The sequence below is a fragment of the Tenrec ecaudatus genome, chromosome 8, assembly GCF_050624435.1.
Source record: "Tenrec ecaudatus isolate mTenEca1 chromosome 8, mTenEca1.hap1, whole genome shotgun sequence".
Classification (NCBI taxonomy): domain Eukaryota; kingdom Metazoa; phylum Chordata; class Mammalia; order Afrosoricida; family Tenrecidae; genus Tenrec; species Tenrec ecaudatus.
Window position 1 is genome coordinate 35465897 of NC_134537.1, and position 288358 is coordinate 35754254.

General features: G+C 44.2%; 1 protein-coding gene across 1 annotated transcript; it reads right to left on the minus strand.

The window, feature by feature from the left end:
• Nucleotides 1-96583: 96583 nt before the first annotated feature.
• On the minus strand, nucleotides 96584-238810 carry MB21D2 (Mab-21 domain containing 2). Its single transcript, XM_075556216.1, has 2 exons — nucleotides 238483-238810; nucleotides 96584-100752 (listed from the first exon to the last, which is right to left on the minus strand). The coding sequence occupies exons 1-2, from the start codon at nucleotides 238691-238693 to the stop codon at nucleotides 99488-99490; spliced, it is 1476 nt and encodes a 491-aa protein (XP_075412331.1). The 5' UTR covers nucleotides 238694-238810; the 3' UTR covers nucleotides 96584-99487.
• Between the last annotated feature and the right edge of the window lie 49548 nt (nucleotides 238811-288358).

The window sequence follows — 288358 nt, forward strand, 5'->3', positions numbered from 1 at the left end:
TGAATGAGATTAAGACACTCCAGCACGTTTTGGAGCCAGAAATAGGGCTAGATTCTCAGTTTCCAAATAGCTGAAATGGAATTTCTCAATTTGCCTGGTGGTAAACTTTGAGCGACTTGTTTAGATGTTTTCAGCCTTTCAGCATCTGAGCGAAACTTGGTTGTTCCACACATGTGATCGTTATGAGGGTGATTTCGGGCAAGGAAAGAGGGATCCCATCAGGGGCAGACTAATGCTCCTGTCTGCTTGTTAATGAAATCCTTGATACGTGGACTGATCTTGAATGGCCTCGAAAAGCTTCTGGAAGCCTTTGTTTTTGTGATTGTTTTTGATTGAGTCCCACTGGCCTGCCTCCCAGGCTGCTGTCCTGTGCACAAGCAGGAGAGAAGCAGAAAGCTAACCGCAGAATAGCAGCTTCCCCTGCTTCCTTTCCAGAGTCCAAACTCCCACTTTCAATTAGCTACACTTTTGAATCATTGATAGTGGGAGCTGGTTTCAAGTAAAAAGCCAGGCATCGTATATGCTAAAGGAAATGAACAGCTCTGCGGAGGGAGAGCAGGTGTCCTGGTGCTCGATGATGTTGTGTCAGCAGTCAAGGTACCACCTGGGCCATCACAGCAGGTAACAACCAGGGCCTCCTGGTGGAGGAGCCCCACGTCCCCGAAGACCAGGAGACAGAGACTGTTTTAAGAAGTAACGTGGGGGAAAAATACACTAAAACTAGAGCTATAAACACGAATCCTGGAAAATGCCCCAACATGCTTTGCATGTAAAGATACTAATATGGAGATGAGAAAGACGATGTTGAGAAAGAAAATCACAACCTATTTTACATATCTATTTTCTATCCCTAGGCTTTAAACCGGAAATTGGGTCTCTTTTCTATACATACACTCCCTTTTAACACAGAAAACAAACAAAAACAAACTCCCATTGAGTTGATGCTGACTCCTAGCAACTCTATAAGACAGGGGGAAACTGCCCCAGTCAGTATCCGAGATGCACTCTTTACAGGAATAGAGAGTCCCTTCTTTCACCCAACGAGCAGTCAGTGGTTTTGAACTGCTGATCTTGCAGTTAGCAGCTCAATACATAATCACTATGCCACCAGAGCTCCAGAAGAGGGTGGTAATAAGAGACAAGGCCCAGCCAGTAGGACTCCTTGCCACGTTCCTTGTAAGGTACATGAGCCCTCGTCCTAACTACATAATAATGACCCTATTGTTTATCTATTCATTTATAATTAGAGTTCCACATATAAATCTCAACCAGCTGAGATGCCTCTCAGCCACCTATGTCCCATTCAATATGAGATGCCCACTGATTCTGATGTGCATCTATAAGTGATAATTGCCTTGGTAACCAAAATTTATATAATCAATATTTTAAAACCATCCAAGATGTATTACTTGATCCATTGTATTTCCATGCCTATGCCTACAAGATTTTATATAACTGCCTCAGAACTAAGTCCCACCACAAGAGAATTTTAAGCAGTAGAGGAGTTAATATAAAAAATATAAAATAAGCCCAAATGAATAACTTTTGTTGATTTTAGGCCTTTGTGGAAATCAGTGAGGATGATTTGTTGAGTGCCTGAGGTAGTTAGTTTATTGTATCAATCTGGCAGATAAACACATGTGGGGTAAATTGAATGGCAGAGGGCTAAATGGCTCAGTGAGCCTCGCCTTTCTAGTTCTCGGGTCTCTTGCCTTGTGATGGTCGGACAAGGGTGCAGCTGCCTTAGCCAGTTCCCTGCTTTAGCTGGCAAGGCTCACTTCCTGGGAGACATCCCTGAGGAGAAGCAACATGGACCTACCCCGATGCAGCCCTGGGTGCTGGAGCACCGGTATGGAGACCACTGCCAGCGCTGAGATGCTTACACGTTCACTGACTATACTTTCCTCCTTCAGTCACCATCATAGTGTGTGTTTTGTGAGATGGAGGAGGACTTTGTGGACTGGTAATGGACATATGGATTAATGTTGGCCTTGTGGGCTTGGGCAACACTGGGTTGGGATGTTTTCTTGATGTGCACTTAACCTTTATATACAAATCTCTCTTCTACATGTGTTTCTATGGATTTGTTTCTCTACAGTACCCAGACTCACACAGTGCCTAAGCAGTGGGCTTGCTGGTTAAACTACAAGGCCCAAAGTCCCATTTCTGCCCTCATGATCCCAAGTCTAGTGAAGAGACAAGAACAGCACATTACGAATAAAGACAGGCTATGATTCTATAATACTCAAAATTTTTATTAGGTGATTTTGAAATTTCATGATCATGATATTCTTGTATGGGACTTGGGAGGAGTGGAATAATCTTAATTTATAGAAAAACAAAGATAAAAAGTAGTTACCTAAATCACTTTCTGGATCTCTGCTTTCTTATACATTAAGTAAAGTGAAGTTAAACATGGGGCTTTCAAAGCCCTTTTCAATAGTTCAAAGCATCTCATGAGTATTCCTTTTGATGGCTAATATGTAACAAATTAGGAACCTAATGTCAAAAAAACAGTAAACTATAATTGGTCACTTAAAGAGGCACAAAATGTTATGCCTCCAATTCATGACAGGGTTAAGACATGCCAACTTAAGTGGAATACTTGAGTTTATTTTTAGTTTTAGATATTGTTTCATTATAAATGACCTTTATAAATCATAGCATTGAACATCTGCAAGTGAACATCTGAGAGTGAAAACATCCAAACTTCCAGGTCACACTATGGTTACGTAGTACACAAAGATATTGTGATTTGTCATAACTCTGAGACACTGTAAATCAGGGATTATGTGGACCAAGGGAGTAAGTACTCAGTATTTCCAATACTTAAAGACACAAGAGGAGAGGATAAGGGAATTATAGGAGATAATTTAATAGCCATCACAAACTCATGAATGATGCTAGCAAGTCGGAATAACCACCTAATCAGACAATGCGTGAGTAGCTAGTGAGCTAGTCGACTGCAATGGCTTTGAGAGTAGTTGTACCTTGAGGGTAAATGTTCTCCCATGCAGTGATTTTGTCCAAAGGTAAACTAAACTGAAAGGTAAGCAGTATTGCTGGGGAGTGGGAAGTGTCTGCATGGAGGTCTTTAATCTCTGCAAGTTTGTGTTCTAGCCACCTGGGTAACCTACCAGTGCTCTCAATGATGAAGGCAGAAGACACATGGAATGTTGGAATAGCTCCTGAGTATCTAGCCTGTGCCTGCACCCCTAGGCCAGCGGTTCTCAACCTGTGGGTCGTGACCCCTTTGGGTGTCCAACAACCCTTTCACAGGGGCTGCCCAATTCATGACAGTAGAAAAATGACAGTTATGAAGCAGCAACGAAAATAAATTTATGGTTGGGGGGTTCACCACAACATGAGGAACTATATGAAAGGGTCGCAGCATTAGGAAGGTTGAGAACCACTGTCCTAGACTGTTTGCTCCTGGAGGGCAAGGCAATGAGCTATTTATGTCTGTGTCTCCAACTATATCAAGATGCCTGCAACCATATGTCATCTCAAATATTTTGTACTAAAATGGATTCCATCCTTTAATATTTAGAATCTTGTTTGGTTCAAGGTTAAACAATTAGAGTGGAGGGAGAACTCAGATCTCCTATTCCCACAGTGCGTTCAATGACATTATGTTTTCACAGCATTGTATTTCACCCAGCCCAGCAAAATGGCCTTAATATTTGTGGTTTTCCTTTTTTTTTTTTAAGCACAAAGTAGCTTTTCTTAAAACTACATTCAGGTTCTGCTAAACTAGGAAATGCATAGACAATCCTTTTTTTTTTTTTAACTGACAGGTTAAATCAGCCTAGTTTCAATCAACATGACTGTGACTGATATACCTTCAATATTGGCCCGTGCTCTGGCTAGACTCTGAGTGATGTGTAAAACCTAGAACAGAGAGTTGAGCCTTCACTGGGAATGCACGTGCAGATCCCTAGAGGTAAAGCAGGTCATATTTCTCCTGTCTGAGCTCTCAAACCAAGCTACCCACGGGTAGCCCTCGTGGTAATCAAACTTCTTTCACCACTCCCAAGATATAATCTCCTAGAGGCATGAACATGGCATGATTAACTGACAAAGGGATCCAATTCAACGTACAGGACTAGAATCTCTACCATGCAACCTAAAAGGCTGTACCTGAAGTGGCCGCTTGGTGGCTGAAGGAATGTTTGAAAGTCAGGTCATGTCCACAAATTGGTTAATCTATTTATACAGGTAAGACTGTGACATCTTTAAGGGCAGAGATTGCATCAAACTTTTCTTTTATATTGTCAAAACTAAGCACAATGGACCCAGAGCACTGACTCAATAAATGTCTGTCTAAAAAAAGAATTTTGCACCACTACCTAATCTTCAGAAATACTTTTTTCTCCGACAAAATAGCGACTATATATGTAGAGTTCACCAGAAAGAAAGAACAGGAATCAGATCGACAACATCTGTGATAGAGAAACTAAACACCAGTAGTCACAACAAGGCCAGAGGCCAACTATGGAACAAACCATCAATTGCTCGTGTGTAATCTCAACTTGAAGTTGAGTAAAACGCAAACAAGTCCTCAAAAGCCACAGCACAACCGTGATTATTTCCTACCTGAATCTGGGGATCACTTCAAAAACAGATTTCAGCTGTTGAACACTAATGACAAAAGACCCAGATTAGGTGCTGGGTGACATAAAGCTTATCATGCATGAAGAAAGCAAACGCTCATTAAAAAAAAAAAAACAGGAGTAAAAGAAATGCCAGGATATAGGGCAGAAGAAACTCTGAAGGTTGCACATAATAAGCATGAGGTAGCTAAGATGAGGGGAAGAAATAAGCCTCTAACAGAGCTAAAAGAAGGCATTCAGAGGGTGGCTCAAGATGACAAAGAAATGGATGATAATGGAATGTACACAGATCTGAAACCCAAAAGAGAAGAACACGCTCAGTATTTCTCAAGCTTAAAGAACTGAGGGGGAAAACATCAAACCTGAATGTGCACTATTGAAGGATTCTGTAGGCAAGATACTGAATGACACAGAAGCATCCAAAGAAGAGGGAAGGAATACAGAGTCATTGTACAGAAACAATTGGTTGATGTTAAACTAATTCAGTTGCGGACAAATGAACAAAAGATTATCAGGTTGAAGGAAGAAATCCAAGTGGCACTGAAGACTGAAGACACTGGAGAGTAGGAGGGCTCCAGGAATTGACAGAATGCCAATGAAATATTCCAGCAAATGGCTGAAATACAGGAAATTCTCACTCACCTGTGCCATGATATTTGGAAAATAGCAACCTGGCCAACCAATTCAAAGAAATCCAAATTTATGTCCACTTCAAAAGCTGTGATCCAAAATAATTCTGAATTTATTAAACAATATCATTAATATGTCATTGATATATTTAAGAAACAGCCTGAAAGTCAAGCTGGATTCTGAAGAATGCATAGACTTGGGATTATTACTCCTGACCTCAGCTAGATCTCTCTGAAATCAGAAAATACCAGAAAGATGTTTACTTGTGTTTTATTAACTATGCAAAAAGACATTCCCTGTCCAAAAGACAGTAAACTGTTCAGATCATAACAAACTATGGGTAGCATAGTAAAGAATAGAAATTCCAGGACACTCAAGTGTGTTCATGTGGAAGCTGCACATCCACTAAGAGGTAGGCATTCAAATAGAGTAAGAGGATCCTTCATTATGTAAAATCAGGAAAGGTGTGCACTGAACTATTTGTATGCTCAGCAAATAATCCATAAATGTAGAAGAGCATAACATTAGGAAGCATGCAATATACAGATAACATAACCTTGTTTGCTAAAAGCATAGAGGATTTGAAGCATTTGCTGATGAAGAACAAAGAATACAGCTTTCAGTATAGATTACATCTGAACATAAAACCAAAAGAAGAAAAAAAGCAGCTGCATGGTAAACAGAAAAATGATAGAAACTGTCAAAGATTTCATCTTACTTGGATTCACATCCAATGTCCATGGAAGCAGCTATCAAGAAATCAAAGCGTGTATTGCATTTAGCAAACTGCTGCAAAAGATTTAAGTGTTACTAGATATTTCACTTTGACGACTATCTTGTGGTATTTTCAATAGGCTTATAAGCAGGTGAAAGTTGGACAATGAATAAGGAAGGCCAGAGAAGTGGTGCCTTTGAATTATGGTATCAGCAAATCATACTGAAGATATCAGGGGCTGCCAGAATGGTCGAGTCTCTCGACAGACGTACAGCCAGGATGCTCCTTATGAGACCCCAATAAAATGATTTTTAAGAAAGAAGAAGAAGCAAAGGTGGTCAGACTTCACCTCCTGTACTTGAACATATTGCCAGGAAAGAACAATCTCTAGAAGAGAGCATCATTTTTAAAAAGGAAAAAAGAAAAGAACAGAGCATCCCACTTTGTAAAACGCAGGGCCAGCACTAAAGTGAGAGGCCCTCAATGAGTGGATTTACATTGAGTGGCAGCAACAATGGGCTCAAACATAGCAACCGTTGTGAGGATGGCAAAGGACTGGGGTTTTGCTCTGTCACATATAAGTTACAATCAATCAACTGACTCGATAGCATCAAGAAGTAACAACCAAAAAATGCAATCCCAGTTATCATAAATATTGCATATGTGGGAAGAATGTGACTTTGGTCATCTAAAGAATGCACTCCCTAGAAAAAATAAATTAGAAGTGGAGGGTTCAGGGAGATTCCATGGATCAAGTGGTATACTCAAGAATTCGTAAGGGACTTGAGCATGCACATGAGCTATATCTCCCTCAGATAAGAAGTACCTAGATTTAAGCTTCTTGCTTCATCGTCTTACTAGAGTAGGTTAGTAGTAAAATGCTTTCAAGAGTTTAAAGCGAGCCTAGAGAATAAATATTAAATAAACAATCAGGAGTTGAAAATCATTGGCTTGAGTAAAGGGGTGAAGGTATTTAAAAGTGAGCCAATTGCTACTCTAACCATCAGGTGAGCAATGTCTTTCCCCTGTCATATCTGTTCTTTCCAAGAGCAACTAGAAGGCCTTGCATGTGAACACGTGTGATCATATCAGCCTCCATGTTGATTTGTTGGATAGTATCAAATCTTTTATACGGAGGTGCCTAGAAAAGTGGCATTCAGAGATAGGAACAGTTCTGTAAGATTTAGACCAGTGTCTTTCAGAAACTTTAACATGTTTACAAATCACCAGCTGATCTTGTTGAAATGCAGATTTTCATTCAGCAAGCTTGGAGTAGGCCTGCAATATTTAGAACTGGTGTTGCATTTCTAACAATACCATTATCCCAGATAATGCTGTTGGTCTTACAATGACATTTTGAGGGCCTACAAAAGAGGTGACTCTGGCTAACCCCTCTCCTAGTTCGGGGAGTTTTATATAAATGCTTATTCTTGAACCACACGTCTGAATCAATCAGTCCATGTGGCTAAGGGTGTGGCCCTAACATCTTTACTCTTTGAAAGCTCCACAAGTGTTTCTTATATTCTGCCAGCATGAAACGGAGACCATACCTACACAAAAAAGATGCCATACAGCAGACAGAAAAGGACAGATTATAGTTAGATAGAATCCTAATCAATGGTTCCAAAACATTGCTGCAGGATGGAGTCATCTGGGGAATTACAACCAACAAGTATACCTGTCTTCTACCCACAACATCCTGATTTAATTGAAGTAAGATTAGACTCTTATGTGAGGAAGTTTAGAAAACATGCCAGGTGATTCCAATGCGCAGCAAAGTTTGTGAGCCACGTATCTAAAAACGAAATAAGAGCATCTAGTTTTCAAGGCCCAAATTCTGTTAAAATTGTTCAGACTGTGCACCCCTCCAAATATTTAAGACAACATTAATTACCATGGCATATAAATATCACTAAAATTACATCAGGAAACAATTACTGAACCAATTGATTGATGTTCATCGCTTCCCTGCTATGAATGACAGGAAATGATACAAAGTAATTAAGAAAGTGGGAGTGGGTAGAATCATATCGATTCTATTTGTAAATAACTGAAGTCCAATTCTCTGAAGACTCTAGACAAATATTCTAAGGATTTCAAATACTGAAGTAATGTGAAAGTAGTCAAATACTAGAGACAGGATTCAAGATTAAATGGACCATGAAATATTTTTTCTGGGATGGAAAATCCTTGAACCTTCAACTCAGTAAGTAAAATGACTAATTTAAACTTTGAATCTCTCTTCAAAGTGTTTCCAATTGAAATATATATATATACATGTATCCATATGTTGAGAGCTCTTCCCTAGAGTTAGATGTTAATCTTGGGGAAGAAGTTTTTATGTGAGGATGGAACACTTCTCTGAGTAGACTCTGCTGATAATAAAAATGTCATGCTAACTACCGTGTTAGCTAGGACATTTGTGTCAACTTGGAAAGTGAGACAAATGTGTAGACAGTTTGCTATGCTTCGGATGATCTCTAATTAGCTAACTTGATTTCATAAAGATGATCCAGGGACTAACACATGTAAGGATGCTTAGCATAGTCTTTATTGGAGGCAATTATGGGGCCTCTGCAAAATGACCATAATATTGGCTTGGGACAACATTCTCCACTGTCACTGGGTCAATGCTGTGACTTGGCCTGTACCCCCGCTGTGTAAACTGGCACACAACTTCTGGCCTGACTCTTCTCAACTAAATTTCCAAGAGTCTGTCCCCCTCTGAACTCCCAGGTTTGACAGAAATCTTGAACTCGACTGGTCTCAACCTGAGATATAAACCACTTGGAGCTTTGAGCGACAGCAAGCATGTTTTATAGGCAAACGTAAAAGAAAAGAGTATTGCAGTCTCTTCTTAGGATGGTGCAGTGATTTGTGTGTCAACTGGAAGCCAAAATGAACAAGAACTTAGCTATATAAATTAAATGTGCCAACCAAATAACAAGTTTAGTCCAAGCAGAGAGGAGAACAACAAAAACCGCTTTAGAGTAAAATGATGGTCTTTCTTTTTGATGCTGGCCTTATGTTGCAGAGAGACTTAATCAATTATTACTAACCGAATGTTTCAGACCTCCACGAGTTAAGAAAGAATGGCTTCTTGCTTGAAAATGGATTCTACCATAGAGCTATGTGCCTCATGTATATTTATAGGAATGGATTTTTTTTTCACATATGCACATCAAAATCAGACATGGAAGTGCCCACCAACATAGTATAAAAATAATTTGCCTAAAGTGAAAATTGCTAGCTTTCCTAAACCCACAATTCCCATACTATCAGTGCTTACCTAGACTTAAATAATTTAAATCTACTGATTAAAGACTTTATGAAACATAGATCTGCTATCATTCAACTCTCCAGTTTAAGTAATTGGCCCAGAAATAGGTAACCACTTTCCGTGACTGACATTCCTGGCTTAAAAATAAAACCTTGTTTCAAATATAGCTTCTCGAGTTCTGAGTAATCCTTATAGTTTCATAAAAGTTGACATCATTTCTTCTGATTTCACCAGAATTAAATACACCGAACATTCCTACTGGATATCTGACCACATCACTCAAGGCTTTTGCTCCCTGGTGGGTGTTTTAAGAAGCTAGAAGAGCCGAGAGAAACCTCCCTGGGGTAAATCCAAAGGAGATCCAACCTTTATTAATCATCCTTTGGTTTGTGTGTATTACATATGCCATCAGAACTTGATGTGTACCGTTCGTTAGACAGTTAGTCTGTAAACGGTACGTACATTTGCGTGGAGAATAATAACAGATACATGTCCAGAACTCGTAAATGCATCGTGTTTGGGAGCCAAGCAGTGCTCTGTGGCACTGTTCTTCTCAGAGGTCAGTTCTAAAGGCACACAGTTGCAAATAGACCCAATTTCCCTGATGATATTTATTCAAAACACAATAGGATGTGGCCATACACATCCCGAAATACCATCTTCCTGGGGAAGGGATGGATACACCCATTCTTTCAGCAATGCATTATTGGATATCAGGTACAAACGTGCCAGTCAGCAAACCTGAGCAAATGAAACCGATTTGCGGGACCCCATCCTTGGACAGAAGAGAATTTGCTTTAACAACACATCTCTCCTCCCCCACCATCTAAAGACACCCTCACCTCCCCCCACCCTACCCCCCAGACACACAGACACACACAGACACACAGACACACAAACTCATTCCACTACACTACGCAGCTGATGGAGTATTAGACACTGTCTTCCAAGCTATAGGAGTTAAAAAGAAGTCGCCTTCCTGCCACACTTGCCCACTGCTGCAACGAACATACCATGTCCTCCTCCTATCGACCTAGTCTAAAGCTCCTTCACCAAGCACTGCAGTCCCCTCGTTGAGGACTGCCCTGGCCAAATGCACATGCAGCGAGAATTCCCCCGATGGGGACAGTCACATACCTTTGCTCTCCATTTCGTCCCTTTCGAGTGCTGGGAAGTTCAATGGAAGTTGGCCGGAAGATGTGGGCCCGCTTCAGATTCCCAAATCTGGGAAGCCAATCTGGTGATTTCTCCCGTACTTCCTTCCTTCCCCTCAGGCTTCCTGAAAGATGGGATTTCTTAAACCTTGAGCAGCAATCAGCCACCAGAGGACACTTAGCAGCAACAGCAGATTGCCTCTACCAGGGGATAGGTTGCGACGTGCATCTGGTATAGAAATGCATGCACGGCGCTGGCTCAGATTTTTTTTTACCTGGGTCTGGCAGCAGCAAGCAGGAGCTGTCCTCCGAGCGTGGTGCTGCAGGTGTAGTGACAGATCATCCCACTTTGCTCCCTGGATGTACAGCAGATTTGCATGAACGCTGGTACGCATGCGCATGGCATTCCCCCCCCCCGCCCCTTTTCGCCGCCTCCTGCTCCCCCGCCCCTCCTTGCTTTTTCTCCCCAATACGGTCCTCAGTTGTCGCGGCTAAGGAACGGTAGCATTCGGTCACAGGGAAGCGCTGCTAAAAATAAACGCCGGACCGGATTCTCCTCTGCAAACTGAAAAATGGACTGGACTGGGACTGGGCATCAGTCCCATTCGATTTTCCAGGGTAGATTACGGAAGCTTTCAAGAAGAGGGTCTCGGAGCTGGGGATGGTTTTATTTCCAAGGCAGAGCAGAGAGAGTGCGCGGAGGGTGGGGGTGGGGGTGGAGTGTATGATTCCTATTTACCAGGCTCAATTTGAGTCCTCAATTTCTATTTCTTTCTAGCTACTGCGGTAACTTTCCAGGTACCTGCGTCCCTTCCTCTCCCCACCACCTCCCCCGACTTCAGAGTCCCCATGGTATTCCTGTCTGTATGTGTTGTTGTGTATTGTTTGTCTCCACCCACCCACCCTGAAGGGGAAACGTTCTGGAACTTCCAAAGGATGACATTCTCTGGCTTCTCCACTCAGCCAGCCTCCAAGAGACCCCTTTGCCCTCTCCCCTCTCAGCTGTCCCGGAAGCACGCACCAAGGCTTCTAAACTTTCCTAAGCAATGACACCAGACTATTTTCTTTAGATTGTGGTAAACATATAGGTAGCAAAGCGTTTACCATGTCAAGGACCTCCGCGTGAACAGTTAGTTCGGCAGCACCGAATATGTTCACTCGTCACCAGTATCCAGTAACCAGAGTTGTTTTGAGGTTCTCCCTTTAGATTCTTTCCAGCAATTTACTGGGAAGCTGAATTTACTGGGAAGCTTCTCTGTCACCTGGATTTGAAAGTGGAATGTTTGTCTTGTGTTAGGATATGAAAGCTAAAAATCCCTTTCCTTTTAGCGTATTTTTAAAACCCGCACTGTATTTGGTTTAATTGAAAAGTCTTTAATAGAGAAAAAAATTCACCCCTTCATTCCCCACCCCCACCCCCAATAATGCAAACTCTCCAAAGAGACGTTGATACAAATCCAGGTGATTCTTATCCAGCAAGGCTAAGTAAAGAGATGTACAGATTAATCACATACTCCGGGTTACAAAAAGATTCCTGTAAAGTCGACATCGTATCTCATTTTTCAAAACATTTAATTACCGTAAAATGGACTCCTAACCATAAACCTGGCAGACTATAATTTAATATTCTTCTGGTGATTCAGAAGGCATCCTGGGATTTTCCAATGCCTTAGGGCCATGATTACAAATATTCATCATGATGGGTCAGACAGACATGGACATTTATTAGTGGAGAACTCCCAGCGATGCTCTCCTGTGCCCCCACAGAGGCAGCGGCCATTCAGCATCAAGGAATTAAAGACTGACATAACACGGGCTGTACAGCTAACTTGTGGGCTCTCCGGTTGCATGCCTGAGTACCTGACTGGAAGAAGCACACACTTAGACTGTCTTTCTACTGTTGTTGGCTAAAGGTGGGAGTAGGATGACTCTTTCGGAACAAATGCCTATCTCATTAAGTAATCTCTGCCCTTCATACTGCACCACACTACCTACCTTTGCATGCTTCATTTTGTTTTTATAATAGATACCTTTGTTGTTGTTGTTATTCTTGGTAGGTGCTATAGAGTTGCTTCCAACTCATAGACTTTCTGCACAACAGAATAAAACACGGTGACCCTCTGCAGAACAGAATGAAACACTGCTTGGTCCTGCACCATCTTCACAATTGTTCCTACGATTGAGCCCATTGTTGAAGCCTTTAGAGTACATTTGTACAAATTGTCACTATTAATTACTATTAATTATTTTATAAAAATTATGTTGTGTAAAAAGGATAGGGGGTATTTGACCAGATGCAAGTCACAGACCCATTGCCTTTGAATCAATTCCAACTCAGAGCAATCCCATTTATTTAGTACAAAGTAGAATTTCTCCATAGAATTTCCTTGGATGTAACTTAGAGAAAGTAGAACCCAGGTACGTACTCCTGGGATTGTTGGGTATGTTTCAACCGCTAATCTAAGAGTCACGTAGAATCAAGCTCAGAACCCAGAAGTGTTGTCTACTCCATGATGATTTCTTACTTAGCCCCCTCCCAATTATCTGCAGAGAAAAAAAAACATGGGGAATCTCCTTGTTTATGAATTTTGATGACTTTTGTTCATTATTTCAAAATGGGTGTGTGTTTTGTTAAATAGAAAATGAGTTGAATGTAAAGTATAATCAATTGTCTGACATTCAAGATCCTTCTACATCCTGGATCCATCCCACCTTTCAAGTCTTATCCAAGCTGGTCTAAGTAATAGTTGCCACTGTCTTGAACATCAAGATTTTCCTTGTCCTTCCTTGTTCAAATCTACCTTGGGAGAAATACCTAAAGGTTAGAGTCAAGAAAACCCGAAGGGGCAGTTCTTTTCTGTAATACATGAAATTACCATACAATGGAAGTAACTTGACAGCATTCAACTATAAGCATTTACATATAACTATATATACATACAGATATCTCTGGACTATGTTCACTTCAAGACCCATCTAAAAGTTTGTCCTACTGCTGTGATTTTAGCTGTCTTTCTCAATCTTAAAATGCTCTCGTTGGGGCACACCAATGATACTGTGTCTTTCTTTTTGTCTCTCTTATATGACTTATTGCTCTTATATCACTTATTACTCTCTAGCTATAGTTATTTATACATATACCTTATTCCTGTTCTACTGTGCTTACCAAGAAATGGACTCCTGGTTTATCTTTATATCCAGTCTTGAATATAGAAAATGAGGTGATCCTCAGTCTGCTTAGTCCTATGTAATGTTCTAATTTCCACAGCTCCCCTCTTGAACTTTAGAATATAAAAGATCTTGTCAGAGGCTTGTGTGTATGGTAGGAGTACCCCCCGCCCCAAACGATGCTCATTTGTTGTTTTGATGTGAGGGAGATAGTGCACTTGGAGTTCATTCCACCAGGTCAGACTGTTAATCAACATTTCTATTTAGAGGTTTGGGACGGATTGTGTAACAGTGTGTGGACAAACAAGGCCTGATTTGTGTCAGACGGGGTCTGGTTTTGCCATCACAGCAATGCACTTTTCACTCAGTCATCTGAGTGCACCAGTTGGGGGCAAAAAACATCATGACTCTCTTGCCCACGCACCTTACTGACCGGACATCTCTCCATGCTACTTCTTTTTGTTTCCATGAATGCAAAGGGACATGAAAGGATAGCTATTTGATGACATAGGAGAGGTGGGGGGGAAATGAGGGAGGTGCAGTCAGCCCTACAAACAATGAGTTTGAAACAGGTTTCCAAGAATGCAATCACAGATTTGACAAATGTAATAAGTGTAACGGAGAGTATTTTGAAGATGATATGGTTGTTTAGAAAAAAATTAAATACATAGCTTTGGAAAAAACCTTTCCATTTTTGGGGGTGGTACCTTCGCGCGTGTGTGTGTATACCACAATTACCCTGTCCTCTTCCTGATAAGCAATTTCTTTACTATGTTTACTATTTACCTGCTCATGGATCAGAAGACTTAATATAGTAAAGATGTCAATCCTGCCCAAGGCACTATATGAGTTTAACGCTATTCCAATACAAATACCAACATATTTCTTCAATGAATTGGAAAACTGACTACCAACTTCATATGGAGAGGGAAGAAGCCAGAATCAGGGTGTAGTATAGTACTGAAGAAACACACAACATTCCTCTAGTTCTTTAATGCTTCTTTCTTCCTCACAATCATGATCCCATTTTCTACTTTTCAAATCCGGCTATACCAGAGCAAGCACACTGGAACAGAAAAGAGCCCTTGACACATGAAATCCAGGATGGATAAATCCCTCAGGAACAATAGTGGGAGTTGTGATACCATGAAGGTTGGGGAAAGGTCTAGGGGCAAGGGGGAGCAAAGGGGAACTAATCGCAATTATTGACACGTAACACCCCCCCCACACACACACACCCAGGGGAACCAACAACAGAAACGTGGGTGAAGGGAGACTGTGGATGATGTAAGATATGAAAATAATAATAATTTATAGTTTTTCAAGGGTTCTAGAGGGTGGGAGGGCAGGAAAGGGAGGGGGAAAAAGAGGACCTGAAGTGGAAGGCTCAATTAAAGAAAATTTTTTGAAAAAGATGATGGCAACATTTATACAAAAAATGTCCTTGATATAATTGATGTATGGATTGTTAAAAGAGCTGTAAGAGCCACCAATAAAATGATTTATTAAAAAATTAATTTTTAAAAAATTAAACAAAAATAGATTGTTATAAGACAGTTTTAAAATATTACTTAAATATTAAATAATATTTGACATTATAAAATATTTAATATTATTAAATATTAGAGATAACCCTGATTAAAAAATGCCATTTTAACTACTGGTTTGCCAAACTCAACAAAAAATTAAGTATTGTTTCTGCCCAACCAGCTGAACCCCACCACTGGTTGCATGTCAACTAGTTCTCTTTGATAAAGTGATTCTCTGTGTTCCTTCCCACTTCTTTTGATGCTTTCCTGCATCATTCAAGAGTTTACCCATTGAGTCTTTCAATAACACGACCTGAGGCTTAAAGGAGTTTTCTTTTGAAAGGGCTTAAAATATATAGCTTCTCAGGAAGAGTAGAACAGGGAGATTATGGGCAATAGACAACATCTTGTGTATATGTATCAAACTGCCAATCTACCTTTCTTGGGAGTTTGCTTGGCAACTCATGTTCTGGCTAGCTCCTTGCTTAATCCACCAAAGTACAGCTTCCCCCTTTCACTTTCATCAGTCTTTGTTTATTAATCTCTGCTGAGTGAGATCTTGTTTGGTAACAAAAACAACAAGAAAAAATGTCTGATGAGTGAATCATATTTAATTTACCTGTCCGTTGTGTGTGTGTGTGTGTATTTTAATAGGGACATTGACTACAGGAGGCACCAGGGGTATCAAATAATGATGATAATGGTAACATTGAGCTAACACTATTAAGAGCTTACTACATAGTCAGAAACTACTACAAGAATCCCAAATCTTTACATTGATTTTATCTTCATAAAACTTTATGAGGATAGTACCATTATTATGTCTATTTTAAGGATGAGCGATCTGAGATGTGAAATATACAGTCAACATCTGAATAAAACAGGATACCTACCCTACTGAAACATAAAGCTTATAAAAGATGAGAGAAACATATAATTTCAAAGCATAGGATAAGGTAAAAGACAGAGGTCATCACAGGTGGAGAGGCTAGAGTCGCCGAGGCTGTCAGTTCAACGGACGTATCTGGGAGAAACACACTAAGCTTATTCTTGAAATCTCACTTTTAGATCATTGGAGGAGAAGATCACATGAAACTATGAAAGAGCTCAAAAGAACTAGGCACGTGGTATAAAGAGAGGTTTCTCGTAGAACTGCTGGAGTGGCTCAAACAGTTAAATAATTCACTACTAACTAGAAGACTGACAGTTCGTGTCTATCCAGAAGTTCTTAAAAAGCCTTGACAGTCTACTTCCAAAATCTCAACCACTGAAAATCCTTTAAAACACAGAGGTCTCAGGAGTCCTAATCAGATTGATGACAACTCTTTTTTTAAGTACCTTGTATTTCGCTGAACTTCCATTCTACTTTGCTCAAGACATGTCCCTTACACACCCGTTGTCACCGTATAATTTTCAGCAGTTCCCCTTGTTACTCTCAAAAGCTATTATAGTTTGAGCAATACCTATGTGGTCTTAGTGCTCATCCCATCAAACCCAATGAGAGTAGAAACACCAATAATTATAATACTTCAACTGATTGGCTGTATACAGATTCTTATAGCTTTGGACAGATGCAATATGCATGATTAGAATTAATTAAGAGCAATGCATTGCATTATAATTAACAATTTGAAGAGCCTTGTTAATATGTCAAATAAATTATCCCACATGAAGTTTTGCTCTCATATACTCACTCAGCTCTTCCAAAAGTGCTGAAATAAATTAAGACCTTTTCTTTGTATGTAATTTGTCTCCCACTACGTATATCTTATAGCTTGGTAATCTACTACAAAAATAATAGTTGGCCACTTAAAACCCTTTCTGGTGACGATACTGCGATCAATTCATGAAATGAGTAATCTTCATAACTTAGTGGTTTCAGAGGGCGCAGGTGGTCATCTCACCGTCTGCTCTGAGGGTGTCAGCTATATTGTCACCAGAATGTAAACTCCACATGGACAAAGACCATAGCCAATATCTAGGATATTATGTGATAATTAGAAGCTTTTATTTAGTATATGAGTAATCATATGACCTGAATGAGATAAGGCTTTCTTCATGTCCATAAAGTGAGTTCATCTGGCAAACTCATCCTCATGGCATAAACAAGTGACCTATAAGATACAGAAGATCATCATGAAGCAGAGTCAGCAACAAATATACTCGGAGTTTATTCTTGAGCACTAATCATCGTCAGACCTAGGTTCAAGTATTTCTCTTTGTCTAATAGGTGTACCATGCTGTGTTAGCCTGGATTGTCTAGAGAAACAACATCAGTGAGACTCACATTGGTTTGAGAAAGAACAGCATATCAAGAAGGCATCTCGGCCAGGTTCCACTCAAGTACATTGGTTCAATGCCAGATGGAGCCCTCTTCAGACTCACGTAGCTACAGGCGGATGAAGCAGAGAGGTAAAGTAGAAAGCAGGGCGGTCACAATCCAATTGGTGTGGAGTCCCATGGATTCACATTCTGTGGAAACACGGCATGGTGCCGATAGCTCCCTGGTTCGATCCCAGGGTCAGCATTCTACGTGAGGCAGGTAAAACTCCTAGTAATCAGGAACAGTGAAAGGGCATAGTGAGAGGAGAGAAATTCTCATTCTTTCTCTTATTAAAAGGGCACACCACAAAGGAGGCTGTGACCGTATTGATAGGTTGGACTCCATGCCTACCCTTTGATACAGGTGCAAGTTGACATAAAATCTAACTGCCACACATTCTTTCCCCCCCCAAAAAAACCCTCAAATTAATAGAAGAAATTAGTTGTAGAACAGGACAGATTAAAATTTTTTCAAAGTGCAAGAAGCTGATGGGTCAACATACACCGTCACTGAGGAGTAACAATGCTTTGGAGAATACACAGCATTCCTCAGAGACTGAGCCTACTTTGATTTTGATGGCATGCTATTTGTGAGGGGCTCATTCTCTTACAAAAGGGATGGAGAAAGAACAGTTTTCCATTGAAGAAATGACCAGTGGTGTGGTATCAATAGAATCGATTCAGGTTACAGGCACAGAATGCAGGTAGAAACAGTCCATGAAAGATGAGCAGAGGACAGAAGAGGAGGCAGGTCATTTGGGTGCATCTGGCAGGGAGTTATCTAACCACGTGCTTTAAGAGCGCTATCTCTGGGGACTATGAAGTGTGTCAAGGGATTTTCAGAATGGTGCAACAGAGCAACAATGCATAGTTGAAGTATGTAGGGACTGACAGGAAAATATGCTTGACATTTCTTGTTAAGGACTTGGTCTACTTGACAGTGTTAGAGATTCGTACGTAAGATAGCAATTGAAAATTTCAAGGCCCATCTGTCTCACTGGCATAATGCCCATTTAAAATAGGGTTGCCATTCTCATTAATATTTAGGTCTGAATTAGACACAAGTTGAAACAAGCAGACCAAGAAGACTATTAGGAAATATAACTTTTCAGCAGATTACTCCTTTTCACTCTGGGGATAAGAAATACATGGCCATGCAGAACTATCATTTTGAATCTGATTGGGATCTTAATGAAAGACCAACCTAATCTTAGAATTCTGGGGCGGAGTTGTTCAAATGTGCATCAATATTTAGTCTGAAATGTCACTAAAAATGTTGTGTCGAAGAATGTAGACATTTGCAGCAAATGACATTTCTTACTCTATATACCCCCGCCCCCCTCGACCCCCCTATTTTCTCAAATAAATACAAGTTTGATAATTTTCTAGTAAGAAGAGCGCATGAGTAATCAGGCTACCCCATTAACAAATTTATAAAGGATTCCTCTCGGGCATTCAATAAATATTTATTATGAACCTACTGTGTGCCAGGCACTATTCTACATGCTGGGCTACATTACTAGTCTGTGAACTCATGGCACTGACACCCTAGATTCCATCCAACACTTATTTGGTCTCCTGTCCCCTTTCCAGAAAAAGAAATTACTCAGCACCCTCCTGACCATTAAACACAATTGTACTATAGAGCCTGTAATCCAAGGCAAAGTGGGGGTAACTATTGGTGGAGCACCTTATCACCCACTTCAGGAGACACTGACTCACGCTGAAGTTTCAAAACTAGAAACTTTCTTTTCATAAATCTTGTAGTCCAAGCCCTTAGGAGACAAATGTGAGAAATTAGTTGAGCTTCAGAAGGGGAAAAACAAAAAGTGTTCGGCTAAGTGGAAAATTACACACAAGATCAGAAGCCATCTTCTTTCTGCCCCCTCCATGAGAGCACGAACACACATGCACATGCTGTCACTGGAGGGACATTCTCTCTTTGTTACACAGCAGCCTGTTGTTTCCAAATTCAAGTCATTTCACTGGGTGAAAACAACCGCAAGTTCTTGTGGAAGGCCTCGAAAATAATAACTATACTAAAAATGTTGAGAGCAATAACCCGTCTCCCGATAATGTGTTCTGCATGATGCTTGATTGATGTGACACAGGTGTATTGTTTCTGTGATGAATAGTGGCGTGGCTTTCTTTCATTGTCGGAGCTTTGGGTGGAAATTGTTCTGGTTTAGCTCTATATTCAAATCTATGTTCACACAGTGACTCTGGCTACCAGGACAAAGTGCAATGCAGAAATAATGCAATTAACCATGTCACTGGCGCCAACAAACCTGCCATTAAAAAGGGAGGACAAGATCATTGAGTAATTTCAGTCAATTGAAATCAAATGACAGTAAAAGAATAAAATAGAATAATGGATCACATCAGTGTATTAATCCAAGGGCATTATTTGCAGAATTTTGGAGGTTTGTGACCAATTGCTGGAAATATTGAAACTGCAATGTACTCTCAGCTCCCACCCCACACCCCTCAAAAAAAGGGGGGGCAAATGATTTTTTCACTTTCTTAATTTTTTCCCCACAAACGTGTTATGTTATCTTTCCTCTTCTACCGCTTAAAGATTGAGACAACTGCACAGCACTAGCTGTCGAAGAAGCAAGAGAAAGGCTTGGAGTCAGAGGTGGAACCAAGACGTTTGCTTTGCATGAAAGATTCTTGTGCTCTGTTAATAGGACCTGAGGCTGGAAGACCAAAATGCTACGACGGCTCTCAGGACTTCTTTCAGCCCCTGCAAGATCTTCCTCAACTTAAAGACCTTCTTTTTTTTAATCTGATTTTAAGTTGTTCCCATACATTATAAAACTTTTATTACATCGATCCAATCACTTCTAACTCTTTCAATAAACATGTTTCTTCTCTCTGAAGAATATAAATCTAGTAATAAACTGTGATGTGAGAAAGTTAGAAGGAGTTGAGCATTACTCTTGATCTCTTCTCTGTAAATGAAGCAGCGTGGGTAAAAGCACGTGTGAGGCCCCTTCCAGTCTTGACATTGGAAAGTTTTCTCCTGTGGCCCTCGCATCACTCCTTATGGGAGCGTGTGCTAGCCCTCGGCCATCACCTAGGAATGTCCTTTCCTTTTTAACATCAGTGCCACAGCTGAAAGGCCTTCTAGAATTCCTAGAACTCAATTCCTGACATTTACATACAAGGAACCCTAGGTCCAAGGAAGAATTTTGACTCAACTTGGAGCAGCTTGAGCCTTAACTATTACCGTATACCACGTCTATCACCTGGTCATCCCCTATGTTGATAAAGTACAAGATCAAAACCTAAAACCCAAATCCACTGCCATCTAGTTGATTCTGGCTCAAGGTACGTTAGTACAAAATATAAATTAAGTCAAATAAAAGCAAGTTTGCTTGTTCCCATTAATGTCATTCACTGAAGGAGAAGATGTAAACTTCTCCAAAATAAATAAATGAATGAAGAGATAGGAGGAAGGGGGAGTGCGGCAGGTAAACCCTTTTAGGAAGCTATCCTTTTACCTGCTTCACTCCCCCTTTCTACTCCTATCTTTCCACTCATTTATTTACACCCCCCCCCTCCACACACACACACACACACCATGCCAACAGATCAAGTTGGCAGGTGATTCGTGGCTGTGGGAAGGGATCAACTTGAGAAGGCAGTCTCAGTTTCATACAGCTACATTGTCGCATGGAAATTTTTGGCTCACTCTCAGCCTGGGAAAGTCTCGCTTAGCCTTATAACCGTAAGCAATCTTCTCCGAATCTTTTTTGGCATTTTAAGTACTTCTGATTCATGTCTCAACGCTCTTGGTGATGAAACTGGTGAAAGGCTCAACTACTCGCTTAAGCGCTCACCAAGGAGTCAAAAGATGGATGGTTTGACATCATCCACAAACGTCCCAGGAGCCAGGCCTGGTGATCTGTTCGTAAAGTATCACACCCTTTCGACCCCATGGAGCATTTCTACTCTGCACCCACGGACTTGCCACCAGGATGAATCCATCTGGGTGCAAATGAGAACCACACTCATACCTAGAATTTGTTTCTCTCTCTAGAAGGGTGAGGTGTCCTTATCACATTTTATAGAGTAAATATATTCTGAACTGGTTTGTGCATTGATCAGCAAATACCTAAATGAATCAAAAGTTCCAGATTGTTCCGGAACCTTTTACTTCAGTCAGTTCGTTCGTGTGTGCACCCAGGAGGCCATATTAATGATCCCTGAGCAAGAGTGTTTCTTCTATATAAGTGACCGGTGTCTCTCTCTGCTGTCTGCCAATCGGCTTCATTCTTGTTCCTTTCCACCAAAAACTCCAGATTGAGGATCCAAAAGTCTCCATTTTTGGTTTCTTTGATTTCAGATTTTTTTTTACTGTTTACACTCATCTCTCTTTCATTTTGGCATTTCCCACTTCCTAAAATACCTCCTGCCCTCTACTCACACCCCTATACAAATATGACTATCTAATGTTCATTCACAATCTTTGTACTTAGCCCCATAGAGCTCCATGATCTGAGCTGGCTGTGTGCCTCAGTCAAAGGAAGAAGGGGAAATTTGGCCAAGGGAACATATGAATGACAAATATTTATCAGATTTTTAGCCTTTCGTTTGGAAGCCTTGACCAGGGCTGAATGTTACTTTTTGATCCTATTTTTACTTCCCTACTTTTGTCCCAGTGACTTTTGGCTCATAATATGCAGAGAACCTAAAATTCCTTAATTCTTGTTTTTCGTTTTTTGTATTTCCCTGAACACAGGGTTTCCCCCTAATTTATGTTGTTAGCTTTCAGGCCTAAACATAGCAATCATCTAGCAAGCATCATCTCAGAATACAAAGATAATAATGGATGTGGTATTTTCTTGACTGAATGTAAGTATGCTCAAGAAGCATATTTAAAATGATGATGTATCTTACAGAATACATTACTGCATATTTGTAAACTCTATTTCCGCATCAATGCAAGCGCCAGCTCATTTGCTATTATTACACTCAGTATTATTTGCTCTGGTTAAGAATGCCAAACGACTAATGTAAGTACATAAAAGAAAATCCTTTCAGGCAGCACAGATGGAGATGGGAGCATTGCAAATCGAAATGATGTCTTCTCTTCTCTGTGGGTTTTTCCCTTAATATTAAAGGGTGAATATAGTGTAGCAAATATCACCCAGGCTCTGGAGGATCAAGAAAGTTTGGATGCAACCAAGCTGGAAGAAAATCAAACCAAAAATTGGAATAGATTATCCATTATAATGATAAACTGAAAATCAGAATTTAGAAAAGGTACATCTACACTAAAAATTTAAAACCAACTCATAAAACTGATTTAAGCAGCTTTCTTTGTGGATTATACAGTTCATAATCTTAGAACATCCCTCTTTTATCACTATTGTAAAATTTCAAAGACAAGAGAATAGTTTGTCCTTCTATGATGTCACAGAATTCATTAAAGGGACTATGTGATATTTCAGAAAATCAAACTTCCTCCTTGAGTTGAAGGGAGTCCCTAGAACGCAATAGAAGGCACTGACGAGGCTTATCCTCGGCACTCAGGAAACAAAATGGCCTAAGCTTTATTTGTCAGCATAATGTGTACTGTATAAGCAGTATCTTACGAATGCTCCACAGGATCACTGATACAGTATTTAGACTCTGAGAGGATAGGTATTTTTGCCAATCCATAGACCAAGGAAGCTGTGGAGTCAAAATTACAATCAATATCTTATGTAATTTACATCACTGGCTTTTATACAAAATTGCAAGTCTCTGTACTGGGTAGGTGAGATGTATTCCATCTTTAGTGTTCAGATAAGCAAGTGCTACAGGAGCCCCTACTAGCAAAATAGTTAACAGGTTGACTAGTAGCCAAAAGTTCGCAATTGGAATCTACCAAGAGAGCTAGTCAGAGGTTCCTTTGAAGAAAGGCCTGGCAATCTACTTCTGAAAATTCAGTCTACGTAACATAGTTTCACTCTGACCCACATGAATTGCCACTTGTCAGAACTGACTTGGAGGCAAATGGTTTACCCAAAGCACCAGAAATGGAGTCAATTCTTCTCCATGGAAGCCTGAGGGATGGAGAAAACAAACAAATCTGGTAAAGGTTTCAGATGTCAAGGCTCAGTGAAAGAGAATGTACTTTACATTGATTGTTTTCAGCTGCTGTTGAGTGAATTCTCGCCCCTGGGGACCTCATATGCATTTAACAGAACTCATCCTCAAGACTGTGACTGTCTGGAAGCAGATCGCCAGGCCTGGCTTCCATTGTAGGTTCAACCGGGCAGGCCTGTCCACTGGGCACGTTCAGATTACCAGGCGTTGGGCTAGTGGTGGAGTGCTTCCTTGTTGGTGCTGCCCAGGGCCTCCAGGTTGAATTTTAAGTAGGGGAAACTAATCTGGTGTTATTGTAGTGAGAGAGGATGAGAAGAGGGATACTGAATGTGGACTGATCATTCCCAACACTCTCAGGAATCCACTTAGAACCCAGCCTACTGAACTGATATTAAATTTTGCCCCGGTGTCCTTGACTGTTTTTGGTAGTTAGTATAATTTTAGATGACTAGTATGAGCTGTTTTAATATTTACTTGTCCTGGCACTTGGGGAGTTTCTTGATTACAGAAATTGACTCTTGCATATGTTAATGTTACATGCATTCACCTGTAAATTTATCCTAGAAATTATGTCACTGGTATTTCAAATGGTGAACATGTTTCAGTAAAGCTTCCTAGTACAGCCTACAGAGGAAGCCCTCTCAACCTACTTCTGAAAATAAACAAACAAACAAACAAATAAAAGGCCAGTGAAAACCTGATGGCTAGCTGTGGGAAGCTGTCTGACAGAATGCAGCATGAGCTGCTCTGGTTGGAAGGCACTCTCCACATCCTACTGAAGAGCTGTTGCCTCAAAGTGGAGTCGATCGGAGTGACATGGATGGAGTAAGTCAGGCTCTTCATTTGCTGATATGGCATAAATCAAAGGGAGAAGAAATGGCTATAAGCATTCATATTAGTAATCAGAATGTACAATGTATAAAGAATGAAGGAAGGAAAATTATACGTCATCAAAAAGGAAATAGAGCGCACGAAGATTGGCATCTTGAGTGAAAAGAAATGATACAGACTGTTTTCAGATGGACAGTTCTGTGATCTATTATTCTGAGAGTGATGAATTGAAGAGGAATGATGTTGCATTCGTCGTGAAAAAGAACATCCCAAGATCTAGCCTGAAATACAGTGGTGTCTGCATGCTCATAAGAAAGATGATTATCAGTTATAGTAAATCATGAAAGCATGATTATTATTGCAGTTTAAACACCAATTAGAATGCAAGAGATCAAGAAATTAAAGGTTTTTTTCCAGGTTTGTTTGTTTCTTTGTTTATCAATTTCTCCAGTCTAAAATTGATCAAATTTAAGATGGCTCTTGTGACACAGTTTAAAGCTGTTCTAATTTGTATTATGTGCTTTCTTTTGCATTGAGGGTTGTCTGGTTTGTTTGTTTTTGGTATTTTGGTTGGGTTTTCGTGTGATTGTCTTTATGTGAAATCCAGGATAGGTCGGTCTACAGACAGTAAATAAATTAATAGTTTCTTAAGGTTATGGCAGGGGAGGTTGAGGGGAAATGGGGAGCTAATAATCACAAGTACAACATTTTTAATGTTCTAAAGTTGATTGTTGTGATGATTAAACAGCCTTTTAAAATAAATGCAAACCATTTCATCGCACAGTATGTAAATCACATGTTAATAAAATGGTTAAAACGAGTACATTTGACACATTGAATATCAATGACTTAAAACTAAACAAGCTGTGTGATAGCATCCAGGATTTCAGACATGAAGAAAGCAAAGGGCATTGAGAACACAGGAAAGAAAGAAAAGAACAAACGGGCGCCAGCAGAGACTCTCCGAGTTGCTGTGAATGTAAGTAGTGAAAGCAAAAGGGAGAAATAACGAACTCAAAGAGCTGGACAGAAACTTGTAAAGGGCAGCTCCAGAAGACAAAGCAAAGTATTCTGAAAGGTGTAAAAGCCTGGAGTTAGAAGGCAAAAGGGAAGAACACCCTCAGCATTTCTCGAGTTGAAAGAAGTGAAGAAATCGTTCAAGCCTTGAGTGGCACCATTGGAAGAATCTGTTCAATATATTATTGGATTCCACAGGAAGCATCAAAAGAAAATGGAAGAAATATACAGTCATTGAATTAAAAATGGTGGATGTTTAATCAGATTGGGAAGTATCATATCATCAAGAAAGGCTACGCTGCACTGCAGGCAGTGGAGGAAATGAAACCTTCAGGGTGTGACTGAACACCGACTGAGATGTGTCAATGAGCAGGTGAAAAGCTGGAACCACTCATTCAAACATGGAAAGAAATGCAAAGAAATCCGTATCTGTGCCCACCTGAAAGAAAGGTGGTTTCAAGAGAATGTGTGCCTTAGGAAACAACATTAATATCACAGTCCTGTGATTTTTTGCCGAAAACAATAGAAAAAGCAGTTGCAGCAGTACACTGACAAACATCTGTCCTACATTGAAGGACGGCTCAGAAAAGGATGGGACCTGGGAGATATCATGGCTGATGTCAGATGGAGCTGGCTGAAAGTGGAACACATCAGAAAGATGGTAACTTGTGTTTTACTGACTGTGCACAGACAGGTGACTATGTGCATTAGAAAAAGTTACGGCTATCATTGAGAAGAATGGGAATTCCAGAACATTCATTGTGCTCATGCAGAACCTGTACATGGACCCAGAGGCAGTTATTTAAATAAAACAAGGAAAACTGCAGAGTTTAAAACAGGAAAGGGGGGTAAAGGGACTGTATCCTTTCAGCATATTTATTCAGATTATGTTCTGAGCAAATACTCTGAGATGGACCATATGAAAAAGAACATGGCATCAGGGTTGAAGGAAAACTCTAACAAGTTGCAAACTGTAGATGATACAATTTTGCATGCTGAAAGTAATGAGGACTTGAAATACTTACCAACAAAGATCAAACTTGAGTATGGATACTGAATATAATGTATGGATACTTTATACTGAATATACCTCAATATAAAGAAATAAAAATATTTCACAATCAATCCAAAACCTCATGGTATACAGAGAAGAGATTTGAGGTTGTCAAGGTTTTCATGTTACTTGAATCCACAATCAACTCTGATAGTGCTCCTAAGAAATCAAACTTTGTATTGCATTGAACAAATCTGTTGCAAAAGAAATCCCCAAAATGTAACAAAGAAGTCACTATTAAAAATAAGATGCACCTGACCCAAACCATGGTATTTTAAAGAGCCTCCTGTGGATGCAAAATCTGGGTGATTAATAAGGAAGACTGAAGAAGAATAGATGCTTTTGAATGATGATGTTGGAGAAGAATATTGAATATACAGGACTGCCAAAAAATAATCAAATCTGTTGTGAAGAAGTGTAGCCAAGATTCTCCTTAGAAGTTAGGATGGCATGACTTTGTCTCTTCTACTTTAGACATGCTTTCAGCAACGACAGCTCCCTAGAGAAGGACATCATGTTTGATGAAGTAATCAGTAAAAAAGAGAAAGTTCTTCAGTGAAAGTGGGGAGGGAAGAGGAGAAAATGAGGAGCTGATGTCAGGGGCTTAAAGTGGAGAGCAAATGTTTTGAGAATGATGAGGGCAATGAATGTACAGATGTGCTTTACACAAAATGGTGTATGTATGGATTGTGATAAGAGTTGTATCAGCCCCTAATAAAATGATTAAAAAACATTTAAGTGTTAAGATGAATCATTTTGCATTTTTACATTGACATAAAATATACATACAATGGCTTTGACTGACTGCTTGTGCCAACCACCTATTGTTTAATTGTGAACATCCCTCAGTTCAAGAAACAGGGTCACAGTGTGCTGGAACCAGGTAGGTGGCAATGAGTTTGTTTGTTTTTCTTCTGGAGTGAGGGTGACCCTTTATGGTGAAGCAGCTTGAAGACGCCATCCCTGAATCTATATGGTACTCCTAAGAAATGGTAGGAGATTCTTAAGAAATAAGTTGTCATTTAGATCCTCAGCCTGTGACCTCACCCACGTAGCAATCTAACCCAGGATTATTACTTTGTACTCGGACACCAGCTTTGCATCTGACTCCATTAGCTCAGCATAATTATATCTAAATTCTGTTGTCAGCTTCCTTCAAGCATCCCCTTAATCTCTCTTCCTTAATTCCAAGAGTTTATAAACAATTGTCAGCCTTCTCTCTCCCAGAGATTCTGCTCCACAGAAATCCCACGGGCACCCCTTACCCGTCTGTCCAGTCCTGGAGTCAGGACCAAGCAAGACCATGGCATAGAGCCTGACAAGTGATAGCTACTATTTATTAACCACCCACTATATACACTCCACACTTTGTACTTACGAAGGAACTTCAAAAGTTCTTGGAAAGTGGAAGGTGGGGGAGACAAAGAAAACAGAGGAGCTGATAGCAAATATCTAGAAAATGATGATGGCAATATGTACAAATATGTTTAATACAATTGATGTATGGAATGTTATAAGAGCTGTAAGAGCCCCCAATTTAAAAAATTTTTTTAAGTTCTTGGGAAAGTTGAATTTAAAAACAATGGAATTTCTCCACTAATTGTTTTAAGCCTCCTCGTGTTTTCTCTAAACTTTACTACTATTCAGGTTTATGAATCTCTAAGACTCACAAAGTTAAGTAGATCAAGGAAATAGAACTAATATGACTATTTGAACATACATCTGATTAGATTTGGCTGACTAAATAGTGTATTACATTTTAACACATCTCCCTCTTGGCGATTTCTAACTTTAACATCCCTTTTACTTTCATGTTTAGTGTTCAAGATGTCACTGCCACCAAAAAATACTAAATATAGTTTTAATTTGAATGTTTATAAAATTATGACAAGAAATGAAAAAAATATATCCTGAATGTTGATGCCTGAGAGAATTGAAGTAGTCTAAATATCACTGAGTATTTGAACCCTTATTGTTTCCAAGAAGATGCTAAATTGCAATTCATTTATTAAAGCACTTTGAATAATACTCAAATGAACAGTTATAGAATTTATATCATGGTAGGACATCATGATTTACATACTGCCTAGCCTTTTGACATTGTTAATTTCAGTTAAACCAACAGAATTGGTTAATACATTTTTACATTTTGAATACGTAAAAGTTACAAGGAGAAATGGTATATTATACATTTAAAATGGCTATTTGGCTAAAAAGCTGGGCATTCTATAATACTGTTCGCCAAGTTTTAAATCTACAAATATGCCTACCTTGGTAATTCCCAGATTAGCATAAAGGGCCCTCCCTGCTCCACTTCCAGCCCCTGTGCCACTTCTCCCCAAACATATCTTTGTCTCCCAAGTGCACTGTGTTGTGCCATGCTCACCTGCCCTGCTCTCTCCCCCAGTCACATGATGACTCTTTCACTTTCCGGCTCCCTTAAAATTCAGCACACGGGTGGCAGCTCCTCCGAGAAGCTTTCTTGTATCCTCCAGTGAAATTCAAGGCTACTTACCCTTGGCTCTCATAGCATGCTAAGCATTCCTCTGTTATGACTTACCCTACTGGGTAGCATTTGATCTCTTGAGACTTTAAGGCCTATGAGGGAGAACCCCACGTAAACGTTTGTATAGTGTGTGCAGGGTGGCATATCTAAGAGACCATCAATAACTATTAGTTGAAAGCTGGGAAAGGGGAACACTGTTTCTGAAAGAAATTTGAGACCCAAAGCAGGGAAGTGAGTTGTTCAACATCACAAAGCTAAGTGGCAGTCACTGTGAAATCCATTCTTTCTCCCACACTCGAGTGCCAGGTACTAGCCACCGTGTTATATTGACTATAACTAGTTTGGAGTTATGACTATTTTAATAGAGTAGAGGAATATCTACATACACAAATCATTAATTTCTTGAGAAATTAGAAACCTAAACACTTAAATCTAAAAATGAAAGCATTCCTTCCATGAAAATTAGACAACAGAGTAAATCCACAAATTCCTAAACCACTGAGAGTATTCTGACAGTCAGATCAAGGTAAAGAGGAAACTATTTCCAAAATATAAGACTATTTAAATCTATTTTTTTAAACCTTGAAGGAACGTAATTCTCTGCTGCAAAGAATTATAGTCAGAGGGAAGATGTGGGAGTTTTAATCTTCTTTTTGTTGCTTCATCCAAACCAATCTATTATTTATCCAAATGAAACTAATGACTCACCATGATTATTGAACTTCTAGGGCCATTTTGCCAAGAGGAAGAGAATTATTCATAATATCTATACCAAATCTTGGATAAAGTAATGGTTGGAAAAAATCATTGCAGTAGGTGCCCCTGAGTTTTATCCATCAAATCTACAGTTGAATTTCTTAATTGGAGAGATGCTGGATACCTTTTGGCTAGAGCAATCTATTTCATGTGCCAGACGGGGTGAACTGTGAAACAGTTACTATAGACCCAAGATTAAGGTTGTAGAATGAAAGGGTTAAACACCCCAAATAGAACTTTGAAAATTTAATAGCATTGCCGATCCAATTAAGCAGCAGTGAAGCTGACTGTCAAAGTTTCTCATAAAAATCATTCCTCAAACTACTTGCCTGTGGCACCCTACAGCATATCCCACCAGGCGTACCCTCGGTGCCCAGGTATAGCTTCGGTTTTCAGGGATGTTGTGGAATTCTGGGATGCACTCTTTCCCAGCCTCATTTATTTCCCTCCCCTGCACCTGCCCCATCACCACCAAAAATCTGTTACCTTCAAAATTATCCCAAATATCATATTCTAAAAACAAAATAAAAATCATTCTCTGGTTCCATAAAATTATTTTCTAGGGCAGATGGATAAGGAGACCCAATGGACTGCCTGTGGCACCAGAGTTTCTGGGAGAAAGCGAGTTGAAAATTGTTATTGAAATTGTTTTTGTATTGATTTATGTCATTAATTTAGCAAGTGGCATAGAACTTAAAACATTGTTGAGAAAAGGATATCATACAAGTAAAGGCTGGCTTCAGATCCCAATACATGAACTTGTGCAGATTAAAATCTTAAGCACTGGATACAATTTTCACAAACAATGCTGGTTGGAGGTAAGGCAAAACATTCTATAACACTTATTCACAGTGGCAGACCCATGCCTACCAGACTAATATATGCCATAAGGAAACAAGAAGAGAATTAAAATAGTTAATATATGGCAGTCCTGTGCCACCATTCATTGGACACACATGATGCAAGAGTTCTGATCCAAAGTCCAAGGGCCTCCAATTCCACAACTGTGGAATAGCAGTTATCTGTTTCGGCACATGCTAGTGCATCTCAGTCTCAAGTCTAAGGAGTATGTCAGTTCTTCACATCTGTTACAGGGGAGCTTGAAGTAAAGCCCAGTTCACATCAAATCTGGTAAGGCATATGAAGGATGCTGTGCACCTTGAAAGAACAGTGTCTAAAGTCCATGTTGGCTATAGTACATCGCCTGGGTCACCAAGGGCTGTATAAAAATTAGGTCAATATTTTAAATTCTACACCACTGACTAAATTAATGTTATCAATAGAATTATTCTCTGCCCCAAGAGGATGAGTTACAATGATTTCTATCATAAAAGTAGTATCTTATCTCTAGAGTGAACCAGAGACATATATAAAATATAAATATATGAATGGACTTTAGGGTCACACGTAAATCTAGCCCCTATCTAAGGACAATTAGTTCTTATGACATGGTAAAGAAACCAAATGGTTCCCAGCTAAATGAAAGAATAGTGTCTGAAGTTTTAAAGGCTTGTCATCAAACAAGCAGCCATCAAAGTGAGGCAACAACTAAGTCCACATGGAAGAAATACATTAACCTGTGTGATCCAAGGATTGTACATAATAAAATCAAAATCCAAACCAGGGAATGGTATCAGAGCTTAAGGTTATGGATGACAGTGCCAAAATCCATCCACTGGATGGATTCCATGATGCACACCTTCCCGACAGGATCACTGAAGACAAATGTGTGCATAAGCAAATGTGGTGAAGAAAACTGATGGTGCCCAGCTATTAAAAGATATAGCATCTGGGGTCTTAAAGGCTTGAAGGTAAACAAGCAGCCATCTAGCTCAGAAGCAACAAATCCCACATGGAAGAAGCACACTAGCCTGTGCAATCATGAGGTGTTGAAGGGATCAGATATCAGGCATCAAAGAACAAAAAAAATCATATAATTGTAAATGAGGATGAGTGCAGAGTGGAGACCCAAAGCCCATCTGTAGGCAACTAGACACCCCTTACTGAAGGGTCGAGGGGAGGAGATGAGCTGAGCCAGTCAGAGTGCAGGGTAGCAATGATGAAATATACAACTTTCCTCTAGTTCTTAAATGCTTCCTCCCCGCACTATAATGATCCCAATTCTACCTTATAAATCTGGCTAGACCAGAGGATGTACATTGGTACAGATAGCAACTGGGAACACAGGGAATCCCGGACAGATGACCCCTTCAGGACCACTGGTGAGAGTGGCAATGCTGGGAGGGTGGAGGGAAAGTGGGATAGAAAGGGGGAACCAATTACAAGGATCTACATATAACCTCCTCCCTCAGGATGGACAACAGAAAAGTGGGTGAATGGAGATGTCAGAGAGTGTAAGATATGACAAAATATTAATAATTTATAAATTATCAAGGGTTCATGAGGGAACGGGGAGAGGGGAGGGAGGGGGAAATGAGGAGCTGATATTAAGGGCTCAAGTAGAAAGCAAATGTTTGGAGAATGATGATGGCAACATGTGTGCAAATGTGCTTGACACAATGGATGTATGTATGGATTGTGATATAATTTGTATGAGCTCCCAATAAGATGATAAAAAAGAAAGAAAGAAAAGAAAATGATGCCAATTTCTGTGCTCTTTTTCTGCTCTGAATAAAATGTCTAGGGCTATTCCCAAACGGGAGAAGTGCTCCCCTAGTCCTTTGGTAGAATATGTCTTTGAGACACAAGGCTGAAAACGGAAAGCATTACTGTACCACCTTGGGCTACCTCACTGTGTTCCTGCTGACGCCCTGCTCTCTGAGTCACCAGAAGATGAGAAGGGAGCTTTTATCCCAGCATTGTAAAAACCCTCCGCTTGGAAGAAAGAGCCTCTTCTCTCTGGAGAATGAAAGTGAAATTGCAACTCTGTGAAATGTGTCTGCAGCCAGGTGCTGGGCTCGGCAGGAGCTGGGCTCTTAATCAATAGCTGCCTTTCAACTTTCTTTTCCAAGGGGGCTGAAACTGAACAGACCAAAGAAGTTCAGAATATCTAACCCACGTAGCTTGGGCTTCACAAGGCACCTTTCAGAAGTTAGCCACTGACATCATTTCTCATCAGGGGCAGATAAAGCAAAGGCCCAGTTTGTGTTGGGTCAAGCGGTGTGACTAAGCAGAGGTGCGCAGTTTGCACTCCTGAAACCATTGCTCTTAGCAAAATGTAGCTCTGCTTAGCCTAACCTCTGGACCGCATCCCTCTGTTCCTTACCTGTCTTGCCCGTATGACTTTATGAAAGTCCCTCATCTTCTAGGGTTCTGCAGGTTCCCATAATGAAGCCAGGATATTAGCAATATCAATTACCCATGCAGAGTCTAAATTACTGCTTGGAACATAGTAGGCCTGCAGTAACTATTTCTTGGGTGGATGATAGAATGGAAATGATTAAGGAATAATGGATCTAGCTTTTAACAGCACTTGATCTGCAGGGAAAGGCAGTCAGTAAGAGCTAGGGGCTATTAGCACACATTGGCCAGGGTTCAATCCGCTATTGGGTATGATATCAACCTCTAATTACAGTCTGTACACTTGGAGTCTTGAAGGAGCTCAGATTTATAGCTCATGGGAGTGATTTCTAAAATGATAAATAATAATCAGATTTCTAAAATAATGATGATGATGATGATGATGATAGCCTATTATGGATTGATTTGAGTATCTGCAAAATATGTACTTAAACACTAACCCGAGTCTCTGTTGATAAGATACTATTTGGAAACCGGGTTTTGTTTATTCATACGGGTGAAGTGGTATCAATGACAGGTGATCCAACACCTAAACACCTGAGTTGTAAAACAGGCAGAATAGGCATAAAGACACACAAGGGGAAGAGAGATGCCATGGGAGACCCCAACTACAGGCAAAGCCAAGGACTATCAGACACAACAGAAAGTAGAAGAGAGCGGGCCCCAGACAGACGCAACACACTTGAGATCTTGATCTAACCTCCTGACTTGTAAGAAAAGATGACAGCACCAGGTGACTAAGACATAAGCTCTTTCATGTACAGAGTTCTCTTCCCTTTGAAAAGCCCTTTTACATCCATCATCACATTAACTCTGTGACCAAGCCTGTGAGACAGGTATTGTTAACTTCTGGTTGACACAACCGAAGCTCAGAAAAGTTAGGCCACTTGTCTGAAGTCACGCAGTTAACAAGAAACAGAATATTGTTAGGTACTATCGAGTCAATTTTCAACTCATAACTATCCCACATGACATAGTGAATCTGTGCCTTGAGACTTCCCACACGGTAATCTTTATTGAAGCAGATTGCTAAATCTCCTTCCCATGGAGCCACTAAGTGGGTTTGAACTACCAACTTTTGGGTTAGCAGCCAAGCATCTAACTGCATTATGTACTAATGCTTAACAGAAAAATTCCTAAATGGTAGCTCTCTTCATTTAATTTGCTAATGTTGCAAAAACAGTGACAAATAGATTTGAATAGAGATTTACTTCAAGGAAATGACTAATAAAGTTGTCTGGCAATTACTGATTCAAGCAACTTGGGAGCTGGCAAACCCCAAACCTGTGGAACAAGGCTAAAGACCTTTCTGCTCACCTAGTTGAAGAGGCTGGTAAACCCCCAAATCTACAGATCCTCAGCAAGCTTCTGAAAACTTGCCTCCCAAGAACCAGGAGAAAGAGAAGACTGCAGAAAAAAAAATCCATCTACAAACCAGTGACAAGTCACATCCCCTTTCTGTGATCTGCTCACATCAGAGGACAGAGACAGAAGGGGATCCCACAGCAAGCACAAAATCACTGAGAACTGCAGCCTCCTCAAGCTGACGCATACCAAGAGCCAACAATGCAATCCAAATCGCGTAGCTTTTAATTGATCAAGTCCCAATAATAACTTCAATAGAAGTATCTTTCCAAATGGAATCTTATTCACCTTGCTCCCTTCACCCACTTTGCTGTTGTCCATTCCCCAGGGAGGAAGTCACATGTAGATCCTTGTAACTGGTTCCCCCTATCCACCCAACCCTCCGTCCACCCTCCTGGCATCACCACTCACACCACTGGTCCTGAAGGGATTATCGGCCCTGGATTCCCTGCATTTCCAGTTCCTATCTGTACCAGTGCACATCCTCTGGTCCAGCCAGACTTGCAAGGTAGAATTGGGATCATGATAGTGGGGTGGGAAGGAAGCATTTAGGAACTAGAGGAAAGTTGTATGTTTCATCATTGCTACATCACACCCTGACTGGCTTGTCTCCTCCCCGAGACCCTTCTGTAAGGGGATGTCCGAGTGGCCTACAAATGGGCTTTAGGTCTCCACTCTGCACCCCCCCCCCATTAAGTATGATAAGATTTTTTTATTCTGATAATGCCTGATATCTGATCCCTTCAACACCTCATGATTGCACAGGCTCGTGTGCTTCTTCCATGTGGGATTTGTTGCTTCTGAGTTAGATGGCCGCTTGTTTACCATCAAGCCTTTAAGACCCCAGATGCTATATCTTTTGTTAGCTGGACACCATCAGCTTTCTTCACCACACTTGCTTATTCACCCATTTGTCTTCAGCAATCATAACATGGAAGTGAACACACAATGATACGATTTTTTGTTCTTTGATACCTGATAATTGATCCCTTTGGCACTTTGTGATCACACAGGCTGATGTGCTTCTTCCATGTGGGCTTTGTTGCTTCTGAGCTAGATGACCACTTGTTTACCTTCAAACCTTTAAGACCCCAGATGCTATATCTTTTCATAGCCGGGCACCATCAGCTTTCTTCACCACAGTTGCTTATTCACCCGCTTTGTCTTCAGCAGTTGTGTCAGGAAGGTGAGCATCATAGAATGCCAATTTAATAGAAGGAAGCATTCTTGCATTGAGGGAGTACTTGAGTGGATGCAATGTCCTTCTGCTACCTTATTATAGAGGATTTGTATTGGAGGAGAAATTAGATAGTCTTTCATTTATTCTGATATTTGTTTAGGCTTTCCTTGTGGTCACCAAGAAGCATAGTCAAGTAGTGGTATAGGTTGGACATGTAATAAACAACCATATTAAAAGTTTCAAATTCTCGAATAGCATCATAAAATCAAACAGATGACTAGTTTAGTTGGAGTGAAGTGCCAGGTTCCACCTGAGGAGTTCAGAAGAACTTTCATGGTATTTGTGCTGGCCTTATAAACTAGAATAATTAAAACATATGAGGAGGAAAAATGAAGAAAGATCTGAGGGCAGCAGAAGCAGCGTCACATTGCATCAGGGGCAATAGGGCAAAATTGGACTTGAAAACAGATGGCAGAGGGCCTTGAATGTCAGGTTCATTTATAGATGGGGAAACTGAGTCCAAGAGAAATAGGTCTTGTCCTCGCTTTCACTCTCAACCTTCTGTCTTGAACATTGGTGAAATGGGATCTATCAGTATCTTTCTAGTTAATAAGGAACATTTTCTAGAAATGAAAATATTTCCTAGCTCTTTTCTCCCCCAAACAAAGTACTGTCAAAAGGTAGAACATGCCATCAACATTAGAATTCTTAAAATTTCTGGACAGGAGACAGATCCCAAGTGTGTTTCCTCTGACAATGTGCCAAATGTCTCCTTTGGTCCTGGCCTCTCTTCCCATGGTGAGCTTCCTCACCTCTTTCCACTCCCCACAGTGTCCTATGGTCAGCTACTTCATTGTAGAGATCAACCTTCCCTGCTCCCTCCCTTTCACAGTTCCTTTATTACCCAACATCCCACTCTGCGTCTGGCTCCAACTAGTAAAGTCTCAAAGTATTTGTAACTTTTCTGTCTATTAATCAAGTATCTCTGAAACGATAAAAACAGTGAAGCAGAGTGTGAAGAACACAGGATGAATTGTTAAGGCAGCAGAAGACTTGGTCTTGAACCTTTAGTGGACATTAACTTGTCGGCGATCTTGGCCAAGTAATGGCCCCCCTTTCTGAAATTCTGTGGAAGAAAGGAATAATATCTACTTGTCTACCATTCACTAAAAGATTTGTTGTAAGGATTCAAATACTTCCTGATATAATTTTCTCTATTAATGACAAATTTGCTAAACAAATGGCTACTGTCATTATTATCACTGAATCTTGTTATTTATAGATTCAGAATCAACCATAAAAAAGACCTCAGAGATCATCAGGCACAAGTTCCTGGTTTTCTGAGCAATGCATCAGGAAAAAAGGGAAACAACCTGCTCAAAGCACTGGAAATCAACACCAAGGCTGATGCTAAAGTCACAACTCCAACAACGTGCCCAAAGGTTGCTCTACACTTAGCCATCCAGACCTGGTCTCTGTGACAGTCTGCATCTTTTTTTTTTTAATTTTTTTAACAATTTATTGGGGCTCATACAATTCTTATCACAGTTCATACATAAACATACATCAATTGTATAAAGCACATCTGTACAGTCTTTGCCCTAATCATTTTTTTCTCCTCTTTTCTTTTTTTACATTTTATTAGGGACTCATACAACTCTTATCACAATCCATACATATACATACATCAATTGTATAAAGCACATCCATACATTTCCTGCCTCAATCATTCTCAAGGCATTTGCTCTCCACTTAAGCCCCTTGCATCAGGTCCTCTTTTTTTTTCCCTCCCTCCCCTTTCCCCCCTCCCTCATGTGCCCTTGGTAATTTATACATCGTTATTTTGTCATATCTTGCCCTATCCGGAGTCTCCCTTCCCCCTCTTCTCTGCCGTCCCTCTTCCAGGGAGGAGGTCACATGTGGATCCCTATAATCAGTTCCCCCTTTCCAACCCACTCACCCTCCACTCTCCCAGCATCGTCCCTCACACCCTTGGTCCTGAAGGTATCATCCACCCTGGATTCCCTGTACCTCCAGCCCTCATATGTACCAGTGTACAGCCTCTGTCCTATCCAGCCCTGCAAGGTAGAATTCGGATCATGGTAGTTGGGGGGAGGAAGCATCCAGGATCTGGGGGAAAGCTGTGTTCTTCATCGGTACTACCTCGCACCCTAATTAACCCATCTCCTCTCCTAAACCCCTCTATGAGGGGATCTCCATTGTCCGACACTTGGGCCTTGGGTCTCTACTCTGGACTTCCCCCTTCATTTAATATGGTATATATATACATATATACATATACACACATATACACATACACACACACACTTATATCTTTTTTTTGCATGATGCCTTATACCTGGTACCTTGGCACCTCGTGATCGCACTGGCTTCTTCCATGTCGGCTTTTTTGCTTCTGAGCTAGATGGCCGCTTGTTCACCTTCATGCCTTTAAGACCCCAGACACTATCTCTTTTGATAGCCGGGCACCATCAGCTTTCTTCACCACATTTGCTTATGCACCCATTTGTCTTCAGCGATCCTATCATGGAGGTGTGCAGTCAATGATATGATTTTTTGTTCTTTGATGCCTGGTAACTGATCCCTTTGGGACCACTCGATCACACAGGATGGTGTGTTCTTCCATGTGGACTTTGTTGCTTCTGAGCTAGATGGCCGCTTGTTTATCTTCAAGCCTTTAAGACCCCAGTCACTATCTCTTTTGATAGCCGGGCACCATCAGCTTTCTTCACCACATTTACTTGTTCGCCCACTTTGGCTCCAGCCGTTGTGTCGGGAGAGTGAGCATCATAGAGTTCCAATTTAATAAAAGAAGGTATTCATGCATTGAGGGAGTGTTTGAGTAGAGGCCCAAGGTCCTTCCGCCACCTTAATACTTGACCTATAAATATAGACACATAGATCTATTTCCCCATCCTCCTATATATATTTGCATGTACATGTCTTTGTCTAGACCTCCATGAATGCCCTTTGACTCCTAGCTCTTTCCTCCATCTCCCTTGACTTTCCTCCTGCCCTACTACCATGCTTCGTCGCCACCTGGGCTAGAGTATACCTCTTCTCTAAGCAACCTTACCCTTGATCATTTCCCACCAGGCCTGCCACTCCCCCTTCTCTACCATTTGGGGTCCCATGTTTTTCCCTTGTCCCTGGGTTTGTTAACACCACTTCCTTACCCCCCCCACCCCAAGTCCCCCCGGAACTGTCGGTCCTGTTGTTTTTCCTCCAGATAGTTCATCCAGTCTGTCCTATTCAGACAGACCTGTGGAGACACTAACATGCACGAAAACAAGACAGAAGAAAACAAAGCAACAGTATACAACCAGACAACAAAACAACAAAAACAAACCACTGACAAAGAACAGAACAAAACAGTTCACAAGAGAAAAGCAGTCTGCATCTTTTTTTAAAAGTGATACTTTATATATTTATGCAGAATAGAAAAGAAAGCTATTATTACCACACTTAGCACTAAAGAGGGGAGACCCACAGATGCACTGGCTCAGGCAAGTTCCAACAAAAAGAGGTGTGCAGGAAGGAAACAAGCAACTTCTCACTGGAGGTCAACATGCTAGATGAGACAGGGTCATCACGTTCTTCGGCATTCTATTGCTATTTTTAATCATCACAAATTTCCTCTTCAGATGCCTATATAATAACAACCTTTAAATGTGGACCAAAAAATGTCATTTGAAGAATTCCATGACCTCACTTGCAGTAATTAGAGCTGGGAAGAAGGAAACAGGACAATTCAGCACAATATAGACCCCTTCCTTACATCCAGGAATGAGTTATGCAGTAAGCAAGACAAGCACATGTTTCCAAAACTAACACCACTGGCGGCCACTGAGTGCCTCCTGCCTCCTGAGGACCCTACAAGACAGGGCAGAACTGCCCCCGTGAGTTTCCAAGACTGCAACTTTTTACCAGAGTAAAAGCCACATCTTTCCCCTATAGAAGCAACTGGTGCTTTCAAGCTGCTACCTGGAGGTTCGCAGGCTAGCACACATGCTCCTAAGCCTCCAAACACATGTTTAGGCGTTAACAAACCAGGGGCACCCGGCGTTCAGATCGAAGGCCCAGAAATTCCAAGCAGACAAGACACAGGAAAGAGAAAGTTTCAGGGCACTGACTGAAATTGACACCATCAAAACATTTCTATATAACAATTTTATTATTATATAGATTTCCTTTTGGACTGATTAGCTATGAGAATATGCACGGGGGGATTGGGAGATGACCATCCACTTGAGTCTGTAAAACTTCGACACAGGACTAAAGCAGGTCACTGGGTCCTCCAAAGGAATGGAAGGAGAAGCTTTCTAGAAATTCAAATCAAGACCATGAGAGGGGCCACCTGCATTGTGGGAGAGATGCCGGTAGTTCTGTCATTGCGTATGGTGTGGGATTGGTGATAACTACCCACATAGCGGGAAGAGATGCTAAAAGGGAACCTAGGGGGACAATGGACCAGATTTTAGGTATCTGGGTAAACACTGCACATTCATTTCTACCCAACTTTTGGTGAACCACACCATGGACTAAGCACCAGGATGATCACAGAAACTTACCTAGCAGACAGCACAGTACAACACAGGCATTGCACCAGAAGGACTTAACATAGAGGCCCTGCTGAGTAAACTTGGCCCTACCTCAAAGTTGCCTACACCTTGGACTGAGGGTTGGGGTATTTAGATGGAAGAGGATGCAGCTGCCCCAAGATTGTGGAAGTGGTGGTCATTGGACCTTGGGGGGACCTGCCCCCCCCAAGGCGGGTGTTCTTTGGAAGAGGACCCAGGATCACCATACCTATAATGCTTCAGTGCCCACCTGCAGTGACTAGACGGGTTGCTTCCTGCATTGTGAATTATTTGCCCATAGAATCCTTTAATAGTGCAATTCTATGGGCAAAATGCTGCAACATGAAGTTTGATGTTTTTCTTCAGTTACTTCTGCTTGAGATAAGCTGGGTGTATTCTTCTCGTTGGGTTTTGTAATTTGTAGGCCTTTACACATTTCATTATATTGCTTTAGTCTGTCTCTTCCACATGCCTTTTATTTGTTCACATTTTTATTGTTTTCTGTTATCTTTTCAGGTGATGGTTTCTGCTTTATTTTGTTTATTGGGTGTCGTTGTTGTTTGCTTTTTGCTTTTCTGTATACAAAATGCAGGATAGGTGAATCTATAGAGACAGTCATGGGATCAATACTTTCTTGAAGTTATGGCAGGGGATGTTGGGGAGAGTGGTGATAGGAAGCTCATAATAATGAGCACAAGGAAGAAGGAAATGTTCTAAAGTAACTGTAATGATGATTGCACTTTTTCAAATATAGTTAGACTCTTGACCTATGTGATATTTGAATTATATGCCAATTAAGATATTTTTAAATAGAAATCAAGCCAGCTATTGCATTGGGCAAATTTTCTTCACAAGGCCTCTTTAAAGTGCTAAAGAGTAAAAATGTCATGTAGTAGACTAAGAGGCTCCTGGCTTGTCAATGATGCTTTCACTCAGTTCATATGCATGTAAACATTGGACATTGACTAAAACCTGGTGAAGAATTGATGTATTTGAACAATGGTGTTCATGGAGAATGCTGAGAGGATCATAGAGAGTGCTGACAATACCATGAAGAACACTGAGAGTACCATGGGGAATGCTGAGAGGATCATGTAGAATACTGAGAATATCATGGAGAATACTGACAGTATCGTGGAGAATGCTGAGGGTATCATGGAGAATGCTGACAGTACCATGAAGAACACTGAGAGTACCATGGGGAATACTGAGAGGATCATGGACGGCCAGAGGAACAAATTAATCTGCCTTGGAGGAAGAACAAGAACTCTACTTCTAAGCAAAGATGAAAGGATTTTGTCTCCTATGCTCTGACATGTTGTCAGGAGAGACCAGTCCCTGGAGAAGGGCCTCCTGCTTGGTGAAACAGAGGAAGGTCTTCAACAAGATGATGATTGTCACAGTGGCTGCGACAAGGTGCTCAGACAACAGTAACTGTGAGAATGGGGAAGGACAAGGGAATTTTATCATGTTGTATATAAGGTTGTTATGATTTGAAGCTGAGTTGACAAAACCCAACAACAGCCAGGAAAATTTCAAAATTCGTTTTTGTTTTAAAACATAATGAATCAAGACATCGGGCGGTGTAAGATATGACAAAATAATGATAATTTATAAATTATCAAGTGTTATGAGGGAGGGGGAGCAGGAAGAAAGGAGAAAAATGAGGAACTGATACCAAGGGCTCAAGTAGAAAGCAAATGTTTTGAGAACAAGACACGGCAACAAATGTACAAATGTGCTGGACACACTGGATGTATGGATTGTAAGAAGTGTTGTATAAGCCCCCAATAAAATGATTTAATGTAAAAATCAAACAAATACAAACACATAATGAATCAGAAGAGACTTGTGTTGAACCCTCAAGTTTACAGAGTGAAAATCATTGTACTAGTACTATGAGGGCATACATTACTAATAGGAATGCAAATATAACAGAATTTTTTACAATCTGAATCCATTCACTGCTGTACTAAAATAAATAATAGTCTAGCAACTACTTTAGAAACTGAAATTGTTGTATCATAGATCCTTATAAATATCTGAAATACTGATTCTGTTTTATAGAATAATTTCCCTTATTATGCAATTTATCAGACTGAAAGAGTGAATTTCAATATCATTGAGGACCAGTTAAAAATTTGTACTGAAAATTTCTCAATGGCAACCAAATAAAGTCTGCAGCCAGAATTGATTCCTAGGTATGAATTATCAAAAAGAGTGGCTGCCATATTCTCCATCAGTTGGAGTGTATATTGTTTTATTTTCAGAATCTTAAATCCTTTTTTATTTTCTACAGAGGAGTTCCGTGATTGATGCAACTCAAACGTGTTTGATAAAGAGGAAAGCAGTTTAATTCACAGAGATTTTATCTTGTTATATTTAAACCAAAAACATGGTTGTAGCTTACCTTGAACTCTAGAAACATAAAGTAATGAAGACCCTCAGGATTAGAAAGTTGTTTTGCTAGACATTGCTACTGTCATTATAACACTCAGGGAAAGTGGACTAATTTTTCAAAGAGGAAATGAAGTGTGTAGTACTCACAAAAGGAAAACTCTGTTGGTTTACTTGAACTTGTTGCTCAATTTGGCCTATTTTACCAGGTCATTTATCAAAATACAGCAACACAGACGAAGGAAGCCCATCGTATAAGTCTTAAAATATGTGAAGAGGAATAAATGTAATAAAAGACAAAGTTCAATTAATCATTTTCTATGAAATAAGTATAACTAATATTTCCTTGTCTGTATATTATACTCATGCTTGTATATTATACCCTATTTTAAGATATGTATCCTCAAAGACAAAAATTCTGTGAAGTAGTTTGTCAGTTTACTAGCTCAAAAGTCATCTAAGTGAAGAAATTGAGAATCAAAGACTTGACTATTTACGTGTAGTTGGAAAATTAATTTTTCTAGCATGTTAGGCATAGAACATGATATTTTAGAATGCACCGAATATGCCTTTTTCATACCAGTTGCACATTCACCTAACTGTGTAGGATGTAGCACAAGAGATTGTTGCCCAGAATCATCTGATTTTTTAACTGTTCGGTTAGTCTATACATTTTTTATGATCTGTACTCACCGATGTTTTGATCTGAAAACATATTTAGACAATGACCAAGTTTGGAAACATTTTCTAGTATGTTGGGAGGGGGCGGTGCCTGTTGTGGAAATGAGCACAATCCTGGAATCATTCCCTCAGATTGCAGATGTTTTGGAATTTATAGCGGAAAACCGGACACAAAAGGGAGATACGAAATAAGACGCTGAAAACAATGACCAACAAAGACTAGAAAATGTATTGATGTTGGATATGTGGAGTAATATATTGTATCATTTTATTAGACAAGTCAACCTCTCCGAGATTCAGAAGTTAATTGAAAGACATGTACATATCTGACAGTCATTACAGCGTAATTGTGTATTTTAAGAGAAAATTTTGAAAACACAACCAAAATTGCAGATATCCCCATGTTTTCCATTTCTATCACTCTGCTTTTATAAAATACCTGTTTTAAAAGATATAGTACCTGTTCTTTGCTGAGCAAAAGAACCCAAAGAGGATTTTTGCTATTACAAAAAAAAGGTGAAAAGTGAAAGTAGGCTTCAGAGTTCTGTGAGTTATGAAAGAGCCAGCGTGCGCCCACTGTTCCTCCACAGGAACTACATTCAGGAGCTCCGCATCAAACCTCCATAGTTTTGAACTGTGTCCATAAACATAAAATGTGAGTGCTATTTTTAGGTTTTAAATGTTGGTATGATATGATAAGTCAATTTTGGCGGGTCCTGAAGTGCTCAAAGTTTTCTTTTTTCCCCATATAAATGAACGATAATTGCTCCCTTGAGTTTTGCCATAGGGCATGTAAAAGTTGAACAGGAACACTCTACTTTTAGATAGTCAGGCAAAACTGGTGCCACCAAATACTGCTTATCAATTCATCCATGTGGCAGAAGCTTTAGAAAGAAACAAGTGACAGAGGTGCTCCAAAAGTGTCCCTGCATGCCAGAGATCAGTTTTGTGTAACCACACCCTACATCCTCATCAACACCCTTGAATCTTGCATGGAAAGAAGAGTGCATGTGAGCGACACTCTTTTAAAGAGATTTCCCGTGTGTGTGTGTGTTTATTAATCACTGTATTGGGGAGCTCTTACAAATCTTTTCCCTTCTTAAATAATGTGAATATACTGATAAAGAATGAACCAAGAAATAGGCTCAAGCTTATCCAAATCACCTGAATAAAGTGCAGAAATTCCATCCTTATATAAGAACTACATCTACAGAAATAAAGAAAGAAATGATGATGGCAGCATATGTGTGTGTAACTGTGCTGGACACAATAGATGAATGTATGGATTGTGATAAGAGATGATGTAAGAGCCCCCAATAAAAGCATTTAATAATAATTTTTAAACTACATCTGAGATTCAGGAAAGATAAATTTCACTCATGTATGCACATATGATTCTATGATAGAAGAGAAAATGCAGCATTTTCCTACGTGAAAATTTGCTTTATGCATATTTCTAGCATAGATGATCAGAGAGTACATAAGAAAATGCTCATCTTTGTCTCCAGAGGGATGAAAACACCCTCACTATATAACAAGGATTCAAGAGAGACTTTATTCAGGATCCTTGTTAGGTATCGAAATAGATATGGTATGGGAGCTTTAATGATAAGGAAGTCATCCAATAATTGGGAAAAGTAAATTTAATTATTGTGTGTTAGAGATGAAAGGTCTATCTAAAAATAAAATATGGTAATTTGTTATAATATTTGTTTGCTAGTCATTAAATATTCTTTTATGATAGCTTTTCATTTCTTCACTTAGTATTATAGAAGTTACTATGAAACATGTACCAAATTCAAAGGATGAGCCATGTGCAGTTAAATTGGTAAAAGTACATTTTTTGTTGATAGATCAACAGAATTTTACATTTTGATTGCTAAGTAACTAAGCTCCAGGTCTCCTTTTCTTAGTTGTAGAATATATGTAATACTCTTTTTGTAGAAATGTGATATATAGTAAAAATATTAAGAATTTGTACTTGTTTAAAGTTCTATAATTCACTTTCATTTTATCCCATTAAAATAGCATATGATACTTTTTCTTTCAATTGCTAATATTATAGGCACAATTTGAAAATGTTTTTTAAAGTTGTATAATGGATAGCTATGGCGCATGCGCAGATGTATATATCACTTACTTAGCCCGGAACACACGAGTAAAAGGAACTGGGTATACCACTGATTGCTATTCATGTGTCTTCATCCAGCCCTGGTTATGCTGAACTTTGGGAAACACTCACTTCTGCATGGATTGGTTTCTTTTTCCCAACCAGATCACATGTAAGGAGCCCAGTGGGCAACGACATGAGCTGCTTACCAAAGGTCAGCAGTTCAACTCCGTGAGCCTTCCCTGGGGGAAGATGAGGCTCTCTGCTCCTGTGACCATTTACAAGCTCTAGTCTAAAGGGCCTCCTTGTGTGGGTTGGAGTCAACTCAATGGCATCGGGATTGTTTTCAGGGTGACTTGTCATATGTAATTTGTCTTTGGGACAGAATAATCGCTCCAGAGGCCAGACCCAAATTTCCCTACCTGAAACCTTGAGGGCCAGTTATATTTAAGATTTAATATTTAGTTGGCTATAAGAAAGTTAACCGAGCACTTTAAAAGATACGTTACATAACCCGTCCAATAATGAAATCCTCTACTATCTCTTCAGCGAAACTACGAATGTTCTCACTAAGCAGACGAAGTGAAGGCTATAAATAGGTTTACATCCAGCTAGAGCAGGGTTTGCCATCAACCAAGTTTTTTTTTAATGTAAAGAAAAATGGTTAGATTTCAAACATTTTTAGATTTGGAAATTGCAAATAAGGCATGTGGACTTAAGCAACATCTCTGTTTATATCAAGTACTCAGTTCAAATCAAAATAGCCGCTTTTATCTAAGACAGTCATCAGTGCTAGTTGACTTCAATTGGGTTGAGTTTTCCTGTGGAATTTTCTGTCTTCATAAGAAATATCACAGAAAATTAAATAGATGTGAGGGGCTATGGATGATAGGCTCTTTTGCTTCCTCTTTTCTTCCAAAGGCAGCATATCATTGTTGTTGACAGTGCGAGAAAATTCTTGCTGCCATCTAAGCCTCACTGTAGCCATGTGTTGGAATGAGGAGGCTAGAAGGCTCAAGTTTAGTCTTAACATGAGTGTTGTTATAATTCTACTTATCAGCCTAGTTTTCATCCCATGCCTTAGTCTCTGGTCTTATGGATAGTAATTTTGTTTTAAATACATAATACACTTATTTGTTTGTTGGAGAATATTTACTGAACACTAAAATGAAAGGACCCCTAGGGACTCAAGGGTTCATGTATTTGGCTGCCAACCAAAAGGTGAGCATTTCAAATCCACCATCAACCCTGCAGGAGAAAAAGACCAAGAAATGCAGCCCTATACTGAGTTCTGCCTAGGAAAGTATCTGATAGTTCTACTCTGTCCTTCAGGGTCTCCAGGATTTTATATCAACTTGACATCACATAACAAGAACCTGAATCTTGGAAATCTAAATTCTAGGCTTGATTGCCACCAACTAGATGTGGGAATCTGTACCTATTACTTCTTGTCTTTTAAGCTCAGTTTCTCAGCCATAAAAACAATGGTATAAACTAAATAACGCTTAAGTTTCCATCCTTCAATTACATTCTAAGATACTGAGGATGTAACCACACCCAGCTCCCAGTTCCCAGTAATGCGCTTTGTCAAAGCCCAGAAGGAACTCCAGAATCATTATGCCCTAACTTCCCCCACTCCACACCCAAGGCACTTCTCATTGTTCTTGCACTTACCTCTGGGTACTGGTAAAATCAATAGGGCTGATTGTGAGGCCCTGAGGGACGGCTGCTCAGTGTTCTTGCCTCTTGACTGTGCCTAGAGCTGCTCTTTGCATCGCTTCTTGCAGGACTCTCTGGAAGATGCTGAGTGAAGTAACTGTAGATGACAGGCAGGTCCATTTGACGATGGGAGTATGTCCTCCCAAGACACCCACTTGGAAATGGTTCATGAGAACAGAAGGCAAAGGACAGGTAAATATCACCTTCGACATCTATGACCTCCCTTCCCAGTGCAGGCCAGGTCAAGGAAGGAGACGTTTAAAGACTTGGATTCTCTCATCACACACATTTTTGTTCTGCTTGTGCTTTCCTCCTTGCTCCTGGGTATAAATGCTTCATGCCGTGATCGCTCCTATGAGTCCGGCAGAGGAACTGTTAGGTCTCTCTGGAGCTAGATCTATACCTCGGTCCTTGGCCCCGCACGAGAAAGAATTCACGCCCAAGCCTGGTTCATGATCCAAGGGAGTTTTATGAGAGTTAGAAGAAGTTTCAGGTTTACACGGCACCCACAGGACTCCTGCCCACCATGCAGCCTGGCGGAAACTGGAGACGCAAAAGGGTCTGTCTCAACTCTGGGCTCCTGCCTTTTCAAGGATTCCATGGGGAGGCGTGGTGGATGACCCCTGATCGACCCCATTGGCTGAACTGAATTCACCTGGCCTAGGTGGGCCAATCCAGGTTCAGCGCCCACCCATGCCCACCTGCGGGAAACCTGAGCCTCTGAGCATGTGCAGTGCGCCACTCCTTTGTTCCCGTGGCTTGGCTCTCTGGGCATGCGTTAATGGACATTCCCTAACCCTGCACTAGCCTGCCTAACAGAACACTTGTTTCCTTCACACTATTTCCCATTCCATTCTAACTACACTGCCTTCTCTCATTTCCTCTTCATAACACGCCCAAAGGGTAATAATTCCACCAAAGGAAATGTTTGACTTTACCATATAATCAGTACTCGAGCTGCAAGACAGATGACGTATTGGAATTGGTATGACCGATATCATCTATGGGTCACATGGTCATGGTTCCAAAATATTAACAAACAGATTCCTGCCCAAAATCTTGTGGCAGTTACATAATCTCCTGTCAACTGGAGTGAAAGGGTGGAGTCTAGTCTGTCAAGTCATAGCCAATAATGCCTCTGTGTGGGCATGGCCTTCCCCTGAGAATTCTGGGAACTCCTGTCTCCCTTCCTCCTCTGTGGGAGGTGGGACAGACTGTTTTGCTGATAGACATTCCTGTTGACAAGCCACGTGGAGCCATACTGAGGGCAGTCATAGCCCTGGAGCTGGAGGAGCCACATGGAGACCCACACAAGGGCTGAGATGCTTCTACCACCACTGGATCCACCACTGGCCTGTGACCTTCCTGCGTTCGGCATCACTGCTTGTGCTGCATGAGTCTAAAGTGGAATTTATGGACTAGTATCACACATATGGGCTAATATCGGACTTACAGACTGGGCTGGGATGCTTTCTTAATGTACAATTGCTCTTTGAGATAAAACTTCTCTCTGACACACGTTTGAGTGTCACTGGATTTGTTTGTCTAGTAAACCCAGCCTAACACAAATCTTCAATCTGGCTGTGCATCAGAATCACTTGGAAAGCTTATTAGAAAGCAGAGATTTCCAAGTCGAATTTCAGACATCCTGATTTAGTGAATTATAATTTGTCAGGGGAGCCAGCCCTTAACAAATCATCATGGGCCCAATAGGTGCAATTGTACAGTGATAATAAGTAAAGATTATAGTAAAGTCACAGAATAAGAGAGATAGAAGAGAGAGTAAAATGAAGAAGTCAGACACATCACCTCAGCTCCTCGTGGTGGTACAGGGCATGAGAGAGAGAGCGGTTTATTGCTAACCAAGGTTTATATATCTTTAGGGGTGTGCATGCCTCCTAATTACAGGTAAAGACAAACATCACAGGAAGGGGTTGTACAATAGGCAATACAAGCAATAGGAGGGGGATATACAATGGGCATAGGCGTAACAGGAAGGGGATGAGCTAGAGGTATACATATGATAGGAAGGGGAGGGACTAGGAGTACACATGTGACAAGATGGGCAGACCTTAGATTCATGACGTGGCTTAACCTTGGTCACCCTTGAGTGAGCTTGACCTCTCTGGGCTCTCCTTGAGGGAAACAATCTACTCCTATCTTTATAAGTGGGCCCTACTAAGTGGGCCCTACTTAGGGTTCGACAGACTACACAGTCTGATTGGTCTAGGTGGCTGATAGTCCTTAGGGAGAATAACCTCTGACCTACTTCATTGACCTCCAAGTGTATAGTCATTTACCCTGTGTAGCAAGTAGTCAAGTTTGGCATATACTTGAGGGAGACAACTTGGGAGAAATCTTTCTGTTTCCCACAATAATTTGTCAAGAAGATAGATTGACACAGGGGCTGCAACAATGAGCTCAAAGACAAAAAAAACCTTTTGAGGACTGCCCAGAAGCAGGCAGTGTTTGCTCAGTTGTGCATAGGGTCGAGATGAGTCAACTCCAACTGAAAACACCCAATAAAAACAACCTCTGGGTAAGGTTCCCTACAACGTTCATTGTAACATGCTCCCTGTACTTCGTAGGCAAGCAGCCTATTATTAATCACTTAAGAAGTGAAGTGAATTTCTTGCTCACAGAAGTAGAAATTTCATAGTTTTAATCTTGAATTTGGTATTAATTACACAACTAGTTTGACTATAAAAAAGAACAGACTAGAAGTGCTCCATAGTTTTCACGGTGGTAAAACTGGACCGAAGCACACCGCCTCGGCTGTCCCCCTCAGAGTTGATGGTGGGTTCGAACCCCCAACCTTTACCAACCCAATGCTAAGGTGACCAGATTTTAACATTGGTAAAGCGGGACACCATTGATGGAGGGGCGGGTCTTGATTAAAAATTTGGTCTAGATGGAGCAACAAAAATTTTCATAGAACACAAAAATAGTATTTTAATATATTTTAAAAATTTCAACATAAGTACAATTTACAAATATAATACATTAAAAAGTTATGTATAGTATTATTTTATTCTTTGGCATATTTCTCATTTGAGTGAATTTTTAGTAGATTACTGTTGTTAAAAAGGCCATGAAAATTTTCACAAGAATTTGTTAAATTGTATTTCACACATAAAATGGCTTTCAAAATCTCAACACTTAATTGTGATTTTTTTGATGTCCACACTTTATTTACCATAGGAAAAACATGTTCAGTCGCAGCATTAGTTCCTGGTAAGGACAGCGCATATTCCACAATTTTTAGTGCATTATTGTATAGAACATGGTTTGTTTCAAAATGATGAAATATTTCTAACCATTTGTTCTCTATTGTGATTTTTGCTGATGCCCAAGATTTAACCTTTTCCTTATCAATATATTTTTAATAATGATACCTCATTAAAAAGATGATTTTCAGAAATATTGCTACATGGGAAATTTTGAGTAATATGATCAAATGATTTTTGCACATCATTCCAATTAAGTTCTTGTTTTAATATAACCCAATGAATATGTTCAATATCAGGGTTAGGGTTAGGCTTAAAAAAATAAGTAAATAAATAAATAAAATGTTCAATATCATTGTAATGTACCGTCCACTCTTCTAAATAATCTATGCAATTACTATAGAACTTTTTAATGTGATTCATGATATCTGCACAATTTATTGCACCTTATTCTTCCAGCTGGCTTATACTATCATGGATAGTTAACAGAAGAAAATTATTTTCTAACCGCTCTTAACACTGAGATTTTAAATTATTAGCTTCATTTGCTACTTCGATTACTGATATTTTGTCACCTTCAATAAGTTTTATAGCATTTTGCAAAAGAGCTGCTCTGGGATGGATGAACCCCTCAGGACCAGCTGTGAGAGTGACAACACCTGGAGGGAGGGGGGTGTAGAAAGGGAGAACTGATCTCCTGGATTTACATGTTACCTCCTCTCTGGGGGATGGGCAATAGGAAGGTGGGTGAGGGGAAACGCTGGGCAGTGTAAGATAAGATAAAATAATAATTTATAAATTATTAAGGGTTCATGAGGGAGGGGGGTATGAGGAGGGAGGGGGAGGAAAAAATGAAAATGAGCTGATTCCAGGAACCCAAGTGGAAGGCGAATTTTGAGAATGATGAGGGCAACGAATGTATAAGGGTGCTTTACTAAATTGATGTATGATGGATTGTGATAAGAGTTGTATGAGCCCCAATAAAATGATTTATTAAAAAAATTTTTTAAGAAAAAGAGCTGCTTGATTGTGTACAAACTCTAGCCAAATTTTGACGATTCTTTTTCAAAAAACTCTTCTAAAATTCTAGGACATTTATCCTGTGATAGAAAATAGGATTTAAAAGGATCGTATATTTTCAAAATTCTTTCGACAGCTGGCAAATAGCTAACCGGCACGTTTTACTGTATCCAAATATTTTCTGATATTCGACTTCTGCAATTTCACAAAATTCTTTAAGCATTTCAACACGCACAGTGTATACAATGAAATAAGAATATATTTAATAACAATATTTTCCACATCTACGGGCAACAAATCAGCAGCTGTTTGAATGGTGTTATGTATTATGTGCGCTGCACAACCAACACCAATAATGTTGGATTAAGTTTTTTATTTAATTTATTAAAAATAGCATTTGTACCTCTTCTCACTTTTCCTCCAAAATTTGTGTTTGTGTTATCTGCACAATATGCAAGCATTTTATATTTTAAATTGTTTTTTCCAAAATAGTAATAATGGAACTGAAAATTATTTCAGTTTCACTGGGCACAGAAACAAAATCTAAAATTCTAATTTTTATTTCAGTTTCCAAATAAAAAAAATCTAATAATGGATGGAAATAACTTTATATCCTTATGATTAGATACATCAGAATATATGGATATAAAATAATTTTTACTAGATTTTTGTTTAATTCTGAAAATGCATATGGGGAAAGCACATTACACACAATTGTCTCGGATTTTCTTCTAGCACAGGCAAATTTTTGTTGATTAACTTTTTGACAACTTGTGATGTACAGTCCATAGATCTGAAGGAAAATGATTGTGATTGAGAGTAGAGCACATCCTGACCCACCAGGCCATGAGGATGATGTTCCTGATTAGAGCAGCCAGTCCACAGAGAGGACAACATGGCTGGCCGCACTACACATGATGCCCCTCAGTGACTAAGGGCGATACAGGGGACAGCACCGGAGACACAGTGTGGGAATTGCACTTGACCTGATCCCACCACACCGAGGCAAATCACTGGGGGAGTGCAGCGGAACAGCAAGGGAATGGAGTGGCAAGGTCCCCCGGGAATGCTGAAAGTGGACTTTGGGGCCAGGGTGTGGTGCCCCAACAGACTGGACTGGAAAACACTCCTAAGGGCCAACAAACGATCCTTGAACGAACTACAAGCTTTTCTTTCTTGATGTGTTTTGTTTTGTTCTTTGTCAGTGGTTTGTTGTTGTTGTTTTGTTGTCTGGTTGTAACTGTTGCTTTGTTTTCCACTGTCTTGTTTTCGTGCATGTTATTATCTCCACAGGTCTGTCTAAATAAGACAGGCTGGATGAACTGGAGAACAAACACCGGGACTGACAGTTCAGGGGGAACTTGGGGTGGGGGGGTGGAGGGGTAAGAAAGTGGTGTTATCAAACCCAGGGACAAGGGAACAACATGGAATTCAAATTGGTGGTGAGGGGGGGGGGGTGGCAGGCCTGGTAGGGAATGATCAAGGGTAAGGTTACGTAAAGAAGAGGTATAGCTGTAACCCAGGTGGGGACAGAGCATGATAGTGGGGCAGGAGGAAAGTCAAGGGAGATGGAGGAAAGAGCTAGGAGGCAAAGGACATTTATAGAGGTCTAGACAAAGACTTGTACATGCAAATATATATATATGAGGATGGTGAAATAGATCTATGTGTCTATATTTATAGGTTTAGTATTAAGGTGGCAGAAGGACCTTGGGCCTCTACGCAAGTACTCCCTCAATGCATGAATACTTTCTTCTATTAAATTGGCATTCTATGATGCTCACCCTCCCGACACAACTGTTGAAGCCAAAGCAGGTGAACAAGTAAATATAGCGAAGAAAGCTGATGGTGCCCGGCTATCAAATGATATAGTGTCTGGGGTCTTAAAGGCTTGAAGATAAACAAGCAGCCATCTAGCTCAGAAGCAACAAAGCCCACATGGAAGAACACACCAGCCTGTGTGACCACGTGGTCCCGAAGGGATCAATTATCAGGTATCAAAGAACAAAAAATCATATAATTGGCTGCACACCTCCACGATGTGATCGCCGAAGACAAACGGGTGCATAAGCAAATGTAGCGAAGAAAGCTGATGGTGCCTGGCCAACAAAAGAGATAGTGTCTGGGTTCTTAAAGGCTTGAAAGTAAACAAGCGGCCATCTAGCTCAGAAGCAACAGAGCCCACATGGAAGAAGCACACCAGCCTGTGCGACCATGAGGTGCCAAAGGGATCAGGTACAAGGCATCATCAAAAAAAAAAAAATCTTACCATAGTGAATGAAGGAGGACGTGCAGAGTGGAGACCCAAAGCCCACTTGCTGGCCACTGGAGATCCCCTCACAGAGGGGTCTAAGGGAGGAGATGAGTCAGTCAGGGTGCTATGTAGCACCAAGGAAGGATACAGCTTTCACCCAGATCCTAAATGCGTCCTCCCCTCCAACTACCATGATCCGAATTCTACCTTGCAAGTCTGGATAGAACAGAGGATGTACACTGGTGCAGATAGGAGCTGGAGGCACAGGGAATCCAGGGTGAATGATACCTTCAGGACCAGATGTGTGAGTGGCGATACTGGGAGGGTAGAGGGTGAGTGGGTTGGAAAGGGGGAACCGATTACAAGGATCTATATGTGACCTCCTCCCTGGGGGACGGACAACATAAAAGAGGGTTAAGGGAGACGCCGGATAGGGCAAGATATGACAAAATAATAATCTATAAATTATGAAGGGCTCATGAGGGAGGGGGAGGAGGGAAGGAGGGGGGAAAAAAGAGGACCTGATGCAAAGGGCTTAAGTGGAGAGCAAATGTTTTGAAAATGATTAGGGCAAAGAATGTACAGATGTGCTTTATACAATTGATGTATGTATATGTATGGATTGTGATAAGAGTTGTATGAGCCCCTAATAAAATGTTTAAAAAAAAAGAAAATGATTGTGATTAATAGCATGAAAAGACATAAGTCCTTCTGCTAATGCTAATTTCTTTTTTTCATATCCATAAGTTGTTTTCCGAAAAAAATTCCTGTATTTTGGAGGAAGATGCAACAGTATTTAAATATCTTTTATGTTTCTGTGTCTCCAAGTGCTTTAAAATATCATTCTTCCCGTCATGCAAAATAGAAAATTCACCATTATATTTCTCACATTTTACCATGTAATCACTTTTGGTTTTTTTAATAAAAGGAAATTCACTTATTAGATCATCATTGAATTTGCATCCTCTTTTGTTAATCATTATGTTAAAAATCTAAAAACAATTTTAAATTATATTATAAATTATTATATATATTTTGCTTAAAAACATAGCAAGTAGGTACATAGTTACATGAACATGTTTTATTGTTAGTTTATAGATTAAATTAATTTTATTGTTATAAGGTAACTATATATTTTTAATTATTTTTATTTTAATCCTACATTTATTTCTAAATAATAACAATACTAACTTGTATTATTTTTTCTCTGAATTTGCCATAACGTAAGTCATAAGTCCCACTTTCAAGACCAGCACTAGACTTTTTCTGCCACTATAAAATATAAATAATATGAGTACTGTCTGCTAAATTGAAGAATATTCATGAAATAAATAAATTACCTAAATTATCTGAATAGCTGATTTGTTGACATCACTTGTTTGACGAGCACTAGCATGTAGTACGATGTGTATCATCTGAGAGACAGTTACAAAATATTTTCGTCGTTGCCAATACTATTGTTCTTTAAGTCCAAACAATGGTGGTCAAATTCTAACAACTGATCAACAATGTGAACTTTGATAAGCAGTTCTTGATCATCAGTTCTCCACAATTATTTGTTATTATTAAAGTTTAACATTATAAAATTAACAAGAATAGTATAAAAGTCACATCTTGGCCAAATAGTCACATAGCAGCCGAAAACCGTATATTCCCTCCTGTTCTTCCACCGTTCCTTAGCTTGTTGTTCATTCTTTCCAAAAACTGGGACTTTTTTTAAAACGCTGCGGGGCGCGGGACAAATTGTTAAAAATTGGGACTGTCCCGCCAAAAGTGGGACGTCTGGTCACCTTACCCAATGCTTAACTCGCTGTGTCATCAGGGCTCCTTTCTAAGGCAAGAAACGCAGGTGCTGCTAAAGGAGTTTTGAATCTTTCTCTTGGGGCGATGAAGAATTCCCTCGTTAACCTTTGGGGTTGTTGCTGAGAGGCACATCTCATGCTTGAGCTTCCCCTGGTTGGAGCATCTTTGGTAGCTAAGCAGGCAACCTCTGGGTGGGGATGACCACACCAGAAGACTCACTACAGGATGTCCACCTGAACTGTGGAGGACGGAGTGCGGCTTAGAGGCTGAGATCAAGGACTTGAAGAATGGTTCCATCAGTCATACCTACCGAATGAAACTCCCGGGAAAGCTCTGGACCCAGAAGCTCAGAGGGAAACTTGTGCTGTTTGGAGAGGATTACATGCTGGGGGCACCGCAGCTCTGCATTTGTGATGCTACCAGGCCTGGTCTCACGAGTGTCTCCTTTGGGATGGATTTGATTGCATTCTTTGTGATAAGTATAGAGATTCGGTGAGTTCGCCGAATTGTTCTAGAAAATGATTCAGTCTTTCCCTCCAAGGGGCTTCTAATTTTAAGTGGATGACAATTCCAACACATACAGAAATGGGGGGAAATGGGAGAATAATGCAAGAATGCCTATAAAAACTGAAACTACACTCACGGCCTCGAGTCCAGGCATGCTCCTAGTGACCCTATAGGACAGGGTAAAACTTCCCCGTGAGTTCACAAGACTGTAACTCTTTTCTTCCAAGGCGTGGCTGGTGATTTCGAACTGCTGACCTTGCCGTAGCAGTCCAATGCATAACCACTACTCCACCTGGGCTCCCAAGAATACCTATACAGACTGATGAAGACATTTGTAAGACATAGTAAGTAAAACGTATGTTAACCAGAGGAGGTAACGGGAACCTCCAAATTAGAAGTCAGCAGGTCAAAATCAGATGGCACTGAGGACTCCTGAACTTGTGGCAAGATCTGGGCAGACTTGGAAAGTGTGGAATACTGTGAGAGCTTACCTAACTTCCAGTCGTTAAAAGCACAGCAGGAAGTGCCGTGTTTGCAATGTGAAAGAAGATACTTGGGCTAGATGAGGGAAGCACTACCCATCATTGTAGGCTTAGAGTTTGGTGAGAGGTGATAGCAATCCAACTCATCACAAAATAGCTCTCTTACAGAAAGCATCAGGATACTTCATTTCTAATAAATATTCACTAGGCATTCATTAAAGAGAGCAGAAGTCAGAGAAACAATTTTCTATTTTTTCCCCATGGAAAGGTTTTTATTTGAAATATAGTGCAACATGAGTGTAGCCGAGAGGAGGAGGGGCTGGCCTGCCGGGAGTACAAGCCTCGCCAATGGCACAGGAGTAAGAGGACAAATATCCCATCTGTGTGCCCCCAGACCCCACTGGTCAGGAAGGAGGCATAGTAGCCAAACAAGCCCTGCCCACCTCCCAACCTTCTGAAGAAAAGGAGGTATCTGGCTGCCATGCCCGCCTGCTTCTGCAGCACCCCCTGCTCTGCCCGGGCCCCCACTAGCACTGCCAAGTTTCACCCACCCACTGGGACACTGGCCAATTCCATCTCCAGGGCAATTTTGGGGACAAGGAATCAGAGAAGACAGAAGGAAGGAGAAGGCAACCAAGGGCCCTCACTGGACAGCTGGGCAGAGCCAGAGAAACAATTTTCAAGTGCAAGGACCAACATCAACTAGCGATTGAACATCAAACCTCTAGATCAATTTCTTTATCTAAAGAGTGGAAGTAATAATATGGTTATTTGGTAGACAGATACCGTTCAAAATCACACCCATACACATCTAGATATAAAACAGCAGTTGTAAAGCACAAATGACTCTATAAATATTCAGTACTGTTTTCAATTACCTAAAATACATGTTAGGATTGAAACTTTCCCACTCATTGTTAAAGACCTGTGTGCTTGATATAATTAATGTATCTAAGGTAAAGTAAACAGAAACATGGATCCTTCATAAATTATTTAAACTTGTATTAAAATTATGCACTCTTCAATAGATCCTCAGTAGAGTATCTACTTCGTCCTTACTACATGTCAAGCACTGTGCCAAACACTTTACACACAGCATTGTCTACCACACAGCCATCTTTGGGATCAAGTATGAATAGCACCCCACTCTGTTTCGTTGACAAAAAGGAAGTTGAGGTGTAGGGAGGTTGTATAATTTACCTAAGGACACAGAGATAATAAGTAGTCAAACCTAGGTTCAAGAGATACTCTCAGTAAGTCAATTTAAATTTAACTTTATTAAAATACTATGGAAATTTCAACATTATCTAGAAATACATTGTTAGCCAGACTCCTTATAACTTATTTTAAGCTATAGCTAACTGGATAGTATTACTATAGCTAAGGCCTTTTACAGTATAATGCAATTCATCCTCAAGGCTGAAGCTGTATTCTTCACTAAATTACTTCCTAAAGTCAATTCTGATGTACTTCTAATTGGAAAACATTACACTTGAGAAAATGAAAAAAAAAAGTAGCAAATTCTGTTTGTAAGCCAGTTGTAATTGACAGAATGACTCCCAGAAAGCCAACAAGGATTCAACATGCTAATTACCAATCAATTACATTTTTGGTCTTAATTTCTGCCTCTTTGGGGTTTTTTATTCTTTAGCCTAGTTTTTGTTCCTTCTCTCAGTATTTTGTTTTTTAGGAGAATTTAAATTCAGATTGATTTCCAAACAAAATTAAAATCCCCTGACATTATACAAACATTGTAAAACAATTTTATGCATCATAAAAATCACTGAATCATGGAATATTAGAGCCAGAATGGATCTTAGTGATTCTCTATCATAACCCCCTCAGCTGACAGAGGACACACGGAGACCTAGAGAGAGAAGGTCAAACAGGAAGTTAGTGTTCTTCCACTCCCAGGGGAATGCATGCTGGTCTAGAAGAAACCAGGATAACACTGCTACAAATCACTGTAAGCCAGCGTCCCGTGTTTTCTTCAATTTACCCAGCTGAGAAAAATAACTGAAATAGATGCATAAAATAATCTATATGGGCATTTTCATCTCTGGTCTAATTTAATTTTTTTCCCTAGTGGCACAAATGGCTGTGTTTAACTACTATGTGCCAGGTTAGTGATTCAAACCAATCGAGAGGCACTTTGAAGTGATCTGTTTCTGAAAGGTCACAGCCTCAAAAACCCTATAGAACCATGCTACTCCAGATACTACATCTTTTGGTAGCGGGGCACCATCAGCTTTCTTCACCACATTTGCTTATGCACCCATTTTGTCTTCTGCAATTGTGTCAGGAGGGTGAACATGACAGAATGTCAGGTTGTTAGAACAAAGTGTTCTTGTGTTGAGGAAGAGCTTGAACAGAGGCCCAAAGTCAGTCTACTTACTCAATGTATTGCCATATAAATATATTTACATAGGCCAATACCTCTATTTTTATGAATTAATATTTTTACCTAAGTGCACACCTATGTTTGTACTTTTATCCAAAGCTTTGCTTTCTGTAGATCTTCATCTGTTTCCTTTTACCTTCCTCCTGCCCTACCATCAAGCTCACCCTTCTTCTGCCTCTTAGTGACCTCCTTCTTGGAAGTATGTGCTATGGAGGACAACACTGAACCTACAGGATGGGGAGGGGGCTGGTCTGTCATGTACACACGGAAGCAAACCAAGAAGGAAGAAGAGAGAGTGAGGAACTAGACCCCATAGTGGCACACCGAGCCCTGAGAATGATGTCCCTGCACAGAGCTGCTAAGGCACAGAGGGGACTGTAGGGCTGACTGAAGCAATTCCTCTCAGTTAGAGTGCTGTTATTCCAGCACTACCATGATCTCTACATCCTACTCATTGTTGATTTTAATTCCCTAGTTGTTCCCCTGTCTCTAACTGCTCCTTTTCCCTCACTCCTCCTCCCCTCAATTTCCTCCAAAACCATTGGTCCGCTGCTTTCTCCTCAGGCTTTTTTCCCATGCCCATCTTATGTAGGAAGGCAAACAACAATACCATAGACTACAAAAAGAAAACAAAAGATTGAATAAAAAGAGAAAAACAAAAAAGCATACATAATTCCAGGTCTGTCTGTTGACCTTTATGACTGTCTCCCCGCTGGTCCTGGGTGGTCCGGGAACCGCCCTTTGTAGCCTGAACTCTATATGGGGGACTCCTCAGGGGGGTTGTGGCTTGGCTTTGCTCCTGTTGCTGATCTGTTATATTCCCTTTAGGATTCACCCCACTGAATGGGGTAGAGGTGGGTGTATCAGACCAGACTTACTCCCTGTTGTGTGTCCCTAGTGTTGTCCTCTGTTGAGGTATGCTTCAGCGAGGAGATGTCATGTCTCAAGCTTTAGTCAGCCAAACAGTCCTCTCTGTGCCTTAACAGCTCTGGGCAGGGACATCATCCTCAGGGCTCGGTGTGCCAGTATGGGGTTTAGTCCCTCACTTTCTCTTTTTCCTTCTTGGTTTGCTTCCATGTGGGCATGACAGGCCAGCCCCTCTTCCCATCCTGTAGGTTCAGTGTTGTCCTCCGTAGCACAGACTTCCAGGAAGGAGGTCAATTTGACTCTGATTGGGTCCGGCCTTGTAGACCTCTCTCTTCATGAGTTGTACTATGTGGTTATGTTGTTCTCAAGGTTTGGTGCACCATGGTGGGGTCTGCACTCACACTCCCATTTCTGGGGGTCTTAAAGCTTTAAAGTTAAATAAGCAGCCATCTAGCAGAGAAGCAACAAGTCCACATGGAAGAAGCATACCAGCTTTTGTGATCATGAGATATTGACAAGTCAAGTAACAGGCATCAGAAGACCCAAAAAACCCATGTTGTTGAGAATGAGGTGGGTCTGAGCAGAGACCCCAAACTAATCTGTAGACAATGGGATATCCCCTCACAGAAGAGTCACAAGAAAGGGTTGAGTCAACCAGGGTGCAGTAAAGCACTGATGAAACACACACTATTACTCTGGTTCTTTGAGGCTTCCTCACCCCCTACTATCATGATATCAGTCCTGCCTTTAAGTTCTGGCTAGACTGGAGCATGTGCACTGGTGCAGATAAGGGCTCTCAACACATGGAACCCAGGTCAGATAAGCCTCTCGTGAACAGAAATGGGAGAAGTGATACCAGGAGGGTTGGGAGGAAGATGAGAAGAGGAGAGAGGAAGGGGGAATTGATTGCAAAGATCAACACATTACCACTACTCCCCCACCCCAGGCTGACGAACAACAGAAATGTGGGCGAAGGGAGACAGAAATCGGTGTGAGATAAGGATATAATAATTTATATTCTTATCAAGGGGTCACAAGGGTGGCGTATGGGGAGGGAGGGGGGAAAGGAGCTGATACCAAGGGCTCAAATAGAAAGCAAATGTTTAGAAAATGATGATGGCCACATATGTACAAATATGCTAGATACAGTTGATGTAAAAATTGTTATAAGAGCTATAAAAGCCCCCAATAAAATAAAATTTTTAAAAAGAGAGAGAATCATGCTACTTTGAACACATAGGGTCCTCGTGTTTTGTAATCAACTTAACAATGACTAAAGGGATAGGGCTATTTCTGATGGACTCACTTTCACGTCTTTTCTCTTATGTTTGAATACTCATATCCACTATTCTAAGTTAACTAAATATTCAAATTATGAAATGACTGATAAGTGGGGAATTATGTTTAAATGGGGGCCTGTGGGGACATGGTGGACTACAAGTGGGGCCGTCAACCACAAGGTCAGCCGTGGGAACTGACGAGCAACTTTGAGGAGAAAAAGAGGATTCCCTCCTTGGGGATAAAAATGGGCAGTGCTACTGTCTCTTATAGGCTCACGATGAGTAGGAGTAAGAAGCCTGGTGGCTTGGTGGTTATGCCTCCAGGGGGAGCTTACTCCTAAAGGAAGCTGGAACGAAGTAGGAGAAAGTTTAGGAAAACTCTAAGGGAATATGTGGCAAGGAATCTTTTTTTCTTTGAAAACTCCTTGGAAGGCAGGATGGAAAGACTTTGGATAGCTACTTTGGACACATAATTAAGGAAGCCCAGTTGCTTGAAAAGAACATCATTCTCCAGGAAAATTCATAATGAGATGGATTGAGATCAACACATTACCACCACTCCCCCACCCCAGGCTGACGAACAACAGAAACGTGGGTGAAGGGAGAGCTTAAACATAACATGAGGAGGTGCGGGACCAGGCACATGTTCTTCTGCTCTACACGGATTGCCACGTGTCAGCACCGACTATCACCAACCATCTTTGGGCAACATATACAGGTATTTGGCACTTTATATGAAATCAAAAGTGTTCAAGATAAAGTTACATAAAACAAATTATATTTTCACACCATTGTCAATCATTATGAATGAAAACTATATTCACTGTATAATAGCTATTCCAACAAAATGGGTTAATACTCTTTATTTAGAAAGGTAAAATTAGTGGCAGTCTTAGGAATATATTGACAATATAAAATATAAACAAAAATATGCTAGCAATTGGACATTGATTTTACCATTGAAGCATAATTTCATGCTCATTGTTATCTTACAATTATTACAAACTCTCCAGAAATAAGTTCCGGTATTTTACCCTGGATTACAAATACCAATGAAGTTTGAGCATATGAAATCCAAAACTTAATTGTTGGAGAGGAAATATCAGAGACATTTGCTGAGGCCCCTTCTCTGTAATTGCCCTTTTCCTGCTTATCAAAAGAATCACTGCTTTGGTGCCATATGACCCCACCATCAACCACAAATGCTTGGTTCAAAGATGGGAATACATCACCCATGCCAAGTCATAATCTACTTACTCTCAGGGGAATTTTTGTTTTGCTTTTTAAATGCAATGGTTGAAAATAGGATTGGTGAAAAATAAAAAAAGAAAGGAAGAAAAGAGGATTGCTGGAGCACTGGAACCTACCAGGTTAGCATGTGGAGCATTATCAGGGTTGACAGCCTGATTGTAGAGAGATAAGAAGAGATCAAGCCATTCATAGATTGCAGCTGAGAAGAAAGGCAGGGGGCCTCATGGGGACTCTCCTAAGTCTCAGATGCCAGCTCTTCCTGAGCCCTGTTTGTATAATCTAACCCCTTTACTATTTGATTATTTCATAAAATACTTCACTGTTCTTATTGTTAGTGGCTATCGCCTCGGTTCCACCCTACAGTGACCCTGTGCACAACACAATGAAATACTATCTCACCCTGTGCCAGCTTCACCATTGCTCCAAAGCTTGAGCCCATTGAGGCTGCCACTGAATCAGCCCAACTTGTTGAGGGCCCTCTTCTTTGTCACTGCGCCTCCACTTTACCAAACGTGATGTCCTTCTCCAGGGACTGGTCTCTCCTGACAACGTGTCCATAGTAGGGAAGCTATGTAAGGCAAGGTCTCACCATCCTTGCTTCTAACGAGCACTCTAGCCCCTTCTTACAAGACAGATCTATTTATACTTTTAGCCACCATAGAGCTTTCAATATTCTTTGCCAGCACAACAATTCAAATACATCAATTATTCTTTGGTTTTTCTTATTCCATGCCCAACGTTCACATGCATATGAGGCAATGGAAAAATACCACGGCTAAAATGCTTCTTTATTATTTTAAATATAGTCCCATTTTGCTTAAGCTACATGGACTCTTGTCATTCCTAGCAAATGTAATCTGACTACAGCAATGTTAGACTGAAATATATTACTAGAAGGTAACATTATATAATATTCTCAGTTTCAACAGAATGGGCTTTAGGTGGAAGTCTGTGGAAACTTATTTACGAATCTCACTCTGTCATGGAGTCAAGTGGTTATGGGAGGAGGGCTACAATCTGAGATGTCAGTAGTGCAAAACCACGAGCTGCTCCTCAGGAAACACACAGGGTTTATGACTCTTGTAAACAGTTAAATTCTCAGAAACTCACTGGGCAGTTTTACCCTGTCCTGTAAGGTCACTATGAGCCGGCATTGACTGATGGCAGTGAGCCTGGTGTCAGTCAGCTGGAGGTGAACTAGCAGCCTGGGACAGCCAGAGGGCATGTGCTAGTGTGAGAACCAAATCAGCCACTCTCTCCAATGCATTCAAAGACCTTCTTCTGCATGGTGTGGGTCAGAAGATCACCACTAGCAGCAGTTGGGATAGTGCAAAGAGAGGATGAGGAGACTGACACTCCTCCCCTTGACTCAAAGGCCATAATACTATTTTCCTCCAAGAGTTTGTGTGATGAAGAAAGAGGTTCAATTCATAAATATTTACCAGGTGCTTTGAATTATTATAAACCAAACATAACAACTTTTCCTAGAAATACAACAAATTAATTAAAGATATTCTGGGAGTTATATTTGTATAAAAGAAAACAGGAAAAGGTAGAGAATGAAAGAATGCTAAGGTTTCTTACTTTTCAACAAGAGGTTAAGAAAACCATAAACTATTTTATCAACAGTTGTAACAAAAAAGAAAAGTGTTCTTGCATTTCAATGTCAGAGACATTCCTTTTACTTTCAAAATGACTATTAACTGGGAACATTACCTCACATGTTTCAGCATGCTAAGTGAGAGATCTAGACTGTTTAGGTACTGGTTGGGTCAATTAAAGGAAAATCGGTGAGGTTGTAGCTTATTAATTATCAAAGAGTTTGTGAGCATACAGAACCTCCCATGATGAACAGTTTGCAAATTTTAAATTAAAAATTAAGATTTATTTAAGATATATTTTCTCAAATTTATTTAATTACAGTAAATATAATGGTAGATGTGTAAATATTAAAATTTAAATATTACAGCAAATGTGTTATTTTTGTTAGGGGATATTGAATCATCTTGATTTATAGTGGCCCCATTTGACAGCGTAGAATGGGTGTCCCCATAGGATTTTGTAGAGTATAATCTGCTTTCTCCCAAGCGGTCACTGAGTGGCTTCCTACTATAAATCCCTTGTCTCTTTTTAATAGACTAATTGGGGATGTAGATTTAATTTTCAGAATTTAGGTAAGAGTATGTACAGATTAATTAAATTTTGTGGTAAGTGGTGTTATACAAATATGTACTAGTCTTTTCCTTTCTCTAGTTAAACAAAAGCTAGTCATTAATTTCTCATTCATCCTCAAAAGCACTTTTGTCAACAGCTTAGTAGACTCTCAAGGTCCTGCTTTAAGAAATGATACAGTTAAGCCTAGAAATGCCAGAACCTGTATAAGACAGAAACCTATCAGAGAAAAAAACTCAAATATCTTCCATTAATATGAGAACTAGAGGGCTGTAGAGGTATAATAGGTTACTAAACTGAGAGTCAAGCCATTTGGAACCAGGTCTGTGGGAAAAAGAGGGTTTTTATTCTGATCAAGACCTGCAGTCTCAGAAACGCACAGGGGAAATTCCATTGTGTCCCGTGGGCTACAAAGGCAGTGAGCTGGTTTGCTTTGTTAGGTTTTGTTTTGTTTTTTAAGCCTGTGAGGACAGACAACTCACCAGATTTGGGAAAACAAGGCAGTCCTTGGGGCCCAGCTCTCATGGATTCCATGTGGATAAATTTTACCCTCTGGGTTTATTTTTATTTTAGCCAGAACATATAAAATATTTTGAAGTTTATAATATTTTATAATAAGCTTATAAATTAATGTATAATAATGTATCTCCTCAGGTCTATAGTATTTTATCAGAACTATAGAATGACAGGCATTTTAGAAAACACTGAGTTCAAAATCCCTCAATTTTACCCAAAAAAGTGAACACAATTCAAAAATGGAACAGCTGCCAGAAACCACCAGGCAAAATAAATAGTATGCAAGTTAGACTAGGAAATCCGGGTCTGTCTTGATTCTGAGTTGTGACTTCTTTAGCATCATGTTTCACGAGGTAAAATTGAGCTGAGTGGGACATCAAGGTGCCTACTGTCCTCATCAGAATATGCTAAAGTCATTGTTTACTAGATATTTAAAGATAAAATATATCACTCTCCTCAAAGGGAATTACAATGCAGTTTCTATTTAAAGTACCAGATGGAAACAGTGGTACACTGATCTAAACCAAATATGGGCCTAAGAAATATGTGTACAAAGTAATCCGTGCATCTTAATGCACTTAGACGGGTGCAATTTGTACCAGTCTTCAACCAGTCAGATCTCTCATAATCAAACCTTCACTGGAAGAGGCTAAGTACAACCGGCAGAAGACAGAGAAGAAAGGCAGGAGGTCCTAGTGGCTGCTTGACGGACAAGCAAGAAAAGACAAACCAGTTCACCATCAGGGAGCAAATACTGTGTTCTAGGAACAGGAGGCTCTGTGGAAAACAGGCCAACAAGAAAGAAAGCAAAACACAATGTGATCATGTGACACCTTTAGCATATCTTGAAGATAAATGATTTAATCTATATCTGTAAGATGTTATTTTTTCAAATGTGTTCTTGTGTGAAGGAAAAGGTTCATTGTCCTCATTTTTTCAGAGCTGAAGCTGAGTTCGTTTCCCCATGATAAGCAATGATGGGAAGTGAGGTACCAACTTTTAATAAGGTGCCCATCTTCACGGGTTATAATAAGCAGCATGGTTTGCATAGCCCCCAGGATCCTGTCTATAATGTATATGAAAGGGAAAGAACTGGTATGCATTCCCAGTGAGGATGATTATATCAGGTAAGAAATACATATGGGGGGCAGAAGAAATCATTCCCAAAATAAGAGAAAGAGAAGAAAAGAAAGGAACAGCTCTGTGTAGAACCATCTAAGTAATTAAGCTATTTTATCTTTAGAAAACAAAGCTTTCTTTGGAATAGAGGATTATGCTTGGTTATTTTTAGAAGTTACTTGAGTCTCTGTTAATATAAAACTTCCCTAGCGCTGATATGGCTTAGGAATCTCTGAATGACAGAGTGAATCAATTGACTACTAACCCAAAAGTGGGTAGTTCTGATTCACTGAGAGACCTCAAAAGAAAGGTTGGGTGACAATCATTGAAAATTCTAGTTGGGGGTAGATACAAAAGACAGCTGATGTCAAGGAGTTCAAGAAGCAAGAGAATGTTTTGAAATTGTGGTAGCAATTGTACAATACTGCTTGATGTGATTGAACTGTGGAACAATATGATAGCTGTATTGGCTCCCAATAAAATGTTTCTTGGGGGAGGAAAGGAAAGCTCTACAGAAAACAGGTATATGCCAAAGCACATGCGGTCACCATGAATTGGAATTAAGTTAATAGTAACCGGTTTAATGTTCATTGACAATAGTGGTTATTACAGTTGAGGATTAAAGAATCATCCTGGAAGCCAATTGAAAAAAGGGAAATCCAAGAGATTTCTTATATCGTTTATGATAAGACTAAGACGTTAAAAAATACAATAAGACAATGAAAAAAAATATGTCCCTAGCCCAGGCAATTTGGGTAACTTTGTCTGAGGAGAAGTCAGTAAGTATTGCTACTACCATTTGGGTTCATGCATCCATGGGTTTGTTCCAAACAAAATATGTATAAACTATACCTCTAAAATCTTTGGATGACAGGAGAAAATTTTCCTTAGTAATACATGTGTCTTACTCTCATTAGAGCACCTTCTCACAGGGTGGAGGGAGTTTCTATCAAAACAGTGGTTTTCCAAGGGATGTGTGGGGTCGCTTAAATTTAAGGCAATGAGATCTATTCAGAAGGCTATGGTGAATGATTTTTGGAATTCCAAAAGGGTACTCTTTTTTTTTAATTGTTTTATTAGGGACTCATACAATGCTTATCACAATCTATACATACATCAATTGTGTAAAGCACATTTGCACATTCATTGCCCTCATCAATCTCAAAACATTTGCTCTCCACTTAAGCCCCTGGCATCAGCTCCTCATTTCCACCCCCCTCCCCTCTACACCCTCCCTCATTAACCCTTGATAATTAAACTATTATTTTGTCATATCTTGCACTGTCTGACGTCTCTCTTCGCCTAAATTTCTGTTGTCCGTTCCCCAGGGAGGAGGTCATATGTAGATCCTTGTAATCGGATACCCCTTTCCAACCCATCTTCCCTCCACCCTCCCAGTATCGCCACTCTCACCACTGGTCCTGAAGGGATCATCTGCCCTGTTTCCAGTTCCTATCTATACCAGTGTATATCCTCTGGTCTAGTCAGATTTGTAAGGTAAAATTGGGATCATGATAGTAGGTGGTAGTGGGGAGAAGGGAGGAAGAATTTTGGAACTAGAGGAAAGTTGTATGTTTCATCATTACTACACTGCACCCTGACTGGCTCGTCTCCTGCCCAAGACCCTTCTGTAAGGGGATGTCCAGTGGCCTACAAATGGGCTTTGGGTCTCCATTCCACACTCACCCACACATTCACAATGATATGATTTTTTTGTTCTGATGATGCCTGATACCTGATCTCTTCGACACCTCGTGATGGCACAGGCTGGTGTACTTCTTCTATGTGGGCTTTGTTGCTTCTGAGCTAGATAGCCGCTTGTTTACCTTCAAGCCTTTAAGATCCCAGATACTGTCTTTTGATAGTCGGGCACCATCAGCTTTCTTCACCACATTTGCTTATGCACCCATTTGTCTTCAGTGATCATACCAGGGAGGTGAGCACACAATGATATGATTTTTTGTTATTTGATGCCTGATAACTGATCCCTTCGGCACCTCGTGATCACACAGGCTGGTGTGTTCTTCCATGTGGGTTTGTTGCTTCTGAGCTAGATGGCTGCTTGTTTACTATCAAGTCTTTAAGGCCCTAGACGCTATGTCTTTTAATAGCCGGGCACCATCAACTTTCTTCACCACATGTTTATTCACCCACTTTGTCTTCAGCGATTGTGACGGGAAGGTGAACATCATAGAATGCCAATTTAATAGAAGAAAGTATTCTTGTATTGAGGCAGGGCTTGAGTGGAGGCCCAATGTCCATCTGATACCTTAATACTAAACCTGTAAATATATGAACATCGTTTATTTTCCCATCCTCATATATAAATATATTTACATATCTACATGCCTTTATTTAGACCTCTATAAATGCCCTTTGCCTCCTAGCTCTTTCCTCTATTTCCTTTGACTTTCCTCTTGTCCCACTATCATGCTCAGTCTTCATTTGAGTTTCAGTAATTCCTCTTGGTTACATTACCCTTGATCACACCCTACCAGGCCTCCTACACTTTCCTTGCCACCGGTTTGGATCACTTGTTGTTCCCTGTCCCTGGGTTTGTTAACACCACTACCCAAAAGGGTACTCTTAATACATTTTTTTCAAATGTTTATTTCTCAAGGGCTTATTATGAAAATTTAAGAACATTAAATATGGTTTTAGTGATAAAAGTTCAGGAAAGTTTGCACCAAGGAATGTTTTTTTCCCGTCACAAACGATGCACTTGCTCATTCTTTGAGAGGAATAAGGGTTGTCCAACGAGAATTTCATTGGGAAGTATTACTCCACTCATTCTGACTCCCTGATTATGACCATTCAGATTTTTTTTTCTGTTCCTAAAACTAGACAACCTTTTAAAAAGAACCATGTGAGTCCCTTGAAGGTGGCTGAACTGTCACACTGATGTGGTACACATAGAAAAACATCGACATCGTCAGGGAAAGGTTAGAGAGATTGAAGCATCACCTCCAGAAGCATGTAGACGTAGATGGAGGATATATTTGGAAACAACAGCTTCACATATTGATATTTGTGTTTAATAAGTCTTTCTCTATGCAGTCAAAATGCTCATTAGATATGACAATGACAAAACTTTGTTGTATATAATTTGGACAAGTTATCAGGAAAGACCAGTCTCTGGCAAAGGATGTCACATTTAGTAAAGTCGAAGGGGCAGTGAACACAAAGAAGACCCTCAACAAGGCGGATTCACACAGGGGCTGCGACAATGGTCTCAAACGTGAGAACAATTGTGCGTAGGCTGCAGGACAGCTCAGTGCTTCCTTCTGTTAAACATAGAACCGCTATGAATCCGAACCAATCAAAGGCATTTAACGACCCAACAACATATTTCATGGCAATGTCCTCATGCCTAAAACACTAAAAATGTAGCAAATTTCTGAGTGTTTTATAAGTCGCAGGCAAAGAATTAATCATCAGACCTAAAGATAGTTCTATAAGGGACCGATGAAAGACAAGTGAAGAAATCAGGCTCAGAAATCCAGAGCACACTTTCCTCCATATTTTGGGGAAAGCACATCTTGGTATTGAAGCCCATTCAGAAGTTTTTGTTCTGGTAAATCCTGATAGCAAACTCAAGAAAACCCGAAGACTATCTTGAAGATTGTATAGGGAGCTTCGTGAAAATGTTTTACATTTTCTTCCTAATATATAATTATAGGAAAAAATAATGTAACAGAAAAGGGCATTTAATATTGAATTTGATAACATTTCAAAAAATCCTTTAACACTTGATGAGAAAACTAGAGTTCTAATGAACATAAAACTGCATCTCAACTTACATTGTTAGACATTGTTAGAACATTCACTGTGGAGTTAATTTATACTCAGCTGCCTATGAATGACTAACTGGCCAAAATATCAGAGATCAGTGAAGGCAGGTTTGAGACGTAGGTCACCAGAAGCCCACAGTCAGCTTCGGTAAGTCCCAAATGGTTACCTTTGAGCCATATACTGGGTGTAAGGTCAACAGGAGCATGAACTCTTTCATCAAGGGGAGTTTCCTGTGCAAAATGGGCAGCCAGAGTCCACACTGGCCAGCTGAAGTAGACTTTCACATCAAGGGTCACCTCCTTGTCCACTCTACATTTTCAGTCAGAACACAGAATATCAGAATTTGTTTTGTTTTTTTAGTTTTGGGGAACGATGGGGCATGCCTTCAGATTTTTCTCCAGACTTGCCACCCTCTAATTAGTTTTTGTGAGGCTGCTCAGGACTTGAGGCAGCTGGCTTAGGCGCCTCAGCTGCAGCCATGGCTGCATGCGCTCCGAAGGACAGAGCTGATTCGAGTCTCAGAGCACACACATGAAACCATTGCCAACACACTCACTGGTTGTGAAGCTTTGCGTGAGAGAACAAACTGAGCAACTTGTGAGTCAGTTTTTCTCTGTGACTGTCACAGTCTCACGCTCTCACAATTGAGGGAGGCAAGATCTACAGAACAGTGACTTCGATACACGCAAATGTGCGAGGCTTCACAGTGTCTATCTGATTGATTGACGGTGTCACTCACTTAGTTGACAACTATTGACCCATTGCCTATGCTGTTCCAGGCACTGAGGTTAGTCATAAGGAACTGAAGAGAGGCTCTAGGAAGCCTCACTTAGATGTTGGGAGTCAGGAATCTTAGCTTCCGGATTAAAACAGTATGACTGTATCGTTCCCTCATGACGTCAAAAAAGAAAATGAGCCAACCACTAATACCCTCTGCTTATTTCCCATAGGTGATGTCAGATCCACATTGCTCTAGATTTGCTGATGCTGGTTAAGGAAAAGGCCCTACTTCTTTAAAGCAAACAAACCCTATATTATTCAAATGCTGTATTATTCACCAATTAAGCATACAGAATCACAAGATACCACTAGACCTCACAAAGAAAGTCCACCAACAGAACAGTGAGTGAGTATAATATGATGAGTTATTTTTCCTGGTAAAGTATTTCCTACCCACCAGTATGTCCTTGCCTTGCAGGGCTGAATTTGGTCCAAGAGCTCAAATTGCCTAGCTCTCTTGCCATCAAGATAATAAAACCTCCCACTTTCCTGTAAACCAAATCAGTCCTCAGTCTCACCAGGAAGCAGCTCATGGAGTCACAAAAATCAGCAATGATTGTAGAAACTTCCTGGATGCAGAAGGCTCTCCAGGTAGACATCTCCTGGACCTTCTCCTCAGAGGACACATACACTAAAAATCGATCACTATGCTTCAGAGGTGAGAGGTGCAGGCAGGCAGAAAGGCTTGTTCAGAAAGGCCCAGAACATGGAGTATACATTTTAGGCCTTCCCAATTCTTTCTCTGAAGACTCATTTTCTAAGATCTGGTACCAAGGTAGCATTTACACCATGGCAGATGAGGCCTTTACCCTCAACTGCCCCCAGTCAAGACGCACCTCCCCCCTCCCAGCCACGGTGCTTTAACTCCCACAGTATTAAAAAAAACATGTAATACCTTAACTCAGAGATTTTTAAAATATGCATTCTTACCACAGTGAGCAGAGAACTTATTACATCCCAGATCAGGTACTCAGGAACATTTGATGCAAAAAATATTACCTTCTCTATTTAACTGCCAAACACACCGAGTTCCTACTTCTGGCTGAATTGACACTTCTGCCCCACACCCCAAAGCATATTTCTAGTTTTCTTAATCCTGGCACGGTTTGTCTCCTGGTCTTCATCTTTGCTGGGACTTACACAAAATCGCAGGACTTACTAGTTCAATGAACTGCCCCAAAGATAACAGCTGCAACTCTGCTGCCCCCTAGAGGACCCCAGACAACACAAACAGACTTTATTGTAATTTTAAAAAAATCATTTTATTGGGGGCTCATACAACTCTTATCATAATCCATCCATCCATCCATTGTGTCAAGCACATTTGCACAAATGTACAAATGTCGATGTAATCTTAGCATAAGGCCTTTCTGAGCAGGACTGGTCTCTACAGCAATGGGTTTGGTTAACGCAATGAACTTCATCCAGGAAAGTATCCAAGCTAGTAGGCCCTGCAAGGACAGAATGATGCTTGTGTGTGTGAACAATGGACATATGATAGATTAGTCCTTGTGTTCAGTTTGTTGTACTATGGTACCTTGCAGGTTTCCATGATGCTGGAAGCTATGTCAATAGTATTTCAAATATCAACAAGATCGTCCATGGTGAACAGGCTTTAGTGGCAAACTACAAAGAAGGAACTAATGGCAAACTACAAAGAAGGAACCAACTGTTCACTTCGGGAGTATTGACCACTGGAAACCTTATGAAGAGCAGCGGGGCAATGTCAGATTTTTCCAGAAGGTGAACGCCTCAGTTTTGAAGGCACTCAAAATAAGACTGAGCAAGAAATGCCTCTTCAAATAGAATTGATTATAATGATGGAGAAGGAATGAAGCTTTCTGGACGTTCATTTGCTGATAGGATAAAGCTCAAAATGAAAAGAAACAGCAGAAAACATCCATTAATAATTGGAACATGGAATGTACAAAGTGTGGATTTGAAAGTTGTCAAAAATGAAATAGAATGCATAAAGATTGATATCCTCAGCATGAGAGAGCTGAAATGGATTGATATTGGCCACTATGAGTCAGAGAAGCGTATGGTTTACAATGCCAAGAAAAACAAATCCAGGAGGGATGGTATCATCTGCATCATCAAACACCAACACTTCAAGATCTATCTGGAAGTACAATGTGATAGGATGCCAGCTGTAAACCTATAAGAAAACCCAGTTAATACAACTATTATTCAATTGTGTATACTAACCACTACAGGTAGAAATAAAGTTGAAGAATAACAACTTTTTTTAAGTTGTGAATTTGTTTGGGGTTTTACCTTTCAGACCATCAACTCGGCATTCAACTGTTCAAACCACTCATCACAGGCCCTGGATTCTAGCTCATCCCACCTCCTTTGATTTTTCTTCTGCCTATTGGGTACTCCTCCTCCCTTTCACCCAAATCAACACCCATCAACCCTCGAATCTGTTGCTTCATCTTCCTTTCCTTGCCTGCCCCCCAACCCCACCACTGCCCAACCCCACCACTGCCCAACCCCTCCACCGCCCAACCCCACCACCGCCCAACACCACCACCGATCAACCCCCCACCCACCCAACCCAACCTTGGTAACTTTCAAAGGCTATTCACTTTGGTATGCAAGTAGTTTCCTAGGATTTAATCTTTTTATTATTATTATTAAATCATTTTATTGGGGGAGCATACAACTCTTATCACAATCCATGCTAGTGGTCTCATACAGTATTTGTCCTTTATGATTGATCCACTTCACTCAGCATAATCATCTCCATGTTATGAAGTATTTCATGGGTTTATCATGGTTTTTAAGTGACACATTGTATTCCATTGTGTGTATGTACTAAAGTTGGGTTTGTTTTATGTTTACCTATTAGTCTACTAACAGGCAATTGGGCTGTCTATCAACTTCTTCAGTCTGAAATTGATCAAACGTGTCATCAAGATGCATCGATAATTATTGGCAATTGCAATGTAAAAGTTGGCAACAAAAATGAAGGGTTGCTAGACACAATGGATGGATGGATGGATTGTGATAAGAGTTGTACGATCCTCCAATAAAATGATTTTTTTTTTCAATGAAGGATCATTAGTTGGAAACTGGGGCTTTGGTGACAGAAGTGAAGCTGGAGGTTACATGATAGAATTTTGAAAGACCAATAACTTCTTCATTACAAATACCTTTTCAACAACACAAGTTATGCCCACACTTGAACCTCACCCAACAAAATAAACAGGAATCAAGTAGAAGAGATGATAGAAAAGCACAATATCTCCAGTCAAAACCAGTCCAGTGACTGAGTGTGGAACACACCATCAATTGCATAAAAAGTTCAGGTTGAAGCTGAAGAAAATTAAAACAAACCCATGAGAGCCAAAATATGGCTTTGAGTATATCATACCTGAACATTCATGACAAAAGGCCTCATGAGCTGTGGGAGGAGGTCAAGAACATCACCCAGGAAGAAATCAAAAGGTCATTAAAAAGGCAGGAAAGAAAGAGAAGACGAAAGTGGATGTCAGAGGAGACTCTGAACGTGCTCTTGATTGTAGAGTAGCTAAAGCAAATGGAAGAAATGATGAAGCAAATGAACTAAACAGAAGATTTCAAAGAAGAGCTCAAGTTGACAAAGTCAAGGGTTCTAACAAAATGCACAAGACTGGAAGTTAGACAATCAAAAAGGAAGACACGCACAGCATGTCTTAAGCTGAGAGACCTGGGGGGGGGGGGATCAAGCCTCAATTAACAATATTAAGAAATCCTATGGCCAAAATATTATATGAAACATAAAATATAAAGAAAATAGAAGGAATACATAAGAGTCCAGGTACTGAAAATAATTTGTGAACATTCAACCATTTCAAAAGGTAGCATCTGATCAAGAACCAGTGGTATTTAAGAAAGAATTCCAGAGACCTCAGGGAAAAACAAGCTTCCAGGAATTGCTAGAACACGAACTGAAATATTTCCACCAACTAATAAAGTACTAAAAGCACTCCCTCAACAAAAACTTTGGAAAACAGCTACTCTGCTAACAAACTGAAAGGGTTCCATATTTTTCCCACTTCAAATAAAGGTGATCCATAACATTTGGAAATTATCAAACAATGTCATTAATATCACATAAAGCAGGTAAAATTTAGCTGGAGATAATTCATAATTTGCTTATAGCAATACACACAAGCCAGAAACATAAGCCAGATTCAAAAGAGGATGGTGTATATCATTGCTGGCATTGAATGGATGTTGACTAAAAGTAGAGAATAGCAGAAAGTATTTACTTATGTTTCATTGGTTATGCAAAGCCATTGGACTGTGTGGTTGACTAACTCTAGATAATATCAAGAAGAATGGAGATTCCAGAACATCTCATTGTGCTCTTGCAGAACCTGTACATGGAGCAGGATATGGTCAAACAGAACAAGTGAATACTGCATGGTTTAAAATCAGGAACGATGTGTATCCGGGTTGTATCCTTTCACCATACTCTTCCAATCTCTATGTGATGTGAAAAACTTGAGTAGCTTGTGGCAATTACATAATCTCCTGTCAACATGAGCAAAAGGATGGAGTCTAGCCTGTCAATCAGATCATAGCCAGTGATGCTTCTGTGTGGGCATGGCCTTCTCCTGAGGATTCTGGGAACTCCTGTCTTCCTCCCTAGAGGCAAGACACACACTCTCTCTGCTTCACATTCTGTTGACAAGCCACATGGAGCCATTCTGATGGCAGCCAGAGCCCTGGAGCTGGAGGAGCCACATGGAATTTTCACCCCCTGGCCTGTGATCTCCCTGCTTTCCACATCATTGCATGTGCTGCATGAGTCTGTAGAAGAATTTATTGACTAGGATTGGGCATGTAGGCTAATATTGGGTATATGGGCCAATATCGAACTTATGGACTTGATCAGGACTGGGCTGGGATGTTTTCTTAATATACAGTTACTCTTGGATAACCCTTGTTCTTCTTGCTATCCCTATAGGTTTATCAATTCTGGGTTTCATATACCAAAACACAGAAAACATATAACACAATTTGAAGAGCATGACCTCCAATGACATAACCCCCTGTGTTAGACAGGGTTCTTTAGAGAAACAAAACCAGAATGCTAATAATTATATCTATATATATATAGATATACAGGTAGATATATAACATAAGAAATAAACAGTTAATTAAATTATAAAGCAGTACAAATGGCTCAGTGCAACTCACTTCCGTGAGACTGTTGTGAGACACTGGCAGTCCTTCAAGTCTTGAGGGCCACCTTGTTGTCCTCTGTAGAGCAATTCAGGCTATCTGGGCACAGGCAGCAAACAGCAAGGCAGGTCACCAACAGTCAGCCAGATGACAGGGTCCAACAATTCCCAGCTCAAGAGAGGTAAATTCCAATGGTGTGGTGAAGCAGGTCTTGAAGGAACTTCAACTTATAGTGACACAGTCCAAGGGTTAGGTGTCCCACAGGTAGTGTAGCTTGAAAATTGAGGCACAGAACAAGCAAGGCAGCCGCACACTGGTCCGATCATCAAAGAGCAAGAGACGAAAAAGGCGAGGCTCGCCTAGCCATTTAGCTCTCCACCCTTCAATTAATCCCACATGTGATTTTTGGCCAGGTTGGCACAATAAACAAACTATCTCACCCCCAATGAGTCACTGGTATTACTAGTACTGCATACTATCACTCAGGTGTGCAGAATAAATTGACGAATGCTCTACTATAAGTTATCATGGGAGCTCAAATAGAAAGCTATCCACTGACTCAAGTTATAGATATCAACTTTTAGAATTAGTTTGACTAGTGATAATAGTAAAAGAAGAAATTATCAAAACTAATTTAAAAAACCACCTTAAATTCAAATTATTTTCTGGTTTAAACATTATTGATATGAAAATATTGGTTGGTTTTATCAGTTAAATTTCCAAGATGGTAGGGTGCAAAGAACATATCTTATCTCAATATCCCCACCACTGCAATGTCTGGCATATAATGTTTGTTATCCGAATTCTACCTTGCAGGACTGGATAGGGCAGAGGTTGTACACTGTTGCATATGGGAGCTGGAGGCACAGGGCATCCAGGGTGGATGGTACCTCCAGGACCAGGGGTGTGAGAGGCGATGCTGGGAGAGTGGAGGGTGAGTGGGTTGGAAAGGGGGAACTGATTACAAGGATCCACATGTGACCTCCTCCCTGGGAGATGGACGGCAGAGAAGGGGGGGAAGGGAGACTCCAGATAGGGAAAGATATGACAAAATAACAATCTATAAAATATCAAGGGCTCGTGAGAGGGGGCGGAGCGGGGAGGGAGGGGAAAAAAAAGAGGACCTGATGCAAAGGGCTTAAGTGGAGAGCAAATGCTTTGAAAATGATTAGGGCAAAGAATGTACAGATGTGCTTTATACAATTAATGTATGTATATGTATAGATTGTGATAAGAGTTGTATGAACCCCAAATAAAATGTAAAAAAAAAAGTCCGATTTAAGGAAAATTTTCCCTTTCTCTTAAGCTCTATAAAATCTATTTTTAAACTTAAAAAAATGTAACCCTCTCACAACATGGCATTAATCCTAGTGGGTTTTAATGAAAATGCTTTTAAATATTTAAAGAATAGATCATCCTTACATTAATAAAACATTTAAATAAACATTAATGGGACTATTTCCCATTTATTTTACAAGGCCAGGCTTACATTGATATTAAAACTTTCACTATAGCTTCTAATCATAGTGAAAAATAGAGTAAGAGCTGAAATTACACTTACAGTAAGGAGACTTATGAAAATGTTATTGATTGCTGATATAATGGAAATCTATTTCGTGTTTTTTAAAGAAATCCTGAAGAGTTTAAAAATATCATCTAGTTTAACAAAATTCCTCAAAAATATCTGGAATAACTATGATGAATCTAGGAAAAAATAAGATAAACTTACTATTGTATACATAAAAATTAATATATGAAATAATTATGGTATTGCAGAACCCATAGAAAACTACAATTACTACCATGTGATAGAAATTGAATAAAAAGCTCACCATTGCTGATGTTTCTCAGCGAGAGTGAAGAGCAAGGTTCAATTTTTATGACCACAAATTCTGCTTATGTGGGACTTCATTCAGAGCCAAGGCACTCTTAATTAGTTTGACAAAACTTTCTGAAAAGAAAAGAGGAACACCTGCGGGGGAAAAGGCAAGGACAACATCTTCAATAAGCGTTTCCTGAGACCCGCATGTGAGCCCTAGTGGTAAATTAGTATACACTTTGAGCCTGATAAGCACAAGGTCTGCAGTTTGAAACCAGGTGCCTCTCCACGGGCAACCCATCGTTACACTACTGGAAACCCACTTTGGCACTTCTACCTTGTCCCATACAGTCTCTGAGTTTGAGTCAACTCTATGGCGGTGCGATTTTGGTTTGAAGACCCATTTGTGACCAAATTATCAATAGGAACAAGGACTGTGTAAGACAGTCATTGTGTGGTGAGACCTACTTTTTATCGTAACTGCTACTAAAATGCACATATTATTAGCGATGTTATCCGTAAGAAAATAAAGCACCTATTGAAAGTGTGGTAAAGAAATTTGATGGTACTTAACAGAAAGAATAGCCTGTGGGGTCTTAAAAGCTTGCTTTAAGCAAAATAGCCATTCAAGTGAGCCAACAACTAAAACCACACAGAAGAACACCAGTCTGGGTGATCCAAGGACTGAAAACAATAAAATCCAGTGTAAATGCTGAACACCCAGTTTTCAGAAGGCTATGGAGGACAATGGAAGGCCCACATCCGTTACAGTGTCCCCACATGGATTAAGCCTGCGGTGAATCCCTCTGGCCGCAGTCCAGGGATGTGAATAGCCTGTTATCAGACTGAGAGCCTTGTAAAGTTGATTATGGCAGATGTAGTTAGGTTACATGGGGGGACACCTTATCATTTGATCTCCATTTTGACCCATTTTAAAGTGGTTTCAGTGTTGAGTATTTTCTGCTTATTTTCTATTGAGATTTTTCCATTTTATTTTGTATTCATGGTTCTGTTTCTTTGTGTTTCATGCTTTCGTTTTGCATGTTTTCCTGTCCATGAAAACCAGAATAGGTAAACCTATAGAGACAGTAACTATGTTAATAATTACTTAAGGGCATAGCAGAGAAGATTGCGGGGAAATGGGAAGCTAATCACAATGAGAATGAGGAGAAATTATTCAGAAATTGCTTCTGGTACTGATTGTTCAACTCTTCTTAAGATGATTAAATTGAATTGTACGATATGTGAATTATCTGTCAAACATACCATTAAAAGGAGCGAAAGAAAGCACCCTCCTGACTGAAAACCTTTATAGTCATTTCTGAAAAATATAATCTAAACAGAGATATAACTTCAAAGGGTCACAGTCACCGTAGTCAAAGCAGCCTGGTTCTGACACAATGACAGAAACATAAATGAATAAAACAGAATTGATAGCTCAGAAGTATATCCATCCACCTACAGACACTGATTTTTTTATTGCTTGTTTAAAATTAGCTTGTGTATCACAAAATAGCTTAAACCTGTTTCAATTTTTTACTTTTTAATCATTCGGATCAGTGTTTAGGTCTGATGGGTAAGAAACCTGGAGAGGCTCAAGGCTAGGATCTCTCTCTTCTCTTAATTTACATTTTATTTATTTTTACTTTTCCCCCTTCTTTGTGAAATATAAGCCATATAAAATTCATTTGCCCATAAATGCTTAGTTATATTTCTAGGTTCTTTGTTCTAATCCATTGGTCTATATGTCTATTGTGCCAATATCAAGCTGGTTTGGTTATTGTGGTTGTATAATAGGTTTTGAAATCTAGGAATGAAAGGCTTCCCATTTTGCTTCTGTTCTTTAGTAGTTTTTGTCTATCTTGGATTTCTTTCTTTCCATATAAAGCTGATGATTAGTTTTTTCCATGTATTCGAAGAATTGTGCTGGGATTCGGATAGGAATTACCTTGAATATGCTTTCAGTAACATCGACATTTTCACTGCACTTAGTCTTCCTATGCAGGAGCATGGTACAGTCTTCCATTTCTGTAAGTCTCTTTTGGTGGCAGTGTTGTAAAGGTTTTATTGTGTATGTCTTTTGTTTCTCTGATAAAATTTATTTCTAAGTATTTTACCTTTGGGGAGTATACTGTCCCTTTGTATATTTTCATAGAGTTTATGTAGGATTAACATGAACTCTTCTCTAAGTGTTTGGTAGAATTCCCTAGAAAAAAACATCTGATCCTGGACTTTTTGGTGTCAGAGTTTTTAATGATCAGTTTTTCTACATTACTCTTTGTTAATTACAGTAAGTACTGTAGTGCATGAAATTTACCCATTCTTCTTTTCAAAGTTTTGGAATACAATTTTTCATAAAGCTGTATGACAATCTTATTTTTGTTTGTTCTGTTAGAATGCCACCCATTTCATTTCTTATTTATAATATTTTCTATTTCCCCTACTTTTGCTTTGCTTGCTTTGCAGGTGATTTATCAATTTTGTTCATCTTTTTTGTAGAGCCAGCCTCTTGTTGTTTTTTCTATAGTCCTTTTATTTTCTGATTCATTTATTTCTGCTCTACCTTTATTATTTTTTTTCTTCTAGTATCTAGATGTGTGTTTTTCTGGTCTTGTTCTAATTGTTTTAGTTGATGTGTTAAGGTGTTTTTTACTTCTCAATTCCTTTTTGAAGTGTGCACTTATTGCTATAAACTGCCCTCCAAGTACTGCCTTTGCCATCTCCCAGAGATTTTCCTGTGTTGTATTAGCATTCTCATTTGTTTCAAGGATTTTTGTACTCTTTTTTGTTTCAATAAACCAATGATTTTTGAGTACCATTTCTTCAATAACCCAATGGTTTTTAGCCATTCACTTTGCATTCTTTTGACTTTTTAGAGTTGGTCATCCTATGGCTGATTTCTAATTTTATAGCATTGTTATCTGATAAAATAATTTGCAGCACCTTGATATTCTAAAATGTGTTCATATTGCTTTATGGCCTAAGGTATGATCCATTCTAGAGTGTGTTCTGGTTGCAATGGGAAAATCTATTGAATTTTTGTTGGGTGACGTGTTCTATATATGTCTCGAAGATCAAGTTGATTTGTTGCGTCGTTTAATTCTTCTGTATCTTTGTTGGTTTTCTGTCTATTTGATTGATCTTTGCTTCAAAGTGATGTGTGGAAGTCTCCTAGTATTCTAATATTATTGTCTATTCGTTTTTTAATTTCTAAAATAATTTTGTTAATCTATTTTAAGTTCTTTCACTGGGTGCATAGACATTAATTATGCTTATGACTTCTTCAGTTGAGGCTTTCACCATTACATCATGGCGTTATTTTTCTCTCATGTCTTCCACTTTGATGTCTACTTTGTCAGAAATTAATATTGCTACTCCTCCTTTCTTTGGCTACCATTATCTTGGTTTTTCACCCCATCCTTTGATTTCTACTTGTGTTAGGCTAGGTTGTCTAGAGAAACAAATTTAGTGGCATTCATCTATATATAAGAAAGAATTTTATATCAAGAAGTAATTATATATCAAGAAACATCCCGGCCCAGTCCAATTCAAATCCACAACACTGATTCTAGCCCATAGGTCCAACTTAAGGCTAACATAGTCACATGTCAATGATGCAGAATCGTGAGTCAAGAAGCAGAAAGAGTCCCATGGATCCAAAGTCAGTTGGAGATAACGTCACTAACAGCTCTTAGGGTTGGGGGCCCACCTGGAGCCCCCCCATGCAGACAGTGTCCCAGAAAAGAGGAAGGAGAAGTGGCAGAGAAGGACAGTTCCCAGAGCCCCTCGTTTTCATAAAGTACACACCCCCAAGGAGGTATGATCGAATTGCCATTTGATTGACAGGTTTCATTCCACCTTTCGCCAGGACTGTATAGTTGACATAAAATCATCCAACTACCTCATTAGTCTCTATTTGTCTTTATATATGAGATGTGTTTTTTTGTAAGCAGTATATTAAATGTTCGGGTTTTCTTATCCATTCTGCAATTCTTTGTCTCTTAACTAGTGAATCCAATCTATTTACAATGCATTTGTTTCTTATATGTATGATTTTGTTATATTTTTATGATGTAATTGGTTTCATTGTTCATAATTGTCTGTGTTCTTCCTTTTATTTATAGTTTCTTGTCAGTACATTCTTTGCTTTTTTGTTTTTACCTTGTCTAATGGGATTTTATAATTTTACTCTTTGTTTTGCTGATATTTTAACTTTTCCTTTGAGGTTAATTTTGTTGTTTTCATTCCAAATTTAAGACAGTTTGAATGACTCAATCTTCTCCCAATTTTATCTGCTCTGTTGTCTCTATGCTTGTTGTTGTCTTCGTTGTGGACATGGACCTAATCAAAATTTGTATGTTTTTGTTTCACCGCCTGTATTACTTAGGTAAGCTTATTTCTTGATAGTAATTTCTTTTATGGTCATTTTAGGTTATAGTCTGTAGTTGTTGATTCTCTGTCCAAAGAACTCTTTTCAGTATTTTTTGTAAGGCTGATCTTGTTTTTAATACATTTCTTTAGTTTTCCCTTATCTGAAATGATTGTATTTCTCCCTCACATTTTAGAGACAATTTTACTGGATATAGTATTCTTGGTTGCCAGTATTTGGTTGCCAAAATTTTGAAAAAATCGGAACTTTTCCTAATTGGCTGTCCTTTATAGGCGATTGTTCTTTTTTCTCCATGTTGCTCTTAGGGTTTTTTCCTGTTCGAAAGCATGACTATGATGCATTATGATCACTTTCTTTTGAGATCAATTCTGTTTGGATTTTCAGGATTCTTTAAGACTTATTTTATGTTCTTTCATATTAGGGACATTTTCCATTAACATTTTTTTCAAATATTTTATCTTTCTGTTAATAGTTCTTCTTTATGTTCTGAGATGTCTAATAAATGTAAATTGTCCTTTTTGATAGTGACCCATAGAAATTTTTGGTTTTCTTCAGCTTTTTTTGTGTTGCTGTTTTTTTATAACTTGATCTTCTTGTATTTTTGTTTCTAGAGATTTGCCTTCAACATCACTGATTCTTGTTTCCATTGTTTCAATATTTCTGCTTTGTTATTTCAAAGTGTTATCCAGTTATGATATATTAGTGTTTACCTTTTGATTATCTACTAAAAGTAGTTGAATTATGTCTAGTTTTTTTCATTTATTTTGTCAGATGGGTCTTGTAGTACTTTCCTGAGATCTTTTATCTTCTGTTTCATCCTGTAATTATATGGAATTTTTCCTCCAATCACTTAAAGTAGCTTAAAATCATCACCCTAACCTTTGGGGGAATATCCAAAGCATTCTCCTCTTTTAAGATCTCCTCCATTTCCACTTATGTATATCTTCCAATCAAGTAGGCAGTTTTATATTGATTCTGGATATGTGAAGAAATTGCTGCTTCGAAGACATAGCATTGTTTTTAAAAATATATTTGTCCTTTACCACAGAGTAATTCCTAGCTGAATGAAGGAAATAGTTAAATATTGCCTCGGTTGAAATGCTGGTTTTGAAGTTGGCTTCTCCCCCCCGCCCCCAGCCCCCCTCACCCCCCGCCCAGGGAGTTCCAGGCAACGATCAAAATAATCAACATGAGGGAGGGAGAAGAGAATATTGAAAACACTGCGTGTTCCCCTGACCAAGCCGTTTCACTGCCTATGTCAGAGCAGGGCCCACATTCCATGTAGGTGTGGCTTGACAAGCAGGCGGGTGATACCACTGGGAATCCTGGGTCCACGGAGCAATGATCCAGCTCTCCTTTGCTGAGTTGCAATGATTCAACTCTCCTTTGCTGGGCCTGACACAGGCCCACCTCATTCCGTACTCCCCCTGAAGTCAAGGGGTCAAATGGCTGAAAGACCAAGGATTAGAGAGAGGCATGCCGGCCGGCGTGGCTGAGAAGAGATGTTGTAGACAGGAACTTTATTCTCATCATTTTATACTCTGTTGGCTTCCATAATAAACTCCTGAAATCATGAGTACTGCCTGTGAGTTCAGAGGGCTGGTCGGTGTAAAGAGGTGAAAAGGATGGAAGGTGAGGCATGTCTGCCCTCTCGCTTGTGGCAAACGGCCTTACACCAGGGTGGGGTTGCATTCTCCTCGTCCCTTGTGCAGCCACAGGGCCGAGACATGGACCCCACATCATTTCCCTACCTTGTTGGCAGAAAATACACAGAAGTCTTTGATGGCCAGAGGGTACCATGTCGCAACTTAATCTTGCTAGGGTCAAGGAAAGGAATTTTTTTTATTATACTTACACATTTTCTGTAAGTTTAAGTTTGAAAATAAAATTGGAGTAACTTGTAGCCAATTACCTAATCTGGCTCTTCTAGCCACATTCTCATTTACCTGAACTCATTCTGTGATGTCTTGTAGATTTTAGCCTCTGTGTTTATGGTTATGATCCCATGTTGGAGGGACTTCTCTGTGACAGGATTAGGGAGGGACACATCATCCCTAAAAACTTACCATCATGGAATCCATTCCAACTAACAGTGACCCTATAGGACAGTATGGAACTTCCCCTGTGGATTTCTAATACTGTAACTCTTTACAGGAACAGAAAGCCTCATCTTTTTCCTGTGGAGAAGTCGGTGGTTTTGAACTGCTGACCTTGTTGTTTAGCAGCCCATCACATAACCACTACACCACCAGATGCATCTTAGACCCACTGTAGTTACTATCCTTTGTTTTCTCTCAGAGTATGATCAGTTGATTTTTTTTTAATCTCCATCAAAGCTGTCCTTTGATGACCTCGGTTTCCTGACTAAACTGACAGAAGCAGGAAGACCTGCTTCAATTAGCAGACATGTTTGGCTCTGGCTCTAGGTCCTGCCTTGGGCTCATCTCTGCCAGACCTTTGGATTTGGGAGTGAATAGCACCCACCACCATGTGAGACATTTCCTCAAAGTTTCCTGAGAGTTTGTGGAACTTCGTAAGGAATCACAGAGCCCAGGGACACGAAGGGCTGTACTCAAAGGAAGAGCTAGGGGAAATGAAGCAGAACCGCATCTTGGAAAAGTCGGACATTTAGGACATCTTTAATCTCCACCGTATTGGGACTAGTTTTGTATGAAGTCTTCTAAAAGAAATTATGACCACAAAATGCACAATAAAAATGGAATATGGGAGGAAAATAAAAACAAGCTATTTAATAAAGAGAAAGAATACCCCAATATATGACATATGTGAAAGACAAGGGAAAAAATCTAACATATGTATCAATAAAATCTCCAGAGAGGAAAAATCAAAATAATTACAATGCATGTAACAACCGTTTGAAATGATGATTCAAAATATCTGTTTAAAATACAAACGACACTTGAATGCATATACTTAAAGGAAACTCCAAGGAATTGATCAAAAGTTTTCCGAAATTGTCTACATCAAAACATTCTGTTAGGAACTGTTATTGCTGAGGAGAAATACTGGGGCATGAGGGGAGCAGCCAAACAAAAGATAATATCACCTTGAGAGGTAAATAAGTACTCGATTAATAATAAGACAAGAAGGCCTCCAGGAGGTGTCCGGTGACTCTCGATGAGTCAGGTACTGTTGTTTACCTGAGGAGTCATTGCTAGGTCAGGCAGTGAGTGAAGAATTTATTAGAATGTGAACTCCCCCTCCCCAGGGAACCTGAGAAAAAATGAATCTTTGCATCTTGAAGTGGAATCTGTTAAGATGCATAATAACTAATGATGGTAAACAAGAATACAGGTGGAGCAGAATAAGCTTAACTGGACATTTCTCAAAATCTATCAGCAGATGTTTTGAAAAATCACTTTGATTATATGTTACTGAACTAGTATTAATAGCAAACTTCATTTTTCCTCATGGATAAGAACACTAAGAATTTTTTGTTCATAAATAGACGTTGAGTGTCTTGAATTGCTTTATTGCATACCTTAGCACTGAAAAAATTTGTTTGCAATTTTTTAACTGAATGCCTGAAAGGGAAAATTTTTCTGAATGTAAAGAACTGCCCTCTTCCATTATTATTGAACATAAATAGGCTTTGAAAATTAGCTATTGCTTTGTATTTGACCATATTTCTCTGTCAATCCAATAAAAAATTATAAGTCAAAACAGATCATCTGTCCGTGGTAAAGTAATTTCATTGGTAATAGTCGTTCAATTACAAGTAATGTCAAGTTACTATACACTTCCCATGCTATTAAAATTTAAAATAGAAAGATTTAATTTCCCCACCAATGTTTCAGCGGATATATTTCTGAGTTCCAATTACAGTTCCAGCAGGACTTTTCAGATCTCCATGTGTGAAAGAAAGTGGCCGCCCACATCTCTTATCCCTCACACCTTCATGAAGCCCCTCCTTGCTTCATCTCAAAGAGTAGAACCCACAGTCTTTGTTGGCAGTACTTTAAACGCTGGAAAACATTGATTGATTAAGTAGTTGGCCAAGCATTTTGATTGTTACAAACATAAAATGGATGAAGGACCTTGAAAGACTTCAATTTTTACAAGTGTAATGTAACCAACACTTGCTTTTTGCTAGTAACATAAGTAAACCGGAGCCTGTCACTTCCACCAAGAAATAACTACAGCAATTCTCAACCCAGGCTACTTTTATCTCCTGGGCACCACTAGCCAATGTCTAGGATCATTTTTGTTTGTCACAACTGGCGGGACTAATATAAATGAGTGTCTAGTGAGTGGAGGCCAGAAATGCTGTTAAGCACGCTCTCACGCCGCGGGCAGAATCCCGGAATAAGAATTATCCAGACCCGAATGTCAATAGTGCCAAGATGGGCTTATGCCTGCATTGAAAATAGTTTTCAACAGTTCTGCTTTCAAATGATTACATTTTCTTATGACTGCCATTTAAAAAATACCTGGGCATCTTCTCCCATATTCAGCCCCATTCCACGACACTAAATGCTCCATGAGGCGAGAAAGCGGTGCATCTCCTTATTTGATGTGCTCAGTAAATGTCTACTGAGCCTAAGTGCTCCATAAATATTTGTTGAATGAGTGAATATTAAAGTATTATTCACTCCTCCTTCTCGCCCTAGGAAATAGGGATATGGATGTAGCCTTTGCTTTCGGGAAAGACAGGTCCTTTAGAAACTCAGAAAAGCTCGTAGAGATATAACATCATCACCTATTTTTAAAATATTGCTACATAGTGACATCTATTTGTCAAATAAATTCCTACATGTAATTTCAACATGGAAGAGTTAAAAATAAAGCTGCTCTACTGAGTCAAAGGCCAACGGCCAGTACATTCTGGTATCCCCTGAAACAGCCACGGAAAATACATTCAACACACACACACACACAACACAAAACAGACACTGAAAATACATTCAACACACACACACACACACACACACACACACACACAGTTCAACTCCCTCAGAAAACAATTGGGAAAACTAAAGAGCGCAAAGATAAGCGAAATAAGTTACAAGACTAGTGAGTGGAAAGGGTGGGTAATTACTGGAAGCTGCTTTTATTCATTAAGTATCACAAAAAACAATGCAGAAGAATAGTGGCATTTACCGAATATCATTGTGTTAGGATATAAATGGTTTGAACGTTTCCCCCTGGCCCCCATAGGAAATTCAAGTTTTGAACAAGATCTGTGGATCAAGTAGCTAGAGAGACCTTTCTTCATAAAGCATCTTTCCAGTGGGATGGGATCTTCTCTGAGATCAATTGAGGCAGAAGAAATTTAGAAAAGCCGTTCAACTTCCATAAAGGTAAATGATTCTTAATCAGGAGAATTGTTGTGTAATGCTTTTTTTGCGTGGAATTTTTACATGTTGGGCTGTGATCCGCAAGATGGGCAGTTCAAGGCCACCAGTGGTTCTGCAGGGAGAAAGGGCTTTCTACTCTTGTAACAGAAACTCACGGGGCAGGTCTGCCCTAGCACTGTGAGTCAGTATTGATTAGAGGGCAGGGAGTCAGTGAACAGTTGGAGAAAGCAGAGTTTCTAACTATATTTTTAACACTCCACCCCAATACCTATAATTTTCATAATACAAATCTTAGAAAGTTGTCAAAATATTTTTGGTTGGCTGATGGGATACTTAGAAGATCAGGGATCCTTTCACAAATCATAGGAATGGGAAAGCATTGCAGGGGCAGTTAAAACATAATTTTGTGTCTAACAAATGATTGCATGTGATTAAAGGTTGGGGGATACCTGGTTACTTAATCCACTTACAGAAAACAGAATTTCCTGAAAGGGCTGGAGCCTGTCTCCTCACTCATTTGACCACCTAGCTGGCAGTTGGTAGAAATTTGATAAAGAGAATTGAGTCTGAGCATAGAACTTATGGGAAATAAATGTACCCAATGCTGGGATTGCAGAAGCTCGGTGATGCTGTGGTTGTGCAGTGATTATTTGATGACTGCTAACCACAAAATTAGCAATTCCAAACTCCTACTTTCTACTCCCATACAGATGACAGTCTCAGAAGCTCCTGGGGGCAGTTCTGCTCTGTCCTAAAGGGCTGCATTCTGAGTTGGAATGTACTGGGTGGCAGTGAGTTTGGAGTTTGGTCGTGCGGTGGGTTCTTGCTAGGTGCTGTCAAATTGTTTCAACTCATAGCAACCCTGTGCCCAACAAAATAAAATAACCACCCAGTCCTGTGTTTTGCTCAGAATTGTGTTTGAGCCCATTGTTGCAGCTACTGTGTCGATCATCTTGTGGGGGCCTTCCTCTTTGTCACTGTCCCCCTACTTTACTCTGCACGATATCCTTTCTGTCCTGACAACGTGGAAGCTGAAGTCTCTGACCTTCTAAGAGCATTCAACTGGACTTCTTTCAAGACAGGCTTGTTGTTTCTTTGGTTGTCCTTGGTACTTTCGATATTCTTCAAAAGAAACATAAATTCGAATGCACGGATTCTTCTCTGGTTCTCCTGATTCATTGTCCAACTTGCACATGAATAGGAGGTGACTGAAGAGACCGCAGGTGAGTCAGGCGCATCTTCGTCCTGCAGGAACAGGCTCACTTCACAACACCTGTGCCGCAGATTTCCTGACTGCAAGGCGTCCTTTGATCTCTTACGTGTTGTTTCCATGAGGACCAGAAGCACTGATGATGGAAATTAAGGACTGCAGCATTCAATGTGGATTATGATTTAATAGACGGAAAACAAAAATCCTCACAACCGACTGATAGGTAACATCCTAATACACAGAGGAAAGATTGAAATGTCAAGGATTTCGTTTTGTACCGAGGGCTGGGTGGTTGAAACTCACCAGCTGCTCCAGGGAAAAAAGATGCTGATACTGTGTTACAAAAGACTTAGAGTCTTGCAGACCATATATGGGGCCTCAGAATCGTCTGAAAGAACTTGATGGTGATGGGTTTGGAATGCGGAGGTTCAGAAAATTGTGAATCCGGGACATTCATTGTGGAGGTGAGGAAGCCATTCTTGGACACCGATTGCTTTGTTAGAAGCATGATGCTCATCAGCATGGAGACAAACACGATGACCGGAAAGGCCACTAGGATTGCAAGGAAGCCTTCCGGATCCAGTCAGGTGGGATTATGATTGGCTTTGTCCCCAAAGATGGTAACACACGGTGAACACATGGTTGGTAGAATCAAAGTTTGAGATTATGTTCCTTACCGGTTTTACACTTTTTGTCACACCAACCTCCAAGTAGCTTCCTTTATCTCAGCATGTTCATAGAAAAAGGTTGAACAAACGTATGAGTGAGTTAGTAAAAGGTCAAGGCTGGGCCGTGTCTTGCCACTTGAGAGCAATTTCAATGTTCCAGTGAAATCTTTTTGCATATAATCGCTTTATAAAAGGCCAAAGCCACAGCTGGGTGGAGGCCATAGACACATGGGCCTGTGCTCATGAGCCTGGCTTCCAGGGTCTCTTAGACCAACTCTTCCCCACTGGAAGGCAATGACAATAAAGAGCTAACGATCTCACTTTTCTTGCCTACTTGAGCACTCTTGGACACTGCTGTCCACCATGGCTCATCTGGAGTCTCTGCTTGGGTCTCCACATCCCGTTTACCAGTCGTCATTGATCATTGCGTAATCTTCTCTGTGTCCAGTTTTCATCCGTGTGCATACGATGGAGGGAGGGCTTCTCCCTCTATAGGCAACAACTCTCCATGGAGAAGTCTTTTGTTTTTAATCATTTTATTGGGGGCTCATACAACTTTTTATCACAATCCATCCATCCATCCATTGTATCAAACACACTTGTCCATTTGTTGCCTTCTTCATTCTCAAAATATTTTCTCTCTACTTGAGCCCTTGGTATCAGCTCCTCATGTTTTCCCTCCCTCCCCGAGTCCCCCCCCCCCCCACGGAGAAGTCTTTACATGTTACAGGTCTCACCCCTCAACTACAAGGGATAAGAGCAAACAAGATGCAGAAAGAGAAGGGGATCTAGCTAATGTCACCATGTGCCCAAAGGCACATAGCTAATGTCAAACTGACTGAATTCAGGTAGTTCAGCTCCAGTCAAATGCCATTCATATTATTGTACCCAGCTAACTCAGCCCCATCTTTTCAACCCACAAAATAATGTTCATCCTCCAAGAGATTCCTCGCTAGAGGACTGTCACGTGGCAAATTCCAAAAACCATCACAGAAAACACCTGCCAATCTTTACAAAAGGTCACACATTTGATTTTGTCTTTAGTCACATTAGTTTTCTAGTTGTTGCTTTACTTTTTATTGTGAATTTACAGCGCAGATCACCGGTCTTACCTTCAACGATTCAAACGTCTTGTTTCATTTCATTCATTGTGACCCCTCAACATACTTCCTTACCCGTTTCCTTTCTGTGTTCGCTCCTCTCTCGTAATCCTTCTGAGCTCTGTCCTCGGGTACATGCTGCTCTTTTGATCTTTGTTGGTGCATTATGCTGATGTGTGTACTTCACAAAAGTTATTGTTCCCCATATAGGTCTATGGTTTGACTGAAATGTGAGCCACGGAGGTGAATTCAATTCCAGTGTCGAAGGGCCACAGTCTGGAGACTTCTACCAGTCTCTTTCCAGTTAGAAAGCCTGGTCTTTTCTATGATTTTGAGTTTCATTCTATATTTGTTCTGCTTTATCAAAGACTGCCTAAAGGCATCCCTTGGTAATTGATAGTAGGTAGTAGCCAGGTATCACTTAGGTCTCCTGGTCTCAAGGTTTTAGAGATTGATATTGTGGTTTAAGTCCATTGGACCAATTGTCTCTTATATGTCTTTTAGTGTTTATCAGCTTGCTTGCTTTCTTGCTGTCAGGGAGAGCCCAATATTTGCCCCGGAGAGGGCTGTTCTCGGGACATTTTAATACTCTAATTGCTAGTCACCAGAGCAGGATGTAGAACATTGCCATTGGGAACTGTTAGGCCAACTGACTGCAGGGTTTCCCGACTATGGTCCTAATCCCCCAGGCCCAGAGACTTGTTCCCTCCAGGTGTCTGGCTATGTCTAAGAAGCTTGTGTAACTTTGACCTCGCGTGTTCTACCATTTCTAGGTATGTTTACAGCAAAGGTTAAAAAACAAAACCAAAACATATGCATATAAATGTCCTGTCAAACCTAAATATATATTCATATATTCATGCCTATATGCGCACTATTTCATCCACACGTGTTCAGCCTGCACATTTATCTGCATCTAGCAGGGAAGCAACAAAGCCCACATGGAAGAAACACGTCAGCCTGTGTGATCATGAGGTGTCAACAGGAATAGGTATCAAAGTTCAAAACCAAGCAATCAAATTGACATGAAGGTGCATAAACAAAGTGGAGATCCAGAACCCATTTGTAAGATAATTGGACACTCCCTCACAGAAGGGATGGTATATCCAGGGTGCGATATAGCACTGTTAAAACACATAACTGTCCTCTAGTTCTTGACTATTTCCTCCTCCTACTGTTACGGTCCTGTTTTTACCTCACTAACATTGCTAGACCTGCATAGGTTCATTTGTATAATTAAGACCATTCAATGCATGGAAGCCAAGGCAGATAAATCCTTCAGAAATAATGAAGGGAACATTGATCCCCTGAGGGTATGGGTGGGGGAAAGGGGGATGGGAAATTGGGGTGTGTGTGTGTGTGTGTTTACCGATAGCACTGATGTCTGTAATAACTCCACTCAAAAAGAATGAACAACAGAATTGTAGGTGAATTATTTACTGCATGGTGTAAGGTATGGAGATATATATATGTAAAATAAGGGTTCCAGGGGAGGGGGTGGGTGGAGATAAAAGGGAGCTGAAATCAGAGTTCAAGAAAGAAAATGTTTTGAAACTGATGGTGGCAGCAAATGTACAATTATGCTTGATCTAATTGAATTATGGATTGCTATATCTAAGAGCTACCAATAAAATTATTAATACATTTTTTAAATTAAAAAGAGTATTTAACTCTGTTGCCTTTAATTCTTGCAAATATTCCGCTGTCTCCTTTTCCTGCCGCCATGCTTTTGTGCGCGTGCGTGTGTGTTAATTGATATATCTTCTCCCATTCTACTAAACTTCTCCTTTTCCGTGTAGGAAACAGGAAACTGAGATTTCATTCCTGGCCACTGTACCTCAAGCATAAATACCACCTCCTGTCAACAAGGGTTCCGGACGAAGACTAGGAAGAAAGGACAGGCAACCTATTCTCCAAAACTAGTCAATGGAATCCCCATGGGTCATGATGGTCTAGTGTACATGGAGTTCCTTCAGTGTGGACCCAACTCTATAGCAGAGAATAATATTAGCATGTCAAGTTGGAAACTTTTTTGTATTTGTTTATTTCCTTAAACAATGGAGACTTTGGCTTGTGATAATAAGTAGCATTTGTTCCCATTCTCCAAGCATAAATTGTATGGAAGCTGGAAAAAACAAAGGGCAGGAAGAAACTTGTTTATCTATGAGGTTTGCATCTTCAGTTATAATCAAAGAATGTCACTTTGTCCCTTGGGACAATCATTTAGGGTATTATTTAAAACCACAAGATTTTAATTTGGTTAATAATCCTGAAAGCTGGATTAAGATCCTGTTATAACTGATTTCTTTTTTTTGTAACTTTAATTCTAATTATAACTGATTTATATTAAAAAGATTTATAAATGTAAGTGATAAATATACAGATTTATAAAATGTGTTTAGTCTATCAACACATTTTAAACAAATGCCCAGGAAGTTTTAAAAGTATCATCAGACTCCATAATGCTTTTAAATATACAACATAGCCTGTTTACATATACTTCATTTTCTACATGAATGTCCACTAATTCACCAAAGTTATTGGCGACATTTCATTTTTAGTGGAATTTAAATGTAACTAAGGTTTAAAATCCTCATTTTCTTTCCAAAGAACACCTTTTCCCCCAGAAAATGCTTTATTTTATTGCACTTCACCTTATAGTTCCCAAATATTGCATTTTTCTTTACAAATGGAAGATTTGTATGTTCATACATGTACTGAGCAAGGAAATTGGCACCATTTTTCCAACAGAATGTACTCACCTGTCTCTGTGTGTGTCTTAGTAAGTTTCACAATGTTCCAAACATCTTAATAATGCACAGTACATTTAATAGACTACCAAACCAAACTCACTGCCACCGAGTCACTGCCGACTCAGCACCCCTACAGTACAGTGTAGAACTGCCCCTTTGAGTTACTGAGACTGGGAGTAGAAAGCCTCATCTTTCTGCCTCTAAGCACCTGGTGGCTTTGAATTGCTGGCCTTTTGGTTAGCATCCTAATTCATTGGCTCTTTAAAAGACCGTGCAAATATAGCTTTTATATTCACTGGGTAATCACAAAATTTGTGTGACTTACTATTGTTTTCATAGCCAAACCTACATCTGAGGCTTGCCTGCACCTGGGAAAATAGTAGTGTATTGCTTACAGTGACAGTTTTACTGTCTCCTACTCTTAGTTCAGCAATTGAATTGACGGTAGAACCATATGGTCCACTTTCCTGTCCTAAGCATGGACTTTCCCACAAGAGGTTACCGGTCTTCTACTAGAATCGTTCAGCGACAGAAAAAGCTCTTTCTCTACATGCTCCATCTGTTTTGCTGATGAACAGTTCTGAAGTTGTCTTCAAGTTCTATTGTCTGTGGCTTACTTCGTACTGAGTGCAAGTCTCTGTGGGCACACCAAGGAGCCCTGGTGGTGTAGGGGTTAAGAGTTGGGCTGGTAGCTTTAGTGGACAGAAAACATTTTGGAAATGCAGATGGCAATGTAGATGGATGGTTATAAGATTTGTAAGAGCCCCCCAATAAAATGATTTAAAAACAAAAAGAGTTGCACTACGAACCACAAGGCCATCAATTTGAAATCACCAGAGGGAGAAAGATGTGTCTTTTCGGTTGTTGTTTTTTAAAAATCATTTTATTGGGGGCTCATACAACTTTTCTCACAATCCATACATACCATACATCGTGTCAAGCACGTTTGTACATTTGTTGCCATTACCGTTCTCAAAATATTTTTTATTTGAGCCCTTGGTATCAGTTCATTTTTTCCCTCCTGCCAACTTCTCTTCCTCACCAACCCTGATAATTTATAAATTATTATTTATTCATGTTTTACACTGCCCGACGTCTCCCTTCACCCACTTTCCTGTTGTTGTCCCCCAGGGAGGGGGTTATATGTAGATCCTTTACCCTCTTGGTATTGCTACTCACATTATTGTTCCTGATGGGTTTATCTGTCCTGGATTCCGTGTATCCAGCTCTTATCTGTACCAGTGTATAATCTCTGGTCTAGCCAGATTTGTAAGGTACAAATGGGATCATGATAGTGGGGGGCAGGAAGCACTAAAGAACTAGAGGAAAGTTGTATGTTTCATTGGTGCTATACTGCCCCGACTGGCTCATCTCCCCACGACCCTTCTGTAAAGGGATGTCCAATTGCCTGCAGATGGGCTTTGGGTCTCCTCTCCACACTCCCCCTCATTCACAATGATAGGATTTTTTGTTCTTTGATGTCTGACACCTGATCCCTTCAACGCCTCGTGATCACACAAGCTGGTATGCTTCTTCCATGTGTGCTTTGTTGCTTCTCAGCTAGATGGCTGCTTGTTTATCTTCAAGCCTTTAAGACCACAGATTGTATCTCTTTTGATAGCTGGGCACCATCAGCATTCTTCACCACATTTGCTTATGTACTCGCTTTGTCTTTGGCGATCATGTCGGGAAGGTGAGCATCATGGAATGCCAGTTTAATAGAACAAAGTGTTCTTGCATTGAGGGAGAACTTGAGTAGAGGCCCAATGTCCATCTGCTATATATGCACATAGATCTATTTCCCTATCATCATATATATTTACATATGTACATGCCTGTATTTAGACCTCTGTAAATGCCCTTTGCCTCCTAGTTCTTTCCTCTATTTCCTTTTACTTTCCTCTTGTCCCACTATCATGTTCTGCCATTATTTGGGTTTCAGTAATTCCTCTCGGTTACACTGCCCTTGATCATGCCCTACCAGGCCTCCTGCACCCTTCTTGCCATTTATTTTGGATCACTTGTTCTTCCCTTGTCCCTGGTCTGTTAATAACCACTTCCTTTTCCCCGCCAAAGTTTATTTTTGGTATTCCCTGGAGACTTCGTTGCTTTGTTCCCCTTGCTGTTCTGTTGCAGGCTCTGTGTTTTACCTCAATGTGGTGGGGTCAGATTGGGCGCAATTCCCGCACTATGTCTCCAGTGTCCTCCCATAGCACTGAAGGATGTTGTGTCTCATAGTGGGGCCGGCCCTCTGTGCATTGACTGCTCTGAGCAGGAATATCGTCCTCAGGACTTGGTGGGCCAGGATGTGTTCCACTCTCTCTTCCTCTCCCTTCATTTGCTCCTGTGTGCTCTGATCAGACATGTCCCTCTCTCTGAGCCGTAGTTTCAGGGCTGTCTCCTGAAGTGAATTCTATTGGGGGCAGGCGTGGTGTCCGCATAGTTGGGATTGGGGCTGGCCCCTCAGACCAAAAGATGAGGCTTTCTACTGCCAGAAATAGTTAGTCTTGGAAACCCACAAGGGCAGTTCTGCCCTGTAGGGTAGAACTGTCGGGTCACGATTGGGTCAGAATCCACTTGATAGCAATGAGAAGATGCAGGCTCATATTATATCCACCCTAAATAAAAGCAGTAGGTTGATACTAGAGGCAGGGTGGCATAGTAGAAAGTTCTTAATTGGGGAAACAAGACAACTAGGTAATCCTAACTCTGCCCTAGTTAATCTTCTTTGCAACTTCGGACAAGCTACCGATGTAATTTCTGAGTTTGGGTTTCTTTAAATGCCTAGCATTATTGAGAGACTTACACTGGTTTGTGAGCATGAAGCATCCAGGAAGTGAACTATACTTCTGGGCCCTAAGTCTATGTGCTGGTGCAATTTAAGAAGAGCTTTGAAAATAACGTACCCAAATGAACTGATACTATGGATGCTTCAATAGATTAATTTACAGCGCTAACATTGAGATTGTTATGGAAACGGAGGTCATCTAAGATTGTGAAGCTGGGGGAAAATAGAAAGAGTGCAAATGTGTCATTATATAGAACAGGATGTGAAGTCAGAGAAAAAGTTTTTGCCCCTGCCGACACTGAGCACCCTGTGGTTTCTGTGACCGAGAGAGCAGATAACAGGTGAAAAAGCATCTATGTGCCCTTAGCGAGGCACATCGAGTCCATCCTTCCTCAAAAGAGGCCGGAGTGGAAACTACGCTCCCCCACCATGCTAAAGCTAACTAGCTGAAGCTTTTGGAACAAACATGCTTCGACACAAGGGTTCAATCATATTGGACTTTTCTGGAAGTTCTTATCATTAATCACACAGACCTGGACAGGTCTTTTCCTGCTTGCTGGCTGCCAGGGCCCAAGAGTGGGTTGAAACCGTGAGCCCAACTTAGACAACCCAGGATGACACGACATCAGAACAAAAGGCCAGTGCGAGGTAGCGAATGGTCTCGCTTAACAAGTGCTGCTTTCCCATGTACCCAACAGGGCAACACGGGTGACACAGCGCTGTGGATGGGGCACAGAGAAAGAAAGGCAATTGTTTCATTGACTTATTATAGTTGGATTCCTACCATGTAACATTTATATTTTTTTTCTTAAAAGACGTTTCCCAGTCAATTAACAGAAAGTAGAATTTCTGACACACTGTAAATAATTCCACATCGGCCAATGCATATTTAGATCATTCATTGCCTACCTAATTGAAAAAGTTGCAGTGTCAGAAGTACATTTTTAAAAATGGCTATTTTCCTAAGGGAAGCATCAATTTACTCAGCTACAATATACAATGGTAGTGGCTCATTCTTCGCCAAGGTGAGAGGAAATAATGCCAGCCTCCCTTAAGCAGATGTAGCAGCGAGTGATCCATTTTGTGACAAAAACAAAACAAGAAATTGCCTCTAGGTCAGTTTCCAGTCTCAGAAACCCACTGGGCCAGGTCGACTTTGTCCTATGAAGGTCCCTAGGCTTGAAAATGAATTCAAAGGCAGTGAGTTTGTTTTGAATAATAACCGGGTGGGAAGTGAAGCAGCCCTACCAGCAGCTCCTTGGGCAACTGGAGGGAGGCAGTTTTGGGAAGAGCTTCTGCGAGTGGGCGTCCAGGTTATATTCTTCGAAATCCTGCTGTATTTGTGATGCCAAAGGCACAGTGAAGGCAGTTCACAGTGATGTGGCTATGCTTACTAGTTCAACGGTTTATGACAATTCCTTTTAACCAACACATGTTAACAAAATGGCCAGAGTCCTTGGAAGCCAAAGCGCTCCCGATTCTTTAGGGAAAGTTGAGAGTGAGGGAAACACTACTCTAGAAGTCGATGTTGAAAGAAATGTCGACATTTTTGTTTAATAAACGTTTCGATGATTCTGTGGCAATCCTATTGAACCGACCCTCATCAAATGCCATCAGGCTAATCAAACAGGGAGGATTTGTCGACTCATTTAATTAGGAGATCGTTGAGTGGGTAGGGGTGGTCTGGCACTCTTGGTGTTGTTCAATGTCAACTCTAGACAATGAAGGCTGGATCAGGTCACGGAGGTGGGATACTTGTCAGTCAGTCGTGACAGATACCAAAGGTCTCCTCTTTCATATTCAGAAAGGGTACACACTTCTGTCTCAGCATGCCATGCCACTTACATCACATTGCCCAATCCCAAATACATGACTGCAGCCAGGGCACTGGTCATTCTTAGACAAACCAGAATGCAATAGAGCTGGGGAGGAACTATTTGCAGAGAAGGACATCAGCTATAAGGAGTCCAGGTAGATATGAGTTGGAAAATCTGGAGAGAGTGAACCATGACGCTGGAAGTCTGCTGTACATGGTGGCTGTCTAGTCTGCAAGACTATAGCAAACGCTGAGCTCCGCCTATTTTCAATAGGATTGTTAGCACTGCTAATAAGAAAGAAGGTTCCATATTACAAAGCAGCAGCGACAACAAACACAATTCCAAGGCCAGTACGTTTCTTTATTATTATCGTGTTTGACTTAAGATGGTCGAATGAATTCATTTTCATTTATAAGCATTACATTAATTCCCATGCAAAAACCCAAGACTGCAAATGCCCAATTTCCACCAGCCAAAAATCCAACCTAGGAGTCTTGACATTCAAGATCCAAGCCAATATGCTATTTGACCCTTCCCACAGTGGACATCAGAGCATCCACTGAGAGATCTGCAGGCCCCTGGCCTCTCCCACATCAGAGGTGGCCATGAGCCTGCACCCAAACAAGGAGCCCAGGCTGTGTGGGCACCTCCACCTGGCAAGGAATTTCATTCATGAAGACAGGGCCTTCTACACCAAGGGGCGGGGGGTGCCCACAGAGCTGTCCTACCCACAAGAGCACACTCTGCTTTCTCACAGACATGGCATCTTCAATTTGGGGATTATAATTCTTCCTGCCACTTGTCCTCAAAATTAAGCAAATGTAAGGAGACTTTACCAAAAAAAACAAAAAAAAACCCAACTTACCTCTTTAAAGGTAAGGGAGAAATAAATACAAAGAAACCTATTTTATCAAGGAAATACTTTCTCAAGCTTTTAGGTAATGTCAGTAAACAAGTATAAAGCTTTAAAAGTGTCTCTCAGTAAGACAAAGATACAGAAAGTCTAAGGGAGCAGCAAGGGACCCCACAGTTCAAAGAGAACTAAACCAATGCAAAAAACCCATTCTTTCCACTGAGAAATATGGGGGAGAGCCATGAGAGTGTTTCCACAGGGATGCTAATTTATCTAATTTATATGAAACACACACGTTGGAATTCTGACAATGGCAAAGGTTTCATTAGTGCAAATAGCAATTATAATGGTATGGTCTTCAATAAGGTTTAAATAAGGCTTCAAATAACTACACACGTAAAAACTAACATCGAGAAACTACTTTCAGTCGGAAAGCTGTCAAACACACCCTTCCAAACCATCCAAGGGTCTGATTCAAGGACAATTACATTCCATGGAAGTTGCGTCAAAAGACAAATTTTAGCATCATCATACGCAAAGTCTGTAGCATTTGGTGAGAAAAACTGGGAAGCTACTCTGGCCACTGGTCAAAAGAAAGAAAGCCAGATCACATGCCAGGTAATGCCCGGGTTCAGAGACGTCTTTGAAATATCTATATTGGTGAAACCTCATTAAAAGCAAAACAAAAATGAGTGAAAATAAAAACAAAGAATAAAATACTTCAGTATCAGAAAGATTCGCTTTCCTAAGCCAGTTAGCAAATTTGCACAAAGTATAAAACAGAAAAACACAAGAGGACTCGTGGGCATTTTCTTCTATGGCTCAAGTTCTCCGATAAAGAGGGGGGAGGGGAGAAAAGAAAGAGAGGGATGAGAGGGGGGAGAAAGAGGAGCCGAGGTGAAAATAAGAACAAAAAGCGAACCCCACCACAAAAATGAGAGGCAGCATATGAACCAGTAATATGGTCTTTCAGAGCCGGCACCATCCTGCAGAACCAGGGAACTTCCCCATGTTCTTAGAGATCCAATGCAGGCCGATAGGTACACAACGGAAAACAGCATCACAAACCACACTACACAGCATGAGAGTTTTAGAACCAGGGGCAGGACAGGGGGGGAAAGTTCTGTGAAACGCTCAGAAAAACTTATCATCGATTCTAAAGTGGGGCCGTGTGACGTCGTCGGGGTTGATGAAGACAGAGATAGACTTCCCCGGGTTCTCGGTCACTAGCTGCTGCAGTTTCTTGGCCAAGCGGTCATCAGGCTGGTTGGGGTCCCCCCCGTCAGACTGCGGGGAGGGGATGCTGGTGGTGCCGCCTCGCCGCTGCAGCTCCAGCGTCAGCCGGTTGGCCGCCTTGACGTGCTCGATGGCCGTGCGCAAGTGCTCGGCCGGGTCCGAGCGCACGGAGGACAGCTTGCGGGCGTGGAGCAAGACCGTCTCCTCGGAGAGGGGCTCCAGCATGTTGCACTGGGGGATGAAGTAATTGGGGCACATCTTGTTGACGAGGCAGTGTTGCAGGTCATCGATGAGGCCCAGCAGAAAGTGGGCAGCATAGTCTTCTTGAGCCAGGTAGTTGGCAGGAAGTCTGTCGCAGGCCCAGAGCATCATGCTCCGCAGGTGATAGGGGCTGATGGCCTTGGGCCGGGACAGGAGTTTAATAATGATGGCTTTACAGGCCTGGTAGGCCTGCATGAGGCTGCTGGAGATGCACTTCTTCAGTTGCACCTCGCTCCTGGCAAAGGACAGCCTCCACTCGTTGTCCTTCTTGCCCTTGTAGGAGCAGGCGGGCACCAAGTAAAACCCACTGATGACCTCCTCTTCCGTGATCTTCCCATCCCAGAAGTGATTCTCCATGAGCCAGCTCTGGGCGACTGCAGGCCAGCCCTTGAAGGAGACCACGGGGACGATGTCGTACAGCATGCGGCTGCTGCCCACCCCCAGGATGATGGAGATGATGGTCCCGTTCTTCTCCACCTTCTCCACCTTGGGCATCCCTCGCTGGGGCTTCTTTTGGATCTCGGACAGGACGATGCTGATGGAGTCGTAGAACCAGTCGGCCACTTTGGTCGGGGAGAAGAAGAAGTTGGTCGCACCGTTGATGTGATCCACGATGGTGCAGCAGTCCTTCCACTTACTGATGGTCCCTTCGTCAAAGAGCCGGAGGCTGAGCCAAGAGTGGCACAGGGCGGAGTGGCGCATGTCGAGAGTCACAGGCTGGTTACGGTCATGCAGCTTAAGGGCTGGCACCAGAAGGGTGAAGTCCATATCATAGTCGGTCCCCCGCGCATAGACACTCAGCTCGTCCAAGTCCAGGTCGACCACACCTTCCCGCACTCCTCCGGAAAGCAGAAGGTACTCATTGGCCACTGGGAGTTTTTGGTCCAGTTTTTGCACCATTCCTGGAAACACAAAAAGAAAGCGTGCTGTTTATACGAAGCATGGGCACGGAAGTCTTGACGCACCGATGAAGAATTCTGTAAGCATGCAACTACTGTACAGCGGACCTAGCTGCCCCTAGAAATCAGATCTCGGGCTACTGCAGAGATGAAGCCCCCAGGATGAGCACCAGGCCTCCGGTATCTATGAAAACGCCACAGTCAGGAAAGAAGACTTTGGGGGGGGGGGGTGTCTTCCTCCCCTGCTAGGAAAAAACCAGCCGTTTGTAAATGGAGGGCTACAGGATGTTGCTCCACAGTACAAATCAATGTCATTGGTGATCATAAAGGGGAGCTCTTCCTCCAGTCATCACCTGAGGGACAGCACTGCCCCCTGCTAGGTCGCCCAGGCTGGAGGCCTAAGGTTCCCACTCTCCCGACCGACCTTCCACTGCCCGATGGAGCCATGGTCCCCTCTGAGGCGTCTCTCCCTCCTCCCCCAGCCCCCAGCTCTGCTGGACATCACATGTGGCCAGGTTCTGTTGGCCTCCTGCCCTAGTGGTCTCCCCTAAATCTTCCTCGTTATCAGTAGTCCTCCAATACTACCGGCAAACCACTGAGCCACAGACAGGAAGCCATCCCTGAGGGGCTGTGAGGTCCCAACTCCACGGTAATGCTAAGGCTTGGACCGTTTTGCTCTGCAGGCCCTGCACTGATGTTACAGGCAACCCCCGGTTGTCAAACTGCTGGCCCTGAGCACCAGTCAGAGCAGTGGCCCCCAACCGTGCTGGTGGACACTGGGTGCTTCACTGCCATGGGTCAGTATGGAGCGTCTGTCGAAAGCCAAGTTCAATGAAGTTGTTGATGGAGCAGTAGCGGGATGATTCGATTGATTCAACCCCAACCCTTGCATCACCCTTTCTCAAATTCAGTGTGATGAAACGGAAGCAAGTATAAAGGACTTGTGCTGCATACGAGAATGCAAACGCAGTCTTCAGGAGGAGCTCTGGTGTTTGCTTTCTGAGACGCAAGCTGGGCTAGCTGCTTTGTTCACAAAACACCACTTTCTGCCGAAAGAACAAGTGGACCGACTGATGAATGGATCATTCGGCTGTGAATGTCTGAGAGATTTGTTCTTGGCAGGGAGAGGGGAGGCGGGCGGAGGTTTGGGGGTTTGGAACAAAATGAGATTTTATTTATTTATTTTTTCCCTAACCCTATCCCTATTCCTATCCCTAACCCTAACCCTCAAAATGAGATTTTCCATAAGAACACACTGGCTGAGATTTATTGTCAACGGTTAACGTTGCAACTTTGAAAAGAAATTAGAAACTGGAAAAATAGTCTGATCTGACCTTGACATCTTCTCGAATCTCCTTTTTCAGATGAGATTGGTGGGAACAGACACAGATGTGATTTTTTTTGGGGGGGGGGTTTAAAGTGCCAGCTTTGGAGGATGAGGATCACATCGAAAATATCTATTATGATTTCCTGGGGCAAGCATGCAGTCTGACCATAATGGAAACCACAGCTGACTTGCAATGCCAGTGAATGGGTGGGTGTGAGACCTGCCTGCCCCTCTGTCACACTGCTGCCTCACATGTTGCTGAGGCTGAAAGCGATGCCAGCAGTCACCCATGGTGAGCGGATTGCAGCTGAGCTTCCAGATTAATAGAGACAAGAAACATGGGGCTGGCAGTCTACTTCTAAAACGTGTTGTGCTGAAAAGGGTTCGGACCACAGCAGAACATTGTTGAACTCGCTTGCTTTGGATCTATCACTGAGAGGTCATGGGCTGGAAGAAGACATCCTATTTGGTGAAGTAGAGGGTGACGGGGGCCCTCCCTCTATGAGACAGACTGGTGCACCACAGTGACAGACCAGAGCATGACCATGATAATGAGGATGGGAGAGATCCATGTCGAATTCTGTTATGTGCCAGACGACTTGATGGCATCTCTGTCTGATCCCTACAGACTGGAATACAAAGTATTAGCTCCTGTCTTTATGTAGACTGAGTTGAGCTCCATTGTCTGATAAGCTACCAGTATCACCGTGCATCATTTATTCGACAATTGTTTGCCCAAGACCACAAGGGACTTTTACAAACACTATCCCATTAGTCATTGCAGTGACTTCAAATCAACAGTTTGCTGTTACCGGAGCTTTCACAGCGCACAGACTTAAACACACCATGCATGTGTGGTTTTGCTATCATCTATGTCAAGGTGTAGCATTTGTTTCTTAAAAATGCTTTTTTTCTTGTTTTAAATTATTTTTCATCATTTTATTAGGGGCTCATACAACTCTTATCACATTCCATACATACATCAATTGTGTAAAGCACTCTTGTACATTCATTGCCTCAAAATTCTTTTTAATCCTTAAGAAACATATTTTCCTAACCACAGAAAGCACAAAAACCAAAAAAGTCCTTTAGCTAGCTGCAGATATGGATATAAGAAATATTATCACTTTCTTTGAACATTTAACCAGTAAGTTATTTAAGGACATAGAGCATCGGTTCTCAACCTGTGGGTTACAAACCCTTTGGAGGTTGAATGACCCTTTCACAGGGGTAGCCCAATTCATAACAGTAGCAAAATTACAGTTATGAAGTAGCAACGAAAATAATGTTATGGTTGGGGGCATCACCACCACATGAGAACTGTATTAAAGGGTCGTGGCATGAGGAAGGTTGAGAACCACTGCTGTAGAGGCAACTCAGCACAGAGAGAAGAAACCAGTTTGGGTTGTTTCTGAAACTGCATAGGAAGACATGCCAATTCACTGCCTGGGCTCCCCTTCTGAAGCCCGCCAGTGATGGCAGCAGGCGGCCCAAGCCCTTCGGGATTGTCTGGCTGCAAGTCATCTCAGCCAAGGAGACCACATCCAGTGTGTGAGTGTGTGTGTGTGTGTGTGTGTGTGTGTGTGTGAGTGTGTGTGTGTGTGAATGTGTGTGAGTGTGTGTGTGTGAGAGAGAGTGTGTGTGTGTGTGTTTCTGTGTGCCTGTGTCCAAATGCTCATCAATCTAAGAGTACCCTGGTTCAAGCTACTCGGAAGGCTCTTCTGAACCAGAGCTCTCTCCCCCAGGGTAAGTCTGGCTCTCTCTGGGAATCTGTTTCTCCTTCAGTCTGCTTTGTTCCCCGGTCCCTCCCACGGGGGTGGGTGATACAGGTGCTCCTGACTAAGTACCTCCGTGAGAACGCCATCTCTGAGGCCACTTCGGAGGAACCCAACCTACGACACTTCCCACCACACAAGCAAAACCTTCCCTACGAATGCATCATGCAAATCATAATAAGTAAGTGCTTTTGCAAAGGGCTAAAGCTCATCCGAAACACCCAGCCCAAGATCGTTTTCATAATCGTCCCAGTTTCCACTTTAGCCTCATCTTATAATGTAACCAATACTCTCATCTCGTTTGAGCTGCACTAGGAAATGAACCCAAACCAAGGACTCGGGACTAGCCTAAGCAGCCAGATTACCAGGCTGGGGATAGATTGCTGACCATGCAGGCCAGCGAATTTTGCAAAAGAGCAACATAGGCAGCAACAACCTGGCGAAAACTCCTCTCTGCCCTCTCCTGGACAAAAGATGAAAGAGTTTTACCTTCATTGTACTCAAACATTCCTGCCAACAATGAACCATCCTCAGTCCCTCTAACCGCTGTGCATGTGCCTGGTTTAAAATGTTGGCCTTCCTTTCAAAAGGGCCATTTGGTTAAATTTGTATCCTAAGGTATCTGGTAAAATTCTAGTATTTGCAAATTAGAGGGGTTCTGGCTACTTTTGAACATCTCTTTCAAGTGCAGCGCGTGCTTTAGCAGCAGAGGGGACGCTGCACAGGGACACCTGCGAGTCTCCTGGGGAAAGCCAAACAGACCAAGTGCACTGCCACAGAGGCCACGGTGACTCACGGCGCTGCCACAGGACGAGGAGAACAGCCCCTGCGGGTTCCGGAGACTGGAACAGGAGACTCTGACAGCAGTAAACAGCCTCATCTTTCTCCCTGGCTGATGGGAGGGAGTGGCTGATGGGTTTGAACTGCTGAACTTGCAGTTAGCTGCCCACCGCGTATGTCTGTACCCATTAGGTCAGCAGGGCTCCTTGAAGTTGCTGAGGCCACTTTGTTCTGGAAACACAAACCCCTTCTGATTTCCACATTGACATGTAAACCCATGAGTCTGAAAGGAATCCTGGTGGTGTAGACTCTTAACCACGAGGTCCAGGGATCGAGCCCATCAGGTGTTTCATGGGAGAAAGGCGAGGTTGTCTGCTCCTCTCAAGATTTACGGTCTCGGAAGTACTATGCAATATGACTAATGAGTACCTGTTCGTCTACAGTTCTTTGGTGACACCGAATGTCCTCCTGAAGAACCTTCTAGGCAAGACAAAGGTTAAAAAAAAATCACTAAATTCACTGGCATCAAGGTGATGCTGACTCAGAGTGACCTTATTGGGCAGGGGACAGCTGCCCCTTGAGTTTCCAAGGCTGTTACCTCTTTATGGGAGTGGAAACTCGGTCTTCCTCCCACAGTTGGTAGTTTCGAACTGCTGACCTTTTGAATCACAGCCCAACGCGTAACCATTTTGCTACCAGGGCTCCTAGAGAGAGGCTGTCATACAATGCTACACACACATGCACGGGCGCATGCACACACACACACACACACACACACACACTGTCTCTCTCTCTTATCTCTGCCAATAAGTGCTCTCTTTGAACTGATTTGCAGCTTCTTTTGTGTCACTGAGGGGTGGGGGGTTGAAGATAAGAAATGCTAGTGGTTTTATCACTTGTTAAATTATCCGGAACCATGATGGGAACACAAGCAGATGCCACATACCACGGCGTGTGAGCAATGAAGAAAAGGGGGAGAAAGAGAAATCACTTCCCCTGGGAGGCTCTCATTTTTCTCTGGGAGCTTTACATTGGCTCTTAAAATCCCCCAAAGGGAAGCCTCCTCTCCCTGTAGTTCCCCATTGCCAGCATGGGTTTATCTCACGCTCTCTGCATTAGCAGACCTTAATGGGCAGCTTTCATGTAAGTAGAGGCCTTCCAGATTTTAGGAAGAAAGAATTCAAAAGAAAAACAAAACCCTGCCCCTGACCTTATGAGGTTGGGAATACACCTTTTCACCCCCTGTGCTGTTCACCTTCCTTAACCACCCTCGTTCAGAGCACAAGACCAAGTATCTTTCTTGTTTCTTTCCTGCCCTTTGCGTCTCCCCCACTCCATTCCACTGGATAGACGGGGAGTCCGTTGAAATGGCAGTTTAATAAACTCAGGTGCTCCGTTTGGTCAATGACTGGATGAGAGGGAAGGACAGCGACGGGAAACCAGCACTTGTACAGAAGCTGTTGAGAAACCTGACCTGTGTTGAAGGGAGAAAGATCTAAAACGATCAAACCTGCATGTCTGGAAACTAAAGCTACATAAGCAGATACGTGTTTGTTTGTGTCATTCAGTCTTTGAGTATATTACAAGATAATTTCTTGTAAAAAACGCAAGACAAATAAGAGCCATGACACAAAGAGATGTACCCACACCCATGTACATTGCCATATACCATATATACTCGTGTGTAAACCGAGTACATTGTACATTGCCATGTACATTGCCATATACCGTATATACTCATGTATAAGCCGAGTTTTTCAGCACAAAAAACTGTGCTGAAAAACTGGGGTTCAGCTTATGCACAGGCCAGTGGTACCCCAGCGAGGTGTAACATCTCATGGGTGGTTGCCATTCCTCTGCTGTTCACTCAAAGCCCTGCTGACACTGTGTGGCTTCAAATGTTTGTTTACGCACATCTAACCAATCAGAGCCGTCCTATGACCTGGGTGGCTGTAATTCGCAGAAGCACATGTAGTGATTCACTTACGCCCGCAGCTGAACTGGTACTTATGTGTCTGTGGCTGCGCTCCGTCTCTCCCCTCTGGTCTCTGTGTTAATTCACATCCTGCATTTCCCACCCTAGACTTATACTCGAGTCAGTCAGTTTTTCTGGTTTCCCAGATAATAATTAGGTACCTCGGCTTATACTCGGGTCAGCTTATATTCGAGTATATATGGTAATTCACAGTAGGAAAAAGTCTGAGACGCCCTGCATGCCCGGCAGTGGAAGAATGGCTAACCTGTAAGGTATGCACACAGTGGGATGCTATGCAGCGCTACAGAATCACGATGGATTTGTGAAACAGCTCATAACATGGGTACAATATGTAGTGATGTGTCAGGAAGCAACTCAAGGGCCATGAACAACGATGCATAAGGCAGAGGGCTACATGTTTTGTCTACGGCTTCGATCAGTCTCTTGACAACCCCGTGAAGTAAGCGGATTGGCCATTTCCGGACGAGGAAATCCAGGTAAGGGAGAGTCCCATCAATTACTCAAGCACCCAATAGCTGCACTGGGATCCAACTTCAAGTCCCCCATCCTACGCTGCCTGCTTTCCAGCATCAGACAGACCCTCCTAGGAGACTAAGCCCTTGAACATCTCTCTCCTGGCCCATCAAACACTGCAAGAAGCAGTACAGGGTAGCTTGTATCCGAGCCAAAACAAATTCTGTTTTTCAGTAAAATGATTTCTAAAGCGAATGAAGACGTATGTTAGTTATCCCCAGGGAATGAAGTATACGGGAAAACTAGGCAGAGTGTCTTAGGCACAGCAGGATTATAAGTCACTACAAGTGTCAAGTCACTGGATTCATGGTGCCTTGGGCGAGTGGCAGGGAAGTCGTGCAGGAGGGGAATGGGGAGCTATTAATGCGAGCAAGAAACAGCTACAACTGATCTGGTGATGATTGTACAACTCTTCTTATCATGACTGAAATATGGAATTGTGTGATATGTGAAGTATAGGCCAATAAAACTGTTAAATTAACAAACGACAAATTGAACATCTCGAGCTGCAGTGTGTGTGTGTGTGTGTGTGTGTGTGTGTGTGTGTGTGTGTGTGTGTGAGAGAGAGAGAGAGAGAGAGAGAGAGAGAGAGAGAGAGAGAGACTTGGTCAACTCTCAGAGAATATCCTAGAAATGTTACATCACAATCGGTTCAAGAGTACATGAAGGTGCATCGACTCATCTCTTTCTTGTAAGCCATCAGCATACCTTTTATTTTGTTTTAAAACATTTGCATATTTATCTATAATTACAATCAACATAACTACAACTTGGCAGCCCCAATGCTGAGTTCCAATTCTTAGTCATGGACCCAAGAAAACAAAGTAAGGCTTTTCAGTGTAATACACAATTAAATCTTTTTAGTTACTTAAAGGGGTTTCATTCGCAAGGTACTTATTTTTAACAAAATGCTCCACGCTCAAACTCGTGCGACACTAGAGCCTACTCATTAAAAGGCGTCGGGGCCGTCTGCTCTCCACACCCGGCTGGAACCGACTCTAGGGGCAGCCTCACCCATGGGAGATGGAATGGGTGGCCTGACGCCTAGACTGTGTGCAGTTCCCCGGGGCGGCTCCCCAGAGGGTCCCAGAGAACAAGGAGAGCACTGTTACCATTTTCCTTTTTAAAACTGAAACTAGCTCTGGGAGCGTTTCTAAAAAATATTCCACCAGCTTTCTCAGGTCAGTCCAGTTTCATTCCGCCAGGCTCAGATTAGTTTCCAGTGCAAGCACTATTAGCATCTCAACTATTTATGGTGCTGGTGATATCCCAAGCCTTCTCATCCTCTCCCCACACCACCCTCAAAATTTTTTTAGACTTTCTTCCAACTGTGAAAACGTTGAAGACATAAACACCTGTAGATTTCTTAGGAAGAGTTATTTCTTCCCTGGGTTACAAAAAAGAGTAGGTGAGACCATGGAATATTCCCCACCTTTTTACAAGAACTCCACTTCAGCGTGGAATTTTATTTAAATGAATCCTCATATTCTTATATAATTCTTTCAATCCAAACTTAAAAGGCAGAATAGCATTTCTGTTTCGGCACCGGGTTGGGATTACTCCACCTCTTCTCGTCTAACTCGTACTGAAAAAAAATGCAAGCGACACAGTCAACACCACCATCCTCCAACCCCGGGCCTGACGTTCACTCGTCGGGCGGGTGCCTTATTCCGTTCAATGTTTGATCCCTTGTCTGTCGACGTCCTTGTATTAGGAAAACCCATGTGCATCTCCTAACACACACCGCAGAGCTTCGAGATGCTGGTTACAGCACGAGGTGGCTTAGCCGAAAGACAGTGTCTACTGGAACCATCTAGGCCGGGAGTTGTCTGGGGGGAATCCCCCTAAGCCTAAACTCCTTAAACAGTGGGATTATGTAATGGAATGTGAGGGTGCAAAAAGTCGGCAGCAGTAAGAGGGCTGGGAACATGTAATGACCGGAAATTCAAAATCAAATGAGTCACGGGCTCAAGGTGTCCCTGACAGCAATCGCCCTTCAGGCAAATAACCTGGGTGGAAACGGGCCTTTAAGAGAGCCTCGAGAAAGCCACACGCACTGCCTTGCCTCCGTTGTTAACTCATAGTGACTCTGTCGGGCAGGGCCAGGTGGTCTCCTGGACAGGAACTCTCTTGACACACTTGCGGCGACCCCATGTCCCAGCGCACTATAGGGCGCCATAGTGTTTTCGACAGCTGCCTCTTCAGAAGTCCATTGCCAAGTCTCCCCTATATATAAATGGGTTATGGTGAAGCTACCTGCCCTCCTTAAAAAAACCCTCTCTATGGGGTTGCTCTGGTTTTTTGGGGGGAAATCCCACCGATGGCCAGCAGAGGGCACCCTCACTCCACTAACTTAATTCGGTTCTAACTGGGCTCCAAAGTCAAAATCCTAGAGGTGTAGCCACATGTAAAGACAACTTGGTGGCATTATCGGGTAAACACTGGTCTGCTAACAGCAAGGTCTGAGGTTCAAACCCTTCATTCGCTCCTTGGGAGAAAGATGGGCTATCTGCTCCGATAAAGACTGACTGGCTTAGAAACCCCTCTACAGTAGCGCTTCTCAACCCGCGGGTCGTTTGGGGTCGAACAGCCCACTCACAGGGTCCCCCAGTTCATAACACTAGCAAAATAATGTTATGGTTGGTGGGGGGGGGTCATCACAACGTGAGGAACTGTATTAATGGGTCGCGGCATGAGGAAGGTTGAGAACCACTGCCCTAAAGGGCCATCATGAGTTGGAACCAACTGAATGTAAAGGAAGGGAGGGATCGGAGCGGCGTGGGGAAGCAAAATGGAATCGGACCGCCTCGCCAGAAACCGCGGACTGCAGCGGGAGTCTTTCCCTTCTGCAGCCCTGAAGGGTGTCTTGTGCCTGGGCTGCAACTCTGGGTTCCGGGTGGTGAAGCTTCAGTGGCAGGTGTGTTGCCCACGCAAAGTACGAGAGGCGCACAGAGCTGGCGGGCCTGATGACGCTCGCCAGGTGTCCAGCACAGCACACCTGGACTCGTTCCAGCTGCAGAGCCCCAGCTGTCCAGAGGCTAACAATCTGGGAACCCTTTCTAACACCCAGACCGGCTCCCTCTATCAAGGCACAGTGCTTAACTACATAGGCTCAAGGCAGGCCCAGCCAGCACGTCAGAGAATGAGGTTTATTTGACCCCCTATTCTCTAACATTTTGAAACTCTGAGGTTGGATAGCTACTCTTCAAATGAGGAAAGACACGCGTTGGTGGGGCTTTAGAGAACCCGATGATAATTAAGATTCAGGCTAGATTTTTTACCTTTTCTTGCTAGGTTCCTGCTATTATTCACACACACACACACACACACACACACACACACACACACACACAAAACCACCCACCTCCATTACTGATCCATAGTTGAACAAGGGTTGAGCTACTAACAAAAAGGTTGGTGGTTTGAACCCAAGCAGCAGCTCCTGGTGAGAAGACCCCGGTGAGCTGCTTCCATAAAGATTACAGCTCACAAAACCCACTGCTCCATCACTCGGGTTGCCATGGTGCCCAGCGATAGCAAACAAGCCCCCCCCACCCCCCATAATCATCATCACACAGAGGCTGGCTGTGCCCTGTAATCCATCAGAAGTATGGACAGTGAGCATCTGAGCATCTGCAGGACAACGTGGTCCCACCCAAGCCCTGCCAGGGAGCAAGCGCGGGTCAGTGGGCATTAGGTGGGGCTGCACCAACCTGGGCTGATGGACACAATGACAGCTCAGTCACCGTCTGAGTAGAGCTGTCGAGTGTCCACAGTTACCAAGCATTTTGCCAGTGGATTAGGATGCCCACATCCACACCATGGCCCTCCCCAGACCCACTGAGGTCAGACAGGAACAGCAGGAAGGCGCAGGCCAGCTGTCAACAGAAAGTTCCCTGGAGGACAAGGCCTGGGGGTGGGGCGATTAGGAGACGCAACCGCCTGTTTCTAAGGCAGTGGCGAAAAAATGTCACCTGGGCACAGAGCCAGCGTTTACTAAGCGATGAAACTTTCCTCCAAACCCATCAACTGTGACATGGGGACAAGCCCTCCAGCAAAGCTACGTGAAGTTCTAAGTCTTTCCACTGGAGGGCGAGCCGTCTCAATTTTCCTCCAACTTTGGGGGTCAGGCGCCAGCCCCAAAGGCCAGGCAGGCCTGAAGGAAGGTTGGATCCAAACTCTCAGGTTCCCACCTGATTTCACAGGCGCGTTTTCAACATGAGTTAGAAATGGGAGCTGGGGCTCCAAATGTGAAGCGCTGTTTCTCAAGTGGTGCTTCTGCGGACGCTTCCAAAGGCCCACGTGCTGTTTACATCTGCTGATGCAAACTCCACAGCCCCTTGGGGGTACACCGCAGAGAGCGGGGTGGGGCACGGAAGAAGGGTGGCTAAGATGACAGATAACATGACAAGAAGGTCACACAGTCAAGTCAAGCTTGACCGTGAACCCTGCCAGTTGGGTGGGGCTCTTGCCTTTTTAAGTCTTCCATTTCCTCATTTTTTAAAATAGGGATAGGGGAGGGAGGGAGGGCAAATGAGGAGCTGATACCAAGGGCTCAAGTAGAAAGAAAATGTTTTGAGAAGGATGATGGCAACACATGTACCAATGTGGTTGACACAATGGATGGATGTAAGGATTGTGAAAAGAGTCGTACGAGCCCCAATAAAAGGATTCCCCCCCCCCCCCCCGGGGATAGGACCACCTCTCCTCACAAGGGGAATGCCTGGACAAAGTTCCTCGGCCTGTTCCTGGAGCTACGCAAGTGCTGAGCAACTTCGATTTTCTGTAAAAGTAGCCATCGGTTCACACTTCTCTCGCTGCCAGCAAGTCGATTCCAACTCAGAGAGACGCTATCGGGCAGAGCGGCCCCCGCGGGTTTCTGGACTGTGATGCTTTACTGGAGGAAGAAGGATCCTGGCTCCCTTGGAGACACTGGTGGTTTTGAACTGCTGGCCTTGCAGTAAGAGCCAAGTGCATAACCCACTGCACTGCAGGGCTCCTCTACTTGCCTGAGTGAGGGAATGAGAGTGGTTTTAGCCTGCTACTTAGGTGTGTACCGTTTCTCATACGGTACATGTGCTAGTATTTTTCTAACCATTCGGGCATCTCTTTCCTTCCCTCCCTGTCCAACTTTCCAAAGTAACTCTTGAACAGGTAACACAATCATGTGGTTCAACGCTCAAGCGTGTGAGAGTGAATTCTGGGAGTTGCTGTCATGTTCCACTACCACAGGTGTCCTGCCAAGAGCATGTTTGTCTACTGATGAGGTCCAGGTGAGCGACAAAGGAGGAAACAGGGGCATCACGACTTGGATCACAAATTGGAAGATACCCAATGTACTGGTCACCAAAGAAGAACACAAGCGAAAAGCAACACATGCAGGGCCTGGGCCTCCATGCCGATGGCAGGCATGAGATCCGGGGGCCACCATCTCCCCTCCTGCAGTGGGAGCCAGGCCCCATCGCTAGGGATACCATCCCACAGGAACCTAAGGGTGGTGTGCGCTGATGACTTGCCAGTCACAGTGCCCTGCCAGCCCGAAAAAAGTCCTTACTATGCCCATCACCCGACGGTTGTCACTAACGCCCTTTTAACAGCTTTTCTGTGGGCAACTGCCTGAGACTCTTCTGCTAAAGCGCCGCCCTCTGTCACGGTGTGTGCCGTTACCGTTCAGTTCACGCCCTACGACATCTCCTTGTTGGACTCTCCTCCACCACAACTCAGCAAGAGCTAGCACCCCCTCCTGGGCCCACAACCTGTCACAGCATCGCCCCTCACCCCTGAGCCCAATCTCTATTTCAGATCCTAACGTCTCCTCCATGTACCCCATTGACTGTACCCCCGACGTGAGACCTCCAAATTGGGCGGTCTCCCGTGCACGCCCTGTGTTCAGCCTGCCGTTCTCTGCCCTTTATTCTGTGACTTGTGGGACAGCAATTTGAGTCCAAGCACCTTCTTAGGACAGGACTAATTTGGAAGCTTGACTCAAGACCCTGTCCTTCAAGGTCTTTTCCTGTGGGCTGAGCTCTGAGCTTCAGAAAGCACCTGCCCTCGATGCAAACCAGGGCATTGGGGTGGAGACCCAAAGCCCATCTGTACACAATTGCATATCCCCCCCAAGAAGGGCAGTAAGGCAGGGATGGCTCAACCAAAGTAAAGTACAGCACCAGCGAATCCCCCATCATTCCTCTAGCTCCTGAGTGCTTCCCCGGCCCCAGCCCCACCCTACATGACCCACTTCTACCTTGTAAATCTGGCTGGACCGGAGAACACACACTGGTCCAGATAAGAGCTCCTGACATGGAATATTCAGAACAGATAAACCCCTCAGGAACAGGAGTGGGAGGGGTGATATCATGAGGGGAGGGGAATGGTTAGGGTGGAGGGAGGAGGAGAAAGGGGGAACCCCATCACAAGGTCAGCTATATATAGCCCCCCCCAGGAGACAAATAACAGAAACGTGGGTGAAAGGAGACAACGGACAGTGTAAGACATGAAATAATAATACCAATACATGATTGTTTAAGGAAAGGCTCAAGTAGAAAATGTTTTGGAAATAATGACGGCAACAAATGTACAAAGGTGCTTGATACAATTGATGCATGGAATGTTATAAGAGCTGTAAAAGCCCAGAATGAAATGATTTTAAAAAGAAAGAAAAGCGTGCTCTGCTACACAGGTGTCCCCCGTCGGAAGGAGCCTGGGAAGAGGGGGCCCCGAGGGTGTAAGGCGGTCCTCCATGCGATCTTCTCGGAATGTTACTACTTTCCACAACCAAGGAAACAACTGCAGGAAATGTACCCGAGCGCAGCCGCCCACAGCAGGAGCGGCACCACCTCTTCCCGGCTCAACATGCTCAATGCGAACGCCCGGTCTGCTGGTAACCTTCACCTGATTCAAAATCAGAAGTCCCAAAGGAGAAAAACAAAAACTCTTCTGATCAAAATAGAGCACGGTCTGAGGCAGTGCTAGAGGGTGAGCTCCCGGGATGGGGCGCCTTGCCCAGTGACTGTCCAAGGACTGCACCAAAGGCTTGGGAAGAGGCAGTCCGTCACCACGAGGGGGAGCTGATTATGCAGCAAGCAGCCGCTGTGCCCCAGAGGTTCTCTGCGGGCCTGGAGTGTGTGCAGGTGGGGAAGAGCTGGGAAGAGAAAAGGAAAACCGAGGAAAGGAGGAAAGGGGGGGAGGGGGAAGGCTATAACGAAATGGGCATCAGTGTTTGCAGAACATCTGTTATGGAAAATGGCATGAAAGGACAATGGATTTTGTTCTAGGAACTTGTGAAGCAGCGTCCTTGTATCGCTCACTTCATATTAAATTGGTCCCTATGATGCCATCGTGCCCACACGACAAAGTAAAACTCAGGTTAATTTTTGCCAAATGTGACTAGCTACTAGGTAGCAGAAGTGCTGCTTTTCTAACCCAGAACCAAGTCCAAGCCCCCAAATGAATAAAATAATCCCAAACCCACGGCCCTTGAGTCAATTCTTACTCCTATTGACCTTAAAGGACAGGGCAGGACCGTAACTCTTAATTGGAGTAGAAAGCCTCGTCTTTCTCCAGAGGAACAGCTGGTGGTTTTAAACTGCTGACCTCTAAATTAGCAGCCCAACACATTACCCACTTTGACACCAGCACCAAGCCTAGGTCCCCCTCCCCCCACAAAACAAACAAACAAACAAATCAAACCTGCGGCCATGTAGAACAGTTCTTTAGGATTTCCCAGACTAAACCTTGATGACAACAAGCTGATCATATTCTCCTGGGGGAGAGCTGATGATTGGGGACCTCGGACCCACAGCACCATCGGGGCTGCTTCTGGGGCCCACGCAGCCCTGCCAGGCGTGGAGGCTGGCGCTGGCAGCAGGTGATGACAACGGCTGTCGGAATGCCACACCAAATGGGCAGAACCAGGGCTGCCCACCCACCTCAATCACTTTCATCTGTTTCACATGCCAGGCTTCCTCTTAAGCTTCCACATGAAGAAAGTCTTTTGACAGTTGTTGAAAGGGGGAAGAAGGTCTGAAATCACCGCCTCATACCAAGCAACTGATATCCCGATTCTGCCTGAGGCTGGCCCTGAGCAGGAAAATAAATCAGTGCTTACAAAAGATGTACTCCATGCAGAACACTGCTGGGGGTCCCAAGGTCCCTACTCTAATCACGCCAAAGCTGTCTACAAAGGATTGACTTTTTGCCAACTTCTACCCACTCATCCGACCAGTGTCACGTGTTCCTAACCGTCGCTGGGTAAAACCGGAGCTTAGGTTAGGCGGCTCCTCCTGTCCGCCTGGAAAAGTGGAGGGTGCCTGCAGAGGCGACCAGCTCAGCCCTGCAGCTGGGGCTCTGGGGAGAGCTCTGGAAGAAACCCAAGTGGAATCAGTAAAAGGGTAGCCCGAGCTGGTCCTGGGCTAAGATAGACAGAAAGACAGGCAGGCACGCCCGCATATTCCTTGGAGGCCCTGCTTCCTCAGCCACCAGGGGAGCTGTTTGGAATGGGAGGGGGTCTGCAGGGTTCCTTGGGACTTTAGAAGTCTACCTGGAAAGAGCCCTGGGGGTGTAGTGGTTCCACACTTGGCTGCTAACAGAAAGTTTATGCTTTGAAACCACCAGCCTCTGAGGGAGAAAGACGGGGCTTTCTATTCCCATAAAGAGTTACACTCTCAGGATCTCAAAGGGGGCAGTCACTGTGCATCAGCATTGACTCAATGGCAGTCAAATTGGTGTGGAGTTTTGGGTTATGGGCAGAGCTGTTAACCACAAGGTCAGCTGTTCTAAACCACCAGCTGCTCCATGGGAAAAAGTTGAGGTTTTCTACTCCTGTAAAGATTCAGGGCAGTTGGACTCTGTCCTATAGGAGTTAGCATCGACTTGATGGCACTGAGTTTGGTTGGGGGGTGGGGGGACTGGTGGAAGGGGTGGGGGTGGTGATGGTGGAGTGTGTGTGTGTATGGAAAGATTCCATAAGATTTCGTTGGAATCCGTAAGATTCCAATGAAACAAATTCACTGCCTTTGAGTCAATTCCAACTTACAGCAATCCTGTAGGACAAGACAGAACCGGCCCTGTGGGTGTCTGAGGTTGTATCCCTTTAGGGGAGCAGAAAGTCTTCTCTTTCTCCCCTGAGGGATCAGTGTGTTTGAACCACAGACCTTGTGGTTGCCAGCTCAAAATGTAACCAACCCACCACACACCCGAAAACCCTCTGTCCCCTAGGGTCACTGGGTGTCAGAATCAGCTGGCTAGCACCCAGCAATGAGCAAGCGACAAAATGAGGTTCAACAGTAAAGGTAAGCCAAGTTCATCTCAGAAAACAATGTTGACCGACATGGAAGTAGAGAAACCATTAGTAGAACAGGAACTTGCCAACGAACTTTACTCCGCCTCTTTGGAGTACTCACCCAGAAGATACTCTAAGAGATTTCAGAGGAAATGCAAATGAAGGGGCTCTGTAGACAACAACGTCCTGTACCAGGGCAGGGCTGGCAGGGTGATGGTGAAGGAGAGGGCATGAGGTGCAAGTGGCCGGCGAGAACCCACACCAGGGAAAAGCCATCGTGCTTGGTAAAGAAGAGGGGCAGAAACAAAGAGGAAGACCCTCAGCGATATGGACTGATGCGGCAGCTGCAGCTATGGGCTCCGCCTGCAATGCTTGTGATGCTGGCGCAGGACCGGGCAGTGTTGCACTCCTATCGCTGGCGCAGGACCGGGCAGTGTTGCACTGTTCGCTGGCGCAGGACCGAGCAGTGTTGCACTGTTCGCTGGCGCAGGACCGGGCAGTGTTGCACTGTTCGCTGGTGCAGGACCGGGCAGTGTTGCGCTCCTATCGCTGGCGCAGGACCAGGCAGTGTTGCGCTCTGTTCTGCACAGGGTTGCCATCAGTCAGGACCAACTCAACAGCCCCTAAACAACAACATTGCTGCTGAGAAGGCGGCTCTCTTGTTGTAATGGGCTGGGCAATTGTATATTTTATGAAATCCTTCTTCTGCTCATGCCAACCGCAAAACGGTACCAGACCCTTAGACTGCTTAGTGCAGCCCCTTCATTTTATACATGGGTCACAGCACTGGAATTCGGAGCAGTGACCCTAAGTGGTACACACAATGAATGCGCTCAGCTGCTTGTGCACGGGCTGGCTGTGCCAGTCATCCCAAAGGCACCTTGGAAGAAAGGCCTGGTGATCTATTTTTGAAACATCCGTTTTGGCAATCCCAAAGAGCTCGGTTCTGTTCCAACACACGTGTGGCTGCCATGAGTTGGCGCTGACTTGCTAGCAGCTGTCCGGAAAACCAAGAACAGCCAGTAGTTGAAAGACGCACAGCTGGCTAGGATCACAGCCCAGACTGCACTTGGGTGGCCTAATTCTTGAGTGATCTGACGACATAGCACCTGGTACAAGGTAGAGGTGGTGGATGGACTATAAATGTACAAACCTCAACCCTTTGCAGTCCGTTTCACCATTTCACTAATATCAACATTCAGGCTACCTAGGATCTGATGTCTGCAAAGAAACCCTGGTGGTGTAGTGGTTACACATTGGGCTACTAACCACAAGGGCAGCAGTTCTAAAGCACCAAATGCTCTGGGAAAGAAAATTGAGGCTGTCTACTCCCATAAACAGTTAGAATCTCAGATAATCACGGGGGCATTCCCCATATAGGGTCACTATGAGTTGGTATCAACTCAGTGGCAGTGAGTTGGGTTTGGTACGCCTGTGGCTAAAGTCCCATTTTGGGAGGAACTCTCTGCCATGCTACGGTGGGACGAGGTCTCCACAGAAGCACATGTGAACCAAGTCACTATGCTGTTTCCTTGGGGTAAGGTCTGCTTATTGACAAAACACACACCTCCTTCACAGCTATTCCTCTGTGCAAAAGAGTCATCTCAGGAACAGAGAAGTCCCGGGACCACTGGAAGACGAGCCAGCAGTGGGGCACGTTTGAGATCTCTGTCTGAAGTGGTGGAGGCTGAGGCCAGAGGCTGCAGCAAGGAGACCATGGGGCAGAGCAAAGGAGCGCGGTGAGAAGGGAGGCTGAGGCAGGAAGGCCATAAGACAGGACGGTAGCAGGGCTGAGGCGAGGAGACTGCGAGTCAGAGCAGCGGGGCTGGCTTTCTGGTCTACACAGCAGAGGCCAAAGAAGGATGTGGCTGAGAGGCTGGAGAGCAGAAAAACACTCTGCTGCTGGCTGCTGTGGACCGTAACTGTATCCTTAATGGTGTCTGATCCTGGGCTGGCATAACCTGCTAATTTCCATAATAAACTCCCCCTAATAGTGATACTCTAATACCCAGTTTGCCTTAAAACTGGGAATTCTCTTTCATACAAATGTTACCCTTCACGACACACAAGCCAGCACTCATTCCAGGTTAAACTAACCGTTTCACACAGATCCAGGGTCCTTCCAGATCCAGGGTCTATTTTGCTACCTAATTTTTACGACGCTTTAATGAAACACGTTTAAAATACGATTACCTGCACAGAAATTCACAGATTTTAATTCTAATTAATGGCATGCAAAAATGGACGCAATTTTCTTTCAGCATTTTGTGTAAATAAATGTCTGATAATCTCTAAAATGGCTTGCAGCTAGAGAATTCCTCACTGCATCCACTCCCAGCTTAGCAAAATGTGTTTCCTGAAGACAAAGTTATGCCCTGGCTGCCTGCCGGCTGAAGAGCCCTGAAAAGGAATATTCATGGTTACCTTGTAACCTAGACACACGCCCACGTGCGCGAGCATGCGGTTACGAGACTAATGTGTGACGCTCTGTACCCATGTCAATCAGTTTTGTTCAGAGCAATAACTCACCAGGTTAACAACAAAGCAAACCACTAGCACTTGATTAAAATAGGTGAGATGTTTTGGACATGCTTGACTTTGGCCTGTAGTCTGTATATAAGAAAAAAAATTATAGAACAAGGTTTGAAAGGTTTCTCCTTTTAAAAAAATCTACCTTTCTGTACAATGTCAGTCCTCTGACATGCTGTTATCTATTCCCCAAAATTCATTCCTTTTTTGTCCCTCCACTTCATAGCCTAGTACCCAGCAAGGCCTCTATTTTAATGACTCCTCGTAGCTTCCCCCCTCCCCATTCCTCCTTCAGTGCTGAGGCAAAGGCCCAAGAAGTTCACAGAACGAAAGTCCTTGCGAATACATCTGGATTTCCCAATTGTCTTGTGCATATCACAAAAATCCAGCATCAAAGATCACCTCCTCCAGGTCGCTTTCTTTGATCCCCTGGATTTGAGACCCTTCCAAATGTCTTACAGAGAGCTCTGCACCTCCCGCACCCACCCACCCCTTCATCTTCCTCAGACACTCCACTACATCTTGGTGGAGGGCCGCCTGTCTTCTGATCAGAAGGGACACTTGAGAGTGAGCTCACTGGTGTTCTAGCGTTGCCCCGACCTGATTTCTAGCTCCTAGCGGAGTAACTGGGCCACAGGCAGCAGTCCACACCGCTGATGCGTGCACAAGAAAGTGAATGTGTGTGCACGTGTGTGTGTGTAAGTGGGGGTGTTTGTTGCAATTCATTCCAGACACATCAAGAACGGGAGTGTGGAAGAGACCTGAGAGATCATCTGCTCCCACCCCCTCATTTTACAGAAGCCAAAGAATCTTGGCAGAGCGCCCCAGGAAATACAAACGAGCATCTCAGGAAACACGTAAGAGTTCGAAGATTAGGAAAAGCAAACATCCCTTTCTTTTAATAAATGAAGATACTGGCCCCACAATCAGCGGGTGGAACTTAACTAATTAAAGTTTCCACCCTGCTAATTTGACTTGGGCTTTCTGAGTGCCAGCAAACGCGTCCTTCTTTAACCATGTCAAGTGTACATCATGCAGGCTCAGCTCTTTGGCATGTCCAACAGGCAGGAGCCTCTCCTCTGTGTTGCCCCAGCCCTTGCATTCTCCTTAGCACCTCCAACAGAAGGCTGAGGAGCCGAAACCCAACTGATCAGCATCAACTGTTGAGCCAGCAAATGGCACCAGTCTCGCCCCCACGTGGAAGGGTTTGGACAATACTGAATCGGATGAGGTTGGCAGCTGGGTGCCCAGGGCTCGGTAACTGCACTGTTTCTTACTGTGCTCCGTGCTTGCGAAGTACATGATTAAGGAGCCTGCACAGAGGAGGATGGCATGGGCTAGTGCCCGAACAAGGTCTTTATAATCTTTCAATTGGACCAATAGCCTTCCTGCCGGTTTTCTCTGGTCTTTAGGCTCCTTAACTATTCCAGAGGATAAGCAACGCGACCCTGGACAGTAGAGACATCTCTGGCATTTCAAACACAGTACGCTTTCTCCTGGATGCAGAGTTTTGAATTTAGCACAGTCTCTATAAATCAGAAGGGAGCCCTGGCTGTGCCATGGTTACAGTACCTGACTGCTAACCAAAAGTCTGCAATTGAAATTTATTAGCAGGTAACTTGTCGGTTGAAGTGTTCAAGGATTGTGTCTTGCTTGGCTCCTCCATTAAATGCTATGGAAGCAGCAGACAACAGATCAAAAGACAAATTGTATTAGGTAAAGCTGCTGGACAAGGCCTCTTTAGAGTAGTGAAGAGCAAGGATGCTACTTTGAGGACAAAGATATTCCTGACCCAAGCCATGGTATTCTCCATTGCCACATAGGCGTGTCAAAGTTGGACACTGAAAAAAGAAGACAGTAGACGAACCGATGCGTCTGAATTGTGATGCTCTGAAAGAATATCGAAACTACCATGGACTGCTAAAAGGACAGACAAGTCTGTCTTGGAAGAAGGATGGCCAGAGAGCTCCTCAGAGCGAGGGTGGTGAGGCTTCGTCTCATGTAGGGTGACATCTTGTCGGGAGAGAGCATCCCCGGAGAAGGCCATCGTGCTTGGTAAAGTGGAGGCACAGTGAGACAGAAGTTCCGCGATGAGACGGATTGACATGGTGGCTGCAACAATGAGCTTAAACACAGAAGCACCTGTAAGGATGGCCAGCACTGGGCAGTGTTTCACTCTGGTGGGCATGGGGGTTGCCACGGGCCAGGTGGGAGCCACCGCCATGGCACCTGACAACAATAGCAGGTAAGCAGGAGAGAGAACCGCCGGGCTGCTTCTATAAAGTGTTAGCGCCTTGAGGCAGTTCTACTCTCTCCAGAGCAGTGGTTCTCAACCTGGACGTCAAACAACCCTTTCACAGAGGTCGTCCGATTCATAACGGTAGCAAAATTAAAGTCATGATGTAGCCATGGAAATAATTTTATGGTTGGTGGTCACCACAACATGAAGAACTCTATTAAAGGGTCTCGGCATTAGGAAGGTTGAGAACCACTGGTCTATAGGGTGACTATTCCAGTGATAATAGGTTTGGTCTCGGGCCTGCACAAAGACTGAAACCTTGCATGCCTATTTGAGTCCAAATTACACATCTATGACACGAGAGAGCACACGGTGCTGGCAAGGTGCACCCACACCTGTTAACTGACCTCTTAATGCTAACTGACCTCCTGATGAGCAATATAGCAATGGTGAAGCAAGGACAATGCAGTCAAAGCACCGGCACCTTATAACGGAAGGCTTGAAACAGATGCAGCATCAGAGCCAAGGCTACTGTAGCCAGGATGCTCCCTGGTTGGTACGCTGGCATTTATCTTGGGCTTGTAAAACTGGTTGGTCTGGTCTAAATCCAGGCTCCCATTGGCTATGTGATAGAATGAGTAATTCTTTCAAGTGAAGACAGAATTTTACTTGGTACATGACTATGAGTGTAAAAGAGAAACAATAAATTAGGTCAATAAAACTCATCTCTAGGCCCAGTTGACATAATTCTAGAGCGTGTTAAAGCATCCTCTAAAGCCAACAGAGTATAGGATGTCAGAGAAGGACTTCCAGTTACCCTCGGAAGGGTCGCACCTCTCCCTGGCTCTCGGTTTTCAGCTGGGCATGAATGGATGATAGCTACAAGATCTCTGGGGTTGGCTGGGTTGGGTTTTTTGTTTTGTTTGGGGTGAAGGTGGTTCCCTTCCACAAGGGGAAGGTAGAAGGAGATGAATTGGGGATGACAGCTTTCCTTCTACGAAGTTTGGTGCTCACTCGGGATGCCAATTTTGGCCACCATTGTTCCCAAATTCTTTCTTAAAATTGTAATGCAAGACCCTCTCAAATTTAGAAGCAAAATTTCACTTCCTTCCAACCCAGTTATTCTGCTTTGTTCAGAACCCCCGGGATTCTATGTGCAGCTCAATGGCTCTAGCCAGGGGGTATAATTGCAGGCCGGTTACTTGCCTGGGGCTAGATGGACCACATCTACAATGGGGATGACGACTGTGCAGGACTCAGTAGGCGGTTCTGATCAAGTGTGTAAAGCAGTGGTTCTCAACCTCCCTCATGCCGCGACCCTTTATTATATAGTTCCTCATGTTGTGGTGACCCCCAACCATAACATTATTTTCATAGCTACTTCATAACTATAATGTTGCTACTGTTATGAATCATAATGTAAATATCTGATGGGATGCATTTTCACTGTTAGAAATTGAACATAATTAAAGCATAGTAATTCATCACAAAATGATGTGTAGTTATATATTGTGAAATATTTATTTCTAATGACAAATAAGTGAAATTTTGTCTTGAATCATGGGGTAGCCAAGGGTAACAGTCTTCATGCTGGGTACTCATCTGTGGGCGTATCTGCATGCGGACCTGCCTGGAGCGGTGTCTCGGTTCCTAAAACCATCGGAAATATGTGTTTTCCAATGGTCTTAGGCGACCCCTGTAAAAGGGTGGTTTGATCCCCAAAGGGGTTGCGACCAATAGGTTGAGAACCGCTGGTGTAAAGCATGGCACCCAGAGCTAGGCACACGGGGGCAGGCATTCACAGTTCTTGTTATGACCAAGCACAGGGCTAAGTGCCCAGTTTCCCAATCATCTCTCTCATTTATGAGAAAGAACTTAACGGTCACTATTGTGCAGCAGAGAGACATGGATCAGAGTCAGGAAGTGAGAGATTTGGGAACCGAATCCAGGTCTGGCTCACTGCACACCTCACCTGCTCACCTGGAAAGATGTCAGTGGGAAGAACCGAAGGCCCTTTGTCCTTCTGGATGGACTGGGGGCACAGCCTGAGGGACACTCTTCTGAATACACTGAGTGATGGGGTTGTGTTCCTCTGTGTTTCTTTTCCCTCTCAAAAGCAGGATGGGATACATACATCAAAATCATCAATGGAGCTTCCGGTTGTTGGGATTCTGGCTGGATGCAGATTTACTTTATGTTCCAAGGAGAAGCCCTGCAGCCACACTGCGGGCAGCAGCCTGCGGAGCGGTGCGCACCACGCAGGGCGCTCTGACAAAGCCCACACTGGGCGCAGCTGAGAGGAAAAGGTAAGCGCTCCTGCGGGCTTTACCTGCAATGCGCCCTGATGAGGCCAGGAGGCCGCGGCGCCTGCTCACTTCTGCCTCGGGTCTAACAACCAGCTGTCACCCTTCAAGCCTAGCTTGGAGTGACCCCAGGTGTGCTGAGTACTACTGTTTCGCAGGGTTCTCCTGGCTGGGCCTTTTCAGAAGCCGAGATCGCTGGGCCTCGCTCCTGAGATACCCCTGGGTGGATCTGAACTGCTAGGCTGGTTAGTGGTCCAGCACTTAACCTTGTACATTCCCTAGGGAGTCCTACCTCAGGATGCGGGGCTGAGAAAAACACCTGTGGCCCCTACACACAACGGCTGTAGTCAGTAACTTCTTCATGCTGCGTGTGCCATCTCGAACTAGTGGGTGGTTTGGGCTGGCTGATGCCTTCTAAAAAGTCTCATCTATGGATATATATGTATAGAGTCATATTAAATACCACAGTTAAATTAGCACTGTCTACCACCCTAAGTGTGTTTGCTCATGCCTTTCTGCAGTCGAGTCCTTTCCCGGGCCCTATAGTCTTGCCTTTCCCACAATGGCGCGAAAAATGAAACCGCGGGTTCTGGAAGGAGCCTTGTGTGGCTGTCTTCCTTCGCTCGATGGAAGGCTGCTGAGATTCATCCACGCTGCTCAGTTCCTCAGCGGGTTCCTCCTCAGGGCGGAGGAGGAGTCTACTGTGTGGAGGCTGTCACAAGTTTCTCATGTAGTCGTCAGCGAGGGGCAGTTTGATGATCCCCAATTACCTGCGAGTGTGAAAACAACTGGCGCACGTGTTCCCACAGACCTGTTTGCACTCCGATCTGCCCAGGCCTCTCGGGAAACACCGAGGAGCATGGTGCTGGGTCATTCCGTGAGTGTGTGATGTGTGCCTAACTTTACAACAGAGTGCCACATTCGTTCCCTCAGCAGCACACCATGTTACATTCTGTCCACGTATGGGCAGGATGGGATCTAATGACCATTACCAGGCAGAGTCCTCTGGAGGGTAGGCCACGTGAGACCTCCAAACCTCACGAGACACGGGTACATATACAGAATAAACACGGAGACCCCTTCCAGCTTCAATAGCCCTTTGTGGCTGTGGACACTACGTACTGGCTTCATGCTGAATCCCACCTGGGCATGTTGTTGCTGTTAGATACCGTCAACTCAGGTCCGACCCACTGCGATCCTATGCACGACAGAGTGAAACACTGCCCGGTCCAGTGCCATCCCCACAATGGTTCCTATGTTTGAGCCCATTGCCGCAGCCACTGGGACAGTCCATCCTTAAGGAGATGGATTTTCTGCTTTTCTGCTGCCCTTCTATATTACCAAGCATGATGTCCTCCAGAGACTGGTCTTTTTTGACAAGATGTCCAAAGTATGTAAGGTTAAAAAAAGGCCTTTACCCTGCACAGAGTTCATTTCCTCCTCCAGACACTGCCGGGGTTAATTACCTTCCTCTTGGGTTGCCAGGAACCCAAATGATGTGAAGTTCAAGTGGGCTTCCAACAGTTCATGGACAAATTCCTTTAAGTGTCAATTCCATTTTCTAAGAACTTTTGGAAGCACTTTTATCGATGGCTGGCACATATTAACTGCTCAGTGGATAATTTTTTCATTTCTCTAGTTAAAGACCGACAGAGCTGTTAAGGAAGAGTAAGGTCATGGCCCTGGATCCCCTTCGAAAGGTCCCCAGTAAGCAGGCGATGTAAACATGGAGCTCCCTGCATTCCACTGCAGGCAGCTTGCTGGGCTTCCTGCAGGACTCATTAAGCTCGCTGGTCGTCTCCTCACACATTATCTTGGTTCACCCACTCCTCCATTTCTCTACTAATTCCTGCTAAACCAAATCCCAGTTCCTCTATTGGTACATTTGCAGTAGAATACGTGCCTCCTAATGGGTGTGTAGCAAGACATGGAGGGTAGCCACGGGCAAGGGGGAAGGCAAAGCAGGGACGGCTTTCTGGCTCTCCGCCAGGCAGCTTCAAGTGCAGCAGGACTTGGGGACTTTTTTCGGCTTCAGTTTTCATTTTATTAAGAGAAATGCACTTTTGGCTGAGAGCCTTCAGCTAATCCTGCAAGGTGTGTGAGTGTGTGTGTGAGTGTGTGTGTGTGTGTGTGTGAGAGAGAGTGTGTGTGTGTGAGAGAGAGAGAGAGTGTGTGTGTGTGTGTGTGTGTGTGTGAGTGTGTGTGTGCGCGTGCATGCATGTGTGTTGGGAGAAGGGGGAAGAATGAGGCACCCACTGAGGGACGCCTGAGCTCTGAATAATGCATTACCACACTTTCAAGTTATACAGTGTTTGTGTTCCCTCCCACGCCCCTTCCCCCTTACACCCCACCCATCTCTCTCTCTCTCTGCAAAGCTAATTGCCTTGTCGTTTGAGTGCCCAGCTATTGCGGTCTGAAACCTGACCATCACTGTGAAGAGGCTCCCAGCTGCAGCGAGCGGCAAACCTAATAATGAACCACCTTTAACCAATCTCACCCAGGCGATGTTCCCTCGCCTCAAACCCTGTGCGGTTTCTGCCCAAAGGAAAAGGAGGGCCAGTTCCCTTTGGGGAGAAGAGCGCAGTGCAGGTGGGAGTGCAGCAGGAGGGATGCTGCCCAGACCTGCCGGCTGTTTGTTCCACACGCAGGCTCTGGCTCACACCAGGGGCATGGGCACTCCTAGATGCTGGTTAGAATGCAGAATCCCTGACACCTTTCCTGGAGTTACATCAGGCTCCTCTCACTGCCGGCAAGTCCATTCCGACTCATAGTGACCCTCTGTGAGGTTCCGAGACTATAACTCTCTACAAGAGTAGAAAGCCCTGCCTATCTCCCTCTGTCCCCCAGAGTGGCTGATGGTTTCAAACTGCTGATCTTCCAGACCGCATCCCAAGGCGTAATCAGTACACAACCGGGCCCTCTTTAAACCAGTAGTATTCTTTCATCCTGTTTCAACAGTCCCACGTGAACAAAAGTATGTGTTCCAGAGTTTCATCCTTTTCAAAGTTATTTGTAATGTTTCCTGATCCACACACATAATTAAATGGCTTTGCATAGTCAATAAAACATAAACATCTTTCTGGAATGATTTGCTTTCAGTGATGATCTATCTGACACCAGCGATGATGCCCCTCATTGCAGATCCTCTTCTGAATTCAGCATGGAGTTCAAGCAGCTCCTTGTTAACGCACCACTAGCCCCATTTTCAAAGTATCATCTGCAAAATTTTCCTTGCATGGTAGTGATTTCTTTTTTACAATTTTTTTTTACAATTTTCGCATTCTATTGTACCACTTTTCTGTGGTGTGGGTGCAACCGCGGACCTCTTCTTCCATTCAGCTGATCAGGTAGCTCTCTCCCCATTTCTTGGTACAGACACGTGAACGCTTCCAGCCTTGTGTCCATTTGATGAAAAACATCTCAGGATAATGTTGGTTTCTGGAGGCCAGGTTTTGCTCAATGCCATGACTGCAGCTTGGACTTCTTCCTTCAGGAGCATCAATTCTTGATTCTGCGCTGCCAGCAAAACCGGCCGAACACTGACCAATGGGCTTTGGCTTGGTGACTCCGCATTTCTTGCATCTTCTTTGAGCCGCTTGCGTCACTCAGCATTTGCCCATAGAATCCTCCAATATTCCAAGTAGAGCAATGAATTTTTTCTTTGAGAAATGATGAGCATGCTTTTTGGGTTTCTAACTCCACGTCTTCGCACATTTATAATAGCTTGCTTTGTCTTCTCTAACTTCCAATGGAAATCTGTTCAACTAATTTATTTCATCACTTCTTTAATTTACTTTAGCAATGGAAGAGAAAATTTAAGTATCTCTTCTGAAATCTATTTTGGGCTATTCCCCCCCGCTTCTTTTGCTTTCTTCCTGTATGAAGTCCTTCCCAAACTCAATTAGTCTTTGGTGATTTGTGTCCAGAGTATCAAATACTTTCTTGAGATGGTCTCTAAATACAGGTGTGATGTACTCACGATCATACTTTGGCTCTCGTGGACTTTCTTTTTCTTTAGCTTTAACTTAAATTTGCATATTAGCAATTGGTGGTCTATTTCACAATCAGTGCCTGACTTTGTTGTAGCTGGTGGTATTGGGCTTCCTATACTCTTTCCACAAATACAGTTACTGTATATACTTGAGTATAAGCCAATGTGAACATCAACTGAGGCACCTAATTTTACCACAAAACTGCATGAAAATGTGCTGGAAAAAATTGGCTTAAACACAAGTGTATATTAAATAAATAATCCGATTCTTGTGTATTCTATCTGGCAAGCTCCATTTGTATAGTTGCCATTTATGTTGTTTGAAAAAATTTCCAATGAATAGGTTGGTGGTATTGTAAAATTCTATCAAGAAATCTCTGGCTTCGTTTGCATTACCACAGCCACATTTTCCAACTGCCAAGCCATCTTTCATGTTTCTGAGAATTGTATTTCAATCACTAGCAATTATCGATGCATCTTGGATGCATGTGTGATCAATTTTAGAATAAAGAAGTTGGTAAAATGGCCAACCTCCTCATCTTCGTCATTAGTGATTGGTGTGTAAATTTTAATAATAGCGAGCCATAGTAACTGGTCTTCCTTGTAGTAGGTATACAAATATTTTCCTGTCCCTGGCAACGCTGTTTCAAGATAGGTCTTGAAATGTTTGCTTGGACAATGAATGGGATGCCATTCTTCAATTTATGATTATCCAGAGTGGTCAATACCACTCCATTTCATCTCCGGGATGCCTACATCTATCGTGAAACGTTCCATTTCACAGTTGACAAAGTCCAATTTTCCTAGATTCATACTCCACGCAGTCCACATTCCAATTATTAAGGGATGTTTACCGCCATTTCTTCACATTTTGAGTTGTGTTCCATCAGCAAACAAAGGTCCCAAAAGGTTTACTTCATGCCATTACGGTCAACTGCCTTCCCCCCAAGGGGCTCATCTTCCGGCACCATGTGGGACGGTGTCCCCCGATTACACATCAAGTTCTCAGGGATCACTGCTTTGTTTGTTCTGAAGTAGAGCATTGGGTCCTTCTTCACGGCGTGTCTTAGTTTGGAAGCGGCAATGACAGGCGTTCACCATGGGGCATATGGGTTTTTGAAATAGTGTCCAGCAGCACAGCAACATGCAAGCTACGACGGTACAACAAACTGCAGCCAGCTAGCTGGGGTCATTTGGTGTCCAAAACAAATAACTGGTATGAGGACAGAGAGCTGTAGCTGAGCCTAAGGCAGATTAGCCAGGGATGCATCATCATCTTCGTGTCTCTGAAACCTCAATTGTCAAAGGAGCTTCCTGTCGTTCTTCCTGACCTTTGATTAAAGTGGCGTCATTGTTTTAGGTACCACGAAGAAAAAAGAGGCATCACGCTCACACACCATCAATTCTAAAAGGCACAATAGTAAGGAAGGATTTTAAATTCAAGGGTGCACCACCTAAGATCAATTGGGGGGCATTTACACAAGGACAGGGTTCTGAGGTTCCAAAAGCAGGACTGAACCCCAGGAAGCACAGGGACGAAGTGAGGTAAGCGACGGCACACCAAGGGACTGTAATGGATGGGCTGAGCCCGCAGGTGTGCCAACGGTCGATCTGCTCTGAAAACGCTCACCTAATGCACAACAGAATGTTAAAACAGAGAGCGCACTAATGTTCAAGATGTAAAATGGTGGGAGATACACATCTGGAAAAGCTCATCAAATACACCTGTGACCTTTGTCTTGCCCACTTCAAAGCTGCCGTGGGATCAGTAGAATACCGCATGAGGATGGGCCTGGGAGGTACTAATGGGCACCCCCCCCCCAGCCCACAGAAGGTCCAGAGCTGGATAAAGAGAAATGGCACCCCCCTGTCCTGGCTAGCTAATTAAACGGACTCTGCTGGGTTTCACCATCTCACTTTTAATGCCATAGCCTCAGGCTTCTATCACACTTGATTCTTAAAATGACTGTTACAAAGCCCAGCGGAGAGAGAGGAAAAACAGTCCAAAAACCCATCCAAAGCAGTGTTCCCTAACCTTGTCCATGTGCACAAACCCACTTGGGGCATTTGCTTAATATACAAACTCTGAGGCACCTGGCTACGAGATGGTCGGTCAACCAGGCAGGCATTGAAATCTGTCTTAGAGCAAAGGCCCCAGACAGCTCTGATGAACAGATAATTCATAGAACACTGATCTAAACCTCCTACTATCCATCCATTTCCCCGGCATCAGATTTTCATTTCAAAAGGACCTCATCACAGGATTGCCTCGGCTACAGAGTCACCCAGCAAGGCCTTTAAGAAAAGTTTCGGAACAAGAGTTGAAGATTTGACTGAAGGTCAGTGCAAGCAACTGTCCTGCCACAGAGAAGAGACCAGATGCTGCAAACACTACTGAGGACACTGCACAGTATAAGACTCAATGTCTGTGGCATAAACATCTGCATAACAAATGCAGTAAAGACTGGATCTCCTGAAGGGCGCCTGCGGATGTTATCCGTCTATAAAAACATGCTGGCCAACTGGCTGTAGGAGCATTTGCTGATTCTGCTGCCCTGCCGGGATCTCTCTGCTGAAAACATTCCACAAAACAAGACTAGTATTGATGGAGGCAGCTATCAATCTTACAGTCAGTATGTCCTTCTGACATACAGACAAACCAAGCACGCTCTTCTGTGTAATGGAACTTTGGCAGTGCTTTGAAACACCTGGACCAAACCCTAGTCACAGGTTCATCATCACAAAATACCTTCACTTGTTGAACCTGCAGTTTTTACACCATGGAAGAGGCACTGAACCTTTGATTGCACTAAACCCCCCAAGCCCACTGCCGTCTGGTCACTTCTAGCAGTGGTTCTCAAACTGTGGGTCGCGGCCCCTTTGGAGGTCAGAGGACCTTTTCATAGGGGTCGCCGGATTCATAGCAATAGCAAAACGACAGTTATGAAGTCACAACGAAACTAATATTATGGTTCGGGGGGGTGGGGGAGTCACCACAGCATGAGGAACTGAATGACAGGGCCGCCGCATGGGGAAGGTTGAGAACCACCGCTCTGGAGGGCTTGGGAGACTGAATCTTTAGGGGCGCACGAAGCTTCGTCTTTCTCTTGTAGAAAGGCTCTTTTCTTACGCTCAACCCCCAAACAACCCCCTGCTATGGAGACGATTCCAAGTCATCCCCACCCCATCTACATACAATGTCCACGGCTACAAATCTTTACAGCAGCAGACAGCCACTGCGAGTCTCCGGTGGCACAGCTGGTGGGTGGGAGCTGCTGACCTTGCAGGTGGCAGTCCAATGTCCGGTCCTGGCGCACAGTGTAGGTCCCCACACTTATTTGTCAGAAGAGATAATGCTGACTCACACCCACCCTGTAGGTCGGGGCAGAACTGCCCCTGGGCTTCTGACACTGCAGCTCTGCGGGAGTAGAAAGCCTGTCTTTCTCGTGAGGAGGAGCGCGTGGTTTGGGGCTGCTGGCCTTCAGTTAGCAGCCTAACAGGTAACCACTAGGCCACCAGGGTTGCTTCTTTATTTTATTTTATTTTATTTTGGGGGGTCTACCACTCCTTTCCAGGAAAAAAAAATACTCAGCACTTGCCGTAGTAATTAAAAACGTTTGTACTATCTGTAGCCTCTACCCCTGGATAAAATGTAGGTGGCTGCTTTTGCAGCCCCGCTGGATCATTCTCATACCCTCAGGGTGCAGTGTCACCCAGTTCAGGAGACCCTGCGCCAATGAAGTAAGGCTAACTAAGAACATTATGCACCTGTTCCTAATTCCCTACACATTCTTCAAGTCACAGGAATGGATTTTGATTTCACCATGGGGACCGCCTATTCACATCTAAATCAAACAAAACTTAGTTGCTGTTGCTTCTTATGAGGATTTGACTGTATTTTAATGTCCAGCTACCTTCATTGTCTAGTGTAACTATAACAGACAATATTCTCTTACAGTTCAGGAGACTAAACGTCAGGCTGATTTCCTTGGTTGACTCTGCAGAAGGTTCTTTTCTCAGGCTGATCTTCCCAAGTCTCTGCTCCTGGCATGTTTGTTTAATCCTTTTTATAACTCAAAAAAAACAAAAAATACTGACTCTAGGCATCCTACACTAATCCTGTCTCACAACATAGCAGAGACAACACATCCCCTCTAGCCCACAAGCAAAGAGGTCAGGATTTACAACACATATTTACCTTGCTTATGTTTGTTTGGGGGGGAGGGGGTGACACATTTTAATGTACGCATATAACAGCACGATACAGTCACGTTGATTCGATGTTGACTTGTAGGGAGCCCACGTGGCATAGTAAAACTGCCCTATAGGTTTTCGGGTGTGTGGTCTTTATAAAAGCAGATCACCAGGGAAGGTCTGTCTCCCATGAGTGGCTGGTGAGTTTGGACAACCAACCTTTTGGTGGGCAGCCAAGCGCTTAACCATTGTGCCACCATGGTTCCAGTCTTCAGATCCTTAAAATGCTTTTGAAAGTAGGCAGGTGATACATTTCATGACCCATCATGCCCCCATGCCTTTCCTTTCTTCTAATCATATCTGGTCTACACATATCTGGTGACCCAGTTTGGGGCATACTGACCCAAGATGCCTGTGTTGCCTTTTTCATGCCAATCCTTGTATGAAACAGTGCAGGGATGCTGACCTATCTTGGCAAGGAAACCATACGACCTATTCAAGCCAAATATACACGAGAATAAACAATGTCATCTTAGAGCGCGCCTCTTCACAAGGCTCCCCCTGTGTCTCTCTGAGGTACAGCGTGAGTTTCTGCCAAGCTGACCCAAGACTGTCAGTGCCTTCAGGCCATTACAATCCTTCCCAGCAAAACAAACACAACTTCCACTTCATTTTAAAACGTCTCACTCATGTATGCCTTCAGTTTTGCAACAGAAATCCAGCCTTGACTTGAACTTCTAAATATCACACAAACAATAATTAAGTCACTAAAACCTGCTATGAAAAGGGCATTTCCTGACAGATGAAAAATTAAGCTTGAGCACAGAAACTGCTCCCAGATTCCTGGCCTTTCAGAGCAAGATGACTCTGGGCAAGGACCGCCATAGTTAACCTGCCTGTTCACCCTGGAGAGTCAGGAGCTCATGGAGTCTCCAACGGACACCATGTTGTCAGTACTGTCAAAGGCCAAGCTGTGGGGCTCATTCCTGACCAGGGAATCCGCCCATGTCCCCCAAAGAAGTAAAACGAAACTCACTGACATTGAGTCGATTCCAATTCACAGTGACCCTGCAGGGCAGAGTAGAACTGTCCCAGTGGGTTTCCAAGACTGTAACTCTTACAGGAGTTTTAGAGAGCCTCATCTTTCTCCCTTGGAGCTGCTAGTGGCTTCAAACTGCTGACCTGTGGTTAGCAGCCCAATGAATAACCAGTAGGCTACTAGGGTTCCTTCAGGGAATCAGCAGTCTCCACTAGTTTCCTCACCTGAGTTGGCCTCCCAGAATGACTTCAACCTCATCTTCTTATGGAGTGTCTTTCTCTCCATGAAGTCTTCCAGACTGCCCTCTCCTCTCCCCTCAATCAAATCCCATCCTTGTCTGCATTCCAATAAAACTCATCACACAGAGGATTGCCTCTGCTGCTGGGCCAAACTTCTTGAGGCCAGTGGTCCCACTTTATTCTTTTGTGACTTGTGGAAATATGAGAGGTCTTCGTAAAGATCAGGAGAGAATGGAATTCAAAGATGAAGGAATGTTTCTCTGGGCATTCTGAAGCCCCTCATGTATTGCTCAAAACACTGGCATCTCCTCTCCTCGGCTTTCTCGGGAACTGCAGTCCGGAACCTGTTTCCTCCTTTATTCCCAGGTCTACAAAAACGGCTCCACTTCACCAGTCCTCATAGCGGCCCTTCAGGCCAGAGGAGACCCTTCCGTCTCTACGGGAGGAGAAAGCCTCATCTTGCTGCCAAGGAGCAGCTGGTCGTTTTCAACAGCTGACCTTGTGATAACCCACAAGTGCATAACCCACTGAACCACCAGCGCACCGGAGTCTGAATCAATCCACGGCAGTGAGTTTGCCTCTGAGCCTCCAGTCCTGTTCCCAGAGTCCACTGGAAACATGTAGGTCCTGCCTCATTGTATGGAAATTCCTTATGACTTCAACATATGTTCCCCTTTGATTTCAGCATACCTTCCTCCCATTGCTGAAAACGTGGGGTGTCTACAAAGAAATTCCACGCAGAAAAATAATTTGGTTGTCAAAGGGTTAACTCGTTTTGTTTTGCTTTTGCTTTTGAATCTCAGGACCAAGCACATTGCCTGGTCCATGGTAGGTACTCAATAGATTTGCATGAATCAACAAATCTAGTTCAGCGGCTTGGCTCGGAGGTCCTCTCAGATTTGGAAAGGCAAATTCTGGCAACTACGCTAAGTATGGACAGGACGTCAAAGGACGGGAGATGATTCCCTTTCTCTCCCCAAACAATGAAGAAAGCAAGACACAGCTCTACCTTTGCCCAGTCCCACCCCACTACTATGCCCTAGGTCTCCACTTTGCACATGCTGTTCCTGTCTGCCTTCATTCCTTAGCCCGAAAGAAGTCTTCTGGGAAGCCTTCCCTAAACCTTCCCGGCTGGCGCTGTCTTCGTGATTCTTTATTCCAAGGTCTCCTAGAATCATGGTCCTTTGCTTTGGACAAGGGATCCCGATTTTCAGTTATACTTTCAAAAGTAAAATGATTTTTCTGAACTCAAATTTTTGGGACTGAAGTGTAAGCTCCCTGCACAGAGGATCCAGTCCAGCATCTAAAGCAGTGGTGCTCAACCTTCCTAATGCCACGAACCTGTAATACAGGTCCTCATGTGGTGACCCTCACTGTAAAATTATTTTCATTGCTACTTCATAACTAATTTTGCTACTGTTATGAATCATCATGTAATTATCTGATATGCAGGATGTATTTTCATTGTTACAAATGGAACATAAAGCATAGGGATAGTCACAAAAACAATAGGTAATTATATATTGTGACATATTTATTTCTAAAGACAAATAAATCACATCGGGGTCACCAAAAAAAAAAGACAAATAAATGAAATTTTGTCTTGAAGCATGGTGTAACATGGGTAACAGTCTTCATGGTGGGTAAACACAGGTGGGTCTATCTGCATGCGGACAGACAGACCTGGAAACGGATAGAGGAGCGGTGTCTCGGTTCCTAAGACTATTGGGAATATGTGTTTTCCGATGGTCTTAGGCGACCCTTGTGAAAGGGTCATTCAACACTCAAAGGGGTCTTGGCCCACTGGCTGAGACCCGCTGATATAAAGTATATGTTGAATGAATCTGTTATTTAGGAGCTCTCCAAAAACAGGGAATGGGTCTGTGGTAGGAACATTCTGTCTCTTGTACAACAGAGATATAACAAACGATGGCAAATCAGACTTATAAAACTTGAAGATACCTCCATTTCATCTCCTTGGTGCCTACCATGTCAGAGCTGGTTTTGACTCCCAGCTGAGGCTCCGCATGCATCTGTCAGTGCAGGTTCGCATGCTGCCACGATGCTGGCTGGAGCCAGGCAGTGTTCTAGACTGTGGAAGAAAGGCCAGGAAAAATCAGACAAGGAAATCCTAGGGACCCCGAGAATTCCACAGGCAACCAACTAGGGGATGGTCCAGGGCCAGTCAGTGTCCTGTTTCTTGCGTAGGCATGGAGTCGCCATGAGTTGGAGGCCATCTTGCTAACAGGTAACTAAAGCAACTTCACTTGATGACAACAGGTGGCTGATTCAAAAGCCTGGGTTGCCTTTCACTTTCAGTGGGTTTGCAATGCTAGGTCTCTTATCACAAGAGAAAGTATAACCAGGAATACCAATATGATGTTGATAGAATTTTTTCCCAAACACAGACTGAACTTCTCGTTGGGGGACATATATATCGTTGCTTTGTGCCACAGGTACAAATACTTGAGAGGGTGGCTGTCATTTGCTGTCCCCGGAGCTTGAGGAAACTCCTCAATAGCACACAGAACATGCAGTGGTATTCCACTTCACCCAGAGAGAGGACCAGGCAGCACTGCTGAGTCCCAAGTTACTTACAGATTCCGGAAAGAAAATTTCCTGAGAGCAATTCATTTAATTTCTTAAGTATTCTAACACCTTGTAAATCTAAAGCTAATTGGACATAAAAATTGTTCCCAGTCTGAACTCTGGAATGGAATTTAAAAATTAAGTGGGTAACTTCTATTATTATCTTTCTCTATTTTCTGCATATTTAAATATAACAGATTCCTCGTAATTTAGAGAACTGCTAACCTTGATCTAAGAACTCATAATGAGAAAACTGCCCTTCTTTGGAAGTTGAGAGGATTCTATCAACAGAAAACCTGTCCCCATTGTGTCCAGTCAACTCTGATTCAGAGACCCTGCTTCTAATTAGAACTGCACTCCGACGTTTCCAGTGCCTGGTCTTCTCGGAAGCAGACTCCTCCCAGGTCTTTGTTCCACGGCTCCTCTGAGCGAACTCAGACAACCAACCTTTCACTTATCAGCAAAGCCATCTAATCATTTGCCATCAGTCAGGTACTCCTCATCACTACCTTGGTAAATGCTACCTTGGAAATGTGACCATAGATATTTAGTTTCAAAGATAAGAAGTTACTCTTCTCTGATTCACCTGTGAGACCCAGAATATTTTAGTCTATGTAGGCAAACCAATCTCAACCTAATACAAGCGCATCTGGGATGTGCATACAATCTCCTATCATATTGCTGTTCCGTTACAGGGCAGGCAAGGAGCCCTGGTGGCCTGACAGTTAAGCACTTGGTTACTAACGTACATAGTAGCTCTGCGGATGAAAGGTCTGGCGATCTGCGTCATAAAGACCATGGCCTAGAATCTCTCTTGGGTAAGTTCTGCTCTTGTCACATAGTACTGCTGAGTCTAGATGGGCTCACCGCCCACCTAGGGGCAAACAAAATCATGGAGTAGGCAAAAGGGCTCTCAACTGAGTGACAAGCCAAGAAGAAAAGTGTTTTTTAAAAACAAAACAAAAACATAAAAACCCTCTTTCACACAAAAAGCTTTTGATTACAGGATGTCACTGTTTTTAGAATGTTCTTAGCACATTCTTAATGAGCACCATTGTGTCCTCCCTCCCTCAGGCCCTGGCAAAGGCAGAGCACTAACAGTATGTGGGGAAAGTCTTTGGGGAAATTCCATTACTTTCTCCCTCTATTTTCCCCTGAACTTTTGGGAACCCCTTGATGACTGGGATGTCTCTGAAGTATTGGGGGTGAAGCAAGAGTGAGGCTGGAGAGCTGCTTGGATATTCTGTCTTTGGTGGAACTGGGTTATAAATCAAGAGATCTAATTTTAGGGAGGGCTCAATCCCTCCCTGAACCACAGTGTGCTCTAACCCTAAAATAAAGGGTGACTCGCAAAGAAGTCCTTCATTGGCAGCACTCTGTGCCGCTGACTCCATACCCAGCTCCCCTCGAAGCTAGTTTCCCAGGATCTTGGTTATCTAGAGCCTGCTATAACAGAAAAAGCACCGTGGACGGTTTGAACAGCAAGACTTTATTCTCTCGGGGTAAAAGGTTAGAGATCTGAATTCGGGGTGCCAGCTCTAAGGGAAAGCTTTCGCTCTTGGCTCACAGTGCAAGAGGGAGCTCCTTGCCTCCTTTGAACCACGGTGAGCCCTGCGCTCCTTGGAGATCTACGTGTGTTTGGGCATTAATCTCCCCCTGGGTCGAGATTCAAAGGATGCACTCCACTCCCAGCTTTTTACGTTGTGGTGGTAGGTTCAGCCTCTCCCTGTTGACTTCCTTGATCTTTTTTCTATCTAGGATTGACTCAAGATACAACCTAATCCTAAACGTTGCATGCTTCCTCATCCACATAGCTGCCGCTTAATTCTGCCCCGTGAACATCAGAGAGGGTAGGATTTACAATACACACGATCATTACATTCGATAACAAGGTGAAGGGCAGTTACAGAACACTGAGACTGATGGCCCAGCCAAATTGACACATAGCTGTGGGTAGGGAAGGATGGAACACAATGAGTGGGATGTAGGGGAAGCTCCACTGCTTTTGGGGCCCACTCCAACACTGTATTCCTGCTGTGAGCCCCCAAGCACGCCTCAAAGGGGCTCTGTGCCTGCACTCTGCACTCTAACCCCCCAGCGCAATGATGGACACATCTGCCCACTGAAACGAAAACTGGGAACAGTAAAACCTGTTCGGGCTTCCCCTTTCTCCAGCAAAAAGATGTTGGGTCTAGTAAATCCAAGTAGCTTTTCTAAGGTCATAAAGCTCCTCTGTGAGCAAAGACAGAATGGAACAGCGAGCTGATAGATGGAGAATAGATGTACTCAACCTCCCAAGTTAAAAACAAACAAACAAACAAAAAATACAGTCAGCAAACCACTAAAACACTCGGCATGGACAAGTCCTCGGTGCACATCACAGAAACTACATCCAGTATCCAAGCACATGTATGAAAATCAAATCTTAAATAGGGATCAACAAGAGCTTGCTTATCAACCTGGAGTTCGCTGAGACTAAAAACGCCACTTCCCGTATGCCCTGTGTGTCCCCCGCACTGTCAGCATCTGTTCGCTTTCTCCAGAGAGTCCTTTCCATAGCTACTTAGTCGCCTATGTGCTCTCTTCCCTCCCAAGTGGGCTTTCTGCAGTCTGTGTACACAGAGGGATAGTCACATGTAAACACGCCTGTTTTTCAAAGTAATAGCAGGCATCAGACTCAACATGAGCCCTGGAAACTGTCTCTCTTCCTTGCTCCTAGTCCCTGGCAAAGCACAAGCCACGCTCACTGGATTCCCAGCCGGCTGTGGGCTCAATGCTGAACATAAGTGGGACAGCCAACCTAATGGTTCTGTGGTCCAAGAAATGTTTTCCGGCCCCGGGGGCATCTCAAGGAGCCCCTCATCCACAGCAAAAGGAGGGTATCACACAGAGAGAAGGACAGCTGGATGGTTTGTAAAATAACCGGTCTTGGAGACGGCCAAGAACTTTTTTCAGTCTGCATCTGAATCGTTTGGAGAATTTTGTTTGTTTGTTTGAATATCAATTCCATAGCCTCATCACTAGGAGTTCTCATACCATGGGTCTAGGTGGGGCTTTGGAGTCTGTGTTTCTAAGTAAGCATGATGACAAATCTAAATAGAAAACAATTTAAAGTGCTGCACAATTTTTAGGTGAGAGAAGCCAGCTGAGAAGGCCCTGGTGTCTATAAAGCACAACTAACAGAATCAAGCCAATGCCATCAACTATTACATCTAACATAAACATTATAATTTTCATAAACCTACCTCTTCTTGAGGTAGCAGGTTCAATCCATTACTGTATCAGTTGTCTATTACTATATAACAAAATATCCCCCAAACTTTGTTCCATATAACAAAGTTGACTTGCTCCCATGTTCTATTAGAAGGAGCCCTGGTGGTGCAAGTAGCTAAGCACCATCTCTGTGGGAGAAAAGACCTGGTAGAAAGAGTCCAGCTAAGATGTAGGCTTTGTTCTGTGGTACAAATCACTTCTGTGTACATATATCCTACCTGCACCTATCTGGGCCAAGTCATGTACAGAGAGGTTGAGGTAACTTGATTTACAGAAAACCAGTTTTACAATTAAAGTTCACATTTTAACATGGGGGTTAAAAAAAGAGAGAGTCCAGCCTAGGAAACCCTATGGGACAGTTCTATCTGTCCCACAGGGTAGTGATGAGTCAGCAGCCAACAACAACAGGTCCTCTGAAGTTGGGAATTGGAGAGACACACAGCTGGGTAGTTCTAGCTCAGATTCTCCCTGGGGGCTGCATCAACGACATGAGCTGGAGTCACAATCATCTGAGGATTGTAAGATCCATTTTCAAGCTCAGATCAGAGGCCTCTTTTGCTCGTCACATGGGTCTCTACATAGGACAGGTGGAGTGTTCTCACAGGTGACTCCATGATTCAAGAGAAAGAGTAAGGAAGCATGCGCAGTGTTTTGTGTGGACGGGAATCTAACATAGTGAGGAGGCACCCTGCAGGTGCAGTGGTCAAGGGCTCAGTTGCTAACCACAAAGTTTGGTGGCTTGATCCCCAGCCATTCCATGAGAGAAAGATGGAGCATCTGCTTCCATAAAATGTGCAGCCTTGTTTCTGTAGTGTCACTATGAGTCCAAATCTGGTAGAAATCATACTTGGACACATCAGGTAAGAATCATACTTGGACACATCTGAAAAAATGTAGTCAAACAATTGCTGACGATGGCCAATCATGGACACCTCTCGCAGGACTTTAGGTTGTTCCCCTGCATGTTTGTGTAAGGGGTCTGTCACTATTTTATTTGATGTTGCTGTGGTTGCAGCAGCTAAGTTCATGTGGACTCGTGGCAACTTCATATGTGAAGGGAATTGCGCTTCAGAGGGTCTTCCAAGCTGGGATTTTTGAAGGCAGGCCACCAGGCTTATCTCCCAAGATGGCCCTACGTGGGTTTAAACCTGCAACCTGTGGCTAGCAGATGAGCACTTAGTTATTTAAGGTACCCAGAGACCTTGGTCCGCTGAACATTTAACTGCCCATTTATAATAAAGGTGAAAGTACAAAGGAACAACCCAAAAATATGGTTATACAAACATCTTATTTCATGTTCACACACAAAGGTAAATCAAAAAGCATTGATGCAAAGACACAGAAGCCTTTACAGATGAAAATATCAAACGATGAAGCTATTGCGTCTCGACATAGCCTCCATCTCCATCTAGACACTTCCGAGGGAGATGCTGTCACCCTTCTAACCCGTCCACAGATACAGCCCTGGGATTTCCCACTGCCTTGCCTGCATCTGAAAGCAGGACAACAAATACGGACAAAAGGAGAATGGATGCATTTGAAATTATGGTGGTGGTGAAGACTATTAAATATACCATGGACTGCCAAAAGAACAAAAGAATATATCTTGGAAGAAATACAGCCAGAATATTCTCAAGAGTAAGGATACTGGCACTTTGTCTCACATACTCTGGAAAGTTAGTAGGAACCACCAGTCCCCAGAAAAGGACCTCCCACTTGGCAGAGTCCGTGAAAGAAACAAGCCTCGAAAGATGAGCTGACACAGCGCGTGCAACAAGGGCCTCAAACACAGGAGCAATGGTGAGTTTGGTACAGGGCTGGCCAGGGGTTTATTCTGTTGTACACAGGGCTTCACCTAACAACAAAAAATAATTTTACCACAACAAAAGAGCCGCATCAACCCCGACTCATGGCTCTCAAATCCTGTTGCTTTTACATTTTCTTTGAATTTGGGTAACGAAAAGAATTCTGAAGAGGCAAGATCTGGCCTATGGGGTGGAAGGCTAAGATTTTCTAATTAACTTCCCATAGGATAATCTTGCTACCCTCAAAGAATGAGTAGGTGCACGGTTGTGATGGAAACAATTCTCTCCGCTCAATTGACTTGTCCTTTTCCCACCAAGGCAGTTTTCTGTCTTCTCAAGTTCCCTTCATAATTTGCTCCTCTGGTCATCCTGTCTTTCAAGAAATTCTGTTAAGACTACCCCTTTGAGCGCCCCACCCCAAACAAACAAACCACGCACCATAATCTTCTGAGTTGATCTGTCTCAAATGCAGTTGGCTCCGCAGATCCTCTCAGGAGCTGTTCCGATTGGACCTCTTGGTTAGGGCAAGCTAAAAAGACCATGACAACTGTAAACTGAAGGCCTGGGAGCCATGCGGTTGCATCTGTCCTTCATTTATTATCCACCAGACGTGCGGGGTCAGTGTGAGGAGCAGACTCCTGTTTCCAGAGCAGGAAACTCGGGCAGCACCACCACCTGTCTACCAGGGGAGGCTTGCGTGTTGCTATGATGCCTTCCAGACTAAGACGTATGGCCCAAAACTCAGCCAATGAAAACTCTCTGGATCACAACTGGGTCTTGATGGGGTCCTCAGAGGTTGGGGGGAGGAGGAGAGAGGGCTGATTCCATAGCAGCTGACAGCAAACCTGTTCTTCCGACTCCCTGCCATGGAGTCTGGGCCGACGCAGAGTGATCCTTTAGGACAGGGCAGAGCTGCCCCTGTGAGATCCCAAAATGCTCCTTATGGGTATAAAAAGCCTCATCTTTTCCCCAAGGAATGTCTTGTGGTTTTGAACTGTGTAGTTTGTGGCTGAAAATAAAACCAGGAGGCTGAATTCTACTGTCATAGAATGGGAGCGTCCTTTGTCACAGCTTCAGAGAACAGCTGTGAGGGGAAATGACACTCAGGAGAGGGCCCAAGAAACTTCATTCCCAATTCTTTCTCACATCTCCCTCTCCACCGCTCCTCCTCCCCTGTGTTTAAGCGGATCTAAGAAACGCTCCCCTTTGGAGAAAATTCATTGTGATGAAGCAATGTAATATTACACCCCCCCACGGCTATGATCGCAACTATTTAAAATTAAAAAGCCAACCCAAGTAAAGGGCAGAACTTGAAAAACAATGATCGCAATGCCTCCAACCACAAGGGGTGGATGGCGATGGCAAAATCAGGAACACTTAAGGGGGGAAAATCTTTTCTTTAGCCAGTACTTCAAAAACTCAAGGTGCTGACAGAAGTGCACCCACATGTCCCCTACAGGCATAAAAGACAATCAAGGCAGGGAGCACAAAAACGTCAAGGTGTTCAAAATGGAAGAGGCAGCCCGCAGTGTTTCCTTTTTTGCAGGGAACAAAGGTAGAGGGACTAAAATTAGAAACGCTTTATACCGCTTCCACTTTCTGAGAGTCAACGTTAGGAGGGGTCAGAATGTGGTTCAAAAGGAAGAGAAAAATCAAAGTTGCTTTATTCAATTCCAACAGCAGAACTCTGTGCTCAGGGTACTACCAGGGCTTCTCGTTCCACCTAACCCCCCAGCCCCCCCCCCCCCTGGTTCCTGGACCCTCCCTCTAGAGCTGAGTCATGGTTCCTGGACCCTCCCTCTAGAGCTGAGTCATGGTTCCTGGACCCTCCCTCTAGAGCTGAGTCATGGTACCTGGAGCAGTTCATCAGGCTTTCCCATTTAAATCATGGCCCCACCTAGCAAACTTGGTGACTGTTATCAGGCCTTCCCAGTTTGGAAGAGCCGAGTGAGGCCTGGACGCAGGTGTCTGGCCATGGGAGCTGACAGGGTAAGAAAAAGCTGCAAGCTTCTCAAGCTCTCTTGTCCAGCAGAGCAATCTGGCTAAATCTGAGACCTTGGGTCAGTGCTTGCTGAATAAATGAAGGTCAGGAAATGGAAGCTTCCTTTGGTTACGACAATGTCATTGACATTTTCCCAATTTGGGGGATTATTAAGTACACTTTTCTGTGATCACTGGATGCTACCAAGTTGTTCCCCTTACGCATTATCAAAGCTAGTAAAAAAAAAGCTGGCTCTATGAAATATTTTATAGAAATAAAAATCAACTTGATAGTATATCCTTTATATAACTGGGGGGGGGGATTCCGTTGAGAAAAACCTGGGAGTTTGCAAGCTGTGCTGCAGACTAGCTGCGTGCATGCCTTGGACAGCCTGCCTCCTGGAGGCCTGCTGTCACCAGTCGCTTAAGAAGAAGAAAGGAGCCAGCACAGGTTATTAGGAAGACCCTGGTACGCGTCTCTGTGGAAAATCCTTTGTATGAACAGAAAGAGCTAGTACTGTGGGTGCCACACAGCAAATGAGACCCGCCTCTGATCTCAGCTTCCAGGTTAATTAGGAACAGCAAACTACAAGGATAAGCCTATCTATGTGTGTATATATATATATGTATATATATATACATATATTATAAATACAATATATCTATAAGCCTATCCATGTGTATATATATATATATATATATATATATATATATATATATATATATATATATATATATACATTGCTACCGAATCATAGCACTCTTTCCTTAACAAAACCATAAAAATGTCAAGCTACTTATTTCCTGGCATATCCTCCTTCTAGGTCGATAGATGAAGGCAGTGTTGCCATTGCTCTAACTCGTCCCTTAAGAACTCTATTCTGTTGAATTTGTACCAAGGGTCTCAAATCACACTTCTTTTCTATGTTCTTTGGAGTTTGGGAACAACCACCAAACCTGAAGGGGCAAGATTAGGGATCCAGGGTACATGGGTACATTTCCTCAGTAAAATTTTCCTAGGACAGTCCCTGGTACCCTCAAAATGTGACAGGCGCATTGTGGTGACAGAAGAAAAACTTCCTCAGCACAACTTCTCCGGCCTTTTTCGTGTCCATGCGGTTTTTGAGCTCCTTCAAAGGTCTTCCTAATAAGCTCCCAGGGTGGTTCTGTGCCCCTCAAGAAAATGTGGAATTCTGAAAGGCAGATACTATAACCTACTGAGCTGACCTCTTGGCCTTGACTCTCACGGTGAGACCCAGTAGATCCCCTCAGCAGAAAAACTGGACATGGTTCTTCTTTTCCGTCAGCACTCTGATGAGAGAGACTGAGGCAGTGTATCGCTGCAAACACTTCCCCTGGTGGCAGAGATATGTTGACACATACGTTGCTGGGAATGAACTTGTACATGAACAATTGGAAGATAAGCACGCACTACTTTCTGAATGATCCTCATTAATGCAAGCAAAAGGATGCGGCAGGTGTAGCAGCCAGGCTCGAAGGAAGCCCCGATAAGCCTCATTTTCTGATCTCCACTGCCCTGCATATCCACTCTCACACTACTGGGTTGGGTAGTGTGATCAGTAGATCATGGCGGAAGTGATGATTTTCAATTTCTTCAATAGGTTACTGTGATAGTTAGGCTTTTTGGTGCCAGCATGGCTCCTGCAGGAACATGTGGGTGGAGTTTAGCCTGTCAATCAGGTCACAGGTTGATTGGCAGGCAACCAAGACAAATGGCTGTCCGAGGCCGACCTCTTCCTCCTTCTCCTTGGAGGTGAGCTACTCTCTCCCTGCTTTCACCTTCCTGTTGACAAGCCATATGAGCCATGCTGAGTCCTGCAGGAACCCTGGAGAGGCTTCCACCACCACTGGATTCCAAGACTTTCCACCCGCTGGCCTGAGATCTTCCTGCATTCTGCATCATTGCATGTGCTGTGTAAGTCTGAAGAGGGATTTATGGACTAGTATCAGACTTATGGGCTAATATTGGACTTTTGGACTTGATCTGGACTGGGCTAAGATGTTTTCTTAATATACAATGACTCTTTGATATAAGCTCTTTCTTATACATATGAGTGTCCCTGGATTTGTCTCTCTAGTCAACCTGGTCTAAAACAATTACAAAAGACACTGCACCTACCATCTTAGTCCGCCCCTCTTTCCCTCTGTGCCTTTAACCCTCCTTAACTCCATCTCTCCCACTCACCTCTCTCTCATCACTTACTTTGGGGCATGCTAGTTTCATGTTGTGGATAAACCCTATGGAGAGGCCTGAGTGGTAAAGAATTGAGCTATCTTGATAACAGTCTCTGGAGTGGGCTTGCAAGCTGAACCTTCAGTGCCAGACAAGCTTTAAAACTGACCCAACGTCCTACACTGAACTCTCATGAGAGACTCTGAGCTAGAATGACCAGCGGAACCACCCGATTGTTAATCTTCAGAATCAATTCTTAATCCTCAAAACTGCCATGTGGATTGTTCTAAACTTCTATGTTACAAAGGAATGAATCTGTTACACAGCAGCAGAAAACTAATACATGAGGCCTGAGCAAGCAGAGTTATACCATTTGGGAGAAGAGAAGATCGCTGAAGGTTGGAAGTTTTTCATCAAAGAAGTAGGTTCTGGAGGAAGAATGAATTTGTGAGAGGTGAGGCGTGCATGACAACGTGTTCCAGACATGAAAACGGAGTGACCGGTCACAGGAAGGTATCACACAAGTTCAGTAGACAATGAGTAGAGGGTCATGGCTGCCAGACTGATGTATGTTCCCATGATCCAGGCAATGAATGGACAGCAGGTAAGATCCTTGGGCAAAGAGATGGCTGGACAGTAACTGTGACTGAAGATTCCCGCCTGTGGGCATGTAGCTTATAAGGATCAGGGGTAGGGAAGTCCCTTTTTGTAAGGATCAAGGCCAGGGAGGAAGGCGCTGCACTGAAGTGCAGCTGAAGCAGGATGGAGAGAAGAGATGGATTAGAGGTACATCCCAGATGTGGTCCGTCACATGAAGCACCCGCCTCCCACAGCTGCCTGTCAGGGCCTGCGGCTTCTGAGCATCCCCATGGTCATTTCATCTGCATGCATATTTAGTTACATGCCTGCGGACAAAGCTACCACCGGCCACATTTTATTGTCAAAGCACAACCACTTGTGCATACAGCACGGTCTTCTGGTATCCAACCCCCGGCACGGCAGAATTAATGCTATAAATATGGTAGATGGTACAGACACAAAATTATAGTAAATGGGTATGCTTTGTTCCCCCTTAAATCATTTCCACCGTAAGAAGCGACTTCGCATTGCACAGATATCTTTAATAACACAGAGCCAAGCCATAATAATAAAAGAAAGCTTGCAATGAAAGAGATGCACAAGGAATTCAAAGAAGAGCCCTTCTCAACAGTGACAGGTCGGAGGGGGAAAGCACTGAGCAACAATATTAGTGTGATCAATCTTGTCAAGTCATCCCACAGAAGGGGAGAAAAATCATTAAGGGGCCAGCAGAGACTCTGAGACCAGCTAGCTGCTGGGATGTGGGGGATTCTACAGTTTAATGGCATCTCTCTCTAGGAGAGAGGGCGCTGTCCACTTCCTCCGAGGCCGTCGGATTCCTGGTGCGTAGAAAGTACAACTCGGACTACGCCAGAAACTCCAGCAGTTTTTAAGGAAAACTGAGGAAAGTGTCCTGTACTTTTACCTAGGATCTTTGTTTAGCACAAGCCTTTGTGGAAGAAGCAACAGATCGCTAAGGTGAGAGGTACACATGCGACTCTCCTTCCCAGACCCCCAGGGCAAGTACCCCTCTGGCGTAGGAGGCCACCAGGCCATCCTCAAGTTTATAGCTGTGCAAACTGAGGTTGGGAGGCAGGTCGAGCACAGTTTGGGGAATCACCGCGCGTGGCCACCAGGTTTCCCTATAACCCTCCAGCTCTTACTGTTTCTCTCGAGCCCATGGTGCTGAGAACAGGAAGATTCTTCCAGAGAGAGTGTGTTAATGCTCTGAGATTTACTGACTGCAGCCAGAAACAAAACGTCCACATCTATAAGAGGCACCGCACGCTGCTAGGTTCTGAGGTCGAGCCTGTGGGCTCAGAGAAGCAGGGTCTGGAGTGACTGGTAGAGACCAGCAATGACCAGAGTTGACTATTATCAAAGGCGGGGGGGGGGGGTGCCACAGGCTCAGTGGAGGTGACATTTGGAGGGTGGGTATGACATGAAGGTCGGGAAGTCCAGGGCTAGATCTAAGGAAGTTTGGGAGGTAAATTACTGGGAGACAAGTTGCAAATGGAGGCACGGGGCAAAGCACAGAAGCTTTGGATTCCAGAAATGTGAACCTTGCCTTATAGACCATGAAGCGACATGGGTGCTTTTGACCAAGAAAATAACACGATTCGGGGCAGAAAGAGGCTCAGCCGTCCACATCTTTAGCTTGCTACCACGCTGTCTGCTGCTAAGTTAGCCTAGACAGGTGCTGAGAGCTCCATCCTGGTCTTTGACATGTCGCAGAGGAATGCTGTGTAACCTCCCTTCCCCGAGGGAAAGGGACGGAGAAGGCAGCTTTAATATGCTGTGCTCCTGCACCTGCTATGAGAACATAAGGACACTGTCGTCACAGCTTAGGGACCAGCTCTGCTAACATCACAGGGAGTCAGGCCATCGACATGCTAAACACCACTCTATGTTCAGAAAGGTAGGGACAGTTGCTAATAACTGGACATGATAAGCTCACTGAAATATGCAAGTATCTCTTTAGATAACAAGCACTCACCTGTGAGGAAGTGTCTACAGTACATCTGGACAGCAGGGAGCAGCTGTCCTCTTCCCTGTGGGGTGCGCTGAGTCCAAATTGGCTTGACAGCACATAACGATGGTGTTTCCCACCTGTTAGGCAGACTAGTGGAGAGCAGGCTGTACATGGTCCCCAGCACTGACTCGAAGGAGCCCTGGTGGCACAGTGGTTCTGAGTTTGGCTGCTCCTCAGGACAAGGGCGGGGCTTTCTAGTTCCATAAAGAGATCCAACTTCGGAAACTCACAAGGACAGGTCTACCCTACCCTGGAAGGCCGCTGTAAGTTGGCACTGACTTGATGGCAATGAGTTTTGGTTTGGATGCACAGACTTGTCAGCAGTGATGGTGACACCCATCGGACAAGAGCCCTTCTGGAAGGCATTGCTCATTGCAGCCTAAATCTGAAGCTTCAGTTTCAGAATGGGGCCCTAACTGAGAACCACTCTTTCTCCTCCTATACCAAACCTGGTCATGAAATATGCAGTCACCCCCCGGGTCCAGTGCTCGTCTGTCAGCTTGTCACACTATGATGCGTCAAAGACTCCTGTGGGGTTACCCAGGGCACTGCCAGACTAACAAAGACTAGAAAGGAGGGCATGGGGAAGAAAGAGACCCCCTGTCTCAAGGACAGCAGGGCGGGGTCTGGAACAGAATGCCCAGTAACTTCCACCTTTCTTCCCTTCAAGTGTTGATTCTATCATTTATTTGTTTGGTTTTTTTTTTCAGGCTTTTATTTATTTGTTTTTTTTAATTTGCATCCCATTTATTTGATTTTGCTTTACCATTGGGCATATACACCTCAGAACCGATGCCAATTCAAAAATGTCTACATGCACAATTCAGTGACACTGATTAAGTTCTTCACATTGCACAACTCCCTCACTCTGATTTCTAAAACCCTTCCCCCTTCATAACTCACACCCTCAAAAGCTCCCTAACAAATCTTTCAGGTTGCTGTTGGCAATTCGGTCCCATATAGACAGCCCTTGAAAGAGCACAGTGTTCAGGGTAAGTATTCTTTATAAGTTCACCTAAACTACTGGTGAGTATGAAAAAAGGCTTCAGGGGATAGTTTTAGTGGAAGGTTCAAAGAGGATCCCAGAGCAATAGTTTCAGCAAACTCTTGGGAGGGGGCATGGCTAGACGTTTCTTGTGGCCCGTGGTGGACCCTTGAGTGGAACAGACAGTTTGCACTCAGCTGCCAACTGAGAGGATGGCAGTTCAACATCCCGCCCCCCGCCCCCCCCCTCCCAGCAGTGGCACATAAAAATGACCTGACAATTTGCTAGTATAAACATTACAGCCAATAAAAAAAACCGTATGGCGCACAAATCTACTTTGTAACCCACGGGACTGCCATGAGGCTTTATCCATGGCCAGGGGTGGAGGATAGTTCATAAAGGCCTAGAGGCAGAGGAGGGCTGCCCTCTACTGCCTCCCCTTCCCCCACTCTCCATCTTTGTGGGAGCACAGCACCAGGTCTTTTGCCTTCAAAGCAGCTGGATGGGTTCAAATGGACACTCTGAACTGCCCCCCCTACACCAGAAGAGCTCCTTTGAGAAGACCTCGGACACCATGTGACCAGACTGCTAAATTAACACACATGTGGCACATGGACGCCCCAGTATGACCCCTATAAATGGGTGCACACAAAAGCCACTGTGTGCACAGGCATCTGGATTCCTACAAGCATCTGACTGAATGACCATCCATCGATGACTTCCAAGGCTCTGCTTTGAGGGTCACCTCTCACTCACTGCCATGGAGTCAATGCCAACTCTCAGCAACCCTATGGGACAGAAAATTCCTTGTGGATTTACAATAGTGTAAGGTCTCATCTTTCTCTTGTCGAGTAACTGGTGGTTTCAAAGTGCCAACCCTTTTGGTTAGCAGCCTAACCATAACCCACTACACCACACTTTATTTGGGATTAATGAAAGTCCAATTAGGGAAGAGCATGGTGCAAGAGGGGGTGGTGTTTAAGTCTATTGCACATAGGGGTGCTATGCGTCAAATAGCACCTAACAAGAAAGACCCACCACTGCGAGAAGACAGAAGCTTCGGACATACCTGGGAAGGAGGGAGTGCTGAGCCCCTGTGGGCCTGGGTCACAAGGAAGCAACCCAAAGCTTCATAAGTCCTTAGGAAGTCATCCAATTATATTTGTCAAAATAAAATCCAGATGATTGAATCTCAGAGTCAACATTACTTCACTGATTAAATGTTGAAAACAAATTCATAATCAGCTAAAGACATATGTTTTCCATTTAATTATCTAGAGAAATATTAGACCCGTCAGCCACAATCACTGGGAACATGTTGGACAAGCGTCATGACCCTGCCTACTGAAAAAACAAACCCCACACCAAACCAAGTGCCGTCACCAGGATTCCAACTCAGCGCAACCCGATCAGGGTCTCCAAGGCGGTAAACCTTTAGAGAAGCAGAGAGCCTCATCTTCCTTCCTTGCAGCAGATGGTGGGTTTGAACCGCTGGCCTTGAACAGGGCAGCAGAGCTCCTTTGACCCTGGCGATAGTCGAAGAAATAGAATCAAAAGAGTAGGGGCTTTGAGAGGCCCAGGTCTTGTTTCTGCCACGAATGAGTAATTGTGGGCTTGGGGAGAGTGTCTCTCAAAGAGACATGATTTCTCCCCAATAAAACAGAGAAGACCCGCAGACACGAAGACTTAGGCTTCATCAAAATGGAAAGTGACGAGATGACTCCACACCACACCAAACACCAACATTGCTCTCCCATCGATTCCAACTCATGGACTCTGTGTGTTCCGTACAGAAGAGAACTTCTCCACAGCATATGCTTGGCCTTAATCTTCATGGAAACAGATGGCCAGACTTCTGTGGAGCTACTGGGCAGGTTCAAACTGTCAATCTTTAGACCAGCTCTGCTTGGGCTGTCCGGGACCTCTCTTGAGACACAGTAAGGAGGTGCTTGGCCATGTTAGAGCTCTCCCAGGCTCTGTTTCATGGTTTGAACATGACCTTCATTCACACGAACACCCTACATCCAAGTTTTTTCATGGTAAAGCATCAGCTCCCAATTCAACAGAACAGCTTGTCAGTGACCCAGATGTGTTGTCTCAATTAATATTCCCCATTCTCTCTGAATCCATTCTGCCTGTGAGTGACCCGACAGGACTAGGAAGAACTGCCCTCCAGGGTTTCCTGGGCAGTCCTGCTTATGGGCAGAGCAACTGCGGGGTCAAACGCCCGGCCTTTCAGCAAGCAGCCAACCACCAGGGCTCCCCTGCTTCCACTGGCCATGGGGTTCAAGTCTTCTAGCGGACAAGGGCGATTAAAACAGAGGACACATTGGAAGGCTGCATCGAGAAGTTCACACGGAAACTCAACTTGGGCTTACATGCTCTAATGTAAGGTTGTTATGTCTACAGCAGCTTATGGGTGGCAGCTTGTTTACAAGTATTGGCCAAGAACAGCTCTTCCATCTGCTCACATGCCCGGCATTACACACAGATGTTTAACATTATTCAAATATTTCATGTGTGAAAACAGGGAGGTTATTTCATGTAGGCAAATTTGGAAGGAGTCAAACGCTAAATATGCTAAACCCACAGAAACTGAGATTTTTCTCCCAGCCTGCCAGCTAATTGCCTGCTTGGCTTATGAATTCAGTCACCCACCTCTGTAAATGTGTGTCTCCACATTCTGCCCTAGACAGCCACTAAATCTCTCTGGATAGAGGGCATAGGCGGTAGAGACAGTCATACCGAATTGCAAACTCTGGCGGCCCCATCAAGTAATTTGAGCCCAGTGAAGGCCCCCAATCAAACCAGATAAAGTAGGTGACCTCAGTACCTTTATACTAGTTGTTCGACACCTCTTTGACAAGAGGCTGTCCATTCATAGAACAGATCACATGATGACCACCTGCCCCAGTTCCTGCTCCCCAAAGAGTGAGTAGGGATTGTTTAAGAGACCCAGTATTTTGTGAGACGGCAGGTACCCATCTGAGGTCACAATTCTTTCTCCCCTGAAGAGGAGGCTTGTGAAAAGGGATGAATCTCTACCAGGCTCAGACACAATCACCCAGGCTCTCTCTTCAGCCCATATTAATCTCTACTTTGAAAGGATGTGCTTCGTGTGGCTTGCTGGTTTTGAGTCAGTTCGGATTCACAATGACCCCACTCACAGCAGAATGTTGGTACAGTCCAGGGCCAGCTTCACAGCACCCGTCTGCAGCCATCGTGTATTTGGAGGGCAGTGACTTCCACGTTGGACTTTGATTGCCAGGTTGGCAGTTGGATTCCAACAGCAGCTCCAAGAGTGAAAGATGAGGCTTTCTGCTCCAAACCCACAGGGAAAGTTCTTCTTTGTCCATTAGGGTGGCTGGGTCAGAATTGACTCAGTGGCAGTGGGGTTTTTGGCTTTTCTAACCCAGGGGGCTCTCCTTCCTGAAGAAAAATATTCTGTTGTAATTCACAGGTTGTCATTGGCCATGTTCCTTTGGAGGTGCGTTTGTGTATGTTCAACCCACCAACTTTTCTGTTAGCGGCCAAGAGTGTTCATCCACTGAGGGCAGCCCCCAGACACCCTCACCTGCTGCTTGTCATCAGCTGCAGTCAAAGCCATCGACTCCAGCACTGGTGATGCACACCTGTGTGCAGGGGAGAACTGCCCCACAGGATTTCTAAGACTGTGTGGCCTTTTGGAAGCAGATCACCAGGCCAATATTCTGAGGGCCTTCTGGGTGGGTTTGAACCTCCAGCCTTTCACTTGGGTGTCCAGCTCTCCAGAGATGCCTGCTCACCAACTGATGGTATTCAAAATTTCCACCCCCTCTCCACCTTTTATATGACCTGATATTTTCTTGTGGAGTTGTTTTGTTTGTTATTGTTCTTAACACTCAGCACATTAATCAAAAGCAAAGCAAAAACCACAACTCTACAATTACTTAGATGTCTATTGCGTATTGTCCACATCCTGCTGGTAGACTCTTCAAGTTCCAAGGGAGCAAGGACCTTTCCCCGGTGTGTTTGCTAAGAAACCCCATCTGTCTACAAGTGCTTGGCAAAGAGATACCCTCAAATACTTGTCAAATCAAGGGCGAAATGGCCCCAAACAGAACGGATATGCCACAGCTCACCTCCCCACAGCTAGACCTGCAGAGTTTCACCTCTAAGGGACAGCCTCTGAGGTCAGAGGAGAGGGCCGGTCTGCCCAGGCAATGCTGAAGAGCACGTTCAAACAGAGGACCAGAAGCAGGGACAGACTTGCACAAGGCATATGCCACGCAGAAGCCTAATCTCGCTTAATTGCAGGGTTCAACCCTGTCAAGAGCACCTCACCACACACCCTCCGTGCCTGGCACTTTCCTCAGCCCTGCATGTGCTCCTCCTCAGTTCAGCTGCAAAGAACTGCTATTGGCCAGGCCCAGCCTTTCCAAGGCCCACCCAAGTACAGGTATAGTCTGATGCCCTTTAACCCGGAGTACAGCCCCACCCACCTCTTGAATCAGCACAACCAAACCTGCCCATGAATGAGGAGCCTGGCTCAGCTAGCCCTCATCCATGAAACTGAGATCACTTTTATTGCCCTGAGGCCACTGTGTGCCATAATCCAAAACAGATGCTCATCCAGTCACCTCTAGCCTGTCCTTCGAGCTACCCAACTACCACAGTTTACTGTAGCTTTAGAGTGTTCGCCTCGGTCTCTTTCATTGCACGTGGTTGTAGTAATGGTAGCTGCTGTTCATCAACCCTCCACCCACAGGCACTCCCACACAACAGAATCAATGTAGCTGATCCTGGGCCGTCCCCTTCACGGAGGGTTACAGATCAAACTATTACGGCCCATCCGATTTTCATTGTCCAATTTCTCGGACTCAGATCACCAAGTCTTTGTTTCTGGTCCATCTTAGTCTAGAAGCTCCACTGAAAGTTGTCCAGAAACAGCGCACCACCGAAGTCTTCACTGGCAGATGCGAAGTGACTACACATGGGGGTGCATTGGAATCGAACCTCGGTCTCCAGTATGGAAGGTCAGATTTCTACCACTGAATCACCATTACCTGTCCCATATTGTAAATAACTTGTACATATATCCTAATCCTCTGTTTGACATAGGAGGGTTATAGTTTGGTTTAAGAGCTGTAGTTAAACCAAGATTGCTCTACCATTTACTAATCGTGTGACCAATTTGTACTTACTTCTTATCTGTAAAATTGCGATCATCACTGACCCAGACAAGTCAGGTTTCAGTGAGGCCAAGTGAATTAAACGGTAAACCTCATGGAGCAAGTGGACACACCCACAGCGAGCATCCAAGATTCTATTCATACCATTGAGCATTATTCGTTCATAAAATGAAGGGAGCTATGCCGTAACATGCACGAACCTTGAAAACATGCTAAGTGATCACAGAAGACCACATAAGGTTCCATTTCCATGAAATGTCCAGAATAAGTAAATCCATAAGAATAAAACCTACTTTAATTGTGGCCAGAGGCTGGGTGAAGCCTGAATGGGAAGTGACTGCTAATGGGTAGAGTTGCTTTTGGGGGGCGCTGACAAGGTTTTAGAATTAGATAGTGGTATCCTACGCATAACTCTGCATTCTTAAAAGCCACGAAACTGTTATCAAAAGCTGTTTTTCCTCCTTCATGAGCTATGTTCACGCCCTGCCCGTCTCTGTGTGTCTAAAGTGCCCAACAGGAAGCAAAAGGCTAAATGTTAAATAAACAAAGTAATGGCAAAGAAGGAGGCAAAGATTTCGAGGAATTATCAACAAAGACGAGACCAATCTAGAAGCTGGGAGAAATAAATGGCCAACTTGGACTAAGCTTCATCCCCAGGCACTTGGATTCTGGCCAGCATACACTGGTTCTCTGTGGCTGAAGGTCAAAGGCAGGCTCTGCCAACAGGGGAAATGTCCAACAACCTAGATTTAAGAAGCCAATTCAGGGGGAGAAAAGGAGGAAGCAGGCACCTCCCCTCTCGTTCCCTTGAAGTTCATAATCAGAGACTGCCATCAGCATGCACAGCATCAATTTCTAACATGCAGGCCCATTTAAGCAGACGCTCTTTAATAGCACGAATGAATACAAAAATAAACGAACTGGAAAGGAGGGCTGTAAGGAGAGAGAATGCCATGGGAAACAAAGAGACCCATCTTTCAAAGCAACAGTGTCTTTGCTCGAATGGAAGTCAGTGAAGAATCCTGAACACACTCCTCCACTCAGCTGAATCACCCTTCCACCCTACTCCATACACATGCTCTAGAGGCCATTTTCTCAGCAGACATTTTTGAAAGAGAGGTTGGGGGTCAGGGAGGAAAGGCAAGGGGAAGAGGTGTCACCTCAAATAAAGAGAGGCTCCACAGTCTCGTTTCCGTCTTGGTTTTAACAAGGTCATGATGAGGGAGAATCGCTGCGGCGTGGTGTTGGCTATGAAGAGAGAGAGGGGCCTGCTGTTGGAGAAGAGTCTGTGTGTAGGTCGATCTTACAGGCCAGCTAGGCCTGGTTGATCCTCAAGGCCAGTTGAAGGAATTGAAGCTTCTTTCCTTCTTTGATGTTTTCATTCAAAGTGCTGGCTACTGTGAAAGGGGGATCACAGACCAATGTACTGAAGCTAATTTCAAAGGGTACTCAATTTCAAAGTGGCCTGAGAGAAAGCGGGCTGATGAAGGCTGGATTAGGGAACACAGTAATGGAAAAGGACAACAGCCGAGAGAAATGAAAGATGCGGCCCTGGACGTTAGTGGGTCATGAGACTTTGGACGTTGCCGGCTGCAGCAGAATTCTTGCCTTCCATGAGAAAGACCCTATTTGACTCACCCCACCATGCACCGTAAGCAGAGTCAGCGGCTGCTTTGTCAGCGGAGGCATGGTGGAGACAGGCACGCTCATTGGCAAACTCTGACCACAAGTGATCGCCTTCCATCACCCAGCAGCCATTCATTCTCGCTCACAATCACATTGTCAAAGCTCCTCAGGTGGGTCACACAGACGCAAAAACAAAACTCACTGCCATCGACTTGATTTTGACTCACGGGAACCCTAAAAAGTAACCCTTACGACAATGAGACCTTTATATCCTCTGAGCTCCGTGGAGCTTCAGTGCACTGCAGCCTGACGCCTGTCGTTCTCGACAGTGCTCTGCGAGGACCTGTGACGAGTCCAATCAGAGTGGCAGTAAGACAGCGCAGTGCTCTCAGTGGAGCTCCATCAATGCAGTGAAGGATGAGCCCAGCAGACAACGAATATCTGCTCTTTCTCTGGCCCTAGGCAAAATGCAGATGCTGTACTGTTTCACTCACATGTCTTGTTTTGTTTTTATGTAAAAATAAATCCTCAAATGACCCTTCAGCTAAGTACTATCATCTCTTTTTATTTTACCAATAAAAAAACCTGCGATTCAATTGTGCAACACCACAGAGCCAGATTCAGTGGTATAGTGCAAGGCTTTGATATAAGACCAGCTGATTCCAAACCCAGTCTCCTCAATATTAGCCCTTTCTCCCTTTCCTCCCCCTCCCCCACACCCGACACACACACCCTGAGCTTGATGCGATGGATAGGAAATGATGCTTCAGGGAAGTTACAGCAAGCCAAAGGTCGAGCCGAGATCTAAGCCTTCCTTCTGAGTCAGTGCCCAGAATACAGCAGGATCAGGAAATGCTTCTGCATCTGTCTTATTAGAGGTCAACTTTGAGGTAGTGAAGACGCGTGATATCTTCCTCTAACACCAAGGCTCCAACACGAAATAGTCTCCACACAGGATTAGAATCCACCTCTGACCCTTCTGAACTGCGTGGCATTGAACACATCATGTCAGTGTTCTGTGTCCTCATTGGCCGACCCCTATGCCACAGGATTGCTATGAGAAGAGAGAAATCAAAGAAACAAGAATGTAAGTGCCACAAGGAAAGAGACCTAGCTGATCTGAGTCAGAGCTTATCCAAGTCCCGAGCATTGCACGTTTAAAATATGTAGCACATTTTCTGAAATCTAGGGAATCATGCCCCTGGGGGATGCATCTCCATTGGCACTTTGTTACTAACCAAAAGGATGAAAGTTCGAGTCTACCCAGAGGTGCCTCCGACGACCTGGTCATCTGCTTCCATAAGGACACAGCCACAGAACCCTAATGTAAGATTCTACTCAGAAACACACAGGGGTCACCACTCAACGGCACAGGTTGGAAGGTTTTCTCTTACCCACTCATAGCCTTCTGTCTACTTGAGATACTAGAGGAGGAATTCATTTAGAAAGAAAAATGATGATGATGATGATGGTGACACTGTTATTATGATTTACACCATCCTAAAACAAACATACACTACCCACTATCGTAGCAAACAAGAAACAGCAGCATCTACAGCCACAGCACTACTTCTCTAATCAGACGAGGCTTAAAGGGAGAAAGAGAGGGGAAAAAAACAAAGAGAAATATGAATGACTAGATTAAAAAGCCTGACGGGTATCCTAAATGCCTAATCAAAAAGAACAGGCCTGGGGATAGAAATGGGCAGATCTGTTCAGCAAGAACCAATTGGAGGCCCAAATTGAACAGTCTCAGCCATTTGTGGGAGAAGAGCTATTGTGAAATGGAATAATGTAGGAACAAAGAGCAGAGCATTTTTATCTAGCTCCCAAACAATTAAATGAACCTGCCAATTCCATGTGGAAATGGCCTTTAAAAAACTGCAGTCAAGTCGGGGAAGCAGTCAGAGTTGGTCAGAATTCATTAGAAGCCAGACAAGCAGAAGCAGCAGTTACAGATTTCCAACCAGCCATCTGCAACTCAGGGCCAGAAGGAGCTCTAGGCTGCCCAGAGCTGCTGGAGGCTCCGAGGAAAGCCGGTTTCTGTCCAGCCTCTCCTACCCAGCTTCTGGGCTAGTTCACTCCTGAAGGTATTTCTAGCAAACATGTATAGACTGTATCTTTATGCAAATATTGTGTACATTATACCAGTGTTTCCCCATCCACCACATTGAGCAACCCCCTTATGTGTTAGTTTCTTGTGATCATTATTTATGTTATAGGTTACATATTAGATGCATTACATACAAGGTGGAAATACGGTGATTTTCGCAGAATCACCTAAATCAGACCAAAGCAGGAAACGTGCCAGTTGCAGGGTAGGAAAGTGGGGGTGAATCCTTTCTCTGTTTTTTATGCAGGAGGATGATGACATGTACCCCACCTCAAATGGCTCATCATCTGTGAAATGGGAAAAGGTAGGATTGAATTGCACCAGGAATTCTGTTCTTATGTCACTGAGGAAGGCAAAAGGCATCAAGTCAAAGCGTGCTTGGAACTCCCCAGATCTCCCCAAAGGGAGCATCAACAGACACGTGTCGGTGCATTTGTGCAGAGAACTGAGGCCTAGAGAGAAGACTCCTGTCTCTCCTCAGAGCTCCACGCCCATGAAGGCTCTGGACCCCAGCTTACCAGCATCAGCCACTGAACTCACTCTCTCTCCCTCATTTCTCCACCCCCTCTCCCGAGCCTTACAGCGCAGAAGACAACAGGTGCTACTTCCAGGAAGCAGGCCACAGCGCAACGTAACGGGAATCTGTGAGCGGTGGTTACTAGGGAAGGAGCGCTACACAAGGATTTTAGAGGAGAGCAGGTGAACTTGAGCCGGAGTGCTCTCAGGAGTCATTTACTCAGCCCTCTGAGTAAATATTTTTCAAGTGGAGGAAGCAAAGCTGTATGTGTTAGACTCACACAGCATGGTCTACCACAAAGCCAGGGTCGGCCAGCTCCAGGAACCGTCCCCACAAAGACCCAGGTACTCAGAGGGACCCCAGCTCCATCCGTGAGGAATATTGCACACTACAGAATAAGGGCTTGTTTTAGCGAATTGAAATAAGAGTCATCAAGCAAGCCAAGTCAGTAATATTCACTTCAGATTTTTTCCAACGAGCCCTGGTGTCTCAATGGTTGAGCATCTGGCTTCTAGCCTAAAGGCTAGTGGTGTGAATCCACACAGTGGTTCTGCAGGAGAGAGAACTGGTGCTTGGCTTCCTTACAGATTTCCTTTTTTTCTTTTTCACCAACACTGAGTTGCTGCTGACTCAGAGACCCTACAGGATACAGTAGAACTGCCCCTGTAAGTTTCTGAGACAGTAACTTTTTTTTAAATCATTTTATTGGGGGCTCTTAACGGCTCTTCTCACAATCCATACATCCATCCATTGTGCCAAGCACATTGTACATTTGTTGGCATCATTCTCAAAACATTTGCTTTCTACTTGAACCCTTGGCATCAGTTCCTCATCACCCCCCTCCCGTTCCCCTCTTCCTCATGAACCCTTGATAATTTATAAATTATTATTTCTTTTCATGTCTTACACTGACCACTGTCTCCCTTCACCCACTTTTCTGTTGTCCATCTCCCCCCGGGGGGGGGGGGTAGTTATATGCAGATCATTGTGATCTGTTCTCCCTTTCCCTTTACCCTCTTGGTATCACTATTCTCGTTATTGGTCCTGAGGGATATGTCTGTCCTGGATTCCCTGTGTTTCCAGCTCTTATCTGTACCAGTGTACATGCTCTGATCTAGCCAGATTTGTAAGGTAGAATTGGGTCATGGTTGGGGGGGAGGGTAGCAGGGAGAGAAACATTAAAGAACTAGAGGAAAGTTGTATTTCACCAGTGTTGTACTGTACCCTGACTGGCTAGTCTCTTCCTTGTTCTGTAAGGGGATGTCCAATTGTCTATAGATGGGCATTGGGTCTCCACTCTATGCGCCCCCACCCCATTCACATTGGGTATGGTTTTATTCTGGATCTTAGATGTCTGATACCTGAGCCCATCGACAACTCATGATCGCACAGGCTGGTGTGCTTCTTCCATGTGGACTTTGTTGCTTCTCAACTAAATGGCCACTTATTTATTTTAAGACTTTAAGACTTCAGATGCTATATCTTTAGATAGCTGGGCATCATCAGCTATCAACCACCACATTTGGTTATGCACCCATTCTCTCTTCAGTGATCATGTTGGGAAGGTGAGCATCACAGAATGCCAGGTTTTAGAACAAAGTGATCATGCGCTGAGGAAGTACTTGAGTAAAGGCCCAATATCTGTCTTCTACCTTAATACTTAACATATAAATATATGTACATAGATCTATTTCCATTTCTTTACATATAAATATATTTACATATGCACATGCCTGTATTTAGACCTCTATAAATGTCCTTTGCCTACTAGTTTTTTCCTCTATTTCCTTTTACTTTCCTCTGGTCCCAATATTATGCTTGGCCTTCATCCAGGTTTCAGTAATTCCTCTTGGCTACACTGCCCTTGATCAAGCTCCACAAGGCATCCTACACCCTCCTCACCATCAATTTTAGATCACTTGATTTTCCCGTCCCTGGGTTTGTTGATACCCCACTTCCTTTCTCCCACTTCTCCCTCTCCCTCTCCAGTGTTCCCAAGTTAGGAACAGTTGGTCCCACTGTTTTCTCCTTAGAATTATTTATCACTCATATCTTATCTAGATTGACATGTAGAGACAATATTAAGCACAAAAGATAAGACAAAGCAAAAAAAACCCCAAAACAACAGCAAACCAAGGACAAAAAAATAGTTCCAGTTCTTTGTTAACCTTTAGGAGTGGTTTCCAATCAAGTCTGATGGGGTGCCACACCCTGTCCCCAAAGTCTATTTTTGGTATTCCGCAGGGACTTCATTGCTTTGCTCCGCTTGCTGCTCTGTTGCATGCCCTCATTGTTTGCAAACTGTAACTCTTCAAGGACATAGAAAGCCTGTCTTTCTCCCTCAGTGGGTTTAAAGTTGAGTTAGCAGACCATAGGTAACCACTATTCCACCAGGCTTCCCACACGCACCCCTAAATTGTAGCTCTGGTTAGCTGGCTCAGAAAAGGCAGGCCAGGTCTCCTCACCACTGAAAAACACAGAGTTAAACCTTTCATTTCGATCCAGGTCTTAAACCTTGGCAGAAACCCACCTTGCTGCAGAGGGCTTCCCCACCCCCCACGCCATTTGAATTTTATTTTTTATTGTTGCAACGACTGATCTGGGAAACCAGTACATTCTAAAAGGAGGAGCAGAGTCATTAGCATGCATAAAAAATAAAGGCAGTAGAATATTGATTGTGACCATTTAGGGGAGCTGGCACAATACACCTCTCTAATTCACAGGAAATTGGAAGAAAATAGAGCCTACGTCGCATGTGAAATGGAGATGTGATGGTCTCGGGATGCGGGCCGTTGCTGAAGGTGCATAGTCTCGTCCGTGCCAGCCACGACCAGGGCCAGAGCACCCCAACCGAGTGGGAGACACTACAAATCTTGGGAGAAATCAGGCCTGGTCCCACTTCTTCACTGATATCCCTGTCTCTGGGGCCAGCAGTCCTGATAGACACCTACCTGAACTCAATCTACGGACACCACAGAGGACCTCTACTGGTGGCCAGGTGAGTAGCCCTTTAAAGGCCAATGTCATTTATTTTCCATCCTTCACTCTGGTAAGAGAAGCCCTGCTGGTACAGAGGTTATGTGTTGGGCTGCTAACTGCAAATTCAGCAGTTTGAAACCACCAGCCGCTCCTTGGTAGAAAGACGAGGCTTTCTACTCCTATAAAGAGTTACAGTATCAGAAACCTTCAAGGGCAGTTCTACCATGCTATAGAGTTGCTATGAGTCAGCACTGACTCAATGGCAGACAGGTTTACTCTGTAAACAAAAGGAGACTGGTAAATAAGACAAAGGGCTGATGAAAATTAAAGGAAAGAGCACTAAACTAAGAGCCTAAAGATTGGAAGTCCAGGCCTAACTTGAGACCAGACTTGTCCCAAATAACCATGGACAAGCCACTGGATGACCCTTGGGCTCAGCTCCCTTCTTAACAGCAATGGGTTTGTGGTTTGTTTTCAATCAACTCACGTAACCGAGGCGCCCCTCTGAAAGCTTCCTATGATTAACTCTAACGTACAAAGCAGAGTTTCCCAAGTCACAAGCAAGAGGTGGAACAGGAATGCAAGCTCCGGTCTGCCTGACTTCAGGGTTCGTGTCCTTAAGTCCCCGTGTCCCTTAGTGGTGCACATGGTTTGAATGCTTAGCTGCTAACAGAAAGGGTAGAGGTTCAAGTCCACCCGAAGGCACCTTAGAGGAAAGGCCTGGTGATCCACTGTCAGAAAACCCAGTCATTTTAATGGCTCTAGAGTTTTTTACAGTTTTACTCTGACACACATGCGGTCGCCAGAAATTGGAATAGACTCAAAGCATCTGTTTTTGTTTGTTTTTATTCTTAATTGCACTACATTCAGAGTACCACCGCCATGTACCTGCTGGTGCTGAGCATGCATGGCACATTCATTTACCCATCTATGCAAATGTGCTCAAAGAGGAAAGGTCGGATCCGCCTGCATCGACTTCTATCTTACGAGTACATACCCCAAGTTGTAAGGAAACCTTAAACCAGCCAAGGCCACTGCTATCCAGTTAATTCTGACTCACAGTGACCCTATCTGGGATTTTGAGAATGTAAATGATAAATATTTATGGGAGCAGACAGCCCCATTTTTCTCTCATGGATCAGCTGGTGGGTTTGAACTGCTGACCTGTGGTTAGCAGCTTAACATCTAACCACAGCACCCCAAGGCTCTTGACAGAAGAACCCTCATATGGACATGAAGGAGCCGAGGAACAGGAGCAGCAGAACATAGTGCCTTTCCACAGCTATTCCCACACTCTATCTGAGCTCTGTGTTCTAATCAGCTGTCTATTCTTGGAGAATCATACAGGGACGTCTCACATAGAGGTCCCTCCTCCACTGTCTCCCCTCCCAACTACTATCAGAAAAGGCACAATGGCAAAAATGTGATAAAGCTGCGGGACCAGACTAAGGTTAAAGGGCCAGCCAAATGCTGCAAGGTCAACTGTAACCACACAAAGGCTAGGCTGTGCTCTTGGGAACAATTGGCTCAATGAGCATCACATGAAACTGATGTGTTGTCTACTCAGTGTGACCACGTTACAAACAAGGGGCTTCAAAAAGTTCATGAGAAAACAGAGTTAAAAAGTAATGGACCTTTCCCACACCCTCCATGAAGCCCCTTCCTACAGACAAGTCAATTCCCAGGAAGGAGATGCTTCTGCTTTGTTCTATGCAGCTCATGCCACCCCTGGAAGGTTCAAGCTGAGTTTCGCACAAGCAGACAAAGAGGAAGTTCCTGGGACTAGAGAAAAGAAGACGTGGGACCAGGCGCACCATCTTCAAAATGGGAAAGTTCTTCTCTCCCCTGCCCTACTGGGAGAACAATGGAGACTGCAGGCAGGTAGATGTGGAACTAAGAAAAGAAGACGAAAACTACCCAGAAAGCTCAAACGCCAGAACTAACTTCCCATGCTGGAGAAGCTGCAGCAGATGCCGGAGAGCCACTGGGAGGCAAAGCTAAAGAGTGACATCGCCAAGATGCTACGGGCATCTTGAGATCTAAGGGCCAACACCTGGACTTGAGAATGCTGTGTCTGTCTTTAGATGTCCGCAGTTAGTTTCCAAGTGGGGATGTTGATGGAACACTAAGATGCCTTCCTCAGAATCGGGAGGAAGTTAAGAAAACTGGTTTCACTTAGGGTTTGTGCTTTGTGTTTCCTCCTTTATGGTCATTCACATACTTATCGAAAGTGTACTGGTATTTAACATGGGCCATGATTCCGCTAAGTCGTAACAATACAAACATGAAGGGGACAGGATGCTTGCCATCAATGAGCTAACTGTCCACCAAGTGTGCGCAGGCATCCAGGGGCTGATGCCTGCCCATGGGGACGGAGTGTTGCAGCAGAGGCATTTCCACAGAACACGAGGTGGAAAGTGTGTCAAGGGAGGAAGTTCACCTGTCACAATCTGAAATGAGTAGGCACTCTGAGGGGACAAGGGAGAGGAGCTCCCTCTAGGATGACAGTCCATGAGGAAACGCCTTGACGCCTCACAACCAAACACAGGGAGTCATGGAGTATGGGGGGCGGGGGGGACAGGACAAGCAATGGCACTCGCGAGCTTTGCAGAAGGAACTGAACTGTATACATACTAGCCCCAGGAGACCCCAAAGTGCTTACCCAGCTCTCTTCTCCATTGATTACTAGGCATCGTTCTCAGAGACACACTATGTGGTTTTCATTGTTCTCCCTGTGTCTGTTGAGTGACCGAAGTCCCAGATTCGGGTTCCCACCCTGGCTGTCCCCACCTTGCAGTTTGGATAAGGATATCAAATGTCACAATGAAAATGCTCTATGACGAAAACTAGGACTCAGATGGCGTTCCCCTCCCCCAACACAATTGTAAGCCATTCATTGTATATTTTCCCCACTCCAGGGCAGATGGAGAAGGGAGAGAGAAATTGAACTGCTTCCCCGCAGTCGAGTGTGAGAGATGTCGTGTGTCACACTTGACAGCTGCGGGCTCTCTTAGAATACAATTACATAACCTCTAGCATCTAGAGCTTTCTACTCCTGTCACTTGGCTTTATTCTCCCAGCAGCCTGGGGAGCCGAGCCGGGTCAGTGGTGCTGGAAGGAGGCGCACAGGTTAGGCCAACTGCAAACGAGAGGTGGATCTGAAGTGAGAGTCCAGCCTCCTGACCCCTTCTGCTTGCTCTTTTGTTTGTCTGGATTTTTCATTTGACACATGGTAACAGAGGCTTCTGGAATCAGACACTGGGAAAGGGGTGGCACCGGAAGCAAATGGTAATCAATGCCACGACAGGATGAAGAGTCCACTGGGAAAGCTACCCAAGCAAGTTCTACTTTTCTTCCCACAAGTAAGCGACAGTTCCCTCCTGTGATCCAAAGAGCCACAAGTCTGTATTCTGAATTCACGCGTTTAAGGGAAGGTGGAATGGGGAGGGGAGCAAGCATGGTGTGGGAATGACAGTGATGGGACGCACGCGTCCTGAGATGCAGCTCGGGAGCAGGGCTGGCCCGCAAAGTCCCCTCTCGCTCCTTCGCTGAGCCACTGTGGACGCCTCTATTCCCATATGTGTGGCCACAAAAGATTGCTTTTCAGAAGTAAGAACATTAGAGGCACTTACAGCAAGGATAAGAGTGAAATTATTGATCAGAAACTTAGAAGAGTGTCGTTCATCTCATCCGCTATTGGGCTCTTCTCTAAATGTTATTAAATGGCGCTAACGGGTCATGTAGAAATCTCAGGTTAGGAAGGCAATAAAACTAAACTCAACCCATAGTCTCCAAGTCGACTCTGACTCCTAATCACACCCTACAGGGCAGAGCATAACTGCCCCCTAGTATTCCAAAGACTGTAAGTCTTTTTGGAAGCAGAAAGCATCATGTCTCTCCCCCAGAGCAGCTGGAGGGCTAGATAGGGTGATCGTTGGGTGATTAGCCCAACGTATAACCCATGACCCCACCAGACTTCTATTACAAAGGCCTGCACGCTCCTTGAGTCGTTGGCAAGGATGTCACAACTACAGGTATGCATGTGGCTCTGATCACTCAAGCTCTAGGGCAGGGGGCTTCAAACTTTCACAACAGGGGGCCAGTTCACTGTCCCTCAGACCCGTTGGAGGGCCAGACTATAGTCTTAAAACGTACTGTGACAAATTACTAATGCACACTGCACATATCTTATTTTGAAGTAAAAAAAACAAAATGGGCAAAAACACCCAGCAGGCTGGATAAATGTGTTCGGTGAGCTGCATGTGGCCCACGGGCTGTAGTTTGAGGACGCCTGCCCTAGGGAGTAGGTCTACACTGCCCCACAGGGTCCCTATGAGTCAGAATCCACCTAATAGTGTAGGGAGGAAGCAACAGAAACACCAAATAGACTAGGATTATAGTGCAGATAGGCAGGAATATTAATCTTCCTGAGAGAACTGAAAATACCACCGTCGAAGCTGCTGGGATTGAAAAGCTAATAGCTTAAATTAGAGGGGCGCTTTACCTTCTGGTTACAGACAGGTTCTGGTAGTGTCGTTGGTCACGTGCTGGGCTGCTAACTGCAAGTTCATCAGTTCAAACCAACCTCATCACTCTGAGAAACAATGATGAGGTTGTCTGCTTCTGTGGAGATTTTAAGCCTTAGAAACCATAGGGAGCAGCTCTACCTTTCCCTATAGGATTCACTCTGAGTCACTGGCAGTGGGTGTTTTTAGTTTACAGGTTACAAGAAAGTGTCCATTCTCTGATTAAGAAAGGAGCAGATGTAATGAAATAAATGAACGTGACATTTACTTTATCCACTCACCTTACCCTACCTCCTCACCTTCTGCGTGCATAGTGATTTTTCTTGCCTTTTCTACAGTAGGTAAAGACCTAGTACTCTCTCTCTCTCCCCTCCTCCCTTTTTCCCTCCCTCCCTCTTCTACACACATTTAATCCAGAACTGCAGAGCCATTTATTCCACTCCAGATGCCCCAGGTGAGAGATGAATTCTGAAGAGAGTATCAGTGTCTTCGCTGAGATATCTTATGTAATTGCATGAACCATAACGACGGAAAAGCAAATTTCTCCCCATCCATTCATTGCCACCAAGTCGACTGTGACTCATGGTGACCTTACAGGACAGATCGGAACTGCTCCACAGTGTTTCCTTATGGGACTAGACACTCACCTTTCTCCCTGAGTGACTAGTGACCTTGAACCATCACCTTTCAAGTTGGCAGCGACCTTGTTGAGGGCCTTCCTCTTTTACATTGCCTCTCCTTTACCCAGCATGATGTCCTTCTCCAGGGACTGGTCTCTCCAGTTAACATGTCCAAAGTATGTGAGACAAAGTCTCGCCACCATTCTTGCCTCTAAGGAGCATTCTGGCTGTATTTCTTCCATGATACATCTGTGTTCTTTTAGCAGTTTGTGGTACTTTTCAAGATTCTTCACCAATACCATACTTCAAACATACTGATTCTTCTTTGGTCTTTCTTATTCAATGTCCAACTTTGACAGGCATAGGAGGCAAAGGAAAATGCCATGGCTTGTTTCAGGTGCACCTCAGCCCTCAAAGTAACAAACATCCTTGCTCTGAACACGCTTAAGAGGTATTATGCAGCAGATTGAACCCACACAATGTGTCCTTTGACCTCCTGACTGCTGCTTCCATGAGAATTGGCTGTAGATGCAAGCAAAAGAAAATCCTTCACAATTTCAGTGTTGTCTCCATTTATCATGATGTTACCTACTGGTCCAGTTATGAAGATTTTGGCTTCTTTACATTGAGCGGTAATCCATACTGACACCTGCAATCCATGCTCATCGTCAGCAAATGTTCAGGTCCTCCTCACTTTCAGCAAGCAAGATTGTGTCATCAGCATAGCACAGGCTGTCAATACGAACTTCCTCCAATTCTGAAGCCATATTCTTCTTCGTATAATTCAGCTTCTGTGATAATTGGCTCAGAATACAGATTGAATAAGTATGGTGAGGGAACAACCCTATGGCATCCCTTTCCTGATTTAAAATTATGAGGTATCCCCTTATTCTGGTCCAACAACTACCTCCTGATCTATGTACAAGTTCCACACGAGCACAATGAAGTGTTCTAGGATTCTCATCTTCTCAAGATTACCCATAACTTGTTATGATTCAATGCACACAGTCAAATGTCTGGGTAGAATCAATAAAAGAAATAATCATCTCTCTGGTACTCTCTGTTTTAAGCCAAGATCCACCTGACAGCAGCAATGAGAGCCTTTATTCCAAGTCCTCTTCTGAATCCAGCCTAAACCTCTGGCAGTTCCCTGTCAACATACTGTTGCAACTTTTGTTGGAAGATCAGCAGCATTTTGCTTGCATCTGATACTAATGATATTATTCTATAATTTGAGCATTCAGATGGGTCACCTTTCTTTGGAATGGGTACAAATATGGATCCCTTTCAGTCAGTTGGCCAAATAGTCCAAATTATCTGGCACAGACTAATGAGTGCTTCCAGTGTCTCATCGGCTTGTTGAAACATATCTTTGTTGTTGTTGAAACATTTCAATTGGTGTTCTATATATTCTTGGAGACTTGATTTGGACTAATGCTTTCAGTGCAACTTGAACTTCTTCCTTTTCTAGCATTGGTTCTTGGTCATACGCTACTTCTTGAAGTGGTGGATGTTGACCAGCTCTTTGGGTACAGTGCCCCTGTGTATTCTTTCCATCTTCGACTAAGGCTCCGTGCACCATTCAATATGTTGCCCATTGAATCGGTCAAGGCTTGAAATCTGCCTTGAACTGTTGCAGTTTAAGATATGCTAAGCATGTGCTTCTTGTGTGGTTTCTGAACTCTATGTCTTTCCACTTTCTACTTTTAACACATTACTTTGTCTTCTTGAGCTGCCCTTTGAAATTTTCTGTTCAACTCTTTTCCTTCATAATTTCTTCTTCATAAAAGCCTTAGCTATTATACAATTAAGACGAGTTTCAGAGTCTTTTGTGGCATCTACTTTGCTCTTTCCTTTCTTTTTAAAGGCCTTTTATCTTCTTTAGGAATGAGGTTCTGGATGTCTTCCAACAGCCTATCTGGTCTTTCATCATTCGTGTTCAACTTGTCAAATCTGTTCTTGAAATTCAGGTGAGATAGAACCAAGGTTGTATTTTGGGTCTTGTTTCAATTTTCTTGAGCTTCAACCGGAATTTACATATGAGCAATTGGTGATCTGTTCCATAGTCAGCCCCTGGCCTAATTTTAGCTGCTGATAGGGAGCTTCTCCATCTTCTCTTTTCACAAATGTAGTCAAATTGATTTCTGTGTATTCCGTCGGGAGAAGTCCATGTGTACAGTCATCGTCTGTGTCGCTGCAAAAGGCATTTACTGTGAACAAGCCATTGGTCTTGCAAAATTCTGTCATACAGTTTCCAATTTTGTTTCTACCACAAAGATGATATTTTCCGACTATACTTCTCTCCTCTTTGTTTAGAATTTTTGCATTCTGATCACCAATAATTTTCAGTGCATCTTGACTGCATGTTTGCGCAATTTCTGACTGAAGGCATCTGCAGAGTTCTTTCATTTCTTCATCACTAGCATTAGTGGTTGGTGCATATATATGAATAATGTTGTAGTGGTTGGATTTCCTCGATGCAGAAAAATGCAGTCCTATCACAGACAGCATTATACTTCACGACAGATCTTGAAATGTCCTTTTTAACAAGGAATGCAATGCCATTCCTCCTAATTGTTTCCTTCCTGGCAGAGAAAACCATGATTTTCTGATTCAAAAGGGTCAATCACAGTCCATTTAAGCTTAGTAACACGTAGCAGATTGATCTTTCTATGTTCCATTTCATTTTTGATGTCTTCTAATTCTACTAGATTCAAATTTTGTATATTCTGATTAATAATACACTTTCGTAGCTGTATCTTCTCATTTTGAGTTACGCCACATCAGCAAATGAAAGTCCTGAAGCTTGACTCCCACAAGTTTTACTCCATCCACGTCATATGGTCAACTCATTTTGGGAAGGCAACTCTTCCTTAGTTATATTTTGACTGTCTTCTGGCTTGAGGCCATCTTCTGCATCATCTCTGACAACGCTCTGCTTCGAGTCATTACACCTTCTATATCTGACAATATCTTGATGGTATACACAAAGTTTTCGGCAGCTAATTCCTCAAAGTGGACAGCGTATTCCTGCTTCGTTGTGTACTCTTAGTCTGGAAGCTCAGATGAAACCTGCTCACTTTGGGTGACTGCTAGTATTTGAAACACCAGTGCCATAGCTTCCAACATACGGCGACAATGAAGCCACCACAATATGACAAGGGGTGGTGACAGTAAAGCTACTGTCTTGGAAATTTACAAGGGCAGTTCTACCCTGTCCCATAGGGTCATTGTGATTTGAACTTAACACGATGGCATGAGTTTAGGTTTGGGGGATTACATACTAATGATAAAATAACTTGAAGGTAAAGGGAAGAGTTTCGATCTTTAGAAAAGGAGAGGTCATTGCTTTCATACCAAACCCTCTGACCAGTCCTCAGGCCTCCTCCCTCACAGAGCTAGAAGCAAAAGGCAAGTTAGTCTGGGTGAAGAAAGGCTGAGGGTTCTCCCTCTGGCTCCAGAAAGGGAGGGGGATGCACATATTCCCCCTCCATTCCATTGTGGGCATGCATGCATACCAGATGGTGCAGAGTCCCAAGTTGGAGAGAGCCCAGAAAATACTGTCACGCGAATTTGTGAAAGAGATGCATCTGATAGGAATGTATCCGTGGCCCACTAATTGCAGGATGGAGCACTGGAGTGAGGGGAGGAAGATGGAGCTCAAAGCAGCAGAACCCCAATGCTCAGTCCCTTCTACCCGCAGCCTCCTCACTCTGCCCAGGAAGAAGAGGTACAAGAGGCAGGGGGACAAACACTGCACAACCACAACAGGTCGTCCCTCTCTGCCCTTGGCTGAGGAAGCAGTTTCGTCAGAGCCAGCCAGCCTGAGACCACTGCAAAGCAGCTCCCTAAACACTGCCAACCAGTGTCTGGTCAGCATCTTATTTGCACAGGTAAAGCAACATACCCTGCTCACCCTGCTTTGGACCTCCCATGGCTCACTGATACAAAGCAAAAGAAGTATGTAAATGGACAGGTGTACAGGTATGATAGCTTTTGTATTGATTATTGATTGTTTCCCATTTTCCTTCTGAAAAGCAGACGAGAGAAGTTGGCCCAATCATCCCTCTTCTTAGGACTTCGGTTTTTAAAACAAGCAATTAGCCGACCAGGTGACCAAGCCCAAATGATCAAATCCATTGTCATCAAGTCCATTCTGACTCATCGGAACCCATTAGGCCAGAGTAGAACTGCCCTTGTGGCTTTCCAAGATGTAAATCTCTATAGATTCTATCGCATAGAAGCAGCCTGCCACACGTTCTCCGGGAGAGCAGCTGGTGGTTGAACCACTGACCTTTTGGTTAGCAGCTGAGTGTTTAACAGCTGTGTTACCAGGGCTCTCATGTAAGTCAGTTTAGGCTGCAAGTAGGTCTCAAAGAGGCGGAGCAAAGATGGCTGTATAGTCTCCCATCATGAGGTCAGGTCTATGTTCTGTCCTCTTGCATCCAGGCAGGCACTGAGTCCACTCTACCCAACAGAATGCTACAGAGGCACACTGTGTCAGTTTCAGAAACTAAGTGACAGTGTGTGTGGCCTATCTCTTGGGACATTCTCTCTGAGCATCCTGATATGCCATGTAAAATGACTGCTTAGAGTTGAGACTGTCATGCTTCCAGGAAGGCCCAGCTAAGTCATGTGGACAGGGTGTGTATAGGGTGGGGCTAGGGGTGCATAAGAAGAAGGGTGACAGAAAGAGGGAACGGTATCTGGTCAGATTTCTGGTGAGGTCTAGAAATTGTGGCGCAATTACAAATCATTCCCTCTGTAACATCTGAATTCCTGAGTCACAGGATAGTCAAGCAGAATAAGCTGTTATTTTATCAACTAGGTGTGAGGGTAGTTTTATCCAGCAACCTGTAACTGAAACGGTGATCCATTGAACCCCATCTGGCTCTCACCACTGCCCGGTCTCCGACCTGCAGGATCTGTCTCACTGGCCCAGCAGCCCTCTGCTCATTCGAACCAGAAGTTGGAAGCCAACTCTCAACGTTGGCAGGGCAGGTGTAAGCTTATGTTGAATCTTCATTGTCGGACTCTTCAGCATACCGGGAACAACATTTTCACCTGGTGTTTGATATAGATTGAACTGTGGCCCCTTAAACCGGACACCTGTGCCTGGGAGTCCTGGTGGTGTAGTGGGATACACCTTGAACTGCTAACTGCAAGGTCAGTGGTCCCGACCCAGCAGTTGCTCTTCAGGAAGAAACATGAGACTCTCTACTTCTATAAGGAAGTCACACCAGTGTGGTCTATCCCAACTTTGATCTGTTCAAGATGTTTCTTATTAACAAAAAAAAAAGAGAAGCCTCTACAGCAGTGGTTCTCAACCTTCCTCATGCTGCGACCCTTTAATACAGTTCCTCATGTTGAGGTGACCCCCCCAACCATAACATTACTTTTGTTGCTACTTCATAACTGTAATTTTGCTACTGTTGTGAATCGGGTGACACCTGTGAAAGGGTCATTCAGCCCCCCACCCCCACCCAAAGGGGTCGCGACCCACAGGTTGAGAACCAGCTGCTCTACAGAGACCCATACATCTGGCGGGGCAGAAAACAACCGACACAGCTGCATCTACAAGCGGAGGAACACAGCGAGTGGAAGCCGACACAGACAGACAGATGGCTCTGCGGGAGCCCCTCTCCGGAATTCGGAGCACCAGCTTCCGCAACCAGGAGAAACCGCATTTACTCTTTTCTCTCAAGTCACCCATTGAAAAGATGATTTGTTCTGACAGCACGAGGTAAGGCGCCCTGTCAGAGCTCTGGGGTAAGCACTAGACGGTGGTTCAATGTTGCAAGGTTGGCGATTCGAACCACCTGCCACTCAGAGGGAGAAAGATGAGGCTGTCTGCTCCCACAGAGCTCTCCAGCCCAGAAAACCCACTGCATTATGGCTACAAATCAGAACTGACAAAACAGCATGGGTTCGATGGCTTTAGATAACTGAGACAGAGAAGGACCTATTCTTTGGCCACTCTCAAACAAACAAACTCACTGCCATCAAATTGATTCCCACTCATAGAAATCCTCTAAGCAGGGCAGAACTGCCCCTGTGGGTTTCTTTCCAGGAGTCCAAAGCCTCGTCTTTCTCCCATGGTGCTTTGCTCCGTGAACCTTGTGGTTGGCGGCACAAGGCATTACCACTGTGCCACCTGTTCGCACCTCCCGTGGTTCCAGGGGTGATGCTACTCACGAAACCAATCAGTTGACACAACTCCTGACAACAGTGACAACTGAAGGATGGACTTGTCAGAGACATCATAACGACGCACTGCCAGGAAGCCTGGGCGGAGAGACAGAGCTTCCCCCAGAGAGGAAGCGCATGTGTGGCACAGTAAGAGAGGAGCCAGGGAAAGTAGAGGAGCACAGGCAGGTGACGACAGCATTGGACTCCTTCAATCACCCTGCTTTCCCCCTGACTTTCCAGATACACAGGTCAATACATGGATATTTGCTTCAGGAAATGTGTGTGTGTGTGGACTACCCTTTACTGCTGAAAAAACACCCAGCATCTAGTTCACGGGGGCAAGTGTCACCAATCATTGATTTCTTCCATTCCTTTTCAATCGGTTTGTAAAGAAAGGAATCATCTATATGGGGAGGTGGGGCTGGAAGATTTTAAACATACAATAAAATGCTTTTTTTAATGTTTAAGCAAACCAGCTTTAAAAAAAATTTTTACCATAAGAGCTGCATTTTCTGATCTATAATATGGAAAGACCACAGGCTCTAATATTTTGAAGATTCTATGGGAGCCCTGGTGGTGCAGTGGTTAAGTGCTTGGATGCTAACCAACAGGTTGGTGGTTCGAACCCACTGGCTGCTCCACAGAAGAAAAGACCTGTCAATCTGCAAGAGGAGACTGGCGAGCCTATGGAGCAGTTCTATTGTTCTACAGGGCTGCAATGAGTCAGAATCCACTCAATAGCGCACAATAGCAGCAACATTCTTCACAGAAGACACGCCCAGGCTGTCCCCTGCCACACAGACTCATAGAGGAAAACCAGCCAGCGGGCATCAGTAACTAGGTGAACAGACTACCTGCCAATCAAAAGCACGGTGAAAAACAACAAAGCCAGTGAAATGGTCACTTTGGGGACTATGCTACTGACTGAAAATACATCCGTGAACTCAAGCACTGAGTGATGAAGTAGGCTGTATACTTTTAAAAGAAGAAATGTACTGTGGGGCCAGTAATGAAACCAGGAGGAAGGCTAATGGGGCAGGATTTTAGAAGCAAGCATGAAACCATTCAGACTCTAAAAGTAAAGCGGGCTGCAGCTGAGGCTTACTGGTGTAACTGTCAACTCCCGAATAGGTGAATCAACCTCAAACCCAATTATCCAAAACCCTGCCGTGTGGTTGGCCTTACTATGATTACTATAGCAACTGTTGATTTGACCCCCAACTCAGGGTGATGCCATGCACAACAGATAGAAACGCAGGCTGGTCCTGTGCTATCCCCATCAATCAGACCACCCTGATCCATAGGGCTTTCATTAGCTGTTTTTCTTAAGTAAATTTCAGGCCTTTCTTCCTGGTCTTAGTCTGGAAGCTCTGCTGAAACCTATTCAGCATCGTAACAATATGCAAGCCTCCAATGACAGGTGAGTGCTGATCGCATATGTGGTAACTTGGCCAGGAAATGAATCCAGGTCCCCCACTTGGAGAGTAGAATTTTACCACTGGAACCCCAATGCCCTTATGTGGTTGGCTCTTACCCAGATTCTGTTGACAGTTGAGTCCCCTGGCCATGCCAAACAAAGCAATGGCTGCCAGCTGCCCAGAAGCTCTCTGCTCTGCACCTCCACACATCCACCCCCAGCAGCCACTTGACCTCAGTGTCCATTTGGCTGGCGCGAGGGACAGAAGAGTAGCTGCACCTGCTGCCACCAATGAGCTCGGTCCAGCATGCGCAGGCCCAAGCAGCCAACCTGCCGCGGCATCATGAATAATGGAAAGGATCACTGTTCTCTGGGCAGCCACCAGCACCATCTCCGCCTGCTCGGCGAGCTAGAAAGGGGGCCGGTGAAGCCTTCACATCTTATTAGATGCACGTGGAACAATTCCCAGGGGAAAATAAATTGCACCACCATAGTAGTTGGGCGGATGATGCTTGAAAGAGTGGGGAAAGCCCTGAGATTTATCAGAAAAGCTAACTGAAGGGGAAAGATGATAATCAGCACCGCCCTGCGCCTCTCTCTCTCTCTCTCTCTCTCTCTCTCTCTCTCTCTCTCTCTCTCTCTCTCTCTCTCTCTCTCTCTCTCTCTCTCTCTCTCTCTCATACACACACACACACACACACCCCATTGCCATGGAGCTGCCTCTGACACATAATAACCCTGTAGGGCAAAGTAGAACTGCCTCCTGGGATGTCCAGTGCTGTAATCTTTGGGGAGGCCGCCTGCCACATCTTTCTCCTGTGGAGCAGCTAGTTTAGGCATCCTCAAACTGCGGCCCGCTGAGGACATTTCTCCGGCCTGCCCAATTGTTTACTTCAAAATAAGAGATGTGCAGTGTGCACAGGAATTTGTTCATAGTTTTTGGGTCTGAGGGACAGTGAACTGGCCCCATGTTTTAAAAGTCTGAGGATCCTTGAGCTAGTGGATTTGAACCATAAGGTTAACAGCCGAGCACCTAACCAAGGTACCACCAGGGTTCCTTAACCAATCAGCACCATCATGAAATAAATCACGCAACCAACTACTGGTGACATCTGCCCGGGATGGCTTGTGCTGCTGTCAGTAGCCAATGAGCCCGCTGCTGATGTGGAAGACAATGAAACTCGGCCCGATGATGCGCTGTCTCCACACACATTGGACTGATTGAGTACACTGCGCAGCCATCGGGATTGCTAAGATGAACAGGGCTTTCAAAACCATGAATCACAGGATGTCCTTACTCCCAGCCCAGGCGTGGTCTACCATGAGTCCTGGGCATGCGCCCGGAAGCCTGGATTCGCAACCAACTCTATCCCACAGAATCACCCTGGCAAATGCCATCCCTCAAGCTCTCACTTGTCTCTCTTGAAGATGAGTACGTGACCCTGAAGCCTACAGCCCAGGAGGTACAATGGATGAGGGCTCTGGATCCACGACATGTTGTCAGTACAAAGCCCACCATGAGTCAAGCAGGTTAAAATAAGTCCTCCTCAAATGCCTTGCTATGGTCAAAATGTATTCTTCCATTCTGAGAACATCTCCCATGAAGAATGTTAGGGCTACACTTGTCTCCTTCTAATCAGTGTGGTCCGCTTGGTCATCACCCTTTCACAGCGAAGGCGTGATGCAACTTCTGGCCCAGATGCTATTTGCTGTACTTGTAGAATGGGGAACACAATGTGTTGTCCCAGACATCACAGGAGCTTTGGGGAAGCTGGCAGCTCTACTCTATCCTATCCTATAGGCTCTATCCTATAGAGTATATCCTATACGCTATCCTATAGAGTTGCTGTGAGTCAGAACTGACTCACTTGCAGTGGGTTTGTTTGGTCAAATTCATCCAGGTCACCAAGGGATACTCTGAAGGTGAAAGGTGCAGCTCATAATGCTCCCAAGCCCTTGGGAGGTGGGCATGTTCATGAAGACAAGGGCCGGGCCAATCTCTTCTGTATATAGCCCACCGCCCACTCCTCTGACCCTTGGCTCATATTACTGATACCTGTAGAGTGAGTACACGCAGGTGTAATGGAAAAAGGAGGACCCAAATTTCCTAAAAGTGGTGTTTCTCTAGGCGTTGACAGGATCTACTAAATATGGATGGATAATCTTGAGTACTGAGAAAGCACATTTCATTTTTTCAACAAATCTCTCCTGAGCATGCACAGTCTGCCAGGCAATGAGCAGGTAACCATGCTACCATTGTAAACAAGGACGCCATTTCTGTTCTCCTGGGGGTCACCATCAAAGGCTTTACCTGTGACAAAGTGGACTGATGGATATCAGAGATACAGATGTGGGAGTAAGTCGGGGAAATCTCGCCTCGCCTATAAGAGCAGAGAAGAAGACTCGAAGAACAAGGAGAGGCCGGGGGCAGTGAGGGCAACATGCTGGCAGTCTCAAGGGAAGAGAAAGGGAGGTGAAGCAAAGAGGAGAGTGAAAGAGGTAGGTGGCAGAAGAGACGGTTTGGGAGCTGGACAGGGGCCAGGAGGGTCCTTGAAGTAAGGTTAATGGGGATGATTTGCAACTTAATGGCAACAGAAGCTCAGCTTTAAAGATCAAGAAAAAGAGTTCCTGGGGAGAGTAGTAACTGAGGCTTCCAGGTGGCTCGCAAAGGGTCAATATGAGTTGGAATGACTTGATGGTGCCTAACAACATCAACACAACAGAAAGGGCCACTGTATACACCATGATTCCTCTTGGTACAATGATTACATTCTGAGTTAAAAAATAAAACCAAACCAAACTGATGGCCATGGAGTTGATTGCAACGGGGTAGAACTGCCCCTGTGGGTTTCCCAGGACTGTAACTCTTTATGGGGTGCAGAAAGCCTCATCTTTCTCCCACGGAGCAGTAGTAGCGGGTGGCTTTGAACTCCCACGCATAACCACTCCAGCACCAAGACTCAGACACTTTAGTCACTAAAAACCTACCTTTGGGCACAAGATGCTGCTGTTGTTCGGTTCTACGGACCACTCCATAGAAGTGGTCCAACTCACAGCAACCCAAGGATAGGCTGCCCTCTGATCTTTACAGAAGCAAATCACCAGGCTTTTCCCCCGTGGAGCCACCAGCTGCCAACCTTGCAGTTAGCAGCCAGCCCCTGAGCTCTTTCTCCACCGGGGCTCCTAAAGCTACCAAGCAAACACCTGTCATCTGGTGCTGAGATCTTAGAGAAAAGCCAACAGTGCGGTAGACTGGGGGAGAGCTGCCTGAGCCCTGTCACATGCCACAGTTCACTTACTTCTTAATAGTTCTGATCCAATTTCCTATGTATACACGTCTATATTTATTTTCACATATAAACATGTGAGCGTGTGTAATAAAAAAGGAAAAGAGAGACATGCACAAACCAGAATACGTCCTAAGGTAAAGGGTGATTCATAGCTGACTTTCCTATGTTACTCGCACCTACAGGGAATCAGGTATAAAAGTTGCAAAGTTCTGAATTTACGTCTGAAAATGCCAATACAAAGAAAAGAATCAGGGGTGAGGGCAGTATCTCCTAAGGGGCTTCCTATAATTAAGGAGCAGAAACATTTTCCATGTTCTCACCAAGCCCCTCCAATGCCACCCCTCAAACCAGAAGGGTAAAATATAACAAAGCAGCGATCAACGTTATCAAAGATAACAAAGCTGCAAAGGGCCCATCCTATGTCTGCAAGCATCGGTTCCCTTCGTTCAAAGACGCAAGCAGGCAGGCACATCCACATACAGCCATTAAAGGTGCCATTGGATTCTGACCTCTGCCCCTACTCCCCCTAGGGAACTCTGGGGAAGAAAGGATGCAGCACATTCCAGCAGCTCAGTAAAGCCCCAAAGCTGACGTTCACAGGTTCAAAGGCAAGCATCCCAGAGAAGCAGCCCCTCCCATAGGTGGGGAGCTCACATGATTCTCCCAGACTACAAAATAAAACCCTAACTCCTCATCCCATCTGCCTTCAGGAAACTTCACCGGGAGGTCCTCAGTGAGATGGACTGAGGATGGTGCGGGACTGGGCTGTGTCTCTTTCTGTCGCACACAGGGCCACTGCGGTTCAAACGACTTGATGGCACCTAACAACAACACACAGAAAGGCCACTATACTCCACGCTTACTACTGGTACAATTGCATTCTGAGTTGAATAATAAAGTAAAACCAAACCCGCTGCCAGTTGATTCCAATTCAGAGTGACTTATATGGCAGAGTAAGGTTTCCGAGGTTATACATTTTTCTGGGAGCACACAGCCTCGTCTATCTCCCACAAAGTGGCAGGTGGATTTGAAACATAGACCTGCTGGTTAGTAGGCCATGGCCTAAGCTGTGGTACCAGCAGGGTTTCTTGGTTAATTACTACTAGAACAGCCAAGGCGCGTCAGACCTTATAGAACGAATTCCTAGGATGACAGAGATGCGGACTGGGAGAGTCCTGGAAGCTTACCAACCCCACTGCGTGGTGCCACACGAAGGGGAATAACGTTTGGAGAGCACTGGGGTGAAGGGAGAGACACTCGCTGGGCCTTCAGGTTCACTGGCCCTCCCTTACCCTGTCACCCTACAAAGTCCCTCTGAAGCTCTGCTGGAAGGGACAGCTGAGTCCAGTCACAACTTCCCTCACTTTCCTGCTACCACCCCATCACGCAACCCATTCACAGCTGAGACAGCAGGCACCCTCCACTGCCACTCCTAAAAAAAAAAAAATCATTATTATTGCCTGGCAGTGAGTTTGGTTGAAGAGGTTTTATCAATCTGATCTTTATTTGTCTTTAGGGGTTAGTAAGAGAATAAAAGTATCAGCAAATGACACTACAACACTGTAGCAAAAGTGACTCAAAAAAAAAAAACAACCAAACAACCAAAAACAAACCAACCTGAGCGTTTCAAGTGCTGTGAGCCCTCAAATGCAGTCTAATGGGGGAGCCTTCCTGCTCCCTCTTAGCGATTAGGATAGCTAAAATAACTAACAAATAAAAATTAAGTTTAATATTATTTAAAGAGGACTAGTCCACACACACACAAAAAAAACTGACTGCAAGACAATTCTGACTCCTTTTGACCCTACGGGACATGGCGGAGCTGCTCCTGCGGGTTTCTGAGACTACTATCTATCTCTTTGTGGGAGTAGAAAGCCCTGTCTTTCTCTTGCACAGTGGCTGGTGGTTTCAGACTGCTCATCTCTCTTTTAGTAGGGCAATGCACAATCACTATGTCATCAAGACCCCTCACCCTAAGAACTACAGCTTCCAGCAAGTGCCCCAGCACTGGAGGTGCTGCTGAACTTCACTAAGCAGAGGTCACATAACCATCTGTGGCTCTCCTAACAAAGTTCACAGCACAACACGGAACCACATGGGGAAATTGCCAATTTAAGGACTTTTCCTGCTTCCCAAACTCAATCCACAAGGAAAAAATGGTCAGCCCAAACTCAAAATCATGTAAACGACCAGGTTCACTGGTCTGAGAGAAGCTAGAAGGGCTCACCTCGGTGGCTCAGCTTCCAGTCAAATAATAGGTCTGTCGGGGAACAAGCTCCTGGGGAGGTGCACACTCCTTAGAGCCGTCAGTTGGGCAAGATCAAAAGGGCAGTGTGTGCCCAAGGGCAAAGTGTGGAGGTAGGAATGGAAAAAGGAAGCACATGGAGTGAGGGGGATGAGTGATGGTCCATGGTGAGAATTGCAATCAGTGACATGACACAGGATGCTTGTGGATTCCTGGAATGGAAAAAGGATGTACTCTGGCAACTTTCACACAATTCTCAATAAAAAGCTAAAACAATAATTTGGCCCAGCAAATGGATTTTTATAAGAGTTATACAAAATATACTATGCATATAAAAGTCTTACTATTTTCCTCATTTGCAAAAAAGGGCTCCTTAGCAGAAAAGGTCAGAGACAGCTACTTGCACTGCGATGGCACCTTTGACCACAAGTGAGACTTCCCAGCAAGGATGTGGCTACTTCTCTTCCCTGTGTTCCAGGCCCGGTTCTCGGAGAGTCACCTGCCCTGTTCTTCCTGCTCGGTTTCCATGTCTTGTCATCAAGGGGTGCCTTCCAATTTAATTGTCAAGCTTTGATGACCACAGAATTATTTTCCTATTTCCCAAAGTCCTTGATTTTTCTCAGAATTCGCAAAAGCAAATTTCCAAGAACTACCAAAAAATAATTCCCACAAGAAAACAATAACAATGAAAAACTTTGAACTATGCTACATGCCAACCACACAGCAGAATCAAACAGAGATAATGATGCGGACAGGAGTCAGTCATGAAAGCATGGACATTGCATTATTCTATTAATAGGACAATCAAGAATACACATCACATAGCTGTGGTAATGATTGTACAACTCTTCTTGATATGATTGAACCACCGAATCACGATGTGTAGATCATGTGCCAATAAAACGGTTTTGTTTTCTTTAAAAGGATAAATAAAACCAAATGATGCTCTTGTTCACAAAGACAATGTTCTACGTCCTACTTTGGCGAGCAGCAGTAGGTGAATGAATAGTGAAGGTGAAGCTCTTGGCCTCTCCCTGTTGAGAGGAAATAAGTGTATGGGGGCGGGGGATGGAAAGATGTATGCAAATAGTAAGTCCAATGGCTCAGAGACCATGAAAAGTTTTGCCTCTACAACCCAGGGACCAGAAAATCTAGATCCCAAAGGATCATATCAGAAAGTTTCAAAGAGTCAGAGAAAATTATGAAACAAACTCAAAATCATAAAAGGGAACAGATAGAGATTAGAGGGACCCTGCCTGTGTGACTACAGTCCTTTCATGTTTGGCAATGGACTTATCATTTGAGGTCAAAGGACAGCATTTGCTCAAGGGCGAAGTTGAGAAGAGCGAGGAAATGCAAAGGAACAGAATCACTGAGAAGCAGCAAAATAAACAGTGGCACATTAAGGGATAAACAGATGCGTTGAAACAAAAATGTATGCAAATGGCTGACTGTAAAATGCATTATCTGATTTCTCTATGAACCTTCACCAAAATTACAATAAAAAATTATGAAAATTAACCTACTGATGCTCATAAAGGCCGTCTTGGTGCTTACTGTGGTAGAGAAAGAAGAGTAAAGGGAAGGAGCAAGCAAGAGCTTCCTGGGTAGTCAAACTTCTGTCTCTAAACCTGGGTGGGGGTTACATGGGTGTCTACACACCTAAAATTTCATCAAACCACACACAAAGATTTTTGTGCTTATCAAATGTTAGACCTCGGAGGGAGGGAGGTCAGGAATGGGTGGGGGTGCTTGTTGAATGAATGAATGAATGAATGAATGAATGAATGAGAAGCCAGAGCTAGCATCAAGGTCCATCCACATTGTCTATGACACATGATAAACCTTAAGCAAATACATCAGCATATTTTTTCATTTCCTTATGTTTAATATGAGCAAAATGTCTGGATAGACTCTGGAGAGTCCAACCAGAAGGAAGCCCAGCAAAAAGGGGGAGGGGGAAACAAGGGAAGATGGGATGAAGTGGGAGAGGAAGTTGAGGGCACTGAGTCTCCTAACTCTTTCTCTACAAGGTTGCCGTGGGATGGCTGTTTCCTTCATTTTGGCTCTCCTTCCCTCAAACCAGCCTCTCGAGCCCAATTCTCTCCTTCCAGAGTGCAGACACCTCCTTCCCCTGGCTTCTTTAAGACCACAAGGAGCTTTACACTAACGGCTGTTGTGGCTGTCTGACATCAAGTCGCTTTGGACCCATGGTGATCTTGTCAGAACTGGAACTGCCCCCATAGGATTTCATAGGGGAGTAAATCTGCAGGTCTTTTCTCCCACTGAGCTGCTGGTGGGTTTGAACTGCTGATCCTTTGGTTAGCTGATAGCACTTAACCATTCACCCTAGCTCTTAAAAAAACAAACCAAACTCGCTACCATCAAATCAATGCTAACCCATAGTTGACACAGAAGAGGGTAGGACTACCCGTGTGTTGCTGAAACTGTTAACTCTTTACAGGCATAGTAAGCTTTATCTTTCTCCTGTGGTCTTGAACTGCTGGTGCTTTTGAACTGCTGACCTTGTGGTAACCCACCAGCCCTAGCTCTGGGTAAGAGCATTTCCTACATTTGGCCACACCTTGGCAAACTCTCCCTATGTGAAGCTCTTCTCTTTCTCTGAATTTAGGCAAACCGTGTGTTTACTACTGAATCCCCAAAAGATTCACTATCTGAAAGAGAGAGCATGGTTACATCAGTTAGGTTACACCTGTAACACGAAATGAATGCACCATAGTTTGTTATCTTGAATGCATTTATTTTTCTACTTGGCATTACTGTGTTGTCCACCCAATCACTCCCCTGTCCTCCATCTGTCAGCTTCATGAGAACTGTAACTCCCACACCCCAAGTCCTGCCCAGTGCCTGGCTGGCATCTAGACAACACTCAAATGTTTGCTGAACGGATGCAGGAATCCATGAACAAATGAATGAACAAAACCACCACCACCTCCACCGAACATGGCAAAATCATTAATGAGAGAAGAGTTTAGAAACTGAACCTAAGTAGGGTTGGCCATGTGTGTGTAACGAGAGACTAAAATAACATAGAGCTTGATTATTTTTGTTGTTGTCATGCAAAGACAGTGGGTGGATTTTTAAAAATTTAAATAAATGTCCTATGTTTATACAGCAATACTACTCTAAAAAGAAAACATTTGGGTATCACAGAAATCTGCAATGAAAACTGAAAAGTAAAACTCTGCCTTTGTACACTTTCTGGAGAGACAAATACACTATGAAGACAGACTTACGTCAACAGGCAACTAAGTGATTCCACATAAAGGTTGGCTGTCCCGTGGACTATGGCTGTTAAAGAGTGATTAAGACTTTCCACTGTGATAAGCAACCACTTGCCTACCAAAGTTGCATAACCATGTTTAGACAGGGCAGATGGATTCAAATGCAACGTAAATGGGGCAGTCCCCGTGAGCATACAGCCCACAGTTTTACTTTCAGTAATTCTCCCAAAGCAGAGGGCACCAGACAGCCCACCGCCGGCCGCTGAGTGGATTCCTACCAGGTAGGACACAGGAGAAGCGCCCCCTGTGGCTTCCACAGCTGTATTCCTGTGGAAGCAGACTGCTATACTGTTCTCCTTTGTCGGCCAGGTGCTTTCTACACGCTGTGTTGTTGTTAGGCGCAGTTCAATCCATTCCCACTAATATCAACCCTCTGTACCACAGACCGAAACAGTGCCCGGTCCTGAACCACCCTCCCAATGGTTCTCATGTTTGAGTTGACGTTCTGCGAAATAACGGAAGTGGAAATGCTCCTGCACCTAGACGCGAACAGCTTACCTTCTAATCACAGATCAACCACTAATGTAGCTGAGTGCCTACAGGTAGGTAGCTCCAACCTTTCTGGACTACATTTTGCTGCCAAAGCCTCACATCCCCGGAGCCCTGACAGTCTACAGCTCACTACAAGTGGTCGCGGGACATTCTAAGGCAAAGGTGGAATTCCCCCCTGGTCGGACCAATGCCATGCTGTCATGCAGAAACCCACTGTCCCCTTTGCTTGCCACACTCTTTCGCTGAGAACAGTTTCACCACTCAATTTGGTCCTAAAGACAGAAACCTGACCATCACCTTGCATTTCCGACTCCTCGTCAAAAGAGCAGTGCCAAGCAATTTCAACTGCTATTATCTCTTAAAGGAGCCTGGGAGGTATAGTGGGTTATGCATTGAGCTTCTAACCACAAGGTCGGCGGTTCAAAACCACTGGCCACTTTTCTGGAAGCATGATGAGGTTTTTCACTCTAGTAAAGAGTGACCGTCTCAGAAACCCACAGGGGCAGTTCTACTCTGTCCTGTACGGTTGCTCTGGGTCAGAATCAACTCGATGGCTGTGAGTTTGGGGTTTCTGAATTCTCTCGTAAGTCTCCTGAGCTTTCTCTATCATTGCCGCTCCTACCCCAGTTCAGACTCTCATTTTCACTCCCCAGTACTGTTGCAGGAGAGCCTGGGAGCTTCAAATGGTCACTCAGTTGCTAACAGAAAGGTTGGCGGTATGACAAAAGAATGGCCTGACATCCTACTTCCACATTAGCCACTGAAAACCCAAAGAAGCGCCCGTGGGGAAGCCAGGAGATGAAGCTGACTCAGTACAAGCAGTTGGGGCTTTTCTAACACTCCAACTGGTTGCCCTTCATTTAGTCTATTTAGTGCCTTCTCCATACTGTACCCACGGAGGCCTTACTAAGCATGCACTGACTCCCCTGCTCAAAACCCTGAGCGAAGAGCTACTGGCCTTGGGATAGGGCCATGTGCCTTGGCAAGTTGGCGCAGGATGTTCTTCATCATCAAGCCTGCTTATGCTCTTGGTTTTGCTTCTTGTCATTCCTCGCATTCGCTCCATTGCCTCCTCATCCTTAACTACCTCTCGTCTGGTCAGGGACCATTTTCTGTTTCCTTTGGCTCCTGGTCTTTGAACATAATACACCCTCTGGGTGCTCTATGTTCCTCCTTGATCTTTCTCTCTCTCTTAGCCTGGCCACCTCTAACTACTCTTGATCTTTCCCTCTCTCTTACCATGGCCAACTCTGACTACTGACCCTTCAGACCCCAGCCTTCTCCAACATCTTCCTCCGGCTCCCAGAGCTACGCCAGGTGCTCTGCCTACATGCCCCGACAACCCCTAAGACGTCTCTCTCAGGATGGTAATTGTCTGCTGAGTGCGACTGGAGGGCACAGGCTGGCGCATCCTTTATGTCCAAGACCCAGACTAATATCTAGCCACAATGAGTCATTAATATATGTTTATGGATGGATGCATGAAGGAGAAAAAGTAATTCATTTTAAGCAAGCCCAAGACTGTACAACAGTACTGTAAATTGGGTTAGTCAGGACCCTTGAAGTCCCCTAAGGCTTGCTAGGCAGCTAAATGTCCTTAGTTTCATAACTTGAGAAGATGGAATTCCCAGAAGGAGCAAGGCGTCACGCTTTGTAGAGTAGCGGGCAAGTAAAGAGGAAGTTACTCGACAGGATGGACTGACACGGTGGCTGCAACAACGGCCTCAGACGTAGCAACAGCTGTGAGGACGGCACAGGACCAGACTGCGCTCTGTTCGGTTTCGCCACTGAGTGCCTATGAGGGGGAGCAACTAGACACCACCTAACAATACAACAACCCTCTTGTTTTGTATTCAAACAATGTGACCCCAACTCGTCCCAGATGCTTCCAAGCTCATCTCTTAAAATAAAAACCATAACTACTCACATTACAATTCAAAAGAATCTGAAGCTGGACTGTCCAAGTAACGATAGGTGACACTCACTCTACAAGTTCAAGGCCATTTTAAACAAGTCACCCTTCACCAAGTAAGTCCTACATGTCCTTTCCCAATATCTGAAGTGAGGCTCATGTCATTCCCTCTTCTCTGCCACGAGCTCTGCCCATCTCACGTGCCAGCTCAGCTGCAATGGCTCCTTGAGCCTATGTCATCTACGTGAAAGCCCGAGTTAGTCACTGTCTTGCTATTCTCCCAGTGTGCTTCATCAAGGATCTTCCTATGTGTACACCATTAATCCCGGGCTGCTCACGCATCTGTACTTGAAGTTACAGATTGTACAGGGAGAGAGGGAACATGGCAAAAGTCATCTGGGGTTATGCAAAAGATTGCTCAAGGGATCTAGGTGAAACTCCTATCCAATGGATGTGTATTAAAAAGAGTAACAGTTGACAGCAAGCTGCTAAGAATGGACACTGGGGTTCTGATAAATCCCCATCCGAGCATCACTAAGTGGGGCAGTTGTGTGCATCTTTCTCTCTAGAAGTGGCTGATGCCCCATTCTAAGGGGTATCTTTGTTGGCTGAGCAGGAAAGGACCAAAGAGGGCAGCTATTGGGAATGGGGCCTTCCTGGGTAAATCAAGGCCTCTCCTCCCTCAGCAGGACCCAATTGTTAAAAGAGAACACTAAGAGGCAGCAGCTGGCCCACAAGGAATCGGCAGAGTGTCCCTCTCCAGTGTCTGCAAGCAGCCCCTTCCCCTCCCCCACCCCCCAACGTTCCCAATAAAGAGAGTGAACAAAATGACTTCAGAAGCTGTTTGAACTCCGTGGCACATTCTCTACATCTGAGCCCTCTCCCCTCAGGCAGATCTGGTGGCAGGACTGGTATTAAGAAGGTGGACACAGATGAGTGCCTTTACAGACCGCTCTCCCCCTACAGAGAAAATTGGGCAAGAAATAAAAAGCTGACCAGCTTCTGGCGTGTCATCAGGTCTCTGCCTATTACAGTCTACAGCTAAGCGGCTTGTTTAGCAGCACCTTCTGGTCTACTTTACCCTTTCATTTAAAACCAAACAAAACTTTCTTAGAGCTTTAAAAGGCATCCACTAAGCAAGTGAGAATTGTGACTACCTGCATTTCTCTAACCTATGGCTAGCAGGTCTTCCTAAGAAAATCCCAGCTCCTCTTGGGTCCTAGCTAGCTTGTCTTCACAAGGCAGGGTCTGTGTGTGGGGCAGTAAGCCCACTTCATGGAAATGGCCATCTCATAGAAAGAGGGACTCCAAGACTGTGAGAGAGAGGGAGCGAGAGAGAATGGGGCATGGAAAAGAAATGGCCAACTACTCCCGTGCAGGCCTTCTCTAGCACCCTAAAATCCACGCAGGCACTAAAATCCTCATCTGGGTTGCTGGTTACAGGCTCAAGGTCAGAGCATAAAAACAAGCTGAGGACTTAAGCATCACAAATACACCGGAGCGATCCAGGTGGGAGTGGGGTAGATCAAGAAGGTCTGGCACCTACATGAGCTTAATGAAGAGAGGAATGGTCCTAGGGACCAGGGCCAGTGGCGCTCAGCAAACCAGATGCCAGCAGCACAAAGAGCCTTGAAATGAAGATCTCCAGAGGGACCCAAGGAAGAGTGCAGGTCCACTGATGGCCCCAGCAGGAATGGAGATGGCCAATTATGCGTAAACACAGCACTGACACAAGGGCCCTCTGGCTTTTAAAGACGCCCCTTTCCTCGCTCACTGCCCCCCCCCCATACTCCTCTACTTGGCTCTCCCCCCAGGGAGGTGACAGCTCCTGCAGGAAGTTAAGAGTGATTGGAGGGGCGGAGTAAACAAGGTACCCCAGGGGGAAATCATTCACCAACTGGGTGGAAATAGCTGTTGGAGGTTTAAAAAAAAAAAAAAGACCTTCTTAACCAACTCTGGGACAGGAGCCTTCCATTGTTAGAGAAACATTCTCTCAAGGCAGATAAATCTTTCATTGATTAATGTCATAGACAATTAAAATGAGTATTTATCGCAGTGTACCCTCAAAGCAAGAAAGCCTTTTAAGTTATTGCTTAAAACCACAAAGCAGTCAGCTTCAGCACCTTGCCCAAGGCCAAATTCTTCAAATGCTGAACATCAAACATCTGAAGCGGGCTGGGGTTGGGGGTGATGCAGGCGCTGGGTGCGAAGCGGGCTCCAGGAGGAGGGCTGGCTGAGGAGGACAGGAACCCCCAGGACCTGGACCTTGGCCAACAAGGGGGGCTGCAGCTGGAGACCGTTGCTGATGCAAATCCAAATCTCAGATGATCACAAACAAGCACGCAGCAAACCCCCCTGCTGCAGGTGGGGCTCTCTCCAAGCAGGGACAGAGTTGGTGGATCTTGGTGTTTCTTCGGGATCTGCATTTGTAAGGGGAAGGAAGAAAGCAGGAGAGGGAAAATGTATTCCACTGTTCAATGTGCCACCGGTAGCTTCAACCTTGCCTAGTCACCAGGTGTCCACAGATAGGCCCCTCTGAGGCACGACTGTGCCACTGAGGCAGATCATCGGGGAGCCCGAAGCTGAAGGCTGCCCCCAGACCAAACTCCCCAGAAGGCCAGCAAGTTCTCCCTGCTAGGGAAGCTGGGTGGTACATCTCTGTGGCTGCCACATTGCCTCTTCCAACGACAGAACTTGTCATTAGAGTTGTCATTTATACATTCAGGCTAAGTGTTAAGAAGAGTCAATGTTTTCAGTTCTGTCAACGAAAGAGTACTGTGATGGATAGGGACTTGGTCCACTAAACACTCCTGGGTAAGCGTAGGGGTGGAGCACAACTGATCAGTTGCTTTGTAGCCTGATGGTATTTCCTTGAGGTTGTAAGCCATTTTTACTTACACTGAGCAGGGTTGAGTTCTCTTTGGCCTTTCACCTTCTGCCAGAGCTGGCCCTTGCATCTGGTTCCTTGATTTTTCATTAATCATCCTTTTTCATTCTCCTGCCAATCCCAGGAGCTGCCATCAGACTACTAATGTGGATCCATTCACCTGACTTTGGACCTCTGCATCCACCAGCCTGCGCCCCCTGCTTTTTCTGCTGCTTCATCCTGTTGGCTTCCTTGTGTTAGGAGAAGCCTGACTGGAACTGGACTCAACTTACCTATTTCTAAAACTGTGTAAGCCACACCTTGATATCAATCTCTTTCTACATACATAAAATTACAAGCATCGCTGGTTTGGCTTCTCTAGAGAACCCAATCTAACACACATGCTGTGACTATTGTCAGGGACTGGTGAGTAGGTCTGGTTCAAGGTGACCCCATACGTTACAAAGCTCCACAGGGCTTTCTTGGGGTTCTATAAGAAAACACACCTTCAGACCTTTTCTTCACAGGACCATTGGGTGACTTGAACCACCAACTTTTATGTTAACAGTCAAGTACACACCTTGCCACACAGACGTTGTTGTTGTTGTTGTTGTTAGGTGCCATCAAGAGGTTCCCACTCATGGCGACCATGTACAACAGAGGGGGAAAACTGCCTGGTCAGTCCTGCACCCTCCTCCCAATTGTTCTTATGTCTTGAGTTCACTGTTGCACAGTGGCTACCGTGTCCAGCCATCTCCTTGGGGGTCTTCCTCCTTTTCACAGCTCCTCTACTTTACCAAGCATGAGGATGATCTTTCTGGGTCCTTTCAGCTCAGGGTTGTATGGTTCTATGAGAAATGTCAATCACAACATGCCCCTGATCCCTGGATGATTTTTCCTATGAGAAATTAAATTTAACTGACAAGCACACAGAATGTCCTAAGTATACCAGCTTTCCAAAGACAGCTGTTGAAGAGTATGCCTGTTACCATAAGCCTGCTGGGGAGGCGCAGCGTTTGTGGGTCGTTGCTATAGAAATTGCTGATGTTTAAGCCCCATGCTGGTCATAGCAGCAATAAGCCCCTCTGTGCCTGAGAAGCCAAATGAGGGAGGCCTCTGGAGAAAACTAGGAAGGCTAGTCAGTAGGGGTCCTTCCCGTCAGGTGGCCAAAAGGAGACACTGACATTCCATCATTAGGAGGTATGATAAGGAGTCTTGATGGTTAAATGTTGGGCTGCTAACCAAAAGGGCAGTGGTTCGAACCCACCAGCCACTCTACATGAGAAAGAGGAGACAGTCTGCTTCTGTAAGCCATTACAGTCTTAAAAGCCCCGTGGGGCAGTTCTGTGCTGAGCCATAGGGTGGCTATAAGTTGAAATAGACTCCATGCCAGTAAGACGCACAGCTCAGCTCATTGCCATTGAAACGAATCGGGCTTAAAGGGGCCCATAGGAAACCCCTGTGGGCTTCCAAAACTGTAACTCTTTATGGGAATAGAACGATGGCCATAGGTGTGGAGGTATAAAACCAGGAAAGAAAAAGAACTGGAATGTTCAATGTTAGTCTACTCTTGAACCAGACATGCTGGGCGCCCACTGCCCTCCTGTGCGATATTTTAGCCTACCTTTGTAAGCACTGGAACTCAGAGGGCGATGTAGCCAAAGAGCAGGATGCTTCCCATTGCTTCTTCCCACAATACAAATCCACTCCCGCAGAGGAATGGGGCATGCATCCATTCTGGGGTGGGTAACAGGCTAGCCTCTGAGCTTTACGGCTGCAAGGGCCTCTTCTGTGTCTCCAATAGCAATGCTACCGCTTGGCAAAGGTCAGCTATCTGCTTAATAATCGCTAAATAAAATGAACAATTAAACTCACGTGCTCCTTGACCAAGTGCTCTGGCCCTACAGGTTTTAAGAAACATTATCCAACACTTGCAAATGAGGCAAAAGGCAAGCCATTTGTCTTTTCAATGGCGCACTTGAATGTTGATTATTGTCTAACAGATGAGCCTGAGTCATTTGTGTTGGACTTCTTACCATCAATTAGGGCTCGGACTTCCTGATGGGTAGCATGTAGATGTGGGGGTTTTTTCCCCTCTGAAGATGCAAATGATTTCTAACTAGTAAAACTGATAACCCCAAGTGTTATCGCTGTACTGTCCTGTATGTTAAACCTGCCTCATATCTGACCCAGCATCTTGTTCCAGCATTCATCAGAACTTACAACAGCAGTTGCTCAAATGCTCTTTGAACCAACTTGATCTCCCTACTGGTTCTCCCATTCATGAGTTAAAGCCATCTTTGACACATGCTCAATTTATAATTGTATGAGAGTCAGGTGTATGATGTTCTAAAAAGGACAGATAACCTAAGAAGGAACACCCAAGAAAAAAGACAAAATTGCTCCCTAGCATGGGAGTAACATACATATGCATAAACATGTATGTTTTAGGTCAGAAAAGGTGCCGCAGGAGAACAAGCCAAAAGGAGCTGCAGAGGGCTGGGACGGAAGAGCTTGCAAAGCTGAACTCACAGACAAGTATGTATTGTCAGAGATATAAACCCTTGGCCGTTCCCTGAAATAAGTGATTGGTATGCGGCGATACCTAGATACGCTGTGGGTTAGTTGTTGAACTGCTAACTACAAGGTTGATAGTTCAAAGCCACCAGTAGCTCCTTGGGACAGAGAGGAGACTGACTATTCCCATGAAGATTTACAGTGTCGGGAACCCTGTGTATAGGGTTGCTATGATAGGGAATAAATTTAATGGCAGGTGGTTTGATTTTTTTGGTAGAAACCATACACAGTGAGTGGTTGTATCTCTTTGTAATGGCCAGGAAATCAAAAGTCACTCTCCGGCTTATCTGGAGGCATACTGGTTATGACTTGGCCACTAACTGCAAGGTCAGCAGTCCAAAACCATAAGCTGCTCGGGTTTTCTACTCCCGGAAAGAATTCCAGTGTGGAAACCCCCCGGCGCAGTTCCACCGTGTCCAAAGGGTGGCTGTGAATCGGCATCGGTGCATGGCCGTGAGAAGATGGATACCCAAGTGTGATCACAATATGGATATCTCATCTCGCCCAGGGATTCCCTTGTCATGGTAGGAAACACTCCCTCTGAAAGCCAGTTTCTCAATCCAAAATTATCTGATTATTCAACAAGTACCTACCCTGACCGATAGCTCAGTTGCAGTTTCTTGTTCCTCTCTAAAGGCATCTCTCAGTGGGCAAGGAGACAGGGGAATCTTTCAGTTGCTAAAGGCCACCCCACTTACCCCCGGGTGGCTCTGCTGCCTTCAGGTAACAGTCACGTCTCAGAGTAATCCCATAGCCCTCTCAGGCTTGGCCTGCTGTCTGGTGTGTCTGGGCATCTGAGACCCCTCGGTTACAGCAGATGAAGTGGACGAGGATCAAGGTCACTTGCCGAAGGGATCTCACACATGAAGTTAGAACTCCAGGCTCTGGGATGTTCACCGTGAGTTTCTCTTTACTTCTGTGAGGTAGCCGGACAGGGGGTTGTTGCTCTCCATGCCTAGGGGCACCCTACAGGAAGCTAGAAGCTGATCAAGGCTAAAGGGCATGTGCCAATTCAGACCCCCAGACAGTGGGGCGGTACACCTAAGTGGGCGGTACACCTGGCTGGGTCCCAATCTAGGCCAGGTGGGCTTAATTCAGCCAATGGAGTCAACCGTTGACCATGCCTCCAGGGGAAGGCCCGAAAAGGCTATAACTTGAGACCATCACCCTCTTTTCCAGCTGTTCTCCGTGGTTCTGTGCAGCTTGGCTGTGGTCTCTCTCTTTCTGTGACCTGAGGCCGCCATGCGTAGGTGTGCAGTGCCATCAGGGTGCTGTGTCGTTAACTGTATCACCAGAAACTGCCTCTGTCCTTTATAAAAACCCACTAGGATCACAAACTAGGCTTCGGCGTGAATTCTTTCTCGTGCGAAGCCAAGAACCGAAGCATTCCCACCCGAGGACTCTAACACTTCCTCTGTTGCTGCTTATATTTTAAACCAGTAATTCGTTAACTTCTCCAGCAACATGTCATTCTCGGAATTTCCTCCAACTTCCTCTCTGTTTTGGTTAAGTGCAAATGAACATTTGAAGAACGGCAACAGGGTTGGTGGCTGAGTTCCGTGAGGTTGCTTCAAACCCACGAATTCTTCCATTCTAACAAAGTCAAACCCACAGCTGCGCTGCAGGAGAAAGAGGGGGCTGTCTGCTCCCACAATGATTGACAGCCTTAGAAATGCTATATATAGGACTACTGAATCAGAATCGCCAGATGGCAATGGGTTTGCTTGTTTTGTTTAACCAAAGTGAAACCAAAGGGGGGGGGGCTGTCGGTGGCGCAGAGGTTAAAGCACTTGGCTGTTGATTAAGAAGGTGACAATTCAAATTCACCAGCCTCTTCATGGGAGAAAGATGTGGCATTCGGATCCATAACAGTTACAGACTAATGGAATACTTGTACCCTTGTCTTGCAGGGTCACTGTGAGTTGGAACTGATTTGACAGCAACAGATTTCCAAGTAAAAGTCAAACCATAATACTGAGTTAGATCCCAAAAGAGTCCTCTCTCAACCTATGTATATGCCTATGTCCCCCTGCTTCCCATGACCCACTCTTCCCCCTCCCTTGTAACACCTGCCAGCCTGTACGTAAGGATTTCACAAAGACCAGGTGGACTCCCGGATGAAAGGACACCCCTGAACAACTCTGCCATGGAAAAGGGCAGGGTATCAGTCCTATTCTAAAGAGAACAGTCTGACACTACACAGACGCAGGGTCACACAAGAGCCAGGAAGCAATTCTGCTGCTGCAGCTGGCACGACGCAGACCCTTAAAGATAATTATATATGTTTCTGGAAGATTAGAGATATTTCAGGGTTGAGATAAGAGCCATAGAGATGATGAAGGGGACCAAAATCGGTTCTGCAAAGGAACAAAATCATAGCAACAAGGGCTAGATAACGAGAGGCAGACCCCACCTGACAGCGTCAGGTCCCCGAACACGCCCAGTTCAGTGTGGTCACTAACAATAAAGCAACCACAGCCCCGAGGTCTCCAGGCTGACCAGCCTGCGCACAAGCACATTGTTTAAGCTCTGAGCAAGACAGACCCTATCCTTCGACCTGAGCTATTCTCTCAATGCAGCTTAATTAACAATATATTTTGCTCCCCTCACCCAGCATACACATTTTGATGGTTTAAAACCCCAAGCTTTATGCTTGCTGGGAAGAACATCCATAGTGATGCCTTGCAGTTCTACACTCATGAATAAATATCAAATGTGTGACCTTTATCACACCCTCCTGGGAAGGATTATTCTAATGAAGCACTGAGCTCTGATGGAGGAGGAGACCCATCCTGAAGGGAACGGTGATTAAATACTTGAGAATCCTACAGAATCCCCTTTTCGTGATCCTGAAGACTGCCAGCTGTCCCAACGAATCAGAATTCATTCTGCCTGATGATGGGGCAGGAACTAAGGACAGCGAGCAGCAATGGTAAGCACAGGATGCATTCAAGGTCCCAAGGCCACTCGAAATCCTCATTGGAAAGAACAGAGTTGTGAGCGCCAAGGGAGTCCCAGGGTGCTTCCAAGAGTGGACACATTCAGCTGCAGAGGGCACAGTTGTACGTCCGAGTCCACCCAAGCGGGCCTCAGAAGAAAAGTCTTGCAGAATACTTGTGAGATTACAAGAATAAAAAAGCAAGCCACTGGAAACCCTGGAGAGCACAGTTCTAGAGACCTGCCTGGGATAGCCAGGAGTCCGAATCCACTCCTTAGCAAGCTGGTTGGTTGGTTAAGAAGTGCCAACAAAACACAACCGGCCTCGTTCATCATTACACCTCAGTGGACCTTTATCAGAATCTAGTGGGAAGGTGGGCAGCACCTATGAGCATTAAAAGAAGGCCAATTCAAACTGTGGAGCATCCAACACACTGAACAAGCAGTTCCTTTTAACTATGCCTTGAAGTCTTCAATCCCGCTGCATGTCTAAATTCATCACTCTGTGGTAGCTGACTGACTATGCGGTCAGTGTTTCAAATACCAGCAGGGTCACCCCTGTGGGACAGGATACCATAAGCAGTGGTTCTCAGCCTTCCTCATGCCGAGACCCTTTCATACAGTTCCTCATGCTGTGGTGACCCCCCAACTATAACATTATTTTTGTTGCTACTTCATCGCTGTAATTTTGCTACTGTTATGAATCGGGTGACCCCCGGAAAGGGTTTTTCAACCCCCAAAGGGGTGGCGACCCACAGGTTGAGAACCTCTTAGTCTGCATAGAGGTTCCCAGACTAAGAAGAGAGGCTTGGCAATCTATCTCTGAAAATTAAGCAATGGGAATTTTATGGATCACACAGAATGCTGCCCAGCATCGTGCTGGGAGTTGAGTTGAGTGAAAGTTAGAAGGCACTACACAATAGCTGCAACAATCTCAGAATATCAAGGATTCTAAAGGTAGCACAGGACCAGCCAACATCTTGGGCTTTTATACCTAAGGTCAACTCCAGTCAGAGCCCGGTTACTGGCAGCTAACAGCAAACCCCACTGGGGAACACCACAACTGTTAAACCATCTTCATAATTTCGTCCACAGTCTCAACCTACTTATCATGAGGTTGGGGTATCAATATCTAAGATTTGCTAGCTTTGGGGGAGATATGAGGAATGCTTGAGGTTATCAAATATTTCTCCATAAATGGACTAGCTTTATTTTGCAGAATTTTACACTAATTCCAAACATATATAACCAGAAATAATATTAGCAATCAGCCTCCACAAAATCTCAGCATGGCATTTTTGGCACATTTCCTTTGGCGAGCTGAAGATTAAAGACATTATGCATTTTCAAACCCTGGGAGTTGGTCGTGGGCGCTGTCAAATCTGTTTCAATTCATAACAACCGATTTGGCGAAGAACTGACCCCTTGGGCTTTTCTAGGCTGTCATCTCTCTAGAAAGGAGTCCTGGTCCTCACAGGGCTGCTAATCTTAAAAGTCAGTGGTTAAAACTCACCAGCAACCCAGAAGAAAGATGAAGCTGTCTGCCCCACAAAGATCTACAGAGCCTGGGAAACCAAGAGGCCTGCTATGAGTGGGAATGGACCACTCAACAGTCAGTGGGTCTCTCTCTCTCTCTCTCTCTCTCAGACCAATTCGCTAGGTCTTTCATCCACAGGAGTCACGAGTGGGGCTGAACCACTGACCATGTGTTCATAGCAGCTGAGCATATAACTACTGTGCCACATCAAAAGATATAAAAGCGTAGTCTCCGAAGTAATTAAACGTGGCCTTAATAAAGTTTCAATATTGATTCATCGATTGCATCAAATGCGTCCCAGGCGTGCACAATAAATAGGAATAAAAGGGGGAGGTGTGCAGAGGAAGCGGGGGCATTCAGGAACTCTGGACGACGTACTCCATTTTCCTGCAAATCTACAACTGCCCTGAGCAATCAAAGTGTATTTCTGAAACAATGAATTCAATGCCACAGATACAATTATGCCGTTCAACTCCCCTCTGCCTTCAGAGGCGAGGACTGTCTGCCACGCATGGGTCATCCTCGAGCGTGGTGTCATACTTGTAGGCAGATGTGCCTTCCTGAATCATTCAGAGGATTGATTTTTGTTTAACATGAGATACACGGTGCCCTATTGTGAGAACTCACTCGTCACAATTTGCTTTCCTCCGCTCTTATGCTCCTGAGATTTACCCACGTTGGAGAGTGAACTGGGCTTCATTCATCCTAATTTCAGTATGGCATCCCAATTTTTACTCGATTTTCAAAATAACCTTGGAGCCAGAGATGATGACAGAGTACCTGGCTCAAAACACGAAGGAGCAGCCACGGGCTCAGACTTAGGTTTTCTGAGTCATCAATCTGCATCTTTTCGACTACAAAACTCCAATGTCCAAAAATAGAAGGCTGCAAGTCACAAAGTCTTTGCACACGACCTTACCAGTTGACAGCCAAAGACAAGGGTGGGGTGGGGGGAGCTTGTTAAGGGTCCACCCCAACATATGCCTCTGAATTCTGCACTGTAAAATCAGGATCGCTAATTGGGTGTGGAAGAGGTGCATGTGTTCTGAGAAATGTGAATAAGGGACTATGCTGGTACTATGGTTAAGCGTTTGGCTGCTAACCAGATGGCGAGCAGTGAAAACCCACCAGCTGCTCTGCAGGGGGCAAGATGCTTGCTTCTAAGTCCTATACACTGTCCCACAGGGTCTCTACGAGTCAGAATGCCCTCGACAGCTATGGTGTCGTTTCTTGATTTGGGCTGGATTGTGCTTATGTTGAAAAAGGGAACAGACATATTCGGGGACACATTCTATGTCTTGTATTTTTTCTATAATAATCCAGAGTAAGCTTGCGGTTATAGATACAACAAAATTATCTTTGAATTGGTAACTGATGACGCTGGGGCATACAGAAAAATGCAGTGCCACTGTGTCGATTCCAACTCGTAGCCACCCTATATGAACAAGGTAAAACTGCCCCTGTGGGTTTACAGGAGTAGAAAGCCTTGTCTCTCTCCCATGGAGTGGCTACTGGTTTTGAATTGCTGACCTTGTGGTTAACAACCCAACACATAAACATTATGCCACCAGAGTTCCTCAGATAGGTGTATAGGAGTTCGTTACAAAACAAAACCTCCCAGAGTCAGAACCTGTACGTCAGGCAGAAGTGGGAGTTGGCAGGGCAAGCTTGTGAAGAGATACCCAGAGCTGGTGAAAACACTTCAAGGACAGGGCGAGAGACCAGGCCTCCCCCTCCCCTTCCATGGCCTTCCAGTCCAGGTGCAGAAGGCTTACCATTACAGATAACTTTGAACATTGTTGCTTAGCCCCAGATCTGCAGACAACAAAGTTGCAGTGGAAAATTCCCCAGCTACTCCCTCCACTAGACCTTGGCTATAAAACTCTCCACCTCTTGCCAGGACACAGGCCTTCAGCTGGGGACACGTGAACCTAGCCCAGGAGCTCTGGATGCTCCCTTCCTGAGATAGTTAAGGTTGATTGTGACAACCTGGCCAATAAACACAGGTGGGGCTAATTGAAGGGAGGAGGGATAAATGGCTCGGTGAGCCTTGCCTTTCTTGTTCTCAGATCTCTTGCTCTCTGATGGTCACACCAGGGTGCAGCTGCTGAGTTCCCTGCTTCAGCGGGCAAGGCTCACTTCCTGCAAGACATTCCCAAGGAGAAGCCACATGGACCTACCCCGCTGAAATTCCTGCCAGCGCTGAGATGCTTACACGTTTATTGATTCAGCTTTCCTCCTGCAGTTGGCACCATTAAGTGTGTTTTGTCAGATGGGGAGGACAGTGTAGATTCGTGTCAGATATACAGGCTAATGTTGGGCTTATGGGTTTGGACAGCACTGGTTGGGCTGCTTTCTTAATGTACACTTACCCTTTATATAAAATTCTCTTATCCAGGAGTTTTGGTGGATTTGTTTCCCTAGTTTACCCAGACTAACACATGTCCCTTTCTCTGTACTCTCCTCCCTCCCAGGTGGCATTCGACTTCACTGGCCCCAATTAGGGACCCATGAACCTCTCCCGGGAGCTCTGAAATAAACCCTTGAAACTGTTTTCTATGTTCACCTTCTTTCCGCCACCACATGTACCTTACACTGTGTAAAACAAACTTGTCAGAGAAAGAAAATTCAGATATTTCCACTAAAATATGCAACAGAAAAGTGGTAAGACTGCACGCTGTCAAAGACAGAAAACTTGAGTCACAGAAAAGTGACCGGTCCCAGTGAGTTCCTGCTCTCATAGGCTTCATTGTCCTTGTCTCTAGACAATTACATGTTGGAAGTTCTCCCCCCGAAAGTCTGAAAGAAATGGTCTAGTCTAGCAACAACAAAGTCCTTTCATTAACAAGTTGGTTTGCTTTTCGTTGGGCTAAAAAAAAAAAAAAAATCGGTGCATTTCCCTATGGTCACAGTTGGAGACCTGACTGGCCTGTGGCGGTCTGGACCGTCCACTACTCACTATTATGAATTGGATCCTGACTCAGAGAGATCCTCGAAGTGGCTGATGGGTTTGAACTACCGACCTTGCAGCTTACTTATTTTACAGTGCTTGAATTGACAGTGCTTCTCAAACCTGACTGTGCAGACTGATTCTCTTAGGAGCATGTCACAATGCAGTTTCTGCACAGTCGGTCTGGGTGAAGCCCAGCACCAGGCCGCGCGATTCCCTTCATGGCAACCACCAAAGTGGCAGGGGGCAAGCCGAGATGAACGCTAGCACCGCTCTGGCTTGTTTGCTCCAGGGACAGCCTGGCACATCTGAACGTAAATAACGAAACATCGTAGCAATGACTACACCAAAGAACCCTGTCTAGAAGTCAAAGTTCAGAGGCCCAGCCAAGACTTGGGAATCATTAATAGGCTATAAAGTAGAGGAGCCAAACATCTTGAAAACGCAAGTAACTCCCACCCGATGAAGAAATGCTACATGGTTAAAGCATGCTCACCCGGAAATCACCTGGGGATTCGGAAGAACCAACAAAGTACTTTCTCCCATGAGAAGGTCATGTGCACAAAGCGCAGTGATTTCCTCTCCTGCCCAGTGCCCATCACGTCGATTCAGCCAGGCTCTGCCCTCAGACTGCCCTACTGTCTGCCAGACTAGGCTCCCCATTCCCAGAGGACGGGGATTACAAGGTTCCGTAGCTTAGCTGGTAAAATAAGTGATTAAGTCATTGCGCTGCTCATATGATCCTAATGGCCCCCATTTGCTGAAACTCTGCTAAGTGCTAAGCAGTTTAGGTGAATTATTTCACTTACAGTGTTTTGTCTTCCATCGTTGCCTTTTGAAATCTCCTGGCAAGCTTCTCTGATCCTCTCTCTCCCTGAACCATTCCTGCTTGCTTTGCTCAGCAGGGTGGTGTTAAAGGAGAAGCAGCCGGGCACCGGGCTCTGTGAACCCCACTGCTACTAGCTGGCCACCTTCTAGAGGCAGGGCGCGGACCATGGTCTGTGTTCACGCTGCCAGGGAGGGGCGCAGAGGGGAGCCACACGCAGCCCCTACCTTCCCCGAGTATGCCGTGCATGCTGGTGTCATCCGGTCCTTTCTGACCCAGAGCAAACCCCGGGGACGAAGGTCTAGTCCCTCCTAAGAGCATATCCAAAGGATGCGATGCAAGTCTCGATATCCTTGCTCAGAAGGGTTTTCTGCCCGTACTACTTGTTTGTTCAGCCTTCAAGCCGTCTATGCATATTCAGTATTCTCCGGCAACGCCATAATTCAAGGGCATCAGTTCTTGGTTCTTCCTTATTCCTCGCCCAGCTTTTGAGACGTCTGAGGCACTTGGGAACACCATGGCTTGGAGCAGGCGCACCCGAGTCCTGAAACTGTTTTTTAACACTATATACGATTCGGTAGGTTAAACTTGAAGTGGCTAGTCATTTATTTACATTACGCACACGACACGTATTCTTTTCGGAGAAAGAGAGATGGGAAATTTTCTGATAAGAGGATTAAGGGGTCTCTAGGATGAAGATTTCTGGTCTGGGTTTTGAAAGACGAGCACTCAGGAAAGACGGAGAAGGTATTTTAAGCTGAAGGGAAACTACGAGCCGAGGCACTAACGGGCGTGAGAAGGAAGACCGGTGGCTGTCTTGGGATGGCTGGATGCAGGGGCCTCCCGGGAAAAGAGAAGCCAACTGGTTGCTTATTCCAAGTCATTCTGGAGTTCCGGCTCTCAAATTTTATACATAAAGCTTAGTTTACACCGAGTGGGGGTTGTTCTTTGAAAAAGTCTCATGGTTTTTCATCCTAGATGAGGCAGAAGCTTTTCCTTGAAGTCGCAGCCCACAGAGAAACTATAGGACGCTTGCCCAGAACAGCTCCTGTCCTGCTGCCCTGGGCCAGCAGTTTATCACAAGATGAGAGCAAACCTGCCTCCAAAGAAAGATGTCCATAGGCAACTTGCAGAAGCTTGTTCCAGAGTGTCTCAAGACTCAGCCAAGACTGTCACCCACAGTACTTAATCAGGAAGCAACACCCCTCCCCCCATCCCCCAAGAAAAATCACATCCAGAGCACAGAGACTTGAAAAACTTGGTGGATGATTTGCAAAATATGCACGAGCACAGTAAAACATTACAGTAAGCGTGGAAGCTTTCACCTACAATGAAAAGCAATGTAACCAATTCTAACCCAGTCCAAAGACACTGCATAGGAAGACTTAAAAGTCCTGAACACGCACACCCAGACAATCGACAAAACAAACACTTCTCATCACCAAACATGCGGCTTCCTCAATAAAGACCCAAAAGTAGGCTTCGGTGAGGTCTGGTCTTGTTGGCAGAGAATGAGTTTCTGGAAATAAGAAACATGTAGGGTTCTTTCTAGATCTCTGGTGGAATAGCAGTTACACATTGGGCTGCTAACTGCAAGGTCCCCGGTTCGAAACCACCAGCCACTCCTTGGGAGCAAGATGGTGCTTTCTACAACTATAAAGAGTTAAGAGTCTCGGAAACTCAACGGTATACCCTGTCCTATAGGGTCACTATGATTCGGCACTGACTGGAAAACAGTGAGCCTGACTTTTTTGAGAGTGCTCTTTCTTGAACTACAGCTAGTCAGAAAAATAAAACCCGATCTTTTCCCTTCTATTTAGCCTCAGAAAACACAGAAAGACTAAAGAATAACCTTTCCTTGACCTTCCTTGATGTCCTGGGGACAAATCACCAAAATGTGTCCCTGTCCCTGTCTCCTTTACTGGACAGGTGTGAGGATCAAATAATAGGCATAAATGGTTTCGTTGGAGGAAAGCCATATGCAAACAAGCAAATAAAAGGTTTCATCATTGTGTGCCTAGTCTGTATCTTTCCCGACCACAGATGTCAGGGAACTTCCCCTCCGATGTCGCACAGCTTCAGTAGATTTCTTTCTAGCATCTCATCTCTGCATATTTAGGCACAGCATGATTTGGGTAAATCTGGAAAACTCAGGACATCAGACGAAAGAGCTTGTGCCAAGGGGCTTCAAAAAGTTCATGGAGAAAATGAGGTTGAAAGACATGAAATCTGGGACAAGTGTTTTGAAGTCCCACAGTGTGTGTCCTTTGGAGAAAGTTTGGGTTTAGGGCTATCTGTCGTATTCGTCATGCTGTCTGGGGCATCAACACAAAAGGTAGGCCTCCTGTACAATTTTCCAGGTACTGAAAAATCCTGGTGCAATCAGTGCTTCAAGAGATAATCAAGGGGAAAAAAACAAAACAAAACACCTTAGCATTTGGTGTACCACACCTCTTCAGACTGCGCAGGTGAAACCCAACAGTTCTGAAAGCTGTGAAGCCAAGTGATCATGCTAGCAAAAGCAAATGTGGTAAAGAAAGCTGATGGTGCCCGGCTACCAAAAGACACAGCATCTGGGGTCTTAAAGGCTTGAAGATAAACAAGCGGCCATCTAGCTGAGAAGCAACAAAGCCCACATGGAAGGAACACACCAGCCTGTGTGAACATGAGGTGTAAATCAGATCAGGTATCAGGCATATAAGACCCAGAACAAAATCATATAAATGTGAATTGGGGGGAGGATGGGGTAGGTATAGTGGAGACCCAAAGTCCATCTGTAGACAATTGGACATCCCCTCACAGAAAGATCACAAGGAAGAGATGAGCCAGTCAGGGTGCAATACAGCATCAATGAAATGTACAACTTTCCTCTAGTTCTTTAATGCTTCCTTCCCCCCACTATCATGACCTCAATTCTACCTTAAAAATCAGATTAGACCCGAACACATACACTGCTACAGATACGAGCCCGCAACACAGGAAATCCAGGATAGATAAACCCCTTAGGGCCAACAATGAGACTAGAGATACCAAGAGGATAAGGGGAAGGTGGGAGGGGGGGGGAGGAAGGGGGAAATCAACCACAAGGATCAACATATAACCCCCTCCCAGGGGGACAAACAACAGAAAAGTGGGTGAAGGGCTACAGAGGACAATGTAAGATATGAAAATAATAATCTATAATTTACCAAGGGTTCATAAAGAGTGGGGGAGGGAAGGTAGAAAATGAGTTGATACCAAAGGCTCAAGTAGAAAGAAAACGTTTTGAGGATGATGGTGGCAACATATGTACAAATGTGCTTGAGACAATGGATGGATGTATGGATTGTGATAAGAGATGTAAGAGCCCCAATAAGTTTGTAATTTAAATTTTTAAAAACCATTAAAACAAGTGGATTTCTGCAAAATATGCCATATAATGTGAGAGTGTGGCACTAAGTCATAATTGCCACCCTCACATCCCCTGTGGCAGCTAGTTATGATCCAAGATGCAAACATACCCATTGGCAATTCCTAAGTATCAGGTCTCAGCAGAGCCATGGGGAGGGGCAGAGGAGAATGGCAACTTTAAGATATTAATAATAAACATGCAGAGATTGACGTGAGGTAGGGAGAGGGAATGCTGGAGACATGCTCTAAACGATTCTAACGTTGTTATGTATAGAGGTCATTTTCATCATTTCACAACAGCTTATCAAAAAGAAAAAGAAAAACAACACCGGTCAGGGGAAGAGGAAGCCAACAATTTATTTATGATACAAAACACACATCATCTTCCGACATGTACAAAGCTCCTCTGAAAGCTTCCTGCTCAAAGTAACTGGGTAAGCCAGTTCTCTCAAATAGGGGCCGTCCTGTCTTGATACTCCTAAACTTGCCTTGGTAGCTCACCCCCAAAGAGGGAACTATCTCAGGACTAAACAAAAAGACTGCCCTCCCTCCACCTCTCTGCCTGGAGAAAGGAGAGGAGGAGGGGAAAGGAAACCATTTCCATTTCAAGGAGGTGGTTTGGTGCTAGTACGCAGGCCTCCGCATCAACACCAGCCCTACATCCCTTAGCTGGTACCTTTGACCCACCATCCCCATCTCTCTCTGCTCCCCTTTGCTTTTAGGGAGCATGATGGCTTAAGGATCTCCTGTGAGCCAGGTACTCAGTGAGCAGTCTCCAGGATTTAGGGAGGTTCCTGTGAACAGTCTGATCTACAGGAAAAAGCAGAGCAGGGATTCAGACCAAGGAGTACCCAACAGCAAGTTCTTGCTCTTTGTCCTTTCCACATCTCTACACAAACATTAGCCCAAACCATAAAAGCCCTTGAACCTGATGATTGCTAAGGCCCCTGCTAGAGCTAATAGTTTATTCTTTCCAACAGTACTAATGTCCAGGTCCCAGAATGCTACACTTCTGAACTTATCTTAGAAGCAGCCCTGGCAAGTAGAAAGTGGTTTGAGAATGATAATGGCAACAAATGTATAAATGTACTTGACACAATGGATGGATGGATGGATGGATTGTGATAAGAGTTATACGAGCCAATAAAATGATTAAAAAAAAAAGGAATCCTGGATAACCACTGGGTTACTGAGCAGGTCAGCAGTAACCCAGCAACCACCTGGGGGGAGGAAGGTGTGTAGTCATCTGCTTCCATACAGAGATACAGAGTCACAGCCTTGGAAATACTACATGGCAGTACTAGTCTATTCGATGAGGGTCTCTGCAACTCAGGGTCAGCTTGACAGCGGTGGGTACGGGCCGAGGCAAAGGACTGGACCGAGACATGGAGATGTTAGGCTCTTGAGAGAGTCCTGGTGGCACAGTGGTTAAGGTGTTAGGCTGCAAACCCAAAGGTCAGCGGTTTGAATCTACCAAGCCACTCTACAGGAGACAAGTTAGGCTTCCTGCTCCTGAAGAGGTTTATAGCCTGGCATACTCATGGGGCAGTTCTTCTCCGTCTTATAGGTCAGAACGGACTGGATGACTGTGGGGTTTGGTACTTACCTTGCCCAGTCCAATTTCCCCCCCTAAGTTCTCCATGTCCCTGGCCAATCCATTACCTGTAGCCGGTCCTGGATAATAAAGACCAGGATCAAACACTGAAGGCTGAAAGTACCATTCAGGGTAGCTTGTAGGACGTGCCCTTGGCTTTGCTTCTATCTATCTGTTCAGGGTGTCGCACATAGCTGCAACGCTGAGGTCTCTTGTTTGCTGCCTGCATGCAGACCTGCCATCCCTCCGTTCCCTTATCCAAGAACAGGGACCATCCCTAACCTTTACGCAGCACATAAATTTAAAAAAACTGAAAACTGTAATATATGTTGATCTGTTGGTTATTTTTTGTGAATTTTTCCCCAGGAAAATCTCAAACTTTTCTAGCATAATTTAGCTGCTCACTTATCCAACATAAATCCTGAGTACCATCCAGGTGTCAGTACTCTAACGAGTGCTGGGAGCTAATATCAGCCACACTTTTATATCAGGAAAGAGCTGGGAGAAGCTAAGTGCCTTGCCCAGCCAGGTACAAAGTGGTAGAGAACAAAGATTCAAAAAATCTATCTCAAGTTTAAAGTGATGACGAGGTGCTAATGCTCCCCAATCCCCTCCAGTAGCTTATAGGTTCAATAGGCAACAATCTGCAAAGTGCTTTCACACACATTCTCACATTTATCTCGTCAAAGCTACGGCTTCTTGCAGAAAACATTGTTTCCTCATATTTCCAAATGCGAGGTAGTAAGTCCAATGACAGTAATTTGTGCAAGAGTGGGTCTCAGCATGTCTCCTTTGGCTTTCAAGGCTAGAGAGATGGGCTTCCCTCTCCACCTACGTCACAGGTCAAACCCAGTGTGCCCACCCAGAAAAAGAGGACCGTGAGAACATGTCACCAGAAATAGTTAATATCCTGCCACTTAAGTAAGCTTATTTCCTAAGCCAAAGAACAAACAAACAAACCACCACCACCAAACCCGTGGCCATTTGAGCCCAGCTCGTGAGGACTCTCTAGAATGAAGTACAAGTGCCCCGTAAGGGTTCTACAGTGATCCATCATCTATCCAGCTGGCCGGGAGCAGATGGCCGCAGCTGGGGCCTGGTGAGTTTGGAATGCTGACCTTTCGGTTGGCAGCCCAGCATTTACCCAAAGGACCACCAGGACCCCATAGCTGGTCTTAAACCACCCTCCCCAGTGAACTCAGCACGCATTTACCGAATGTCTTCTCCGTGCCAGTAATCCTCTCTTCTTCTTGCTCAAAGCACGGGAGCCCTGGGGGCAGTGTGCTGATGCTCTAGGCGGCCCCCCACGGGGTCAGCAGCAAACACCCAGCTGTTCTGAGGGCGAATCGCCTCTTGACACCCCTCACGCGCTGCGGCTGCGGCACTCACCGGGAGTCCGACCCTGTCCTACAGGGTGCTACAAGTGGACATCGACTCAATGGGATGAGTTTGTTTTCATTTTTTTGTTGTTTTTGACCCAAAGCTCATCATTCTTCTAAGGACCTCATTCTGATGAGCAGTAGGGGGAGACGGAGGAAGGAGAGGAAGAGGGGAAAAGGGAGACCATTTCCAGTTTCAAGAAGATGGCTTGGCCCTACAATGCAGACAAGCTGGACCCAATGTTGCCATAAGTCTTCACAGGACACCATAAACCCAGATGTTTACATAAAATCAGTCGCATGTATTGCTTCTGCCATCTTATTCAATTGCTTATTCGATGACAAACTTAATTCATGTGGCACAGAGCCCCAGTGATAACACATAGCTTAGAATAGGAAGGAGCTAGGACAGCGAGGCCGGTAGTGCAGCTGTCGAGTGTCCAGCCGATGGCTCTAGGGGAGAGAGCCTGGCCATGTGCTTCAGCATCGCTCACAGCCCGCACCACATCGTGCAGTTCAACTGTCACAAGGACCACCAGGGGTGAAACCCAACAAGCGCACCGAACATCAGCAACCACAAAGGAAGATTAAACAGAGCAGCCTCAGAGGCAACCTGACCTACTTGCACTGATTCCCAAATGTAAGAGAAGAACTCTCTCTGGCATCGAGTCGATCCTGAACTGTAGCGACCCTGTAAGACAGGGTGGAACTGCGGCTGTGCGTTGCTGAGCCACTATCTCTTTACCAGAGTGGAAAGCTTCATCTTTCTCCCATGCAGTAGCTGGTGGTTTTGAACTGCTAACCTTGTGATGCTGCCCAACATATAAGGCAGCCCAATGCCTAACCCACTGTGCCACCAGGACTCAAGAAGACAGTAGAGAAGTATTTGCAAATCACTGAGAGATAAGAGATGAAAGGCACTGCTCACCTGCAGGACAGTTTCTAAAGGTACTTCTTCACAGGGCCAGTAGCACCCAATAGATTCTGAATGGGCACGACTGAACCCAGGGCCTGGTACCTGGGATGTGAGGATAACTAATGTCACCGCTGTTGTTCTTGTTAGGCTAGGAACAGCTCCGATGGGCTCGCCACCCCGGCTCTGTCACCTTCAGCAAGTTACTTTCAAGAGGACTTCAAAAAGTCCATAGAAAATTGGAATTAAAAGGTAAGAGGATTTTTCAACACGCGTTTTTGAAGTTCCCTCGAATCGCATTCCTGTGTTGTACTAGCATCCTCATCCAAGAAGGCCCGGCGGCACAGGGCTTACCTGGTGGGCTGCTAACCGCGAGGGCAGCAATTGGAACCCACCAGTAGAAAGTAGAAAGTAGAAATTCTACAGTAGGAAGACAAAGGTTTCCTCTCCCACAGAGAGCTGTGGTCTGGGAAAGCCACAGGGGCAGCTCTGCCCTGACATGTACAGCTGCTATGAGTAAGGATCAAGCCAGCAGTGAGAGTGAGTAAGAGAAGTCCCTTTCTTGTAAAGGGACTACTAGCCTAGGGCAAGCTTCAGTGAAGGCTGGGTATTACACTGAGGTGACCTGTGTGTTGCTGGGATGCCGGGGTCATGCCACTGGTATTTCAAATGCCAGCAGGGTCACCCATGGTGGGCATGCTTCCACAGAGTTTCCCAACGAAGAGAGACTACTTTCTGAAATTGAGTCACAGTCTGAGACATTGACTCGTTACTTTGGCTACGTCATTAGAAGAGACGAATCCCTAAAGAAGGGCACCAGGTTTGGCAGTGTGGAGGGTCACTACGGGAAAGCGAGGAAGATGCAGGAAGATGGACTCACGAAACGAAGTCACAAGCGTGCAGATGGCAGAGGGGCCGGGCTGTTTCCTTCTGTTGTACCCGGGTCCCCAGGGAGCTGGCACCAACTTGAGGGCAATGAAGAGCAATAACGTTGTTGCCTGACAGAGGCGATGTCACCAAGCTTATTGTTCACCGGCACCAAGTATGGTACTTTCACAGAGAAAGCCGAATGCATCAATAAATCACGTTCAACCCATTTTCATTTGATTTTAGGCAAATTACTACACCCATCTCCACCTTAATTGCTTGCTTTGTAGAATGGGAGAAAGAAAACAAAAATATTGATCTCAGTTTGGGAGTAAAAGGACACTACACCACGCCCACTACACCACATCAGACAAATATAAAAATCATTAGCCAACATGTACAATTTCCATTCCACAAAAACAAACAGGAGGCTATCTGGAAGCACAGTGGCGGTGGCGGCTGCCCGCGGCCCATCCACACTTCAGGGTGGACGCCATGGAACTGCTCTCACTGCTCACATGGGCGGAGTGCGGCCTCCATGCAGAATTCTGTCATGCGGGCGGCCTAGTGACACTGGGACAGCACTGCTTCAATCCCATCAGTCGCTTCCAGAGAGAAAAGTTTATAGTCTCGCAAACTCTATAGAGGGTCCAGTGGATTTGATGGCCGTGGGTTAGGTCACAGCCAATGTGCCTCCAGTGCAGCTACCCACCCGTCATCTGTCAGCAGAGGCTCATGTGTTGCCATGGTGCTGAGTAGCTTTCCGTGCAGCTTCCAGACTAAGACAGATTGAGAAGGAAAACCTGGTGGCCCGTTTCCCAAAGACTCAGCCAGTGAAAGTGCTGAGGATCATCATGATCTGGTCCCATGTACACGGTCCGATACGAACACCAACAGCAACACCAGCTCACACCTGTCCACTCCCATCACCAGCCTCCAAGGTGCTTTCACACCCATCAAGCTCCTCCCATCCACCTGTGACTGGGGTTCATGAACACTGGTCTCCATGTTACAGAGGAGGAGGTAGAACCTGGGTCTCTGAATTGGAACACAACTCCCCTTCCCATGCCTCTCTCTGGCTGCCTGGAAGAGCACACACAGACTAAGGACAAAGGGTTAGAAAAATTTTCTTAACTTAAAAGCTTCCTGAACGCTTTTTAATTTCCAGTCATTGCTTATTAAGATGACCAGTCCAGGCAGGCTCAGGGCTAATATTACAGCAATTCAAAAGCAGAAAGCAGCTCTTTAATTACCCTAATGTTTCTAATAAAGAGTTACACAATGGGCCTAGAATTATGTACAGACGGAGTAGATTATATTAGATGCCTCTAAACCTTGGAAACTGTAGTGCTTAGAACCTTGACAAATGAACAGTTATTATTTAAAGATTAAGATGAATGTCCCATGTGGTGCCCTGGTTAACTTGAGCCAAGGTATTTGGCTGCCACGTTCATCTACAGGGCACAAGGCCCTCTCCTCCACCCTGGGCTGACCGTCCTGAGCTCTGTACCAGCAGTTGCGGCAGCAGCAAGGGTCCCTGTTCATGAGGTTCATGAGCCCTCTTGTGAACGCCCCAGGAAGCAATCCGGGCTTCCAGCGTATCCTGTGCTCGGGCGTGCGCCATGTTGTCGGACAGGGCTTCCTCCTCTTGGAGCAGAAGCTGCTCTTGGGAAGTGCATCGCTGCCCCCAAACCAGCCACCACCACAAATTCCACATCCACTCAGGACCCCTGGAAGTACAGCTATTTGCCACAGTCGTGACCTAAATGAGGAAGAGATGGTTGTAGTTACAGAATGCTGATATCACAGACGGAGCAGGGCAGCCCAATTTCCTAGTCCTATCGATAGGGAAAGGGAAGGCCAGAGAAAAGAAGGGACATGCTGAAGATGCCATAGTAAGTAAAGAGTCGAGGTCTTAAATGTTCCCAGTGTGCCTTGTGAGGTTAATGGAAACCCTCCGTTTCTGGAACACCTGGGAAACCTCCTTAGACAGCACCAAGCACTGAGAGGCAGCCCTCCCTGGCCAGCACTTTTGCCCTCACCACCACCCACCCCACTCCACCCCACCACCCTCTAACTGAAGGCTGGCTCTCCTGCTCTCTGCCTCCCATTCTGTGTCTTAAGTTTCTCTTCTGGCCTGTTTTGATTTTGTTTTTTAGAACAGTGTGATCACCTCAGTTTGGGGGGTGCTGCGTCTGATCTTGTTGCCTTGCTTCCCCTGAACACAGCTCAAACGCCTTTCCATCCCAGACTTCTTTACAGCTCGGAGGCACAACACGGAGGCACGAGGAAGCTGGGACAACAAAGCCGAGAGCAGTTACAAGTTGCTAGACTCTTACAGAATCCTATATTTTGACTTGCAAAATATCCACAGTCCCTAGTGGAGAGCATAACTCTGGTTCTGGGAAAGAATTTGGAGTTTCCACTTCAATCCTGAAACAAAAGGTGAGTCTCCAACAACTGCCTCAATTTTTTAACGTCCCACACCTCAGTTATCTACCTCCAACACAACAAGTGAGAGAGTATATCCATCTCACAGGGTAGCTAGCTATGGGAAAGGTTGTTTTTAGGTTTTAATGTAGTGGGTTACACGTTGTTCTGCTAGCCACAAAGTCGATGGTTCAAACTCTTAGTTGCTCCTTGGGTGAAAGATGAGGCTATCTGTCCGAGTATAGATTTACAGCATGGGAATCCTGAGGAGCACCTCTACTCTGTCCTACAGGATTGTTGGAATTGATTCAAGGTAGTGGGTCGGCTTTAGGGTTTACCAAAACACAAAATAGATACGAAGTGATCAAGGTAAATATCGATAAGAAAAACCCTTCCCTTTTGGGATAATGCAGAAACAGTGCTATGCTTCTCATGTTAACTGCCGATCACAATGTCATGATTAGAACACTGTGATTGATACAATTTTCACACGCAGACTTTCAGAAGTAGATCTCCAGGCCTTCGTTCTAAGTCTTAATGTGGAAACTACTGAAACGTATTCAGCATCATAATGGTAGGTAGCCAGGATAAGGACAGGGGGCTGTCCCTCCTATGCCTGCACAGGCCCCCCTACAGGAGGTTGGGAAGAAAAGCCAGGTGACGATAAGCCACCTATGAAGACTTTAATTGGGCATGTTCCAATTCAGCCTCCACAACCCCACCCTGCCCCAGCCAGGTGGGCTTCAGTCACCCAATAGGGTCAACCAAGGCCTTCGACTATGCTTCCCAAGCCAGAGATTTGAAATACCCTGGCAGAAAAGCCCACATGGAAGAAGCACACCAGCCTGCACGATCACAGAGTGCCAAAAGGATCAGTTATCAGGCATCAAAGAACAAAAAATCATATCATTGTGTGCTCATCTCCCTGATACAATCACTGAAGACAAATGGGTGCATAAGCAAATATGGTGACAAAAGCTTATGGTGTCCGGCTATCAAAAGATATAGAGTCTGGGGTCTTAAAGGCTTGAAGGTAAACAAGAGACCATCTAGCTCAGAAGCAACAAAGCCCACATGGAAGAAACACACCAGCCTGTGTGACCACGAGGTTTTGAAAGGATCAGGTATCAGGCATCATCAAAACAAAAAATCTTACCACAGTGAATGAGGGGGATAGTGTGGAGACCCAAAGCTCATTTGTAGGCCTCTGGACATCCCCTTACAGAAGGGTCTCAGGGAGGAGACAAGCCAGTCAGGGTGCGATATAGCAACGATGAAACACAACTTTCCTCTAGTTCCTAAATGCTTCCTCCCAGTCCCCCGGCCTCCCACTATCATGACCCCAATTCTACCTTACAAATCTGGCTAGATCAGAGGATGCATGCTGGTACAGATAAGAACTGGAAACACAGGAAACTGGAACTGGAAATCCAGGGCAGATGATCCCTTCAGGACCAGTGATGCCAGTGGCAATACTGGGAGGGATCGTTTACAAGGATCTACATATCACCTCCTCCGCGGGGGAAAAACAACAGTAAAGTGGGTGAAGGGAGACATCGGACAGGGCAAGATATGACAAAATAACAATTTATAAATTATCAAGGGTTCATGAGGGAGGGAGGAGGGGGGAGGAACTGATGCCAGGAGCTTAAGTGGAGAGCAAATGTTTTGAGAATGATGAGGGCAATGAATGTACAAATGTGCTTGACACAATTGATGTGTGTATGGATTGTGATAAGAGTTGTATGAGCCCCTAATAAAAATGATTTTTAAAAAGAACTAGAGAAAAAACAAAGAAATATCCTGGCAGCAGGAGGGCAGCCTCTTTGACCCTGCCCCCGGCTCCACGTCAGGGCCCCGCTCCACGTCAGGGGCAGGTCCGAGAGGACTCTCTCCTCTCCTTACCCTGCTCCTGCGCCAAACTTGCCGTGCCAAGGTGTCTCTGGCCTCAGGTCACCACATGTTGCCCACGAGGCTGCCCATGTTCAGTTGTGGGCCCCAGCATGGCTTCAGCATAGTTTAGCACACGCCCCTGAATAGTGCATACTCTACTGAGTCTCTAACGCCTGAAACTTCTCCTGTCCTTCATTAAAATTCACTTAGATTACAAACCAGGGTGAATTCTTCCACAAGCTAAGAACCAAGGTATTACCGACTCAAGCAACCTAACAATCACTGGACACAAAACCTCCACTGACAAACAAGTCCCACCTTGGCACAAAGTACAACGGGCCTGGAAATGAACCCGGGTCAGAAGGTGAGATTTCCACCTCTGAACAGCCAACGCATCGTGTGCTTTTCTTAATCTCTCAGAAAGATAATTTGGGGGCCCTAGTAACATAGTGGCTATAAAATGGTCTATTAACCACAAGGTCAGCAATTTGAAACCACCAGCCACGCTGCATGAAAGATGAGGCTTTCTAAAGGCTTGAAGATAAACAAGCGACCATCTAGCTGAGGAGCAACAAGCCCACATGGAAGAAGCACACCAGCCTGTGTGATCAGGGGTGTTGATGGGATCAGGTATCAAGCATCAAAAAACAAAAATTCATATTGTGAATGAGGGGGAGTGCAGAGTGGGGACCCAAAGCCCATCTGTAGGAAACAGGACATCCCCTTACAGAAGGGTCATGGGGAGGAGATGAGCCAGTCAGGGAGCAGGGTAGCAACAATGAAACATTGTTGCTAAATGCTTCCTCTAGTTCCTAAATGCTTCCTCCACCACCACTATCATGATCCCAAGTCTACCTTACAAATCTGTCTAGACCAGAGGATGTACACTGGTACAGATAGGAACTAGAAACGCTGGGAATCCAAGACAGATGATCCCTTCAGGACCAGTGGTGAGAGTGGTGATACTGGTAGGGTGGAGGGAAGGTAGGGTAGAAAGGGGGAGCTGATTACAGGACGCACATATAGACTCTCTGGGGGACAGACAACAGAAAAGTAGGTGAAGGGAGATGTCGGATGGTGTAATATAGGACAAAATAATTTATAAATTATCAAGGGTCCAAGAGGGAGGAGGGTAGCAGGGAGGGAGGAGAAAAAACTGAGGAGCTGATACCAAGGGCTCAAGCAGTTAGCAAATGTTTTGAGAATGATGATGGCAACAAATATACAAATGTGCTTGACAAAATGGATGTATGTATGGATTTTGATAAGAGTTGTACAAGCCCCCAATAAAATGATTTAAAAAAATAAAAGAAACATACAATTTTTCTCTACTTCTTAAATGCTTCCTTCCCCCCCCCCCCCAACCCTACTATCATGATCCCAACTCTACCTTACAAATCCGGTTAGACCAGAGGATAAACACTGGTACAGATGGGAACTGGAAACACAGGAAATCCAAGACAGATGATCCCTTAAGGACCAGTGGTGATAGTAGCGATACCAGGATGGTGGAGAGAAGGTGGGGTAGGAAGGGGGGAAACAATTACGAGGATCTACATAAAACCCCCTCCTTGGGGACAGACAACAGAAAAGTGGTGAAGGGAGATGTTGGACAGTGTAAGACGTGGCAAAATAATAATAATTTATAAATTATCAAGGGTTCTTGAGGGAGCGGTGGTTGGGAGGGAGGGGAAAAAATGAGGCGCTGATACCAGGGCTCAAGTAGAAAGCAAATGTTTTGAGAATGATTATGGCAGAATGTACAAATGTGCTTGATACAATGGATGGATGGATGGATTGTGATAAGAGTTATATGAGCCCCTAATAAAATGGTTTTAAAAAAAGATGAGGCTTTCTATTCCCATAAAAAGTGATGGTTTCCCCCTCCCCCAAATATCATGATCCGAATTCTACCTTGTAAGTCTGGATAGAGCAGAGGATGTACACTGGTGCAGATAGGAGCTGGAGGCACAGGGAATCCAGGGCGGATGATACCTCCAGAATCAGGGGTGTAAGTGGCGATACTGGGAGGGTAGAGGGTGAGTGGGTTGGAAAGAGGGAACCGATTACAAGGATCTACATGTGAACTCCTCCCTGGAGGGTGGACAACAAAAAAGAGTGTGAAGGAAGACGTTGGACAGGGCAAGATATGACAAAACAATAATTTATAAACTATCAAGGACTTATGGGGGAGGGGAAAGCAGGAAGGGAGGGGGGAAAAAGAGGACCTGATGCAAAGGGCTTAAGAGGAGAGCAAATGCTTTGAGAATTATGAAGGCAATGAATGTACAGATGTGCTTTAAACAATTGCTGTATGTATGGATTGTGATAAGAGTTGTAAAAAAAAGTTGTATGAGTCCCTAATAAAACATTTTTTAAAAAAGAAACACAATGCTCACAATATGGATGAAATGTCAATTTATTCAATAAATAAAAATCAATAAAAAAGTGATGGTCTCATAAGCCCAGTGTGGTAGTTACATAAGCTGTTATCAATTTGAGACTTAAGCGTGAAAGGGTGCAGTTTAGCTGTCAATCAGGTCGCAGCTTGATGACCTCATTTGGAGGCACTAAGGAGATAAATAGCTAGCTGAAGGTGGGACATTCGCTCACTCCCTGCAAGATATTCCTGGTGATGCTTCCACTGCCACTGGATCCACAAGACTTTCCACCCACTGGCCTGTGATCTTCCTGCACTAGGCACCATTGCATGTGTTGCGTGAATGTGAAAAGGAATTTACAGATTGGTATCAGAAATATGAGCTAATATCGGACTTATGGACTTGATCTGGACTGGGCTGAGATGTTTTCTCAATATACAATCGCTCTTTTATATAAAACTCTTTCTTATACACGTATGAGTCTCCCTAGACTTGTTTCTCTAGTCCACCCAGACTAACACACCCACAAAGGCAGTTCGGCTCAGTCTTGTAGTGTTCCTGTGAGTTAGCATCTAAGCGATGGCAGAGAGTTTAAAGTTGGACTTTAGGAGCAAGGACTTCTGGCTCTAAGGAAAGACAATGTGTCCACACTGAAGGAAAACCCTTGTCTGGACATCTTGCTGTCCCTTGATCATCCCCGCCTAACACCTATCTTTTCCCCAGTTCTGTTCCCTTGCTTGAGTGCCTCATGCACTCCTTTCATACTCAAAAGTCTGACAGACATGCAGCTACTAGAAGACCCTGTTTCCAAACGAGAGCACACTCACAGATGTGGGGGCTTAGAACTGACAGCTCACTCGGACGTGACAGGAGTCCACCCACAGCAGACCCCAACTAATCATGGGCACCATGTCCACCAAGCCTCTGTACACCCAACTCGTCAAGTTGGTGTCAGAAGCAGGAAACCAAGGCAGGTAGGGGTGGCTAGGGGACCTCTGCAGGGTCATGGAGATGCTTCCTTCCTGGGACTTGATGACGCACAGAAATAGTGTCCCCATGACTGTACTTCTGGTCCAGTGCCTACAGCAGCAGGTACCTTATCCCCATCCCCACACTGTCACCAAAAGGTCGACAGGCGGCCTTTGACACAGAGTTCCAACATCACCCCATCTATGCTCCATCATCTCCCAGGCATGTCTCCCCTAAGCCATCTCCTCCTCTTCCTCTCCAAGTCAACCTTATTCGTCACGCATCGGATATGAAACTTCATTGTTAGGTCAATTTACTCTGTCCCGGCCAGGTTAAAGGTTCCCAATCCCTGCGTCCCATCGAGCCCCCTCCAGAAGGCCTCTCTCACAGGCTGCATTTGCAGAGTGAATGGAATAAGCATAAGGTTTGGCCAAGCTCACACGTTTGAGAGATCCAGGAAACTACTTAAAGGTAGAAGCAATTTCTTTGTTTCCGGACAAGTCTAGCTTTTGTTTACTTACAACATTAAAGAAGAAAAATGAGAACTTCCAGTCAAAAGGTTGAGACAAAGGATTCCACTAGTCAGTAATTCAAGCAATGTTATTCTACTAGTCTGTTCACAGGCCGCCCCACTAATCCGATGTAGAGGAGACGGGGAGAAAAGATACTCAGCAAAAACATGGAAGGCCAGGGCCGTTTCAAGCGCTGAGCATGTTTATATATTTATGTTTATGTATGAACAGGCATTTCTATTTCATGTATTGAGCACAGTGTGGCACAATTAACTTAACTGTGCCTGTACTTCCTAAATCCAAGCCTACTGGCATTGAGTCCATGCCAACTCATAGTGACCCTGTAGGACAGGGTCAAATTGACCCTGTGAAATTCCAAGACTGTAACTGTTTACAGGAGAGAAAACCTTTTCACGGGAGTAGAAAACTTCCACTTTCTCATGTGAAGCAGCTGGTGGTTCCCAACTGCTGACCTTGCAGTTGGTAGCCCGATGTGTAATGACTACACCACCAGGGCTCCTTGCGCCTGCACTTACTGATCCTTAACACAACACTAAGAAGTTGGTGTTTTGTTCAAAATCTGTCCAAATTATTGCAGGGGGTAAAATTACAAAAGGCGGCACTTCTCTTTGGTGAATGTGGAAACTCAGGCTCTCAGAAAGGTTCGTTTAGCCATGGTCACAAAGCGGCCAGGTGTGTGCCACTCTGGTGCCTGCCTCCAAAGTCCACATTCCTTCTCTCCCCGACACCACCCAGCTTCTCCAAAGGTGAGACTGACACTCCGGTGTTTCCACTTTCCTGGCAGCTGCCTCAACTCCCTTCCAGATTCCAAAGGACAAAGGCACGGACACTCTTCATCTCAAACAATGGGACTTAATGCAGAACCACAAGTTCTGCCTACAAGGGCATCGCAGCTGAAAGGAAACCCTCCATGTGCACCTGCTATCCTGTTACCATGTCACGGGTATTAGCAACACCACAGAAATGACTACAATTGGCTAGTTAGGAGTGGTTCAGCAGGCAATGATGCCGCTAGCACTCTGCTACGAGGACCACAGTTCCAGCATTGTGATGTCTCGGTTTCACTCCAGGGGCTGGGTTATGGGTATGAGACCCCCAGCAGCAAAGGATGGACAAGGAAAGCTGGAGCAGGGCTATGCTCACCTCCAGACATGAATAAGGTACGAAATGTTGGGGGTAGGGAAGTGAATGGCAATCTACAGCCTCCTCATATTACTGAAGTGAACCACGAAGAGGCAGCCATAATCCACTGTTCCTCCATGAGGGAGATAGTAAAAAGCATCTGCTATGACACGAAGCGATTTTCCCTCATTCACTGGACTGCTAACCATAAAGTCAGAAGTTCAAAACCAGCAGCTGCTCCATGAGAGAAAGATGGGGCTTTCCGTTCCTGTAGAGAGTTTGAGTCTCGGACACCCGCAGGGGCAGTTCTCTCTATCCTGTTGGGTTTTAGAGATCAAAAAACTCCGGGGATAAGATGGAGGGGTGAAAGGGGTCGGTTCTGGAAGGTGAGTATTTATTTTTACTTTGTGACGGTAACAAACCTGAGACAGGGAGAGGCTATATTAGCTTGGGGAATGTCATAACGCTTGTTGACTTCCAGAGCAGGGCTTTCTGCTCACAGGCTTCTGCAGAGGTTGGTGAGAAACCTGACTAGCCCAGGGGGTCAAGCCCCGGGACCTCAATTCCCATTCAATCAGGAACTTCTGTTCAGCAATAAAGATGGCTGGAGGCTGTGACAAGTGGAACAGCTAGCGGTGTAAATGGATTATGTACTGGGCTGCTAATCACAAGGTCAGCAGTTGAAATCCCCCTCGAGGGACAACGATAAGGCTTTCTACTCCTGTAAAGATTTAGTGCTAGTAACCACAGGGACACAGGACCCTTAAAGTAAAAGGAGTCGTCCCCCCAAGTCCCACCAGCCCACTCAGCAAAGAACAGCTAGCCAGGCTCATAAAAGAAAAGATCCTTCCCTAAGAGATCAGACATATGCTAACCAGCTATGGGAAGTGAGAGGCACAGGAAGGGCCAGTGACGTCACATGCACAAGTTCGTTAGCCCGCGCAAAGCCGGGGCATGCGCGGAAGTGACCAGTTCCATGCCACGCCTCTCGCATAATTGAGCAGCACACCCAGCAGCTTGCAACCATGCACCAGCACCTGCAAACATGTGTGGACAGGGAGGAGACCAGTCAGTCGGGGAGGTAGGGCGCAGCCTCTGTGGGTCTTTTTTGGTTCCACGCTCCCCACCTACCCCTTCCTTGTGAGTCCATGCTATCAAAACTGTACATTCACTCGTAAAAGCTTACTGTCACTATCATGCGGCTGTCGTGTGGATTCTTTCTGCATCAAGAGGCAAGCACGGAGTAGAAGCATCCCATGCCTAACACTGAGGAGGACACAACTCTGGAGCAGTGAGTTTGGGGATGGTGAACGGGAGAGTGAGTGGCACGTCTAAAGGAGGGAGTTGTTTCCCAGTGCCAGGAGGTGACTTGGTCCATACAAGAATAAAACCCAGTTCTTCGTAATTTTCCGGAAATGTTAGAAACCTGGCTTGGTAGAGTCTCCCTATTTTTACATGGCTGCTCCGGAGTTTTTAAAGCATCACACTGGCCAAATCAAGCACATATACAGGGGAAACTGAGCTCACAGGTGGGTGATTCTAAATCTTTCTTCTTTGTCGCACATCCGGAGGCAGAGGCAGCCCAAATGTGAAATAAAGGCCCAGATCCACTGGCCGGTTCCTAACTGAGGCATCTCAGGGACATGGAGTTAATGGTGCTATAAATCCACATTGCCTGCCATGCGAATATAAATAAAGGGATAAGTCAAATAGCATTTCTACAAAATCCCAGAAACCTTGATTAAACAAAAATATCAAAATCTCAAGCTAAAGTTTCTTGGCATCTCCTCCACGTGGGATCGTGCCCTTCGGCAGGCGGTGGGATCGTGCCCTTCGGCAGTCCCTGAGGAAGTCTGCACTGGACACCAATCAAAATGGCAGTTTTGACATCCTCCAGGGAATCAAACCTACGTTCCTTGAGTTTAGGAACCAACAAATAGGTATTGGAGTCAGTACAGCGAGAATGCTCCTGATCAGAGGAACCGGTCCTCAGAGAAGAACATCATGCTAGGCAACGTGGAGAGTCAGTGCAAAAGAGGAAGAGCCACAATGAGTTGGAGCGTCACAGTGGCTGTAGCAATGAGCTCAACTCTAACAACTGAAAGGGTGGCGCAGGACACGGCAGTGTCTCCTTCTCTTGTGCACCGGGTAGCTATGAGCGAAAACCAACTCAACAGCAGCGAACAACAACATGCCATTTTAGAAGCCTTTGACCTGTGCTGGGCTAGTGGGTAGGAAGCCTTAGTGGTATACTGGTTATGCTTTGGGCTATGATCCCACAGGTCAGCAGTTCGAAATCACTCGCCGGTCCACCGGAAAAAGAGGACTTTCCATTCCCATAGAGTTATAGTTTCAGAGACTCACAGGGCCAATTCTACCCTGTCCCAACTATGAATCAGCACCAACTTGATGGCAGTGAGTTTGGTTTTTTTTTGATTGGGCGAATCAGTAAATCTCCCTCAAGACATGATTTGCTTAAGCTGAGATCTAAATGGCACATAACCACACACACCCAGCCAGGGGGGAGAACAACAGAAACCAGAGGGGAAGGGAGACAGCAGTCGGTATGAGATTTGAAAATAATTAACAATCTACAATTTATTAGGGGGGCCATATGAGTTGGGGGGGCGGGGAGAGAAGCTGATCCCAAGGGCTCAATGGAAAGTAAATGTCTAAAAAAGAATGATGGAATGTATGTACGAATATGTCAGATACAATTAATGTGCGGTTTCTAACAAGAATTGTAAGAGCCCCCAATAAAATGGTTTTTTTTTAAAAGTAGAGTTAACCAGGTATGTGTTCATGTGAACGTGGGATGGCATTCCAGCAGTGGTGGGGCTGTAGTATCTTCAAAGAACTGGAAAGCCAGGGCAGTTGAAACCAAGAGAATGAGGGCATGCCAGGCCTCTGAGAAAGCTGAAATGAGGCTTAGCTCTCCCTGTAGAATACATAGCATTGAGGTTTTCTTGTCATTTCAGAACGTTTGGGTTTTTACCTTAAAATACATTGTCAGTGCCTCACCCAGTGCGTGCCACACAGCAGGTGTTTAAGAAATACAAGATTGATGTAGTGGCAGCAGATGAAGGCTTAGATGTGAACTGAGGATAGGTTTACAAGGGCCTTGTAAAATAAAATACACCGAGGAGTCTGAACTTTATAGGAAGAATGATGGGAGGCCACTGAAGAGCTTTAGGCACATTCAAAAGATGAGTCACCATGGAGAATGGATTGAAAGGATACACAACGGAACCCTGGAACCCCAGTGGGATTGTTTAAGCACTGGGGGAAGAGTCAGCTTTGGCCTGGATGAAGGGGATGATAGGATTAGGGTGATGAATGGGAAGCAGAAGCTGAAGACACAGGAGGAAGAACTGGCAAGTTCCTGAGACCTGAGGTTCCTTCTTAGATCTGGGGCAGAAAGATGAGCCTAGTTCCTGTCCTGTACACCTCCGTGAATGATGATATGCTTAGCTGAGATTGCAGGAGGACCAGGTTTAGAGCGCACATTAATTTTGAATATTCAATTTGTGGCGCCCCTGAGTCATCTAAATGGAAATGTCAAAGAGGCAGCTGAGAGGTCCAATGATGCTTGGAAAGTGGTAGCAGGAAAATGGAAGTACTATAAAATAGATCGGAGATGCTGGGGGAAAGCAGACAAAAGCAGTCACAAGGCATGGGTGATTGAAACCCACCTCTGACAACGAGGTTGAAAGGGGGGGATAACCAACAAGAGCCCGTTGTTAGGAAGCCAAGAGAAGAAAGAGTTGAGAGAATAATCAACCTTTGGAAGGGGGATGACGGATGTGAGGTTCTGTTGTTTCCTTCAGAGCACTAACTGTAATCTGCGAGGTTGTTTAAGTTGCACTTAATTGTCTAGCATTTTCTCAGACATGTGAGAACATGAGGATTTAGTCTCCACACTATCCCTATTGTCCAGCAGGAGACTTGTGGCCAAGAATCCTCCAAGATATCCACTGAAAGAATAGAAGAAGAATGTGATGCAGATTGCTTTGGGCAGATGGACTGAGAGCAGATGAAGGGAGCAGGAGAGAGTCTGGGAATGCGGAGGATGAGGTCTCAGACAAAAGACGGGCAGTCAGTGGTCTCGCACTAGGATCTTTCCCCATCAGCCCTCTGCCCAAGGAGCAGAAGTAAAAAGCGTTCCTTTGCTATGAGTTTCTCCAGTTGTTCAAATGGGCTCAGTAATATAGGAAGCTTCCGCCGCCATCAACATTTTTATTATTATACCCAGCAAACCTTGAATAAGTGGGTTGGGAAGGAATCTTCTCTGAGAATCTCTATCCTGCCTTCTGCATTGTGAGCCTCCCAAAGGTATTTCATCACAGGGCACATTTCTGTAGCCTGTGCTTCAGTACTGCAAGTTCCACATTGGAATGGCTTTTATCTGAATGGCGGCATCTGTCTCTTCAGTGCTGTCGCTCCTTACTGCTGTGACTCCCTTTGAAAAGTCAATACTTATTTGCTAAGGTAAAGAACCCTGTTCAGTTCCCCTTTAGATGTTAGTACCTTAACTTTTGTTCTCACTTTGAAAAGATTCATTAAAGACAGATAAATCTTTATTGATACTAGCAAGGGAAAAAAGGTAAAAGGCATTTTACTAATTACAGAATGAAAAAAAAAGATGAACTCAAAGTAACTTTCTTGAAAGTATATTTGGCATCTGAGTTTTACTGAAAATTCTAAGATCTGCTCCCCCTCCTCCCCCCCCCCAATGACAGCTGACATCAACCATGTCCTAATTAAATGTTCTAAATCCAGAATCAAACCTACTTAGGGGGGAGGGGGAGCCTGTGCCTTCATAAAACCGGCTTAATTTACTTAGCTCCCAGGGTGCGGGGTGACCTTTGCACTGTCTTCAATCAGTCAATCATTGGCGACACGCCTTCTTTTACTTTAAAAATGAGATGGTTGTAAGATAAGATTTCAGACCAAAGACTTTTCCATAAACATAAACCACAAGCATTAAAAAAAAAAATTAAAAGTTTGCCCTGAGGGCTGCCAAGGAAGGTCAATTGATAGAATGGAAAGACTCTGGACCAGGAGCCAGAAGAGGCACAGACACAGCTGACTTCCAGGAGAGCCAAGCCACAAACATCCTCACTTCCATTCTCTCCTTCAGTGCCTGGCACCACCTCATGTGAGGAGACCAGCAACCACCTGAGAACTTGGCATTGTGGGAGCACTACCAGTATTGGGGTGGGGTGGGGGGGGGCTGCATGGGTCTCAATCCAGTCTCCATCCCTAGCTTGAGCAAGTGACTTGCCTGCTCATCTATGAAATAGGAATGGTAAGGTTAGCCAGGGGGAAGGCAGCCAATGAAAGAAATCCTAACACAAAAGGGGAGTGGAGGCACCCGCCTCCTCAACACAAAGAAAGGTATAGGGCAGATAAGCCAGACTTCCAGATCCAGGGAAGAGAGGGTTTTGTGAGGGATTGGGGAAAGACAGGATGTTTACATGTCACCCACAAGGACTGAATTGACCCTGCCAACAGGGACACAGCATGAACTGCAGGGCGTAATGGGGCGTGGATCTGGAAAGGGGAGAAGGTATGCCACAGACAGACAGAAAGTCAGCGGTGGTGGGAAGCCTACCATGAGCAGGATTAAACCCTAGCGCTTCACTCTATTCGGCTCTTGATTAGCTGGGAATCCTCTGGGGTTCCATGCCACAGACCCTCCTTCATAAGCTTACTCATCCAGTTCAAGCCCTTTCACGGACTCTCTGAGCACTGTCCCCTCATCTGAATTCTTCATTGCAGCAGTCCAAGAACTGAGAGAGGCTCAAAAACCTTGAGTTGCCTCCTTGTAGTGATTCCTCTTTTGGGGACTGTTGCCAGGATTGCTTGGATTGGCATTTATAAAATGGGGGTGGGCTTCCCAGCATTATCATCACCATCACCACCACCGTTTGACGTGCACGGAGAGTCACAGATTAACTGCTTCAAAGAAGATCTCCAATGGCTCCAAGATCTCCAAGGAAGATCTCCAATGGCTCCAAGATCTCCAAGGAAGATCTCTAATGGCTCCAAGATCTCCAAGGAAGATTTCTAATGGCTCCAAGATCTCCAAGGAAGATCTCCAATGGCTCACCACCTCCAGAGTCTTTGACTCCGATTACATCTTGAAATCCTCCTAAGGCTCTGAGACCCAAGGCAGGCAGGCAGGCAGGCAAGGAGGGAGGGAGAAAGGAGGGAAGAGATGGAGGGAAGGAGGAAGCATTGGTTGTCCTTCAAATCCCAAGATAGCCTACTAGCCCACAGAGCCTCAATTCCCAACCACAGGCTGGAACCAGTCCTGTGATCCACAACCAGCCCCCTTCCGTATGACCAAGATGGTACATTCATAGCTCCAGAGTCTTGTGATGTGCCAAGCTGTGGAAACAACACATATTTGAGAAAAAGACTCACTTCAAAGGAAAGGAAAAATTCTGGTGCCTCAAGGTCGGTAGTTCCAACTCACCAGCCGTCCCATGAGAAATAATAAAAGATGAAGCCAGCCTGGTCCCATAAAGATGTTCAGCCTCAGAGTCACTAAGGAGGGTTGTCATGAGCCAGAAAGGACGTGATGGGCATGGATTCAGAGAAAAGAAACCTGAGAGGGGACTGAATAGTCCAAGGATCAAAGCATGACAGAGCAGACTGTCTGCAAGTGACGTATTCAGCATCCTTCGTAAGAAAGCAATTAGGAGAACTTCAAGCTCTATGGTGGTTTTGCAGCACGGAAATTGTTCCCTACCTGGGGACTCTCTTCCAGCGAGGCACAGTCCAGTCCCCCCCCCACCCCCCAGGTTCCTCCCAGGGAGCAGGCCCCACTCTGTCAACGGTTTCAGGTACGGGCCCTTTGTCTTCCCCCTCCACTATGCCCCAGGCACAAATAGGTGTTCAGGATCAATATCCCCTCTCTTTCCATTTCTACTTTGGTAAAATGGGAAGTTGGCCTACCCAATTTCCAAATTTCCTAACAGTGTTAAAATTAAAAGATGGCATCAAGAATTCCCACTTTCCCAAGGAGAGGGGTTGTTAAAATAAAGTACAAAAGAAGATTTATAGTTCTCTGAAGTTTTCAGCCTGAAGTTATATTTCAAATTGCCCACTCTACTAGTAACCACTGTGTCTTTGCACAAATTACTTTACTGGGGGCTCATACAACTCTTTGCACAATCCATACATAATCCATTGTATCAAGCACATTTGTACATTCGTTGCCCTCATCATTCTCAAAACATTTGCTCTCCACTTAAGCCACTGGCATCAACTCATTTTTTCACTTCCCTCCCTGTACCCCCTCCCTCATGAACCCTTGATAATTTATAAATTATTATTTTGTCATATCTTGCACTGTCTGAAGTCTCCCTTCACTCATTTTTCTGTTGTCCGTCCCCCGATTATAGGTTATATGTAGATACCTATAATCGGTTCCCCCTTTCCACCCAACCCTCCCTCCACACTCCTGGTATCGCCACTCTTACCACTGGTCCTGAAGGGATCATCTACCCTGGATTCCCTGCATTTCCTTTTCCTATCTGTACCAGTGTGCATCCTCTAGTCTAGTCAGATTTGTAAGGTAGAATTGGGATCATGATAGTGGCGGGGGGCGGGGGTGGAGCATTTAGGAACTAGAGGAAAGTTGTATGTGTCATCGTTGCTATACTGCACCCTGACTGGCTCGTCTCCTCCCCGTGATGAAGTAACTAATTTTTTGGAAGTAGATGGCCAGGCCTTTCTTCCGAGGTATCTCCAGATAGGCTCAAACCTCGAACCTTTTGGTTAGCAGAAAAGTGCCATTTGTGTGACCCAAGGGCTCTAAGAACTTCATTTAGAAATGCAAATACCAGGTTCCATGCTCAACTACTGAATCAGAAGATCTGGGATCGGGGTCCAAAATCTTATGTTTTCACAAGCCCTCCGGGAGATTCTAAGCACAGGAAACTGTGGGAGCCACTGCAATGGGGGAGCCAGCAGGGCTAGGGGATCAGCTGCCACTTCTGTCTAGACAAGTGTTCCCACCATGCCCCGGGCCCAGCCTCTGACACGGAGGCCCTTGGGTAAGTAAGTATTGCAGAGCTGCCCCCAGGCCCCACTTCCCCTACTGCCCAGTCTCTGGTGGGCCACCTCTTCTGACCAGGGTCTCTGAGCCCCTCAGACACTGGCTGCCACTAGGCCCGATTGCAGTGTCACAGTCAGAAATGCAGCTCGCACTGTGAATGCAGGCTGCACCCACCGAGGGCACAGTTGAAAGAACAAGCTGTTGAGTCCCCTTTATTAATCACAGCACAATTTCCATGCACAGCTGCTAGTGAGAACAGCTGCAGCTGCTGAAAGAGCGCACTTCCAGCAGCCTAGAACCAGTGTGTACAGACCGACTGCCACTTAACAGGCATGTGCCAGGGTCCCAGCCATGGGCTGTGTTCTTCCTCCACATCCTCAGGGTCCCTCTTCACACCGGAAACCGTTTTCCTCCCACCCAGGAGAGGTGTAGGGCAGGGTGCTTTCCGAATCGGCACGATACATGACAGAGAAATCGAGGTTCATTTCAAAGGCCTTCCCTTGGACCCTGGCTCAAGTATTTGCTGCACTTGGAAAAGTGATTCCGCAACCCTGTTCCTCCACATCTTCCTGGGTTAAAATAGAGTAAACAATACGTCCGCTCACAGGGGTGGGTTTGAGGAGTAAACCACAATGAGATGACGCCCACACAAATGCTTTGTAACCTGGAGGACGAGATACGGACAAAGGCACCTTGATTCTCATCCCCTGAAAGCCGAAGTTGGGTCCAGAAGTCATCAACAAGTAAGCTCACCGTTCCCAGCCAAGAGTTATCCAAGTTGAAATCAGAGCACCACATGGTTACAGAGGGCCTTTTGAGGATCTGTAATCCAAGATTTCACTGCACACCCCTTGTGCAACACCCCCCCTCAACACACACACACACACACACACACACACACACACACAAACACGCACCTCCAATCTCTTACAGCGGTCCACAAGAGCCTCGCCCAAGGGGACTCTCCCAACAACAGGCAGCCCGTTGCACACGAGGCCTGATCTGAGCATTAGATGAACGATCCTCTTAAAGGAAGTCAATGCAGGCTTGCTCTCACTTCAGCAGCCTGTCAAGCCCTGGTGGTATAGCGTGTACACATTGGGCTGCTAACCACAAGGTCAGCAGTTTGAAAGCACCAGTCACTTAGGAAGAGAAAGATGAGGCTTTCTTCTCCCGTGAAGAGTTCAGTCTCCGAAACCCACAGGGGCAACGAGCTTGGTGAATTTGCAGGGGAGGGCAGGATTTCCCCATGTTTCTCAACAGGCACATGACTAGCTTTGAGACACACACACACACACACACACGCACACGCGCACACACACACACACACACACACACACACGGCTCATGAGTTCTAAGAAAAACCCCAAATGCTTACTTAAGCTCATCTCAAGTTGTTGCCTTTTGTTTTCCTGTCAGAATGTCCCCAAAGTTCATTTGTTGGCGCGTTTGTCTCCCCAGTTATTTAAGAAACCCCGTAAGAGCTCACCTGTATGACTCCTGGTCTCAAATTAGGACCCCTGTGCCTTTCTACCTTCGGATTTCTTCCATTCCACCCTCTCGACACAGTACTTCAAGGGGAATGAAGAGCTCTCAGGCTAGAAGTTCACCCAGACTAAGCTACCATCTGAAGGCACGCACTCTTCATTTCTGAAATGCTCACCCTGCAGAGCCCTGTATGGAGCAAGCAAGCAGATATGGCCTTGTTCACCAGTTCTGTTCCATAAATCTTAGCGTCCAGTGCCAGAAAGAGATGCCTTCAATTCAGCAAGTGTGTTCCCGTCCTTGCGTCCCCCCCAGAGGGTGCACGGCCCAAAAGAGCAAATCACCCGTCGTCTCTCCTGCTGGTCACAATCTGCTGACTCCACTCCACTCACAGTGGCCGTGTCTCCATGCACTTGCTGCCTGTCTACACGCTCTCCCACCCAATCACGCTCTCCCACCCAATCCTCAGACCGCTGACTCTTTCTCCTTCATTTCACGTCTCCCTCCTTCTGACCCTTTCTCTACCAATGTTCGCTATACCGAGTTTCTCTCGGTCCTAAACCTCTGCACTTGCTTACATTTTGTTTTTATAGCACACACACTCTTATTTATTTCACATTGCAATCTTGTTGCCTAACCCCCCAAGGACAGAAGCCTCTTGGAGGTAATAACCTTGCATCTCTTATTCACCCCTGTGCATTTTACACAGTCACAACACCAGCACCTAGCACACCATACATGCTCTAACATATGTGGAATGAATTTATGAGTTCATAAATGAATAATTCGTTCAAAACACAACTCACTACCATCAAGTCACTACTGACTCAGAGCATCCCTTGAGGACAGAGTAGAACTGCCCCTGTGAGATTCTGCGACTGTAACTCTTTATGAGAGCAGAAAGCCTCACTTACTTCTACAAAGTGGCTGGTGGTTTCGAACTGCTGACCTTATGGTTAGCAGCCGGGTGCATAAGCATTACATTATAAATATTCAAATATTAGGAGAACAGGCATTTTGGTGACGTAATGGATTAAGTGGTGGACTGCTCACCACAGAGTCAGAAGTTCAAACACACCAGCCACTCTTCAAGAGAAAATGAGGGTTTCTGTTCATGGACAGCCTCCGAATCCACCATGACAGTGAATAGAGCTGGAAGCAGCAGAAACCTAAACAAGACCCACTACTTACTGGACTTGGCTCACCAGCAGTAATCAAGTCTGTGGAGTGTGTGAGAAAGAAACAAACTGAACAACTTAATGCACAGCAGCACTGTCCCTAGGAGCTGCAGCTTTACCTTTGCAAGAGGAATTCATGAAAAGGCTGCTTCCTAGAGTCAGGGCGTACATAATGGCATAATTAGGAACTGCCTTTCAAGAACTCATGTAGCTTAGCCAGGCCATTGTCAGCACTCTCACACAGACCCCCCGGAAGCAGGCAGGCAAGGCCTCAGAGTCGGTGCCGGGAATGTACATCTACATGCCATGTACTTACCCATTCCACTCACAGCCAGCTTCGCCCACCACAGACCTGCTGCCCAGAATGCAGAAACACACCCAGCGGAGAATGGAAGCGGCTAGCCTACCCTTGTCCAGAGAACCTTCGCTCCAGCAAGCGATCAGGAGATGAGAGAGGGGACAGAAGAGCCCACTCTAGACCTGGGTTGAGCCCTGTTCCTTGACTCAGTCACACAAAGTCACATCACCTCCCGAAACCTCAGGAGCCTCATCTGTGAATGGGTGTTATCAGTTCATACACCTCCCTCCCCAAAGGCCGTTTGTTTGTTTGTTTGTTTAAGTGGAACACCACATGAAGTGGGAACATCAAGGGAATCTATTCAGCACTGGGTAAAGGTACATTGTCATTACTGATAGCAAATAATGGCAACTCACAGTAGACATCCCACTGTTAGTGGGAGGGGTGACTGAGGCCTGAGGGTGGGCATGCTGGAGGTCCATGAGTGCCAACCATGCCCGGCCCAGGCAATCCAGGGCCACAAGATAAACATCGGTCCCAGAGTCCCCATTTGCTGCTCTCTACCAACAAGCTAAAAGAATCACTTTTGTCATTTCATCATTGTCCTGGAAGACGTCTTTAAGAGAGTTATTCTTGCAATCCAGGAAAAAACACCCCATCTGCCATGAAAGAGAGTCAGACCAAGAAGCCCCTACTCCTGAACGACGGTGTAGCGCAGTTTACTAATACACGAGGAAACCTTCTCGAGCCAATGTCAGAACAGGTCCGGCCCTTAAACAGGTCCTGAAATGAGGAGCTTCAAGCGGAAAAGCTCCTTTAAGAGTAAATCACATCACTTAACAAGCACCTACTGTGTACATGACTCCACAGAGTGCTGCCAGATAACTAGGCCTGGGAGTGTTTAATAGCCAGCAGGCAGAAGGACATGCTAAAGGCCAAAAGAAAAGGCGACCCAGGGTTAGGAAGAAAGGTACTTTTATGGTCCCCTTGGGAGAGATTCAGGAAAACCTCCTGAGTTAAGGGGTATTTGAGTGCACAGTGGAGAGCCACGCGGAGCCAGAGAAGCTGAGGCTCCTAACAGTTTCTGTGCCATGGGTCCTCGTGACAAGCAGGGGCAGCCCTTGGATTCCTACACAGAATAGTGTATTTGTTATAAAAATCAACAGGGTTTCGAAGCAAAACTCAAACTCACTGTTATCATGTCAATTCTGACTCATCACAGCCCCGATAGGCAGAAAGAACTGCCCCTGTGGGTTTCCAAGGCCGTGAATCCATACGAGAACAGAAAGCCTCATCTTTCTCCTGCAGAGGAGCTGCTGGTTTTAAACTATTGACCTTGTGGTTAGTAGCCCTACGGATAACCCACTATGCCACCAGTTTTAAACTACAAAACATGCTTTAAATACGAAGTTGTGATAAAGCAATGTAATGCTTTATGAATTCACTAAATTAAAAAAATCTATCAGCAAACTTAATACCCACGGTCATTTCAAACCCAAAACACATCTGTGATTGCGTCTGCTCCAATTTCCAGCAACCTCTTGTTTATCGGCCTGTTTTCAGTGGTGGAGATTTTGGAAGTAGATGGCAAGTCTTTTCTTCCAGTGGGCCTATGGATTGATGTGAACCTCTGACCTTCTGGTTAGCAGCCAAGCATTTACTGTTCATACCGCCAAGGGATACCCAAAGCGGCTACAAGGTGTCATTTTAACACATCTACTGAAAGGATGGGGAGCCGGTGGCATAGTGGTTACGTGTCAGGCTGCTAACTGCAAGGTCAGTGGTTAGAAACCATCTCCGACTCCAGGGGAGAAACCATCCCCTCCATGGGAGAAAGGTGGGCCTTTCTACTCCCCGCAAGGGTTGCAGTCTCATAAGCTTGTAGGGACAGTTCTAGCCTCAAAGTCAGTGAGATTGGTTTGGGTTGCAGACTATCAAGATGTGAAACAAAAATGTATGAGATTTCGCTAAGCAAGGAAAACATGGGCCCTACCAATCCTACAGTGCTCTGTTCTCTGCACTTATACTAGAAGGAAATGCTACATTGTGGCCAGGGGTTAATAAAATAAAGATGCAATCCCTCCCCCCGCATCACAATCAAAACTCCACCAAATTATTCCCATGGGCCCAGGTTAAGGCTGACTGGTAGATAGGACAGCAAAGACCTGACGGGAGATGGGGAGCATTCTGGGTGTGTTATGTGACCAGGCGGAGCAGACAGACAGGCAGCACTGAGAGGCAGGCTGAGGGCTCAGCAGTTAATATATGCGCCCATCACCCCAATTATTAAAGTACAGACAATGCTTCAAGATGAAGAAAAAAAGCTGGGAGGTCATTCAAGAATGTTATATATACACGAGTCTATGGTGTAATTATATATATATGGTGTAGTGGTTACACATGGGGCTGCGATCTGAATGGTTGCCGGTTCGAAACCACCAGCAGCTGTGAGGGAGAAAGGGCTTTCTAGTCCCATAAACAAGTTACAGTCTCAGAAACCCACAGGGGGTCACTATGAATCAGCACTGCCTGGATGACAGTGAGCTCCGTTTTTTAAAAATATACCCGTTTTTAAAATATATATATATGTATGTGTGTATTATGTGTACACACGATGAGTACACATTTTTGTCCATTTGGGAAGCTGACAGATGTCCAGAACAAGGTTTGTCATCAATCGACATTTCACTTTTGAAATGATAAAACCACGTGTACACTTGAGCTTTCCCCATAACGCTGTCCTTGTAAGCAGTGTTCCTCAGAACAACAGTTTCTGCAACAGTTTTCCGGAGCAAAAATTTCACAGCCTCACGCTGTTCTCTTAAATCAGCCATCACAAAACCTGGTTCGAGCAAAACTGCTTTTTATGAAAAAATTCACTGTGACCAGAGAGAATCTTCCCAGGCTTTGCCACTGGGTGCACGAACTCAGAAAGAGTTGCTTGATGCTTGCCTAGTGTGAAAAATGTGTACTATGAAAACTGCCCAGCGGAACTTTTTCTGTTTTGTTTGTTTGTTTGTTTTTGTACGCCCTCCTATATATCACTCTGCTTTGAATGTGTCATTGAGACATCCTGGTGCTAAATTTCTTAAAAGAGCATTTTATCCTGTTATGATCTTTTTATGCACACTACACACATGTAAACATGTGGGTGCAAATATGTGCATAAGTGTCTACGAAAACCCATACTGATCAGAATTTGGGTGTGGTTTTCATCTTTGTATTTTCTACCATTGGAAATTGGGCAAAAGGGGGCCCAATCGAGATCAAGGTGCATTCAAGATAGCACATATTTCCCAAATTACAGAGCAAGCTGGTACTAGAACTTAGAAAACCCCTACTTTTACACTGTAAAAATGCCTAAAGTCAGTATCAAATGTGTCCAAAGTCGTGAGGCAAGTATATTTACTGGCCCCATCTTATAGCTTCAGAAACAAATGCTCAAAGACTTGTCCACAGACACACAGCAAGTAACTGGAATAATTACGAGCTAGAATCCCCATCTCCTGCCCCTCCTCAGGGCAGAATATTGCCATTTTCATTAAAAGCCAGGGATTTGGCATCCGCCTGACCTTGGATAAGTCCTGCTGCTATGTTATTTGCTTGCTGGTAAACTGGACCAAGTCCTAAAGTTATCCTATCCTTGGTAGCCTGTAGTACTTCATCTCAAAGGGTTATACAAACTCCCTGCCACCGAGTCAATGCTGACTAATAGCAACCCTTTAGGACAGGGTAGAATGGCCTGGTAGTTCCCGAAACTAACTCTTTACCAAAGCAGAAAGCCCCATCCTACTCCCAAGGGGCAGCTAGTGGTTTCGAACTACTGACCTTGCAGTTAACAGTGCAACACATAACAACTACACCATCCATGCTCCCTCTCAAAGGGCTACACCAACCAAAGAGCAGACTAGCAAAATGGAGTCAATTCTAACCCATAGCTTCTCTGCATAGGGCGTTCAAGACTATAAATCTGTGTGCATACAGGCACCCTCATCTTTCTCCCACGAATGCTTTATGAATTTGCTGGCCTTGTGGTTAGCAGCCCCACACCTAGCCCGCAGACCTGCCAGAGGCCCTACAGAAGATTCAATGGCACCATGACGTCATTAATACAATAATAAATGTGCAGAGCAAACACTCAGCGACAATGGCAGATACCATTATCGCCCATTCTACTCGCCCTGCTTGTCTCCACTCAGGTACAGAGACTCCAGCATACCTTTCCCAGAACCCGCAGACATATCAGAACATGAGGTTCAGCAGCCTGGTTCTGGTCTCCAGAGTCAACCAGGACCATGACTCACTGTACTTGACAGCAGCTCTGTCCTGTAGGGCACCGACTAACATGAGACAAGATGCAGTAGTGCCAACTCAGGATGCATGGCATTTAGATTTAGTAATGGGACCTGAGATTCTGAATTTTAAAAGGGTCCCCAGGAGAGTCGCAGGGGCCAGCAATCTTCAATGGCAAGGTGTCCATTTGATAAGAGGGAATCTAACTCTTCTATGAGTACTAATGGGGTCCAGCCTCATCCCAAGTGATGCACTAGCAAATGGGCAGTACAACAGTGAATAATGGTGTGATGGGGTAAATGTGTCTACATGTGGGAAGGATGGAGTTAGGGGGTGGGTGGATTGCATTGTGCCACTGCAGAGCGATGTGGTATACATACATCCTTCCCCTTACACTGATGGGTGGAAGCCCACTAGGGAACAGGGATTTCTTTTTTATGCTAATGAGGCTGCTCTAGCAATGGGGTGTGTCCAGAGTCAGTCACATTTTGAGAGAGAAAAGATCCAGTGCCAAAGAAAGAAAGTGCAAAGGGAGGGATGAGACACACTACCTGAAGAGTGTTAAGGAACTGGGAAACAGAGATCTTCCCAGAGCCCAGATTTCTAGCCTCCGCAACCCACAGCCAAGGACACAGTTCCCACTCAATGCAAGCAGACGGGACAGCAAGCAACTGCCCCAGGGGGTTCCTATGGCTGTGACTCTTGACAGAGCCACCCCTGAGGAGGGGTGGAGGCTCAAACCTCTGACCTCGTGATTAACCAACTGTGAGAAAATAAATGTCTGCTCATGAAAGCTACCCCTTTGAAGTATTTTTGTAGCAGCACTAAGAAACTGAGACACACAGCAAGACCCTTGAATCTTCTGTAAGGAAGAAGGGGAGCAACTACAAGATCTCCTAAGCGAGGGGGAGATGCCTGCATTTCTTGGGGCTAATCACACTTCAAGAGATGATGGGGTCCGTGACACTAGGACGCAAAAAAACGTGGGAGCGTGTGAAGGGTCACAAAACAACACTTTGCAGTGAGTTCCCTTATAAATTCTGTAGGGTGAGTTCAATTTTTTTTAAGGGTCACTTAAACACAGAGCTTCAAAATGCCTAACTCTAACTCCCTAGGAAGTCCAGAATATAGCAGGTCCAGCTCCATGCAGACACACCACCCTAAGTTTAGAACCTTGCTTTTTTTGGCCTTGGAAAAGCCAAAAGCCAGCAAAGTATTCTCGTGGAGCTGGTAGGGGAAGGAAGAGGAGGAAGGGTCTCCAACGGTCCGTAAGAATTTCTTATGTCTCCAGGTACTGTGTTCTCCTCCGAATCCTGCCTACTGCCTGGAACACAGCAAACATCCAGTAAATATTTGTTAAGCATGTAAGAGAGAGACAAAGAGAAACCATCCTCGAGGTGAGCACGAGCCTCTGAGTCAGATGTGCCTGGGCTCCGGCTCCAGGTCTATCTGTCAGCTTGTGGTGGGATCAGCAGTAGACAGACCTCTTTGAGCCCGAGTGTTTCTCCTTCAAAGAAGGTAACCTCACTGACTGTAATGCCAAAAGAATCATGGAGATACTTACCTTGACACATTACACAAGCTCCTATATTTATGCAAAGTAGCCAGGACAAAGCCTACTGCGGTCACATGTTTAACTGATGGCAAAGCGTGTTAGAGTTCATCAAGCCTGGCATAAACCAAAGGGACTCCATGGCAACAGGGTTTTGTTTTGTGGTTTGTTTGGGGTTTCTTTTGCATTTGTTTGTTGTTGTTGTTGTTGTTTTTATGAACCCTAACCAATCATGGGAGAGCTGATTCTAATTCGGGAAGACCCCAGGTGTTCAGAGTGCTACAATGTACCATAGGGTTTTCAGGGTTGTGATTTTTCTGAAGGAGCCCTGGTAGCCTTGTGGGTTACATGTTGGAAGGTCAGCAGTTCAAAACCACTAATGGTCCCTCAGGAGAAAGGTGAGACTTTCTCCGACCACAGAGTTATGGTCTTGGGAACCAGAGGGGCAGCTCTACCCTGTCCTCGAGAGTGGCATGACTCAATGACAGGGAGTTTTGCTTTGGGAGCTTCCTGAAGCAGATGGCCAGGTCTGCCTCCCAAGGTGCCCCAGAATGGCTTCTGACTGGCTTATCTGGCTTACTGTTTCTTAATTTCCAGCCAAGAACTTAACCACTAGTGTCACCCACAGACTCCTTGCACTCCACGGTTCTTCTGCAGAAATTATCCCTGCTCAAATTCACTACATTTTCTAATCAAGCGCATTTCTTTAAATAAATAATACATCTTGTACATACATTCGCTTTCCCTTTAGAAAGCAATTTTACATTTGCACACAATTCTGAAATGAGCCATGACTACCAGCCATGTTTAATAGATGAGAAAACTAAGAGCACACAGTCAGCAAGAAGCAGCACTGAGCCTGGAACATTTAATATTTCTTCACCATGATTTTCTCCATAAAAAGCCCCCAAAAAAGATCTCATTGTGGAATATCACTGCCTGTCCGTCAGCTGGGCCGGTGGAGGTGGCCTGCATGTTGCTGTGATGCTGGGAGCCACGTCCCTGGTATTTTAAATAGCAGCAGGGTCACCTGTGGTTGGGCAGGTTTCAGCACAACTTCCAGACTAGAATCGGTTACGGAGAAATGCCTGGCAACCTACTCCCCAAACTAACCAACGCAAGCTATATGGACCACAACAGGAGACTGACCAACAGTGTGAGAAGATGTGCCCCCAGGCTGAGAAGGAACTAAACAGCCACAAAACTCAACTCAACCATGCCAACAATCATGAAGACGCTGCAGGACTAGGCAATGTCTGTTGTACATGACTCACAGCTACTTCCATGGCAACTGAAGCAACAACATTAAGAAATACAGTGTTCGAATGCACACTCCAGCAACTATTGTAGGCGCTGTGCTTAGTTCATGCATCCTGGAGGCTGAAATGAGAAATAAAATTCTTCACAAACAGGAAGAAATTCTCTTTCCTAAAGCAAAGTCTCACCTACAGATTTCACATGCAAGAAGCCCTAGTGGCGCTGTCAGGGCTGCTAACTGCAAGGTTGGTGGTTCAAACCCACCAGATGCTTGCTCCTCAGCAGAAAGATGAGGCTGACTATTGGGTCCAGGAGTCAGAATCAACTCAATGGCAGTGGATTGGGTTTGGTCTTGTAGTTAGTGGAGGAGCCCTGGTGGTGCAGTGGTTAAGCACCTTGGCAGCTACTCAAACAGTCAGCTGTTTGAACTCTCCAGCTGTTTGGTGGGGGGATGAAGAGACAGTCTACTGTCTCTACAAAAATTTACCACCCCAGAAATCCAATGAGGCAGTTCTACCATACCTAATAGGAAGCTCAGAGTCAGAATCTACTAGACAACAATGGGTTGGGTTTACAGTTAGTCTCCAGTAAGAGAAAAGGAACAGATCTCAGATCATCAGTCAGAAGAATGATTTAGAAAGAATAGGAAGTAATTGTCCTTCCTTTCACACATTTAACAGTCTCCCATAAGAAAAAAAAGAACAGGTCTCAGGTCAGAAAAACCTGTGTTTTTGCTACATCCCTAGCATTAGTTGGCCACACGACCCTGGTGGCTTCCTAACCCCACTGAACTCAGTGCCCTCACCTGTGTAATGGGAAAGTAGTCCCTTTTCCTAAGACTGCAGTTGGCTTAGCTCCTAACCCCAGGAAGACACCGAACAAATGATAGAGACAATATCCCTCTTCTGCATCTGTTCAATGGGGATACAACCAGTCTCCTGTTGGCCTCGCAGGGAATGAAGATAACAAAAGAGCTGGCAGAGTCATTATGTAAACACCAAATATTATTAAAACATTAATGAACTCTGGCAATTTCCCTGAATTTTGATAAATGGTGTTTATTACACACTGCCAGCCTCTCACACAATCTGGGGCTCTCAAATATTAAACCAGAAAATAACAGCAATCATTCTCTTAAAGACCAAGGTGTACAGAATTAAGGCATGGGTCTAGGTGATACCAGCTAAAAACCGTCTCCAAAGGAAACAGAGGCCCCAACAAAAAGAGAATGCTGGAAGAGGCCATGAAGACCACAGTGGCCATTGGTGACCACAGCAGTCACAAATGGTGACCTCAGAGCAGCTCCGACATCCATCCAGGATGCGGTCAGGGTTCTTGGAATTGAGAGGTCATTGATTATGAAGCCAGTCTACAACAACTTTGCTCTAACCAAAAGGAAAAATACCTGGGCATCTGCAGCCGGGAGGCAACCCAGGCTGCCAACCTCACAAGGAAAGACAGTGGCTGCTTCCCATCTCACCCCACACATACCCTACCCCATGCAAAAAGAAAAGTTGGGGGGGGGGGCAACTGAAGCTGATGCTATGGGCTACAGAGTAAACCTGGTACACTGAACGATATGGGTTCTCCCTTAGAGCCCCTGAGTGAGTATGAACTGCCAGCCTTTAGGTCGGTAAGCAAGTGCAAACTATCTGTGCCTAGCTGGGACCTGCCCCAGCAGCATTGCCCCATAAACCCCACTGCCAGTAAGTAAACAGAGATGCCTGGTGCTGGGCTGCAGAGAGGGAAAGGAGCAGGCAGGCTCCTCTCCACAACAGAGTACGTAGCAGTGTTGGTGACCTTCTAGTCTCCACATCACCAAAACCCCAAAATCACTACCATCAAGTCAATTCTGACTCCTAGCGACACTGATAGGACAGGATAGGAGAGACGTGCCTCTGGTTTTCCGAGACTGCAACTCTTCACGGAAGCAGAAATCCTCGTCTCTCTCCTGTGGAGTGGAGCAGCTGATGGTTTCGAACTGGCACGGCAGTCTGATGGGTAGCCCACTGAGTCACCAGGGCTTCCCAAAAGGAGTGGGGAGGGGGGAGGAAGTGCTACCCACAGCTCCATTCAAGAAGCTTGTACCAAATTACTCTGACATTGTATTTGCTTGATGGGATGAAGTTTTTAAGCTTTTCATGATCCTCAGGTGCAGCCAGAAAAAGTGCCAGGAAGACTCCCCACCTCCCCCAGCCCTGACACAAGGCCCAGAAATGAAGGCCTGGAGTTATTCCAATGACACCTTCATCTGCCAGCATGGCATGCATTAAGACACCGCATTCCCATATTCATTAAAAACCCCAGCCGTGGCAAGTGAAACAAAGTGCACAAAAAGGGACTTTGCCGTTTAAGTCAAGCAAAACTCTGCTTTAGCAAAGTTAATCCACCCAGGGATCCTTGCTGTCTCCAAGCCTTCACTTGTAGGGAGCAGCCAGCCATCAAGGAGGTGGACAATGAATGCAGCCCCAGCCACAGGCCGCAGGCTCATTTCGCCATCTGCCTTCCGGTGTCCAGAGGGGCTGGAGGCTTAACTGACATGCTCCTGAATTTTCTCTCCTGCAGGTGGAAAGAGCCAATTCCCAGGAGGCAAGAAAGACTTCTCTTGCAAGGTCAGCGGAGTGAATAAGGAATGGAAGCCGATTTCATGTACCTGATAACCGATGCCACACACGTTCAAATGAAAGCTACTAGGCAAATGCATCCTTTATAGATAGCTAAAAGCTTTGTGGGGTCAGTGTACTGTGTATGTTTGGCGTAAGTTCCTAAAAAGACATCTAAACTTACCCATGCCCACATCTTCCCATCTTCTGATCCCTAGCTACCCTGACTTTTCAGAGTCCAGTATCTTCTTTTAGTGTCTCAATGACCTAGGGCAGGAGACAGGGGAAGTAGGAGATAATAGTACGTCTGCACACTCCCTTAGCTATGCCAAAGAGGAAGGCCATGATTAAGCAACTTAAATAACTGCCCGTGAGCCTTGTCCCGGTGCTCCCACCTCCCTGACAATGACTGCCCCGGTTTTCAGATCCCAAAGGCTTGTATGCATGATGAACGTACCCAAGGAATTGCTTAAACATTTCAAAATTTCAAGAGTGGAAGATTCCAAAATACCAACAGAGGGCTTTCCAATCCCACACACAACCTAGGATATAGTAGGGGTGAGTGGAACAAAGCCTCAAGCTCTAATCTCTTCTACCCACTTCCCCTACCTGCGCTGGGAGGAAGAAGAAAGCCTAGACGAAAGGGGAAATTCCAGGTGGATATGCCCGCAACCACGGATAACGGACTGGAAACAAGTAGATGGAAGGAGGAAAGGCAGACGGTCAATTTTCCACTTTGGCCAAAAGGCTTTTTCTAATCGAATTCTCCACGGCTTGGGCTGGGGAGCGCTCGCACAGAGAGAGCTCCGGGCCCTGGCCATGAATCTATAGCCTAGGTTCCACCCTCCCCAACCCCTCCCACCCCCGGAGCCTCAGCGAGCTGCATCCGGAGGGTCCCAAAGGCAGGACCCGTGGAGGGGTTCGACCCCCCTCCACCAAAGTCTGGTTGATTTGTCCTTTATAATCGGTTTAAGGACCCACAGTTGTCAGTTTGAGAAGTAAGGGGTGGACGACATATTTTCTTACCCCTCCACCTCTTGGCTTCGAAAGGCAGGTACAATGCACAAAGAGGAACCGGCCGGTGCGCCCTGAGGTCAACTCTCCGAGCCCAGTAATTTTCTGAGAGTTGGGAATGAGCAATTCCGAACTCCACAAGCACCCAAGAGAAGCACCGGAAATGCTTCCCATCGCTTCACGGGGAAGTGGATTTGCAAAGCGAAGTTGCAGGAACTCCGGGCGCCCAGCCTACTCCGACGGGCTGCTCGAGAACACCCAACAAGTTTGTCCACCGGGGGCTCGGCGTTCCAGCGCCGCACAGCTAGACGAGAGCGGCAACTTGTCGCTCGGGCGCCGAGCCAGCGCCCCAGGCTGTCCTGGCGAGCGGAGCTCGGGCGACCAGGCGCAGGTCCCAGGCTCCAGGAGCCAAATCCCCAAAGGCGCCGCAGCGTGGCACCTGGACGGGGCTGTGTCCAGAGGCTGCCCCCCGGGACGCGGAGAGCTGTCCCCAGGAACACATCACCTGCCTGCCAACCCCGGGCAGGTGAGACAGTCACAAAGGAGCCAAAGACCCGGGAGGTAAAATAAGGCTCGAAGTACCAACAGCAGAGGGAAGGCAGGGACAAGGGAAGAGGCGGGACGCAGATGGGTCCCCAGGGCCCTGGGCTCCAGTAAGGACCGCCAGCGGGCAGGGGCACAGTCTCCGACCCCTCTCCCGTCGCGCGCGCGCGTGCACACACACACACACACACACACACACGCACACTCACACCTCCTCCTCGTCGTCCTCCTTACCCAGCATGGAAAAGATGAAATCCTTAGCCGTGTGAATCTCCAGCGCTCTCTGGTCGTCGTATTCGCGCTGGTCGTGCTTGGTGAATTCTTGGATGAGTTTGTTCAATTCCTCCACCCGAGCTCCCGACCTGAAATCCAGCTCCGGGAACGAAGGCTTGTTGTTACAGCCCAGGGAAGCTGCCTTGCTGGCGGTGGGAGCCGCCATCTTCATGCAAAAGGCGCTGAGCAGCAGCTCCGCGGCGGCGGCGGCGGCGGCGGCCCCCACCCCGCCCCCACCCCGCCCCCTGGGCCGCCTCCCGTCGCCCGCTCGCGGCCGCTGGCCCCGGCCCGTGGGCGGGCGTGGGGCGCTCCGGGCTCCGGGCGGAGCTGGGCTGCGGCGCCGGCGCGCGCGGGTGGCCCCGACCCCGTCGCCTCGCGCCCCTGCCCTCCCCGCCGGCTTCCGCTGGCGGCGGCCCCCTCTGCGGCCGAGCCGCCGGGAGGCTGCCCGCGGGCGGGGAAAGTGAAGTGGGAACAATGTGGAATTCACCCGCCCCGAAATCAACAAGCGGCCGGCGCCCGGGCGCACAGCCCGGCCCGGCGTCCCCGCTTAAAGGGCCCGGGCGCCCGGCGGAAAGGGACGGGAAGGAGCGCCTGCGGGCTGCGCGCCGCGGCCACTCGCCGCCGGCCGGTCCTCGGGCGGCCGCGCGGGGGGTGGCCGGCGTCTTTCTCCACCCCCGCCCCTTGGGGGCCGGGCTAGCCCCGCGCCGATCGAGAGCGAGGCGTCTCAGGCGGATTTTCAGGGCGGTGTCCTGGGCGACCGCGGCAACGCCTTCCCAAGGCGAAGCCGACAACTCCTGTGCCCTGAGATGGGTTCGTCCCACCCGAAGGAGCGTGAGCCCGAGCTTCCGTCTTTCTCTTTGTTTTTTCACTGGCTTGCCGGCGTGCTTTCAAAAGAGGGTGCCCACACCGCCCCATATGAACACTCCCATTAGCCACAAGAATAGCTCCACCTTTGTCCCAGGTAATTCATTTGTTTTTTCTTGCTTTTGCTTTGAAACAAGCTTTCTCATCTGCTTCAAATTAAAGAGGGAGAATACATACCCAGATACATGCTGGTAGGCAGATGAAAACACTGCTTAAGACCTCTGACTATGCTGCTGCGGCGGTAGGCTGGGTTGTCTGGAGAAACAAAACCAGTGGTACAGCAAATCTGTCTAAGAAAAAGCAGGGTACAAGAAGGCATCCCAGCCCAGCCCCATGTCCATGGGTCAGACCCAAGCCAGAGGCCTCTTCAGATTCAAGCTGCTGACGCAGAAAGGTGAAGTGGGATGCAGGGGGACAGGTAGGTACAGGGCCCCGTGGATCCAAGAAACATGGCAGGTTCCCACAGCCCCGGAGGTTGGCTTCCAGGGTCAGGGCCCCCATGGATCTGTGCCTGGTGGCAGACAGAGTGCCAGAAGGAGCAAAAAAGAAGGGCAAGAGAAAAGAACTTCCTCATGGCCTTTCTTCTAGAAAGCCAACCCCCACCCAAGGTGCCTGCTGACATAAAATCTAACTGCCAAGGTCGCATGGAGTTCCCATCCTGAGAGAAATGCTCCCCTTATCTACACAGTGGTATGAACTAGGATGGTTGTTGAAACTCCAGTATAAATGGATGGTTTTTGTCCATCAATCCTTCTCATTTGGTCAATAGCAGACACCAGTGAGACAGCTGCCTGAGGCACAGCCATTCTGTAAATGAGAACGATCCTAAGTATCCACCTCCAGCCAACCTCCATGGTACCGCTTTTTTAAGACAAAGAAGTCAAGGCATTGTTTCTTGGTTCCTTTCCAGAAGTTTGAATGAGACACTGTTCATCCTTGGTTTCTACCTTTCTTGGTTGGTTATAGTCATGGATTAAAAAGTAGGTAGTTCCCCCAAACTCCTAGACTTTCATGGAAGTGCCAAGCAGCTCTTGAGAGATCAAACAGCATATGACATTGAGTGAGCCTCCTGCACAAGACTTCTTTAACGTGATGAAAAGCAAAGGATTGACTTTGAGGACTAAAGTGGGTGTGCCCCAAGCCTTGGCATTTTTGATCACCCCATATGCATGTGAAAATTGGGCATTGAATAAGGAAAAGCCCAGAAGAATTGATGAGGTTGCGGTGCTGGTGGTGAACCTTGCCAAAAGAACAAACAAATCCATCTTGGGAGAAGTACAGCCAGAAAGTTCTTTAGAAACAAGGATGACAGGACTTTTCCCCACATACTTTGGACATGTCCTTAGGAAAGACAAGTCCCTGGAGAAGGACAGCATGCTTGGTAAAGCAGAAAGTCAGGGAGCATGAGGAAGACCTTGGAAGAGATGGATTGATACAAGCGTTACAGCAACAAGCTCAAACGTAGCAATTGTGCGGACAGTGCAGGCCCAGGCAGCATTTCTGTCTGTTGTACATAGGGTCGCAATGAATCCACACAGCCAGGACTTACTCTGGTTGTGCCTTAGCTCTGGGCCTTGAGTGTTTTGAATGAGGGAGTCAATAAGGAATTCTCTGTTGTTCTTTGTCTCCTCCACTCGTCAATCAAGTCAGAACTCTATTCAATGATCCTCAAAGACATGTATTTAAACCAAGTATCTTTGACAGGATCTTCCCTGTCTCTGATAAGACAGTATAAACATCCCTTGTTAAACTGTGGAAGAGACTGGGTTAGACACTAGAATGGCTTAGATCAGGTTCTTGAGAGGCTACTAGATGAGGCGGAAGCTCCGTAAGGCAAGAGCTGTACACAGTACAGTTCCTGACCCATGTTATGACATGTGTATCCTCGAACGAATTCATGAACTAAAACACCATCTCTCAAGCCCAGAAAGTCAATATTGAGGTAGGTGATTGTTGTTACAATTTAATATTTTGATAAAATTAAATATTTCCGAGCTTTCACTGGTAGTTGTGATAAACGTAGGTATTTTTACATAAGTTTAATTATATGCTTTTATTTCCGTGTGCTTTTTCCTTTCTGAGTTTATATGATCTAAGAGAAAGCGCCATGGTGGCCCAGTGGGTGAGAACTCAGCGTTTGTAACCCAACAGCCACTCGGCCAGACCAAAGAACTGCAATCTGTTCCCATAAGGATTGCCACCAAACCACGCTGACTACCACTGAGTCAAGTCTGACTCCTAGTAGCCCTAGGTAGGGTTTCTGAAGAGGAAGCAGACAGTCTTACCTCAGTCACCCTCCAAGAAGCTGATGGATTCCAACCTTGAACCTTCTCCTTAGCAGCCCACCTTGTACACAACAGCGCCCTCAGGGGTCCCCAAAAGGATTACAGCCTAGACAATCCTAAAGGCAATTCTTAGCATCCCTGTTCTATAGCCCTGCGAAGTGGTTATGCGTTGGGCATACCCACTTTACAGCAGTTCGAAGCCAACAGCCTCTCCACAGCCCTGTAAACAGTTACAGTCTGAAATTCACAGCGGCAGTAGGGTCACTATGAGTTGACACAAACCCACAAGAAGAGCAGGAAAGGAGCCGGGGAAGCAGATGAGAAGCAATCCTTGTAAAGAGATGTTAAAGAGTTTCTGAGCCTTGTAATAAAAGGCCATATTTCTACACTTCTCAAAAGCTGTGTTGAGGAAGGTTAGTGGAGTGGATGAACTCAACAAGCCATCCTGCGTCACTTGCTCCTGCAGCTTTCAACCAACAGAGAAAATCCCCAGATTCCACCTGCTGCCCCACTTGAGACAGAACTCTCCGCCCCATCTCCCACCTCTGAATTTTATCAGCGTGTGCACAGAGCCTTCCTTTGCTTCTCTGAAGCTATTTGTTTTCAAACACAGCTCTGGAGTTTCTGCAGCAAACTCTGAGCCACGAATAACTGAGCTGTGCAGAGCACGTATTAAAAATAGCAAGCACCACATCCCCGTGATGGATTAACAACATATAAATTTAAACAAAGATTCTCTGGTTTGACAGATTTAAATAGCACCCTGGGTTGCAAGATCCAGCCTTCTGGGGCAGTTGGATTTTCAAGAAAAATCTAACTAATGCAAGTGGCCTGACCTATTAAAGTCTCTTGTAGAAGATGTAGTTGGGTTACAATGTAACACCTCATCACTTGATCTCCCTTTTGACCAATTTTAAAGTTGTGTAACTTTTTAACATTTTCTGTTGTATTTTCGATTGAGGTTTTTTCTATATTTTCTCTAATCATGTTGTCGGGGTTTTATTTGTTTGCTGCTTGCTTCCTGCTTGTATTTTCTGTGATTTTCTGTATGTGAGATCCAGGATGGGTAGAGCTGTGAGAGACAGTAACTGGATTGATCGTTGCCTAGGGGCATGGCAGGGGAGGAAAGGGAAAAAGAGCTAACAAGGAGAACAATCAGAAAACGTTCTGAAATTGATTGTGGGGATGGTAGCACAACTCTGCTTAATGTGATTGAACAATTAAATTGTATGATATGTAACGTATATGCCAATAAGCTATTTTTTCGAAAGGAGCCCGGGTTTCTTAGGATTTTGAAAGTATATGTAGGCAGGCAAAAAAAGAGCATCACAGACCTCCTGGAAGGTTGTAAAAATTACCGAAAGGTAGAAGGGGCTTGGGAGAGAAATCCCGCTCACCAGCCTGCTTTGGCCGTAGGAGAACTAGTGTACAGAAAAGAAACTTGTCGGAGCAGCAGAGAAAGGGCTGCTTTTATTTTTCATCTGAGCGTAGAATTTAGCACTTATTGTGTTTCCACAATAAGCTTAGAGATGAAGTGGAAAGCACTCTTTCTCTGTGGATAAGATTTTAAATGATAGTAACTTAATAGAAAGATAATAATGACAATCACATTCACAACTGACATAGTTAACTCCCCGCTGTCTTGGCTTGTCCATTAGCCGGGAAATCGGCAACACAGTCTCATCCATTTCACACCACCAGAAGAAGTCCAGGAAATGCCATCAAATTTGGCCAGAATCAGGAGAAAACAAAAAGACAAGAGTGGCCCTCGGGCAGAATGCTCACAATACACTTGAAGGTTAAATCTCAATATAACCTGGAATTGCTGACATTTGAAATGACCTGACTACTGCTTTCCCTGATCACTTGCTGTTGAGTTTTTAGCAGCCCCATAGGACAGAATAGAGCTACCAGTACAGGGTCCTAGACTGGAATCTCTGGGGGAGCAGATGGTCAAGTCTTTTCATTCATGGAACTGCAGGGGGTTCACATTTGTGCACTTAAGTTAGCCCCTGAATGTTTCCCCCATTGCACCTCGGTGCTCCTCCAGAGCCCTGTGGGAATGTGCATAAGCCTTTTGGCTCAGCCTGCTGAGTACTAAGGGAGCCCTGGTGGCATCGTGGTAATGAATTGGGCTGTTAACCACAAGATCAATAGTTCAAAACCACCATTTGCCATTTGCTGATCCTGTAAAGAGTTACAGCCTCAACTCAATGGCAAGGAAATTTTGCTTTGTATTTTGTACAATTTAACAAAGCACTTTTAACCCCCCCCCCCCCAAAATCGGCTTATTAGATCCTCACAACCTTTTCCTGAAACATGCTCCTTAAAATTTGTTATTCTCGTTTTAGAGGAAAAGGGACCCCTGGATGAATGAGCTTGGCTGCTAACCCAAAGGTTGTAGATCCAAGTTCACTCCGGCGGTACCTTCAAAGGAAGGGCTGGTGAGCCCCTTCTCCAAAAGCAGCCACTGGAAGTTCTATTGAGGCCCAGTGCTACTCCGGTGCATGGGGAGTTGCCTTGAGTTTGAAATGGACTCCATGGCAACAGCTCAGCTGGGCTTAGAGGGACAGAAAGCAAGATTCGTGGAGATGTGATGTTTGTGAGGCCACAGATAGCAACTGTCATCCTCTAGCTCTCAAGTTGGAAGTTATTTTCTGTAACTGGGTCTCCATGACCCTCCTCCACAGTGACATATCCCAAGTGTCCGGCAGCTAGGCTCTCATGACCTTTGCACTTTCTTCCATTGCAATGCAGCTGTCTGGCAATTTGTCTGTCCTCCTGACTGCCTACCTGTAAGCTCCACATTGGTAGACACCAGGAGTGTCTTTACCGCAGATGCATCTCCAATGCCTAAACCTGGGCCTGGCAGATAGTAGGTGTTTAATCAATGTTTGATAGTTGAAAGATTAAATGAATGAATATGGCCTCGAGCTCAGACCTGCCCATTGGTGATCCAGATTCTCTCCAGCAAACTTCATCAACTCTATTGCTCCCAATTCTTGGGAGTCACTCACCATAGTGATGCCTACAGAGGACGATGCTTTAGGAGCGTTTATGCAGTGTGTGGGATCACCTGCTCTGATCCCGAAGTTTCCTTGGAGTTTCATCACTACAAGCACAACATGTTGTTCTTCTCTCTACCTTAAAGTTTGAACTCAGGTTATTTGCTACATAAAATTTATAACAAAATTATGCTTTAAAAAAAGTAAGTCCTAATGATTAGAGAAAAAGAAAGTAAGTGCAAAATTTCAATGCTTCCATCTCTGGGGCAGCCCCCAAGGTACTTAACCTCTGCCCATCTGCCAAGAGGAGGCAACTTGATGAATTGCATTCAATTATGCAATACCCCAAAAGTCCTCTTTTTCTGTGAATACTTTAACCCCATTAACTGTGAGGATACTACCTCAACACCATTAAGACTCCCTTTAACCTTTGCCTTTGAACTTACCTAATGAGCCTGCTGTGATAGAGCCCTGGTAGTGTAGTGGTTCGGCATTGCTACGATCCACATGATCAGCAGTTCGAAACCACCAGCAGCTCCATAGGAGAAAGAATAGGCTTTCTACTTTGGTAAGTGAAACCAGCACTCGATGGCAGTGAGGAAATAGCCCTGTGTCGGTCTTAGATCCATACCAGCTCACTCCATCAGGTTGGTTCTTCGGGGACTGCATCATGCGCAGAGTGGAGTTTGATTCTACCGTGTAAAAATTAAAGATGCTTACTTTGCATGCTGCATGCAAATTAAATGAAAGACTCACGGGAGAAAAGAAATCCTGTCTTTTTTCCAGTGCAAACTGTTGGCACTCCGCTACTAAGAAAAACGTTGGCGGTTCTAGTCCACCCAGAGACACCAGGGAGGCAAATGCTGAAGGACCTGCTTCCTGAAGACACCAGCCAAGAACCCAAAGGAACACGTGCAAGCAGAGCCGCACGAGGTCGTCATGAGTGAAAAGCAAGGGTGCAGCAGGGCTTTGGGCTGATGGAACATAGTGGGCGAAGTGGGCGATGGGGGCCGTTTCCAGCTCAGTCTACAAACGCATTTTCTAACCTCTCTGCGTGGGATCTGCTGCCTTATGAATTAGTAAAGCCCGCATCACAGGCCGGGTTCCGAGCAGTGCTACCATCTGTCAGGGTTCCACTACAGGAGGGGACTGTGGTGCTAAGGAGCAGTAGCTGAGATGACCCCTGGGGTGCCTTTCAGCTCTGAGAAGTTATCTATGACCCTCCGACTCCCACCCCCACCCTACCCTTTTTCATTTTCCCTTCCTCCTTCACCTGCTTCCTGCAAGCAGATATCTCCCGCATGACAGCACTATGCTCTGTGCTCTGAGCGCAGGGTGTTTTATGTCCATTGTCACATAAGAGTAAGATCAGGGAGCGTGTCTTTGCTTTTTTTCCTCAGCTTGAAAACATAGATTTCAATGCTTCCGGTGTTTCCGCTGTCCAGTGCTAGCAGGCTGCTTCATTCCATGGAGTGCAAAGTAGTTGTGTGGTCTATACCACAGCCATGGCCCACCTATCCGCACCCCGCACAGGGTAAAGTTACACTGTTGCGTCTGGAAGAGCCCTGGCTGAATTTACACACGTGTTCTATAATCATGGACCTTGGCTGTCTGAGCAGGCCTTTAAAATTGCCAGGGAATCATAGGGATGCCTGTTTTATTTGCTGAAATGTTTCCAAAAAGTGATTCTCTACACCCTCACTGTAATGAGTTTATTGAACAGCATGGCTTTCATTCCCAGCCAGGCCCAGTGCAGTACTGTAATACACGGAGTTGCTACCCCTGAGCTGAGACCTGGTGGGTTGAGTGGTGGTCCGAAGCTCATTTTAAATTCCAAGTTGCCAAACCTGGAGGGACGGCATTTGAGGAAAATGCTGACATGCCTTCAGTTCTGACAACATTATCACACGCCGCCATAAACATGCTTCCTGGACCATGCCCGCTCACTCTGCTTTCCCATTAGTAGTTTCTAAGCAGGATTCACCGTCAAACTCCTTGTATTCTCCTGTGGATAGTGGGAAAAGAAAAGAAATCCAAAAATAAATCATTAAATAAAATAAAGAAGGAAGGAAAGACACACACACAGGACCCCCCCCCCTTCTAGTGAAAATGTTAAAAAATATATAAACATTTTGGGGGTCACAGGGAACCTCAGATCCATCAGGAATAAACAAATTCAGAAACTCAGACAACTGTTGTAAAGAGTCTTCTTTGGTCTGAGTCCAATGGCCAGGAGAGAATATTCTTCCTTCCCTGACACCGTGAATAAATAAAATAAGACGTCGTTCAGACACAACAGGCTGAGAATGTGTATCTGAAAGGTGAAGACCAAAAAAAAAACAAAATCCAGCTATCTTCTGTTCGACACAAATTCTATACACGTTGTGTACATTTGTTTATTTCCTCCCCTCCATCTGTCTTTGCCCAGCTTGACAGTGCACAGCTGGATATTCCGGGGGGGAAAGAAAAAGGATCTTCTTTTAAGAGAATTAGCCTGAAATCAAAAGAGAAGAAAATCCATGAGTGCATTAAGACCCTCTTAGTACATCTGGGCTAACAGCCTCTTATTCTCTGCTGGTGGGGGAGGAAGCAAAGCTGATCACCGAGATTCACTCAGCAGCTTGCCCCTGCGGCACTGAGACGCACCCTCTGGTTACCATGGCCCAGCTGTGGACCTGCGTGGATGCAGACTCTAGAAATCTTCCCCTCCACAGGATGAGGAGAAGCAAAAGGTACTCAAAGAAAGTGCCCCATGAAGCATTTATCAGAGGCAGCAATATAGTTAGAAAATAATATTCTGGCCCTAAAATTAGAAGTCAAGTATTGATATTCTGAAACTCAGGTGCAGGATGAAGATTATATGGGGACAGCCAGGCTTATAAACCACCTTTTTGCAAAAGGCCTTAAGGAGCTTTTCCATTTCCTCAATGGAACCAAAATATGGGGAAGAGGGTTGCGGACCATTCATTCCTAGAAATCGTAGTTGAGACATTCGGAAAAGAGTACCTGAGAAAATAGCGAAATGGGGGCTACATCTGACCTTCTCTGGCTAAACAAAGACAAGGAGAATTCATCTCAATACCAGCCCCAGGCTGATTCCCACGGGACATCCTATGCTGGCATGAACTTTGTCTTCCACAATGCTCTACCTCTCTGGCTGGGTTTGATAATCCATGGGAGCAGTCACACAGAACTCACAGATAACACCAAAAATTATGGGGGACTTATTAGGGAAGTGAACAGGTTATCACAGCCAGGATCAGAAAAGCAAGGATACAGTTATTGGTCTACAGCAATGCCTCTCAGTCAACAGCCAAGTCTCTCTCTCTGGTCCTCAGCCTCTTCGTCTTGTGCCCCTTGACCTCGGCCTCTGTGGGCTAGGATACCTGCCTGCTGGTCTGCATCACAGTCTCATAGTCTTGGTCATGCTCCTCTGCTTTGTCTCGTGGTCCCTTGCCTCGGCCTCTTGTCTCCCTGTGTCAGGCCTCTGCTGTCTCTGCTACTTTAGACAAGGATTTCCACCATGCTGTGCTGGTCACTCTTCCTTGATGGTCCTGAGGATTCTCTCTCTGCTTCTGGGATGCTTCATTCTTACAGCCAGGGGAACGGCAACGCCAATGAAGCCCTAAAATAAGTAGATAGATAGATAGATAGATAGATAGATAGATAGATAGATAGATAGATAGATAGATAGATAGAAAGATAAAGAGCTACAGTTTCACATCCCTATTTGCAAAACCTCACTGAATCATTTGGGGGGAATTATAGAGGAGTGGATACAATGGTCATGTTAAGAAATTCCACTTCACCGCAATACCTTAATAAATTTCAGGCAGTTATTGTTGATAGCATGATTAGTAATGAAAGAAATAACAATCATCATGCAGTCAGGTATATGGGATGACAAAAATAAATACAAAACTAGGGACATAACTCTGCATACCAATCACAGTTCAACAGCTTTGTCATGCTGATGAGTCAGACAGGCTCAGGGAACTCACAGATTATCAGGACTGGGATGTTTTTTTCTGTCCTGCTGGTAACCACGAGGGCCAAAATATTTGAAGGCACAGGGGAAAACAAGGACACGTGTGCCAGTTATCCTAATGTCTTATTTACCTAATGCTCCTATCACAGAGATACCACAAAAGGAGAGTTTTAATGAACAGATAATTTCTTTCACCTAAACCAGGAGCCTGGAAGTCTAAATTCAGGGCACTGGCTCTAGGGCTCCTGCACTATAATAGCACAGAGTGTTTCTTAATTCAACCTACAGGACCCAGTAAACAGCCCAACCAGTGTTTTATTTGGCGCTGCCTAGTTATTCCTTCCTTCATACAGAAAATGTTTATTGAGCCCTTTTATGTGTCAGACACTGTTCTAGGGCTGGGGAAACAGCAGAAGCCAAAGCAACAACAACAAAAAAAATCCTTGTCCTCATAAAGTTTATATTTCAATTAAATGTCTTAATTTAAACAATAACTATGTATACTCTGAGCACTAAAAATGAACCTTCTCATCTACTTAGCAAACAATTAAATGCTTATATTAGGTGCTGTTACGAATTGAGCACTCTTTCTTCCAACCGCTTGTTGTAAATTCTAACCCCAGTGGTTATAATCTCATTTAGGAATGGTGTTTTTTGTGCTGTTAATGGAGAAGTATTAGTGTAAGGTAGGTCTTAAAACAATCTCTTTTAAGATACAAAAGAGATTAAATAAGCAAGTGAGCAAGCAGGGGCAGGTGGGGGAGGATGATGCCATGTCACATGAAGATCCCCAAGAAGTCAAGGAATAGATGCTGAGGAGATCTTCCCTCAGAATCTCCAGGGAGAAAAAGCCTGCCATGGAAGTTGGAGACTTCTAGCCTCCTAACTGGAGAGAAAATAATTTCTGTTTGTTTAAGTCACCCTCTTGTGGTATTTCTGCTATAATAGCACTAGCTGATGACATAAGTGCGAAGTTAAGATATAAATCATGAACTGGCTCTGCCCTCTAAAGCAAGGTTGTAAATCACTTTAATAAATACATACAAAATACGCAACTCAACCAAATCCACCAAAGAGGTGGAGAACAAATGGCATACATGTGAGATTGGAAGGAGCAGCAGTACTGTCAGGTAAAGAAATCAGGAAAAGCTGAAAACGTAAAAGCCGGTTGACCTTGTCCTTGGAAAACAGATGAAATTAGAATGTAGGAAAACAGAGTGGGGTTGCTAGTGCAAGGCTCTGCTTGAGCAAAGTGTGGACTCAGAGAAGCTTGTGACGTGCCTACATGGATCAGTCTGCCGGGAAATGTTAGAGCCCCAAGCTACCCCTCCTTTTGTTCTTTGAAGCCCCTGAGTACTCAGCGCTTGTCCAAGTAGTCTGTCCCTAGATAACACATTCGCAGAGGAAACAGAGAGATGGAGGCAACGTTCTAAAGTCACACTCAAAGCCTATAGGACACTCACTGCACAGGGAACTCAAACCAAAATGTTATTGTCTTCAAGAAACTAGGTACTGTTGACTCTTTAAAATGAGCTTTACCATCCCCGAGAAAGGAGTCCTGTGCTCAAATCTCTGTTGTTGCACTTTAACTAGTTTTGAAATAATCACATTAGTCTTTGATTTAAGGAGGAAATTTATTAGGCCCTAACTTTCCGTGAAAATGGAGGTATCGATGCACCCAACCAGATGCTTGGGGATTTATATATCATAAAATTAAAACCTTATTGTTTCTACCACTCAGCCAAGGGTATTTTGTTTTTGCACAATAATTAAGTTACTATCTCGAGTCAGGGGAATGGTGTGCACAGAGAAAATATATATAGTAGCCACAGGGTTCACATGAAAGAAACATTCATTTAGGACTGCTGTTTTCTCAATTTTATGCTTTGTATGTTAGTTCATTTTAATTCCTCTAAGCATTCTGGTTTCCTGGCCCCAGTTTGCTCCCTAGTTTTAAGGAATAGCTGTTGGCTTATCAAGTTCTTATTAAATAGACATAGCCTGGGGCTTAATTCTTGCCCATCTCTGCATTAAGCACAGTCATCCTTTTTTCCCAATGGAATTAATATAGACATATTTAAATATTACATATATATATATTACCAGTTAACTAACCAGCCATGGGTTTGTTTTTAAAGTTGGTGATTTTATGGCCCCTCCAAAAATTATTTTTAATCTGCCAGGCTTTGAAAGAAATTGAAAAAATAGATTTTAAATGTATAAAATAATTGTACAAATTTAAGGAAGCAAATGGTTAGTCCATCCCCATTCCCCTCTCCCCCTCCTGCTTTTGACTTTAACAAAGGGAAGCTGAGGGCTCCAATCAGGAAGTGACATCATCACGTGCCTGGTTTCATATCCCCATAAACTGCATTACTTTAATTAAATCTATCCAAGTGGCTAGTAGAAGGGAGACTGGGGAGAAATGCGGTTATCGATCAGAGGTGTTAAATGAATAGAAGTCATTGGGGAGTGGATGTTAATAGATATGTGACTCACTCAGGGAGGAGGGAGTTCGCCACATTGGATACGGCCTTATGATGATACTTTCTATTATTCCCTAAGGGTAGAAGACCCAGAAAGTATCTTGAGCCTCAGATTCACAATAATGCTTCATATTTATATAACACTTTTGACATGATGTCCATGGTAACGTGAATCCCCACATCAGCCTCGACTCAGGGACAGAAAGTTGAGAGGGTAGAATTCAGCCATCCGCAGCATGCCCATGAGACCTGGGAAGGAGTGTGTTTGGGAGGGTTGCTGTTTGTACCTCAGCAGGGTGGGGGTACGGAAGCAGACATGGACTGTATTGGTGAAAATAAGTGATAGTCGTACCAACTAGCTAACAGTTCATTTAAAAGTCTCGCCCATGCCCACTGACTGGTGGTCCAAGACTACCATATGCTTACTATTTTAATATTCTCCTTGCTTTTTTATGACATGTATTAGTCTGAAGACATGGTTGTGCCTCTGTGAAATGGGTGTTATTGGAAGTTTTGCCCTCTCAGTAACTCCCAATGTTCATATAAATAGTGTTTAGTCCAGCGGTTCTCAACCTGTGGGGCGCGACTCCTTTGGAGGTCGAACAATCTTTTCACCAGGGTCGTCGATTCATAACTGTAGCAAAATTACAATTATGAAGTAGCAACAAAAATAATTTCATGGTTGGGGGTCACCACCACATGAGAAACTGTATTACAGGGTCGCAGCATTAGAAGGTTAAGACCCACTGGGTTTAGTCACTTAAGCATTTAAACTGTATAGGTCAACCATCCATGTATTATACTCTGAAAAGCCGGCCTATATATGTCTAATTTATTCTTCTTAACAATGTTTTAACTTCTATAATATTGTCTAAATTGAAGACACTATCAATAGAATTGAAGAGTCCGGGTGGTGTCGTGGTTACACATTGGGTTGAAAATCACAAGGTCAGCAGTTTGAAACCACCAGTGGCAGAAAGATGGGCTGTCTACTCTCAGAAACCTACAGGAACAATTTCACCCTGTCCCATAGGATCCCAATGAGACAGCATTGACTCAACAGCAGGGACTTGACTTGATCAATAGAATCACCTTATGTCCCCAGGGGATGATTTATAATATTCTCTATCACAAGATGATCATTATGTCTCTAAAGTGAAAGAGACATATATAATCCATAGATGTATGAACGGATTTGGGGATCACACTTAATTCTAGCCCCAATCTAAGAACAATTAGTTTTTATGACATGGCCCTACTCCATATTCCTCCCATGAAGAGATCACTGAAGATATGGATACAATAGCAAAGTGTGGTGAAGGAACCAGTTGGTGCCAAGCTCTCAGAAAGGATAGTGCCTGGAGTCTTAAAGGCTTGTCTTGAAAGCAGCAGCCGTGTAAGTGAAGTGTCAACTAAGTCCACATGGAAGATGCACACCAACCTATATGATCTAAGGATTGTAAATAATAAAATCCAGGTCCAAAGGAGGGAACCGTATCTGAGCTTAAGCTGTGAACACCCAGTTTGCAGGTCATGGGTGAGAGTGAAAGTCCACTTGCAGGGTCCTCACATGAATTAAACCTCAGTTAAGCTCCTCTGGCCACAGTCCAGGGAGAGCATTGTACAGTGGATTATGGCAGAAGTTCTTGCTTTTCAACCACTGAGTCAATGTAAGTTCATAACTGAGATAGTTTATTGTGCCAGCCTGGCCGATAAACACAAGTGGGATTATTTGAAGGGCGGAGAGATAAATGACTCGGTGAGCCTCACCTTTCTTATCTCTCACTCTTTAACCATCTGACCAGTGTGCGGCTGCCTTGCCTGTTCTGTGCCTCAATTTACAGGGTACACTACCTGTGGGACACCTAGCCTGTGGACTGTGTCACTGTAAATTGAGGGCCCTTTAAGACCACACGATTGGAATTTACATCTCTGGAGCTGGGGACTGACAGTTGGTGACCTAGCTGACAGTTGGTGACCTGGCTGACAGTTGGTGACCTGCCTTGCTGTTTGCTGCCTGTGCTGGGATAGCCTAGCTCTCTCTACAGAGGACTACCTGGTGGCTCTCAAGACTGAAAGACTGCTAGTGTCTCACAATTCTCTCACAGGAGTGAGTTGCACTGAGCCATTTGTACTGCTTTATAATTAAACTGTTCATTTCTTGTATTATATATCTATCTATCTGTATATAATTTAACAGTTCATTTCTTGTGTTATATATCTAACTATCTTTATAAATATATATATAATTATCAGCAATCTGGTTTTATCTCTCTAGAGAACCCTGTCTAATACATTTTGGTACCAGGACTGGTTCTAGAGAAATAAAATCATAAATATGGGCTTTTAAATTGGCTCTCCAGCCTGTCTAGTGTTAACCCTAGTGATGCTACTTTAACATCCCAAAGCATGGATAAATCTGCTACTCTTCCTAATCCATGGTGTGAAATAGCAAAGGTAATACCTAAAGTAGCACCACCGATAGATGAGGAGCTGGTTAAAGGAGAGGCTCTGGGTGATTATCTGTTTGGTATTTTCCAAGACTTTTGTAAGGATGACAAGTATAGGGAAGCTGGTTGACTGGTCCTTCTTACAATGGAAAGTGTGATTAAGGTGAGGGATGATCTCAGAGCCTCAGAAGTGCGCCTCAGGTGCAGACTACGGATTTGAAAACTTTCATCTGTGCTACAAAGGAGAGCCTTCTCTCCTCTAGCAGGTCCAGAGTCTCATTATGCGAGTGGCTGAATAGCAGCAGCAGCTGAATTGCAGATCTAGAGGAGTGTCTGAAACCAAAGTAAGGGCACTGATTGGGAAAAGTTGGGACCCTGAAACATGGGATGGGAGCATATGGGCCGATGATCCAGAAGAGGAGGCTATTGAGCACTTAGAAGCAATAATAATACAAGTAGGACTCTCTAGGACAAGGCAAAACTGCCCTGTGATTCTAACTCTGGAGGAGCATAGACGACCCTGTCTTTCTCCCTCGGAATGGCTCTTGGTTTTGAACTGCTGGCCTTTCTGATAGAAGCCCAATAACTAACATCTATGCCACCCAGTCCTAGTAGATGTAGCCAGGTTAAAATGTAACAGCTTATCATTTGAGCTCCCTTTTGACCCATTTTAAAATTGGTTCAGTTTTCAAAATTTTCTTCTTTTTGGTTGAAGTTTTCTGTTTTGTTGTGTTCATTGTTCTTCGATTTTTGTGTGATTTTCTGTATATGATATACATAGCAGGTGAATTTATATACATAGTACTGGATTAATAATTATCTAGGGCATGGTAAGGGAGGTTGGGGAAAATGGGGAGCTAACAACAATTAATTGTGATAATTGGAAAACTCTTCTTAATATGGTTGAACAATTAAATTGTATGATATGTGCCAATAAAACCATTCAAAAGAAAAAGAAAAGTGCTTTCCAGGATTGAGCTCTCAACCCAAACTCACTGCCATCAACTGAGGCTGAGTCTCAGCAGTCCTGTAGGACTTGGAGAAAGTAGGAAGTCCTAACTTTCTCCACGAGCGGCTGGCGGTTTTGAACTGCTGGCCTTATGGTGAACAGCCCTCTGTGTAACCACTGCACCACCACACCTCTTTAGCGTGAGTGCTAGATACTGTAACAGGATCATTTTGTTATTTCACCCAAGCCTTAGCCCAAGACTGCAGTCTTTGATTAGGAGCTGTGTCTTCCTTTAAAAGCGTGGACAAGACAGTTGCCCAGGCCAGAGACAGGACCTCAGGAAAGGATTTCAGGCAGAAGCCTCAGTTCTTTGGAATAGCGTGTCCATTCAGGAACCAGTGCAGTCAGGCAGGAAAGATGGTGGCTCATGGAGGCTGAGCAAGGAGTGAGTATGGGCGTGGTCAGGAGGGTTTCCCTCCCACAGGTGTATGGTACCCCAGAGTGGAATGGGGGAAGATGGCAACTCCATGCTGTCTTGCTAATTACAGGAGAAAGAGCTGTTCTGTAGCAGGCGTGGAGACATGCTTTAACAAGACTTATCTTTGGGATTCACACCACCCACAGTGATGGGGTGAATCCTGACTCATGGCACCCCTATCTGCTAGAGAACTGCTACCAGAGGTTTCTCAGGCTATAATCTTTACAAAAAAAGAATAGCTTCATTCTCCTCCAGGAAAGCTGCTGCTTCTAAAATATTTGAATGCTTGGTCCGCAGCACCACCTGGACCAAATCTCTTCCTTGTGTTGTAACCCTGCTTTTGGTTTCCTGGCGTTCTCTAAGCCATCCTCACTTAGGATATTATTTCCCTGATCAACTCTGAGAATCCAGGACTTCTCTGGAGCCTGGCGCGGGGATGGGAGTGGAGTGTCACATACCAGATCTCTCTTTGCCATGCTCTCTGAAGAGAGGACATTTCCCTAGAGGGGCAGCACCCACAGAGTATCGAATAGTCTCTTGAATCTCCATTAAGACCTGAAATCCAATTGTGATAGCTCTCCATGAACCTTGCTAGCCTGATTCTCCAGACAATTCTGGTCTTAACAACTAGTTGTTTCAGAGTACTCGTGTTTCACATACCACATCCCTCCAAACCCACGCCAGAGATTGTAGTGTTTAAGAGATTGTAGTACTATTCCGATGTTCAGAGGAGGGAACCCAGACTGGCCCTGATTGTGTACTTTGCCCACAGCCACGTAAGACTGAGCAGCAAACTTAGATTTTCACCCACCTGTCTGCGTGAGTCCAAGTCTCTGGTCTGAACCTCCAGGTAGGGGGCCTGACAACACAGTGGTGCACACGGTGCTGGCTGGAAAGTGGTACAGCTGTGTTAGAAGAACTGCCACCCGGAGTCTGACATTTGACAGGTGTCTGACCTGTAATTCCGTCTTCTTCCTCCTCTGCAAAATGGACGTTATTTTTCCTCCTAAAACAATAGCAAAATGATTGTAAAAATTACCAAAATACTATAAAGATAAAAGGAGCCGTGAGACCTTGTGTTAGTCTGGGTGGGATAGAGAAACATATTCATGGACACTCGTGCGTATAAGAAAGAGCTTTATCACCTTCCCGACACGATCACGGAAGACAGTGGGCGCATAAGCAAATGTGGTGAAGAAAGCTGATGGTGCCCGGGTCTTAAAGGCTTGAAGATAAACAAGTGACCAACTAACTGAGAAGCAACAAGCCCACATGGAAGAAGCACACCAGCTTGTGTGATCACAAGGTGTCGAAGGGATCATGTTTCAGGCATCAAAGAACAAAAAATCATGTCATTGTTAATGAGGGGGGAGTATGGAGTAGGGACCCAAAGCCCATCTGTAGACAACTGGACATTCCCTTAGAGAAGGGTCGCAGGGAGGAGACAAGCCAGTCAGGGTGCAATGTAGCAATGATGAAACATACAACTTTCCTCTAGTTCTTTAGAGGAAATGCTTCTTACCCCCACTCCACCTCCACTATTGTGATCCCAAGTCTACCTTATAAATCCGGCTAGACCAGAGGATGTACACTGGTACAGATGGGAACTGGAAACACAGGGAATCCAAGGCAGATGATCACTTCAGGACTAGTGGTGAGAGTGGCGATACTGGGAGGGTAGAGGAGAGGAGAGGTAGGGTAGAAAGGGAGAAACAATCACAAGGATCTGCATATAACCCCCTCCCTGGGGGATGGACAACAGAAAAATGGGTGAAAAGAGACATCAGACAATGTAAGACATGACAAAATAATAATAATTTATAAATTATCAGGGGTGAGGGAGGGAGAGGAAAAATAAGCTGATACCAAGGGCTCAAGTAGAAAGCACATGTTTTAAGAATGATGATGACAACAAATGTATAAATGTTCCTGACACAATAGATGAATGTATGAATTGTGATAAGAGTTGTATGAGCCCCCAATAAAATGATTTTAAAAATAACAGAAATCAGTTCAATAAAGAACAATTAATAGGGGGGGGGCAGAAAGAGCTTTATATACAAGGGCAATTGAATATTGAGAAAACATCCCAACCCAGTCCAGATCAAGTCCATAAATCCAACATTAGCCGATATGTCTGATACCAATCTACCAATCTATAAGGTCCTCTTCAGACTCATGAAACACACAGTGACACCAACTGCAGGAAGATCACAGGTCAGTGGGTGGACAGTCTTGTGGAGCCAGTGTTGGTAGCAGCATCTCAGCGCTGGCGTGGGGACTCCACGTGGCATCCCCATGTCCAGGACTCACTGCCATCAGCATAGATCCATATGTCTTATAAGAAGAGAGTGTCTCAGGGAGTGAGCATATGTCCCTCCTTCAGTGAACTATTTATCTCCCTTGTGCCTCCAAATGAGGTCATCAAGCTGCCACCTGATTGACAGGCTAGACTCCACCCCTTCACTCTGAATCATCAAGTTGGCACCAGATTATGTAACTACCACACACCTTAATTTCATACTTTCTTAATGTTACTAAGGAATGAATATGAGCTCAAACTGGGTGAAAAAGCCAAGGGTGGGTGAATAATTCCTCTATTCAACAAGTACTATACAGCTTCCTGTGGCAAGAATAATGCAGAAAAGCTTTAGGAGAGCTGATCTCTAAAGAACTTGGCTCTTTCCTTTACTTTCTCTCTTTTTTTCCACTTTAAAAAGCGATTTTGACTTAGATCAGTTACTGGGAACCCTTCTCTGAATTTCTCTCTGAGTCATAACTGTGTTGAACATGAAGTAAAGGGAAAGGCGACCTCAATGCTGGCCCCCACGAAGCTCTGGTCACTTCAGCACCTTTTGAAAGTTGGGAATCCATCATCTACGGAAATGGTTTTTCCTTCTCTCTGAAAGGAAGAAAAGACAATTAGACTGCTCAAAATTAAAAGCCGGCTTCCCGGAGAAATATCACAATGAATTCAACAAGTATTTGCTGAATGTTTTATGGGTTCTGTAGCATGCCAACAATTGAATACCACTGTGTGTAAGATGTGCTTCCTACTGAGTTGTAGTTGATTAATATGGTCCATCTAGCCTTGATGCCTTGTGTGATATTTTACGACTCTCAATTCTATTAACCTGTGGCTATCATCTCATTTTGAAGGGCATTCTAGACTATATTAATGGACAGGATTAGGATTAATGTGGGATTAAGACCTGACTTGAGTGGAGGGGGTGACCCAAATCACACCCTTTGCACCTTCAGACTTGATTTTAGTAGAAGGTGTGAACCATGCCACACTGTTTGTTTCCTTGAGTTCATCTTCAAGACTCTGCCTTAGCTGAGGGTGTGACTTAAGACACCACCCTTTATCTTCCTTGGGGTGGGGTAGACACACTGTGCGGTTGTAACACATCACCTCACCTGGAAAGTCCTACCTTGATTTCCTGACTAAGCTTTGGTAGAAACAAGATCGGTATGACTTTTGGATATTTTTGGCTTCTCGCCCTGGGTTCTGCATTTGGCTTGCCTGACGTTTCGATTTGGGACTGAACATCACTCACCACGATGGAGACATTTCCTCTGTGTTTTCTGAGTTTCTGTGGGGAGTTACAGTGAATCGCAGAACCCAGGGGTGCGGGGGAATGTATTCAAGAGAGGAGTGGGGTGGGGGGTGGAAGGGAATGGGGCAGAAGAGCATCTAGGAAGAGTTGGAGGAAAGAAATTGTCACCACACCTACCTTCAAACTGTAACAATTTCCATGTGAGCTGGGCTTTGCGTATGTGGAATTTTCGAAGTTGAGACAGGCTAAGACAGAAGTGGACAAAAATAAATGTGAATATAAGAGACAAGTGCTTGGGCGTTCTAAGATTTCTGTTCTTGGGTGAGGGAAGACGAGTCTTTTCTGTGGAAGGCTCTGAAAGTGATGCCAGAGAGCTTTGATTCGACTGTGAGGGCATTTAAGGAACCCACCAGAGGTCAGAGAGCAGAAGAGTGTTGTTGATGGAGGTGTAAAGAATCTCAACCAAGTCTCTTCAGTAGGACCCCTTTAGGTCTGAAGAGTTTATTTTTAGCACCTACTCAGACTAAATTAAACAAACAAAGCCAAAGTATCCAGTGTCAATCTCTGGGCTGAGAGGAGAAAGTTCGACTCATGGACTTCAGCCATAGTTGTGAAGGCTGTCCGGGTACACGATGTGTTCCGCGCTCAGATGGACTTCTACTCAGAGCTCTCTCCGTGCAGTAGTAAGATGGTTGTGCAGGGAAAGAGCGAGTTCTGATGGGTTTTGCTCAGGTCGTGCTGTCATCTATGAACAACCCATTTGCTTTGCCATCTCCGCTCACTGGCAACCCCAGAGGTGAGGAGGTCACCTTGGCAGTCCTTTGCTCACCTTCTTTGATCACCGAAGTTGAGTAAAATATTTACCAAGAAAGGAGAGTCATTTCCCAGAGGAAGAGCAAACTGAGCTAACACACAAACACACACACACACACTCTCTCGCTTGCACACACATGCTCACAGTTTCATTTGAACAGATTTGTGATCTGAAATATAATATCTCTCTTTTCTTTAAACCATGAAAATTTGTTCCTTTGAAATTTTGCTTTTCTGTGTTCATTTTATAGTTACTTGATGCTGTGAGTCATAGCTAATATTTTTGAAATATCCACCATGGAAATTTCTCTACATGCAAAAAGCTTAGGTTCTGACAAGTGAGTAGTAAATCCTTTTATTCATAACCAATGTTCTCTATTGACAGCAGAGATGGATAACTAAACACTAAAGACCCCTTTATTGTGGAGAGCTATTGCTAGGAGAAGGGCTGCCCAATCAGGGGTTATATATTTCCTGCCCCTGCGTCTGTGATGGGCAACATATGGATAATTCTTATCAATGGAATATGGGAATAATGGGTCAAAGGTGATTATGTCTTCCCCACAAGGAGTCCTACTAGTCTTCTGGGTTCGGCATTGGACTACTAACCACAGAGTTGACAGTTCAAACCCACCACCCACTCTGTGAGAGAAAGATGAGGCTGCCTGTTCCTGTAAAGACTTGCCATTTCAGAAACCTATAATGCAGTCCTTATGAGTCAAAAATCAACTCTGTGGCAGTGGATCTGGTTTGGGGGGTTTGTTTCATCCCCACAACCCTTTTCTCTCTCTGGGAAGTGAATAGAGAGGATTCTTAGGACCTGCCGGAGGATTGCACCCTAAATAGAGAGTTCTTGCCTTTCTAATTGACCACATGAAATGTTACCCAATTAGTATCACCAAGACTGAATTTTTACATGAGTGAGAAGTAAACCTGTATTCTAGTAAGCCATGTACATAGAAGGAGGTACCACAAACAAACAAACAAAGACAGAAAAAAGCTCCATCATAGTAGGCATTTCCCCCATCAGGTGAGCATAAAGCAAGTCACTGAGTTAGCCCACCCAGTGGCCATTGGCCACCGCCTGAGAAAGATCTCTTTGGTCACTGAATTTTTTCATAAAAGGAGTTTCGCTCAAACCTCGTTTTGTGTGATGGCCGATTTAAGAGAACAGCATGGGGCTGTGAAATTTCATTTCCTGCTCAGGCAAAATGCCACAGAAACTGTTGTGATGTTGAATGCAGTTTACAAGGACAGCACTGTGGGTAAAACTCAAGTGTATGAGTGTTTTTTTTTCATTTCAAAACAGGGGAAATGTCATTTGATGACAAACCTCCTTCTGGACTTCTATCAACTTCCTGAACGGATGAAAATGTCGACTCTTAGTGCATTTGGAGTTCCTTCCACCAGGTGAGACTGTTAATCAAGCATTCTGTTCAGAGGTTCTGAAAAGATTGTGTTACAGTGCGCAACTCAAAAGGTCTGATTTGTGGCGGAAGGGGGTTGGTTTTGTCACCACAGCAGTATACCTGCTTATGCAGCAATCTCAGTGCACCAGATTTTGGCAAAAAACAGCATGCCGCTCTTGTCCCACGCACCAGACCGCTCACTCAGTGCAACTTCTTTTGGTTTCTACCAATTCAGAGGGACATGAAAGGACAGTGATTTGATGATGTAGCAGAGGTGAAGGGGGGAAAAAAATGAAGGTGGTGCTGTCAGCCATCCAAACAGATGAGTTTGAAAAATGTTTCCAAGAATAGAATCACACATTTGACAAATATATTAAGTATAATGGAGAGTACTTTGAAGGTGAAAATGTTTTGTAAAAAAAATTAAATACAAAGGTTTAGGAAAAAGTCTGATATTTTAGGGGTACCCCCTCATATGTTGTTAGGTGCCATTGAGTCTGTTCCATCCCTATGCACAACAGAATGAAACATTGCCTGGTCTTGTGCCAACCTGAATGTTCCCATGCCTGAGCTCACTGTTGCAGCCAGTGAATCCACCAGTCTCAGCTGGCTCTTTTTCGCTACCCCTCACTTTACTGTACACGCTGTAGCCCCTGCATCAGTCAATCTCATTGATGAGCTTCCTTTTTTTGTTTTTTGCTGACCCTCCCCTTTATTCAGCATGATATCCTTCTATAGGCCTCTCCTAATAATATGTTCAATGTACATAAGATGAAATCTTGCCATTCTTACCTCTAAGGAGCACTCTGGTCACACTTCTTCAAAGTCAGATTGGTGTGTTCTTTTACTGTTCGTGGTACTTACCATATTTTTCTCCAGCACCATAATTCAAATGCATTGCTTTTTCCTCAGGCTTCCTTATTCAAAGTCCAACTCTCATATGAATATGAAGCACTTAAAAATACCACGGCGTGGGTCAAGTATACCTTAATCCTTAAAGTAACATCCTTGCTTTTCAATACTCTAAAGAGGTCTTGTATAGCAAATTTATATGCAACACATCTTTTGATCTCTCAACTGCTGCTTCCACTGATTGTAGATCTAAGCAGAATGAAGTCCTTGACAACTTCAGCCTTTCCTCCATTTATGATATTACTTATGGGTACTGTTATGAGGATTTAGGTCTTCTTTACATTAAGTTTTAATACACTGAAGTCTGAACCCTTGATCTTCATCAGCATGTGATTAGATAGATAGATAGATAGATAGATAGATAGATAGATAGATAGATAGATAGAAAGGGTGAGGGAAAAGGCAAGAGAGATAAGAAGTTTATATCTAGGAAGTGATTCACACAGTTGTAGAAGCAGGCAAGTTCTAAGTCTCTGGGTCTCTGGGTCAGATGTCAGGCTGGAGTATTCTCTTGACTCTCCTTGCTGCAGGGGTGGATGAACCCAAGATGGGCAGGTCAAACATCATGCAGAGAAGCATGAATCCTAGGATTGGCAAGGAAGATTTCAGGCTATTGGGGACACCCAGGAGGGACAGCCAATACAGTAGACCACTGGTTTATGTCCAAAGAACTGGATCTTAGATGCAGGAGTCAAGCCAAGCAAAAATCAAGCAAGCTTTTACACAATGTCCGCTTTTATTGGAAGCAGGCCATACTACCAAGGAAATTTCCTTTTATTGATTGACTGCTCATAGCAGATTTCATCATAAAAGTAACTATATTGTGTTAGAATTCATCATGGGAGATTAATAAACTTTCTCATTACCATTGAGTTGATTCTGACTCATAGAAACCCTATAGGATAGTGTATAATTGTTTCCGTCAATTTCTTAGACTATAACTTGTTTTTCAAAACCATTTTATTGGGAGTTAAGACAGATGTCATATCATTCCATAGTTCAATCACATCAAGCGGTACTGTACAATTGCTACCACAATCAGTTTCAAAACTTTCTTTTCCTTCTTAAATTCCTTGGTATCAGCTCCTTTTTATCCCGACGTTCCATACCACCACCATCACTGTATCCCCGAGAACTCTTATTCTACTTGCTGTTCCTATAGGTGCGTCAATCTTGGGTTTCATATACTGAAAAACAGACAAACATATAACAAGAATTTAAGAGCTTGACTCCCAACGACATAACACATCTGAGATAAAACAAACAAAAAATACAGTAAATGTTGAAAACCAGATCAAGCCTATGTGGGGCTCAACTAACAAGGTTTTAACCATTCAAGTCAGACTTATCATTTTGATCATCTATAGTTATCTCAAGGCACTCTATTGGGGAAAAGACTTTCCTCCGACCCCTCCATCATGGACAGAGGGAGTTCACCAGAGACTTATTTTCTATGTCGATCCCACAAATGTAATCTTGGGCTACCATCGTTATCTCTAGCCTTCTGCAAACCAGATTCTCACACTTTAGACTCTGATAATACCCCCTCCTTCAACTTTGGATTCTATGATATGAAATGTAACTCTTTACAGGAATAAAAAGCCTCCTCTTTCTCCTGAGGGGTGACTGGTGGATTTGAACTGCTGACCTTATGGTTAGCAGCCCAGTCACTATGATAGCAGCTTTCCTTAGCCATGGAAAATTACTACATCTTCAATGCTTAACCACTGAGATCTTAGCCCAGCCAGGATGACATAAAGCCTTAACTACTACCCTGTCAACCCTTTAAACTAGGCATGCTCTTTTTCTCCTTAGAGATACGCATAGCCAGCATTCTTCTATTGCATTTCCTAAAAGTAATCATTTTCTTTCATATGTTGAAAAATCTGTTGATCTAGCTTCCTGCCTTCATAATTTCCCTGGGGTGTCATGGAGAACGCTTCAGCAGTTATGATGCCTACACTTCTCCTTCTTGAAAGCCCTAAGCTCACAGAAGGTCCATGGCTCCTGACAACTTTCATCAATAGGTTTATAATGCTTCACTTTTAAACTTCCCCACAAATCCTCCATCTTCTCTGAGATGGACATATTTCTGCTTATGTTAGAGAGTCACACATTCAAATGCTCTTCTGCTTCCTCAACCCCTGCCTCCTCCCTGCTTTAAAAATTGTAATGGTTTCTATTGATGATTGCAAAGATACAGACAGATTCATTCACTTAATTCATAAGTAGTTCTTTGTATTTAGAAAATTACCTACATTCTAGTGAGTTATCCCATTCTAAATGTTTAAATAACTCCCTTTTAAAACAGTTTTGTTAGCACTTCATCCACATGTCATATAACTCACTAATTCAATCATACCAAGAAGAGTTGTACAGTTGTCACTATCTTAAATTCTAGAATATTTTCTTCTTCCTTGTAGTCATTGTTATTCATGTAGCTTTTTCCCCCTAATTGTGGCAAACATATAGCCAACAGAACATTTTCCAATTCCACAACCCCTCCTCGTCTAATTCAGTGTCATTGATTCTACTCTGTGTTGTAGAACCAGTAGTGGTATCTTATGCTTCCGCCATTGACATGGACTCGCTGGCTGCTGTGCAACAACACTTTCCCCTTCACCTCCAGTAGCCATTGGCGGAGTCCACTTTCTTTCTTCTCTTGGTTTTCTTGATATAGTATTCACATATCATACACTTCCACGGTGAACTCACTATTAAAATGAGGTGTGTAAGACAAGGCAAAATAATGATAATTTATACATTATCAAGGGTTCATGAGGGAGTTGCGCAGGGAAGGAGGGGAAAATGAGGAGCTGATACCAAGGACTCAAGTAGAAAGCAAATGTTTTGAGAATGATGATGGCAACACACATACGAATGTGCTTGACACAATGGATGGATGTATAGATTGTGATAAGAGTTGTACAAGCCCCCAATAAAATGATTTTTTTAAAAGAGTTGTATATACATAATCACAATCAGTCCAGGTGCTTCCTCCACCTTCCCAAATTCATTGTTTGCTCCCCAAATCCCCTCACCTTCCTATTTCCTGCCCCGCCCCTCCAGCTGTTCGAATCCCTTGCCTATGGCTAGAGGGCATCTGCCAGAACTTCATCTGACTAGATTCTCTGCTGATGGATTTTGGGCTCCCCCTGCCCTCCACAGCCTTCTACAAATTGGGTGTTCACAATTTAATCTGTGATACTTGTCCCTTTGTAATATTTGGATTTTGTTATTGTCACCTTTGCATCACCCAGGCTGGTGTGCTTCTTTCACGTGGACTTAGTTGACTCCTCACTTAGATGGCAGCTTGTGTGACTACAAGACACGATTCTGACTGCTAGCCGGGCACCACCTGCTTTCTGTGCTGTCATACCCTCATCTTCAGTGATGCTTTCATGAAGGTGCCTATCCAGTAGGGCCATGTGGACAGAACTAACTGTTCTTGGGATGGGGCTAGAGTTAAGTGAGAGCCCCAAATCCATCTGCTTGTCCTTGGATTATGTATGAATCTGGTTTACTCTGGTGGTCGTAGTACACCAACAACAAAGCCAACAGCAACAGCAGCAACAAATCAACCAGAAGGAAACAAACAAAACCAAACGAAAAAGAGAAACAAGCAAAAGGCAGGGGGAAAAAAACCAACAAAGAAACAAAAGAGTGAAAACATTGTCCATCCCCCCTTGGGGTTAGGTGATTGCATTGATAACATCCACTATTTTCCCAATGACACGGCACTCTGGATACTGTGTGAGGAGTCTGTGCAAGGCCAGTTACCCCACGAGCTGTACCCTGCACAGTTTGATCTCCCAGTTGATTGAACTCTGTTTGTCCTGAGCATAGGAATTGGTGCCAGGGGGAAACTGTCTGGATCAGTTCTTACAGGTGCAGATCCCTGCCCACCAGATCAAAAGCTGTCAAGAGGAGCATCGAGGTACTAAATATATGGTGATTCTGGGTCCCTTTCCATTGGACGCCCTCCAAGCCAGAGGTCCCCTCCAAGGTCCAATGACCACCACTTCCATAGCCCCAGGGGTGGCCATCCTCTGCTTCCTCTCCCAGTTGTCAGTTCAAGGGTACAGGCAGCTTCGAAGCAGGGCTGAGTCCATCCAGTTGGGTCTCTAGGTTGATTCCTTCTGGTGTAGTCCATGCCCCCTCCTTTTTTATTTTTTAAATTAACCCGAGGCATTGGTAGTTGAGTGGTAGAAGTCTACTCATTTTCTTTGTGGGGGACCCAAATTTGATCTCTGAGGCCCAATGTGCCTCATGTGCAGTCACCGTCTACTATCAATGGTGACTTGTGCCTTGCTATGCTTCTGAACCGGTTTCGGCAGAGCTTCTGAATGACTCCAAACTAGAAAAAAGGGACTGACAAAAATCAGCTAGTGAAAACACTGTTGAGGAAAACAGTTGAACTCTCCATGGCTCATGGAGACAGCCCAGGATTGGGCAGTACACATTCTCTTGTGCACAAGGTAGACGTGAATACGGGGCAACTCGATGGACGCGAATGACAGCTTACTCTACTTCAATGTCCTCTGCCTCCTTTTTTTCACACTTTCAACACTGTCCTGGTTTTGTAATTACTGAATAGCATAGACTAATAACCTGTAAAACAGCTAGAACTCTTGAAATACAAAGCTAATATGAAGGAGCTTAAAAAGGTTCATGGAAAAAAGAATGGAATTAAAAGATATTCAAGGTTTTCCACAATTTTCTGAAGCCTCCTCATATGTATTAGAATAGGGGGAAATATTTTCTTATTCAGTTAAATATCTATATCTTATACAGGAGGAAAATGAAGTGGGGAAAGGGAAGTAATAGTCCCTTTTCGTGGTCCCATGACGAATGATGTGACATAAATGTAAATATAACAGACTCACGATTTTCCAGATTTCCTCAATTTACCTAATCTAGTATTTTTTTAAAACGTTTTATTGAACTCTTTTTGTTTTAAGAGCTCTTACAGCTCCTATAATAATCCAAGTACACATCCATTGTGTCAAGCACATTTGTACATATGTTGCCATTATCATTTTTGAAACATTTTCTTTCTATTTGAGCCCTTGGTGTCAGCTCCTCATTTTTTTTACTCCCTCCCCAACTCTCCCTCCCTCATGAACCCTTACCTAACCTAGTTTTAATAAAGACATTTTGTTTCCATCAGAACAGCTTCTCGTTCCCTCTGTCTTCTAAAGAAATACTGTCCTGATCCCCAGAATGAATAGAAAAAGGCCCACCTGGATCCTTATGTGGTTCATCAATCCTCCCAAACTCAACCAAATTCACTGCCATGACTTGATTCTAACTCTTGGTGACCCAATAGGACAGAGCAGAACTGCCCTTGTGCGTTTCCAAGGTTGAATATCTTTACAGGAGTAGAAAGCCTCATCTCTTTCCTAAGGAGTGCTGAGCGTTTGGACCTACTAACCTTGTGATTGGCAGCTCAACACGTACCTGCTATGCCACCAGGGCGCCTTATGCTCTGGTTAATGAGGGGAAAGCAATTAAAGCAGAGAAGCAGAATATATTCTTATTGAATAAACGCAGTGAAAGAGAAAGAGGAAACATTTGGTGGGGTGGGGAGAGAATGGGCTCCACACATGCATTGGAATGAATTAAAAAGAGTGAGACCTATCACTTTCCCTTTGCCCGAGAATCCAGTGCTAATGAGCTGGAAGAATAGCCTCTTCTGCAGTAGAGTCAATATTTCCAATATCACTGAGTATTCCATGTATCACTGAGCAGGATTAACTGTGCACAGTGCTTCTCTTCAAATGTTCATTCACTACTAATGCCAGTGTCTGTGGATAACACCCAAAGAAAAACACTTCTGTGAGCTTTCATATATTTTAGGTTGGGTAATAAAAAATGGCCACTCTCATAGGTCAACGATGGAAAGTGTCATGTGTCCCAGCCCAACATCAGAACTTTCTTTCTGACACATACACATATTCATCCTAATATAGACAGGGAATTTGACTCTACTTTACCAGGCATGATGTCCCTTTCCAGCGACTGGGCTCTCCTGCTAACATGTCCAAAGTACTCGAGACAAAGTCTTCCCATCCTTGCCTTAAATAGGCATTATGGCTGTACTTCTTCCAAGAGAAATGTATTTGTTGGTCCGTGGCCCTCTCACTGTTCTTCACCAGCACCCTAGTTCAAATGCATCTAGTGTTCTGCAGTCTTCCTTATTCAATATCCAACTTTCACCTGGATATGGAGTGGTTGAAAATATCATGGCGTGGTAGTTCCATACTCTCCTGTCAACTTGAGGGAAGGGGTAGAGTCTAACCTGTCAATCCGGCCATAGCCAATGAAGCTTCTGTGTGGGTATTGATTTCTCCTGGGAATTCTGGGCACTCCTGTTTTCCTCCCTGAAGTCTGGACACATTCTCTGCTTGACATTCCATTGACAAGCCACATGGAGACACACTGATGGAACCAGAGCCCTGGAGCTGGAGGAGCCATGTGGAGACCCATGCCAGCACTGAGATGCTTCCATTGCCACTGGATCCACAAGACTTTCCACCTACTGACCTGGGTTCTTCCTGCATTTGGCATCATTTCATGTTTTGCATGAGTCTGAAGAGGAATTTATAGACTGGTATTGGACATATGATCTAATATTGAACTTATGGACTTGATCTGGACTGGACTGGGATGGTTTCTTAACATACAATTACTCTTTATATAAAGCTTTTTCTTATACACACACACACTAAATGAATATATATATATGATTCGAATCATATATATGATTTGAATCATATATATGATTCGAATCATATATATATGATTTGAATCATATATATAAATTTATATTTATAAATATATAAATATTTAAAAATATATATTTGTAAATATATAAATATATTTTTATATATCATATGATTTGAATCATATATATATGATTTGAGTCATATATATATATATATATATATATATATATATATATATATATATATATATATATGATTTGAATCTCTTTGACTGACACAAAATAGAAATTATGGACCAGGGAAATACTATGGCTTTGAGTATTTTCTGATCAAGGAGGGTGAAGGAAAAAAGAAGTAAACCTCTTAGAAGTACGAAGATGAGTAGCTGAAGAACCACCAGAAACAACGGATTCAGAATCAAACTTTAGGGTAGGGCATGCAGGATGGTACAAGGTCAGGAATGAAAAATGAACACACAAACCACTCCCCTCCAATCTGATCCTCTCATCTCGCATCATGATTGTCTTGTCTCTTTCCCAACACAGAGAACACCAGTCCAACTAGTTCTGTGAAAAGTTCTGAAATGTCCAGGTTAGAGTTTCCAGAGATAAAAATTATACTTTCAACTGTTGGTAACATGTATTCATCTTTCATCCTGGGAATGGACAAATGGCCCCGTGTGTACGTGACAGGAAGGGGCTCACGGACAGGAAGATGTGAGTCCAACTGTGCACACATAATGAAAGCAAGGAATTGCAATATTGGAAGATTCTATGGGTCAGATATTGAAGGATGCCAACAGCTTCACAAGAAGATGGGAAGAACGTACAGAGTCACGGTACCAAAAAGAACTAGTGGACAGGGCACTGCTTCATATGAGTAAGAACCAATGGTGCTGAAAGAAGAAATTCAAGCTGCACTGAAAACATTCGCCAAAAACAAGGCTCTGGCAGTTGATGGAGCACCCATCGAAATGTTTCAGCAAGCTGATGAAGCTCTGGAAGCGCTCACTCGTCTACGCCAGGAAATTTGGAAGACAGCTACTCGGCCAATTGGCTGGAGAGATTGCTATTTGGACCCATTCCAAAGAAAAGTGACCCAACAGAATGCTCAAACTATAGAACAATATCACTGATATCACGTGCAAGTTAAATTTTAATAAAGATCATCCAACAACCGTTATAGCGATTCATAGACAGGAAGCTGCCGGAGGTCTGGCCTGATTCAGAAGGGGATGAGGAACAAGGGCTACTATTACTAATGTCAGATGGATCTTAGCTGAAAGCAGAGAATGGCGGAGAGGTGTTTACTTGAATTTTATCGTCTGTGGCAAGGCCTTGGGCTGCGTGCCTTTTGTCTTCACGCCTTGCGAAGAATGGAAATTCCAGAGCACTTGACTGGGTTCCTGTGGAACATGGACATGGATCCAGAGGCAATTGTCTGCAAAAGACAAGGGAAATGGCTTGGGGTAAAATCAGGAAATGTGTGTGTCATGGTTGTATTCTTTCCCCGTGCAGATTCAATTTTTTTCCTGAGCTGACATCCTCTCAGCGGCTATAGCAACGGGCTCAGGCAATGATTGTGAGAATGGCATCAGACTGGGCAGTGTTTCATTCTGAGTGTTTCAGAGGGTGGCTGTCTGTTAGAACCAATGTGATGGCATCTAAGAGCAATGGCACAGGGGCACAGCACCTCACACAGTACTGTGGGCAGCCAATACATTTCCATCTAATCAGTGCTGACTGATAGTGACCCCAGTGGACAGGGTGGAACTGCAGGTTTATGAGACTCTAAAGTTTTACGGGAATGGAAAGCCTCCTCTTTGTCCCATGGAGCAGCTGGTGGTTTTCCACTGGTACCTTATCGTTAACAGCCTAACTAGTAGCCACTATGCCACCAGGGCTTCTACCAGTGAACCCCAGTACCCAAAAAAGGAGCACAGAACGGGAGTTGTATGAAAGTGGAAACCATGTTTGGAATCAGACAGTGGAAGACATCATTTACTGGACACCTACATTAATTCAGAAGTGGTGTTCTTTTGGTTGATCTATTTGTTTTGTAATTTCTTTCACACCATCCTTTTTCAATTTTTTCTCTTCCCCAAATCTTGGTGAGGGGTGGGGATAGGGAATCACAATCAAGAAAATATTTTACCGATTTATTGGATTGCCCCCAGTCAGCATTCACTTACTTCATGGCAACCAATATGGTATTGGCTTATAAGGTTCTGTTAGATTCTTTTTTCCCTTCAAATGTGTTTTTCTTGGTTCTATATCAGATGCTTTTTTGCTTTACTACATCTTCTTGGTTACAGCCAGGACTATAGGAAGAACTCTCATTTGATTTTTAAAGATAATTAGCAAACTGGATATCTATACAAAAGCAATTTTATACCTCAGCAGAGGAGTGCAGGCGGCAGATAATTCACTCTTGTGGCTTTTCATTAGCGAACTCTCGCTGGAGGCGATTTGGAGGTTAAGGCCCTGCTCATCCACTTTCTCTGCTTCTGTTAGAATTATCACTGTAATTCGCAAGGTAAGTAAAAACAACCCAAACCCCCAAAACATGGCACCTCTCACTAAAACAAGCCCTTACCATTGAGGCAGATGTCATTTATTAAGTGAGCTATATGTCATTCATGCTAGTCTGTCGTTTAATATCAACAATCCTGTAAATTAGGACTAGTCCCTATCTTAAGCAAAATGAAACAGGTGTTGAGAACTAATGTTCTCTAACTCACACAGTTAATAAATGACAGAGTTGCCATAGTCTTTGTGATTGCGAACCCCATTATATTTCTGCTCTGTTACCTGAGCTTCCAAGATCCCTCTCGTTTGCATATCACCAAGGGGTAAAGCTTCCATCGTGATAGCTCCAACATGAAGAGGCTCTAAAGGAAAATGCACAGACTTCATCTGTCTTATTGCCATGATGGTGCCTATATTTATTTATTCATGTATCCTTTACACACTAAAATCTTACCCAGAACAGCACACATGGTGCATAATATCCATTGATTTAGTAATCTCAGTTAAAATATTTGGAGAGCTATCTTTACAAATATGAACATTTAGAATTAGGAGTACTGATGTCAGTTTAAAAATTTTTTTAAATCATTTTATTGGGGGCTCATAGAACTCTTATCACAATCCATACACATATAACTTATATAAAACACATCTGAACATTCATTACCCTCATCATTCTCAAAACATTTGCTCTCCATGTAAGCCCCTGGCATCAGCTCCTCATTTTTACCTCCTCCCTCCCTGCTCCCTCCTCCTTCATGAACCCTTGATAATTTATAGATTATTTTGTCATATCTTACACTGTGACGTCTCCCTTCAACCACTTTTCTGTTGCCCATTCCCCAGGGAGGAAGTTATATGTAGATCCTTGTAATCAGTTCTCCCTTTCTACCCTACCCTCCCTCCACCCTCCTGGCATCACCACTCACCCCACTGGTCCTAAGAGATCATCCGTCTTGGATTCCCTGTGATTCCAGTTCCTATCTGTACCAATGTACATCCTTTGGTCTAGCCTGATTTCTAAGGTAGAATTGGGATCATGACAGTGGAGAGAGTGGGGAAGCATTTAGGAACTAGAGGAAAGTTGTATGTTTCATCATTGCTACACTGCACCCTGACTGGCTCATCGCCTCCCCGAGACCCTTCTGAAAGGGGATGTCCAGTGACCTACAGATGGGCTTTGGGTCCCCACTCCGCACTCGCCCCCTCATTCACAATGATTATGACTTTTTGTTCTTTGATGCCTGATATCTGATCACATCGGCACCTCGTGATCACACAGGCTGGTGTGTGTCTTCCATGAGGGCTTTGTTGCTTCTGAGCTAGATGGCCGCTTGTTTACTTTCAAGACTTTAAGACCCCAGATGCTATATCTTTTCATAGCCAGGATCTATCAGCTTTCTCCACCACATTTGCTTATGCACCCATTTGTCTTCAGCGATCATGTTAGGAAGGTGAACATCATGGAATGCCAGTTTAATAGAACAAAGTATTCTTGCATTGAGGGAGGACTTGAGTAGAAGAGGCCCAATGTCAATCTGCTTGCTACCTTAATACTAAACCTATAAATATGCACATAAATCCATTTCCCCATCCTCATATATAAATATATTTACATATGTACATGCCTTTATTTAGACCTCTATAAATGCCTTTTGCCTCCTAGCTCTTTCCTCTATTTCCTTTTACTTTCCTCTTGTCCCACTATCATGCTCAGCCTTCATTGGGGTTTCCGTAATTCCTCTGGGTTACATTACCCTTGATCACACCCTACCAGGCCTCCTACACCCTCCTCACCAGAGATTTGGGTCACTTGTTGTTCCCTTGTCCTTGGGTTTGTTAACACCATTTCCTTTCCCCAAACCTCCCCCTCTCCTGTGTCCCCCCGGAACTGTCAGTCCTGTTGTTTTCTTCTCCAGATTGGTCATCCAGTCTATCTTATTTAGACAGACCTGCAGATATAATAACATACACAAAAGCAAGACAGAGCAAAACCAAGCAACAAAAGAAAAGAAAACAACAACAAAAAGCCAATGACAAGAATAAAACAACAACCAAGAAAGAAAAGCTTATAGTTAGTTCAAAGACTCTGTGGGCCTTTGGGAGTGTTTTCTGGTTGAGTCTGATGGGGTGACAAGCCCTGGCCCCAAAGCCTACTTTTGGTATTCCTTGGGACTTTGTTGCTCAGTTCCCCTTGCTGCTCTATTGCACACCCTTAGTGTTTTCCTCGGTGTGGTGGGATAAGATCAGGTGCAATTCCCATACTGTGTCTCCAGTGTTGTCCCCTGTAGGGCTATGGGTCAGTGAGGGATATCCTGTCTCATAGTGGGGCCGGTCATATGGTCTTCTCTGTGGATTGGCTGCTCTAAGTGGGAATATCGTCCTCAAGGTTTGGTGGGCCAGCATGTGCTCCACTCTTCTTCCTCCCCCTTCATTTGCTCCTGTGTGCTCTGATCAGACATGGCCCTCTCCCTGAGTAGCAGCTTCAGTACTGTTCTCTGAAATAAATTCTTCTGGGAGAGGGGCAGGTGTCCACATAGTTGGGATTGAGGCTGGCCCCTCAGACATCTCCACTGGTTCCCTATTCCATGCCAGCATGTTGCATTCACATCTTGGAGCACCAGGATAAAATCTGGTCCCTCTTTCCCTGTGGAGATACAAACAATACCCTCCCCTTGGGTGGGTTAGTACCCTGTTCCCCCACTACCCACTTCTTTTTTATTTTTCTCCTTTCCCCCCTCCTTTTTAGTTGTCTGCCATATATATCGCTGGATTTGTTCTTGCCCCTGCCATACTACCTGGTCCACACCCCAGAAATGTTTGTATATAGTAGCTTTTTCCCTGTGCCCCTTTTGCATTTTTTTTTAAAGCTTACCGCAGTAGACTCATGTTGTACTTGTCCTTTTATGCTTGGCTTCCTTGGCTTAGCATGATTTCCTCCCGTTCTTCCCATGCCGCTATGTGCTTCATATGTTCATCACTGCTTTTTAGTGATGCGTACTACTCCACTGTATGTATGTACCACAGTTTTTCAATCCACTTGTCAGTTGATGGAAATTTGGGTTGCTTCCAACTCCTTGCAATTGAGAACTGTGCCACAATGAACATTGGAGCACAGATGTCTGGCCATGGCTTGTTTCTTGCCTCTTCTGGGTATATGCCCAGTATGGGGATTGCTGGGTCACATGGTAACTCGATTTCCATCTGTTTTAGATATCGCCAGATTGATTTCCATAGTGGCTAGCCTCAGTCTTTTAATGGCTGAGTTCAGTCCATTGGTATTCAGGGTTATTATCTCCATCTGTGGACTCTGTGATGTCATCTTATACCTTTTGTGTTGGGTGTTTTCCTACCTTCCTTTCTTATTAGTGTGTTGTGCATGTGTGTCAGTTTAAATTTTTATCCACTTCACTATTCATGTGATAATACAAAATATTCACATGACCCTCGAACAACGAAGCCATTTGATTTAGAGTCCTCCTTTCCTTTCTTCCTGCGTTTCTTTCCTGCTATTGTTTTCTTCCTTCTGTCCTTAGAACACATACTGGCATCATCGCCTAAGAATCAGAAACTGGGAAAATGAGAAAGAGGCCTTGACCTTACAAACTAACTCTCTGTTCTAACGGATATGGCATTCTCATAGGTGACCTAATCTCAGGATGAAAAATGTCAAGTAAAGCACCAAGTATTATGGGGATTTGGAGTGGCAATGTCTGCTTCAGGCTGGGAGGTGATGGAGCTCGAGGTTGGTGGAAGCATCAATGCTTCCTTAGCGAGGAAACCCCATGGCAGTGAAGAGGCAAAACGGGGCTAAAGGACAATCCAAAGTGGGCATGCAGGGGAGTTGGGAGAGTGAACTTGGACATGTGAGCTGGATCACACACAGAAAAGCCTGTGGATGCTTTTCTGAAGATGTGCCACTCTTAGGCAGTAGGAAATTGTGGCCATTGGCACATTTTTGAACAGGAGAGTTAAAGTTATACAAGTTGTTCTTTCAACAAGACTAGCCCATCCACAGGCTCCAGTGGAACTTGAACAGGTAGCAAAGGTGGAGGAAAATGAAGGCTACCATCATAACTGCAGTAGAGGTCTGTGCATGGGTGGAAGATTCTTCATGATGGTGGGCAGGAGGCCAGGTCCAGAACTAAGGAGGTGAGGGGCAGTAAGACTGTAGAGACCCCCCGGTCAACTCTAGAAAGAAGGGATGATGGCTATCACCTTCGGGGGGAAAGAGGGACATAAAAATTCAGCAGTCTACAGAGTAGAGAGGAACTATACATGGCGAAAATAAAGGTGTAGTCTTTATGGTGTCACCTTGTGGCAGTCACAAACAAGGCATTGCTTGTAATTCAAGAATCTCATATAACAATTAGGGGAGACTGTGACCATCCAATGAAAGGAGCTATGATGACCCAAACAGATGAGGGATCTTGACTGAATGAGGTGAAGTCCCTTAGAAGTTCAGAGAACTACATCATGGTGGAACTGGGCGTGAACCTACCTCCCCGCCTCCCAGTTAGTTCAGACCACAGGTTTTTTCAAAAAAGTACATAGAAGAAGAGTACTAGGCAACAGAGGAGGAAGCTTAGGAAAAAGAGCCTGGAGCTTCCCAAGTAGCCATCTCTGCCTTTTAAACTTTGTCCCCAAAGGAAGCCTGGTAAGGTGCTGGCAGAGCCCCTACTCCCTGGTTCCTGTTCTGTACCCCAGCATCTAAAAATGCTGGCCTACTTTTTTTTTAATCTCAAAAGAATGATAAAATGACATCATTACAGTGCCCATTTTTAATCTCATCTGCCCAAAGACTGAGCCTTTGATTAAGTAGGTCACCCCAAGTGCTTTGCAAGCTGCAGCCCTAGAGAAACGCCCACGCTGCTAGCCAGCTCAGAGAGTGCTGCAGGAGGAGAGGAACACGGCGTCTGTCTCTCATCATACTATAACAGTACATGCTAAGTAAATGGGAGAGGGAGGTACTGGTCAGTTAAGTTAAAAAAACAAAACACACAGACTCACTCATCCATCCATGCTGGCTCATCGTGACCCTGTAGGGCCAAGTAGAACAGAACCCCTGTGGTTTCCTAGGGCTCTTAGTCTTTACAGGAGTGGAATGTCTTACCTTTCTCCTGAGGTGGTTTCTAGTGATGTTGTGCCAACTAGGTGAGCACCTGGATCTACTTGTTGAGTGGAAGTGGGAGAAATGCGGCAATAAAGATACAGGTTGAGTTTGGCCACTCACACCTGTGGGCTTGGTTTACAGGGAAAAAGGAGAAGACGAGAGTTAGTTGACTGGTCTAAAGTTCATGACCCATTATGAGGAGGTTAGGCTTGTTGAGTATTGGTGAGAGACAATGGTCGAAAGGCAAGGCGACCAATGAACACGCTGAGGAGGCTGAGTGAGGCAGCCCACATTGAGTTGACCAGAACCCGACCAGATGGAGATTTTTGAGCCTGTGAACTGGTGCATATTGTTGCTGACTTTATGGATGGCCTGTCTGGATTTGACTTTGCTTATGGATGCAGACTTCACAAGGTTCCAAGTGGAATGAAGACTCTTTATGTTGAAAAATATGATTGTTTTCTCAAAGAACTGGGTTGATGTAAGTGGGCAGTATATAAAGTGGATACTCAAAATTGACGGGGATAAAGGCATGAAGGGGTTGGCTTACAAATTTTCATAGGTGGGGGGAAAATTCACAGGATTATAGGATTAAGGTGTAGGTGTTACTTAATTGCAATTTTGAAGCTAAAGAATGATATACAGGTGCCAAGTTGGCAAGGGGTGGATTGATTATAGTTGCCATCAACATTTCCAAAACATTTTCTTTCTACTTGAGCCCTTGGTATCAGATTCATTTTTAGCTCCTCCCTCCCCATGTCCCTCTTTTTAAAGAAAGACTTATTCATTTACTATGAGAGAAGAGGATTCAGTTGACTAAAATACATGTTTCTTAGAGTCTTCAGTCAAGGGGTAGGGCATGTTCACTGGTTCCTAGACTCAAATGCTGAAGATGAAAATTTCTTTTTTTAATATTTACGATTGGGAATCTATAAGCAGATCCTCATGTTTCCATTTGGGGACAACAAATACTTCCTGCTAGACTCTCTCAATTTACCTTTTCAACAGGTTTAGATGCCTCAGTCAACCTTTTCTCTTTAAAAATGATAAAACTGATCTCCAGAGAATGTCAGTCACTTGCTAAGAATCCACTCACACAAAAGGATGAAAAACATGCTGGATGTTTGCTTTACTCTGTCATTACAGTAATAGAAAACAAAGCAGTTTTCAGATACGACTTCCCATCTATCTGCCCAGAAAACATGAAATCTTTTAATACAGGGAGCTTCAAAAAAGTTGTGAGAAAATGGAATTTTCTCTTGAGTTTTCTGAAGCCCCCTTATGTATAATTTTATTTAATCTCAATGAGGATTAGGCTGTGAGGAAACAGGCATGTTCATACATAGAAAACAATAAATAAATAAGAAAGAAAGGAAAAAAGAAAACAAACCTCACTGCTATCCAGTCAATTCTGACTCACATCAACCCTACAGGGCAGGGTAGAACTGTCGCTGTGGACTGCTGAGACTGTAAGGAGTAGAAAGCCTATCTTTCTCCTGCACAGCAACTGCCTTGCCTGGTTCAAACTGCTGACCCACTATGCCACCAGGGCTCCATGAAATACATAAGATTCCGTTTGAAGGTAATTTTCTTCTTTTTTATTTTTAATCATTTTTGGGGGGCTCTTACTGCTCTTATAATAATCCATACACCCATTGTGTCCTGCACATTTGTACATATGTTGCCATCATCCTTTTCAAAACATATTTTTTTCTATGTGAGCCCTTGGTATCAGCTCCTCATTTTTCCCTCCCTCCCCCACACTCCCACCATCATGAACCCTTGATATATTATTTTCCTATCTTACACCGTCTGCTCCCTTCACTGATGTTTCTGTTGTTCATCACCCTGAGTGTTGGGGGGTGGGGTGGAGAAGGTGGGGTTCTACGATGATCATTGCAATTAGTTGCCCCTTTCCCCCCTGTACCTTCCCTCTACCCTCATGGTATTACTACTCCCATTATTGTTCCTGAAGGGTTTATCTATTCTGTGTGTCAAGTGCTCTTATCCGTACCAATGTACATGCTCTGGTCTAGTCAGATTTGTAAAGCAAAACTGGGGTAATGATAGTGGGGGGGGAAGGAAGCATTAAAGAACTAGAGGAAAGTTATATGCTTCATCAGTGCCATGCTGCTGGCTCGTCCCTTCCTTGTAACCCTTCTGTGAAGGGATGTCCAATTGTCTACGATGGGTTTGGGTCTCCACTCTGTCACCACTCTTTCACATTGATATGATTGTTTTTGAGTCTTCTGATGCCTGATACCTGATCCTGTGGACACCTTGTGATCACACAGACTGGCATGCTTCTTCCATGTGGGCTCTGTTGCTTCCCTGCTAGATAACTGCTTGTTTAACTCCAAGCCTTTAAGACCCCAAATGCTATATCTTTTAATAGCCAGGAACCATCAGCTTTCTTCATCATATTTGCTTATGCACCCATTTTGTCTTCAGTGATTGTGTCGGGAAAGTGAGCATCACAGAATGCTGGGTTATTAGAACTATGTGTTCTTGTGTTGAGGGGGTACTTGAGTAGAGACCCAATGTCTGTCTGCCTCCTTAATACTTAACATATAAATGTATGTACATAGATCTATTCCTCTATCATTATACATAAATATATTTACCTATGTATGTGCCTGAGTGTATACCTCTATAAATATCCTTTGCCTCCTAGTTCTTTCCCTTATTTCCTTTTACTTTCCTCTTGTCCCACCATCATGTTCGCCCTTCATTTGGCTTTCAGTAATTACTCTTGGCTACGTTGCACTTGTACAAACCCCACCAGGCATTCTATACCCTCTTTGCCATCGACTTTAGATCACTTGTTGTTCCCTTAGCCCTGGGCTTGTTGTCTCCCCCTTTTAAAGGTAATTTTCTAATTTAAACCATGAGTCATAAAAAAGGATCCTACCCTATGTTTCATTGACGATGCAAAGGCATTCAACTGTGTGGATCGTAGGCTCTGAATAGCCTTGAGAAGAAGGGGCATTTCAGGACACTTAATCGCGCTCATGTGGACCTTGTACATGGATCAACAGGCAGTAGTGCAAACCGAACAAGGGAATACTGCATGGTTTAAAATCAGGAAAGGTGTGCATCAGGGTTGTGATCTCTCGCCGTACTTGTTCAGACTGTATGCTGAATAATCAGAGAAGCTGGATTATATCAAGAAGAATGAGACATCAGTATGGTAGGAAGGCTTATTAACAACTTTTGCTATGCAGATAACACGTCTTTGCTTCCTGAAAGTGAGGAGGACTTCAAGCACTTTTTGATGATGATAAAGGATTGTCGTCTTCTGTATGCATTATGACTCACTGTAAGGAAAACCACAGCCCTCACAACTGGACCAATATATAGACTGTCATGGTAATGATAAAATGACCAGAACTGTCAAGGATTTCATCTTGCTTGGATTCGCAATCAATGCCCTTGGGAGCAGCAGTCAAGAGATCAAGTGACACATTGCGGTGGCTCAATCTGCCCTTCAAGAGCTCTTCACACTGCTTAGGAGCAAAGGATAAAGCGTGCCTGGCCTAAACCACAGTCTTTTCAACTCACGTGAAAGTGGGACATTGCATGCGGAAGACTGCAGGCAAATCGGTGCATTTGAAGTATGGTGCTAGTCACGAATATTGAAAATAGCAGGGACTGCCAAAAAGACAACCAGGTCTGTCTTAGAAGAACAACCAGGATGGTCCTTAGAGGCATGGATGACGAGACTTCATCTCATGGACTTGAGACGTATTTTCTGGAAAGAACCATCCCTGGAGAAGGATGTTCTGCTCGGTGAAGTAGAGGGACAGTGAAAAGAGCGAGGTCCTTGACAAGGTGGACGGACACAGTGCCTGCACAGAAAGGCTCAAACGTAAGAACAAGTGTGAGGTTAGTGCAGGACTGGGCAGTGTTTCCTTCTGTTGTACAGAGGGTCACTATGAGTCAGAACTGGCTCAGTGGCACCTAACAACAACAACAACACTATGACTCTGTAATCTAACGTATAGATCAACATTCTAAGGATGTTTGTTCAAAAGCTTTTTCAGAGAGTGTTATTCAGAATCTAAAGCCTAAAAATCTGAGCTGCCCCCCAAACAAATAAGCACAGTGAGACCCCTTGTGGATTGATCTTCAAAAGGAGCTGAGTTTGGACCAGAATGTCAGATTTCTATCAGTCATCTTCATATTCCGCTCTGAAGTGATTCCATAAAGAACCGAAAACCACACAGGTCTACTCAATCCACCAGGCTGTTGTTGTTAGGTATCATTGAATCAGTACCGGCCCATAGCCACTACACCCAGCAGAATGGAACAGCACCCAGTACTTCACTACCCTCAAAACTTGTTTGAGTCCATTGTTGCAGCTGCCATATCAGTCGTCCTTGTTGAAGGCCTTCCTCCTTTTCCAAGTATGATGTCCTCCTGGGGCTGGTCTCTCCAAGCGGTAGTTTGGCATAATTATCAAGAATCTGACTTTCAGGGTTCCGATGGGGACTCAAATAGTAACCGAGTAGTTAAGGCAGGCTCGGCACCCTCTGCTTCATCTGTGAAACAAGAGCCATGATAGACTCCCTCAGATGTTTGATCAATGGCTGCCACAGCCAGGTTTCTGTGGGGTCTCGTTGACTTTGTGAGGCAAGCTTCCTGGTTCCTTGCTTTGCACCTCCCGATAGCATCTGTACCTCCTACCCAACATTTCCCTATTGAAGCTGATGTAGATGGGCATTGGGTGCCTCTCATCGATACTTGTATGTGTATATATGTGTGTATATCTGTCGTATGAATACATATGTATGTGTGTTGTGTGTATGAGTGTATGTGGTATGCATATGATGCGTGTGCATGTATCTGTGGTGTGTATATATTTATGTGGTGTGTGTGTGTGTATAATAAACATCCATCTGAAAGTCGTGGGGACACACCCTCCTTTCTGTCTGGCTGTCTCAGATGCAGTCTATGCAGCTTTCTAGGGCGCAGGCTCACCGGGTTCAGCAATCCATCACGCTGAGTGGTCAGCAGCTTGGTAGTTGACCCTCTGATTGACTCCTCCTCCTTTCACGTTTCTCTCACTTCTGCTTCCTGGGATCCCACCTTGGGTAAAAGAGTAACCTTTGATCCAGTCTCTGTTTTCTTTCCAAGCCAGACTAAGACAGATGGTAGCTACCCCAGAGGGCTGTGGTACAGAAACATTACATCATACTGAAGTGTGTGAAGTGCTTACAACAGTGCCTGACATACAAGCCAACCAACCAACCTCACTGTCATCAAGTCAGTGCTGCTCAGAGAGAGCCTGCAGGGCAGCGTAGATCTGCCCTGTGTGTTTCCAAGGCTGTAGCTGTTTCACAGAGTGGAAAACCGCCTCTTCCTCCTCCCTGACAAACAGTGACTACGGTATAAGCATGAATACTTCCCATCACGCTGCATCGCTGTGAGCTCGCTAAAATGGCAAATACTTAGATTATGCCGATCCATGGAAAACCCATGTGAAATGACACCAAGAAGAAAACAACACTAAGATCCAGGCACCACATGGATTATAACTTGATAAAATATCTGTGTATACACTGACAACAGTAGCCATGACATAGAGCTGGCGACTGTGACTCTTCAATGAGGGAAGGACGCTGTGCTTAGGCTCCCACAGAGGCAGCTAGTTATTTCAAGTGGAACATAAGTTAACAGAATGAATGTGACAGCCTTATAGCTGCACTGTACACGTCTCTGCTCAGAAATCCCATCCAGTGCTTATAAGTCTTCATAGTTGGGACGTCCTTTCATGTAGGACTTTTTCATTTTATACTGTAATTTTAAGTCAGTTTCTTTTCATTTGTTGCTTTTGAAGATGGGAGACAACAGAGTAGTGGGTAGATGAAATGACTTTACCTGTAAACAAGGGTCTTTGTTTTTACTTTCCATTGGCAGGGATTTCGGGGATTTCGATTTCATCACTTTTTAGATATGTGATATTGGACCTAGTACTAATGTCTTTGAACTTCAGTCTTCTCATTACCTAAAGTGCAGATAATATGAGTATTTACACTTCTTAGGAAAGCTTGGCAAGTTAAATGAGACAATGTGTGCAAAGTCCTATGTATATGGTGTATAGTGAGTACACAATGTTAACTCTTAACAGCGGTTCACTGTTTTCCGACGTTGTCATCCCTTACACTTTGAACACATTGTGAGGAGAGATTGGTCCCTGGAAAAAGACATGATGCTTGCTAAAGTAGAGGGTCAGCAAAAGGGAAGATCCATCCTCAGTGGGATGGATTGACACAGTGGCTGTAACCATCAGCTCAAACATAACAAGGACGTTGAGGATGGAGCAAGGCAGGACCATGTTTAGTTTTGTTGTACATAAGGTAGCTATGAGTAGGGACCCACTCAGCAGCACCTAGCAACAACATCTCCAGAAGAAAACTCTCTAAAGGAGGTAGCATGGCATGGTCCAGAGAGAGCGATTAACTTGCCCACGATGATAAGTGATTTAAAGCTAAGGATGATGATTACAAATATGATGATTTAGTTTAGGATTGCTTTTCATCTTGGGCAAAGTAATAACCCTCTCTGAACTTCAGTTTCCTAATCCCAAATACAAGTACAACACTCACTTTTCAGTATGTGATAAGCATAAAAACTAATGTATAATGAATGACACTTAGTGATTGTTCAATAAATGATAGTTGTGGTTATAATTTAGAGTGTTTCAATAAGTAAAACATGATTTATTCTGACACCGAAAAATTATGCTTACAAATGGATAATCCCTAATGATTAATTATGCAACCAAAGAAAGAGCTGATGTTATGCAAATACTTTAGTTTGTACTGCACTGGTCATTCATATTTTCTTATGCAGGGTTCAGGGATTAATTGGTTTAAATGACAATTGTTGCATTCTAATGAGCTCTTAAAAGGGCAATAGGATTCTTCTAGCAGAGGACGGAGCAGATTTTCTCTCATATGTGTATTTTTCCATTTTATCATTTTAATTTGCTAATGGAGACCACAGGTCTACAAAATGACTTTCTGCATTTCAAAATGCCTTCTATCTCTCATATTAGGGGCACGTTTCCAAGTAAATTAAAATAAGATCCAAAGAAATCTAGGACCAGCTAGAAGGATGCCTGGCAAATTAAATGAAACAATGTATGCAAAGTCCTATGTACGGCATAGAGTGGGCACACAACAAATGTTCACTATGAATAGGGGTCGCTATTGCCAGACTTGGTCGTTTCACAGACTTGGGGGAATGTTGTCAGGAGAGGGTCTTCCCAGGCTCAGTGTCCAGAGAAAGGCTAAATTCTTCTAGGATTAGCTGTCCTTTGCTACCAGTACTTTGTCATCATTGTCATTATCCTCCTGAGCCAGGCTCAGGTTATCCAATCAAGGCTCTTTACTGGAAAGGATGTCCAGTCTCCCTACATTTTATTGAAGCCACTCTCTACCTCCCCCTTTTATCATGGCTTCATGAAGTTGGAAACTGTGACTCTAAAATACTAATGTCTGCACATTTTGAGAAAAGACTTCAAATAGTTACCCAGGTGTACAAACAAAAACACACCTTCAGCAACATTTCTCCTAAATCAGATTCTTTTTGAGTGTGCATAAAATCTTCTGAAATGGGTGATGGTTTTATTGTTGTTTATGGCATTATGGAAGTTATCAGTGGGAGGGGGAAAATCCCAAAACAAGAGTACTGGAAGTACAAAACTGGGAAAATCTTAGAACTTTGATTTAATATCCTTATCCTATTGAGGGAGAAACAGGCCCAGTGACGGAAGTTCTCAGCACATGTTCACCCAGCAAGCGAGGGGCTGTGTCAGGAAGAGTGACTCTTTTCCATATCATGTTGCAACTTTTCTACTTTTAAAAATTTCTGCGTTTGAAGGTCTGTTCGAAAGAGTTTATTTAATTATATTAATAGGTTCATAGAACACTACCATCATTAGTTCATGCAAAGATTCTCTTGTTTACGTTTTCCCCCTTCATTTATAAAGTTTGTTCCTGACTCCTTAGATTTTCTATATGTGTATATATGTTAACATGGCCTTAGATATGCAAATGCTATTTTCCATATCTGTTTTAATTTACATAACTGCATTGTGCTGTAAATTCTAATCTAGCACTATGGTTTTCGGCCTATCCATGATTCTATGTGTATATATAGTTAATAATTCTTACTGTATTACAGAATATTTTTGGAGCACATTTTACTCATCTATTCTGCTCTACAATACTAGCTAACAGCTGTACTTGATCCCATAAACAATACCACAATTAGTATCTTTGTATGTGTGCCTTTGCAAACCCATGAGCGGTATTCTTTGGGTATACCAAACAGTAATGGGATATTTGAGTGACTGGAGCCCTGGTGGGGCTCCTGGGTGAAGCAAGAGACTGCTAACCCAAAGGTGGCAGTTTGAATTCACCAGCTGTTCCACGGGAGAGAGAGATGGCAGTCTGATTCCATAAAGAATCACAACCTTGGAAAGCCTAGACATCAGTTCCTTTGTCCTATGGGCTCATTGTGAGTCCAAATCAAGTGAATGGCAGTGGGCTTGGTTCATTGGCTTAGGGTATACACATTCTGAATTTCACTGCATATGTCAAGATTTCTTTCGGCAAGAACTTTTATATTTTACTCTCAAACCAGCAGTGCCTGATTGTTCCCTTCACTTCAGATTCTTGACAATAATTGGAGCCATCTTCTATTATTTTGCTAAGTGTCAAATGATTTCCCATTATTAATCTGTCAATTTGTTGTATTGCAGTGGCTTGCCTGTTGATGTGATACTGGAAACCATGCCACTGGCATTTCAAATACCAGCAGGGTCACCCATGTTGGACAGGTTTTAGCTGAGCTTTCAGACGAAGAACTGACTACCAGGAAGAAATAGGCTGTCCACTTGTGAGGGATTAGTCGTTGAAACTTGTACAAGTAGCCGCAGAATGTTGCCAGATGTTAAGCGCAAAGATGTGCCCCTAAGGGTAGAAGGCACTGAAAATATGATTGGGGAGGAGCTGCCTCTTCAATGTAGAGTTGATCTTAATGATGTGCAGAGAACAACGATTTAGGGACTTTCAGTTCCTGAAAATCTCACTCAACATGGGAAGAAACAGTCATACATATCCATTAATAACCATAAAATGTAATGTGTGATATATGAACATAGGACAATTAAAAGTCATAAAGAATTTAATTTACTGTATAAAGAGCAATAGCTTATGATTAGTGAGTCTAAATGGACTGGTATTGGCCATTTGGGATCCTATAGACAATCACACAATTCCCTGTGCTGGAAATGACGAACCCAAGAGGAATGACATCACATTTATCATAAAAAGCGACATTTCAAGATCTATCTTGAGTCTATCTATCTTGAAAAGTACAAGGCTATCGGTGATAGAGAAATACCTGTACTCTACCATGAAGTGCACTTAGTACAGCAGTTATTCACCTTTATGCACTGAGCGATAAAACCAGCGGTAAATAAGCTGAAGAATTCTCTCAACTTCTTCAGTCTGAAATTGATCAAACATGCCATCAAGATATATTGATCATTACTGGTGACTGGGATGCAAAAGTTGGAAACAAAGAGGAAGGAACAATAGTAGGAAAATATGGAACCTGGTGATAGAAACAATGCGAGAAATCATAGGAGAGAATTTTTTAAGACCAATGACTTCTTCATTACAAATACTTCCCCCCCCCCGACAATGTGAACAGTGGCTACACATGTGGACTTTAGCAGATGGAATATGTAGGAGTCAAATTAACCATATATGTGGGGAGAAATAATGGAGAAGCTCAGTCTCATCAGCCAAAACAAGGCCAGGGTCTGACTGTGGAATAAACCATCAATTACTTACATACACTTTCAGGATAAAGTTGGAGGGAGACTGACAAATTACACCCTTGAGAACACCTACCTGAATTCCTGAAATATCGTAAAAATAAATTTGATGCACTAAACATCAATAACTAAAAACCTTATGTGTTATGGTTATATCAAGAACTTCATACATTTTTATTAAAAAGACAGGAAGAAAGAAAAGACTAAGTGAATGTCAGAGGACACTGTAAAACTTGCCCTTGAATATAGAGTTCAAATGGAAGAAATTGTGAAGTAAAAGAGTTGAAAATAACATTTCAAAGGACAGCTCCAGAGACAAAAACAAACTCCTCACTGCCGTGAAATTGATTCAGATGCATAGAGACCTTATAGGACAAAGTAGACCTGCCCCTGTGACGTTTTGAGCCTGTGAATCTTTTGAGGAAGATAAAGGCTCTCTTTTACCTACCCAAAGACAAAATATATTATTATAACAAAATATGAAAATACCTGGAGTTAGAAAGCCAAAGTGGAAGAATATACTCAGTATGTATCAAGCTGAAAGAATTAAAGAAAGAATTCAAACCACAAGTTGGTCTATTGAAGGATTTTATGGCCAACACTTGAATGATGCAGGGAAAATCTAAAGATGAAATTCAGAGTCACTGCCCCCTCCCCAAAAAAATTGGTTGACATTTAGCCATTTCAAGAGGTAGCATTTGATCAAGAACTGATGATACTGAAGGAAGAAATCCGAGCTGCACTGAAGGCCTTAGTGAACAACAAGACTCCAGGAACTGACCAATGCCAATCGAAATTTGGGAGAAAGCTACCTGGCTAACTAACTGGAAGAGATACATAATTGTGCCCTTTCTGAAGGAAGGCAACCCAACAGAAGGCAGAAATTATAGAATGATGTCATTAATATGACATGAAGATAAGCTTTTAATGAAGATAATTTAGCAATGGCTGCAGCAGTACATTGATCATAAGCTGCCAGAAATCAAGCTGAATTCAGAAGAGGAGAAGGAAGAATGGATACCATTGCCGAGCCCCTGTCAGATAGCTCGTAGCTAACAGCAGAGAAGACTGGAAAGATGCTTACTTATGTTTTATTGACTATGCAAGGACATCCGACATTGTGGATCATGACAAACTATGGATTACATTGAGAAGAATGGGCATTCCAGAAGACTTTGTTGTGTTCATATGGAACCTATATACGGATCAACAGACAGTCATATAAACAGTGCAAGGGAATACTGTATGGTCTAAAATCAGGAAATGTGTGTGTCAGGCTTATATCTTTTCACCCTACTTACCCTGTATGCTGAGCAAATACCCTAATAATTTGTAATATATGAAAAAGAATGGAGCACAGGGTTGGAGGGTTTATTAACAACCTGCCTAGGCAGACAGCACAAGCTGGCCTACTTGAAGCTGAAAAACATGAAAGAGTACAGCCTTTAGTATGGATTACAACTCAGAGTAAAGAACATGAAAATCCACAACTGGACCATTAGGCAGCATCATGATAAACAGGGAAAAGACTGAAGTTGTCAAAGATTTTATTTTGCTTGGATCCACAATCAACATTCATGGAAACAGAAGTCAAGAGATCAGACAACATATATTTGTCATTTCTGATGCATAAGATCTCTAAAGTGTTGAACAGCTAGGATGGCGGTTGGAGACTAAGGTGTGCCAGGACATGGTATTTTCAGTTGCCTCGTATGCGGTGTAAGTTGGACAATGAATAAGTAGCACCGAAGAATGGCTGCATTTGAATGGTCATGTTGGGAAAGAGAATTGAAAGTACTATGGACTGCCAGAGTGCTCTTTGGAAAGGAACATGGCAGGACATTGTCTCACAGATTTTGGAGACAATATCAGGGGAGATCAGTCTCTGGAAAAGTAAATCATGCTCACACATTTCGCCAGTGAAAAAGAGGAAGACCCTCAATGAGATGGATTGACAAAGTGGTTACAGCAATGGGCTCAAAGAACGATCATTAGGATGGCATAGGACCAGACAGCCTTTCCTTCTATTGTATAGGAGACAGACACAACATACATGACTACACCTGTGTTAGGTTAGCTGGACTAGAATAACAAATCCAGTAACACTCAAATATATATATATATATATATGTGTGTGTGTGTGTGTGTATGTATACATATATATATGTAAGAGAGAGTTTTATATCAAGAAGTAATTATAAATTGAGAAAACATTCCAGCCCAGTCCAACTCAAGTCCCTAAGTCTGACACTACTCCATAAATCTGTCTTCAGATTCACAAAGTCACATGCAATGATGCAGAATACAGGACTGTCACAGGTCAGTGGGTGAAAGTCTTGTGGATCAAATAGCGGTGGATGAATCTCCAGGGCCCCAGCAGCCATCAGGGTCGGCCACCAGAAAGGAGGTTCCCAGG

Bases quoted from the DNA above. Each gene is read 5' to 3' on its own strand.
- MB21D2 (XM_075556216.1), bottom strand. From the start codon at position 238,693: ATGAAGATGGCGGCTCCCACCGCCAGCAAGGCAGCTTCCCTGGGCTGT. The intron at 100,753-238,482 runs GTAAGGAGGACG...TTGTGTTTCCAG, and splicing joins TTTCATCTTTTCCATGCTGG to GAATGGTGCAAAAACTGGAC.